Source organism: Anopheles moucheti, chromosome 3 (genome assembly GCF_943734755.1).
Source record: "Anopheles moucheti chromosome 3, idAnoMoucSN_F20_07, whole genome shotgun sequence".
Classification (NCBI taxonomy): Eukaryota; Metazoa; Arthropoda; class Insecta; order Diptera; family Culicidae; genus Anopheles; species Anopheles moucheti.
The window spans coordinates 42,543,870-42,799,261 of NC_069141.1; the positions used below are offsets into that span (position 1 = coordinate 42,543,870).

At 41.5% G+C, this 255,392-nt stretch overlaps 3 protein-coding genes across 4 annotated transcripts; 1 reads left to right on the forward strand and 2 right to left on the reverse strand.

The window, feature by feature from the left end:
• Nucleotides 1-23,259: 23,259 nt before the first annotated feature.
• On the reverse strand, nucleotides 23,260-25,051 carry LOC128303604 (opsin-3). 2 transcript variants are annotated; one of them, XM_053040604.1, is made up of 4 exons: nucleotides 24,954-25,034; nucleotides 24,558-24,889; nucleotides 23,794-24,474; nucleotides 23,260-23,724 (listed from the first exon to the last, which is right to left on the reverse strand). In XM_053040604.1, the coding sequence occupies exons 2-4, from the start codon at nucleotides 24,800-24,802 to the stop codon at nucleotides 23,490-23,492; spliced, it is 1,161 nt and encodes a 386-aa protein (XP_052896564.1). In that variant the 5' UTR covers nucleotides 24,803-24,889; nucleotides 24,954-25,034; the 3' UTR covers nucleotides 23,260-23,489. The 2 variants fall into 2 exon arrangements, with proteins under 2 accessions (XP_052896564.1, XP_052896562.1); XM_053040602.1 differs by having other exon boundaries at nucleotides 24,558-25,051.
• A 4,549-nt stretch (nucleotides 25,052-29,600) lies between these two features.
• On the reverse strand, nucleotides 29,601-230,812 carry LOC128305486 (tyrosine-protein phosphatase Lar). Its single transcript, XM_053042957.1, has 22 exons — nucleotides 230,717-230,812; nucleotides 209,644-209,689; nucleotides 194,610-194,655; nucleotides 148,830-149,160; nucleotides 96,027-96,065; nucleotides 95,464-95,595; nucleotides 95,013-95,171; nucleotides 83,293-83,475; nucleotides 76,352-76,738; nucleotides 76,082-76,215; nucleotides 75,642-75,792; nucleotides 71,787-71,810; nucleotides 69,768-69,868; nucleotides 68,216-68,405; nucleotides 65,302-65,452; nucleotides 62,723-62,859; nucleotides 57,784-58,080; nucleotides 37,951-38,090; nucleotides 34,652-37,857; nucleotides 34,418-34,550; nucleotides 33,882-34,298; nucleotides 29,601-33,748 (listed from the first exon to the last, which is right to left on the reverse strand). Exons 4-22 carry the CDS (start codon nucleotides 148,927-148,929, stop codon nucleotides 33,680-33,682), a joined length of 6,150 nt encoding a protein of 2,049 aa, XP_052898917.1. The 5' UTR covers nucleotides 148,930-149,160; nucleotides 194,610-194,655; nucleotides 209,644-209,689; nucleotides 230,717-230,812; the 3' UTR covers nucleotides 29,601-33,679.
• A 3,526-nt stretch (nucleotides 230,813-234,338) lies between these two features.
• LOC128302705 (sex determination protein fruitless-like) lies at nucleotides 234,339-234,814 on the forward strand. Its single transcript, XM_053039568.1, is given in 2 exon segments — nucleotides 234,339-234,579; nucleotides 234,582-234,814. Coding segments are annotated over 2 exon segments (474 nt in total).
• Nucleotides 234,815-255,392: the final 20,578 nt, after the last annotated feature.

The following is a 255,392-nucleotide window of genomic DNA, read 5'->3' on the forward strand; positions in this document are numbered from 1 at the left end:
AGCGAACGTTTGTATCGTACGCACCGTGTTTGCGGACCTAGTTCTTAACGGCAAAGAAATGGTCAATCATGGCCGTGGCCATTATTACGGTACCGGTTTAGAAACGATTTCTCCTCCAGCTTGGCATCTGCAAGGACCGGAAGCCGAATGGGAAGGCATTGGATGTGTGGTGGACATTAAAATGGCCATTGATTGCGAGAATCCACTTGGCCAGCGGAAAATGATGACGACAAAGATGGCGCATGCCGACGATGGCCACGGCAAGGATGGTGATGATGATGATGATCCCACCCGGTTTTACGATCATGTCGTTGAAATCAATGAAGTTTGTCTATAAAATCTCGTCCAGCCCGGGCCCGTGTGACCAGGCGCTATGATTATTCTTGCAAGATTTGCCACCGACCGCTACCGGTCGATTTGCGTGTAGCGGAAATTGGTCGGTTTTGATTGGCCAAACGGTGGCTTGGCGTTGGGACCACTATTTCCGCCCGCTGCGGGTAAGTTTGATTTCATTAGGTAGGAAATTTAATTTGCGAAACAACTCCTATTTGAATGCGACGAACGGCCGGAAGACGCAGCCGTGAAGACGATGAAATATGAAATTCGTGATTGAACAACAAATCGAACAAAACGGAAACCGCAATGCTACGGACATTTATTGTTGGCCGGTGGTACCGTCGAGTGTTCTGCGCAATCGATGCAGCTTTTTGAATAGATTTAATTAAAAATTCTCACAAATGAAATTGGGACGGCCCAGCAGGTGAAGGTAGTCGCGTGAGGTACGTTTATGATTTTGTGGCAGGGAAGTGGCGCATTGCTAGAGTGTGTTTCTAGTTCGCTAGATGTACATTCTGTTTGAATTTGTTAATGGTATTCTGAGTTCGATGAGGCGCAGTAGTTAACCGGTTTTGTTCAAATAGAAAAGTTGTTCTGACTGCCTGCCTGGGGCGGGGTGTTTGACTTTGTGGTTTGAATGAAGGACGAAGGTTCCTTGAATGTCTTAAAATCGGGTGAGGTTATAATAAAACTTTGATATATGAATTATATTATCTATCTCGTTATTATCTATTCTATAGTACAAGCTCCAGAAAAACATTACAAATAAGTCAGTTCAATTTTTTGCAACGACAATGAAAAGCGCTTAAAATGATGGATTAGTCTAGCGTTGATCGAGGTTATCGCACAACGAGCGATTATAAAGGATTAGTAAATGCGACGTTGGCCTATACTTAAAGATTAGGAGTTTTAAAAAAATAGCTTCGAAAAGTTTCTAACGGAGCTTATGGAAGACCCCCATTATAATTTTCACTAAGCAATTCTTCTATAAGTAAGACTTTACTGAGTGACTAATGTAAATAAAATTGTTTTTGCAGTGGGAGATCTTCATCATCTTCTTCTAAACATCTTCTTTTTGGCCAGGTCACAGTTGAGCACGTCGCGTTGTAATGATCAGGTCTCCAATCCGTTTCCAAGATGGCTGGCTGGAATGGCTGGTAGGGAATATAATGTTAGAACAAGTAAAGCTTCACAATACGACATAGACATTATTACTTAAATTCAAAAATAAGATAAAACCTTATAATAGTAATCTGATGGCATCTGTTATGTGTTGTCTAATTGGCGCTCCTGCTATCGGAATTCATCATAAGAACTATAAATGAACACATTGAACTCATTGGCCCAAAGGCTTGTTTCGATATGAGTAGAGAGTCGGTAAGCTCATCTCATTCCACGACTACACCGGAACTCACGCTGACCATGTAGTGAAAAGCCAGATGGAAATTAAAAAATATGAATATGTCTTCCTTATTTGCAGTACTACCCAATCCCGTTCCAAACCAATGAATTTCGGTACAAGAGAGGGTACCAAAATTAATTTCCATACAAGTTCACTCTAGCAAACGTTATATTGTAGCCTTTTCATATCGTGCAACAAGTTTTAGAATATGTAGAATAAACGATCTTTTTCATTTTTATTTCAATGTTCAATCAATGTGCTCAAAAGCGAAATGGTTAAGTTTGATAAAGGCTCTTACAGTTGAACCATCAAATGAAATGAAATTATTCGCGACAGAACTATCAAATATCAGTTCAATTCCATTTTCAGAAGCAATTTCTTCTAACACGAATTCCCTGTTGTGTACCTGCCGCGTAAACAGAAATATTGCTACCCATTCTACCCGTTTTTAAGTTGAGTTGTGCTTATTGCGAAAACCACTCTCATCTTTGCTGCGAGCACAGCAGGGCTAATGCTATTGTTCCGTAAAGCTTTAGGCTCATTTTAACACGGCAATAAAATGGCAACATTAAGCGAAGTGTCTCGGAAATACGCTTTACTCAAAAGGCGCAATGCAGCCGTGTCGGTCGTAAAGTGACACCGGACGAATCCACTAATAGCTTGGTGTTCTGGCTGTTGAAAAATGCGGACTATTAATCTCGATTCATCGAACTACGGGATGAGTTGGGTGATTCTGCAAATTCGATGAATGAGGTACGATGAGGAGCCTTGTGGTTGTGTATCTGCGGGGGTTTATATCTTTTTCCGCGAATGTTATTGTGACACATGTAGGCTTAAGCTAATTATGCAACTTAAAAGGATAACTCACAGTCGATTATGGACGGCATGGTGTTACTCGTTGTGGTGTGTAGTAGCTGGTGCTTTTTTGCTGCTTACGTAAAACAGTGTGAATATTTGCATGAATCCTAAAAGTTAAACAAAAAAGGGGAAAATAATGGTAATTAACAAAATAATGATAATCAGCAACAACAGCTTGAATGCACTGTTGCTTGCTTTCTCACCAAATTGGAAACCATTCGTGATTGACGTGAATTGATGAACGATTAAAAACAATCAAAATTAATTGAACCCTTCAATAGGTATTCAATGTATGAAATATTCACATGCCGATTACAACAAAACAATGCATGACAGTCACATTGCTTTTAACCCACATAAAGTATTTCACCAACAGCCACTAAAGCATTGCTACTATCAGGTCAAAATTGTCACATTATAAAATGTAAAATAATATAACGAACACTGTTATAAAACAGCGCTGAAATTGAAAGAAAATGCAAGTACCCCCACGGGGAACGGGGTGCTTACGGGCGCTCAGTAAATAGCTAATGAATGAATAAATAATGAGTTTTAATCAATCTAAATAAATAGATCCCAATCTAACAATCGAGCAGTGCGCTACTTTCTTTCGCGATACGCCTAAAGAAACTTGAGCTTAAAATGTGGCTACAATCTGCTGGTAGAGCTGCTACATCAGCCGTTCATTAGCGTTTGTTCATTTGCAGATTCACAACACACGGCACTCAGGCAGTGCAGACGGAAGGAGGATCAAGGTGTCCAAGTGGCCTGGGGCGGTACAAGCGGCGGAACATGGCTGGTGTTGAGCAAGGCTTTGAATCGACACTAATTAATACGCACTCAACGTTTCAATTGCCTGCCGGAGGCTGTGTATGAGGAATGTTAACATACAACCGGGCCGGGCTAGTCAATCGTTAGAAGCTTTCCCTTTGTGCTACGCGGGCGTATTGATGGTTTGCCTTTTTGAAGATGAATCGGTTCGGTTGATACGGAGCTGCCGGTAAGGCATGTTGACAAGAAATTAGCACGACGAAAAAATTAGTTGAAATAAGAAGAAAAATATCAGTAAGTACGCTACGAAATTAGGAAGGCATTTATAAAAAGCAATTCGTGACTGATTTAATTAAGCTTGGGGTTAATTGTATAGAAAGAGATAGATCTCATTACAATATTTTAAAATTGACAAGTGCAAATCGATTGCTAGAATCCTTTGAATGATTATCCGAAGATACACTAATCCTCTTAAGAAGTACGGGTCTCCAATTATTTTTCAGCGCCTGTTTAATCTTGTAAGAACGCCATGAGTATTTAATGTTCCATCTTTTTAGAGATTTTTGAATCTTGAAAGTTATATGAAAAATACATCCCCAGCCTTAATATCTAATATAGCCTAAGCCTTAATCTGTAATATACATTTAATTTTTTTACTGCCGCCACGTAATATGATCGCTTGCTCGTTCTTTCCGAAGCACATAACGCGTGCAGTAGCGATCACATTTTCCGGGTGTGATGGATAAGGTACGTTGGGCATTTTGGAAGTAATTCCCCCTTACTAGAACGTTGGAGACGTTGTTACCAATCTTACCTCGGGTAGGGGGCCTTGCAATGCTCTTGAAATGTAACTAGACGAATAGTTATGATAGATAAACTCTAGTTCCGACACTCGATTGATAACCGTCCGATCGAATGATCGACACGATCTCTCTCTGGCGCAATTATTCTATTGCATCCGGTCGTGGTTCGCTTCTCGCTATCCCCATTTAATTATTGTTATGTCTTACTGACTGATCGCTACATTTGCCTAAACTGTGTCACCTATAATGCACCGACCGATCGAGGTGCGATCGATTACTTTGTAGGCTGCAAATATGTCTTTTTGTCAAATGTGTCTAGCTGTTTCCTGTTTACGTTTTTTTTCCAAATGTGTCTTGTTGATTCATGTTTATGCTTACCGTTTTCTGTCCAGAATGGTCCCATACTTCGGGCTAATGAATTATATGCGATTTTACAGCTAGCTGTTTAGCAGATATGCTACAATTCATTTAAAAAATCGAAACCTTCATACCAGAGATGCAGTCACATTCATTTGGTTTACAGATTATTTCACTTCATTCGCCAGAATCAGATTCAGACCATATGATATGATCCCAGATATGCTGGCGCAGCAGACAGAATTAGCTGCGTAGTCGTGGGAAATATCGTTAATATCAGCCAGTGGAGGATCAATCCCTTTGGAGGCCCAGGGCGGAAATATAGTTGGGGCATCTAATTTTAAAAACGACGCAGGAGGGAAGGGGGACATTGAGGGGACTTGAACTGAGACAAGGCGAAAAGCGCAGTAAGAAAGGGCCTACTCCGCCTACCGTTTGATCCGCCGTTGGGCCGCCCCTAATCATCTTCTTCAAATGGTCCGCCAGGGCCATCACCATCTTCGAATACAATATCGGAACCGGCTATATCACCACAAATACTATTTAACACTGTATCTGAACTCTTCTAAATGGAGCTACAATCATACGTGCTCTAACTTCGAGAAGCTGCACGTGGTGGAATTTACAACAACAGCATCCAAGGAGCACTTTTCGGGATATTCGCCAAGCAACACTCAGTTATACTTCTTCGATCTTAACTTAACTTTACAAAACACTCAAGCACCAGTAGTTGGTGGTGGACTTAATCAATATTGTCTTTCCTGCAGCAGGTATTTATCACACACAATCTCCTAACACGGATGTTCAGTCATACGTATGAACGCATGTCTGTTCGCGATGAACTGCGCCTTTGCCTCCTTTCACGTAAACCAGGTATTGACCAGTTCTGGAACAACTCACCGACTGCAGGTGAGATGGGTCATGTGTGTTTGTGACGATATCACCGGTAGCACGGAATATACACGGGAGATTGTGCTGCAACATCGTGCTACAGGATCCTTAAGGTCAGTGTATGAGACCAACCAGATGATGCGTCCACTACAGTACCCGATCCTGTTTCCACGGGGTGAAGCCGGTTGGACTCATGGAAGACAGGAAGACAGCCGAGACCATCGAGCTCGGGGACAAACACAGATAGTGGTGCGTCATCAATGAGAATGATCCCCAGATGGAGCCAAATGCAGAGAAAAATTCATCCAATCAAATTACTCCACGTAAATATGCCGCGTATATATTGCATATCCTGGCGGGAGATCGCTCATTCTCTGATGCATTGTGAGGGGTAGTCACCTGTCATACGTTTTGCAATACAGAATGAGCGAGTTACTAAGTTGTGACTTTCGATTTTTTTGTTTATTTATTATTTAGTGGAATGTTTAACATTGGGTATCCCATGAAACAAACAACGCAAATTTTATATAATAATAATAATTTGTGTTATGCACAGTCGGTTAGATTTGCATAGCTTTTAGCATTTGAAAACTAAAATGTTAGGTCAAGTTTTTGTGTTGAAAGACTACCTCCATGATCATTCGCATACGTCGATGTTTTAGGCGATGAACAAAAATTAACGGTTGATTTCTGTGGTGAGCTTCTACTTACTGAACTATTTCAATAATTGATTATGTTTTAAGCATTTTTTGATCCATTAGGTGCAGAGCCACGAGAGTTGACAAAATACTGACAAATTTTTCCTATGACCAAATCAACTTGTCAACTGTGAAAACCACTATAACATAGCCGCGCAAATAATTGTTTTCAGATTTACGATACCAGGAGAGCATGTTTTTCAAGTGGTGACATCTTCTTTCTCCCTCTTCCCCCTTCTCCCTTCATCGCTCACTTCTCGGCGCTTCCCGATGATAGTTGCAAATCCCAAGTGCAAGTGAGATGGACGAAATGGGAAGTATCCCTTATCTCTCTCGCTTAAACTTTCCATTGACTGGTACGAAATTCCATACAAAACCAGCTGTTTTCAGATTTCCCATACCAGGAGAGTATGTTTTTCAAGAGGTGACACCTGATACCAGCCGAGCACGATGGCGGCAAAATGACGGTAGATGGCGCGCAACTTCGTATGCAATTCCATACGAAATTCCATACAAAACCAGCTGTTTTCAGATTTCCGATACCAGGAGAGCATGTTTTTCAAGAAGTGACACCTGGTACCAGCCGAGCAAGATGGTGGAAGATGGCGCGCATCTTCTTATGCAATTCCATGCCAATTCCATGCCTTTTAGCCGTCGATTAGCCGTCGATTAGCCGTCGATTAGCCGTCTATAAGCCATCGATTAGCCGTCATCTCCCCCCCTCGTGTCACCACCCCATCGTGTCACCTCACCCTCGTCTAACAACCCCCTCGTGACACCTCCCCCACGTGTCACCAATTACCTCCCACGGGACACCACCCACCTCCCACGGGTCACCACCCACCTCTCACGAGTCTCCACTAACCTCCCACGAGCCACCACCTCCCAATCGTCCTCCATTTTGTTCGCTATCTTGTCCGCCATCTTGTCCGCCATCCTGTCCGCCATATTGTCCGCCATCTTGGCCGCCATCTTGTCCGCCATCTTGTGTCCGCCATCTTGTCCGCCATCTTGTCCGCCATCTTGTGTCCGCCATCTTGGCCGCCATCTTGGCCGCTATCTTGCCTGCCAGCTTAGCCGCCATCTTGTCCGCCATCTTGTGTCCGCCATCTTGGCCGCCATCTTGTCCGCCATCTTGTCCACCATCTTGTCCGCTATCTTGTCCGCCATCTTGTCCGCCATCTTGTGTCCGCCATCTTGGCCGCCATCTTGTCCGCCATATTGTGTCCGCCATCTTGTCCGCCATATTGTGTCCGCCATCTTGTCCGTCATCTTGTCCGCCATCTTGTCCGCCATCTTGGCCGCCATCTTGTCCGCCATCTTGTGTCCGCCATCTTGTCCGCCATTTTGTGTCCGCCATCTTGTCCGCCATCTTGGCCGCCATCTTGGCCGCCATCTTGTGTCCGCCATCTTGTCCACCATCTTGTCCGCCATCTTGTCCGCCATCTTGTCCGCCATCTTGTCCGCCATCTTGTCCGCCGTCTTGGCCGCCATCTTGTCCGCCATCTTGTCCGCCATCTTGGCCGCCATCTTGTGTCCGCCATCTTGTCCACCATCTTGTGTCCGCCATCTTGTGTCCGCCATCCTGGCCGCCATCTTGTCCGCCATCTTGTCCGCCATCTTGTGTCCGCCCTCTTGGCCGCCATCTTGTCCGCCATCATGTGTCCGCCATCTTGGCCGCCATCTTGTGTCCGCCATCTTGTCCGCCATCTTGGCCGCCATCTTGGCTGCCATCTTGTGTCCGCCATCTTGTCCACCATCTTGTCCGCCATCTTGTCCGCCGTCTTGTCCGCCATCTTGTCCGCCATCCTGGCCGCCATCCTGGCCGCCATCTTGTCCGCCATCTTGTCCGCCATCTTGGCCGCCATCTTGTGTCCGCCATCTTGTCCGCCATCTTGGCCCCCATCTTGGCCGCCATCTTGTCCGCCATCTTGGCCGCCATCTTGTCCGCCATCTTGTGTCCGCCATCTTGTCCGCCGTCTTGTCCGCCATCTTGTCCGCCATCTTGGCCGCTATCTTGTCCGCCATCTTGTCCGCCATCTTGGCCGCCATCTTGTGTCCGCCATCTTGTCCGCCATCTTGGCCCCCATCTTGGCCGCCATCGTGGCCGCCATCTTGTCCGCCATCTTGGCCGCCATCTTGTCCGCCATCTTGTCTGCCATATTGGCCGCCATCTTGTCCGCCATCTTGTCCGCCATTTTGTCCCCCATTTTGTTCGCCATCTTGTGTCCGCCATCTTGTGTCCGCCATCCTGGCCGCCATCTTGTCCGCCATCTTGTCCGCCATCTTGTGTCCGCCCTCTTGGCCGCCATCTTGTCCGCCATCTTGTCCGCCATCATGTGTCCGCCATCTTGGCCGCCATCTTGTGTCCGCCATTTTGTCCGCCATCTTGGCCGCCATCTTGGCCGCCATCTTGTGTCCGCCATCTTGTCCACCATCTTGTCCGCCATCTTGTCCGCCATCTTCTCCGCCATCTTGTGTCCGCCCTCTTGGCCGCCATCTTGTCCGCCATCTTGTCCGCCATCATGTGTCCGCCATCTTGGCCGCCATCTTGTGTCCGCCATCTTGTCCGCCATCTTGGCCGCCATCTTGGCCGCCATCTTGTGTCCGCCATCTTGTCCACCATCTTGTCCGCCATCTTGTCCGCCGTCTTGTCCGCCATCTTGTCCGCCGTCTTGGCCGCCATCTTGTCCGCCATCTTGGCCGCTATCTTGTCCGCCATCTTGTGTCCGCCATCTTGTCCACCATCTTGTCCGCCATCTTGTCCGCCATCTTGTCCACCATCTTGTCCGCCATCTTGTCCGCCGTCTTGGCCGCTATCTTGTCCGCCATCTTGTCCGCCATCTTGGCCGCCATCTTGTGTCCGCCATCTTGTCCGCCATCTTGGCCCCCATCTTGGCCGCCATCTTGGCCGCCATCTTGTCCGCCATCTTGGCCGCCATCTTGTCCGCCATCTTGTCCGCTATCTTGTCCGCCATCTTGTCCGCCATCTTGTGTCCGCCATCTTGGCCGCCATCTTGTCCGCCATCTTGTGTCCGCCATCTTGTCCGCCATCTTGGCCGCCATCTTGGCCGCCATCTTGGCCGCCATCTTGTGTCCGCCATCTTGTCCACCATCTTGTGTCCGCCATCTTGTGTCCGCCATCCTGGCCGCCATCTTGTCCGCCATCTTGTCCGCCATCTTGTGTCCGCCCTCTTGGCCGCCATCTTGTCCGCCATCATGTGTCCGCCATCTTGGCCGCCATCTTGTGTCCGCCATCTTGTCCGCCATCTTGGCCGCCATCTTGGCCGCCATCTTGTGTCCGCCATCTTGTCCACCATCTTGTCCGCCATCTTGTCCGCCGTCTTGTCCGCCATCTTGTCCGCCGTCTTGGCCGCCATCTTGTCCGCCATCTTGGCCGCTATCTTGTCCGCCATCTTGTGTCCGCCATCTTGTCCACCATCTTGTCCGCCATCTTGTCCGCCATCTTGTCCACCATCTTGTCCGCCATCTTGTCCGCCGTCTTGGCCGCTATCTTGTCCGCCATCTTGTCCGCCATCTTGGCCGCCATCTTGTGTCCGCCATCTTGTCCGCCATCTTGGCCCCCATCTTGGCCGCCATCTTGGCCGCCATCTTGTCCGCCATCTTGTGTCCGCCATCTTGTCCGTCATCTTGTCCGCCATCGTGTCCGCCATCTTGGCCGCCATCTTGTCCGCCATCTTGTGTCCGCCATCTTGTCCGCCATCTTGTGTCCGCCATCTTGTCCGCCATCTTGGCCGCCATCTTGGCCGCCATCTTGTGTCCGCCATCTTGTCCGCCATCTTGTCCGCCATTTTGTCTGCCATTTTGTCCGCCATCTTTTCCGCCATCTTGGCCGCCATATTGGCCGCCATCTTGTCCGCCATCTTGTCCGCCATCTTGTTCGCCATCTTGTGTCCGCCATCTTGTTCGCCATCTTGTGTCCGCCATCTTGTCCGCCATCTTGTCCGCCGTCTTGGCCGCCATCTTGTCCGCCATCTTGTCTGCCATATTGGCCGCCATCTTGTCCGCCATCTTGTCCGCCATCTTGTCCGCCATCTTGTGTCCGCCATCTTGTCCGCCATCTTGGCCGCCATCTTGGCCGCCATCTTGTGTCCGCCATCTTGTCCACCATCTTGTCCGCCATCTTGTCCGCCATCTTCTCCGCCATCTTGTCCGGCATCTTGTCCGCCGTCTTGGCCGCCATCTTGTCCGCCATCTTGGCCGCTATCTTGTCCGCCATCTTGTGTCCGCCATCTTGTCCGCCATCTTGTCCGCCATCTTGTCCGCCATCTTGTGCGCCATCTTGTCCGCCGTCTTGGCCGCCATCTTGTCCGCCATCTTGGCCGCTATCTTGTCCGCCATCTTGTGTCCGCCATCTTGTCCGCCATCTTGTGTCCGCCATCTTGTCCGTCATCTTGTCCGCCATCGTGTCCGCCATCTTGGCCGCCATCTTGTCCGCCATCTTGTGTCCGCCATCTTGTCCGCCATCTTGTGTCCGCCATCTTGTCCGCCATCTTGGCCGCCATCTTGGCCGCCATCTTGTGTCCGCCATCTTGTCCGCCATCTTGTCCGCCATTTTGTCTGCCATTTTGTCCGCCATCTTTTCCGCCATCTTGGCCGCCATATTGGCCGCCATCTTGTCCGCCATCTTGTCCGCCATCTTGTTCGCCATCTTGTGTCCGCCATCTTGTTCGCCATCTTGTGTCCGCCATCCTGGCCGCCATCTTGTCCGCCATCTTGTCCGCCATCTTGTGTCCGCCCTCTTGGCCGCCATCTTGTCCGCCATCTTGTCCGCCATCATGTGTCCGCCATCTTGGCCGCCATCTTGTGTCCGCCATCTTGTCCGCCATCTTGGCCGCCATCTTGGCCGCCATCTTGTGTCCGCCATCTTGTCCACCATCTTGTCCGCCATCTTGTCCGCCATCTTCTCCGCCATCTTGTCCGGCATCTTGTCCGCCGTCTTGGCCGCCATCTTGTCCGCCATCTTGGCCGCTATCTTGTCCGCCATCTTGTGTCCGCCATCTTGTCCGCCATCTTGTCCGCCATCTTGTCCGCCATCTTGTGCGCCATCTTGTCCGCCGTCTTGGCCGCCATCTTGTCCGCCATCTTGGCCGCTATCTTGTCCGCCATCTTGTGTCCGCCATCTTGTCCGCCATCTTGGCCGCCATCTTGTCCGCTATCTTGTCCGCCACCTTGTCCGCCATCTTGTCTGCCAGCTTGGCCGCCATCTTGTCCGCCATCTTGTGTCCGCCATCTTGGCCGCCATCTTGTCCGCCATCTTGTCCACCATCTTGTCCGCTATCTTGTGTCCGCCATCTTGGCCGCCATCTTGTCCGCCATCTTGTGTCCGCCATCTTGTCCGCCATCTTGTGTCCGCCATCTTGGCCGCCATCTTGTCAGCCATCTTGGCCGCTATCTTGTCCGCCATCTTGTCCGCCATCTTGTGTCCGCCATCTTGCCCGTCATCTTGTCCGCCATCTTGTCGCCATCTTGTCCGCCATCTTAACCGCCATCTTGTGTCCGCCATCTTCTCCGCCACCTTGTCCGCCATCTTGTCTGCCATCTTGTCCGCCATCCTGGCCGCCATCTTGTCCGCCATCTTGGCCGCTATCTTGTCCGCCATCTTGTCCGCCATCTTGTTCGCCATCTTGTGTCCGCCATCTTGGCCGCCATCTTGTCCGCCATCTTAACCGCCATCTTGTGTCCGCCATCTTCTCCGCCATCTTGTCCGCCATCTTGTCCGCCATCTTGTCCGCCATCTTGTGTCCGCCATCTTGGCCGCCATCTTGTCCGCCATCTTGTGTCCGCCATCTTGTCCGCCATCTTGGCCGCCATCTTGTCCGCCATCTTGTCCGCCATCTTGGTCGCCATCTTGTCCGCCATCTTGTACGCCATATTGTGTCCGCCATCTTGTTCGCCATCTTGTGTCCGCCATCTTGTCCGCCATCTTGGCCGCCATCTTGGCCGCCATCTTGGCCGCCATCTTGTCCGCCATCTTGTGTCCGCCATCTTGTCCGCCATCTTGGCCGCCATCTTGGCCGCCATCTTGGCCGCCATCTTGTCCGTCATCTTGGCCGCTATCTTGTCCGCCATCTTGGCCGCCATCTTGTCCGCCATCTTGTCCGCCATCTTGTGTCCGCCATCTTGTGTCCGCCATCTTGTCCGCCATCTTGGCCGCCATCTTGGCCGCCATCTTGTCCGCCATCTTGTCCGCCATCTTGGCCGCCATCTTGTCCGCCATTTTGTCCGCCATCTTGGCCGCTATCTTGTCCGCCATCTTGTCCGCCATCTTATGTCCGCCATCTTGTCCACCATCTTGGCTGCCATCTTGTCCGCCATATTGGCCGCCATCTTGTCCGCCATCTTGTCCGCCATCTTGGCCGCCATCGTGGCCGCCATCTTGGCTGCCATCTTGTCCGCCATCTTGGCCGCCATCTTTGCCACCGTCTTGTCCGCCATCTTGGTCGCCAAGGGTGGGGGGGAGGGGGAAGGAAGATGTCACCTCTTGAAGTACATACTCTCCTGGTATCGGAAATCTGAAAACAGCTGGTTTATTTGAAAAGTTACTATATAAACATTGCATACCTTACGGCGCATTGCATTTCAAGTTGGTTGCAAAGTTAGTGTATTAACATTGCATACCTTACGGCGCATTGCATTGCAAGTTGATTGCATACCTTCCGGCGTAGTACCAGGAGCTACCTCTTCCGTGGATGCTCTCCTGGTATTATACATTCAAAAACTGGTAGTTTTCGAAGAAATTTTTCACGACCAACGGGAAAGTTAGTGTTTAAATATTGCATACCTTTCGGCGGTTTTCGACCAAAATTGCTGTACAAAGTGCTACATCTTCCGTGGATGCTTTCCTGGTATCGGAAATCGGAAAACAGCTGGTTTTGTATGGAATTTCGTACCAGCCGACGGAAAGTTTTAGCGAGATGAAGGATGCTTTCCGTTTTATTGATCTTACTTATTAGGGATCGTTCTCACGTGTTTGATAGTATGCAATGGCAACTGTGATGGGCAAATTTGTCCCAAGCTGATGTCCCCTCTGGAAAAACATGCTCTCCTGGTATCGGACATCTGAAAACAATAGTGTGCGCGGCAACGGTATGGTGGTTTTCACAGTTGCCCAGTTTAATTGGTCATTGGAAAAATTTGTCAACTCTCGTGGCCCTGCACATATTAATGTGAATTTCTATCGTTCGCTTGATTTTTGCGTATTAAGTTTGATGCTCCAATTTTAGGTCGGTTGTCCGTGCGTCATGAAATCCAAGAATTTCTGGGCTGATCTCGTCGGTCATTGTGACACTTGCGGTCATTTCGTCACATTTACACTTGCACATTTACATCAGTATGAAACACACTATGTGCTCCTCAGGCACAATTTGATAGTCAGTAGCAAATTATAGGGATACAACAACACAAAGCACTCACTAATTTTTCTCAAACAAACTGAGTTTTCAATGCAAAAAACGAAACCGCTTTCAGCACGCACGACAATGTTTTAGCAATACTACTATGATAGGTTCTTCACTGAACACATCGTTTTTATATCAATGCATACTTGATTTCTTCAAGTATCTTTTTTCATGTTCTTTTTTTAATTTAGATCAACGATTTCGCGGTGATGATCTTCAACCGTATGGATTTAGAATTGGAAATTTTAGAACAATTTCAGTCTAACAACGATGCAAATGTTACCGAGATTACAATAATGTAGTTTGAACAGTATTCTACACGGGGATATGATGAAATTTTTGGACAGTTTGGGATGGGTGGACATAAGCTGAACCTACAATCCAGCTTCGAATAAGTAATAATCAAGAAAGACAGAAATGGTATTCCAAGAACCATGAAGTATCAAATATCAAACGGAAAAGAGAGTTCTAATGATTGCAATATGATTTTATTCATAATCTATGATAATGCTAGCTATTTCGTAGTACACTGACAGATTGTGTCAATTATAACATCATTACCGGCTTGCAAACTTGCAGAAATTGTGACAATCGAAATACTAAACACAATACTCCACCGCAATACTGTTTCGAAACACGTAGGCTCGACATTTTCACGGTTCAATCGGTGAGAGAAAACAATACCACACCACGAGTATCGCAATGGCAATAGCTTGCGAATATTACGTAAGTGAAAACAAGCATGGTTTCTATTCTAGCATCTAACGGTAGGATCATTTACGAACTGATGAAAAAATCCCGGTCAAGAAATAGAATACATGAATAGGTTGAAGTAAAAGGGCATATAAGGGTTCACGGGGCGGCCAGATGGTGTATTGGTAGCGCAGTCGGTCTGTACAGGACAGGACCATGGAAAAATTTCATCTGGACCATCAAACCTCCGTACGCAGCACTGACTATCCTAAGGGTATATAAAGTAAGAAAAAAACTAGAAATGGTAGGCTTAAACATCTTGAAGATGTCGTGCCGATAAAGGAGAAGGAGTTTGAATACACTGCATACTTCTCTTGCGTAGCCGTGTAACCGGGCCGATATAGCTAATCAAATAGAAACCAATGTTTTACATAACCAAGGATATATAAAATCCAAAGATATTTTCGATCAATTTTCTACCGTTTTAATTAGATTTTGTGCTATAAATTAACTCTGCTGCTAAATTTCCAAAAATCGCACAATCGGCACAAGTTGTTTGGGGGCCCCAACACGGCGAGGCCCTAGGCGACCGCCTACTCCGCCTACCGTTTGATCCGCCGCTGCTCCTGGTACTAAACATTAAAAAACTGGTGATTTTGAAGCAGTTTTTCGGTGGTTTTCGAGCAAAGTTGCTGTACTAGGTGCTACCTCTTCCGTGGCATGCTCTCCTGGTACTAAACATTCGAAAAGTGGTAGTTTTTGAAGCAGTTTTTCGGTGGTTTTCGAGCAAAGTTGCTGTACTAGGTGCTACCTCTTCCGTGGTATGCTCTCCTGGTACTAAACATTCGAAAAGTGGTAGTTTTTGAAGCAGTTTTTCGGTGGTTTTCGAGAAAAGTTGCTGTACTAGGTGCTACCTCTTCCGTGGTATGCTCTCCTGGTACTAAACATTCGAAAAGTGATAGTTTTTGAAGCAGTTTTTCGGTGGTTTTCGAGCAAAGTTGCTGTACTAGGTGCTACCTCTTTCGTGGTATGCTCTCCTGGTACTAAACATTCGAAAACTGGTAGTTTTTGAAGCAGTTTTTCGGTGGTTTTCGAGCAAATTTGTTGTGCTAGGTGCTACCTCTTCCGTGGTATGCTCTCCTGGTACTAAACATTCAAAAAGTGGTAGTTTTTGAAGCAATTTTTTGGAGGGTTTCGAGCAAAGTTGCTGTACTAAGTGCTACCTCTTCCGTGGTATGCACTCCTGGTACTACACATTCAAAAAGTGGTAGTTTTTGAAGCAGTTTTTCGGTGGTTTTCGAGCAAAATTGCTGTACTAGGTGCTATCTCTTCCGTGGTATGCTCTCCTGGTACTAAACACTCGGAAACTGGTAGTTTTTGAAGCAGTTTTTCGGTGGTTTTCGAGCAAAGTTGCTGTACTAGGTGCTACCTCTTCCGTGGTATGCTCTCCTGGTACTATACATTCGAAAAGTGGTAGTTTTTGAAGCAGTTTTTCGGTGGTTTTCGAGCAAAATTGCTGTACTAGGTGCTACCTCTTCCGTGGTATGCTCTCCTGGTACTAAACATTCGAAAACTGGTAGTTTTTGAAGCAGTTTTTCGGTGGTTTTCGAGCAAAATTGCTGTACTAGGTGCTACCTCTTCCGTGGTATGCTCTCCTGGTACTAAACATTCGAAAAGTGGTAGTTTTTGAAGCAGTTTTTCGGTGGTTTTCGAGCAAAGTTGCTGTACTAGGTGCTACCTCTTCCGTGGTATGCACTCCTGGTACTAAACATTCGAAAACTGGTAGTTTTTGAAGCAGTTTTTCGGTGGTTTTCGAGCAAAATTGCTGTACTAGGTGCTACCTCTTCCGTGGTATGCTCTCCTGGTACTAAACATTCGAAAACTGGTAGTTTTTGAAGCAGTTTTTCGGTGGTTTTCGAGCAAAATTGCTGTACTAGGTGCTACCTCTTCCGTGGTATGCTCTCCTGGTACTAAACATTCGAAAACTGGTAGTTTTTGAAGCAGTTTTTCGGTGGTTTTCGAGCAAAATTGCTGTACTAGGTGCTACCTCTTCCGTGGTATGCTCTCCTGGTACTAAACATTCAAAAACTGGTAGTTTTTGAAGCAGTTTTTCGGTGGTTTTCGAGCAAAATTGCTGTACTAGGTGCTACCTCTTCCGTGGTATGCTCTCCTGGTACTAAACATTCGAAAACTGGTAGTTTTTGAAGCAGTTTTTCGGTGGTTTTCGAGCAAAGTTGCTGTACTAGGTGCTACCTCTTCCGTGGTATGCACTCCTGGTACTAAACATTCGAAAAGTGGTAGTTTTTGAAGCAGTTTTTCGGTGGTTTTCGAGCAAAATTGCTGTACTAGGTGCTACCTCTTCCGTGGTATGCTCTCCTGGTACTAAACATTCGAAAAGTGGTAGTTTTTGAAGCAGTTTTTCGGTGGTTTTCGAGAAAAATTGCTGTACTAGGTGCTACCTCTTCCGTGGTATGCTCTTCTGGCACTAAACATTCAAAAAGTGGTAGTTTTTGAAACAGTTTTTCGGTGGTTTTCGAGCAAAATTGCTGTACTAGGTGCTACCTCTTCCGTGGTATGCTCTCCTGGTACTAAACATTCGAAAACTGGTAGTTTTTGGAGCAGTTTTTCGTTGGTTTTCGAGCAAAATTGCTGTGCTAGGTGCAACCTCTTCCGTGGTATGCTCTCCTGGTACTAAACATTCGAAAAGTGGTAGTTTTGAAGCAGTTTTTCGGTGGTTTTCGAGCAAAATTGCTGTACTAGGTGCTACCTCTTCCGTGGTATGCTCTCCTGGTACTAAACATTCAAAAACTGGTAGTTTTTGAAGCAGTTTTTCGGTGGTTTTCGAGCAAAGTTGCTGTACTAGGTGCTACCTCTTCCGTGGTATGCTCTCCTGGTACTAAACATTCGAAAAGTGGTAGTTTTTGAAGCAGTTTTTCGGTGGTTTTCGAGCAAAATTGCTGTACTAGGTGCTACCTCTTCCGTGGTATGCTCTCCTGGAACTAAACATTCGAAAAGTGGTAGTTTTTGAAGCAGTTTTTCGGTGGTTTTCGAGCAAAATTGCTGTACTAGGTGCTACCTCTTCCGTGGTATGCTCTCCTGGTACTAAACATTCGAAAAGTGGTAGTTTTTGAAGCAGTTTTTCGGTGGTTTTCGAGCAAAGTTGCTGTATTAGGTGCTACCTCTTCCGTGGCATGCTCTCCTGGTACTAAACATTCGAAAAGTGGTAGTTTTTGAAGCAGTTTTTCGGTGGTTTTCGAGCAAAATTGCTGTACTAGGTGCTACCTCTTCCGTGGCATGCTCTCCTGGTACTAAACATTCGAAAAGTGGTAGTTTTTGAAGCAGTTTTTCGGTGGTTTTCGAGCAAAGTTGCTGTACTAGGTGCTACCTCTTCCGTGGTATGCACTCCTGGTACTAAACATTCAAAAACTGGTAGTTTTTGAAGCAGTTTTTCGGTGGTTTTTGAGCAAAATTGCTGTACTAGGTGCAACCTCTTCCGTGGTATGCTCTCCTGATACTACACATTCAAAAACTGGTAGTTTTTGAAGCAGTTTTTCGGTGGTTTTCGAGCAAAGTTGCTGTACTAGGTGCTACCTCTTCCGTGGTATGCTCTCCTGGTACTAAACATTCGAAAAGTGGTAGTTTTTGAAGCAGTTTTTCGGTGGTTTTCGAGCAAAATTGCTGTACTAGGTGCTACCTCTTCCGTGGTATGCTCTCCTGATACTACACATTCAAAAACTAGTAGTTTTTGAAGCAGTTTTTCGGTGGTTTTCGAGCAAAGTTGCTGTACTAGGTGCTACCTCTTCCGTGGTATGCTCTCCTGGTACTAAACATTCGAAAAGTGGTAGTTTTTGAAGCAGTTTTTCGGTGGTTTTCGAGCAAAGTTGCTGTACTAGGTGCTACCTCTTCCGTGGTATGCTCTCCTGGTACTAAACATTCGAAAAGTGGTAGTTTTTGAAGCAGTTTTTGGTGGTTTTCGAGCAAAATTGCTGTACTAGGTGCTACCTCTTCCGTGGTATGCTCTCCTGGTACTAAACATTCAAAAACTGGTAGTTTTTGAAGCAGTTTTTCGGTGGTTTTCGAGCAAAGTTGCTGTACTAGGTGCAACCTCTTCCGTGGTATGCTCTCCTGATACTAAACATTCGAAAAGTGGTAGTTTTTGAAGCAGTTTTTCGGTGGTTTTCGAGCAAAATTGCTGTACTAGGTGCTACCTCTTCTACCTCTACTAAACATTCGAAAGCTAGGTAGTTTTTGAAGCAGTTTTTCGGTGGTTTTCGAGCAAAGTTGCTGTACTAGGTGCTACCTCTTCCGTGGTATGCTCTCCTGATACTACACATTCAAAAACTGGTAGTTTTTGAAGCAGTTTTTCGGTGGTTTTCGAGCAAAGTTGCTGTACTAGGTGCTACCTCTTCCGTGGTATGCTCTCCTGGTACTAAACATTCGAAAAGTGGTAGTTTTTGAAGCAGTTTTTGGTGGTTTTCGAGCAAAATTGCTGTACTAGGTGCTACCTCTTCCGTGGTATGCTCTCCTGGTACTAAACATTCAAAAACTGGTAGTTTTTGAAGCAGTTTTTCGGTGGTTTTCGAGCAAAGTTACTGTACTAGGTGCAACCTCTTCCGTGGTATGCTCTCCTGATACTAAACATTCGAAAAGTGGTAGTTTTTGAAGCAGTTTTTGGTGGTTTTCGAGCAAAATTGCTGTACTAGGTGCTACCTCTTCCGTGGTATGCTCTCCTGGTACTAAACATTCAAAAACTGGTAGTTTTTGAAGCAGTTTTTCGGTGGTTTTCGAGCAAAGTTGCTGTACTAGGTGCTACCTCTTCTACCTCTACTAAACATTCGAAAGCTAGGTAGTTTTTGAAGCAGTTTTTCGGTGGTTTTCGAGCAAAGTTGCTGTACTAGGTGCTACCTCTTCCGTGGTATGCACTCCTGGTACTAAACATTCAAAAAGTGGTAGTTTTTGAAGCAGTTTTTCGGTGGTTTTCGAGCAAAGTTGCTGTACTAGGTGCTACCTCTTCCGTGGTATGCTCTCCTGGTACTAAACATTCGAAAAGTGGTAGTTTTTGAAGCAGTTTTTCGGTGGTTTTCGAGCAAAATTGCTGTACTAGGTGCAACCTCTTCCGTGGTATGCTCTCCTGGTACTAAACATTCGAAAAGTGGTAGTTTTGAAGCAGTTTTTCGGTGGTTTTCGAGCAAAATTGCTGTACTAGGTGCTACCTCTTCCGTGGTATGCTCTCCTGGTACTAAACATTCAAAAACTGGTAGTTTTTGAAGCAGTTTTTCGGTGGTTTTCGAGCAAAGTTGCTGTACTAGGTGCTACCTCTTCCGTGGCATGCTCTCCTGGTACTAAACATTCGAAAAGTGGTAGTTTTTGAAGCAGTTTTTCGGTGGTTTTCGAGCAAAATTGCTGTACTAGGTGCTATCTCTTCCGTGGCATGCTCTCCTGGTACTAAACATTCGAAAAGTGGTAGTTTTTGAAGCAGTTTTTCGGTGGTTTTCGAGCAAAATTGCTGTACTAGGTGCTACCTCTTCCGTGGTATGCTCTCCTGGTACTAAACATTCGAAAAGTGGTAGTTTTTGAAGCAGTTTTTCGGTGGTTTCGAGCAAAGTTGCTGTACTAGGTGCTACCTCTTCCGTGGTATGCTCTCCTGGTACTAAACATTCGAAAAGTGGTAGTTTTGAAGCAGTTTTTCGGTGGTTTCGAGCAAAGTTGCTGTACTAGGTGCTACCTCTTCCGTGGTATGCTCTCCTGATAGTATTCATTCGAAAACGTTGAGTTTTTGAAGCAGTTTTTGGTGGTTTTCGAGCAAAGTTGCTGTACTAGGTGCTACCTCTTCCGTGGTATGCTCTCCTGGTACTAAACATTCGAAAAGTGGTAGTTTTTGAAGCAGTTTTTCGGTGGTTTTCGAGCAAAATTGCTGTACTAGGTGCAACCTCTTCCGTGGTATGCTCTCCTGGAACTAAACATTCGAAAAGTGGTAGTTTTTGAAGCAGTTTTTCGGTGGTTTTCGAGCAAAATTGCTGTACTAGGTGCTACCTCTTCCGTGGTATGCTCTCCTGGTACTAAACATTCGAAAAGTGGTAGTTTTTGAAGCAGTTTTTCGGTGGTTTTCGAGCAAAGTTGCTGTATTAGGTGCTACCTCTTCCGTGGCATGCTCTCCTGGTACTAAACATTCGAAAAGTGGTAGTTTTTGAAGCAGTTTTTCGGTGGTTTTCGAGCAAAATTGCTGTACTAGGTGCTACCTCTTCCGTGGCATGCTCTCCTGGTACTAAACATTCGAAAAGTGGTAGTTTTTGAAGCAGTTTTTCGGTGGTTTTCGAGCAAAGTTGCTGTACTAGGTGCTACCTCTTCCGTGGTATGCACTCCTGGTACTAAACATTCAAAAACTGGTAGTTTTTGAAGCAGTTTTTCGGTGGTTTTTGAGCAAAATTGCTGTACTAGGTGCACCCTTTTCCGTGGTATGCTCTCCTGATACTACACATTCAAAAACTGGTAGTTTTTGAAGCAGTTTTTCGGTGGTTTTCGAGCAAAGTTGCTGTACTAGGTGCTACCTCTTCCGTGGTATGCTCTCCTGGTACTAAACATTCGAAAAGTGGTAGTTTTTGAAGCAGTTTTTCGGTGGTTTTCGAGCAAAATTGCTGTACTAGGTGCTACCTCTTCCGTGGTATGCTCTCCTGATACTACACATTCAAAAACTAGTAGTTTTTGAAGCAGTTTTTCGGTGGTTTTCGAGCAAAGTTGCTGTACTAGGTGCTACCTCTTCCGTGGTATGCTCTCCTGGTACTAAACATTCGAAAAGTGGTAGTTTTTGAAGCAGTTTTTCGGTGGTTTTCGAGCAAAGTTGCTGTACTAGGTGCTACCTCTTCCGTGGTATGCTCTCCTGGTACTAAACATTCGAAAAGTGGTAGTTTTTGAAGCAGTTTTTCGGTGGTTTTCGAGCAAAATTGCTGTACTAGGTGCTACCTCTTCCGTGGCATGCTCTCCTGGTACTAAACATTCGAAAAGTGGTAGTTTTTGAAGCAGTTTTTCGGTGGTTTTCGAGCAAAGTTGCTGTACTAGGTGCTACCTCTTCCGTGGTATGCACTCCTGGTACTAAACATTCAAAAACTGGTAGTTTTTGAAGCAGTTTTTCGGTGGTTTTCGAGCAAAATTTCTGTACTAGGTGCTACCTCTTCCGTGGCATGCTCTCCTGGTACTAAACATTCGAAAAGTGGTAGTTTTTGAAGCAGTTTTTCGGTGGTTTTCGAGCAAAATTGCTGTACTAGGTGCTGCCTCTTCCGTGGTATGCTCGCCTGGTACTAAACATTCGAAAAGTGGTAGTTTTTGAAGCAGTTTTTCGGTGGTTTTCGAGCAAAGTTGCTTTACTAGGTGCTTCTTGTTCCGTGGATGCTTTTCTTGTATCGGGAATCTGAAAACAGATGGTTTTGTATGGAATTTCGTACCAGCCGATGGAAAGTTTGAGCGAAATGGAGGATGCTCTCCGTTTCATCTAGCCTTAAACTAGTTAATACTCTCACGGGTTTGATAATATGCAATGCAATAGTGATGGGCAAATTTATTCCACGCTGCAGGTTATTTCACCTGCAGTGCAAATTTATTCCACCTCTTGAAAAACATGCTCTCCTTGTATCGAAAATCTGAAAACAATTGTGTGCGCGGCAACGGTATAGTGGTTTTCACAGTTGACCAGCTGATTTGGTCATTGGACAAATTTGTCAACATTTGGTCAACTCTCGTGGCCCTGCACATATTAATGTGATTTTCGATCGTTCGCTTGATTTTCGCGTATGAAGTTTGATGCTCCAATTTTAGGTCGGTTGTCCGTGCGTCAAGAAACCCAAGAATTTCTGGGCCGATCTCGTCGGTCATTGTGAAGACACTTGCGATCATTTCGTCACATTTAACTTGCACATTTACATCAGTATGAAACACACTATGTGCTCCTCAGGCACAATTTGAAAGTCAGTAGCCAATTATAGGGATACAACACCACAAAGCACTCACTATTTTTTCTCAAACAAACTGAGTTTTCAATGCAAAAAAACGAAACCGCTTTCAGCACGCACGACAATGTTTTAGCAAGACTATTATGATAGGTTCTTTACTGAACACATCGTTTTTATATCAATGTATCGATTTCTTCAAGTATCTTTTTTCGTGTTCTTTTTTTAATTTAGATCAACGATTGCGCAGTGATGATCTTCAACCGTATGGATTTAGAATTGGAAATTTTAAAACAATTTCAGTCTAACAACGATGCAAATGTTACCGAGATTACAATAATGTGGTTTGAACAGTATTCTACACGGGGATATGATGAAGTTTTTGGACAGTTTGGGATGGGTGGACATAAGCTGAACCTACAATCCAGCTTCGAATAAGTAATAATCAAGAAAGACAGAAATGGTATTCCAAGAACCATGAAGTATCAAATATCAAACGGAAAAGAGAGTTCTAATGATTGCAATATGATTTTATTCATAATCTATGACAATGCTAGCTATGTCGTAGTACACTGACAGAATGTGTCGGTTATAACATCATTATCGGCTTGCAAACTTGCAGAAATTGTGACAATCGAAATACTAAACACAATACCCCACCACAATACCTAGTAGAAGTGAAAACAAGCATGGTTTCTATTCTAGCATCTAACGGTAGGATCATTTACGAACTGATGAAAAAATCCCGTTCAAGAAATAGTATACATGAATAGGTTGAAGTAAAAGGGCATATAAGGGTTCACGGGGCGGCCAGATCGTGTATTGGTAGCGCAGTCGGTCTGTATAGGACAGGACCATGGAAAAATTTCATCTGGACCATCAAACCTCCGTACGCAGCACTGACTATCCTACAGGTAAATAAATTTAAAAAAAAACTAGAAATGGTAGGCTCAAACATCCTAAAGATGTTGTGCCGATAAAGAAGAAGGAGTTTGAATACACTGCATACTTCTCTTGCGTAGCCGTGTAACCGACGTAGACGGTAAAAAAGACGTAGCAATTCACGAACGGTAACGACATTCACTTCTAAATTCAATGCAGTTTATTTTTTTTCGTCACCTCTCACCCGTCATTCAGTGTATTGCACGAACTCGAAGAGAGTGACATTTTTCAGTTTGCCTTGCTTGAGACGTGCTCTGGTAGTTGTGGTAATTGGGAACTTACATTTCTATCATATAGCATCATGCAGAAGCCTTTCGAACGAGCGGTCGATCATCAAATAGTCCGTTTTTGGTCGTATTTCCGCCTTGCGAAACGGTTCAGTTGGCTGCGTTCTCTCCACCGTTACCTGAGGCTTGTTCAACGACGACAGTAGCTTTGCTTTCGGTCGTGCTGACATTGTCATCCGCCTCCTTGATGCCAATCCAGGGCAGACGGCGCTCCAGTTCCTGCCGGTACTTGGGATGGCTGATCGCATACACCCACGGGTCGAGACAAGATACGATCTTACAGCAAACCGCTGGTACCATCGTGACGAGCGGTGTCAGCATCGTCCTGTAAGCATTGCATTCACAGCATGTTCAATGCACACTCTTTGCGTATGTGAGAGTCACAAGTTCTTACCTGTCTCCAAACGCACCGATCATCGTAACAATGGCGTACGGTGTCCAGGCACACACAAACAAGAAGAAGATGGTAAAGGCGGCCTTGGCAATGCGCATCTCAACAGCCTGTGCCTTCTCGTTACGGTTTGCCGTGAGCGACTCGACGTTCATCTTGCGGGCCTGGTTCTTCAGCATCAGTTCGTGCTGACGTACGTGTCCAAAGAGGCGGGCGTAGAAGTAGCAAATGAACAACATCGGTATCGCGTACGCCCAGGTAAAGATGCAGCCAACGAAGACGCGCGTGTCCTGATCGTCGGTGAGATAGTCAAACGAGCAGGTGGTCAGATAGCCCTCCGGGATGTACCGACCCCAGATCTCGAACAGTGGCAATAGCGTGAAGGGCATCGTCCACAGCCAGGTGAGACAGATCAATAGGGCTGCCTGTACACGACTGAGTCGTCCGTCGAGTGGGTTGGAAATCGTACGATAGCGATCGAATGCGATCACGGCATTCGAAATGGCACCGCCGATTCCGGACATACTACCGAGGGCGGCATAGATCGAGCAGCCTAATCCATACCCGATCAATCGCTCCGAGAACGAGTTCACCAGGAACATGGGCATTTCGCACATCATCAGCAGATCGAAGATGGCCAGATTGATGATGAACATGTTCGATCCATTGCGAAGGGTTTTGGAGCTGTACGGTTTATTGGGAAAGAGCTATTTTAAGATCTTTGGGAAAGAGTTATTCAATACTTTGCAATCCACTACTTCACTTACGTGCCGAAGATCCACAACACGATACCATTACCAATGATTGAAGTGTTCATCAGTACGAAGTAGATCATGGCCAGCATCAGATGCATGTAGTAGGGTGGTGCCGGAAAACCTTTCCAGTGATCGTGCACTAGGTACTGCTCCTCGGGTGGCAGGTTCCATCCCAATAGCTTCGGCATTTCGCCAGCTGTCCGAGCCATTGGCAACAGCATGGCGCCCTCCGATATGGTTTCGTTTACCAGAAACATGGCGTACGAATGAACTGCAGATCACGGTGTATCGGGGCGCAGAAATTGGACACTTGCTGAGCCGCAATATGGAAAATTAACCCACGGCTGATGATAGAATGAGATTTTAGGTAGTAAACGATCTAGCAGCACACAATGACGACTGTGGTACTTTTTGCACAACTGCCACGCTGACAATACAGGCTACGACCCTAGCACAGACAGGTTCACGTTCTGGGCGGGGAACAATTTGGACCGGTTCCGGACAGAAACGCTTCACAAATGTTCAGCTTCTTCCGGTGTGCGAATTGTTTTTATACCAAACGGGGCAAATGAGGCGAACTAGAATAGCTGATTGGTTCAATTGGATTACGAATGCGGGTGCATTCAGGTAACCACTGAATCAAAGGATTGCATGATTTGGAAGTGCATCAAAGGCATGTGGCTACCTTCTAATTTGATTATCAGCTGGTTAGCCCATTTATTGATAGAATGGTTTCCTGCTTCGTTTCGGTAACGCCATACAAAGGTATTGGATTCACACATAGGTTTAGTTCACTTACTCATATGATATTTCTCAACATGCTTACGCTTACGGCTTTATTGGCAGCATTAAGATTTCATCAAGGTCACTAGATCAGTTAAGGTTTTTAGAAATCCTTCGCTTATATTAGTATTTTAACAAAAATGCATCAGTTTTCTTAAATGCCTAAAAAATATAACTCAATCTCATTGAATTATTGTTTGTTATCTTAAAATTTGCACACCCCTAACCTAATCTTAAAATATACGAAAAAGACAAAATAAAAGATGAATTAAATTTTCTACATTAACTCACAAAGTTCTCACAGTTTCTTTAAAATCGTGTTAAATAACTTATTTCAACGTTAGTTAATAGTGTAATTTAAAAATGCCCCCCAGAGGGTTCTGCCCTTTAAAATTTTTAAATTATTTTATGACATAACAAAAAAATGGATAAAATAGTAACATATCAGTTTCTGATCCAAATTAGATAAAATATTCTAGTGGAAATTAGAATTTAAATTTCTTAAACCGTAAAATATTTTCCGCAACTCGTTTAAAAAGGGTATAAAAGTTTTATTGGCGGTTTTTTTTTTCAAATAAACGACGTTTAAGTTATTATTATATTAAATAGAAAACTAAAACTAAATAATTTTATTCCTTTTTTTACCTAATTAACTATTTCCAAGCCTTAAAACGGAAAATCTATGATTTCGAACTCGACATTTTTTTTTCGAACTCGACATTGTTGGGGCCTCTAATTTTAAAAACGATGAAGGTAGGGAGGGGGGGGGGACATTGAGGCCCTTAAAATGAGACAAAGCGAAAAGCGCAGTAAAAAGAGGCCTACTCTGCCTACCGTTTGATACGCAGCTGGCTGTAATAAATGGAGACGCCCAGTATTTTTTAACTTTAACTAAAGAAAACAACAAAACCCGATATCTTCGCTAAAAACATTTTATACAAAAGCTTTCAGAGGTTATCCAAAGGCTTTATCGGATAGTTTTTATATGTCAAGTTAAATATGAGGTGTGCCGGCGCCTGAACATTGTCTGTTTGTCTGTGTACCATAGGATGTGATATCCTCCGGTAGTATTTGATGGTTTCAATGGTGGATCTGTCTGTTATTACTTGAAATAGTAATAAAAGACGATAGACAGCTCAGGGAGTATTCTTTACAATGGACTTAACCATGCGAATTTAACCTAGCCCAATTTGATCGCAATAACGTTGCAGCTGAAATAACAAAATATATTCTTTTTATGGCAAGTTGTACAGTTGGATTACTATCGTTTTGTGATTTAAATTCCTTGAACAATTTACAGCGGTCGACCATTGTCCATCCATCCTTACGCGAACACATATTGTCCTTCGCCTCTATATTGCAATTAAGAAGCTGTCTAACTAATTGTCGTCATACCTTGTTCATTCAAAGATTATTATTATATTGAATTAATTATCCAATAACAGATATGTGAATTTTTAAATCTTAACTCCACAATTAACTTTAGCATATAGTGAAGAGGGAACCTTTTTAAAAGGACTACAGAAAAGTGAAATACTTTAAAGTAAAAAAGTAAAAGTGTAAAAAAGTGTTAAAAAGTGAAAGCAGGATAGTAAAAAAAACGCAAAGACCAGGAATCATAAACACGAAAACGATTACGGAAAGCAGAAACAAATGAACAACAATCAAACAGATTGGTATAACAGTTAAACACACGTATGCACGTCACGACTGCCGAACTCCGTACGGTAAGGTTTAAGGTTTACGGTAAGGTGTTTAGGTAAGGTTGTGGTAGAATAGTATCAGAGCATACGGGATGGAACGCATAGGTTTGGTTTAAAAAGATGGTTGGGGACGTCGATGTTATGCAGCAGGAGCTACCATTCTGAACATTTCATGCGATTAACAATTTGCTTAAAATAAGAATTGTTGCGACGAAAGCGTTCGACACCCCTGTCGGTAAAGTAACGGCGCGCTTCGGCAGGACCCGACGATAAACGGCGCGCAATTGGCACGCGAGTAGGCAGCTAAGAAGCGTGTAGGGTCAGTACAAAAGTAGCAGTGAAGAATATTCAACGTAGAAAGTGACCAGTGAACAGGAAAACACAGAAAGGAGACGAAAGTAAGTGGACGGTTCTAGGATTAGAATAAATGGTTTATTTGTTAATGTAGTTTCAGAACCGTCCGCAAATCCGTCCGTCTACAAGCTTATGAGAGTAGAAACGGGCCAAATAAAAAGTGACGGTTATCGAAAAAACCTCCGCAACAAGTATACTGCTGTATATGTAGGAATATCAAGCAAAATATCAAGTAGCCTGTAGAAAATGTTATATAAAAAGGGCGACCGATCATTATGAAATATATTGCTGTGCGAACTATTAAGAAGAAAGGTTAAGTTCTTTCCAGGCTATAGTTTTTTTGCAACGATCAATGCGAAACATATAAATTACCGGTTTATCTGAAGTTCTTATTGGGTTTTTGAACATGGTACAAAGCTCTAGTACCTTATGACTTTGAGTACAATGCTTAACAGTAAAATCAAGAAGCGCCTTGTATATAGGATACTAAGGGCTAAATAGACTCATACGATAAAGAAGACTATCAAGATACGATATACAGAATATATCCTTTTCGATACGTCCGTCCGTTAATCCCGTATGGCCATGAACATTTCGCAAGCGCTTTAAATGAACTATTAACTGAATTGTATGCAATAATTTTGGTAATTATGAAAATTTTATGAATCCCAGATCGATGGTTACATAATTAAAGGACTTCTCTCGAATCGCTACAGTTAATAAAAAAGAAGATTATTCTAGCCATCAAATTTCTTGGCGCCCTGTTTTTAACAAAGATGCGCTGAAGAATTTTTGATATCATATACATGACCAGGACAGGATTATTCAAGTCTTCAAGTCTAACAGCAATATCGATGGTGTAGTGAAAGAACATCTTAAGAAACCTTTTAGGAAATATAAAAGTAAAGCGAATTTCTGCGAACTCCACCCGATTCTCGGTACGACTCATCACTGGTTTTAAAGGTACGTGAACAAAGAAGAGACAATGGCATTTATGTAGTTCCAGATTTACCATCCAAATCGGCAGGAGTGACAGATGCTGCCGTTACAGGATATCACACGAGAACAATAATCGAACCGCACGAAGGAGTTGGTAACGGATCTTAAGGTTCTTAGAAAAACATAAATAAGGAAACGTGTCTTTTTCGACATTTTACATAATAATCATGGCTGAATTAAAGGAAAATCGGATCGAAAACGAACCTTTAGATACCTGTATTTCATTTCCTCGGAAATGTACGAAACCCTGAAAATTAAATAAGAGGATTACATAGAATATAAGTATTGAATTACCAATGAACCGTTGCGTGTCATCGTCATTCGTGTCATCGTGCTGCCTCTAATATAACGGTAAGCTTTTGGTCCTTTTTCATAATTTTATTACATAACCTATATAATTTCGGACATTATCTATCTTTTTTTAGTTTATTTCATATAGCTTTTCTTTTCTTCCTTTGCTTCTACTTCTGCATTGTTTCTGTTTCTGCTTAACTGTTCTTTGCCCGCTTTGTCCGCCATCTTTCTAACATGCTATATGCGATTTGCACGGTACATTGCATTAGTGTTTTGTCGTCCATCTTATACATATTGTTTTGCTTCCACTTGCCTTAACATTCCTTCCGACTGCCATTAATACATAACTCCCACAGTCATATCCTTGCAAAGCCCTATCCCTGCGAGTTATCAATAGTTAATCTAAACATAACCGGCCCTTTCTCTGCTTCAATGTGCCTGCCCTGTTTTCCCTGTTCTGCGTGGAAAGGAAGCGCAGATACTGTGTCAACAAGGGGCGCGTAAGCCTATTCATCTGCCTGTCACACCAGAAGGTTTTAATATCTTGTTTGTATGTTCAACACTTGACCACTTTTGCTTACAATGAATTCCGTAGCTCGGAATGCTTGAGTACAATCGTAACACAAACTACACAACGTAGAAATAAAACACGCGTTTAAACGTTTTGCTTACAGCGAAAACTATGATACACGCCAATAGTACAGAACTAATCGTTGACAAATGCCTTGCGTGGTGGTGAGTGTTGTTGATAAAAGTATCATCTCGGTGCGGTGGTTTTTGTATGACGTGGAGTATGATCGTCAAAAGAAAGAAATGAAGTTGCAAAACGAAACGAAACTGGTGTTTGGTTCTGTTGGAGTATGGGGTTGCTTATGAAAAACTGTACATTATTACATTTGCACCAAACTGCTGCTATTGCTGCTCGTGCATCCGAAACTGATGTGTTGGTGGCGATGGTTGATATCAACGTAACATACATAACAATTAGTCGAAATTGTGTGTTTTGCCTGTTTTGTCTATCTGTTGCTTAAAGTTTTGTTCCATCAGCAGTTTTCTTCCTATCCCTTTGTACAAAATTCTACATTCTCTCTATTGTTTGAAGGATGGTTGGTAGTGTGTATGTGTGTTTGCTATTGTTAATGTTGCAGTCTAGTGCACATGGTTTGCTGGTATCCGCTATTTTGAAATAAACTTACTTGCGAGATAAATTTGCTTTCTCTCAAGGCATTGGAAAACGGTTGTTTATAACTAAAACACTAGCTCGAGCACTTTTCCAAGTCTGTTCCAAGCCAGCTGAAGCCCTGCCGCTTAGCCTTAGCACGACAATTGTAAATGGAATGCACATATGTACGTAAAACATATACTGTCGAGTGTGTATGTGTGTGGAATCAAATCTTGTTACTAAATAATATCCGCTTCGTTGAATGGCTCTTTCTTTATGGTTGTTTGGTTTTGGCGCCATTTTGTTTTAAAGGCGGTGCAGATATTACACGCATGTTTAAGTAGCAATAATATGGGGTAAGGGTGTAACAATTTACTGATGATTTTGTTTTGGTAAAACATATATTCGAGAACCGTTCTACGTCGTTGAACTATTTTGGTTTTTGTTGAAAACAATAAAATTTATAAAAGACATCCTAACATATATGCTGCTGATTAATTTTGTGTGTGTGTGTGTGTGTTTGTTGTGTAAGGACTTTATAACAACAAATAGTAATTTTGACGTACTATTTATAATATCTTAGTTGCTCAGAAATGGGCAGTGAGGAATTACGGCTTGAGAAGAATAAAATGCGCTTATTTCATTAAACTTACAACTTAGTTCAAATGCCTAATCTGGACGATGTGTGTTGATGGACATAAAAGGAACAGTACCTTGTTCGTTAATCTAGATCGTTGTGATCGATTGTTGGCAAGATAAAGAAGTAAAATAAAAGGGCACCAATCGCCTTCGCAGTGGCAAAAGACTGCATTAGTTAGATCTTGAGAGACTGGAAGGAAACGTAGCCCCAAGTTCAGACCAAGGTTCTCTACGACTCATGTGAAATGGAAATACGAACGTGTATGACGAGGCGCAAGATGTGCTGTATGAGGAGGCAATCAATGTGTCGTTTCAGTCGCTAATCATTCCGATATGATATGGTACAATACAAACTAATGCTCGTATAATAGCTACTAAATATATGTTCTTGTATGCATGTAAAATAAACGCCCAATATTGTAAGGTGCAGTAGTTCTAATGGACCATACCATGCGTGCACGTATTTATCCCTTCTCTTTTTCGCGTTGCGCTGGTGATGCTTGTTAAATGTATGTGGATATAAATTCTACGCAAAATTGTGCCATATTATACGCAACAACACCGCTAAAGTACGCACATATCACATCAAAATACTACCTTAAATTAACACAACATAACCCGTGCGTTGAAGAACGCAACACAAAAGGAAACTACGAACGACGCACTATGTCCAGTACATATCGAGTATCGTGTGCAGAGAGAGATAGAGAACCGGAACGTATTTTTCAAAGCGACCCCGTGTATGCGATCGTACAAAAATCAAATCACCAAACTATTCGACCTTAAGTAGAAGTAGAAGAGTGCAATTGTATACGCGCGGCTGTACCGTATAAACGTTCGGCAAATCCATTATGCGAAGCAGTCGGAAGCTGCTGCAGTACGCCGTACATAACTACGATGGCTAGCTTGTTTAGGTAAAGTAACATTCCTATAGGTATCTGTTTAAATAGGACCTCAACAAGGGTAGCGCTTGTGGTTCTACCTGCTGATTCTATGTCACATTTTACGATCTCGCTGAGTTTACGTTTACAGCTTTTGTTGATAATTTTACTTTTTTTGCGCGATGCATTCCTCTAACGCTACATCTAGCAGATAGTGGAATATTTGCAAGGTATCTTTCGCAAACCCATCATTCAACCGTCATCTCGTACACGTTCGCTGATAATGTGAATTTCTTCGTACAGTTCTCATCCATTCATGCTGCTTCCATTCGACGAATCGATCTTACACGCGGGTTTTGTTTTGCACAATCGAAAGCCATCTTGCACCTTCTGTTTCCGTCGCTACTATATTTGCTAGGGTCGTTTCGCGCTATCTTTAAACACTTAATTTTGTTGTTTCATTCTACGGTGTGTTATCTAATGAGTATGCGTGTATGCTTAAAAGTCAAATCAATTAGCCAAGTCTCTTTGAATTAACGTTCATTATATATCAACACTCTGCCCATCCAGAGATGAGCCGTTTTGGTGACAGTATATGAATAAAGTCCTTGTTCGGGTTGTATTCGATTATGTTTTTTTTTCTCCGTTTCGCTCACTTTTATCGTGTTCTGTTTAATTTCATTCTTCAGCCGCAGCCTGTTTCATTCGCCAAGTTCAGCAATGAGTAACAACTGACTGTCTGTTTCCGGGGACAACCAAATCACCCTTGGCATTCTTCCGTCGTGTGTAATATATATGTCTTTGTGTGTGTTTGTATTGATTTTAGAATGTAATGTTATAGAATAGTTTCGAGTAGCTGTACTCCGCGCGTTTCCCGCCACCTGAACTGGTGTGTTCGTGACTCGCCTCGCCTATGATACCTTCCATGTCCTCTAGTGATACGCTAATAATATCAGTCTGACCGTTTGATGTTTTATTTTGATCGCTAGCAAAGTAGCAGCTTACACTAATAGCATCCTTTTCTAAGCCGAGTCTCAGTATAGCCTATTTGCATTAGAAAATTCTTGCCAATATCCCGAACGTTCCGGCTCGGTTGGGCGGCCTTGTGGTAGCGGTGCCACTCTCCGGTATGAGAGAACCGGTACCAAATTCCATTTGGTCCGCTTACCCCATATGCGGGATTGACTAGCCGGCTTCGTAGTAAAATTAAGTAAGCAAGAAAGGCATGACCTAGAAGGTCGTTACGCCAAGAAGAAGCAGTTACCAAACATCATGCGCCACTCTGTTAGGTCTGTGGTTGTGATTGACAAAGAAACTAGCCTCGATTTATAAACAAGATTTCAATAACATGGCTGTAGTGCAATACTCTGTACACCGCAACAGTACATAATAAGTCGATGACATTTTTAGTACATCGTAATACGTCGAGCATGGTAGATATGAAGGGAAATGTGACGTTCTGTGTAATTGTTCGCAGCAGTTTGCACTGGGGAACAAAGGAACATGAAAGCTGCATGTGAAACCCTTACGGATTTGATGACAATTGGTTTACTGGTCGTCTTCTAACACTTACTTCACACCTTCTCAGCAGTACACTAAATGGCAGTAATGATTGTGATGTTAGTGTGTGAGTGTTTAGTACTTTTACCGAAAAGGGTGCTTCGGTTCGCTAGTTAAAAGTTTAGCTTTATATAGGTTAATTTTAGTGTGAAATTTTGGTTGTTGTTGAAAAATGTTCTATTTTTAATTGCACACTTGCGAAAGTGATATTTCGTCCGGTTGCTAATCGCGTCTCGATTAATCGACACAATATTGATGTGAGTCCGTTTCGAACAATTTCTTAGATAATAGTGTTTTGGTTTTTGTTTTGGAAAATTTGCCTAGGTAGCTTTCAAACTGCTTATCTCAGGAACGCGATGCATCCTTGTCTGTGCACTATGGATTTTCCTAGAGTAGTTGAGTATAATCAAATTTTGAAAATCTTTCTAAACCTTATTGAATTACAATTTCTCCGAAAGGATATACACATTCTATGCGTTTATGCAGGGTCATTATCGATTGAAAAATGGCGATTTGTGGCGGGGGCTAAATAAAATCAGCAAAACGGCTAGATAAAAGGTTGTTGATGCTTGTACTGCCGCCCTATTGTTCGTAAACCGTCGTTGGTTGATTGCTAGTTACGCGTCAATGTATGATAAAATATGGCGATGGAACAATAAAACACCAACCTCGCCTCGTTATCGGGGCCTGGCGTGTGATCGGCGCCAAAAGGTGCTGACAGTGTCAGACGCAGTGATAAGGAGATGGCTTTTTAGGTCTTTAGGTCGCATAATGATCAAAGGAACCTAGGTACTCCAGCGCAGCACGATAGCAAAACTGATATTGATCCTGTGGGAGAAGACGGATGTGAAAGTAACAGTTGTCATTGCCTTATTTAACAGCGCACACAACGCAAATGGTTTCAGGAATGGGCTAACGATGGGACATTAGATAACTTCAAATGATTTTCCAGTTAACTTACCTCAGTCTGAACCATGGCCGGCCGCTGGGAGCGAAGTATTCGCACCGTTTGGAATACGTCCAGCACACCTTCGTACTGCATCCGCTCGAGTACGATGCTGAGTGTGATAAAGACGCCGGTACGGCCAACGCCCGCACTGCAATGCACCGTAATTGGTCCGTCCTGGCCGAACTGTTCCTTTGTTTTGTGCACCTGGCCGATGAAGTCGATAAAGCCTTCACCCGACTTTGGCACACCCTGTTCCGGCCAGTCGATGAACTGGAACTGACGTACCGTACGCGAGGAACCGTCCCGAGCATCCGTGACCTTGAATTCTCTCAGTTTGTACTGCGGCATGTTGTATTCGGCGATCGGATCCACCACGTAGCACTGGTAGCGCACCGAACGCTCGTGAGGCCAGTATTGGAAGCATTTTTCCTGAAGCAAAAACAATGACGAGATCTTCGATTATCGTATGACCATTTCAGATTTAGAACTTGCAATTTATGAAGGTTTGCATAAGTAGGGAAAAAAGTATATCTATTTTTCTAACTTACTCGTCCCATTTCTTTCAATTTTGTTAGCATGACCACAATCGTTGAGTTGTGTTCCCAAAGCATTCGCCAAAAGTCTTCTGCCGTCTCTTGAAGAGGTCCTTGGGCGGCGATGTAAGCGTTTCGATATCGGTAGCTGTGCAGGGCGAAATAAATTGCAGACAGAAACGCATTAATGTGACTATCCGCCCATGATGAACATTTGTTTCATCAAACTTTCGGCAATCTTGAACTTACCCATCGACCAAACTGGCATTAATGTAATCGCTTCCTTCCACTCCACGGATCGGTGTCAAACAGACGCGCGAAGATTCGTACGGTAGAATGTGAACTAGACGGTTTTTGTGCTTGTTGCACGGAAGATTAGCCGTGACAAACCGTGTCGAATCTGCTTTAACGTTGGACAATTTCTTGAATTCCATCTCCATTCCGGTAATGTTTTCGCCTAATTCCGTTTGCATCAGCTTTTGGATGTGATTGTGTAAGCTACGCGCCGGTACCTCCGTATTACCGCAGATGACCGCTTCCAGCAATGCATCGTGAATGAAAATGTACTGATCCTCGGTCTGCACCATGTAGTTGCGTTGCGCCCTTAGACACGTCACGTGCCCATAGATGTCGATCGTTTTCTCGTACTTCATGCGCTCTAGCATGGAATCGATCACGATGTAGCAACCGGTGCGGCCCACACCAGCGGAACAGTGCACTATTATCGGTCCCGATTCCGAAGGTGTGAGCGACTTAGTGCGGCGCAAGAACTGTAAGAATGGTGCCGGATGGTCGGGCACGCCGTGATCCGGCCAGGCCGTAAACTGCAGTTGCTTGATCTCGCGCCGTTCGTTGCTACCGTTGCGGTAGATCTGGAACGTTCGGATGGAGTACGTTGCCAGTTCCTGAGTTTCCGTGATTGTCACCGTCATGGCACCGTACACCTCGGTGCCCCTGGCCGGCCAGTACATGTCGCACTTGATGCGCGATCGTTCTTCCAGCCGCGTCATCATGACGATCGTCGAAGATTTGAGCTCCCAGCACATGCGCCAGAAGTCACCGAACGTTTCCTGCAGGGGCCCTTGCGTGGCAACGTACGCGTTATGCTTTCGATACCCATCACAGTAGTTCGCATTGATGTAATCCGATCCCGGCACACCCTCGATCGGCGGCAAGATCACTCGCGAATGATCGTACGAAGTGACGTTTGCGTAACGGTTTTTCGGTTTGTTAACTTCCATGTTCGAGTGATCCCAGGTAAACTGTTGACCAGGTTCAATACTTTCATATTCCTGCGAGAATTTCAGATTATCGTTAGCTTTCAGTCGCTCGACATGATTGGTTAGCTCGGAGATAGGTATCGGTGGGTGGCTTATCATGCCAGGAGTTTGGAAGTTGATACGGCGCATGTCCACAGGGTCGGTTGGCGCGGGTCCAGCACCCAAATCGGCCGCCATTAAAGGTCGTGTAACGGCCGCTTGATCCGGTGCCTTGCAGGGTTGTCGACGACGGCGCACGAAGTACACCACGAGGAAACATACGGAAAGCACCAACGCGGCAATTATCGGTCCAACGACCCAGAGCATGCCGGGTTCCTCATTTTTGCCGCGTATTAAAATTTCTGGATCTTGAGGAACGTTCGGATTGGGCCGATGTGGCGGTTCCCCGGTCGGTGCTTCTTTCATGTCCAGCGCCAGGAATTCCGAAAAGGGACTCGACGTGTATAAATGCTTCTGCGGTGTATCAACTACGGCACGCACGAAAATGCGATAACGCTTTCCCCGTTCGAGCTTCTTGTTTGTGAAGTTATGATTCGTTTCACCCGAGCCCAGATGGAACGTGTATGGAATGTTCCGTTGCAAAAACATGGCCGCGATGTAAGGCGCGTTAAGCCGATCGAGCTTCGGGCGCGATGGAAGCAACTCTTCAGTGAGAAACTGATCTGGTATTTTGTGCAGATTGGCCTTATCCTCCGGCACCACGATCAGGTAATAGTGAGATATAGGTCCATATTCTTCCGAAGCTTGTGGCAATATCACCTGTATTTCTTCACCATTGACCACGCCGTAAAAATCTGGCTGTACCATCGGTTGCGGAGCTGCCATTTGAGTCGTTACAGTTATCTTTGCTGGCGGTTTGTAGGTATAGTCGGTAGGAATGGCACTGACGTTCACAAAGTATGTCGTGAAGGGTGATAATTCGCTAATAGTGTGGGACTTTACGTGACTTTTAAGCACTATTTCTTTCCTCGGTAAAATTTGCTTCTGAGAAATGCCTTGCGAATCGACGAATTCTTTCACAGCATCGAACGAAATCTTGTAATTGATGGGATTCAGCCGGATCGGTGGAGCCCAGCTTAGCGTCATCGAATGAGTGCTAACATCGTGCGCACGTAGATTTAACGGAACATCTTCCGGTTTCACCTTCACAGTCGCTTTCTCACTCAATTTTCCGAGCCCATTTTTGTACATCGCCGCTATAGCTACCGCGTACTGGGCAAACTTTTCCAGATTGATCAGATCGGCTGATTCGGTAACACCGACCACCTTCGTTTGCCATTCGTCTAAATCTTCCACGGCGGTCATGGTGTAGAAAATTTTGTATCCAACCAATTTTCCCCTCGATGGAACGGGTTCCCACCAAACTTCTACCGTCTGTTCGGATGTAGCGACCGCTTGTACCGAGAGCGGAGCACGGCCCATGTCACGTTCAGTGGCAATGACGAGCTTTTCGCTGAACGGTCCGGCGCCTTGCTTGGTGTACGCTCGTACTCGTACTATGTATTCGGTGCTTTCGTCCAGATTCGTGAACACTGCCTTGCGGACGGTGGTGTTCCGTTCGGTGCCAAGACCGTGGTCAATTTTCTTGTGAAACTGAACATCATACCGTGTGATTTGTCCATTTCGATGTTCTCTGGTCGGAGGTTCCCAGGTAATACACACCACGTCCGGTGTCTGGAAGCGGACGGCTATGTTTGTTGGTGGACCAGTCGGAGAGCCTTCCGGGGTTTGCAGATGTTTTACCGCTTCCTGGCCGATGCCAATGTGATTCATTCCAGCAACACGGAACTCGTATTCCACTCCTCGCTCCAGATCGTTGATTCGTTTCACATTCAGTTGCGTTCCCTGCAGAATCTCCTCGTTGAGAGCCTGCTCACGAACGCCCCAGCGAACGCGATAGCCTCGCAGTTCTCCATAGGTCTGTCGCGGACGTTCCCACTCAAGCTCGATCGAAACAGTCGGATCGCGCTCAAGAATCTTCAGAGTAACAGTCGGTCTGATTGGGACACCACCCGGTGTTTTAACCGATATTGGGGCACTGCGATCACCGTCACCCTTGCGTGTAAGAGCGGCTACTTGAACCGAGTATTTGGTGTCCGGTTGTAGCCCCGTCACGTTATACTCCAAACCATCTACGACGTCAAACTTCATAGGTTCGTTCAAAAGTCCCTTACCCTGATAACACGGAGATAAACGGTGGTATTGTAATGTTTCACATAAAAGTGATTAATAATATTACTTAACATAAAATTTTGGGCACGTGCTTACCTCATCTTTCATCTCCTGTACATGTATGTGATAGCCACGGATGATGCCGTTTCGGTTTTTCTCTTTCGGAGGTTTCCACGTCACGTAGATAGTGGTCGAATTGACCGGACTGGCCTTGACGTCTTGGGGATCTCCAGGCACTGTATGTTTTGGAACCGAGATGTTCATAGTTCGTCATCACCAAGAGCGATGAAGAATGGAAAGATGGTGGAAGTAATATTTTAGTAAAAGGAATACAGAAGCTTTTCTTAAAGCAAATACCATAAAACTCAAGTCTTAAATTAAGACATATACATTTGAGCAATAATTTTAAAATTAAGAAAGCAACAGGATGGAATAAATTGGGTAAAACAAATTCGTGTTTAATTACTAGGAAGATCCAAGACGTTTACCCCTGTAAACGATAACCCAGCCAAATGTTGTATAGGTGACGGTTGTAATTTGTAGTAACACATTGTTTGAAATAATAAAGCCATTAAAAGTACCAGAGAGCCGTACCCAAACCGTACGGTGAAAGACGGCGAGATAAGGTTTCGATTTCCTCAAAATATTACTATAGATAAGCAGATTCTCTTTCCATTGTTCCATTCCTTGGGAAAAAGGATCGTTGGTGGTATCCCTTCAATTAAAGTGCTTTCCAGCTAAAAGGTAAATATTCAAAAGGGTTTCGGGTTTAATATCACAGCAAAGGACAAAAGCTCTTAGTCGAACTTACAACCTATGCCCTATTACTTGAATTGTGTCGCTTGTAAATAATTCTGCTTTTCATTAGTAGCAGAATTCGGCTAAAGAAATATTCGTGTAATTTCTTCGTTCGATACTCAAGCAGTAAGTTCCGACCTGTTTTGCTCATAGCCGACCGATAAACATTTAAAATTCCACATAAACGCAACAGAATCATACTGATGTGGTAGAACTGAATCAGCGAAACGCTTTTTTTTGTGTTGTGAACTAAGCAAGCTTGCCAATCTTGACACGGGTTTGTGAAAATCGGGTACAATGATGACCGGGATGATAGTTTTGCATTTACCACAGTGGGCAGAAACTTCCGCAAGAGCCGTATAACGGACTGCAACTACGTTGAAACATGTCGTTTTTTTTACGAATGATGATGGTGTTGGAAAAGCACTGTATCTGGTTGGATGCAACTCGGAGGTTTTTCAAAATAAAAAGTGAAAAGAAGTCCACAAAGTTTGTATCTCTTTGGCAAACAAAAATGACTGAGCAGCGTCCCAGCTTTGGGTTAAATCTTAATTCAATCCCGCAGAGACTGGAGCCGGGACCAGTTGAGCTGAATGGAAGCGAAATCGCACTGGACTGGGTAAGCTTTCACCTTCGGTAAGTGAGCGAATGATGAAAGTTTGAATGGAAAAGCAACGTCAAACTGCTGGCAATCGACCATCGGTGAGGTGAAGGTTAGTTTGCAACTAGTTACGGGTGGAAAGCGAAAAGAATGCACTGTGCGATCGTCAGAAGATGTCCTGGGAATGGGGAGTTTTGTACAGAAAGCATGTTGATCGAGTCGGTACACAATGAGTACAGGAAATTGTGGCGGTTGAACCAACCGTTAGGGTACCGGGGCAGAGCGACGGCCAACCCCAATTGACCATACCCCGCACTGGCGCGCGGAAGAACAGTGGAAATGGGAAAAGAGAAAATTGACTCGACTGAAGCATCGTAACGAGTTTAGAATGAACTGAATAATGATGTTGCTTTGGGGACCGACCATCTTTCAAGCGCTCCGGGAACGCTTCACCGAACAGGACCAGTACAGTGTGACAGCAGCTCGTGGGAAGAAAGTATATACACACACAGTACAGCACAGTGTCAGCCAGCCAGGTTTCCGATAAAAGGCAAAAGGACAGTTTTCCTGACAATGGCAAAGAAAAAGCACTATTGTATCCTGTCGTTACTGAATGGGAGATGACACAGCATCCGAGCAACCAACATGCACGCGCGCGCCAGTGCAACTAGTGGGCATTAGTGCAAGTGCGGCAAAGTTGCGAAAGCGAGTTTTGATGTGAGTTTAAATGTGGATTTAATGTAACTTTTTCCAACACGTCCACGATTCTTAATGTGTCAAATCAAATGGGATGGAATGGATCGTCGAAACGAAGGAGAAACCCATAGACACATAGCGCCGGAAGTGCTGAAAAACTTATCATTTGCACTTATTATAATTGACACGATGTTCATCATGTGGATTGTTTCCTAATTAGCGCAGTGCTTGATAAAAAAACGGCATGAAATTATTATGTTTCTTTGTTACTTATTTGGCTGTTGCAATAATCTTTATTCTTTTTATTTGCCTACAACATCATGCGAAATATTTACTTAAATTTTGGTTCTTTTTCCCTGAATGAAATGCGAATCTATTATCGATTGATGAACATACTTTTTCTTACCATAGTTTTATTAATACACTTATCCAGCAAAAGGTATCGCTTTTAAGCTATATCGATCGATGTAAAATGATCATGATATACAATACTGACACAGAAAAAAAAACGAAACCATTACAGATTAAATACTAGCACCAATGCCCCTTCTTGGTGTGGACAAAATGGACACTAAAGGATAATACGGACAGAATATAAATAGTTAGCTTTATCGCGTACGTCGGATACAAATTAGGTATTATTGAGCTATCGAGTAGGGGCAAGCACGATTCCTTCGGAATCTTCAATAAAACCTGTGGCCACTAAAATCTACATCGTCTTTATTTTCATCCCGTACCGTACCGTACCACCTCCGTGGTCAAGCGAATGTTAAGACGTGGAAAGTTAGACAATTTTAGCAAAGGAAACAAAAAATCTTGCATGGGCTGTCCTTCTTGCGATAAGACGATAATGGTAGCTCATGAGCCAGCAGTCAATGCTGCTGCTGGTGGTTGTGGCAATGTTTTGTTAGTGCAAATGGTTTCTCCATTGCATCGGTAAGGGCAGCACTATTCTTCGGCTTTAACTACGACACGAAACTACGAAATCGAAAGAAGATTCCGATAAGATTCCATTCGCAGTTATGTAAGGCGAATACCTATTCTTTCTGCTCGTTCGAGCAAACATCGATCGAACGGCACATTTAACTTCAAACTAAGCTGTTCCACCACATCCACATCAGCTAAAGCCAAACCCCGTAGGTGGATGAGGGTGTGTGTTCGCCAGGAGACGGACCGAAGAAGAGCGAGACATTTTCTGTCGTTGACGTTGCAGATTTTTTTCCCTTCCCAACGGCTGTAGACTACAAAAACCCATTTAGCGAATAGCTCTCGCAGAATTCCCACGGCAAATATGGAATTACTGCGGTTTTCGGTTATTGGATGGACGAATCCGCTCGACTAGTCGAGCTTGCCCTCAGCGGGGTCCGTGCAGCTTCAGCTTACGGCGAGAGCGGCAAGCAGCAGCATATTAAAACGAATGGGTAACAAGGAAGAGCGAAAAAAACGACAGCGCTATCGTGACTAAATGTGACTCACGTTGCATTTAATGCGCTTCGTTTCTCACGACGGCTTAGCTCGTGTTTCGATTTCGAAATGCAAGTCGTTTCAATCGATGGCAAAGGTTTCTTGCTCTCACCAATGCTGGTGGTTGATCCATTTCAACAGCTTAGCGTCGATGAAATGGGACGAAATTGTTTTTTTTTTTGCCCAGATGGAAAGGGGACAGTGCGGAAAATGCAACGAGGTTGCAAAAACCCATCGGAATTCGGCAAACCCGGATGTTGGCAAATGTAACTTTATCACTATCGCATATCAGTGCACTGTAGCGAGTGTTGCATTCCATACACGCACTAGCTTCTTTTTACCTACAGTTTTTTTTTAAAAGTACGGTACATTTACAGTGGTAAAACACACCACTGACATTGATCGATTGTGCTTATCTGACTCGTGTTTAACAGATCATTAGGAGCTTAAAACACATGTTCCATTTTCACCTTTAACACGAACATATCATTAAGCAAAAGTTGTAAAGGACCTGGGCTGGTGCAACAACGAGGATTCGCGACACTTTTGCATCATTTCACCATGGTTCCACATTTTCCCGTATGGTTGGTCCCGATCCCTTCATATCACGATGGCTTCAAGGCACCGCGTGGTATGCACTCGCCGCGCGGTGGAAGCGACAAACGGTAGATAGCAATCTAGCAGAATGGTTTTATGCTGCAACATCTTCCGGAAGCTGCAGCGCACAGGCAGCAACCAACCCAGGCGCTGTTTGGGGCAGAACCGGGCGAAAAAAGAAACACCGGAATCTTTTTACACCCCCGGGAGAATGAGACACTCGGTTGGCTAGTATCTGTGTTCTTTGGTAGCAGCTAGTGAATATGTTGTTAACGTGCACGATAATATGTGAAACGATCGGTTAGTTCAAAGTTTTGCACCAGCCACTGGATGCTAAGAGCGGATGGACTTGACAAAATACGCCTGTGCTAGAAGAAAAAACCACCGCTCGTAGCGGAAGAACACGATCGGCAGCTGAAAGCACATTCTGGGTGGAAGTTTGCGCTGCCGTAGCAAAATTTCGGGTGATTTTTGTCTCCTGGGCAGAATTTAAACTTTAATTCTGTTTTTCGCCTTCGCTTATACGGGTTTTATTTTTGTTTCTTTGTGAACGCCACAGGACTTTTCTGTCCCTTCTCGTAGACAGTATTCTGTTTTGGAGCTGAATCGAGAATATTTTGAGTCTCACGGGAAAAATCGTAACACGTGCCGTTACATTGCGAAGCTAGTTAAAGTGATCAATATTTTATGTTTTAGTAAAATAGTTACAAGAAGGAATGTTTCGTTCGTTATTTAAGATTTCGTTACACTGTATCGCACATATTTTGCAAAAATAATTGAATGTTCAATACTGAACGCTTAATGTTCCTTATTTGTCGGCAAAATATTGAGGCTTTTAGTTAAAGTTTAAGATTTCCAATATTAGCGTTAAGAAAAATGTCAAAAATATCCCTGAAAAGATATAATGAAAGAGAAATAGAGAGCGAGAGTGAGAGAGAAAGAGAAAGGAAGATCCAAAAATTCCCACGGCTGCTTGTTTAGTTTAAAAAGGATCGAATTTCGGGGAGATTGAAAATTTTAACAAAAATAACAAATCCTCAGGCAAGCTTGGGTTTTAGGGGGAAAAAAGGATTATTTTAAAATTAAGATCACAAAAACGTCAAAAATGTGTTCGCTCTTTGTAACGCAATTAATGGTATATTCTAAGCTACACGAAGCGCAAAATGCAAAGGATGGGAAAACGACTACAACTATTTATCACCAGGTAATTCGATATGATACGCTGGTCCTCGTAACCGAAACATAGTACGTCGATGAAAAGGAAAAATATCAATTCCGAATATTTGCCAGACAGCAACGTGTTTCGAAACGAAGTGATTGATGTTTCAGATTTAGTGTCAATTACTTGTGTGCTAAAAATAATAACACATAATCCATCTTCAAACGAAAGATACATCTGTGAAGTAAAAGCTTGTTAGTGAAGGGAAAAATTGTTATTATTCAATGTAACACAATACGGTTGTTCTTGGTGGGGAAAAAAACTCAAACGGTACGAAACGGTCGGTGCCGGGTGCGAGAAAGAATTTGCAACAAAACAGAAACCCACAGTTCTGAAAGCAAAGAAAAATTGGAAGTATTGCTGAAGTTGTTTATTTTTTTTTCGTTTGTAACTTGAAACATAACTTTTAAATGTCAACGTCTTTCGTCTGGCAAAAACAGAAATTCAACATCCTACGCATCATTATTGTCACTGAGCGAAAATGTTAATGTTTTACTTCTGTTTAGTATTTTTTTATTTTTTGACGAATTTATGTTCTTTGAAAAGATTTGCTGTCGCTAATGAAACACTGGTTTAGGACGCAGTACATTGGTTACTAGCGCAAACATTAGAAAAATGGACTGATTTAAGTGATTTTTTCACACGAGTTCTCTGTTACCTAATAGAGAACCCAGCAATGTTTCGTTTTGTTCAAACTGCATACGTTACACCTTAGCGAAAAAGGTTTACATGGTGAGGCACTTTGTATCCACTCGATATGGTTGATCTGGCAACTATAATATCCTTGTCTATTTGGACAAAGACGAAAGGGTCAAACAGAAGCCCTGAGACACTCATCAGATATCATCATAAAGTGCAACAGAATCTACAGAATTCACTGCAAGATCAAAGACAAAGTGATCTCTACAGGAAATACGCTAGAAGATGCAACTGAAGGTTTTGGTGGGAAATCGCATTTCGAAGGGTTAGGAATAATGTTTTTACACAGACGCAAACGGCAGAACAGTTTAGGGCCTACCACAAATGGAGAATTTAATTCAATTGTATTCAGGACAACAAGGTGAGGCAGATGATCACCTGGGCCACCATAACATTAAACCAAAAGCTAACATTTTTGTTAATGTTAGCGTTAACAAAAACCATTCAGATCATTCGTCAGCTGGCTATTATTAATATGTTCATATATTAAAGGCATAAATGCATTTTTCTAAACTGAATCAAGCGCACTTAAATTGCATACATTTTTGGCATACTTTTTTATTATCGAATCATCATTCTGAATTTGGATATGATTTAATGCATACATTATTTGGGAATAATGAATATGTTTCTCACATATTGCATAATATAATGAATCGATAAAAGTGCACAAACCGCATTACATGCATCAACGCCAACGTTTGGTATCAGATTCCATTTTGCAATAAATCTCCTAAATCATCGATTTGTAGGAGGGAGCTAGTGATCCGAGTTTTAATCTGTAAACGAAAGGTTAAGACACGTTGAACCACAGTCGTACACTTCTTCTCCTCTGGCACTTGTCCCCAACGTGAACAGTGCACAAACGAGCAGTGCACCACATACGCACACATCGAGCGCCTGACATTTGCAGGAGGATGTAATCAATGGCACAATACATGCTTACTGCAGCACCGGAGCGCGCTTAATGAAGCAACTGTTTGCTGTTAAAATTGAAAGGATGTAAGACGAGCCTAAACTTTACTCAACGTACGTATCTTACCGGATCGAATTTAGCTGCCAAGTGTAACGGAATAATCAACACTTCCTAGAGCTTCCGGCTTGCCGAGCCGTGTGTCTGTGGGATAAGGGTCAGGATTATGGCTTTGCTGGTGGAGAATTCCGTTTCGCCACCGGACCATCGAACATGTTCTTTCAAGTCCCCGATCACGCAAGGGTTGTGTTAAAAGATTAAAATAGCTAGAATGTGAACAATTCAAATTAAATGAAACCATCCGCCTCAAAGGACTATCCACATGAATGTGGCCGGCAACGGCTTGCGACGGGATGGTCGGGCTGTTGAGCTGGGACCGAATGGATCGAATTTAAACAGCGTTCAAATGGCGTTCGACAGAGTTTTGGGCCCGATTTGCCCGGTCGTTCCAATAGCCTCACAAACGCTTCCCACATGGGAGTGCAAGAAACAAGAGTCGACACTGCATATTCTAGGTTTGGCCATGGCAGTTATCGGAGGGCTCGGGAAGTCAGTAACTGATACCAGGCAGTCGCAGTCGATTGTCGTGAGGAAATTATGTATTTCTTGCCGCACGAATCGCTTTGCTCGCTTCCTTCCTGCACCGACATATAGTGCACGAGTGCATAAGATCGATCCGTACCACTTCTTTTCAGGCAGGCCCATGGAACTGCCTGCAGTTCGGTCGGCACGGTGGTATGCATCGGCATTATAATATCACCGCAATAAAATCCAACCCAAGATCACGTTCCGGTTGGGCTTTCCGGAGCGGTTGGGATTCATAATCGGCAGCCGGAAATAGGCTGCTGGGGAATTGATCAGCACCGACCGGTGTCTCAGAAGATATTATGCAACCGTCAGCCGGTATGCACGTACGTGCACGCACGAAACGTCCCTGGCATGGTTAGTTGTAAGTAATTATATGATTTTATTATCAGTTTAACACATTGCACCGTACGCTCAGGCACTCTCGGGAAGGAATCGCTTCCCGGCAGCCTCATCCAGCAACAAACCCCATAATGAAATTATGGTGCAACATTCTGCATAACAAAAACAGCAGTAACAAAAGAGAATGATACAGCACGATATCACCTGCCGGAGCCTTTTAAACTAACAAACCTACTCTCGGTGAAGGGACTGCGGCTAATGAAGCTATTTAGATGCCTGTTATTGTTTTTCACCGGACTGTAACGTCGAGAGTGAGCGGCAGAGAGTGAAAATGGAATCTTTCTGCCCTTGTTGCCGTTGTTCATCATTACGAAGTGATTTTAAAGCAACCATCTCATGAGCTGCCTGGTTGTCCACGCATGCACCATGAAAGATTCCCCAAGGGAATGAAGTAATGTACTCTGGAATGCTCGTTGGTTTGGTTGAGTTGCGGCTCGGTTGGAGATAATTAAAAAAAGAGCAAACTTATGTATGATTTATTGTTGCTTGTGCCATTTGCATATTGCAAGTGTTTAAGTAATTGATTAGAGATGCAAATGCCAAATCGATATACTCACACACACACTCACACACTGATTTAATCTATTTGGAATGCAATTTCATGGGTAGGATAATTAAATTCACTGTACGCAAGATGAGCACAACACATTGCGAAACGGCTTTAATGAGTTTGCACCATTAGAGCTTTAAGCGCAATTACATCAGAATTTTACGTTGATTGCACACGAGAATGCACGAAAGTTGGACACATTCTTTCCGAAGTTGGATGCTCATTTCTTGCGAAGGTTCAGGTGCAAAACTTTGCCAGCGGAACAATAGTCGATCAGATTACATGTTCCACGTTGGTCTCGTAGGCAAAACTACTTTGTTGCGACCTGAGCGACAGGGATGTTTTCATAGAAATCAACCTGCGGTGTGTGCGGGGTTCGTAAGATGAGCCTAGGGGACGCAATCTTTGTGTGTTGTACAAGGCGTGACCTGATTTTCAGAGTAAACAATCATCCACTCGTGCCGAGACCGGACGTACCGAGTGAGCCGAACGAGTAGCGGAAAGCATTGCGCCATCCCTAATGGCAAACGGAAAACTGCACAACTCGACCGTCGTCTCCGATTCTGTGCGAGTGTGAACGTTACGGTGTGTGGAGTAGATGAAATGGGGTTGATTATGCGGAGCGCGAAGGAAGCGGATTAAGTTTAACGCTTTTCTCCGCAATCGCGCTTCATTGCGGATAATCTTTTGTGCTCGTGGGTCGACTTCTTGGACCATGGTTCTGGGTATGGGTGCCTTCCAACTATTCTTAGACAAGGCCTCATTATTGAAATGTTTTTGCTGCAACGTACTGCTGCAAGAATGCAAAACGTGAAACTTGTGAGGTAGCACTGCTACTTTGGTATGCGGTCTTTGTCTAAATCTGCAGCAGATGTACATGGGAAATCTGGTACCGTTTGTGCGTGTGGCATCGTGCGTTGACGGTACAGTTTTTGGTATTTTGAGAGTATTTTTGGTGGTACAACAAAGAGGCAAACTGTAAGCATGTGTGTCTTGGTCCGAGTAAAAGTTTGCAGTAGATATGCATGTGATCTCCACAGAATAATGAAAATGAGGAGAAAGTCAATATTTAAGATTGATGAAGTGTAGTTTTTGGTAATAAATTTTATCACACCACTTAGTCCAGTAAGGGATTTATTAATGGAAAATTAGTATTTCATTAGCGATAGCCAAAACGATTGATTTACTGTGTTTAACATGAGGCGCTAGCTGCAGTTTAAACTGAGTTCAGTTTTACAAACGATAAACAGGCGAAAAGAACAATTTTCAGAAAGCAAAAATGTACAAAACAGATTCTTTCTTAAATACATTATGTATCAATTTCATCTGCAAAACAAAAGAATAAATAATGACCGAGGCACCTGTGTAATGTGTGAAAAAAGCAAAAAACGTAAAAGGTGTACTGCATGCGGTTTGTTTCTGTTTGTGGGGGTTTTGTACTTTTTTTTTCCTTTTCAACGAACATCGGTACGAACCAAACGCTTAAAAGAGGCCAAAAGTGAAAATCACATAAATTTAGGCGTCACCAACCAGATGGTACTCACTCTTAACTGCTGCTTTTGATACGATTTGGCCCGCCGTTTAAATTGATATCGTGATTTATGGTTGGTGCACGTAAATATACCCGCACCATCGCAGTCGCGCCGCCCGGTGCAGTTGCAGTGCCGTGTGGTGCATTTTGCCCGTGTACACGCACGTGTCCATCCACGTCCACGGGACCGAGCCCAACCCGGTTTTTTGGGGAATAATGCATAATTTTTTTTACAGTTGTTGCAGGGTATTTGCAATGTGCAACAAAAAAAAAAACAATTTTTTTATGTATCGTACGTATGCGTGTGCATAAGCAGGGACATTGGATATTGTTTTCATTATTTTAAATTTTATTATTTGTTTTTTTTTTATAGTTTATTTCGTCGAGTGTGGTATCGCCCGCAAATATGGTTGAGCATTATTCGATGTATTTGTAACGTACAAAAACCAAGAAACCGATCGTAATTTAATCGATGACAAAAGCCAACCACAACAGTAGTGGTAGCACCAGTGAAGCAGATTTCAATTGAGTTACGTGATTTTTATTCAAATATCCAACCCCCATGGCCCAGCCGAGGCCGGATGCGTTTATCAGTAGATTTACCAAATTTTGCATAATCGATTCGATGATGGCAGCAGGCAAATGTGCGATATCCATAGTGGACACACGTTAACCCAGAACGTTAACCACACCGAGGTATGCGATCAAGATGCAAACATTAAAGTGCAAAAATGGAATGTTGGTAAATTCGTAACATCGTGGTTCGTGGATGGACAACATTTTCGTGTTGTTACAAGTTTTTTTTTTGTATCATTTTCATCAACACGATGAAACACATTTCAGAGGACATAAACATGTCCGAAAGATATTTGCCGTGATTGGTCCGGTGACCAGTTTGGACGACACGATCGATCGATCGATCGGGTTGGTTTTTCCGGTTTTTCCACCACGATTTGTCCGGTACGGAGCGCAATGCAACGGGCGTCGATAGATGGATGGGGTTGCCATCATCCGTACGGAAGGCAACGGATGAAAAATGTAATTATCGGCCAAGTATTTGTTTTGTTATCGGTGCAGCAGTGAGCGGACGGGTGTTTGTTAGTTTTCAATCAGGTGTATCAACGATGTAAGCGAATATTCGTTTGTTCATACGTTCGTTCGTTGGTAACAGCAGATCCGGTTTATCGGCGTTCAATGAAATGAAAATGAAATGTAAAGAAAGCACAGACAGGTGGTATACCTGGAGGTTAATGCTGTTTTAAGCTCGCTTAAGTGAAGGAATACGGTGGGCGGGTAATGCGTAGCATTTCATATCGAGAAACACGAAAATATTGTGTATTTGTCTGTGTGTGGAGTTTGAGTTACATTTAGCAATATGGCAGCCCATTATGCAAGTGCCATTTTAGCAACATAGCAATGCGGGTAGAATATGGAATAATATTATTTCTGTAAACAGGTATAATTTAATACGTAATGCTTTTCGAGCCTATCAAACCCAACGGAATGGGAAGTGTCTGCAACTATAATTTGTAGATAGTACATTGATGACAAATAACTGCACACGTAAAGCAACTTTTATTTATTCTGTTGAAATATCTATGCAAAATTGTGCTTTTGAGTATTTCGAAATAATGTATAATGATTTTTATCCAAATAGAAGCACTACACACCCATTTGTTGAATTTCATAAACTCTTTGGTGAAAGTAGATATTAATTATATCACACAAAAACAAAGTTTAAGTTGGGGAAAATTAATAAAAAATAAATTACAAAAAAAGAAGTTGCAAAAAATTTTACAAAACCTACACCTCGTAAAGTCATTTCAATTGTTATGCACACCTGATTTGATCAAAACATATTTGTAATGAATGCACCCACGTGCCTATCAATTTATTGTCCATTGCAACAATACATGGTTAACAATTACATCAAAATTGAATAATATCTGCACTCAATGTACTTGGTATACTGGCGAGAGGCCTTAGTGCGCACACCTCGAACACCACAGAACATTATAATTTCTTGTGGTTGAAACTGATCGGGGTTTGAATGTGTCCTTAGTGACCAATATCTCAAAACACCGCTTCATTGTAGTAGAACGACAAAAAGTAGTAATACTGTAGTGTAGTAGACAAACATGTATAGATAAACTTAAAATGTATGTTTTTTGTTATAAAAAGAGTAACAAAGTGTAAAAAAAAATAATTTGTTAAAACTGCTTATCATTTCGTAATTAATTTGCGTACCCTTTAAAAGTTAAATTACTACCAAATAACTGATTGCCATTCCTGAGTAGTGCTCATTTCGGAAGGCATCGTAGGCATCGGTATTTGTAAAAACTTTTTGCTTAATTGTGTGTGTACATAATATTGTATAGGAATAAAAAAAAAGTTAAAATGTTTTTTCTCCATTTTCTATTCATCCTATGCAATATGGTATGAATGGTACGACAAAAAATGGTCACATCCAACGAAAGGTAAATAACCGACCGTTGTAAGTTGGATAGAAACCTGATAGTCATTGTTTTTTGGGTTTACTTTTTTCTTCACAAATCGGAGACAATTCTTGTAAGTCTCTCAATATGTCGGATAAACGAAAGCAACGCTCAATAGCAATTTTTTACTTCCGATTCTACATTCCATTCATTATCGACAAAGTTTTCCGTTAACTCATGCTTATACTCACTATGCTTATGCACAGTATGCCCGGAAGGTGCTAGATAAAAGGAGAATATTCAGTACACGGGAGTTGTAACGTTTTAATTTAACCGGTGATTGACTATTGTGGGAAAGGCAATAGATTTTAATTACAGTTTGTACCCTTCTATCCTTGTTTCCTTGCTCTCAACATAAGATTTTTTTTTATTGTAACAGTTCTGACAATGGAGATACAAAAATTCATATTGCTTTCGACAATTAGACGTGTTTAGTTAGTCGATGTTGACTATATAATATTTTTATGTATTGCATGTCCCTGATAAACGTGTGTTATGTACATAAAAGTAGCTTATGCTAACTCGTTTTAAAAATCACACAATACATCAAACATTAAAATCGATGAAGATTAAAACCTAAGTGAAGAATATAGATAACTACGAAGTGATAGTTGATGACCTTGATGATGGCTAATGGCTAAGTCAAAATGTACATTATGCTAAAGTAAATCTTATTAAAAATAGGTTAAACTACTCAAAATACGTCGTTTGATTAATTTATTTGCGTATAATTCAAGCATACTTTTCTGAATTTTTATTTTCCAGAACAAATGACTTGATATATACGAATACAGACATCCACAATAATATTGTCGAATAACAAATATTCCGCAAAGTTATTTCCTAAAAAGGGCTTTAAAGGGCGGCTTTCGCAAGAAGCGTAAGACTGCTTACTGCAACTGCGTAATGTTTCTGCTAGAATTACGACGTAAGCAGACGAAAATCTATTCGAATTTGATGGGGCATCGACGGAAATTACGATACATCCATATCAATCCGTTAAAGGATAACAGTAATCGCACACACGGGAACTTGGTTGACCGGCTGTTGGCCGATAGCTTTCAAGTGTATAAAGTGCGCAACTACTGCTGACCAATTTATTATCGTCCTTACGTAGTATCCCGCACCCAGCGTTTGGTCAGATGCTGGCGGGAAGGGTCACAAACTCTCAACTTCATTAACTAAATGGGTATGATTCCATCTTCCGTAATCCACTTAATTTATACGGACAGCGAATCCAGGATCAGGTACAGACACCTCGGCCAGTATCTTCCGGTAATTTTGAGCGACCGGGTCCACTAAAGGCTGACCGACATGTACGCAATCGTACTCCAATATCAACATCATTGCCGCCTCGATAGCCATGCCCGGATTGTGGAGCTGTAGATTTTGGGGATTTTAGAATAAACGGTTACAGCCAGGTGTATGGGACGATAAATATCTTCGTCTTTGGCCTACGCACGCAACGGCTTTCGGTTTGAGGATAGGTAGGCAATAAAGTGTCCGGTACCCGGGATGCGAGATTAAGGCGCCAGAAGAGCTTCGGTTTCCTGACCGATGTGTGCTCGTCGAGATAATATCTTTCACCGAAGAGCTACATCGGATTGGCGGCAAAATGAACGACGTGAGTGCGTTGAGTGTGTATTAATCACTTTTGATTAATTACATTTTATGGCTTTCGGGTTTCGTGTTTTTGTGTCTCCGGCCGGTAGATGTGTACGAGGCGATAGTTTCCAGGGCGTCGGTTTTGTTGTGGACACTTTCAAGCTGAATGAGCTTCTTGCGTCGCTAAGGTTGCAGCACCGTCTTCATAACATACCCGGAACGCCTTGTAATGGACACTGACAGATATCTTGATCCGTAGAAGAGACACTTTTATCACATGAATTAAATCGAACCGTCCCAAGAGCTCAATAAATCGTTAATAAATCGTTGACAATAATCTAGAATAAAGTAATGGTTTTGGCACAGACTTTTGCAACCCACATTCGCATGGTTGTTATAGCAATTTCATGCCAATTTCAATTGAAACATGATGATTAAAAGTAAGTTCTCATACAACTTCCAATAGTAAACTTCTGGACATAAAATTAATACTTTAGCATCCCTTAATGCGCGAGCGTTGGAAAAAAAATCAATCAGCTAAAATTATTTTCTGGATGGTTGTGTTTTACCTGTGACTTTGTTAACGAAAAACATCGAAAAACAATAATGGACAAACACTCGAAAAAATGCGTCATGGGTAAAGCAAAGATGTGCTGAGAAACGGCATAAAGGATTGCAAATAAACAAAACTGTTAACAAAACTGCTGCTCATGAAGTAAAAAAATATGATGAACATTACTATAAAACGAAAAAACCTTGTGCATGAAAAATACAATTGCACTGCAAAATTCAAACAGCTATAAATGAATATTACGAATACAAAACTAGAACAGATAAATCTCTAAGAGGTGTACATTCATGTAGACAGCACATTATGGTGATAAGTCTATCATCCGAAAACTAGAAAATGCATGGCACATGAAATGGGAAGAAAATGTTATTTTTTTTCCAAACCAGACAACCATTATGAGTGTTGTGTTCGAATTTTTTCGGCAATCCAAAATTATCGACTGTAGACATATGATAATCAACTAAAATGAAGTAGCGTTGGTAGGTAAAGGACTATACGGGTTTGTAAAATAAAAATGCTTAACTGAATCTAACTATCCTCATTACGCATTTTTGTTTCAGACAATTTCCCCATTTTTTTTCGAACATTCCATCAGAGAAAGAGCCAACTCGCCAATTGGTTATGCTCTTGTTTTTGCGAAAAGATTATTGTTTTCAACAATAATTACACAACTTTTACAGTGTTACTTTCAGGAATTATATCATACATAATAATTATAAAACGCAAAAGGGTTGAAAGAGTGGTGGCGGTATATATATGCAATTTAACTTAAAAAACAGTGTTGTACAATTTTTTAATAAAATACAGTGTGCTTGTATGGGTGAGTGAATGGTGAGCGTGAATGTGCCAGTGTGTTTATTGCTATTTTCGTGACAAAAAAAAGTAGAATGGTGCAGAAAATACAACGACAAAAATTGAGTGAAAAGTGCGGTCATACAAAAATTGGTGCGCTTTCACGTGTGCATAGTGAATACCAGATATTTTGAGTGCAGTTCAGTGCAATTAGTGATCTTAATATAGGTGGCAACAAACGTTTTATTTTTTTCTTTTTTGTTGGTTTAGTTATCGCTTAATAGAAGAACAAAAATCAAAATTCACTAACAAATACAAGTTGCTTCAGGTAAAACATTTCGTAGCAAAAAGAGCAGAAAAACATAGCTTAAAACTAATACAGAACTAAAAAAACAACCACACTCCGCTTTACACTGCATGGAAAAATCAATCAATTAAAAAGTGTAACACAAAAACTTGGTGCGGTAAAAATTCCAGTGCAAAACGCAACCCAAAACTATCCGTCAAAAACTTGGCATGCAGTTGTTGGGTGGGAGGAATAAAACGTGATTGTAGTTTGGTTAAATTATTGTTGCGGTGTGCTGCTTAGAATACATCGAGATTCGAGTTTTGTTGCTGGCGGTTGGCTTTTAGGCGGCCGGGCGGCATCTAATCGGCGGTGGACACGCGGTGAATACGCAGATAACGAAGAATATACGCAACAATACACAACATTTACTCCGACACTATTGATCGTGATTGACATGGTATCGGAAAAAACGTAAATGAAACAGAACGAGTGCGCTGAAGAAAATTATGGTGCGTTTTACGGACATTTATCTAACGCATAAAGAGCATACAATTTGTTAGTTAGGTGGCTTGCAGATGTTAAACGTTAGAATGAGCAAGTAAATCTAAAATACGGTGCGAACAAGAGTGCTTTGTTATAGAATGAAACATGAAATTGGTTGGTGCAGAATAAAATGTGTGCACAATTACCGAAAGAGCCGAGATATTTGAAAAAGAAAAACACAAACAGTAAAAATAACACATATGTACACAAACGCACACACACATACAGCAAGTAGGTGCAGGTTTTTGTTTTGTTTTTGCAAATAACGATTATAAATTTTACTTCTGCACATAGCCTTTATGCAAACGAACCAGTAGCCGTGATGAAGGAAGGAGAAAAATTACCGTTTCTTTGATGTTTGTGTAAAGCAAAAAGTTCGGCGTATGACATGAGCGCAACATTCGCATTCAATACAAAGGTTATCGGGTAAAAAATAGATAATGTTGTCAATTAGTGTTATGGTTTGGGTTCTTGTTCGCTTACTGTAATAATAGTTGAATTTGGCAGCATAGATAAATGTAAAATGGCAACGATGTTTTGTTTGCACGACAACCATATCAAACGACGTATTCAATACTGGGACGCCATATTCCTCTTCCGCGGGTTGGTTTTGTGGTTTGTTTTGTGCTTAATACTAAGATAAAAATGCAAATAGTTTTTGAATACATGTAACAATTTGTGCAGCTGTAAGCATACTCATACGTACAGTCGTGGTGAAATTTAATTAATTTAACTATTGGATCAGCAATGTTGAATGGTACGATTCGATTTAATCACATTGGTTGATGCGGGATTGACCATTTCAGTTTAGATCTAACTGTATTGTAAACTCCAAAAAAACTAAAACATAATCCAGCTATAGCCAAACGGAATTAATTATAAAGAAATTGACAATAATAAAAACGCTTAGCAATATTAAACCTGTAACAGATCTGCTTTTGCTAACACAACTAATTGAAATTTAGTTACAATAAAGCTTTAGAATGAATTATTTTTAATCTTATTTTAAGGTTTAACTTGAACGATAAAATGCAAATATAAGACAAATATGGCGTTTAATCTTTCTGAAACTTTATCTTTCTTAAAACTCATCCTTTTCTTATCAATATTATTTTCAGCTAGCATTTGTACTAAAGGTAAAAGAGAGACATGATGATCGATTGACAGCAAATGTATCATAAATAGTGAAGCGAAAAAAAAAACCTTTAAGGCCGATCATTTAACCGAACCATACGCCTGGGAATGAAGTTTATGACAGGTTTAGGAGGCACTTTAGCCCCCGCAAGAAAAAAAAGGAATGAATTTACCGTTTACATTTGGTATGCGAAAGGTAAATGTTTATTAATGTGATTAATTTTTATTAATTTCACTGTTTGAACTTTCGGCGAGCTGGTGCAGCGGTTCTGCCTTTTATTTTCGGATGATATTTTCTGCTTTAACCATCCATTTTGGGAAAAACCCTAACGGCACCACCGGCGAACCGGCGCCGTATGCAAAAGGATCCCACTCTCGGTAACGCGAAACCCAACGTCACCGGTGCGAAAACGGGCGCGCACCGAAAATGAAACGGTTGAACGGAGACGGGTTTTTAATGTATTCATTGAAACGGTTACAGAAACAAATTAATTTTCTCGCCAGGGACCTATTTGAAGTCAAAACGGCGTTCAACAGGCATCAGCAGGTTTTTGGGGAAAGATTGTTCAGGCAAAGAATTGTCCACGCATATACCGGTGTGCACAGGCGGAGGCGCAAACAGTGGGTTTGACGGTTTCGCGCGTTATAACGTTCTCTTCCGCACGGAAACGTCGATGCGAGGAAAAGGACACGAAAAAAAGGAGAAAAATACAGACAGAGATTGACTTTGTCGTTGGGGCGCGTTTATTTGCACATGATTATTTCTTCTCTCTTTCGTAGGCCGTATGTTTACAGCCGAGTTTTGCAACTTTTTCAAACGACCAAAATTAGGCATCTGGATACCGCGCGCGACCAGGTGTCATGAACAAGTTTTTGAAGGACGCGGAATGAAAAAAAAAGCACGACAAATATTTCACTTCAACCTGGGCAGTGAATCAAAAAGTCGGTTCTCGTCAAACGAAGCGTGCAGGTAAGAGTGTCATGGAATTACTCCAGCATTTTTAACGGCTCCCACAGGAGTCATTAAACTTTAAAACAAATTTTGAAACAGAAACTCGTCTGTTAATTCAGCATCCACCAGTCAGACCGACCAGTCCGCTTGGAGGCATCAGATCTCCGACAGCGGCCAACCAACATTACCATCGTCCAGCGGATGAGATGAGTGGTAGCAGCAAACGGGAGGGAAATTGAAAAGTTAAGCCATACGAAAATTAGGTTTCTTAAATTAACCTACTGTGCTAGGACATTACTAGGACAGGGAAGGCACCCAAATGTGCGAGAGGGACAGAGTTCTTTAGCGAGATTTGTGGTGGTTGCCCCAAAAAAGCGACCGGTAAACCTTTTCTGACCGATTAAAAGGGATTTCTGCTGCATTCAACCCCGCATCAAACCTTGCCGTGGGGTTTTCGTTACAGGAATCATAATTTTCATCTACCTACCAACTACCCCACTTTCTATGTTTGAATCTTCGGACTTATGGGGAGTTCTTGTCTCAGTCCGTAGTACGCTAGTATGAAAATGTGTTTGCTTGCAATTTGCAATAATGTGTCTTCGTACCTGTATGAATATACTTATTTCAGCGCGTTTTGTATTCAAAAACTATGTTTTGCAAATTTACAGAGAATTAAAATTAAAATATTTCTTCGAAAAATAGAGCCAACACATTTTTAATTCTCTGTACATTCGGTTAAAACTGTGGAAGCAAAAACATGATTACATAATCACATGAGCCAGCTTAATGATAGCTTTAAACAATATTCGTTATATTCTACACGATTGCATTTATAAAACGTTGTATTACATACAAGCACGCATCATATTTTTGCTTCCATCCAAAATCGACATGCCTTAATTAAAAAAAAAATCAATTGTTCGCTTATCATTGCACCACAGAATACTGTGTCAAAGTCCGAGCTGCTGTAAAAACATGTTTTTTATACTATATTAAATCGTGTATAATAACACCGTTAAATAATCATTGAGAATTTAGTCCTGACATGGCAGCTTACAAAAAGTTCATTTAATTTTACAAAATGCAAAAATTTAGTAAAAATCCTCGCTGCGTTTATAAAAAACATTATGCGTTATGTGTCAAACAAATGTTATCAAAAAGAGTTAATATTTTACCTTCAAAATACAAAAATGAGTTTGTATTGAACTAAAAGAAAAAGTTAACTGTTGTTAATTTGATGTTTTTTTTGTGTTTTTATGTTTGTTTAAATATTGTTATGTGTCTCTCTGTTTGTTAGTTTAATAAAAATGTAAATTTGCGATGTTGTGTTATGAGCTGTGTATATCATAATTTTTGAACCGTGGTTGGATGTTTTAACTTAAATCAGGTGTCTGAGATGAACAAAAGAATCTAGCATATGGTGCAATACATACCGTCTTCATGAGTGCGTACTGTGTACGGGTACGATCGGGGCCCGTCACCAACGGAGGTACCGGCGAGGACCCAAATCTTGTACTCTGTCCAACGCTTTAGCTCGTCCAGGACGATGCTAGTCGAGTTGAGGGTGGTTACCGTGGCCTCGCTATCCGATCGTCCCGTTTCGACGAAGAACACCTTATAATAAACTATGGCCCCATTCGATCGTTCGACCGGTGGTGGCAGCCAGGACACGTTGATAGTGGTTGGACTTGTCGCTTCGACAGTTACATTACGGGGCGGTGCACCGGGTACTACGAGTTGGTCAATGGTCAGGCATTATTGGTGGTGCAGTATAACGCAAATCATAGCGATAATTGGGGAACCGATAACATAATACAAAAGAAACAGAATAGAAAAAAAACATGAATCAACTTATGAACAATTATACTTTACTTAACATAATGATACTAATTATTGTCCAGGAAGACACATGGATGTTCATCAACCGATATTTAACAATTTTGTGAACTTTATGGATTCTGTTTTCATTACTTTTATGAACATTTCATGAATTCTTCCATGGTAGAAAATAAAACAATTTAAATAATACAACAAAATTATACAACACATAACAACTTACAAAACAAACAGTACTTTACACAAATAATCAACAAGTCGATCAAAACAATTTAAAACAAAAAGTTGTAAAACAAACATAGTCATTACGAAGGGTGCATCGATTTGGTGGATTATCTTTTCGTATCAATCATATATGGTTGTCCCTTTTGCTGAGCAGTACAGAGTGCTTAAAGCCGCTAGTGCACTAGTTTGATTGGGTATGCGTGTCATATTCGGACAGTAAGTGGTAGAAAATGTGCAGTTAAAAGTAAAGAGGAAATTTTGTATCATACACATTTAAATGGTGCTCTTGAAACATAAAAGAATTCGAAACAAAGTGCTCATTTGGTGCAGAACAATTATATAGAATAAAAACGACAAGGAAGACTCAAACAAAACAATTATGCAGAACGAAACTAATCGAGATGAAACATTCTGTGAAAACTCATACAAAATGTTTTAGTGTCGAATGTACTGTTTCTTCGTGGTGCAAAGCAAGCGTATGAAAACTGATGTAATACGGTAAGCGGTTTAAATACGGGACACTAACTGTGTGTGTATTTACTATATGCGTACTACTTTATAAACATTGGAACTTCTACAGTATGCTTTCTACGTGCATAAACGGAATCAAATAAAACATCATAATAATACTTGCAAGAAAACTAAATAGTTATCTCTAAAGATGAACCTTACACTTTGTGTAATGCCCAACATTTAATATGTAAATGGATGGTGCAAATGAGATAAAAAAAACCAAACCACCACGTTTCCCATGGACCGTAACAGAGAGGATCAGACTATAAATGCAATTTTTATGAATGATGGAAAAATGAATAATAGAATGAATTGTAAGGCAACGAAATTGAAACAGAAAGAGCAAACAATAAACAAACAGAAACTAATTATAACCATTCACTGAACGATGAAATATTAATCGCATCAATGCTATATGTAAAAGTGGAAAGACAAAACCATACGCTGAGAAAGGGTTCGAAATGGATGTGGAATGCGAAGAGAATTTAAAAAAAAAACAGGAAAAAGCAAAGGAAAAATATATCAACATTAAAAACAATATCACTTGAAAACAAAAAAAAAGCAAAAGGCAATAAACAACACCCATCATAAGGCAAATGTGTCCTCAGCAAATGCGCAAACCAAACTACAACGAAAAGATAAATTTTATGCCAAGCGTATCCACATCGAAGTATTCCATGCGGTGGTACATGAAATGTCGCTTTTTTCAATGCCATTTGTTGTCCATAAGAACAAAAAAAAAAGGGAAATACTCTAACGAATGTGTGATTTTAGCAAAAAAGCGCATTGAATTGCTTGCATATGTTTAACATTGTGACGCTCCCGGCGTAATGAGCGCCAAACGGCCATGTTTTCGATTCATTCTTTTAAAGCCCACTCATGCGTGGACTTTGATGTGCGATATATGCTTAAAAGTAAAATGACTGGCTAAACCAAAAGTAAAATAAGCTGGGCGATGAATAAACCAAACCTATTCGCGGCAATTTAACATACTCTTTAAATAAATTATCATAAACTTGAGAGATAAATAAGAAGCAAAATTTAAATGATCTACTTTATACAGTAAAAAACATATACCGACAACATCAACCAATAGTATGATTTTCATGAGCTATTGTAAAGCAAGATAACTAAATAGCGAAAGAGATCTCATAAGAAAATTGCGTTTCACGCGTTATGATTAATAACAGAGAAATTTTGCAGTAGCTTAAACACCTGCACTTTAAGACATTACAAACAAAAATAAATAAATATCAAAGATACGTAAAAAGCAGAACCAACAGTAAGGAAAAACCTCATTTTAAATAAAACATGAATCAATTTCAATAAAAAATAACAAACGCAGCTGATAAAAAATGGTCAAATGATTCATAAAATTTGATTGCCTGTATTTAATTAAATCCATCGCCGGAGGGATGGGATGCTGAATCAAATTAAGACAAAAACTGTGCTGAACACGAAGGGAGCAACGAATACGGATATTTTAACTCGTTCTTTACAAAGGCCAAGCGAAGTACGCAAAAGAGTGCATAAAGAATGGCAGAGAATCCAAACAAAAAAAAACCAACGAACCTTACTACTCGTGGCTTGAGGCAAAGAGTTATGCAAAACGGGAGAAAAATGGAACTGAATGGTGCTACTGTCAAGGTATATGTGTATGTGTATATATATATATATATTTATATGTACGTATTAAAAACACGAACACTATCGATGTGCAGTAAGGCAGAGCGCTCAACGAAGAGTTATTGTGTGGGTGGTAAATATGTGATAATAAAATCCAGAATTCAAGAAGACGAAATGAATGAAGTGGAAAATAAAAGATGGTCGAAAGAAGTAGGATGAAACAAAAAAAAAAAACAAACGGTTTAGACAAAAAATAAATGCATGAGAAATACGAGCAAGGGGACGCGACCGCAAGCAACGGACGCAACTGAGCAAGAAAGTTAAACAGAGCAAACATTTTCCATGGAATGAGAAAACTGTTAATCCTTTTTTTGTTGCACGGCGGTTAATTAACGATTGCCTTTCGACCCTTTTTGCTTCCGGTCGACCGTTTTCGCTTAATGCCAACACATAACTAACGACTGGCCTTCGCCAAACTGTCGTTCCGTCGGCTATCGCGGGATTCAATTTTACTTCCGGCCGTTTCCGTTTCGCAAGGACGCACCTGTCGGGCGATCCTTACCTGAATATGGTCTTTGCTGGTCGGGGCGCGGGTCGGTTTCACTGCTGCTGGATGTACTTGATTTCTTTCGACATTGTGTTACGGACCTAGCGGATGCGTGTGGGTGTTTGGCTGTATTATTATTATTCTCCAGTGGTGGAATTTTTCAGTTCGCAAAATATTATTCAAAGTGGATTAAAAAAAAACCATGGGAATTTTCTTCCAACAAAATGATCAGCTAAGGAGGAAAAGGACTATTCCATTCATAGCATGATTACGATCGTGGTAATGCAAAATAGGTGGACATAACCTGGCACTGAATCGAAAGCATATTTATGTCGAACTTCACGCCACGCTTCGTTCGCTTCTCCGTACAGCGATCGTTCTTTACTTCACCGGGCCGGTAAAACCGGGTACGCAAAAAGGGTTCGGTGGTAGTTTATGAAAATATCTTTCCCTTTTTTAATTAAATTTCCAAAAGTACGCTAGTACACGTAGAGCGTCGAATTGCGTAAATAAAGACGGCAAAAAAGAAGCGCAAGGGATAAGGCTATGCCATCTATTCTTTGTTTCAAAGAAGCACATTAAAAACAACAAAAAAACAAATGAAATCAATACAAAGCTTCTAAGCAAACCAGGGGCATCGTGTACTGAACCCCAAAAATCAAGAACATGGAAAGCTCAGTACGAATTATTTGCCCAAGATATTTGTGCCGCACAAATAAAAAAAGAAGAAAAAAACAACATCACGAGAATCGAAGTACAGTCTAACACGCACAGACACGCAAAGTCCCTGAGATGAGTCCACAAAGAGAGATTTCTGCATCGTTAGGGCAGAAAATTAAAATAAAATAAAATCAAGCATCCGAAAGAAAAGCTTGCATCAACAGGCATCAGGGCAAAGCAAAATGGGCCTGCTGGACCATTGCGAGGAATCAAGGAAGGTTTTTTTTGCTTCTCGGAGTACATAGTATCCCTTACTGGCGAGAGATACAGGATAGCACCCGGAAGGGCAGCGGTTCTTCCTTTGTCAGAAACATTGTTCATGTATCTTTCGGTAACCTTTCAACGCTCTCTTCCTCATCCCGCCTCACTTCCCAATGGATTGAAATGGAACCCTTCTCGGTAATCCGTACAATCGGTATGGGCGAAACCTGAAAATCTACCACCCCTGGCTATAAGTATATTGATTCTCGCATGTTCTATTGCCGGGCACATTAAACAGTAGATCAAGAAAGCTGATTCCAGCACGCTAACCACCTTCCTTCTACCCCATAGTGGAGCACTTCCAGCTTTCTTTCACTTTAATCTTGCACACGCACTTTCCACGCCGATCCAGGACTGTCGTTTAGTCTACAGCACATAAAAATACACATAAAAAACTTTTTGATCGGAATACCGGGACGGATTGGATCAAATAGGGGGAAGGGGTGCATAGCGAAGAATGCTCCTTCTTAAACGCAGTAAAGTAGACTTCCATTTGAAACCCCAATTAGGCGCTGAGATCAAATTAGATCTCAGCTCGGTCGCCGTTAGATGTACAGGATTTTCGATCGAGAGGGAACATCGATCCCGGGTTTTGATAGAGCAAGATACAGGAGGTAAGGTAAGAAAAAAGGGGTTTTACTTACCGTACTGTTTAGTTCGTACTGGAATCGGAGGCGTGGTGGCACCTTCACCACGTTGGGATCGTGCCGACAACCAGAAGTAGTAGAGTGTGTCCGGGTACAAGCTGCTCAGCGTGTAGGTCTCCGTGTTTGGAATTCGTCTGTACCCAACGCCAGGCAGTACAGTTGCGGTGTAGCGGCGGATGAACGCAAGGGGAAGAATTTTAATTTGTGATTAATATTAATAAATTTTGTTTCACCTGCCGGCTTTTGCGTATCGGAGGAATTATTTGGCGGATAACGCGCTCGGGTAAAACGCGGACAAAGGGATGGTATAAAAATCGAGGACCCAGGACGCCCCAAGTACCCCGCGAGGTCTGGTGCTGATGGAAAATGGATGGCGAGTCGTGAGTGGGATGAAAATCATTTTCATAAAACACAGCCCTTTTCTGCGACCTGGTGCTGTGTTCCCCGGTGGAACGGGACTTTACGCACTCGAGAATGTCGCACCCAGTCCAGTTACCGGAACCCATAAAATAAAACAAAAAAAAAACAGCATGTACTAAAGGAAAATGACCATGCTAACTCTATCATGCAGCTCATGTTTTTAAGGGGGCTGGATTGCGATCCCAGCTCGATGATGTGAAGGTATTTGCTGGGTACGGGTTGCGGACGGATGAAGTAGGACACCATGAAAGATTGGATGTTGGGAATTTATCAAAGGTTTTGCCGGTTACACGAACCAGGTATGCTCGCACGAAACAGCTTACGGTTGAGAACGAGAAACTTTTCGGCCACGATTGGTTTTATGAACTCTTCAATTTGGTGGTGGTGTTCGCCACAACATGCCTACAGACCCTGCCGCACCAATCGCGCAATGTTGCTACTTGGAAAGGCTAAATTTGTGGGTGACGCGCCGGAATTTTGATGAAAACCACGAACACGGTAGTAAATTTCGTATGTTATGACATTTTCAACAGAAACTTTTTCTGCGCTAAACAGTTCGCTCCAGCCAGGTTTTAGCGGAACGCTCGAGCAACATGGCTAGTTACATTATCATAAACATCATAATTTGGCGATAATGGATGGACTCGGTAATTGTTTCGGCGCGCCGGAAACAGAACGTGTTCATTACAATTAATAAATAATATATCCTGGCAAGCGTGACAATATTTCGTTCGCCCTTCGAGCGTAGTACGCAATGTTGTACTGTGTTAACTATTACGAATCGATAAAGGTTTTGTTTATTCAGATGTGTAGAACACAATTGTGTTAGAATTTACATTCTGCCGCACATTAAATTTATGCGACTATTGTTGTTATAATAAAACATAGCAAGGAAAACAATATCGTTCATACATGAGAACGACAAACATGTGAACCAAAATGCACGTACGAAAACAAATACAGCAAAAAAGGTAAGTAAAACCATCAAATAAGTTAGCTGCTTAATAACAAATGCGGCAAAACTGTTTCTCCCATTGCAATTCCAGTGATATGAGCAGAAAGGGCTGACGAACTACAAGAAAAACAAAAACAAATGCTTTAACAAAACATGAACTACTGCAAGAGCACACAAAATCGTCAAAAAACAATTGCAAAAGCGCTGTATGTTCCTTTCATCAGCAAAAATGAAAACAATTGCAGCTTTAAAAACAAAAATCAATACCATGCAGGCAAAAGCTGCGCTACGCCCGGTGGGGGTTAAATGAAAGTAGCCAAAAGGTTCACTAATTTTTACCGCTTCAAAGTACCCGCGGCCGAGTACGCGGTGTCAATATTATTCAATAATTTAAATTTCAAATTACCCCACGACTAATGTCCCCCCCGGCAACGATGGTGTGATGAGCGTTGACCGCGTGTAGACTGAGTATAGAATGCTAGTCTCAAAGCCTGGGAAAAAGGAGATCAGCGGTTGAAGTATGCGCTGCCTGCTTTGGGAAAATATGAGTTAGACGAGAGAGAGCGAGGCACGAAACGGAAAGGACATGTCGTGTTGACATTAGTTTGGCATCCCATAGAGAACTGACGGATGATGGACTATTCTTCCTGGCCGTGATACATGCAAGTCGTTGCACGCTCGCAGTGAGTTTGATACCGATGGGAACGTCACTAGGCCCATATTCGGTGCAGGAAATATTCCGGCAGTAGTGTATGATGTGGGTCCATACAGCCGTGCATTGTTGTTGTTAGCATTTTTTGATAACTAAAGCTTTATGAAAGCACAACTGAATCGCTGGAGCGGGGTAGGTCCCAGGGGCGCGGGCGGGCACAAACAATAACAACAAACAAAACAAGTGCCTCCACTAAACAGTTATCAAGTGCGCTATTGTTATGAATGCCATTCGTTCCGATTTGTGACCAGAGAGTGAGCCGGAGGATGGACTGCAACCACCAGAACTCCATGATGCGGCGAGATAATGAAGGAAATAGAGTTTACGCTGGAAGCAGGACATCCCATGCCGGCCGAACCATGGCCATCCCAGTTCAGTAAATCGCGAAACAGTATTCACTGGGATAGGATTTCGCATACGCGTTGGAGGGAGTGCTTTCTGATGGGGGCATGGGGATGGGCGTTTGCGTTTGCGGGTACATATACATACTGATGATGCTGCTCGTTTGCATAAGTGTCATTCCAGTACAGCTCGTAGTGTACGATGTTCTCGCCCGAGTGAGTCGGCCGAGACCATTGCAGGGTGACAGCTGTTTCGCCGACATCGGTAGCCCGAAAGTTGCTTGGTTGCGAGGGAACGCCTGAAAATAGCAGCAATGAGAGAGCGACAGAGATGGTAAGAGAATGTTGTTAAACGTTGCTAAAAAACAAGTTCTTTTGCAATTTCATTGTGTCCCCGGCCGTCGAGGGGAATGCATGGAAAAACTCGCAAATGCAAACACGCCAACCAACAAATGGAGTAAGTGCTGTGGGTGTCATCCTAGTGTCATTGAGTGTGGCGCCACCCTCGGTACTACGCGCTAGTGGTACGATTGTGTGCCGATGTTAGCGTATACCGGCGGGAAGGGTATACTCGGACACGAGCAGCGCGCTCGTCTCCGAATGGATGTTGGGTGTGAATGAAGAGTGAAAACATTTGGATGTAATTTGCATATGCATAAACATGTTGTATGAATGTTTGATAGGAAACAATTTAATTACATTGAGATTATCGCTGGTTTCGATGACAAACCAAAATCCTTTTTATCCTAGCTTCTTTTTGGGGGTGCGAGTCTTGCCTATGTTAATGTACGCATTCAAAATGCATCAAGTCAGAGTGCACTTTAGATCAAGTGCGTATTAGTAATGAAAGTGCTATTTGACCCTTTGTTGAACTCTGGTCATAAACAATTCCCGTGTAAACAAATCATGTATAAATGTAGTTTATGCTAAAGCAGACAAATATGTTGCCCACGGACAAATGAAAACAGAAAATTACAGGCAGCCCCCGAGATACGATGTTATAGCGGAACATGTTGTATGAATGTTTGATAGGAAACAATTTAATTACATTGAGATTATCGCTGGTTTCGATGACAAACCAAAATCCTTTTTATCCTAGCTTCTTTTTGGGGGTGCGAGTCTTGCCTATGTTAATGTACGCATTCAAAATGCATCAAGTCAGAGTGCACTTTAGATCAAGTGCGTATTAGTAATGAAAGTGCTATTTGACCCTTTGTTGAACTCTGGTCATAAACAATTCCCGTGTAAACAAATCATGTATAAATGTAGTTTATGCTAAAGCAGACAAATATGTTGCCCACGGACAAATGAAAACAGAAAATTACAGGCAGCCCCCGAGATACGATGTTATAGCGTTATATACGATGTTAAACCGAGAAAAATCCGCGTATCTCGAATTTTTCGCGTAAGTCGAATTCGGGTGCAATTTCGTTTATACTTCAGAGTCACAGAGTCGACTTCCTTCTCTGCACTTAATTTATTCACCGAATCAGGCGATTTTTAGAAAGATTACATTTAAATAAGTTAGAAAGAAATGTTTTATAAGACAAAAAAAGGTTATTTCAACCAAATTTTAACCTTTTTGCTCAGATATTGTGCTATAAACTAGCTCATCTGTCAAATTTCCGCGTATAAGAGGAACTGCGTATGCCGGGGACTGCCTGTATTTAAATATTGTTCAAATATGTTGGAGTTAAAACGAAGAACAGTAGTTAAGTACAAAGTTGAAAACATTTGAATCTATCTAAAAGTCTAAGTCGCGAGTTTTCCCAAAATTCTACTCTGTACTAAACACACGAGAGCACAACTTTCGAATTCAGCTGAATGTATTTTCTGAAATAAATTAAAAGGTGCCAAGACTTCAAGATGCATATTCATATTTTCTCATTCCAAACGATGGACTATTAAATAGGAGCCCATCTGATAAGGCCATTATTCTTGGCCTTTTGTCTCATTAGTTGGCAATGTGCAATGAACGGCGCAGCATGAAATGGACAGTTGCGATGTCAAAGTGACAGTGCTGCTGATTCTGCATTTCAGCCGGACTGGTCCTTTAAGTTTATTAGTCAATCTCAGACAGTGCTCTTTATGCCGCGATGATAGCATACTTTCGTCACACTTTCCCTAACCTAGATACCTAGAGATCTTCGCCAGCAGGGAACAAAACGGAAAGAGATAGTGTTGGATTGATTTGAGGGAAAAGTTAAATTGAAATAACTTTTGTACCGCCCCGGGACGAAAACAATGGCAAACGTTCATTCCACTACATGGATCGGGGGCTTTGTGTGATTGTCATTATGCTTTCCGAACCGGAGGACACTTGCAGATATTCTCGACGCGTTCCAACGCAAGGAAAACTCGTCGAGGCGCAAAAAGTTGCCTTCTCGTGTCAAAGGGCGCTGCAAAATGAGGATTCTTGAATATTGTTGCAGCGCTATGTCTAATTTGACCGAATCTGTAAAGAAACTTGATGGCTTTTCTTGCCGTCACAATGACAGTTATGCTTGAAACGGCGTATTGTTTCACGAAAACATGCGATGGGCGCTGAGAAGATGAATGGCTTCGTGTTACTGGTGACATCTGGCGGGATTGAAAACGGGAATGCACAAGTCCGGGTTGAGACGACGCCAAAGCGGCGTATAATTTCAAGAAAATAGTTAAACTTCGCTGGACGGAAATCAAATTAGCTTCTCAAGCGGTTTTATTCGCTGAACGACATGACGGATTCGTTGTTACCGACAGAGTAGTTGAAAGAAAGAGACCGGATTTGGTACAATCTGTTAAATTGAGCGTAAAGTTGATTCTATCTAACCGTTTTGTCACTCACTGCGTCAAAGTTCTTCGGCTCTTTCAGATGTCTGTGTCTTGTTACTACGTGATGCTTTCGACGGATTCTTCGACTTGGTAGTTCATTTGACATTTATTTATCTTATACTACCACTTTAGCCCAGTAAAAATAACATGTGATAAAATATGATGTACGACATGTTTTGCGTATGAATATTCGTTCTTGATAACATGCTGTGTGGGACATACAACGATTCATTAATAAACAGACTTACCTTGCTGAGCTTTGACCTGTACCGGATTGGACAAGGGACCGGCACCCATAGAGGTAAATGCTTGCACCCGTATGGTGTAGATAGCATGCGGAGTCAATTCCGAAATGGTCGTCATGTCGTTGGTTTCCATCTGTGAATCCCAAGATGCTTCGGGTTGATTTGGATTTGTAGTATAATACACTTTGTATCCCTATTAAAATAAAAGCAGTATGCAGAATATTCGGTTACTTATTATTATTAAACATGCTATATGAAATCAATTTAAATTTAAAAAAACAGAAATATCACCTTAGCTATACGTTGTGAAGAATTTGTAACATAATTTAATTTTCACGCTTTATATTTACATAACAATAGACTTGAGCTAGAGTAAACATAATTAATTTCGTCATACTCGTAGGCTAGCTTGTTAAAGTCCCTAACCTTAATGATCATATTAATCAACAAATCCATAAAACGTTCATTACAACCAAGTCACCAGACATTACCACAACGGTGGCGGTGGCCATTATCGGACACACGCATCACAAAACGCATCTGAGCCTAGGTGGTCTTATGGTTGACCTGCGATGTTCTCCGATGGTCATGTAAAATTACACCAAATTGCATTAATAATTCACTGTTAATTACGCTGAAACATCTCATAAATTATTTGCCACGTAAATGTGAGCTTCTGTGCTGTGCCTCTCGACCGATACAATTATTGATAGTTCGTTATCTATTGTTGGGCAGATGATGGACATACAGACATACTGGACGGATCTTTCATGATGGAAGAAAATGCTTACAAAATATCTTTTTGACGGCTGTTTTACCGTTGTTGAACGAAGAACATAATTATTTTATTAAATCCAATTTAATTTCCCAGTCCAAATTGATGAAAAAAAAAACAAAATAATATATATTTTACATCGCACAGACTGATTGGATTGAAATGTCCAAACGCTATAATATTTCCAATATACTTTAATACTTCTTGCACTGGAATAAAAAACGGTGAAATTGGAATAATTGTTCAGGGATGAAAAAAAAAACAATCTGCATAGCTAATCTGTTTATTAGTAAATGGAAACAAAAAACTGACTCATTAAGTGAATGATGAACACGTCTGATATATCAATTAGCCGATTGTTCATTACGGATGCGTGCGTGTTTAGAATGAAGGCTAATCGAGTGTATAAATGATAGCCCTTTTATTGATCGATTAGTAACGCGAATGCGAGTGTGTGTTGTATATCTATCCATATTTTTCGCAATGGCCTATTTATGGCTAGCAAAAGATGCCTTTACATTGATAAAATGTGGCGAAATAAATATGTCAAAGCCTCACTCCTCTTCACTGTTCTTTTACCAAACACGCAGAAAATGCTATAAATACATATAGAAACCATTTTAACCTTCCCGAGGCTTTACCGCTGGTACCCACCAAAAAAAAAGTTGTTATTAAATTTGTCTTGCACGATTGGAAGTAATGGATTTCTTTGTCGGCCGTGCAGCCGATCCTCGACAACTTTCAGTACTTTTACGTCTACCCTACGCTGCTGATACTCACGGTTACTTGTCCATTAGGAGTCTCAGGTGGTTCCCACGTAATAAGCATTGTCGACGAGCTTAACGGCTTCACTTCGATGTTTCTTGGAGCACTTTCCATTTCTGTAAGTAGTTATCGTCGGACGAAGAAAAGAAGATAAGCCACCATTTCCACCATTTTTAACTCGCTTAGCTTGGAAAGTCCAACCTGCCACTAGAACTACGTAGAACAGTAATAATAATAGTAATACGAACTAACTATATAAATGTAATGAAGCATGCTTTAGTTTGATTAAATGTACAATAATGTACAAAGCAAATGGAACAGATAAAGTTACACTGAAGTACAGGGAATAAGTAAAGTAATGAATAATAAAAGAATGAGGTAAGCAGGAAAACCCATTTGAAAACATTTTTATTTTGTTATGTTTACTCATATTAATGTACAAGAATTTGAACGTAAAACTAAAAAACAAAATTGCAAATAAAAAATATATGTACAATAGTAGACAGTTTATTGAAACATGCATTGGGCAATTTGTTGACAAGCGATTAAAGTGAATAAGAACATATTTTTATTATAGCGGACCGTGCATACATCAGTGAAGGCAACATGTTTATGGCACTCAATAAATCGAATATGCAACTTGCATCGAAATGCACGCGTATAAAGATTTGTGCCGTATGGAGTGAAATAAAACATTCATGGAAGGGAAGACTTTGAAAGAAGACTGCGGAAAGTGTGATCGAGGAGCTAAAAGGCTATGCCGGTAGTCCAGGAAACTTCGAAGGAAACTAACATAAAAGTTGCTATCCATTGTTAAATTGAATATTTGCTGCAGAAAATATCTGCCCTGCGGCTCCTATGAACCAGTTGAACCGGACTCGGACAGGTGGATAATGCAAAGTTTGCGAGAAGCTGGCGGTAGGTAACCATGCAGCAAGAAACAAAAGCACACAACAAAAAACTGTCCATTTTTCTGCCCACGGCGCTGTAGAGTGCTAGAGATGTTGTGCCGGTGAAATAAGACATCTAGCAAAAGTACATTTTCCCACTGGTGCATTATGAAAATGCTGTAGAACGTAAAACGAGGCGCCAGTATGCAATCGGTGAAAGGCGTTTGTGAGAAAATGGAACATATTCTACAAACAGTCGACAATACGATACGGCAGAACACTAAAGTATTGACGATGAAATCAATAGAACAGCAACATTCTGCGCACGGCACGGGCGGGAAATCCCGCACACCGGAGTGCGGTATGACGATAAGCCAAGGCAACGTAGGCAACAAGGTTGTACCGATGTGCAGGCGGTGGATGTATCACTGGAAAAGTTCAGTGCATAGCTGGAAGCTTATCTTTTGGACAGTTGCAGAGTGAAAACTTTTCCATCTGGCAAAGATCCTGGTGTGCCGAAGGGAAACACGCGGGTGGTACACAGTGACGAGAGCGTTCGAGATACTCTGGACTATCGAAAGCAATCGCTATTGGGTATAGCGTGAAGTAGATTGCGACTTGACTGAAATTACCCTGAATGACACACTTTTATATTCTTACTTCGCGCACCAGTGTAAGAAACAGTATCTATTGTAAATACGTAAGCAGAAAGGTGGAGTAAACGCTTAAGGCGGTGTGAAACTGGGAAAGAAAATGCTGATCTGAAAACTGGCGAAAATTTAAAACTGATTGAAACACACCATACAAACAAGTGAAAAAGTGTAAACATCTTACTGCTCAAAAACTGATCGCAAACTCTACGGGAACAAAACTTTGCCAGTCGCAAACACTACAGAACAAAACAGAACAAAACAAAACAAAACAAAAAAACCGTGCTTCAGTTTGACAAATAGGTGAAAAAAGTCGAATTTTGTGAAATTGAGGAGGAACTTGTTTCAAAGCACAATCTACCGTGTAGAATGGACGGTCACAAAAGACAAAATGAAACAAAACATAACACCGACGTGAATGGTGAATCAGATAGCTATGTGAAAAAAAAAAACCGAAAACTACGGGTAACCGTCGCTATAAAGTTGTTACTTACTGGAACCTCCATATACGGAATCGCCTATCATTGTTGGTTAGACACAAATCGCAATGATGAGCACGTAACGAGGGCAAAAATTGGGAATGAAAACAGTGAATATGTAATGAGATAAAATTTAGAGTTTTGCATCATATATTGTGCGGTTAGAAAACAAAAAAAAAAACATTGCAAACAATTGGTGCAATAGAAAACCGAACAAGTACAAAATGTGTACGTGAAGTGGAGTTTGTCTACAGTTCTAGCATAAAAATTGTGCATGTTTTTTGCGTTGCTCTTGCAAAACCAACGCATTCCAAAAATTCTAATGTCGTTGAACATAAAAAGCACAATTGTTATAAATACTAATGTACTAATGTACTAAAACAAAAACCACAAGAATGTGTTTATGTGTTTGCTGCACACTGCAGCTTCTACCTGATATTGAAAAAGTAAAAATTCAAAACAAAAAATTAGTAACGCAAAACTGGTGCATGTTTTCTCTAGGGGGAAGAAAGTTGGTTTGTTGGGAAATATCTTGTTTTGAGGTTATCACATCACATTCACCGCTCAACGACTGAAAACCAGGAAAGCTTATAATCTACCGTTGCCACAACACTCTCCTTGTGTCGAAATGTTCTTCTACGAAAGTGTGTTGGTTTCCCAAGCATTGTTAAATGCAGTAGAAACAATATACTAATTTTTCAATCTTTAGCGAACGAAAAAAAAAACAGCCCAACCGTTTAAAATTACTTTTCAGCTTTCCGTGCTTAATGGCCTATGGTTGAGTAGGTGAATGTATGCTCGTTGTAAGGAGAATGTTTCGTGGGAGGTTTGCGAGAGAAGTGTTTCAAATCCAATACAAAAACCAAAATGCACTTGGCACGAGCAAAATTGTTTCACTTACATTCCGGTACGGTCGCACGGGTGTTTTTGTGTGTTGGATGAAGCAGGCACGTTTCAGTTGTGCGAAGACGAACGAGATTTAAGATAAATTTTGTTCAAGTTCAAAATCCAAACCAAAATCATTATTGTGACCGCGTTGCGCGTAATCGAAGGGTTTGAAATGGATCACGCAGATAGAAGTATTGCATTTGTTTTTGATTATCAATAGTAAACGAGTTTTTGACGCGCACATCATGAGTTTGGGGAGATGGCATGAAAAATAGTTGATAAAAACGAAGTCTAAGTATACAGAATAAAGATATCGAGTTCGTAGTGTGAATAGTGTAAAAGTGTGTTACTCTTTGTTCTACTTTCGAGGTATTCTTAAATTTCGATGTCGTTAAATTTATATAAAGATCTTATAAATGTGTAAAAGAGTCTGGAACCTATTTGAAATTCATATTAATTTACTGTCTATATGCCAACCATACCTCCCTCGGGTATTTCGGTTCAAAACCTGTGGTTCGCATTGTATTATTCTTCGCAGGGAATTCGTACGATCTTCATTGGTTGACGAAAATCTCTGAGCAACAAAACAAATTACGTTCCATCAATTCAGCTAAGGCTGACCCTTAAACGTCAACCGACGAGAAAAAGAGTGAATTCATTTATTTTCCAGCACGGACATGTGTTTGGTTGTGCGAAGCCATGCTGCTTAGCATCCTGTAGCGTTTGACCAAGTCTTACGCTTCGCAAAATAAACATTCCCGAGAGGCAGCCGTGTATAAGTTGTTTCGTGCCATCCACGCACCACCCATGATTTATGGAGTTGGAAATGCGAAGACGTTACGAAACGCAGCGGGACCGGGACCAATCTTACGGTAAAGAACGATTGTGATTCCGCGCCTTGTGACTTCAGTGATCGTTTAGTCGGACGGTGACGGAGGATGAGAGCACGAGCGTCACAAAAAAAGGGCACAGCGGTCCGTTTTCTTTGCTAGCCAAAAGAAAACCTTGCCAGTAAAAAAAAGAGAAGCAAATCGTGAAATTGCGGTATAAACGAAATACTCATCGAACCTGCAGCAGCAGCAGCTAGCTCTGCGTGTTATTTCGATCCAAAATGAAAGATAAACTTCATGAATTATATGGTCTTCGGTGAAGCTTTTTCCACACCATGAATTTGTAGCTAACCGCTTCCTGCTTACACACGCACACGAGCGAAAACACGCAAACACGTGGTAAATATTATGATATTCTTCGAATAATAGTAATAACATTATGTTCGAACGGACCCGAACTGAACGGGCCACACCGTAGCCTGGAAGGACGAGGAAAGAAAAAAAAGAACCGAAAACCGGTCAAATTCGCTGTTTATTCACGGTTAAACCTCCATTCTTTTCGCCGTTCCCTTTCGCACTGCTCGCCGTAGCTCTGGCAGCGAGATCTTGCGGAATAGTCGCCCTGTACGTGCGGCGTACGCGTATCTTCGTTCAATTCTTCCGAAGCTAGGCTCAGTACCGTGTGCGACCGTCAGGATACATTCACACAAATCAAAACATTCCCTATTTGGATCAATCAGTCATCATGTGGTGTGTGCGGTTTGCGGCTTGGGGATCAAGGGAAGTGAAAAAGGCCCCAAATATTTGTTTGTACGATTGATTGCGGTTTTCCGGAGAAAACATGCTTTTCATAATAACCGGGAAAGTTAAGACCTTTTGGTTTGAGGCCAGCCAAGAAGAGAAGCTAGCCAATGCTGTCGTTCCGACGCGGACCACGGATGTTACGCATGTTATTTTATACGTTTCAATGATTGTTTGATTTCGGCAGCTGTCTTTCAGGTATCGTAAGTGAAAAAAATGAGTACGGCAAACATTATTAAGTGCCAATACGTGAACAATGATAGAAAATAGTATCCGCATGTTTTATTTATATGAACAATCAATGTTCTATAAACTCTAAATTTACGCTACTGTATCTATTTATCAGCTGTGATAAATATCTGTGAACGTGTTTGCAGTGCACAGACCACAGCTTAAACAATATATAGTTTTCCAGCCACTGGTAATCAATAAAGTTTAATCGACGTGCAAATTCCCACACGTTTCGCAAACTATACCGAACTGGACCAGGACCATGTACTGGAAGCATGAAGAGGAAAAAGTCTAGCTGATGCTGATTGAAAATGATTCACGACTTGCCACTCGTTGCTATTACATTCACTTTTAATGAAGATAAATTGCAAAAATAATGAATAATTGGCTGCAAAGTGATTGATATTTAATGAAAATAGAGTCCCTCGAACGAGCCTGATAGGCTCTAGCTTTTTCCTACCGGTATCGAACACTAGCAAAGGATGTCTTCTCGGTGCGTTCACGCGTAACAAGCAAGAAGAAAATAATAAACCTAGAGGTATTGTGGTATAAGGCTGTCGACGACTGGCCGAAAAAGGTGGAACAGTTTCGGAGTCGGGAAAGGTATTATATGTTCGATGTGCCTCGCAACGCATAATCCTAGATTACGCATTACTAGACGTAAAAGAGAAAGAAAATACCCTTTGTGTTGTTGCTAGAACCAATCAAATGACATAGGGAAACTAACACCATATTATGGGGTGTTTTACGCACATCATAATCATCGTTGAACGCCGTATTTTTAGTATTTTAATATCTACTGTGAGCTTACAGAACGATGTTAGTGATGATGTGCATAGTTGTTTTTCATATTATATGATGTTCGATGGCAACTTGTTATACAACAAACAAACCGACAATTTGTTATATTTTAAATTTAGATTCAATATACCATTAAAGGTTTAAGTACATAGAAATCTATTTGAAAATATACTACTTTTAACGGACAGCCGCGCTATGTAGCTTGCATGTTTGTAGATTGATTAATTGTGTTTCGTGGTTAAGCTTGTATGATGAAATTGTTATTTAATCTATAATAGTTATTGTAGTGCGCTGTTGTTGTATTTTAGCATTTGTATACCTGTCTCTCCGGTAGTTGTTGTGGCCGGTAGTGACGGTGGTCCTCGGCCGATATTATTCACTGCAATAACATAGAACTCATACTCGGTGTACGGGCTCAGCGTTCGTACTACATAGAACATCGTAATAATGCCACTAATCTCACTGAACGCCTGCAAATTTTACCGCAGTGCAATCGTTGATCCGTTGTCCGCAGATACCGTGTCCGCGACGTAGTATGTCACACAATACAGACCATCAAGAGCACATGCGTCAAGAGCACAATATCATGAAAGTAAAGCAAAAACATTCAAAACCATTAATAAAAATGTCAATTATTCTTAGGTACTCCTGTCGTCTCATGACGCCGAGTTCCCGGTGAGTAGTTGGATCTGGGAAAAATGAACCACTCCCGCTATTGGATAGCGAAAGTAGGTATATTTATTACAGCATGATACTTGCCTGATTTGCGTTCTTTGGCTTATACTGTATAACGTAGTACTGCAGATCTTCTGGGCCCTTGTAAGACCACTCGAGCCGTACCTGGGTAGCCGTTACTTCCGATATTGTTACATCCGTAGGAGCAGCTGGTAATGCTACAATTAAAAAGAAAGACGGTTAAGTTAAAAAAAACACTTTTATTTGGTTCAGCAATCCATCAAGCTCAAAATTGCTGAACCAGGGGCTTGAAAGGTCGTTTCCCTTTCTGACATGGGTTTACTTGTCACTTACATTGAACTTTGACCAGTGAGGTAGCTTCGATGACACCGAGGTTCGATCGAGCGATGCAGGTGTAATTAGTACTGACTCGTATGTCAGTCAGCTCCAGCACGTTCCGACCAACGGGGACATCATTTTCTGGCGTTAAATCCTGATCAACGCCCTTGCGCCACTTGACGGTCGGCATCGGCGAACCGACCGCTACGCAGGTGAGCGTCAGATTGGCCCCTAGCATGACTTCGTACACGGGCTCTGGTGGGCGCGAGAATGTTGGCGGAACACGCCGTACTTTCACGTACAGTGGCGTCGGCTTTGTGTGTTCGGTTCCGACCGAATTTTCAGCAACACACTCGTACTTGCCCATGTCACTTTCTTCGCTGTTGTCAATTTGTAGACTCCCTGTGAATGGCATGAGAGAAATAACAAAGAGAAAACCGAACGAATCAGCAATCAGTTGATCGACTAAACGTTTCATTGTGGTACTAGGACGCGAATATCGGGGATGCATTAATAAATTTTCTTCACGATAATGGTGCACATGAATGTACCGTCAAATTTATGTTGCGTCTGGCGGAAAACTTGCATGAACAAACGTAGTCAGAAGTAAGACGTACCAATTCGGAACGATTGGTCTGTGGGATTTATTTCTGTCGCCAAAGCAATGTCAATAAGACGCGAGGAAATGTTTACATCGTAATCTGTAGTTGTACAGCGACCGAATATATTTTGTAGGAACGTACGCTTGTGAAGGATATGACTAGTGTAGTGACTAATGTATCTTGATTTGATGACGAGAGCAGTGTATCATGTGATGAAAAAAACACGATAATTAGAAAATCAAATATAGTTCATGTCACACAAATGACCCAATACCCACATTACCATGTTCGGTTTTAATAGCTTTCATTTCATACCGATCATGTGTTATCACAAAATACTTTCCGCATTACCATTAACTTTTACGCATGCTGTAAATAAAAGTTTTTGCGAAAATCGTAGCCGAAACTCTATCCATTAGAGATTTCCCTTCCATGTGCCTTGGTTTCGGTAGTGTTTATATGTCGCCTTCGATCGTAACTTTGTAGATTAACTTACCAAAAAGACTCATGGTTTTCAAATTTAATGCGTCGGTTTATTTTACGAATCAAACAGATCCAAGGGAGTATGGGTTTACTGTGGGTTTTAGTAAACGTTTTGTAGAAAGCATTTTATGAAGGTTAAAAGTAGATCATAATAAAAAATCAAAACCAGCGATGGAGTGACACATTAATGGGCAATATGTGTCCAACTGTTACGATTCTGATTATTCGTTCCCTATTCATTGTGGATCGGATTAGCTCCGGTGGCTGTAGTTAAAAATACTAACCGAGCACACTAAACACTCGTCCCTATTTGGAATCGGAAGCCGTTTCACTGTCGAAGTGAAATATTTTCTAGTCTTAGTTCAATCTCCAGGGTCGCAGAACGATCATTAATTTAGAGTGTCATCCTTTCCACACGGGGGAGGTGATGGTCAAGGCGAAAAAGACATACATAACCTACAGCACATATTCCACAAACACAACCGTCACTTTTTAAATGCGGATTCGTTACATAAACCTGAAGACCCATTCAGTTCATTTACTTTTTGTGACCTTACGGTCCGCCGTACATGCTTGCACTTGGTACTTACTACCGAGACCACCATCCGAAACCAGCCGCAGTTACAAATAAGCTGCACATAGGAGTGTCTGCTGGTGGGAGCCATTTTTATCATAAAAATGCATAATTTATGTGTGCTGAAAATTTATCCGTTATTTATGCATGGGATTTTCTCGATGTGCTAAATGGGCTTGAGACATACGCGAAACGGGAGAACCAACCGAAAAGTTTCACTAGCCACACAACCGTCACTACCGTTTGCGTCCAGGAACACAGGAAGGAAGATATACTTGCACAGTAAATGTTTGTTCGTTGCGTCCTACGTCTGCACTCGCGTTACGTGCTAGTATGAGGGTTTTTTTAAATTTATTTTTGTCAAATGTTGAATGCGTTTCGCTTTCCATTACACGCAGAGATGGCAAGAGAAAATGTGCACGTGAAAATATATTTTTTTCTCACGAACTGAATCGTGCTATTGAAAGTAATTGTTTGGCTTGTTTCATATATCTATGGTTAAAATGAGAATCGTGACCAATGTCAAGGGTATGCTTCATAAAAGATAGTGCATGGAATAGTGCAGGAAAACTGCACCATCCTCAAGTAATCGTTCAGAGAAATTGAAAAACAAAAAATCAAACTCAACAATGCTGGCAGTATCGTGTTATTTCTAGTTCCAAATGTAGGTAGTTTCTGCATATACTTGTTGGCAGTAATAGACAAGTTTAGTGCTCTGAGTAGGGGCACAAGGTTCAAAGCAATGGGATACAGTATTGTTAGATGCAGCTTCTGACCCAAATTCCCGCCCTCTTAACCAAATGCCAGTTTTCCTTTTTGCTTGATTTATGCTCTGCGAGGTGTCGCCTTGCTTCTGTTGGCAAATCGGATGCTTACCGCTACTGCGGTTCACACGGACACCGAAATGGAAAGCTTTGTCAAAACCGTAAAAAGATTCCGGGCTCATGAGCTACGGTCGTACGGCTGCAACATCTCGAGGCTGGTACGGTCCTTCATTGGATTCTCTGATTTCACTAAGGCGATTGCCAACGATACCATTGACCACACGACGCTACTTGCTATGTGATTCGATGTGGTTGACCGCGGGCGCAGGCAATGGGAATGGGAATGCGGAACAGAGAATGGCTAGGGATGAATATAAAAAAATAAAACCTCCCAGTATCAGTCTACTCCGCCCGTGGGGTGGTGGATGTTAAGGGTGGGAAAAAACGATTTAAGAAAAGTGGATAGGCAGTTCGTTTAATTGGGCACTAATGTTAGAAGAGCGTGAGGAAGCGGGGAAGCGCGTTCGGGCGTTGTTCAACTGGCCGGAGCGATAAAGTTGATCGGGAGGAGTGAAAAAATCATACATATTCCCGTACCTCCCATTCTTCCCATCCCTATTTGTTCGCGTTGTGGCTTGGGATTGGGCGCTTTTAGTCCAGCAGTGCCGATGCGGGAAAAGGTGGAAATCAAATTTATATGAAATTGCTTCCCATCCATCTATCCTGCCAGCCTGACCTGTTCCCCATGACGAGGGGGGAGGGAAGGAATGTACGATCCGCACACCGCGTTTTCCGGCCTTTGGAAAAAAATAACGAACCAATCTGTGGTCCAAGATGAAGTCCACCCGGAATCCGCTCGAGTGGACCATTTTGTGGTGCAGGGGAAATGAATTGATGGCTGATGGGAGTGCCGCTGCCGGGAGGATTTTAGAACGAAAGTTACCAAAGGGAAAAGCAATTTAACGATGATGATATGTGAACTTTTATGGAAATTGGTTCGTTCCGGTTGCCGGCAGGGTTTTAGAGTGCTTTCCCGAATCGGGACGGGCGAAGCTAAATTGGAGAAGTGAAAGTAGGGAAAAAAACAGAGGGAAAACATAAAAACCTACACCTCGTAGGATGAAATGTACAGTGTACGGTAGCCGAGATTCTTCGTCACTGCCACCATTTTGAGCCAGATTCCTTTGCCACACCGAATGCATCCGAATGTGTGTCGGAGGGGTCAAAGACCACGCTTACTGCGAGAAGGATGAAATTTGGCACGGGGCACGAAAATGGTGGAATGTGGCCGCTTGTTATCTTGCCGTGAAATTGCTGTCTATGATTTGTTGCTGTCAGATACTGCTATGCCCTTCCAGGGGTGTTGTATGTTTCGAAACCAGAAACACTACCACTGTCTGTTTAGCAAAAAAAAAAAAAAATAATAAAACAAAACCTTCAGAGGGTCTCTCATAGAGCTTTTAACTCATAGTGGTAGGTTCGTTGGATTTGCTATGAAGGAACATTTTCCGATTACAACAAGTACTAAGAAATGGCATGCGCATGTTAATTGAAATGTAATTTCGATTTAAGTGTTAAGGTCCCTTTATTCAAATATCGCATAGGGTCGTCTATGGCATGTTCCAAAAATTTAATAAAATGTTTCAATAAATGCTGTGAACATTTTTTTAAGACTTGAAGTTCTTGTAAATTAGTAATGCAAACAAGTAATGTTTTTTAACTCAAACATTGATTTTTACTGGTATATAATAAAATATTTAATATAAATATAAATATATTAAATAATAAATATTATATATAATAAATATATATCTAGACCGTTCCCCTGTAGCAAAGACTGACTATCCGGCTACTTGGTAAAAATACATCGATACGGCCTGACCGATCTAACGAAATTAGAAAGAAAAATGTGTGAACATTGTATTTGGTCATTTGTACGGTGATAAGTGTACTGACCATGACAGGCTTAACCCTCTGGAGGATGCAGTGTCAATAAAGAGTAAGATGCTTGACAATTAAAGCTTCCAGCTTCAACAAAATGTAACAAAAATGATCGATTTCTAATATGCCTACTGCATATCACTTCTTAATTATAAAATTATGAAAGAGTTATGTAATTACAAAATTACATTTTTTTAGAAACAATATTAGATTGATTTTAGTTCTGTTATTCGAAGTAATATTAATTCACCTTAAAACAACAAAATGTAATAAAATGCTAAACACGTTCACACATTTTAGCTACAGAACATTCATTAAAAATAACATTTAACGTTACTCAATTCTAAATTTATTGTTTCATGGAATCGAGGATAAAATAGCAAAGAGCGTGCTACAGCAACCGCTCTAGTGTTCCTACACTCCGGTACGATTGCGTCATTGTACATCAAATGGAAGTTTAATCGAGTAGCAACAACTTTGTACATTATAAAGCTGAAAACGATCAATTTGGTTGTACCGTGTGGTGACTGCCGATGTTGTGACCGAGTTGCCCACTTTTCCAAACCATAGGGACCAATTTATTGACATAAATTTGGCAACATTTATAAACAATACAGCAAATGCCTACAAATAACCAACAAAACTAAAAGCCCCGAACACCCAACATCCGCACAACCGTAAGCAGAACCATTGTACCGCATTTGTTTTATTTCTGTCTCCGCGTGCCCTGAGTCCCGCCTAAATCTGGACCGTGCCGAGTGAATCATAAATAATTTCAATATAAAAAGTGGTAAAAAATATGGCTCCCTACGGAATACATCCCCGTATCGTTTGTTCGCGTCAATCGAACCGTACCAATCGGTTTCCCCCGTTAAAGAGGGTGTGGAATCGATGAGAAATTCAGACACACAAAAAAACCCCGAAAACGATCCAAACGAAGGATTGAGAGGCCGCAATCCCTTCCAATCAGTATTTCGCGATAGGGGTAATGTGAGCGGGTGAATTGGGGCTAGGTGAAGGAGAGGCTGGGTTCGTATTACTCATTAATTAGCATGGGAACTTTTCGCCCATGATTAATGCATCATGATACCGAAATGTTCGGACCGTATATTGGTTAGTGGAAAATTCATAAGGTTGCTGTAAACAGCCAAACGTGAACATGTGTGGACGTGCAAGATGCTGTCGGCAACGTAATGTATGGACGCGTGGGCTCTTCAAATATAAAACGGCTTTTCACATAAAGGTAGTTGTGGTTCATCAGACCCCAAAGGATCTTGTTCACATCAATGCCCACTTCCAACGTACGGGAATAATCGTTGCGCCATACAGAAATTATCGATAGTACTTTAAAAACGAAAAAACCATTCGAAGCTACATCGTGAAAGTAATTATATTGTAAGGCATTGTATCTGTATCGATTAAACGTAGACTGTAGAACTATTTTTTTACGAAGTAATCATAGTATCTCCGACCAGTTATCACTTTGTAAACAAGAGCTGCATAAATTATTCCATTAACATCGAGTACTCAAACGATACACTATAGGTTTGAACACTTGGAACAGCCTTCTTTTGATTAATATCGCATCGATAAATACTTGTAACTTTTTGGTTGAAAAAGCAACACTCCAACTGTGTAGTACACTTACATAATGTTTCGTTTCCAAACGGTTCGTGTTTCGTTTGGGGTTTGGAAACAACCAAAAACGATGGTCGAAAAGATAGCATTTCCTGACCAACTGCCATACATACAACTTTCTTGTGTGGCAGTAGCATTACCAGACAAGACACCGAACATTTCAGAGCGTAAATTTGTGTTTCAACTGCTAACCACAGCTTGGACAGTGAACTTTGCACATGTTTGCACCGTGGTGTGTGTATAGAGACTATGTGCTTGCAAACGGCAGATGCGTAGGGTGAGGTTGGACAAGCATAAAGATGTACAGTTTGCGTTGGCACAAACAGCTTTGTAAGTAACATTAATTATTTACCAGTTCACCCTGCAGCCATACTCTGGTCGGATTCGATATTAAGTGATGCATCGGTTCTGGTTTGCCAGTACGATTCGTTGCCCGGTTGTTCGGACTCGGTTGAGTGTGATACTCAAGAACTTTGTGAGAGGCTGCGTATATGCGACCGTTGCATAAAATGATGCAGAACGGTACCGATTGTTGTAGTTGCGCGAGGACAATCTTTGGTTCAATCGCTGAGTAAACCGCTCGAGGAACCGCAACGAATCCATAATAAATGTAATGAACAAGCATCTCATTTACGTTTGCATGGCCAAAGTATCTAATCGTGTACGGTACGGTACGCAAACGTAAAATAAGCAGCTGCCGAGTAACTTTGTACGTACGATTCGTACGCCTCCAACGACTCCTTCCCAACTGTTGCACGTGTTTGTGTGTGCGTGTATGCGTGACGAGGAAACGGGAAACGCATAATTGGTTTCTCCGAACCCAAATGAACCATTACATTAGACGGTATTACTTGCGTCAGAGTATTTGTCTTCTTTCTACGGTTATCGATGCTGAAAGTACAAATACTGCAACAAGGGAACTAAGAGGCACGAGATAATGGAACGATTGCTTACCTTCACTGTTGATGCTGTAGCGTGGATTAGTCATATCGACTCGCTTCATGTCTTTTATCCAGTAGATCTTCGGCGGTGGTGAACCAGTTGCCTTGCACTGCATCACGGCCGTATGACCCGTTTCAATTACACGAATTGTGGGAATTTGTTTGATGACGGGGAATCCAGCCGGTGTTTTGTCTCCTAAAAAGCACACAGAAAGAATGGAGAAGAAACCTGCTCAGTACATGTGTGTCGGTACAGTATACGCAGTGGCATTAGGGAGGATACACGTGGAAGAATATCGAACGAGGAATATTTATCGACAATTATAATGCATCATTGATAAGTGAGCATTTATGCGCTACGCTAGACCATTTCGGTTCTGCAACTGATGGTGGAAAACACGCAGCTCATTATGGTTGGATAGCAAGTAGCCTAATGCAAACAAATATTAAGTTATAAAGTAAGAAGACACTAGTTGCGGCATAGTAATCATGAAAATTTAATTATCTGAACAATTATACACAACTGTAACAAATTGGATCGACGACTTGTAAATATTGTGTCTGATTTTTAAGAGACATTTTCCACTTAAAACAAAAGAATTATCAAAGATAAAATCAAGAAAATGTTCCAATGATAAAAGAGAAAGTGCTATACGGATGTAATTATTGAGCATATTTCACTGTCATCACACTCGTTAGACGAGAGGTCAAATATTGCAAACCAACTGACATGGGACGTAGCGTTGCTGTAGTTTAAGGTTGTTGCTGAATTAGATGAGAATTTTGCTTTCGCAGGACACTCGGTTTTCTCCGATGTTCTCAGGATAAGTGCGAACCAGCCTTAGGTATCATAATGTCACATTTCATTCGGCCTGCTAAATGACATGGTCGACAGAGTGTAGAAATAACTGGACAGATACAGTTCTAAATGTGGTAGACTATTTGGTACGCAACATCCATTTCCGTGTTCGGCTCGACAACAGGCGGACTTGCGTCAAACACTCGGTGTGACATATTTCGCCATCTCCAGGTTGTACAGAGAGAGAGAGAGGGAGGAAAAAGACACATCATCGGCCACACTGTACGGGTGCTGTTGCGCTAAAAGACACGGGTCCGATGTTTTTAACGCTTCATTGGAGTAAACCGTCCCTGAGCTTGAAAATAAATCATTTCGATGCCACGTCAAAAAGATTCTTCAGCCCTAGCTACCGTAGCTGTTCTGGTGATGCTGTCACGAAAAAAGGAGGCCGTTCGTTCGGTGGACATTTCATTTAATCTATCTGTCCGAAAAAATGAAGAACGACGCGTAAATGGATAAAGCGGGAGATGTACAGCTAGATGATGCTTATTACATTTCTGTGCGCTACGCAGTTTTGATTGTGGTGTAAAGGTGTGGAAGTAATTTGTTTTTTAGATCTGAAGGAGACGGCACCGTCCTCTAAATGATGTGGACTCGCCGCAAAAGATAAGATACTGTTGATACTGATAAGCAATTTAGCTGTCAACTGTTACTTGACATAAATGAACTTAGATGTATTCCAACTGTACTTTGTTGATTTGTTTATGAAATTAGGAAAAGTTAGGAAGAAATATCAAGTTTAGGAGAAAAAGTACTCTATATATGCTATATTTGATTGGTAGTGTTTTCATTTGAAAGCAAGCATGTGCAAGAGTACATGTGCTTATAAAACTATGTATTTACAATGCTTACTTTGGAGCGTAGTAAAAAATAGCGAGTGTGGAGTACCCACCGGCGTTTTGCTATAAGCTGTCAGAAACAAAAGTTTAAACTTTTTTGAAAGCAGACTTTTAAGTCTTTTAAATCTTTTAAAACTTTTTGATGGACATTCATAGCTGAAAAAACGAAATTCTAACGACGAAAAAACGCTGTTTTGAACAAATTCATTGACTGAGCCCTGAAGGCTACCTGTGGACTTTGTTATTTCTATTCAGTTAACACATTTATTGCAGTAACTATTATTCATGTTTCTAATTTTGAAACAACGAAAATAGCTAAATAGCTAATTCCATAGTAATCTGCTAATTAACCCCATCAATCCCATTCAGCTCAGTCGTAGAAACAGCATAGTTGCGATTCGACCATCCAAATAATCGGTTTCACGCGTTTCATACACATTAGCAGACACCAGATAAACAGAGCAAATTGAATACTCTGGCATCACCAAACACACTATTGTGGTCTTGACAGTAATGCACATTCTTACTTGACTATTTTGACTGCGTTTTTGCTCACAGCTCCATTGTTGGCTGGATGTAGTAGCATAATGTTTATTTTACGGTGAGCATGAAAGGGCCAGAAGAAAAGAACGAATTAAATTACGATGTTTTGCTGGAAAAAGCTACGATCCGAAAAGATTGCACTGCGCCATGAAGACTTCTCCCATTTTCATACTGGTAACTCTCACCAAACGTCATGCACCGAACACAGTAGCAAACCCATTTCTGGCGGCACTTAACGTTGCCCAGACGTCAGACCCAAACGGCCTGATGTGAAACAGGCAAAAAGTGAAAAATGTTCACATTGCTTCTGGGTCTCCGCACCGCTGCCCAGTAGAGCAGTAATATTTTCGTTCTACATTACAACGCGTCTTGCCAAGTTTTCCACTACCTTGAACCAAGGGCAGCAACCGTGCTGGCTGGACGACAGTGTGTGCAAGATTTGCACCGAAAAATCTCCCTCTGTGGATGACAGCTGTTGACAATATTTTTGGACATTTTAAACTACAGCACAACCCCCGTTCCTGCGGATTGCAGAAAATGTTTTAAAGCGTTACGGTTCGGCGGGTTCAAACAGAAAGATGCAGTTTTGGTATGATAATGAAGCCACGACAAAGTTCTCGGCAACAATTGCACACGGTTGCTGGTTTTATCTAGATAAAAACACATGATAGTGGTATACACACCAGTGCATGATATATATAACATGATGTCATATGATGTACATGATGTTGAAAGCTAGCTATTATTTTGACATTGCCCAATGGGATCGTATGAAATAGTAGTAATATTTGAAAAAAAAACATAATTATGCACATTGATATGTGCAAAAATTACTCAGCTTTAGCTTATATATTATATCTTTCGTGTAAAGCAATCGAATGTTTTTAGGCAACAAAAGCGACCGACATCAGTTAGGCGTTCGTAAAACTTGCTCAACATTTTGTTTAGCATTACTCTGGTAAGTTCTAACGAGCACAACACAAACAAAAACAGTACTATCGACTTCATCCGTTTAATTTTCAGAATGCATAATGAAACTTTTTCCACAACCGAAGAGCTACGTTTCGGAATGATAATCGTCGGACCCGAAACCATCCAGCCCATGACATAGTGTCCTAGGGCAACAAATAACCAAAATCCTAACAAAAATCATAACAAAGAACTCGAACGGAACTCTATCCGCTTACGCTCGAGCTGCTGTGTTACGATGGGAGAGGTTTTCGGTGCAGGATGGTAAAAAAACGGGATAAATAAAAACCCCAAGCAAGGGGATAGGGAAACAATACATTTTTGTTTGAGTTTCCACTTAGCAGTCCCTCAGCGGGCTGTTTATGAAGTTAATTTCTGAATAATGTTTTTATAATAGACCTACTTTCTCTCGGTGCCCAAAAATGTTCCACGAACGGCAGACGACGCGTTGTGTGAATTTGTGTATTTTTTGTACCTTTTGTTATGCTTACAGCAAATCACGGCGGAATTTGTGTGTGAGAGCCGTTTAAAATGATTATATCACAGCGAATGGTGCTGATTTTATTTAACATTTCTTACAATTATTTAAAAGGCCTTAGGCTGATGAAGTAAAAAGATACACATTCTACGTTTTGAGTCACCAATATTAACGGCACAAGAATATGCTTTGGTCTCAATCTTCAATAAAATTAGCAGATGAAAATATATTTAAATTATTAATCCTATTTTATAGACGAGCAAACTCATGTAACCCGACGATTGTATTTATTATTGTTGAAAAACATAACACGAAAAGAGCAAAAAAAGAAAATAAATTACAGTAGACCTAAGGTTTTAAACAACCGTGTACAGTTTCACCAGTACAAACAGGAATGATGAAATAAGGTGGAAATTATAAATTGAGCAGCCTGGTTGAAGCGTCTTGGAATTCATCAATCCTTGAGCTGGTTTAATTAATAGCTCCGCTTTAAAAGATACACGCCTAGATAAATCTGAGTCTAACCACTACAGTTTATTTATCATGTGATTTATAGCTCAAATAATCCATAACAAAATGGCTCAGGAAACCGAACAGCGATAAGATTAGAGCAATGTCTCTACGAACTGGTTTATTAAGTAACTTTCTTAGCGCCTATTGAATACATTGCACCAAGTTTCGGCGTTTATCTAATTACTCACATTATTTTCCATTTTCGTTAAAGTGTGTTGGCTAATAATTATGCTCTTTAACACCTGAATATAAGTGACAGATACTTGTAGTGGGTCAAAATATGCAAATGAAATTCGTTTGCATTTTTAAGTTGAAGAGACCTAATTTTAAAGTAGCGGTAATGAGATATTTCTAATTTGCGCCATTAGAATTTAGTATTGTTATGAAAAGCTGTACGAAAGCTGACTTTTTCGAGAATTTAAACTCTGGCGTCATACACATTATGGATGTTTCGTGACGTTTAGTGTGAGGACAAGGATTTTCGTTTCAGGCTTAGTGAGACAGTGGGGCAAATGATGCTGTAAACATATTCGGGCATGCAAAGTGTAAAATCTTGTTTGGCAGCCCTTGTTAATGAAGCAGTTTGTGAGGAAATTCCATTAATCTAATTGTCAGCCCGTATGTTTGGAGATAATGCTCTTGACAGTTAAGAGTTTTACAGTTTACTCTGGATTTCAAAATTCACCAACAACGGAGAGCACAGTGTTGGCTATTCGAAAGATTTATTACAAATATGATAATTATCAGAATTGTAGAAGCACAAATAAATCTGATAAAGTATAATTCAATGTTTGATTTCATTTCATTGTTTAAATTCATGACTTTGTATTATTTTGTAATTTAAATAATGAATATTATTTAAAAAATAAATTTAATAGTAATTAATATATAATAGGCCCTGTTTAATAGAATTCAGGACAATTTGTAGGAAAATGTTATACTTGAAATAATCTATTTCATAAGAATTTTATCGTGTATCGTGAAACATTAAAACTATCTAAAATAATTTCAATAAAAAATATCCATATAAAACAGACACATAGCAACTAAGATTATGATGTAATTCATAATAATTATTCATCGCAGCGGTTCACATAAAAGCATAGCAACGACAAAACGTGAAGAAACTTCACAATGGTACATGGACATACGCATTTGTTCGTTCTGGAGTAACACTGTAACCTAGCAAAATGTATTAAACTTTGCAAACTTACAGTAGCATTTCACATATAATTGAAACAGAATAGTACATGAACAACGTTAACGTCGGGCATAATTGAAATTAATTGTAATGGCAGCATTCATTTGCTGGGAAATTTTCCCTTTTCCTAACATGTTCTCACTTTCACCACGCAAACACACATCTAATAGTGCAATAAACAAAGGTACCGATATTTTGCACCCTACCTCTGGCCGCGCAACCATGAGGGCGAATGGACCTTTCCTCGTTCGCACGTCGGAAGGTCCAGCAGTTGTTCTATTTACTTTACAAGTTTTACTTTGTCTTCATTGAGCTAGTTTATTTACGTGGGTTGCACCACCACCACCATTGCTTTAACATTGAAAAGCTGCAAAAGCTCTGAACAGCAAGACAGCACCGTTGCTGTATCTAGATTCAACAGTCTTACAAACGGACGCATGAGATGGAGAATTAAAAGAAACAGCAAAACCTCGCGGTTTCATGAGTCAATAACATATCTCTTCATCTACGATGACCATCCACATACCAACGGTCGCTGTTGGTAGTAGCTTCGTAGCCACCACCACTCTCTTCGTCAGGTAATGTATACCGATCGTTTCCAGAAATATCGTTGGCAAATGGGAAAGCAACCCACAGTGTGGGTACCAAGCTAGTTTTCGCCTGAAATTCTCAAACACTATCGCAACAAACGATCGCTTTGTCGTATATTCCTTCCCCATTTATCGCAGCGACAAGCATAATGGTCGGACTTATCAGGACGTTGATGCGCCGGGTAGGGCAATAGCTTTTCTTTTGGAAGCACCTAGCCAGAAACTTTACGGTATCTCACACAAGCCGTGCATTAAACGATGTAACGGTCTCTTGGTACAGTTCTAAAATGAAACAGTGAAACTTGGTTTCGAACGCACAAACTCATACGTTAAACTTTAGCTTCCCGAATTGGATCATCTTGCGGTTGTTTACGACATTCAAATATTGAAAATTCCGGGGTGAAAAGCGATCGTAATTTATCACACACAAACCATTCTGTAAAAGAAGACAACTACACAAGAAAATATTCTAAAATAAAATTGAAACTTTCATCTGTCAGTTTAGACATGTCAGTCAATTTAGATAAATACAAAATGTAAAAACATATTAAAAAAAAACAAAAATATTTTTTTTTCGATATTTAAATAATGCCTAATAAAAATAATGTATAATAAAAAATAAACGCTGAGCGGATACCCTACAGATACAACTATAAATCGATGGTTTTAACACGAAAATAAATCAAATCAAATTGGATTTAGAATATAGTGGAATTTATAGCAGCAGAATTAAAAATACACCAGAAGAGATCAAAATACCTAAGCTTTCTTTTTTGAAGACCGTGCCCGTTAAATGAGCGCCCAACATAACAAACACCGATTGTAATGGATGATGAAATTGAAGTTTCGCGAACTATTCGTAAGAGCTTTGCAGTATATTTCATTATTTGCTGCGCGAACAACTTTCCAACACACAAGTGGTTAAAAAACACAACACAACCCTTTATCGCTTTTATGCACAAAACAAAGCCATATTATGTTGTTTACCATGGGTTCCCACAAGAGGGTAGACGATTCATGAGACTGAAATGCAGTCACATCTGAATTCCGGGTGAGAGAGAAATAAATGAGCGCTGTCTTTTTGTCCTGTGTATGCAATTCGGTGTATTCGACGGCAAGAAAAATGGGTCGTATAAAGTGTTATTCTTTTGTTCTGCTCCTACACCTTCCACCGGACCGTACAGTTTCCTTAAGAAGTACTCCGTCCAGCGCCAACTGGGCGGAACCGTGCAACTTCCGCCTTGCGACAACCGAACTTTTCTTTCATGATAGAACAATGCAAATTTCTTCGTTTAAGCAACAATGAACATTGTAACTACAGGTCCATTTGCAGCAAGCCTTGCATCGTTTTAGAACGCCTCTGAATAAACACGTGAACTAGCGGTGTACGGCTGTTGGTACCAGCGACCGGGCGCCTCCATTACTGCTACTTGTTCTTATGCTACTTGCTGTATGGTCAGCTGGTGAATTTCGAGTGATGTTCATTTGGTGCCGGACTCAATATCGCCCCGTTCTTCAAGAACTAAGCACTGAGCTAAAAACGGAACAGTTATTTGGCCGCCGTTTGATGCATATTCAAATGTTCTCTCCTGCTTGGTACTGTCGTTCAAAGGCGTCAACTGCAGGATTGTAATTTTCATTTGAAAAAAAAACGAAAACTTTTACAATGCGCGGTTTTGCATTGCCAGCAATACTATGTTTGCAGCGTTTTTTTTTTTGCATTGCCTTTTTTTTTTTGAAAAAACTTGTGTACCAACCCGAAATGGGACAATGGCTCTCGGCAACAGCAGAACCGAAGCGCCGTGAATAGTGCTTAAGGAGCTATCTTCAAGCCGTTTCTTTGCACCGGTGCTGCTTCAAAATCTTACGTATTTTCACTAGAGACTGCGCTGCTGGAAGTGTTTCTGCGACTAATATTCAAAAACCTTACGAACCAGAATTATAGTGAAACACTTGCGCGGTGGTGCACATAAATATAAATGCAAATTTATACAACATTAGCATAAAAAGAAGTTTCACTGTGAAGTGAATATTTCGAAACCGGAATAAGGAAGACTTGGATCCGACTTGGATTAGTGTCCCGCTTTTCGTTGTTCGCACTGCATCTTTCATTCGCACGATTGTCCAGTTGTGCAACTCTGTGCGAATTGTTTCGTTTTGTGCCCTGGCCGTGAGATTTCACTGTGGTCGGCGATGGTGGATGTGGTATAAGAAGGGAAATCATGCCAACCGTTGATTTATTTGTAGATCGAACGTCTTTTCTGCAAATGTTCAATTTATGCATGTACAAACACTTTTCCGATTATCTTGGATACTTCGCTGTGAGGTACATTGAATCTGATGGCATGTTCTACAAACAAAACAAACAAATTAGCCGGTTTGGTAAAACGGCAAGGTGTTTTTAAATGTTTTCGGAGCAGAAGGGTAAAACAAATTATTGACATATTCAAACGAAGCTTGATCTCTAGCTAGTTGCTTCCAACGGAAACTATCCAATGCATAGGAACATTTACAAAGAATTAAATATTGAAAATGCTTTTCGATGACTGCACAAATTAGAGTTCTCTCTTGTGGAAAGTTCAGCACCGTTCTTGTCTTTAACGTTTGTTTACCGCACCTGTTCGTCACGGTGTCTCGCAACTGAATTTGGATGTGAATAAAAAGCAAATTCAACCATCCAACAATTTTTGCTTTGCACCCGACAGCACACAATAAACGAGGATGCCACACAATGCTATGGCAAATTAAAAATTAAAATAGAAATGGATGCAGTGCAAAACAATTTACAATTCGGGACCGGAGCTAAACGAATGCCGCACGAACCGGGGAATGATGTTGACGTCTGTTTCGAGGATCGTTTTGTGCTGCACTGCAAAACTGCAAAAAAAACGCGCTCATCGTGAAGCACAAAGGTATCGTAGAGGGCTGGAAAGGTTTTGGGCTGTGAGGGAGTCGTGAAAGTAGGCTGAATAAAAAAGTCCGTTTTTTTTACACAACCATCATTGAAAGACCAAAAGCGCATGGCATTAGCGAGTTGCTTTTAGATACTGTTTCGAATCACTGATGCAAGCAGATCTATTAGTGCGTTATGAATAAATAATTGGCAAAGAAACCGGGCATGAAGATTCACTAATAGCCAGCCAAGGATAATGGTTTATAGCTATAGGTTCGTGGGCTACAAAGCGTTCATTTTGGAAAAAGGATCGGAATCATTTTTTTTTTAAAGTAATGTTGTTCTGAAAGGAGACAACAATTATACAAAATTTGGCACTTTTGATAACCGTTGTTAATTTCTTAACTATATAAAAGCCATTTGACCGTTCGCCTTACTGTCGATCCTTTCAAATTCAGACATTTAGAATGTTGAATCATGGTTGGTTTTACAATTACAAAAAAATAATCAATATAATTTTTCATAATAATGTGCTCTCTGTTGAGTGCTTTTGTTATTCATAATTTGAAATGTTAAGAAAATTGCAAACAAAATAATAATAAAAATAATAAATGTCTCAACAAACTAAGTGTATAACAAATCTGCATATAATCATCCATAATGAGGTAATTCCGCACGAGAGTCTATTAAAAAAGTTTAACCCGAGCTGTCAGTTGCCAAGACCAGATAAGTTGTATAAAAATCCACATTGTACTGGGTGAGTGGTGTGTTCAATTTTGCATTTTATTAAACACACAATACTTCTGGGCAAAAGAGAGAGGGCCCGTTATAAAAAACGTAAAATTATTGCCTCACTTTCCGTTACTTTGTTCTTTGTTCTCCCTCCAGCGTCTCGTAACTTTTTGAAAGAAAATGAGAAATGCTCACTAACATATTTTAGATAGTCCTCGACGAAGTGCAGTGCCAGTAACTCTACAAGTAAAGAACCGAACGAAACTGAAAAAAAAATCAGCCAGATAAGGAGGGAAAAATATTAAACGATTGAAAGGAAATGTGAGCTGCCGGGGAAAAGTTTGTCGCGTTTTTTTTGTTGTTGTTGTTTGTAATATCCCTACTGATGGTTTATTGTTTTTGTTCCCAAAGCTCACTATTACGCTTCCTCCTGCGCTATGCTTTATTTGGTTGTTGCTATTTCACTTGACCTAACGAAATGCCCAGCATGAGCTTGTCATCTTGAATAAATGGATAATGCTGGTTGAACGTTATTGGTGGTACGGTTCGCTTAAATTACGCGAAGAAAGTTGTGCCCCGCGAACAAACAATGCGCACTTTTACGGGCACAAGTTTTCGAACCTCGGGGCATAATTTATGCGTCATATTGTTGAAATACCACCAAGGTCGAAGAAATAGTTTCATACAAATGTTCGCAACAGTCTCAACAAAAGGAACAAACACGCAGTATTTTAAAATAACATGCAAAGACAAAGTTATGCAGAGTATTTCTTAATGTTAAAGTGCGTACATCGTAGCCAGCGTCTCATATATTTTTAAGTTTTTTTTTGTTATCGGAACAACAATCTCAAGATGCCTGCCATTTCTGGCTTTCTGTGTTCTGATTTAATTTTCCCGTAGCTGGAGTCCTGAGTACAGGCAGGCGTATGGATTGGTCCTGATGCGATTTTGGTCCGGTCTGTTCGTGTGAAGACCGTTATGCCACCAGGCCGCCAGATTTTTAAACTTTACTCAGACTTTGTTCCTTGAAACGGTTATTGCTGTTATCTGGTGTTGCATTTTTAATTTTTAATATGTTTTGCATTTAGAAACATACCTAAACAAACTTTCAGGAATATGATCGTAAATCGTTAAATAAAGACTTTAAAGACCGGTAACACCAACAAAACCGCTGTAATTTACATTCATTTAATTTAAACCCGCTAACATTAAAATACACCTTAACACTTTTTGTTTGAAAAAGTAATGCTTGCGGTTGAGTTGTTGCGTTCCACGACCCATATCATATTTAATGGAGCGCATTGTTTGTTACCTGCCCTCAAGGTAATCAAGTTCAAGCTTCGTCGGGTGTGTGAGCTAAACATGAAACAAACAATCATCAGAGGAATTGTAAATGACGTAAGGTTTTTCATGTTTTCAAAATCTAAATAAACAGTTTGATTTGTGAACAATAGCAAACATTACAATGAATGCGATACATGTTCTGAAAACTGTAGGAATTAATTAATTACCATAATTACGATTTACCATTTACACTTATTTTGGTACATGCATCCCAAAAAAATACACTGAAACCTACCTAAATAGCAATAAAGCGAATAAAGCGTAATTGTAATTAAACAATTAAAGTGCAAATCCAATGAGTTGATCATTTGAACGAATAAAGTTGGATTGTTTTTGTGCATCTTGCAAAAATGCATCTATTTCTATCATCTTTGGCAGCTCAAGGGGAAAACGCTATTCAGGTTTATTAGCATAATATGAGGAAATACTCTTAATTAATCATGCAAATCACTTCCCACGTCGACAGCATAATCAACGTTGGCAAATTTTATGCATAATTTCAACAGCGCGAACTGCGCGCAAACGTTCCAGAATCGTTTATCTTGAAAATTGTATCCAAATTGGCCCCTGAATCTGGTAGGAGGATGGTGTGAAAAGTTTAACCACAAGTTGCCCTGATTCTATGCGTTCTTTGCCGTGAACGATCCGATGCGACTCCCTTCTAAGAACAGTGGACCCGTAAAGTTTTGTAAGTCCTGTAAACTCTTGGTGTGCGCATTTCCACGGGTGGGAGGACATAATTTGTGCACATTATACATAACTTGTCACTTACCTTCATAAACGGTCAGCGTCGCCTCGGCCGAAACTGCATCACCGACGCCATTTTCTGCCACACATTCGTACGGTGCATCGTCACGTCCAGCACGCACCGGTTCGATACGTAACATTGAAACTCCATTAGCGTCGTACACCGTGTATCGTGACTGGGTCACTGTAAGTATAGGTTGCAAGCGTGTGGAAAGGTGGATAAAATATTGCATCTCATGCAATTCGCATCACTGATTTTTACGGATATAATCTGAACAGATGTGACGGTATGCATTATTCTTGACACATGATGATTTATGAACAATGAAAGCCATGTTTCAATCTATATCTTGCTGTTGTTTGTTAGTTTAACACAGGCAATGTGAAGGGAAATAGTAATATTAACTAGGCTGATTTATAGAATACCTCAGAATAATCAACGTGCTGAGGCGAAAAGAAGTAGTGCATGTACTTACTCATAATCTTTTTGCTATTTTTGCGCCATATAACTGTTGGTTGAGGATCTCCACGAGCTGCACAGAAAAATGTCGCCACCCCGCCTACTCGCACTCCCTGGTTCACTGGTTTCTTGATGATCTCCGGGGGATCTGTAGGGTAAATAAATAAGAAGCAATAGGAAAGATTAAAACAATTGTTTAGCTGTGAGTTTGAGTACATTAGATTCAGACAAACCAATATAAATGATGAAAAAACTCACGTTTAAAATAGACATAAAAAATAAAGCATGATCACCATAAAAACAAAACTAAACTCACAATTAATTTCGTGGAATAATCAAAATTGCTGCAATAAAATTCATATCATTTCAAACAAAATTTAAATAAAAATTCTCAAGTTTCAATTTAAAAAAAACTGATACTGTTTGAACTGATTAAGGAATGTAGAACAAAATAGAAAATTGTTCTTCATTTAAAACATACAATAAAATTGAAAACAAATACAGTGTTTCAGTTTGTAATACGATTTCGATTGAGATTAACTGATGTATCACACTTTGGCACATCTGCCAGTAACTTACGTGTCAGATAAATGAATGGAAAATCCGAAAAATTTCCATCTGCAATAGTCGGACGAACGGTAACAGAATTGAGTTTCACATTACGGATAAACGGTGACGGTGAGATAGATTGCACAAGTAACTCGAAGATAAATTCACAATCGTGGTTACGCATTGTTCCTTTCGCACTACAAACCGATACCGTTTACGCCACTTTCCGCCTTATTGGAGAAATTGAATCTTTGCCTATCATTAGCGCATTAGATGGAAATTTTGCTCGCCAAATAAATGCCAACTCCCGTTACAGGTGTAATAGATCGTTTTGCCATGCACTAAGATTTATGACGCGATATATATTATTTACGTTTCGGCAAATGGAAGAACTTATGTTTTTCTTATGCTAAACAAAAGCATTCTTGTATCGTGAAGGGTAGGAAAGGGAACTGGGGAGAAAGTGGGAAGGGTGGATTGAGCGAAGCGGAATTCAAACATTCGAATCAGAATAGAAATTGATGACACATGTCGTGACAGTATCCTGTCTTACGCCATGCTGTGAACATTCCTTTAAATAGATTCGGCGAAATATTGGCAAACATTGAGCTAAGGCTTTCATATTTATTTATCCTTTCGTTGGCAGCGATTGAAAAGCCTAGGTAGGCAGGCACGCATGCTTGCCAAAATTTGTTCTAAATTGCTGCCGCCCGACACCCCTAAAACACAGCACAATGCTTTATTTCCCATTCCGGTGGTTTACAGTCGTATTCTATAGCTGCCAGCAGCTTTTTACTGACACCCGTGTGAACTCTTCGCCCTGCGAACCAACGCAAGATTGATGACTTTTATACGAGATTTGTGTACTAATCGATTTCGTAGCTTTCTTTCACGGAAACAACGAAAAATCCAGCGTTCGACGCTGCAGGCTGGCACATTCTTCATGCTGCTCAACCGAAGCGAAAGTGATTTTAATCGTTTTCGGTTTATGTTTGTTTCTCAACACTTCTCCGCAAAAGCTGCACACTTGAGTGGAACGTGTTTTGTTCGCTTCGGTCGAGACAATAAATTTTCCGAGCACATAAATTTGCATACGGAGGCAGGATTAAAGGCAGATTAACACCAATTTCATCTTTTGAGACAATGGATTTATTTTTAATATTAAACTTTGTCTGTGCCTGAGGTGTACCGCTGGTAGACTTTGCGTAGGATACATAAGGTTTGAGCGACTTTCGGTAACCGATATCGAGGGAAACAATACACAAAAAGAAACAAAAGTACACTTTACGGCATAATTAGCATACTCCATGGTTGAATGAATCAGAAGTTTTTGCTGATTTCAATGTAGGTAGGATTCAATTGGGATATATGTAACGTCTGAAATAAATCAACCTTAATAGTTCAGCAAAATAATATTACCCTTTTTTAATAACTATTCGATTATCTGAACTATTATAAATATGAATTATTACATTATCACTGCAACGTATTTCGTGCTAAAAATGAATAAATCGTTTGATAATAGCTGCATATAGCAAAGCAACTGACTGACAATTTAATATTGAATTTTGTTTTGAATAAACAAATATTCATATATACATATTAATATCAATTTAATTGGTAAATTCATCATATATGCATGTAAACGAAAAAATAACAAAGCTAATCCGTTCGTATAAATTGCATATCTCAAGCATAAAGTTCCTTAATGCCACCAATTACCGTCTACTTGACTTCCAGGAAGGATATTAAACCATGTATTAGAGTTTAATATATAATATAGATAATATCCTTTTTCTCAAACCTTGGGGGCTTGAGGTATGATGTAGAACTAAGTATCATCATCATCAATGCAAAAGTATTAAATAGCCTGTATTTAGCACTAATTACCTTCCGGTTGAAGATCGAAGCAGAAATCCAATTTGGAAAAATCAAAAAAGATTTTATGAGCATCATGTCTCAACAGAATGTGTTTATGACCGTTTGTTTGCTCTTTTCGAAGGGTGAATTTGGTATTTTTACATGATTCCACACGAATCGTGTTCTACAAGCATAAGCCTAGTTTCGCCTAATGATGAACAAAGAACCAGCAGAAGAGATTAGAAAATTTAACAAACGTACACACGCAAGTGTATGTAAATAACGAGACTAACCCACATACTCACAGAGGCTGGTATCAGTGAGACTAAATTCCCGAAGAAGATGCTGCATTGATACGGTGCTGGAACATGGATATTTTTACTTTGTTGCTCCCGTAGAAAACATGACCCGATATTGACGGAGCCTGGCCACAATTACGAGCGACGAAAGCAAGCAGATTTTGTCAGCCGTTGAGTAAGAAAAAAGGACAGAAAATCAACCTGAATAAAACTAAGTGGACAGGGTAATGCAGGGGGTGGGTTTGGGTATTCACGGCTGTTTGGTAAAATGAAAAGATAATGTCGACCTAATTACGTTTTCATCTTGTTGTTTCATTTGGTACAAAGAAAAACTCTGAGGAAAGCTCACCCGGATGAATATAATTCGAATTTCGGGGCATGCCAGATCCGAAGGTGGAAGATAGGAACAAACACCGAAACAAAAGGGAAAAAAGGCTCACCTTCCCCAGCATACTCGCGCGCGCGTTCCGGAGAGCAGACCACGAGCAATGATTGAGACAAAGGAAAGAAACCCGGATTTATATGTTCCAGTGCTATACAGATTTGTGCCCATTGCTCTTTCAACAGCTTTTCGGGACCGCTGATAAGAAGATCATCTCGCTTTTCTTTGCAATCAAATGAATGTTCAGTATAATTGCCACCACCATCTTTCCATTTGCATTCCTGTATACAATGATGGCGGGCTTTCTCTGAATTCTCTTTCGTCCTCTTTTCGTCTCCGCTTGATTTTGCCAGGCAAGCTGAGCATCTTGGCGAATAAAAATATGCGGGCTTGGCAGGTCCGTAGGCGACGACGTTGACGCCGTTGTAGAGCGTTCCATGAGCCATTTTTATTCAAATTAGATTTTCAAAGACTCCTCCTTGCGGAACATCGTTACGGTGGAAAGAAAGGGGGGGGATTGTGCGGGTGTTTGTAGAAGAATGGTCGCACCACACACAGTACTGGAGCGGAACCATCCGTACCGAGAGATGTACCGATAGCAATAACTAGCCCGAAGGTCAAAGGTAAACAGCGCGCACCCAGCGGAACGAGTTCGTCGCTAAAGCTGCTAGTACCGTGTACCGAGACAAGGTAGGATCAAACAGAATTGCTGATCAACCGCAATTAGTTCGGGCAAGTTTTGATTAGGACCCTCTGGTTTTGCATTTTCTTTTCTAACCGGAGCGGCGCTGTGTAACTACTCCGCGCGTAGCATCGCCGGAGTAGTTGTTGTGGTTACCCAATGAACAATCGAAAATTTAGAAAGGCTAACTCCGGCGACAACAGGCGAAATTGTCGACCATTAAATGAGGATTATTTCCAAACAAACCGCAATTACCCGTGCAACAAATGCGGCGGTAAGCGCGCCAAATTCATCGGTTCGTTCGGTGCGCTGAGCGAATTGACTTCCGGCAGAAGGTTTGCGCCCATCCCACTGACAACACGCGGGAAACGCACAGGTGGCACACGATAAACTGCGTGAAGGACGCCCGGAATGGGATACGGAATTAATTTGAAACAAATTGCTGCGAAAAGGATACGTGACAGCCAGGGTAAGCAATCATGCCGTGGGATCAAAACCTATCACGTTTTTGATGAGGTTCCGTGGAGGTTTCCGAAAAAGAGAAATGAGAGATTAGCCGTATGTTGGATGGGATGAAATAAACCTGAATCTATCCAATCTTATATTAGCAAATGCGTCCAATTAAATGGACGGCACATCGGACGTTTGATTTTCAAGCATGTTAAGCAAACTTTATTGGATTAAAAAGTGGGGTTAGGTGGACGAGTAGAAGAGGTTCGTAGAGGAAGGAGAGTATTTACACATTACGCAGCACACATACACACAAACTAAATTTTGTAAAGAGAAAATGTAAAACACGTAACAAATACAGGCTGGCGGTCGTCAAAGCGGTCACGTATATGATTTAAAATTGGGTAGACTGCCTAATACCATTAACAGATAAATGATATAGTGTAGCCGAAAACCGTAACAGTTGTCGTTTGTAGCTCATTGGTGTATTTCATCACGAACCACCGATCTGAATAATGTCGGTGATGATATGCTTATTTCATTAACACGCATCCTCATAATGCTCTCGGTACTTTGAATTTAAATATGTCGTTAGTTTTACTGTTTTCCCCTTATCACCAACTAGGCGTAGTGTTTGCAACCCTGTCTCCTTCCTTGGGATGGGTTAAACAACGGCTAGTAAAGTTCGTAAATCTTTCGACACCACAGCACAGCTGCACACATTTCGTATGCGAGCCATTTTGGGAAAGGGTTCCAAACGGGTAGCAATCCTTTTTCTGTACCATAAAAGCGTTTCGGGACCCGCTGGGTATTGGCAGGTTCGCTAGAAACGCTTTAATGAACGATGGTCGAAAGTGGTTCGAAAGCACTAAGCTGCACGGATTGTACCGGTAACGAAACCACAATTTATAACTACTTCTAATTTCGAGCTTTATCAGGCCGAAGTGTTAAGGCCGTTTATAATTAGAATTGTTTAGTTTGAGAAAACTGCTGTGCAAGGGTGAACGAAAGATTTTCCACTCAAGTTCCGCCTACAATCGCGATGTTGGTAGAGACCTCTTCCCAATTCGTTACCGCTGGGCTAGCCATCCAATCACCTGGGGTGTGTTTTTACTTTGCGCAGCACCTGACTTTCCGAAAAATGCTTTTTCAGCTCGTGTGCGGAAGTGTTGTCGCATTCGCTAAAGTTGAAGCGCAGAGTACGCGGCAAACAATCTAAGATGACGTAATCAAAGCGTCACGCGATCGAGGCATAAAATTAAGTAGCCATGCAATGACGCCCGTCGTGTGTGTGAGAAACGCGAAGAAAACAAGGGTAATCGTAGAGAACCTTGTGTAAGTTAGCCTTCCAACGATGACGGTCAGTTGATGTGGCTGCTTGTTAAGAAATTTGTGCAAACGGGGCACAGGGAAAAGCTGCCGAGAAACACTACCCAGGCATTCCATTTATTTCTATGTTGAATCTGATAATAAAACTTGCCAGTATCGTCCATTGCTATTGTGGTGCCGGCAGTCAACAAGGGATCGTCTTGAGTAAATGGGTCAAAATTATGGTCTGTCTTACGTGGTAATTTTCGCTTCCCAAACACGATCCAGTCGCATGAGTCGCGATGTAAAAGAAAGAAATCCCATCGTATCGTAGCGAAATCAAATAAAACGCCAGAGCCAATAAACGTCAAATATGATACTTTTTTTGCATTTTCGTTAACAAAAGAATAAATGACGTGTATTAAAATTGTTACCAATACAAACAAAACCAATTTTCAAATTGTTATCAAAGTAATATTTAAAACTACCAATTACCTATAAGATCAATGCAGGTCAGTTTGATATAATACTCGGCCAACAGAATAATGTGAATTATTCAGAGGTAGTGTGAATTTAACAACTCGTACAACGTCATTATGTCTAAAATTCAATGACCCGTACTAGGTGTGTACTTGCTTTATCCACACACAATAAAAAGCGGATTCAAGTGAAATCGCTTGCCTTATTTATCAATAACAGGCACAATCTGTCGCCTTTATTGGAATATGGTTTCTACTCAAATGTGAAATATAAGAACGACCAAAACAAGTTATTGCGCTTTCCCACACATCTCAAACATCATTCAAACCGGCGTAGGCTTACGGTTTGCTGCCGATTGGAAAAGTGCTTGACGGTCACATGCGAGATATATTTTTCCATCCTCATCGCAATAATGATGTGTGGAAAGCGTTCACCGAGCGCATGGTGATGTACCTCAACTGACGAAGTTCCAGACCTCGAGAGCAAAAGGCCATACGATATGCTCACTGTGGCAAGACAAACTAGACGACTATCTTCCAAAACCCTACACAGGCGCGACATAACAATCAGCCAACGAAGCATTATCACAACCCCAAGATGAGAAATGACACGGCGTTTTCCCTGGAGGTGTGATCCAAGATGTTAACGCCAACATAGATGGATAGCGGCGCGCGCGCGCACGCCTTGTGACAAATGGAGACGACTAACGCGGGACGAGAGGATTTTTCGAGATATTGCTGCAAGGGAAAAAATATCTATAGCACCCGTCACGAACCCAAGAACGACTTGCCAACACTTTTTGAGCATCTCCGGTAGTGCTTGCTTCGGTGGACAGAAGAAATGAATTCTTTTTCAATTTTTATTTCCTTTCCTACAAGTGAAGGCATCGCTTGTCATTTCGTGTCCGTTATCGGAGGCTCGGAGGTGTGCAATCGAGCACATCTTGATCGTATTTTATGCTCGCTTCAATTAGCCGATCTGCCACAAAACGGTTCCTATGATTCAAAATATTAATAATCAATCTAATAAATTATACCACAGCTTCGTAACGTTCTGTACATAGTGTCTTATCTCCGAAATCCATAAATCGATTACATTTTTCGACAAAGCATTACTGTTTACAGATTTGCAAGCTTGGCATAATATTATCGATATCGAGATATCGGATAGATAGTTCTTCAGAAATGTTCACCATACCTTTATACCGTGAACTATTCGCCCCAAAAATTGATCAAAACTGTTCACCCCAGGTTGTACTTGAAAAATATCAAGCTACCAGCAAGAGAAATGCTAAACGGTGAAACAATTTTCAACAATACTTCAAAATTTGCCACGTATGCAAATATTCTATGAAACCAGCGCACGGACGGTATCGTTGTAGCACGTGTCTGGGACGAGATCTTCCGGTACATGCAGCCTCCGGGAGCGAGTAGTTTCCGATAAACGGCTCCGGGCATGGCAGCACTGCTGGGTGAACCTCGTATCTTACCTCGAGGAGCATCCAAACTCCGGTGTGGGATTCAAGAATTTGCCCTCCATTCCTTGCGACACACAGTCTAACCGGGATTTAGATCTCTTCTGCCATAGTGTCGTTTCCGTGGTGGCGCGTTCGTCAAGGGTTCGTGTATGGGTGCACGTTCTGGGAAAAGTAAATATCGAAAAGCGGCAACAAACAACACGACACCACTAGATGCAGCACCAGCTAGCGAATGAATTTTATCCGCAGCCTTCTCGCCGACAAGTTACGATCGTCGCGCAGTTTCCCAGTGACGCCCGTTCGCACGTGTACCTAGCGGTGCAGTCTTTATGGGAAAGCAAACCATCCTCCTGGCCGGTGGTTTTAGGGTTTCGCCGATTTCTCGATAGCTGCTGCAGCAGCAACAGCAGCTGGCGTATTTTGATGCGATGAAGAAGGAATAAATTTAAAAGCTAAACAATTTCCATAATGAAAAACCATTCCAATGTCCGCTCGTTGCGCAATGATGCAATGAACGTTTTGACACAAACTGGGCTACAATCACCGATGATGATGATGATGATGATGATGATGACGACGATGAAGACCGAGAAAAATAAAAAAAAAAGTGGTTGATCTAATGCCGTGCGCGCACCGTTCATTCGGTAATTGTTTGCTGAAGCGTTTCACACTCCAAAGTTGCTGTAATATTGGTGCAGCGTTCCACTGTGATCACGGGCTTTCGATCGGTATATGAGATTTGGTTCCTCAAACAAACACTTCTAGCATGTGCATAACCTCGAGGTGAAGCATTTTGCGGAACGGTATCCACACTCCCCAGCAACACACTCAGTCAAACGGAGATGGAAAGACAAGGGTTTTTTTCCCAACAAGAAAGACGGCAAATCAAACAGGAAATGTTATATGATATGTTTATGTGCATATATACATGAGTGATGCACAAGTGCCAGGAATAGCTGTTCCTTGTCTTGCTGGAATCGGCGAGAACCTGTTGGAAAATGTCGAGTGAATTCACCGGGTTTGGTGCGGTATAAAAACGTTTGACTGATGGAATTATGGTTGTGTGTGCACGTTTCGAATATGCAATGACGGAATATGGAACGAATGCAGTGAGGAAAATAGTTTGCTCGCATATGAGATGCTTGGGTGATAATGCTGCAGCAGCTGAACCTTCTTGTCAAGAACATTGCACAATGGAACTTAGCGTTGTACGAATGCGGAAACGAAATCGATGTAAACATTGTTACATATGGTATTGAAATGTATAAACGTACGCATCACTGATACTCTTTTTGTCGAAACAAGGATTACAGCTAGAGCACATTTGAGCACGTTAAACATTTTACAGCGTGCTAGCAATGGTGGGTGCGAGAAATTCATAAAGGTTTGCTCCTGAAATTAACAATAATCCCTCTTTATTATCAACCAAACGTCAACAGGTCAACAGGAAAGTAAAGAAATCATAATTCCTCTATTTGCTTTCGACCCGTTATTGAATTCATTATAACAGAACGTAAGTAAGAAATATTCCGATCCTATTCGGATTTACCACCAACAGCACATTGTACCATTCAACGGATCTGTTCGAGATGAAATTTTGCTCCGGTGTGCCGGCAGACCTACTTGGCTCGTTTGCAACTCTATCCAGCTGTTTTTTCCCCGTACGGTGGTGTATGTTTGCGGATCAGCAATAGCAAAATGACACAACATACCACTGCAATGCGACGGACGAGCATCTCACATCTCAGCCAATCGTACGAGAGTATGCAAACTCATTGCACTGTTTCCTCTACCAGCGGCATGGAAAATATCTTTTCGACTTAGAGATATTCGTTAACAGTGGGGAGAAGAAAAAAAAAACACACGCTGTTTAACAGATGTGTACGAAGGAGCTAATGCTATGCTTCATTGCACAGCAAAAAGTTCTGAGATGAGGAGTGGAAAAGCATCATTACACGACCATTTGAGAGCGCTTTTAACGCTGTGTGTGTCGAGTGATAGTCACAGGCAGCATGGATCTTCAAAGGAACTGAAAGTTATGTTGAAATACTCTATAGTAACGGATGCTAAGGCTAACGTCAGAGACTCTACAGTCGAAACACGCGTTGGTCTTCTCCTGCCCGGTTCACACCTCTCAATTGAGTATTCCTTTTCTTACTTGGCGACTAATTAGAGGTGTATGGAGTGTTGTGGAAGGTACTAGGTGGAAGGTGGAACTCTCATTATTATTAACCGAATGTGCTGGATATAGCTTCACCAAAGGTTTGCCCTTCCGGTGGGCATTATTGTGGGAAAGGCTATTGCGATGACATTCGCATGACTCTTCACACTTTTGTTTCACCAAGAATCATCGCAAACCGGCAGTGTTCCCTTCGGGGGCAAACTGTTGGCCTCACCGTAGAGATGTAATTTTCCTTCACGAAAAGGACACTCTCTTCATTCATTGCAACTTCAAACGAAGCGGATTTTCTAGGCAAACAGCAGCAATAATCCAGCTGCCGGTGCTAGTCGCTTCGTGACAGTCAACAACAGTATCTCACGTGTCCTCTTGCCTCAAAAAGTCAACTCACTCTTTTGACATTTGTGGAAATGTTTCCGGTTTGCTGCAAACATACGCATCATCTGATACTGGCTCATAGTTGGTGCGCGCCCGTCTGCCTTTTGTTTCATGTGCTGTGGTTCTGTTAAAGCTTTCAGTGAGTTGCTACATTGCTCTTAATGAGGAATGTGTAATGGAGCATTGTAACGGGAAGAAGTCTTATAAATAAAAATCCGAAACCTGCGAGCTTCAACAATGAATAGCGAAATATTCAAAATATATGTGGGTGTACTGGGCTATTGAGCACAGCTAAGGCCGTGTATTGTGACAAAAACAACAATACAGGGTTTCCGACAAAAAAGTTATCACAAAGCTTTAATATTTCGCAAAATTACCAGCACGTTCTTCGTTCTTGAACACAGATGACAACAATGCACCAACAATGGTGCTTTTTGTTTTTAAGAGAATCCTGACCCGAATGGGCTTTTATCAGCTGTAGGTCTTTTCTTCTTAATCGGCACAACAACCTCAAGAGGTCTAAAGGCTGCTATTTCTGGCATTCGTTGACTTTAGTTCCCAGATAATCAGTCCTGCGTACGATGCATTGGTCCAGATGGGATTTAGACCGGTCTTGTCGTGTAAAGACCGGTGCCGCTACCAATACACCACCAGGTGGCCCCGATAGTTGTAGGTTTATGTTAGTGTATTTAAAGGATACGGAATGCTCGAATCACTTTTGTCGTATAACTTTTTTACAATGTATTGATGCATCCGAGGAGAGTTGGCAAAATATTGCTTATTCCAGCTGATATTGGTTTTTACAATCGATGATTATCGATTAATTGTGTTTAAGCATAAAGATATATATGCTTCTGAACTGGATAATATATGATAGGCCTGACCTAGCTAACAAAGTTACAAAACCCAAGCATCCAATAAACGTTACAAACCAACAATGCCAAAGTAATCTATCAAAAACCGTTGAAGTTAAAATGATATCAATTGAATAAAAATCCTCTCTACATCTTTTTTACCAGGTTCATCATTAAATCGATGGATGCAGATTCTTAATGCCTGCCAAAACCCGAAAAACGATCTCGGGGTTCGGTAACCGACACGAGTAAAATTTTAATGAAACAATTCCAATCATTGCACGATGAAAAGTTTATTGTTATCGTTTGTTCAATGATGACGATAATTAAGCGCAGGGAATGAAGAAGGCGCAAAAATAATCCTAATAATAATAAAACGAACCTTGCGCGTCCAGTATAGATGACAGCGGCGGATCTAGCGGAAACGTTATTGCCGTGCCTCTCAAGCACTCCGAATGACATGTTAAACCGCGCTTGCTAACTAAATAGCCAAATGGCAAACGACAGAAACCAAACGCTGAGTACCGGGGTCTTGGCCTTCCGCAAAATGTCCGGAAATTAGAACCATTCCAGCAAAAGGTTGGCCGTGGCAGTTTCGACACGATCGCTCAACTTTACGAATAGGGGTCTCGACAACCCTGGAACAACCAGGAAGAGAACGCAATCATAATAATGTTCCACAGCGTGTTCTCCGCCGTTCATCGAACGTTCTTTCTGCCAGTGTTCAAACTCTACGGCGGTCACTGGCCAGATGCCATTGCTTTTCGCATTCGATAGCGGGCAACACGAGAAGGAACTGTTGATAAAATGTTTATGTGCTTCTGATAGGTCATTAAAAGTGATTGCATTTCAGTGGCAATTTCCCAATGAAACAATGGATCCCCCCCCTGCAGGTTTCCAGTTGCGTGGAAAGAAGACAAACATTCAACGTACAGCATCGGAAAAGAAAAGAAACTCATACTGTTTTATTTGTTATTGGATGGTACAGCTTGGCTATGAGTTTGAAGCCATTAGATGGGACAGAGAGCCATTTTTTCAGTTTCACTTCATCGCTAAATCTTCGTTAATGTTACCGATTTTACATAAATTTCAATCAACAAAAACGTATTTGCAGCTGCATTAAACGAATCGTGTATTTGCAAATAACTATTGTCCAACACTGTTCGACGAAGTATAACACACCCTATTTTTGGATTTTCCTCATTTCTGCAGTACTTAAAAAAATGTTGGATCATATTGCACTTTTTCGTGATTTATCGTGATGCATTAAAAAACATGTGAGAAAAGCTAACGAAAACAAGCAACAAAATGCTAAAATTTTGCTGAATGACCAACAACCAAATTAAGCATACTTTTATTAGCTTTGTGAGTGGTCATCCAATGCACCATGCGTGGCGTTTGTTATAATCTCTTTCTGTTCGTATTTCATACTCTCATTAAGATCAGGCTTCACACACTACAAAGCTAGCAGCAATGACGTAGAACGAAGATCAATAAATAAATGGCCTTCCGGGCATCTAAGTACAGTACTGACGAGATGTTTCCTCTCCTTTCTCACATCCCTTCCAACCTAAGAAATGAATACCAGCGAGTTTCTCAGCAGATGCTTCATGCCGTTACCTCAATGGTTGACTCATGAATTTGTGATCTGGAGAAGCAGTACGGCGACTTCAGAATCCTGATACCAGCTTCGCCCAGGGACTCTATATAATGCATCCGTTCGTCGTAAATTGCATGTGACGGTCAAGCGTGCAAGAGGATAAACGTTCTCGAACTTTGCACTCCGAGTGCAGAAATGGGATATATTGGACGAGACCTTGATGCGTTCGACGGGTTTTGTGGGGTTAGTTTGGTACGTACAAACATTTTTTAGCGACTTCTCGGCCACCCGAGCGCAGCAACCAAAAGCAGATAGCAACCAGGTGTACTCAATGTTGGGTGAGATTACGAACAGCCGCACTCGCAGTGACGGTTTGCACTAGCCACAAACCGGCTAGCTCCTTCCTTGACTAGTCTTCAGGTTCACTCCCGGGTGCGCCAGTTTGTGTCTATTGGCCGGAAATAGCAAACTTATCCGCCAACATACGTTCCTCTTTGCAGCTGGCATCCCCATGCCTGGGAACAGCCAGCTTCTGATCCCCTCTGGGTAGCAGGGGAGTTACGACCAACCATGCTGGGAGCTACCGTCGGGATTCGTTCCGTCCGAGGACCGGATGCTTTTAATGTGTTCACTTTTTCCGTGTCATCCGATAGCTGGACGGTAGATGGATTCAGCTAGAGCATTAGATATCAAGCACAAGACACACAGCTAGCTACGGTTGGGAAACTTTTGCTGCAAGGAACTCGCAGGAAGCGTTCATCCTTCTCCTGCAACAGCTGATGCTGGTGCAGAATAAAACACACCGGACATCGTTCGAGAGCGTCAGATAGTCAAGCGCTCTGATTTCTCAAGTGCAGCAGCAAATGGCGCCAGTTTCTATCGAGTCTGGTCAGTGATGGATTTTACCGGAATCGCTAGCGATGACGCTGGTGCTGCAAGCAATCGAATGTCTGCGAAGGCATCGTGCAGTCGCATGTCCTCTGGAAACCCGAGGGATGGACCATTCCTGTAGCCCAAGTCTTTGGAGATTTTCTTCACATGCTAAAACGCTCTCTTCCTCCCAGTAGATTTCATCGGTTTAAAAGTATGGGGGATGTGTTTTACCTCCCTGTGAACTAACCTGCATGGACATTTCTTTTTCAAAGCATTTCGTTTCTTTGCATTTTCCAATGTTTCATTCCATTTTCGCATCGGCGACGTACGAGAGCGCTGAAGTTGGGAAATTGACAGCGAATGGTAGACGCTGCAGGCGTCCGTGAAGATCGCCTTGGACCAATGCATTCCATGCACGGACAGCTAAAGAGTAAGAGTGGCCACCCTAACAGTGGCGCTTCATTTCAGTTCTGTTTGCCTTTTTTTACATCGAATGCTAGTAGCTAACACATTTTGCAGCACTCTGAGCGGAAGCGTTCGTCGAATCGTTGCTGATGAACCGAAACATCCATTAACAAAATTTATGTTTTATTCTATTTTATGGTCTACATCTTTTGTGTAAGTGCATACCAAAAGATAAATCTCATCTCTGGTACCACTGTGTACGGCACTATGGATTCTGCATAGCTACACTAATGCCACTTGCGAGGTCAGTAAAGTTACTCTCGGCTTTGATGACTGCTGCTGAAGGATACTAGAGGTAACAAAATGAACTTCGAGTTTCTCCATTCGTACCGTAACAGTTGTGTGCAACTACAGGAATCTTGCACTTTGCCGTTACAAGTTTGTTTGAGGAAAATATAGCACTGAAAATGCAATGTTGCCGATCATATATTTGAGTAACAAAAATCATAACATCCAACCAACAAATGAACATAAAGCTCATCGCTAATTAAATACGGTTAATTATTTGTAGGCAAAATATGCAAAAGTACAGAAGAAGTGCGTGGGTAAGAAATTCAAAATGAGTTATTTTTTATTTTGCTTCTTTATTACTCAAAGGAACAATAACAAGCAGGCTATGAAACATAATTAGACGCGTGACAGTTTGAGCGTCATAGACACTCATCAGTGTGTATAACAGTGGCTGACAACAGCTCAAACCCCAAATCGCTCACACTTCCAATCAGTTTGTGCTTTAGCAAGCTTGGAGCCAAGAACCCATTTGATAAATCTTGAACCGAATTCATTTCCTAGGTTATGTTACAACTCGGGGCGTAACTAACATCACTCCTCTGGAAAGGTATTGTACACTTTCTCTAATCACCGTGTTGCGTGTTTCGTAAAGTGGATCTGACCCACTAGTGCGCCCGAGTGTAGCAGTAAGTGCCTCCGCAGCTAGTCACGGATAATGTTTGACTTTTTAATTGCCCTGCACGCAAAGTGCTGTTGACCAACGGTCACCTTTTACTGGAGAACGGCGACGAGAAGGTCGACTCAAAATCGATCGGCAGAGGGACAACGCGATGTTTGGTCTCTAATGGCCTGACGAGTTGTTGGAGTGACATAGCACGGCTCAGTTGAAATGTGAGACGTTACGGGTAAGTGGGTTTCCGATTGTAATGAAACTGCTCACTTGTTATAACCAGAGAAATCGCTCTGCAACCGAGCAATAAACCGAAAATTCCCATAAAGCAGCTGTTGGTGTACTGACCTCGGTCCTGGGAGAACCTACCAGGAATTCGATGTATTCGTGGCAATTGAATCCAATAGATTAAACAGATTGATTAATGAACAAATGGCGAATAAACAGTAAAACACATTATAGAAAAAAACAACAAAACTTCATTATACTACTATTTTATCGTTACGCAGAGCGATAATAAATGTTAATAGAGTGTTGAACATAAAGTGCCGAGTTGCACCAGTTTAGCGTTAGAAAAGCGAGTAAATATTTCAAAAATTAGTTTCACCAATCATTCATTCGCAAGTCCACGCAAAAGGGTAGCGAGTTATTTACACACCATCCAATTAGCAGTAACGTTCATTGCGTTGGATTATCGATTTAATTTCGCTGGAAATGAATTAATGCAAACAAATTATCCAATTGAAATGTAGATTTACTTTCCGGTCGATCGGTTTTCGTACATCATGGCTGGGGCGAACCGAACGGTCGAACCGAGCGTTGCGTGGAGTATTTTCCCAGCGCTAGGGATGATGCATCAAAAGTAGAACGCCGATTGGGCAAACAAATGAAAATGCAAAAAAAAAAGGAAACTTCTATCGATTCGAACAGCGTTAATTGTTTTACTTTCGTGTTTTACGACCCAAATCGTCACTTCGATCTAACAACCGAACCCATTCACTGGCCAAAGTGGTGGTTTTTGTGATGAAATCAACTTTGGCAGTTCGATGTAACCTTGTGCACTATGGTCATGCGATTTCAATAAAACTGAACGTTGAAAGTCGCGATTAGTGAAAAAAACCACACAAAAAATACATTCATACAGAAGTAGAACAGAATCTTACGACTGAGGCTTTTTTTCATTTTTCCTAATCAAAGAGGCAAAAATACAGAATCTTTCCACTGTAATTGAGCCCGTACTATCTGCGTTCAGTTCCGTTGCGAATGTCGTTGATTTTGGCGAAGGGATATATTTTTTATCTGTTTAAAAACGGTCCAACAGGCAACCAGCAACATTTTTAGCCAAACACAAAATAAAAGGAAACTTGATTGCGGCCAACGGATATCGACAGGATAATGATATTCAAACAGATGAACCGATTTCAATCTCACCACAAATTTGCCAGCTTACTTACTTACTCCACAGGGAATACCGAGCTGTTGTAGATAGAAGGAAAATCGATTGAAAAACCTTCGTCAAGTGGTTTTTCTCGCTGGTTCTCTCGCTGTCAATTCGCACGATGATAGAAATCGAATTCATTCAATGGTGGTTGACTTTCCAACGAACGAACGGAACGAAGAAAAAAAAAACCATAATCCTCTCCTCATGTAAATTCCGAAATCTTCTGTGATAAGAAACAGCGTACTATTGCTCCGGTCGAGTGTCAAGTCGTGGTGTACTATTGGGGTTTTTTTTTTACTACCATCTCAGTGGGAACGCAAAATGTTAAAATATTTGAATGTAATCAGAACCTCTAGCATTTAGCAGAATGTTTAGATATAATAAAATGGTTAAGTGAACAATAAAAAAATAATCTGATAAATCCGCAATGTGTAAATTGAAACAAGAATACACCAATTACAAGATAATGAAAATATTCAAGAAACCTTTACAAACAATGCCATTTTCAATGGTTGCATTTAAAATATTCGAAAAGCTAAACAAATTTGATATGATTATACAAAACGAACATTTTATTTATACAAATAAAATCAACGATAATGATTCACCAAACTGCCTTCATAACAAAAACACGATCTAAATAGACAGATAGCAGGATGGTAAAGGCCCATAACAAACGAGTGCCCCCGAGGCACCTTTGGTGCGAGTCCCGTATGCATCGCTATCAACCAGCCATTCTTTAGTTGATGGTCGGCACCCTGCATCCTGTTCGTGAGCAAAAAATACATTCCCATGAAAATAATTTGAGCGTTATGTTTCTATTCCCGCTAAGTGCGATGTGCCCGGACCAAGCGCTTCCAATGGAGACGGCAAGTGGAAATCCCGGTACAACCGTGTTAACGTAAAAGACAACCTCATCACCATCAGCTTCAACGAGGCCGATTATTGCAACAATTTCGATTCCGTGGCCTTGTTTGGTGGTGGTTGATTTGAATATGAATGGATTCGCATCTCTTCCCCGGGGGTAATCATCTTTCTTGCTACATTTAGCCATTTTCAACTCGCCTGGGACGTACGGCAGTTGGATTACGCCGTGGGAATCCTCCATAATCATTATCCATTGTTTACCGATGTGTATTGGAAGTACCGAAGGTGTCATTTCCAGAACCGATCGGTCGATTGGGTTAGGAAAACAAACTGCTGTGCTCGGCTGCTTTCTCCATCGTACCCTAAGGGGTTGTTAAAAGTAGAGACCTACGAGGGTATCGGGATGCTTGAGAACACCGTTGACAGGCGACCGAAAGCCGATCGCCGACCCGAACGGCAGAAGCCCTGAAATTACGCTCACGCCCATCAAAAGCATAAAGGACGAGGGAAAAATCTGACGCGGTGCCTTTTTTTCCCTACAAATACGCCTAATTGCGAACCCAAGCTAACGAGCAGAAGAGTTATGTCAACAAATGAAATGGAAGATCGGCTGCTTATAAGATCTATTTCTGACGTTTGTTAAAAAATAAAACATATTTCGGTTGGTAATATTGAACAGCAATATCAATTCAAGTGGTTATTATCGTGTATGATTTTCTTTAGTTAAAGTGCAAAGAATCACATCACAGCATTTTTGTTAACAAATTTGTTCCATTCTCTTCTATAGTCTCGTGCATGTCCTTGTCTTCGTGTCAAGTGTCTTTTATTAGAATTATAGAATCTCTTGAACATGGGAAGGCTAACACAAACGGCAAAGTGTTAATTTTTCATAAGTTTTTTTATATTTAAATTGTTTACATTTTCGCTTAACATTAATTGTCTCATTAAAGAAAAATTATCAAGGATAAGGCACTGCTGAATACCAACATAAGTCGATACAGCCGTTCTAATGAAGCAAAGTTTTTCTCTTAGACTCTACAATGTCCCACCCTGTCGTTTTGGCTTTTCTTTTATACCTCATATTTTATTTATACTCACACAAAACATCATTCCAGCGTAGGATGGATACAGCCAGATGAAAATAACAGAACTTGCTTGTAAGTACAAATCTGTTTTTTGTGGTAAATTTAAGTCACTAGAACTTACGTTAGCCTGACTGTTCCGTTGCAACTTCTTTTGGAGCAGTTGCTTTCTATTCCAAATACGTAACAAAACCTCATTGATTATAAACAACTAAACGTTTAAAATGTTACTAGGCCAATGCTATTTTGGGTTAGTCTATGCCCAGCTACGGTGGCCTGTCACCGGAAACTGTGTGGGTAATAAATAATAAAAAGACCATAATGAAGATTGGCAACCATCCGTCAGGGATCGTAAATATCTTATACCTTTCTATCCCGACGGGACATGCTAGTCACTGCGGTTGCAAATTCGTTTCCCGGAGGTTAGAATCGTCAGTCGATTCATCTTGTACCATGTGCCATGATCTCAACGTTCGGTGGGTAGCAATGTTGCTTTAACAAAAATAAAAGATATTCTTATCTGTGCATCACCGGATAGCAGCTGTTTGATGAAATTGTATCGATAGAAGTGCCGGAAGCTTAAAACTTGTATAACCATTTCAGTTTAAATTCAGTTTGCAACAATATTTAATCTATAAATTCTAGAAAGCACTTTAACTGACGCAATGTATGGCTGTACAGAAAATGTTGAGTAAATACTGATTTTTTTTTATCAATTTGTTATATAACTTTTGAAGAAAAAAATCATAATTTTGTTTTTATAAATTCCATACACGGTGACGGTGGTGCATTGGTAGTGGTGTCAACTTACACACGGCAGGAACGGCCCAATATCCCACCCGAACCAAATATTCGTAAATATTCGTAGGACTGACTATCTAGCTACCGTATAAATAAATTCCAAGAGATTAAGAAATCCACAAATGGCAGGCATAACCCTCTTGAAGTGGTTGTGCCGATATAGAAAAAGAAATTCCACACAAGAGCTTAAGCAAAAGCCCTCGATATTTCTGCAAATTTGAGAAATTTTACTAGAAAAATCTTAGTCCTATATTGCCGGGATTTACTTAATCTATTACGAATGAAATATGTGTAATGTTTTTTTTATGGTTATCAAGATATTTCCTTACTTGTTCCCTTTTGTACAAGTCAGCAAATAGTAATCAGATCGCAATATATCGCCAGACACCTTGGAAAGGTAAATCTAACGCTGTCCCATAGGAACACAGGATTTTCTTCGATAAACGTTTTCTGACCTTCCGCCCTGTCCTGTCTTGAGCGTTGAGCCGCTCCCTCTTACTCTCCTTCTGTTACATTTCATAGTGGACAACCGGTGCCTACATCCGCTCCCTCCGTTGCTCAATGATGATATGCTGCTTTCTGGTGAAAAGTGTAATGGATTCCTTTCCGTTCGACCTCGTTTTATCAATCTCTTAAAGTTTTTACTCTTCGTCAACGTTTGACCCTTCCACACCGGGGGGTTTAGCTATTTTCCTTCATTTGCGCTAGTATCATCGCGTCGCATCCTTTTTCCAAACTGGGCCTTGGCGTTTGTATACTTCTTCGGGAGCCTGTTCTCTTATCTTTATTCACTCAAGAAATGCCAACGCCATGTCCCGAGCGCCTCGTGAACCGCAACTGGCGCTGGCCTACCCGTTTACCCCTGCCCGACCGTGCAGTATCCGTGTGTATCCCAAATTGTGCCAAGCTTCGTGATTCCTTCCGGAAGAATCGTTTGTGTGCACAGGATTTCGCTCATTGAAACCTTTCATTGTGTCTCTTTCTCTTTTGCTCGCATCACTATTGCACGTTCCGTCTTTTCCGTTTGGTGCTGGTTTATGCTAGGAAGTGTTTCTTTTTCTCTGCTACCGTTAGTCACACCGTCAACCGTTTGACCAGAAATGCAAACTAAAAGCATTGCGCAGCACGGAGGAACAGCGAAGCAGCGTCCTGCAGCACACGAGCGACAGCCAAACTGGGAACATTATGTATTATGCCACCACCTGCAGCACTACCGACGTCGTGACAGCAGTGGGTTGGGTGCGCTTTTCTTTTCTCGCCGCTTTCTAGGCATAACTCTTGCCCATTGCTCATGCTGCTCATGCTGAAAAATGGCTTCTTCCGCTCTGAAAGATAAATCTTCTCCAAAGGGAAAACGGGCAACGGAAAAGAATTACGAACAAGCAAAAAAAAAAAATCGAGCTTGACTTGACTTTTTCAAGCGGCTCAAAGCTGTGCACTATACTCCATCGAGATTCGCTAGTCGGAGTTAAAGCGTCCGTCCATTTGTACAGGATGCAACTGAAAGCAGGACTCTTCGACCGGGGACAACTTCATACTTTCGCGCACGGATCGGATAGATCCTGTTTCAAAGCTTCTTTTCGGCTGGGTTTTGTTATGCTTGTGTTATTTTTTTTTCGTTGTTGCTCTTTCTGTTCATTTTTTAACTTTACCACCTTCCACCCGCACACACTAAGGTGTTCAACGCAACGCAAGCCTTCCAAAAAATGTTGCCACTCATGGAAGCCAAAGTGAAAACTACCTTCTAAGGACTTCTTTTTATTAAAAGCTAACTGAAATGAAAAGTTAAAAAGGCATAGGCACAACCTACAGGAGAAACAAAAACAAAGTAAAGCTAAGATAGGCAATCAAAATTAACAAAACAGGGCTTCGGTGACTTCGTCAGCGCTACCATAGCAGCTACCTACCGGTAACTTGTCCGAGAAGATGTGGCCTTTTGACGTCTATTATTTAGCATCAACCTTTCTCGCACCGCCTACCGCCTATCTGCCGAATGAGGGCTGAACTCGAAAAATGTGCATAAAGAGCATGGTAGAAAACCTAACGTAGAGCCATATTAAGCCGGTGGGAGTAGTTGAAAAGAATGTTAATCACCCCTCGCTCTTGTCTCTTTGTTGTGCGGGCGACAGTACCGTCCAATGGATCTTGTTGTTAGCTGACGGCGGTGCTGGTTGCTCATAATTAACCAAGGGACATGTCAACGCTCTTCTACGTTCATATTCGTGCCATTAACAACGTACTCGTAAACGGCACGGTGGCTGCATGAATTTGGTCTTTTGAAAAGAGGAACGGTGTAAAAAACCTTTATCGAAACTCTTATCAAAATAGTAATCCGGTTGTGTGCACTATCTAGATGGAGATGATACTTTCCTTTTGGGGATATTAACGTTCGGTGTAACGTTGTTGAAAGATTCATTATAATAATAAATATGTTCTCAACGTCTATGAATGTCGTGTTGTTTACATATAACTTTTTCAAAATATAGAAACAGTATAGCACTTGCGCTACTAAAAACAAAATCGATTACATTTTGCTTCCCTTTTTTGTATGCCACTAAATACTGCAGTAAAATTGTTAACGCGTTAACAATATGACAGAAGCATCAAATAAAACATAAATGTTTCACACCTGGCCAAGTGTGCTTTACGGCGAACCAAAAAAAACAAAAAACAAAACAACCCCGAACCAACTTGTTTTTTCATATCCTATTTTCACCAGCAACTCATTGTTTGTCCAGTGACGGTAGCCATATTTTTTGCATTAAATCGTCCTTTACGTTTATTTCTTTTATTCCGTGGTTCCTAGAGCCACGTACCCACGTCTATTCAATCCCAATTTTACGACTATTTTTGCACTGATCCTGGATGGTTCTATTTCGGTTGGGTGAGTGACTATAAAAACCAAAGACATGGCAATGAAAGAACTTCGAACCGCATCCGAAAGAAAACGCAAAAGCTCAAGCTTATGAGCTGGGGCAGGGAAACAACGGCCCAAAAAATATCGCCCCACCATGAAACCGACCGCACACAGATGGTCAACAAATATGGAAGCCTATAAACGTAAAACGCACATGATCTGAAAAGTAGAAGAAAAGAAAGTACATCACCGAAATTTGGTCGACCTTCGGCAGGGGCTTTGCGAACGTGTGCGTGGGCAAGCGGCTAAGCGGAACAGTCGTAAAAATGACCATTTTCCACAACAGACTGGCCGTGCGAAGGACCGCATTGGGGACCGTCGTGTGTTCAGGCATAACGTACAGACGACGGCACTGAATCTACTAGCCGGAACTGCTATCAGTTCAACATCATCGACAACGCATAGTTGTCGTCACCATCTCGTACCGTAATTTCCAGCGACATTAACTCACCTCGGCATATCTCGCACGAGGGCGGCTGCTAAATGTGTTTCGGAGTAAGGGATGAAGTCACGGATACAGATAATATTTATAAATCACAGCCAATCAAGGTTTCCATTTGTAATAACTTTTTTATCGTTTGGAAGTGTAGTGGCATACACGCTAAAGGCATCTCGTACTAATTCGATTGAGTGTTTGGCTCAATCTATGTATAATAAATTTATACGCATGTTTCTAGCAGAAAAGTAGCATTAAAAAGGTTTTTGTTATTCTTTTAGATTATATCAAAAACGTAATTAAAGATACCTTTTCGCAAAATCTTATTAGAGGTAATACAGTGCACAACAACATGTTTTGCTGGCCCTGTTTCACATCACGAGAGCAACAATATTCATAAATGGTGTGTAAAATGGGTAAGAAAACTTTCATTTTTAGCACTCTTTTCGGTGCGGTTGCAAACAATGGTTAACGGTGGGCAAAAAGGGATTGTGTGATGAATTCTTTTCTGGATTAGCACTCTACTAACTCCTTAAGCCCATGGGTTTTAGTGCCCCAAAATGCCAGAACTCAATAGCCTAATAATGGTGAGGTGTTGGGCCTTTGCCTTGCGAAAGGGTGGCGAATTCGTAAGGGAGGCAGGATAGGTAAACTGAAGCATAACGTAAGCAACGAAAGGCGATACGAAATGCCAAAGGACAGGAAAACTTTTCGATAATGTAGTTAAGAATTCGATGGACGGATAAACTTTTTCACCAGCGCCACCTTTCCAATAACAGAGCCCCAGTACTGCTGTTGTGAGGTGGGCAAAGGGTATACAGCCGATAGCAATACTTTGGTCCGAACAAACCTCAAGCAAGTGCAATGGGTTTGCCGGCTTTTGTTATCTTTTGTTTTGCCATCGCATATTGATTGAATCCGATAGATTTGGCAGATTTTGATAATGACCAAAGTGTTGAAGATAGAATCTTTTTTTATTGTTGTCAGAATGGATCTAGAAATGACGTGACAGAAATAAGCAACAAAAAGGAAATAATGTTTTCAATAAATTTGTTATTGAGTAATGGGGATATGAAAAAAATATAAAAAAATCGTATCTTAAGATTAATAAATATGTAAATAAGAAATGACTTACAGTAAGAACCAAAACAACAATCCGTTAAAAATGGAAAACATTAACTCCAACGCTATGGAACCATTGGTCTAGCATTGGCCAAACAATACGCTAGATTATATTAAAGCAAAAACCTTCGACAAACCAGCCTTAAAAGTGAATTTGAGATGTTACTTCGCCAAATCTGTTCGGCGTACTTTCATCTGTTTCTGGGAGATACTCTAGCGGATGGCTGGACGACATTTATTGAATAAAACCATCGAAACCCATCGACATTGCTGCCTTGATACTAGCCGGCACCGTTTCGCGTGCTTTCGAGTGTACCTCACTGTGTTTGCGGAAGACCCCAATGGAAGGCCGCCTCGACGCTCATGAATGAATATTTTAAATATTAAAAGCATCCCCGAGCGTTGGAACCGGTAGCAGACCGTACACACTTACTTTGCCAAAGTTACACACCATTGGTAGCGTTCGATAGTAGAAGCGCAAACGTGCTGGCGAACTTTTAGAAGCCTGCGTCAAACGCCCTACCGAAAATGGGTGGAACGAAATCAAAAATGAAATTTAATTTTCGGTCGCCCTTTTTGCGAAACGAACGCACGGCACCAGTCGCACAGACGTAACGACAGATTTCCGACACGAAGAAAGCTGCCCAAATACTACATCCCACAACCCGCGCGCGTGTGCACCGCTTCATCTTTCATTGCACACAAGAGTCCGCTTCTCTCACGGTGTCCTACCTGCACACACATTTACAGAAACCATGATACGGTGGTGAAAATACTTTAGTTCTTCTTCTTAATTTTCTCGACCATTATAAATTCTGGTTGTGGTTGTGGAAAACACGAACACTCACCTAAAGACGCTGCGAGTCATGTGTACAAGCACGGCGCGAGCACTAAAACTATGACGAAACGTAAAATGCATGCCACCGAGGCAGACAAAGCGTCGCAAAGCGTACTTGCGGCCCAGGCAAAGGTTTCCGGCATTTTGGTTTCCAGATTTTTTGTTTTGTTTTGCACTGTTCGCTATTATTTCTGCCCTCGGTTAACCAATTTTCCAGCAGATCTTCGGCGAGCGACTCGAAGTGTTAAAGGTGCGGTTAGTCTCTGGTCGCGCGGCCAAGCGAACTTCGTACGGGGAAAGTGCTACTGAAATCCGCAAAATCACAAATCCCCACTAACGGACGACGGAACGTGGCAGACGACCGGGTTCCGTGGTTGCGTTTTATGAAATTTAGAGATGCTTAAGATATTGTCTCCTCTCCCGCTTTCTCGCGCGAGCGTGATGGTTGTCGGGGTTGTGGTTTTCAGCTTGTCTTATGTGCTCTGTTCTTTTCATTTCTTCTGTTCAATCCTGCCGTGGTAATTACACATCCTCATCCCGGTCGCCTTTCGCCGCGTGGTCTAATGTTAAAGTAATTAAAATTTAAATTTGCACCGTACAAAGAGCAGAAGTAGCAGAGCAGCAGCACCAGCAGCAGCAAAAACTCGAAAATCTTCAGCGTTCCACACAGTGGAACAGCCAACCGCATAGTAGATTCACTTTACTAACTACCGGGCGTCTCCATTGCACCGAGAACCAACGCAGAAGGCTCGCTCGCCCATAGCTCATTGCGTACCGGAGCAGGAGCAGTAAAATATATCAACTATAACGCTTAAAAACGGCACGGATATGCTGAGGAATGGCCCATAGAGCTTTTACTTGCCTTTTGCACCGGAGTCACCCGGAGTGAGCCGAACGGATGAAGCTTTCAAAGGGGAATGTTAATTCCTTTCCGCTTTTTGTCGAGAGGATGTTTTTATTTTTTGTCTTCTCGGCACCCTGCCCACCGCCAAACTCTCCAATAAAAGCAACATCGCAACTGGCAACTGATAGCGTTGGCGGTATAGAGCGAAAGTTCGTTTTTATATCCATACCATTTGTCGCTGCACTTGGCGCACATCCTTTCCTTTGCACTGCTCTTAAGCCACCGTGGGCGAGAAAGATGCTTCGGACACTAATGGAAATATTTTAAACATTACAACTTTTAATTGTGTACCGATCCGACGACACTGAGAGGCAAAGTGGAACTATTTTATTATTACGGATCATTTACTGCTTCAACTCCAGCTGCTCCTCGGAGCGTGCTCGAGTTTGATTTCATTATCTTCCAACTCATTAATTTTACAAGATTTTTCGATGTGATTTTATGCTTTAGCGACTTATCCTAAAACTGATACTGAGCGGATATATTGCTATAAATAGTTCGGGTTGCAAATTAAAAAGGAAAGATGCTTCAACGATGCAACATCCAACGAAGCAATTTTAAAACTATATATGACTCAGTAACAAAACGAATTCTTAACACTCGATTGACAATCTAAAGGTTTTTTAACGAATCGTGTCAAAGGTTACAATAAGCTGTGCCGAACTGCGAAGATGGAAAATCGGGACGCAGCAACAAGCACCTCCAAGAGCTTTACACGTTCCGATACGTTCAAAACATGGAAAGAAAATTGAAAAGTAATTAGAAAACTTACACGACCTACGTGCCCGTTCATTAGGTGCTTCTCTGCTTGTATATCTCTTCATCCTTCATTCGGAACGAGACGTGTGCACAGCCAGATGGGTCTATCGCTCACTACTGCCACCGGTACCGGTGAGGCATCACAGAAACAAGAGAAAAATACCCCGCGCTCGAACCGACACGAGTTCAGCAGTTTTATTGGTATGAAACGAAATCAATTACAAAAGTTTTTGCCGTTGCCGTTCTACACGAGAAGCCAACCAACCGATGCCAGCGTCGTTGCCGTTTGTCATCATGAAATGCATCGCCGGTTCTGTTGCAATCGCTAATGCATCTATGTATATATTTTTTTTTCTATGTATGTCATTCGCAAGCTGCTACTGTATTTGTGCCAATAGAACAGGGAACATCAGTAGAAGTAGTTATATTATCCTTGCCTTTGCAAAACTTCCACCAAGCATCAACTAATGACACGGAACATTGTGGAGATATTCCATTATTTAGGGGGAACTAGAATAAATCCTTTGTTAATGTTGTAACTTTTGGAAGAAATCGACATTTCATAACATTTTCTATATGATTGCTTGCTTTTTGGTAAACCATGTATGTAGGTATTCAAAACGCAATAACCTACTATTACAAATTCTAATGCGTGTCTAGTTCATTTCTATTTAAGCACAATAAAGTCAGTTACTAGCAGATAAATCAACTTTAATTCCTCAAGAACCCCAAGTAACAAGACGTTGGTGTTGTCCATCTGTTGCCTTCTGGTACAGTTTCAGCAAACCGAATACCAAAGGAATTCGGAAAGCATGTTCACTCAATGCTAAATGAGAAAAGAATTGTTCTCAGCCAAACGAACCGCCAACATCGATAAGAATCGTTCGTCGATACCAATGTTCCATTTCCAGCTGTTGAGCATTAGTGAAAGCGATAATTAAACTGGTAATTTTCCATGTTCCCTGCTTGAACCGATGATTTTTTTCTCGCGTAAGACAAAGTATTAAGTTGTAAGAGTTCGATAGAGTTTTCTAAAAATGAGATATGTTTCTGATGATTAGACTGAAGTGCAGTGTTATTATGCTGGAAATCGCGCATGATAAAACTAAATTTATCTTAAAGAAAATAAAAATTAATTTGGAATGAAGGGATTAACTTTTATATTATATGGATAACCATGGTAAGTTATATGGATAACCAATCTCTTGTATTTCATGTATGGTCAAGCGCTGTTAATTAAGGACTGTCTTTCACCCTACGTAATCAAAATAAGTCTAATAATTTGTAGGTCATTACTCAAAGAAGAAGCCTTACAAAATAGAGCAATACGCTAGATAACAATAACAAATATTATAAAAGTGGGGAGATTTGTCAATATTGTTACATGATTAATTGCTAAAACCATTAGATTATTTATCCTCATGTTGAAGATTACTAAATATTTTAAAATATCATATTCACCACCTTTCTCAATGACGTTGTTCACCCAAACATACAACGGCTAAATCCTCACGGGAATACGAACGGGAAAGATTCAAAAGCTGAGCCAATGCCACTTGACAAATGCCCCATGCCAGACCTTTTGAACTTTCAGATACAGGAACATATGTGTAATAGACCCTTTATCCAAAGCTAACAATGTGCGTTTTCCTGAGTGAGCTTTCATTTGATTTCAATTTCACCGGTTCTTGCTGGGGCTCGTGCACCATCGGACATTAAGCATGAACGAAGCTAAGCTCTCATGCCTTCTTTTCTGGCCTCGCTTCCCGTAGCTAGCCACGTTTGTCGTTGAATTATAATGATTGGACGGGCTGCACAAACAGAGTGTTTTATTTAAATAACCATCCAAACCAATGCCAGACACCTAAACACCTAAAAACAATTCGCAAATCCTTTCCTAACCATCACGACTATGCGCTTCAGGGAATTATGCAAAACCCGGGGTCATGTACCTTGAGAGAGAATTACCATTACGGAATGCTATGAAAGAATGGTCGTAATGTGTGAGTCCACGGTTGCTTCTGGAGACTAAAGTTCCGAGCGTAATGAAAAAAAGGGCCCGCTATAATAGGAACAAGCCGATGGGAATAATATTGCAAATGTATCATTATTTTTTGGCACTTTCGAGGTGCTACCGAACCGAAGATGCATGTGTGAATAACGGTCTCTTCTGTGCTTTATCCTACATCAAACGCGACTCACTCTTTCGTACATGATCGTCCATTCTGTTTGCGAACCGGTTGCGTCTAGGATATTCCACCTACGTTCGTCCGTCTGGTCTGGATACAGCTATTGCGGTGGAGAGTTCATGGATAGTGCATGAAATTCAAAATTATGCATAGTACACGAGTGCATCATGCGCTATCGTACGAGCTACGGTCTACATCGCCGACAGTCACTCAGTCCAGCATGATAGCACGGAACGGATAGAAAGTGTGCAGAATCGTATCGTTTCTTCTGCGTTGTACAAACGCACACGCAATCGTTCGCAGGCGTTGCATCACGAACGCAGGATCATTAGATGGTAGTTGGAGGTTTTTTCGAATGGGCAATTCGAACACGGGGTAGGTGGACAGGGACATTAGCGACGCTGTAGTTTTTCCAGTAGCAATCTGCCCAAATCGTATCTGCATTCCAACTGAGCACTATTGCCACCTGTCCCGTCACAGTTGGCTTTTATTCGTTATTCCATTTAGAATTTTCCCTGAGGTAACATAGTCGGTTCGTGGAATGACGTTCAGACAAAGCGAGCTATTGCTTTCGAAAACTGTAGAACATCGGGATTACAATGCAATATAGCAGAGGGTTTTGTTACGTTGAATTCATATTCCTAATGTTTTATTGTACTAAAAATATTGATGATAGATGTTAATTAAGGTTATGTATTGGTTATATAAAATGTTAGTTATAAAAAAAATTACTTCAACTTTTCTGTATATTTGAGTGTATATTTCACACTTACAGCAATGCAAAACTGGCGAAATCTTCCATTGCGTTCCTATAGTGAGACTCAAATATAAGGTAAGTGCATTTTACTGTGTTTTGTGTCACATTTTATTATGTTTAATCGTAAACGAACATACGAGTTCATCTTCGACAGCATTATTGTAGCGTAGCGTACATAATATTTCGTATCAAAGTTATAATAAGAACTACTACGCTTATAACAAATTGAAAATTGTTTTGCTTTACGAATACATCATCTTTTTACAATTTTCTACTGTTTTCAATTCGAATGCTTTCACCGGCATCGTTTTTACATTTATTTTTTTTATATTGAATCAAGAAATGAAAATCAAAATATTCTCTCTTGATAATCAGATATTGGTATGGTGCTGTATAAGAAAAAGCAACCAACTATTAATATCGTTATTAACGTATTATATAGATACGATGATATGTCTTTAAAGAAATAGAATGTAACAAAACATAATAATTCTACCTGTCGTCCGTTCTTCAAGAAAACGATTAAATTAACAAAATAATCACCTCAAATCTTTATTTATGCATTGAAACATGATATGAGTTGCTTAATTGATTATTAGATACAGTTTCTATTCGTCGAATTGTTGAATATGAACAATAACTATGCGATAAAATTGAGCTTCGACATAGACTAGATTCTTAGAATTTGGCGCATTGGTGTTCTTTCGGTTCTGTGCATTTGAGTAAGCAATCGGGGAAAAGCAACGTATCCAGAAAGGTAAAACCGAACCGTATAGTGTACGGGTAAAGCACTCTACTCGATTAATAAACAGACACGTGTATTCTTACACCGAGAACGAGGGGCAAAGTTCTGTCAAAATACATACACACCGTGCAACACGGGAGTAACCATTTCCAGAATGAAGCTTGCAAGAAGAAGCCCGGCCAGTAATCGATTCTCACCGGTAGGTAATTTGAATTATACTGCCACTAAACTTCCATTCAGCCCTGCAGGCAGCCTACCGTGAAAAGAGGCCAGCTTGTTGCCTACCCAGCAAGCATGAGACTGCTGTTTTGATGCGTCGCAAGCTCATCATCTCATTGTTATAGCCGATTGTTTTGGTCGTACCGCTGTACATATTTGCCTCGCAGCTCACATGGTAACACATACCACACCACTCACGCTGGGACCCATTCGCCAGCCAGCACAAAACCACTATTGCATTTGAATGCGTTCATCGAAGCGATAAAGCGAAATATGCGCCAACGCCGTTTTGCTGCCGCCCTGGCGCTCTGCTCTCAGTTGCTCAGCAAATTGAATTATAAATTATTCTAATTAATTGAAGCGCAATCAATTAGATTCATAATTTAATTACCTCCCGAATGTGCTGTACTGAGGCGAAACACACAAACGGCAAAAGAGCATACGATGCGCAAGCGCACGGGCCCGGCACTAGAAACGTTTTACGTTTCTGTCGGGTCAAACACTGCACACAGCTTCAGGCGCAACTGTAGGATGATGAACTGGGCACGGTTAGTTGAGTGTCTAAGCGTTACGACCAAGCAGCGACACGGAGTTAGCGTTACCCGAGGTAACGTGCCTTGCCGAATTTACGTTGCCCTCTGGCTTCATTAGCATCGACACGTGTCCTGCATATACAAAACCAGAACCATAAACTGACGGTGGCACCCATCCCCCATCTCCACTGACCCAAACTACCAAGAATGTGAGGAAACGGGCTTGCGAAATGGGCTCGTTACCAAAGATTGGCCATTAAAAGAAAGATTTGTTCTTTGCCGAACGAAAGGCGACAGTGGCGCCTCACTTCTCCGCACCGCACGCCCTACGTCACTCGTTTGTTTTTGATGCAGAAATTACATTTATGTACAGCCATACAACAAACCATTAGCGGTGTAACGAGGGTCGATAAAATTTGGAACTTGCGATCTTTGCCGTATGTGCGTGATTCCGGGTGCGAGATATAAGACCGCTTCCTCATCACTGTTTTGGTATAAGGTTATTTTTGAAAATTGTCATCTATTTATGCCAACATGCGCATGCTGTTCCACCACCGTTAATAAGCAAGAATGGTTATGGAGCAAAACATATTGGCGCAGCTTTCGCTACACACACAACGGGAAAGTAAACTTGATCTTTCTTATTTGGGTGTACTGGAATGAATGATCAAATTATATCTTCATTTAAGATAGCAAGATAATGGCTTATTTAAAGTCATTGCTGTACAATAATCTAATGTATTTAGTGCTGTGGGGCGAGCTAACTCAAGATCTTCAATATCCATTTCACTATCCCAGATCTTAAAACAGGTTACATATTGTCGTGTGCATAACACAAACACAGTTGTTTTGGAACGAACATAATGAAAATAAATTGTTATGATATTTTCCATTAATTTAGCTGGTAAATTTTTGGCTCTCTTATGGTTGTTTATGATCATTTATTAAACTTTAGTTTATGAACAAATTGGTTACGTAAGTTTTTTTTTTTTATTTATTCATGGACGGCCAGGCCATATTGCTGTTACGTAAGTTTTAAAACCGAAAAAATGATTAGAATATGTTCAAAAATAATTAAACCATATTCATTACTTTGCTGCCATTTCGACCAAATTGGCGAACGAGAAAGGAACAGAGTTTGTGAAAATAAAACTTATTACACATTAATCCACATTGTTTAGTCTAAAATTATATGGGGTATTGTAGTTTCAATTTCAAATAGCTTTATATGCCACATATATAAAACTAAAATAGAATTGTTGCACACAGTTAAGATAATATCCACTTCAGTTCCGCACAATTTATTTAACACATTCAATTAGGTGCAAGAAAAACGACAATGTTTATCAATTTTACGATATCGTCAATCAATTTGTTCAATACACTAAAGTTCTGAAATTGTAAATTAAAAAAAAAATGTTCTAAAATTACACCGTATTCCCTTTTGACAATTATTTGACTTACTTCAGTTTTGTTTGATGACTGAAAAAAAATCCCTAATCAAATTATTCCTTCAGCATATTGCTTCCTTAGTATGATATGAACTTAGCATGATATCAAATATGTCAACGGTATGACGCACAATGTTACATGGGAACACGCTTCCAGGATCATCACCGTTCGATGTATAAAAGCGGAACACTTACTGTCAAATTAAGCATAGCTTGATGGTGCTTAACCACGCATTGAAGGTTCGTTTTTCACGAGCCAGCTAGCAGCTGACGCAAAATATTGCATGTAAGTGACGTTGTTCGCGAAAATTTTTGCTACCACAGGCGACCCCGTTTCCTCTGTAAAGTCAACTTTCAACGATGTACTATCACACGTACCCGACGCCAACCCAGCCGCCGGCTACGGTTACGTCCAGTGCAATACAACACAGCAAACTTCCGGCAGCACAAGATCAGATCGCAGCACTGAACAATGATAATGAATCCTGTGGTCAGTTTTCGCTTAGCTGGTGGTCTTTCGTCGATATGCTGCTAGCAGCTGGTGCAGCATGACAATCGGTTTTTCAACACAGCCTCAACCAATTTCATCATCAGTCTTTCACATTCTCTCTGCCTCGCTCACTTTCTCTCTTTCTATTTCGCTGTATGTAATGCATCGAGGTTTGGACCATACAGTTGACCAGATACGACCACGACCAAAAGCATGGGAATGGGAGCATGGGTAATGGGGATCTGGAGGTGAAAAAGAGTCACTTCCTCGACCATGGTATCTTGGCAGAGGGAACGGCGGTGACAGGGGCTATAGTGTACCTCTTTCGAAATGCATTAAATTTACGTTATGCACATGTTCCAGCGAGGGGGACATTATTAAAATTTATGCATATATCGTGGTTTGCAAGCACGAAGCGTGAAGTAGTAGTTGGAAGCGGTGGGAAAATGCAATGTCCGTTCCCAATGCACTGTACTATTAGCGGAAGATGGGAATTGTATATGCGCTCCCCGCAGTTCAGGCAAAACCATTACGTATAAACGCGTACTTTGCCCCTGTGGAGCACTTCTTATGCGAGAATCGAAACCATGAAGAGGATTCTTCTGCTAGTATCCCAGCATATACTTTAACGTTTCCCAGTCGCTAATGTGAGAATGGAATGGCATATAAATTCAACCACATTTGCAGCCCATGGTGTCGACGATTCAATTTTTTGGCAAGAGAAGAGAGAGAGAGAGAGAGAAACAAAGAGAGAGAAAGAACAAAAGGAAAACAAAGAATAGAGAATATACCAGATGGTTGACCTAAAAATAATGTCATAAATACAGCGTCCATCGGTCCTATGGTAACGAAAAGACCCGTGACGGCATTGAAGGTGGTATACATATTCCAACGGTCGCCTAACTACTTGTCTGCATCATGACCACATAAATTATAATTATAAAATACTACCATCAAATTGATTTGATTCCAACAATTCGGCAAACGCGCAAATTCGACGATCTGCTGTACCACTGAGACCTTCACGGGTTAAAACGCAAATCTACGTACGGCACAGCACGATAAACTCTGACAAATAATAACAGAGCCTACACCAATTTTGATCGATCGGTTTTTGGAGCACGAGGCACATCCATGGCACGGTGGTTCGAAACGAATCACGCAAAATTAAAGCACATTATACTGTCAAGTGGGCACCATAATCGAGAAACAACTAGAGCACGAAAAGTTTTGGGCCGTTTCGTCGAGTTGGTAATGAGGGCAGCACACGACAATGAAGACGACGCGAGCCGTAACACACGGAAACTGTATCAAATTCAATTAAAACAACACACCACTTCTAATAAAGCAAAAAAAGCACCACCACACTCCAAGCAAGCCAATGAGTCGTAGGAGCAATGCTGCCAATAACACAAGCGTGTTCGATCATTGGTCTACTCAGTCATGTATTTATATTAACATTTTAATATCAATTATCGATGAAGTGATTTCACTAATTATTGGCGTTCGGGTTCCGGTGGTAGTACCGTGTGAATTTCCCGCTGCTCTTAAAAGACAGCGTACGGGGTGAAATGCATCAAAATTGTATACCACATATGCTACAACGCATTAAAATCATGCGTATGCATCATCTGCGTAGTAGGTCGTTTTTGCGCAAAACCGTTGCAGCTGGTTGTATCGTCGAATGCCGTCGACGAAGAGAACCGAAACGGGGACTTATCACGCTCAATTATTGTGGCTACACGAAAATGCATCCGTCGCGATCGGGGACAGCTGATGGTATGCAACGCTAGTGCAACGAGGTGTGGTTTGCAATAAATTATTTATGATATGTCGCATTCGCGCATCCCTCGAAGGTAGCCACCGGAGTTGCTGTGGATCGGATGGTTCGAATCGACTGACAGCACCATGGGAAATGGATTTTGCGAATGTGTACGATAAGGAGAAAAATTGCGACACGTTGGCTGCTTGCTCTGTTCATTGCGTGGCCTGTGGGGGTGTGCAAGAGCACGAGAGGATGCCGCAAGGTCTGTGTAATTTAATGCGGACAACCCATCAGGCGGTCGTGGCTCTAATGGTCACGTCTGGATATCATGCGTCGGAAGCATATTGGTGATCTATATTGAAACAGTGTCACCCGGAGGCTTTCAGATACTCGGGTGAGACTTTCTCTCGGTGAAAATGTAGTTTGAACAAATACACGTGAGGACATAATTGACTGTAATTCATTTCGAAACACATGTTTTTATGCAATGAATGCTTAATAATTGTAATAGATCAACTATATTTTTAAGAGTTATTAGGTTGTTTAGTTTGTAATTGTGTTTTTTTTTGCACAGAACGAATTCCAGGTTGGCATCTATATTAGTCATTAGTTCTTCGGCAACTCAGCAACCACCGTTAATTAGCTTTTTTGGCAAAATGTACAGTTGTTCGGTTTTAGTTCGAAGGTATCGTCATGTTTTCTTGTTATAATGTCAATTTGTTTGGGATGATGTCATCCAAACGTTCCAATTTTTATTTCAATTTTGCCCTAATCCTCTACGAAATCCTCACATGATCGAGCCTAGATATCGAGCGAGTTCGGGTAAATCGAAAATGTTTGAGTTTAATTTTGGTCCACCGTTTCAACACAGGAAGTCGCGTTCATGCGCGCATTCGCCCGCAGTCTGGACAAATAAATAAATTTCTAATTTAATGAATTTTCCAACGCACTGAATCTAACGCTCGACGCAATGTGGCTTATTTTGAGCTTTTTCTGCTGCTGCAACAATAGCACGGAAAGAGTTGTCACCGCTTTTTGTCCAGGCAGTCGGCCGTACGGGAATCCATTGCTGGTGAAGTCGTGAGCGAAAAGCTAACCTATTTCTGGCCAGCTTAGCGTGCCCAGTGTTGTTTTGGCGAGTTTCCGCAGACATCTTCTAATTGCTATCGATTCAGTTTGTTGCAAATACAACAAAATCGACATCGCTGCAGGCGTGGAAAAATCTCCCGCCTAGGAGGACGGTGGAAAGTGCGAGGTAAAAAAAAGGATATCCATAATAGGATATTGCTCACGCCGCTGAAGCAACATAAAAGAATTGCGTTTGCATCGCTCGTTAAGCTCGGCACAAGAGATAAATCTCGACCACTTTCGAAAACAGAGCTATACTAAACGAACGTTCAACCAACCGTACCGGATGCAGCCGAAGGCAAAAACAACCTGCCCAAAGTATGCTAGCTTACCGCACGGTATGCCTGTACGGTACGGTGTGCTCTGTGAAACAGGAGCGGCAAAGGACGAAAGGAAAAATTTCACGCCGAATCACGCAAGAACCGCGAAAGAATCATTCCGGCGAGCGAAACTGTCCAAATACGAGCAAACACCAACTACAATCACAATCAACTCGAGTACCGGCATGCTGGCTTCTATCGTCAGCTATTGTCATGTGCATTTTCCTACACCATCGTCTCGAGGTGTGAGGCTGGGAAGCTTTTTTTTTTGCGGTATGATTTACGTCCGCGTGATGATTCTGGAATGAAAAATATTTTGGAAGCAACATGACATGCAAGTACGAGAATGAAAAAACAAAAAAAAAATTGCGAGAGTGAATGGGAAACACCACCCATCTCTATTCCACAGGGTGCGACTTCCTGCTAGCACTGAGGCAAAAGATGGACCGCGCTCAAAATTCATACTATTCCCATGCAAGATTGAATACTTGAGCACACACTCAGGAATTATTGATATTAGTTTTGACAGTAGTGGGATTATGTTCAATCCCACTGCATTGAAAAACGGTTTCGGATGAAATTTTACCGCGCAGTCCAAATTGCGTTGTCATATGAGGATAACACAACCGTATGAGTGATACGATTGCAACCGATCCATCGCTGCTAACCAACTTATATTTCAGCACAAAATTATGCACAGCTTTTTAACGAAAAAAAGGCGTACAATTGAAAATGGAATTAGATTGTAACGTAGCGTGAAAATAGAACAAGTAGGAATTAATTAATTGAATCTACTGGGTTCTCTCAGCAAACATGGTGAATCATCATCATTTTCTATTTTAAGTTAAAAAGAAAGTTAGCTCAGCATAAATACAGGAATTTTTATCATAGCATCATATCGCCTTCTCTCCAAAGAAACCTTCCGGGAAAAAAACATAATATATGGTAGATGAATGTTGAATGAACACACCTGCACAGACTGTGAAAGGGACATAGGCTCGGGGAAAACTTTAACGTTTCTTTCCCTTTGTTAAATTTGTTAACCGAAAGTTTTAACACTCGCCACTGCACGTTTGTCGACATTCCCAACGGACACACATCGCCTCGTGCGTTCACCAAGCCATAACACGGCGGTTTTAAACCGTGTGGTAAAATGCCTAAATTGAATCAAACTTTCATTGATTGAATACGAGCTGCGATGCATAAGATCGCTAACGGACGTTTGACTCAACACACGCTCAACGCTGGCGCGGATCGAGGGGAAGCGAGCGTACCAATAAAAGCGCCGCGAAGGGTGAGTATAAAGCAACCCTATATCCCTCCTCCCTCTATTCGTGCTAAATCCTTCCAATTTCCACAAACTGGTTCGGGCTTTCAATCTTCGCAACAGCGCACCAGAGCTTACCGAAGCCAATGCAGCGAAGCTTGATATTTTAGAAAACCGATGAGATGACGATACGCGGCAGTTTTGATCCAATCATCCCATGGCTTCCAGGCTTCCCCGGCACCGACAGGGCCCAGCGAACAAAAAACTGAAAAAGCCATCTCACACGACACGCTACGATCCAGTCCATGATACGATATCCAATTTGCTGTGTTCTAATTTTAAGAGCATTTTGCCCGCGCACGGAAAAAGTTTCATCGCTGTGCTCTGCCGGGAATAAATGGCACGAAAAGGTGAGGCACCACTCTCTTGTTTGTCAATTTAAGCACCTTTTTCGAGCGATTTTGGGCATGGCGGAGAGTGCGAAAGGGAAGCCTCGCCAAATGCCAACGCAATCGCCGCTTTACAACGGTGGACTACAATGGCTAAAATATTTTCACACAAATTGTAGAAGCGCATGTAGCAATATGGTCCAACCAGCTCGTTGCTATATATACTCTTCGTTCCACATGCGAGCGCCAGGCCACTGTATGGGATGAGTTTCAAACAATCTCAATATCAGAACGCTTCACAAAACCAAGAAAACGGCCCATCATTCGTTTCGGTGGAGGAAAAAATATTGATTGTGACAGTAATTCTATTCGATTTTTCATCCAATGCTGCGCGTCATATGGTACAGCCAGTATGCTGCCGCATCGTCCGACGCTCCTTCGGGATGGAATCGGTGTGGTAAAAAATGAGATCCTGGTCTATCGCACCGCCGAACCTCCCCCCCCTAATACGAACACCGTTGTATTCGATAAATTTCACCAAACGTCAAACAAAGGCATTGGATCTTCCATCCCCATGCGAGAGCAGCGGAAGAACAGCTAGAAAAGGAAAGTCCAAAAGATATATTCACTTTCGCCTCCTGGTGTCAGTATGTTGTGGGATAAGTTGCCGAAGACTTTGCCGGAATCAGCACCGGAGAGCCCCGACGAAGGCATACAATATTTGAAATTAACACCTTCCGGTGTCATGAAAAATTGTTCCAATAAATCAACCTAGATTTGCGCTGGTAGGTAGGCAGGAATGAGAAGCAAATGGCTTTCTGATACGCATCGTTCTATTTTTGATTTACTAAATTATATCACGATTTAACAACTTGAACTACGGTTTCAAGTATTTTAACAAACTTTTGTAACAAATGCGCATTTTACAATTTTAAGCAAATGGTTAAAGATTAAGTTGCAAAATACCGGAATATGCTTTTTCAACTGCCAAAAAGCAATTATCAAACTGTGGGGGATATTGGAGAAACGGACAACACAATAGACATTTTTCATAATCGAAACAAGACACAAAAAGAGCGTTCTATCGAAATTACTGTTATTTATGTAGCTCTTTCTGTAGCGTAACGGTCTTTTTAGCAAAGCAATTGGAAGCACAAAAATGTCACCCTGTTGTCGTAAAAAGTTCTCAAACGATACCGCTTCATTTAAATTTATTGCCTAATCCATTCGTTACCGTTGCTTTGTAAGGTATACAATAATCTGATTCGTTCTGTTCTTCACGTATTTTTTTCCATCACATAGGCGATGAGCCTGTTGGAAAAATCGAAATAGGGTTTCCCTACAGCGGTTCAAGTGGTTCATCGTCTGGGTGTACGTGATGGGAACAAAAGAAATTACACTCAGCGTTTGTACCGTTCCACTACTGTTCGTAGCCGGGAAGTGTGTGAAGTAGTCCGAATAATTTTGACAATTTATCCGTGGGTTAACGAACGTTTCATATTAATCAAACGGAAATGGGTAGCCTACCTGTTACCCGGCTCTAGTCAAGCCACTAATACACAGCTTATCGTCTATCAATGACAGCAGCATACTAATAATGTTCGCTTTTGTTCGGCATGATGGATCCACAAAAATGGCAATATCCTTTTTGCAGCCACTTGCCGGGATACCGGTGAACGGATATGGGTATGGGAGCGAATTTCAGTGTTATCCCATTCGAACGAAAGGGAGCATAAGAGCAGAAAGCTGCCAGAGCACATTTCAGCACATCACGTTCCACAAGGAGATTATGATCGTCATGTGTAAAGCGTCCTGCTGCTCCACCCCAGTCCCTTTTTCGGGTTGGTCTAGTACTAATGCTATACGGTATTGCAGTTTCCTACCGGTACACCGGTTCCTGCTGCCTTTGCAGGAAACATCCATCGTGTCGTGTGCCAATGAAATTTGAAGCATTTCTTAGTGAAGTGGCTCGCATTATATCCTATTCCTGCACCCTTCTCCTTCGCCCTTCCCCAAAGGCCCTTCCCCGTCCGTCGATCACAATTTACACGATGCTCATACTCGAGAAAACCAGAACTACTACGACGAATCACTACTTCTTCATCATCCACTCGATGATTGACAGATATCGAACCCGGAACTGGCACGAGACGCGAACGTGCGTGCGGAAGTTACTGTCGTAGCGCGTCTCTCGAGGTGTTAAAAGAACGAAGAAAAGTCTTCACGGGATATTGATCCTGCTGCTGGGGCAAAATACTTACATCATTAGTTTGCTGCCGGATGAAGTCAACTATGGTGAATATTTGTGTGAATATTATTACCAGCAATGAAGCGTATTGAGAGCGACACCACTCGCGAGACGTTGCTGGACAGGGAACACTTGTTGGAAGGAAGGAGCTTGGATGCTTTTTTCCGTTCCAACGGATCGATGGAAATAAATTGCTTTCAGCACAAACACTGAAAAGCTCTGTCAAAATGCACCAACTTTAAATGTTTATAAAAGATGCATAACCTTCCGAGATAAATACTTCTTATTACACTTCATAAAGCGCAATGACAGAGTTAGGAAATCATTTTTTTAATCAGCACTTCCGCTTTGTCGAACCGACGATAGCGCGGGCAGTTGGCATCAGTGGCAGAGTGTATAGCCACAAGATCCGAAAAACGATTCAATTAGTACCCCTTCGAAACCGTGGCCGTGCTTTCAATGTGCAGAAAATCGTCAAGCAGAGGCCCCCCAAAAATTTAACCCCTTTTTAAGCAGAAAAAGCCATAAAGACCCGCTTGGGAATTTGAGATAAGAAATTAGAGCGATCATTCGCAACACTGCTGAAACCCGTGTCTGTGCTGCCGGGCGGGCGTTAAGGCTTCCTGTTCCAATGCCGTCTCTGCTCAATTTGTCAAGCATGACACACAAACACAAATAGCACTGCGCAAACCCTTTCCCAACCGGCAGGCAGGCAGGCAGACCGATTTCCGGTATCCCTGAGCAGGAGGAGGAAAATGCTCTCGACTGTTCAGCCAAAGAAAGTCATTTCTTATCCTTTTCGGTTTAATGTATCATGACTAATGATCCGAATTCGCAGGAAAACACGAATCCTTCGTTCGTTGATGGCGACCAGCTTACCGGATTTGGCTATGTGTACGGTCCAAAACTGCCGGTAGAGCACTGCCGTAGATCTCCGTTGTCTTCTTGCTTCGCTTCGATCTTTTAGAACGAATTAATAATTCAGTGCCTGAGGGATTCGGGAAAAACTATTTTACAGATTTCTGTGCTGTGCACATCTATACACCCCATGCACGTTTGTCTGCATGCTGAAATTGTCACTCGGAATGTTAAAATAGCATAAGAAATTCCTTGACTGTGTATGCGGACAACCGTGGAATTTTACCTTAGTTTAGCACGATCTACTTCCATTCTAAGATTGAATAAGCGGCATTTTAAGCAAACCTTACGCGTTCAGACTGTAAAAAATGCATATCTCGCAGTCCACAGAAAGAATGCTATTTCCTCAGCTTCCATTAAACGGAAACGAAAGCTTTTAACGCCCACATCAACTCGTGAATGCTACACGCTTAGGAATTTTTGCGATGGGCCCACAGCGTTTGCGACAAAATAAATCAAAGTTTGTTTTGATATAAATAATTTTTATACCAAACAGCTTGTTCTACGGCAGGCTGAATGCATTCAAAAACAAAACTGCTATCCACGTCGTACTCGTGTCTCTAAGATGCGTTGACATTTTCGACATTTTCGAACGAGCAAGATCAAAGCAAACCCCACTCAAACGCGGCTTCCGCAACCTTTCGGGAAAGTTTTGCTAGATGTTGCAAACGCCCATACACTTGTGCTTCGAGGAATGTACTGCAAACTATCGAGCAGCGCAAGGTGAGGCAAGTGCTTCCTATCAAACAACGAGCTACAATAAAGGGCACCACTTGGAAAATGGACGTCTGGCAGAGTTTGAAAAGTTTCACAAACGATTACACTTTCCGCAACGCTGCGAGCTAGAGAGTCATTTCGTGACGAAACATCTGTCAAACACGAAATGTTGCGTAGTCCTTCGATTCAGTTCATTAAATAGAAGACGCCTTTGTCGTGTTGCGCTGCAAATACAGCAAAAGTTTCTGACAAACTTCTACGAACCATTATTGTGCACGTCAAGAAGGGGAATCTAGCGAAGGCAAAAGGCAGTGGAAGCGGGTGGCACGAAGCGTAATTACATCCGGTGTAATGCTATAGCCAGGACGGGGATATACATCGTCTTACAGCAATAAAAGCGTGTTATTCGTATTATTGATGTTACCGTCCTACCCGCGCCAAACTGTCGCCAAACCAATTAATAGTCGCTTGGTTGGTGGCCATATCAAATGTTGCTTTCGGTCGCTACCAGATCATTTCATCCACCGATGGACAGGCGTTGAGAAACAATTCATATTCGACTAATGATTATAATTTTACACCATTTGGCCACCACACCGTTAATGGCGATACGATACAGTCGCAATCATTATGATAGAACAGATATTTATGGAATATACTTCCATAATAATGTTCTATAATGTTTGGACTACCAAAACAAATGTATGCATACACCTTAGTCGCATACCAAAGAGTAGGCCGTGAACGTTTAGAGAAGCTTGAAAAAATACATCACGGTGGCGTCAAAGACTGTGACAAAGTTTCTTTCAAGAATGTGGCGGAAAATTGAAATTAACCTACAACATTTAGAAATAAAAAAGCACACAATACGACAGCAATGCTTCCCGATTAGAATGACTGTGCACATTACGCCGAACGTGCCGGTACAGGTGCTCTTGGAAAAAGGTTCAACAGGCAAACCATTCCATCCAGTCTCATACAAAGCCTGCCTACACGGTGCAAACCGTAGCGCCTGCTTTCTGATAAGGTCGGATATGGTAATGTGAGTTTCAGCAACTGTAATAGAAGTAGTGGCAAGTCACTATATACTTTACGACACGGGTCCGGTGTCACTATACTCCCGAACGGGGATTATAAATAGTAGGCCATCAATCAGTGCGCTGAGTATCGCTTCCCGCTCATTTATGTATTCCTTACGGTGGCCGCACATTGCTGAATTCGACGGCTGAAGCGCTTTGCTGAACTTGAAACTATGTCGCTCCCGCTACAAAACTTTCCTCCGTAATCCTTTGGCAGCGGCAACACATTTCTTTAATCAACAGCTATGACCAAAACCGTCGCATTCGCTGGCTGACGATTGTATGGCGACGGTGGTCACGGCACCACGACAGCTAATTGTGATTGGAGTAACTAATGATATGCCATAACAGTAGTTATTATGCCATTTTTCATGTACCATCCAGACCATTAGCGCTACTTTTCGGGTTTATGCAAAGTTTTGAATTGCAAACAACCTTTTCATTGTCAGCTAGCACAACAATTTACAGTATCAGATTGTACGGCATAATATGTAATTTCTCCCATTAGCGATACAACATTCACAACGCAACATTTCAGATATTGTATAAGATCCGCTGTTCAAGTAAGCGATGTTCACTACTACAACTTACAGATACTTAGGTTTCATGAGCGTAATTAATTGACTGATATGCTAACGGAAGAACTTCCACCATGGGAATGTTACTGTTTGTGTGTTTCGTTACAACAATACTGAAGATAATCCGCACGGACAAGATGTCGCACTTGACATGTTTTTATGGAAGATAAAAGCGTGAAGCGCATCAGCTCCTTCTGAATTACTGAACGTAACTTTCTCTATTGTGGCATTGAAGGAATGCCACATCCCATTAGACATGGTGTGAATGGTATGGTCGCCATAAACATATAACTGATGCTTGATTAATTAGCCAAATTGATTGATTGATAAATATTTACAAGTGCACGAAGTTGCCGTACGGTTGTTGCAGCTACTTTCTTGATTTATTTTTGGGAAATGAAACAAATTAATTGCATTTGAAATGATCATCGTAATCGACTATGAAAATGAAGGTTTATTGAAACAGTTTATTTTTTGTTTTACAATACCGTTTGTTTGTTTTAGGGCGTACCATTGCGAATGCGAATTAGGAGCTGTACAGTAATAGTTAAGCAATTAATCAAGAGTCAAACCTTGATCCTAACATCCCCATACTGCATGCACGTTGAATCAAACAATGTTGCACGTTATTCGTGCACATCGCGGACATGGGATAAAAATTCATATTATTTATATTATTATCATGTCTCTTCAAGCTGTTCATAAGATATTCCTTCCAAGTCAAATATGCCACCCCAAAGCTGCTCCGTCTCGTCTCGGGCGGATTTGCTCAAGCCTGGCTCGTTTGTCATGCCGAAAGGATAAATGTTTGAAGAGGGACAACCCTTACCACGGGTAGGTGGTTAAGAACTAGCGGATAAAAGCTACCGCACATTGACCAGATTTATTAGCAACGATCAGTTGCCGACAAAAAGAAGAAAAAAAACCAGACAAAATGATGCTTGTCTCGGGGTGTGCAGTAAAGGCAAACGTTGAGTATGTATTATAAAACGAACGATGATGATGCTGAAGAAGAACGGCTCAGCTTTGAAGATTTTGAAGAAGAGAGCACATTTGATCAAACCATGTACTGTGAGCTTGCGTCCCACACAAAGCTAGACAACGGTAAGCCTTCAGCCCCCCACCCAACGTTTGCAGCACTCTGTAGGGTGATGCTCTTTTTTTAATCTTGAGCAGGTTTCCCTTTGCACAAGTTGTACCGGGTAACATTTCTGACAATGTATCCTGTTGGATCAACGTGCTGTACACGGCTTCTACCTTACCCTAACCCTCTGGCATAAGCTTCACCAGCATCTGAGTCTGCAGCACCAGCGCCATGACTGTCAGAGGCAGTTCTGAATTCTGGTCACGAGTTTGCGTCGGATGAAGGGAATACTTGTTTTCCGTTTCACAATTTTGCACCCAGCTCTCTCACAAGGCCTCCAACCAGCCAACCAACCAACCAAACACAATCAGCAAACGGGAGGAACGATAAATTCAAATTATTAAAATCATCCAGGGAGGAGCAAAACCACCACAGATTTCCAAGGACGCTTAGAGGAAAAATGATCTTACATTCAGCAAAATTACCAACAAATTTACAGGCCTATTCAAACTTTTCGCAGTGCCGCTAAAATATTCCTGATTGAAGGTTTAAACGTAGAGGTACAAAAAAAAATCATCCACAGAGTAAAGTTCCGCGATGAAAATGTCAATGCCTCGCAGCTGCCAGAAAAGGGTCACAGCTACAATTTAATTGCATTTAAAAATATGCGATTGACAGTCAGGCATGAATTACCAATCGAAAGATTGAAGCATGGTCATTGTGAATCCAGCGGTGGTGTGTTGGATTTTCCTGCAAAATCAAGTCTCAATTCAACGGAACACAATGAACCATTTTGTTCGTGTTGTGAATGAAATAGACGTAAAAACATTAGCAAAAAAATACTGTTTTAATCAGAAAATCAACGATACGTATGATACGTAGCTTACCAATTTTTGTGGAGCGAATTACGTGTAGGTGTGTTTAGAAATAATTTCTAAATGGATCGAATTATGGCAATAACGTGAGCTTGCTTGCAGAAAAGTTTACGATACGTTCATTGCTACCACTTACTTGTGCCTGGACTAACACCAAATTTATCGAAGCTCCATCGCAGCACCTATACGTGGCGGTTTGCAATTACGCTTACCATGTTGCGAACGTTGTACTCAAACACCAACGGTAGCTGCATACGTTTCCGAAACAACGAAAACAACTGAAATCCTTCCCCGCGTGTGTAGGATGTTTCGTTTTGCGGTAAACGATGCGGCCACCTATGCAACAGCCAATAAGGTGACTTACCCGTCTGGTCTCGCGTGTTGCAACTGAATGCAATTCGATCTGAACCCAAACAAAAGATTTGCAACCCGTGTTGGCGGCAGAAGCATTGCACACGCTGGGATCATTTACCAATTTTCTCACGTACTTTCCATTTATCCACCCAATGGAGCTCTAGCCCTTCATGGGGCAATATTTGGCGTTTTCGCTGGAGAAACCGGAAAACCCGCAAACCTGAAGCGAATTACTACCCTCATGAGAAGAAACAGAACTATGGCATCAATAGCTGGTTCAACCTCGGCACAAAAGGGGAAGCAGCATTGCAAAAGTCAATGATGTGCCTACCGATCAAGCTTTACAATGGGTTCTGAAAAGCCATACCCATACGTTGTGGTATAAAGGAAAAGCTGCAAGTAAATTTAACATTACCTTCAAACGCACACCGTCCCTTTGAACAACATTGTGAAGACAAAGGCAACGGAACGACCGCTGTGAATCAGTATTACTGGAACAACAACAGCTTCATGCAACTGATTCGGTGTCTTCAATATAGTTGTATTGAAGAAAAAAATCATTTATATCATTTAAACCCAGGTGCTGTGCAGAGCATTGTTTTTGCACACCTCCTCTTAGATGCAATCACAGAAATAAAATCGAAAAAATATTTCATATGTGAAGCAGGTTTCACGAACATAAAAGTGTCTCCAATAGTTTCATCGTCTTTTCTGTTTCCCAACTTTGTTCGAAGGCTTTCCGTTCCCTAAACTTGAGTCCCATATTCAAACCCATTAGCGGTATCGTTACACGCATTGTAAAGTAACAAGCGGGATATTTTATTTCGTCAAGAGCCACTAACTACAATTGTTTTATCGTTTCAATGCCCAACGAAACTTTTCACTTACCGCCAATCACGCTGATGGTGGTGTTTTTGTTTGTGATGCCGCTGATGATGGTGATGATGTTGTCGAAAGCAACACAACAGGCCTCATTTTATGGAAACAAATTTGTTTGTAACGGAAAACCCTTCAAAACCGGCACGAGCGGCACTTCTTTCAGCGCTGTGCTGTTCGTCCACTGTGCGCACTGCTGCTTCGCACTGTGAGCAAGCAGAATTCGTGTGGAGAAAAACACTTCTGCCGTTGGTTGTACCTAGTTTCGCAATGAAGTGGTATATTTTATAAGAGACGTGATGTCGATGGCGCTATCATGCTTCGTTAATATATTAGTTTATGAGTTTAAAAAAGAAATAAAACGAAAGAAGTTGTTTCCAAGTGTCTGTGATGGGGGAAAACTGCTGAAAATGCTTTATTTTATCTTGATGATGTTACATTTTCATGCAACTGAGCATTCAAGTTTAGTAGCTCTTCTTGTACAGATTGTTTATTATTTGTTGCAACAGACAATCATAAAATGCACTACTACTTTACACAATTGGTGGCCCGTTTATAATGGGGTGTCAAAGTTTTTTGACACAACCTGCTCATCTGGAGGATCGGAGCTTAAAACAAATGACGGGAGAGGGCGCCACCAGCAAGGCAATAAAAAGGGCTGCATTGCGAGGATCGCGCCCTATTCATGTTGCAATCGAGAAAAGAAGAGTAATAAATTTTGAACTTCTCTCAGTATAACGAGGTTGTTAAAAATATACTTTTAAAATCCGAATTTGCAACATGGGGTATTAAATAATAATAATTAAATCGAGCTGTTCGACTACGTGTCATAAATAAGGCTTGTAAGACAGATCATGCTAGATCAGTATACATGCCCTAGAAGGTTTTACAGCAAGCAAAACCAGTTCTGCGATTAAATCGTAGAATAATACAGGTTTTAAAACATGGTTTATTAACATTAAAAATTGAAACATTGCAGATTCAAACACAATATTGATATTTTTACAAGCTACTGAGAGTATTCACTCTACCAACTAAAACACACAAATACTGCAATAGCATTAAATAAGTACACCTGAATGAAGTGGAATTTATATTTGCGTTCAGCAATGTGGTGAATGAAAACATTGTCTTTATGCATATGCAAACATATTTAGAAACACACAAACAAATAATGCACCAGTCCATATAGAAGAAGCCACTGTGCACGCCCAATGTGTGTACAGTTTATCAACGAATGTGGAACGAAAACCTTGCCATAGCTCAGTCCTGCTGCTGGCACGAAGACGCAGATCCGACGGCAGAATTGAAGTGGAATTACAAGCAAACACACCACAATGATGGCAGCTTTTTTATTCCACTCACTCCCCATACGCACCGTATTGCAAAAGAATGTCATATGTGGCGCACCTGATAAGTAGAGAGCGATGTACGGGAAGATACTAATTTATTCACAAAGATCACTCGTTTATCACTGAGTAACCATCGCTGCCACACGACCGGAATAAACGCTCTCGGTCAATCTGCCCTTTTGGCCACTAGGTCTGCACGCTGTCAGCAAAGGCAGTGGTTGAAATAAAAGAAAACGTGAAGAAGCTATCTCAATGTAGCCGGAGTAGGACTGTGGGTTTTTCTGCTTGATGTCACTTCTTTCCACAGATCGACATGCACCGTGTGTGCAGCGAAAGCGTTATCATTTCCTCCTCCGAAGTGGCACTAGCACAGCGGTAATCGTCGCATGGCGCGGTCGACCTGGCGGCAGCGACATGATGGTTTGCATAGCGAAGCGCGAACTACACCGCAGTATAAACAATCGTGCGGGCAGGACAAAGCAGGACAAGGGTCGAGCGAAAACAAATTCACTTCGCTGCAATGGCTGTCATCCTTTAGCGACTACGCGTTACCACACTAAATTATGTAACAGATTGCGACTTTGTATGTACCCGTATACCCGGTTGACTCTCGAGAGCCCGGTGTTCGCCTTGGCCTTTCGTGAAGCTGGAAAGGTACCGCACACGGTGATGAATCCAATGATGATAAAGGTAAAAGTCAACCCGGCATCGACAAACATCAACTAGCCGGAACAAACCAAAACGGTGGCAAGCAAATCCAAACCAAACCAACGGTCGTGGAAATGCGAGAATTGTACAGACTGACAAGTGCGGCAACCGACACGAGGTTTGCATCTCGGTACGAAACGTGCCGGGTACGAGCCAAGTCAGCCGTAGTAGCTCATCAGTAGATGGTTACTATTTCGGGAAGAAGGGCAAATCGCGCAAAATTTTGCCCACCATAAATAAACGAGTGGCATTCGGAGAAACACTACAGAATCCAACCACAGTCAGAGAAATGTTTCCAGACCTCGGCACAAACACACCTCCTTTTTCATGACTTGTAACATCACACTGTGTACCAGGATGCTGGTAAAAAAGGGCATACAGGAAAAGGGAATGCTGCACCTCACTGTTTCATTTTGTTTTGCTTTGCTGTTTCGATTTAAGACAAATCCGAAAGTGCACAGTCAGGTTCGTCAGCTTGATCTGAAGCATTTCGAGGACAAAAACAGCATGACGAAAAAATCTCAATCCTGAAAAGTACATCCCAACACAAAACGGAGCAAAAATCATGCTCGCCCGATATAGGAAGGCAGACTTCCTAATGAAGACGCTCGTCATGCTTGTCTTCGGTGAAAGTTGGCAAGCAATTTTGAAGGCTTTTCGTGGCGTTAAAAAACACAATACCGTGCCGCATGCGACATGTCACAGCTGGAATCGGGTATACCGACAATTCGCGTTCATACAGCTTTCAAACGTATTTTTTCATTAAGCCTCCCAAAAAAAGACGAACCACGTGGCAGAGGGAACCGAACGGTGGGACCAAAAATAAATTTGTCAAAAATGAATCATCACAAATGCGCACCCAGTTTTTCTTATCAAGGTGGAATAATTTATTTTATCTCGATTGTCATCCTGCCATCGACAAACACCTGATGAGAAACAGAATAGTTTCACGGGAAATATCCCATTTCTCTAAAAAAAAAGATATATCAGTCGGCAAGTTTGAAAAAAAGCGACCATGTTCGCAGCACTTTCTTGAAGCGTTAGGTTATTCAAACCAATACAGTTGGTATTGAAATATCGGCCATCCCAAAGAGCAGCTCATAGGTTCAATGTTTAAATGCGTTTTTCTTAAAACAGCATTTTGCAAATCTGTAGCCTGAACAAGCCTGTGAGCCGATTGACTCGAAATTTTGTATCGAGATTTATTTGTAGTTGACGAAAGGTTTATTTTGAAAATTATTGGAAAAATCACTCCTTGAACGTTAAACGTGTGAACGGTAGATGTCCTTGGCGATAATGCGATATTCATGAAAATAAACATTCCAAGCTTCTCATTATGTGTTTACCCTAAATAGAAAAGTGTTGTTTGTAGCACTTAAAGGAGCCAATTCTCAATTTCCCAAAAAACGGTTCTAGTTCTAGACAATTTTCCTAAACATTAAAAAACCATCCTTCCAAGTGCCCTCGTGATAGGATACTTTACGACTTCGGGAACTAGTTTTAAAGAGTTTTATTTCAATGGTTCCCTGATTCATATTTCACCCGGCGACATTTTATTGCTTAGTTTACCTTCAAAAGCGAGCAAAGCTATAAACTAAGCAACTGGCGAGCCCATTCTTCATTTCGCTTGCGCCCGCAATCCCGAGTTCCCGCCATAAGCACTGGGTCACTACTGCAGCGTGGAATAAATTCCACCTACATTACGTACCAGACCGCCACAGCTCCCATGGTTTTTGCGCGGCTCCTGCCATTCATCATCGTTCCCGTCCTCGACGTCGTCGTCGTCGTCTTTAGGTAATTGCCGGGCACAATCTCGATCGAATTCCCGGGGGTCAACGGGAAACGGTCCGTTATGCTAACATATGCATGATGATTATGATGGGTTGGTGTAGTTGGTTGTTTGGAAATTTTCCACTTCCTTCCTACCAAGGTGGGGGGGTGGGGATGGGGTAACACATGCGAGAATGAAACTGCTTTGCAATTCGTCTTTTGGGCTCGGTTGGGACAAACAAAAAATGTGCTCAACCCATTCCGAACCCCTTTTTTGTATTACGGTCAGCAGTCCGGGGGTACTTCATCATCATGCAAAGTAAGCGCTTGTTGTGTCGTCATTGCGGGGATGCCGACCTGTGGTCCCTTAATTCACCACAAATATACTCCACCCGACGAAGCCAATGGTCACAACACAAGAGGAATCCTCAAACGTCCGACGTTGGAAAAGCCGTGAAAGTACATTCCTTGGGGCAAGTAGAATGTTCGGCTATGGGCATCTTAAGGCAGAAAATGCATGTGCCCGTACAATTAGGCGGTCCGATCTAGCAACTTCAATGCTATATGGTTTGGTCCTTTCTGCGTAACATAATTCCCAAAGCTTCAATCTATGAAAGCTTTTGCCTACTCTCGCTTCAATTCGACCTAAGCCATATCAAGCCATAGCGTGAGCGTGAACACAGCCATTTTAACAAACAACATTGGCTGTCTGAAAACAACAACCGTTATTGCATCGACCCATGGGCTGATTTAGTAAGTAACGGCCAGCGTCTGGACAGGCACAGTGTTTCGCCAAAATACCGCGGAAATAAATTTCCAGCAAATCGCAACTTTACAAACGTTTGCAAAAAAAAAGGTCTAGTTTGAAAAAAAAATACTGGAGCATAATCTGCTGCATACGAGCATTATTTTCATTTTGTACATTGGAAACGTTTACAGATGAATAACAACATCACAAAACGGCAACCAACAAAGTGGTGTTGCTAAAAATGTCGAATATACATCGAAGGAGCATACACCTTAAACATGTTATTTTATTCCACCTCATTGCAAAACCAATGTAGTTAAAAAGAGCCAAAAGAAAACAAATTCTGGGACGAAAACCAACAAAAGTTTCACGTCATCGTTACAGACCCTCGACTACTAACTACCACAATACACTAACACTTGGCCAGTATGTTAATTTGAAATCGTAAACAATGCTTTTTTATTAATTTCTTCCGAGAGCTTGGTAATTGTTTTGAATTATAGCCTGGAAGGTCTTTATTTACAAGGCATGGCCGCACCGGTGTTCAAGACGGACGCTTTTCACGTTAGCATACTGCTTACGAGCAGTTTAAGAGTGCAGTATGCTGGGTATTGTGCCAGACACTAAATATGGCACCGTGCCCTGAGCAGGACTACCGACTACCGAGGTTCAACTTCAGCGCGTTTGGGTTTGCTTACAAATAACGGCAATGATAGAGCGGCTCATCGTTTCCCTGTTGAAAAGTCTTCCGCCTGCAGATGTCTATCTCTGTATGCCCGCATTTTGCGCTGCTTCCTTCAAGCCTCTGTTTTACATTGCCTTTGGAGCGGACCAATGCGGAAAGTTGAATAGGATATTGATTACTTCGTGCCCATCTTGATTAGGGTTGGCTGAACGGGCTTTCGTCCTACCATCCAGAACAAGCCCGTTTGTGAGTGCCCGCGCGTTGGTGGAACTTCTGACTCAATGAACTAATCAATATTTTACTCCTTTCAAGGATGCCCACCCGAGTGACATTTGCCCGCTGGCAATCGAATGCAGCAGCATGGTAACCGGAACGTAACAGGGCGGAACAAATACAACCGATCGCAATCAACCCATCCCCCGGAAGGGGCCCTCGGGGCCAGCACGAGTCAGCGGATCGGGACATGAAAATGAGACCAATAATTTCTATTCAACAAAGCCAACGCTTCGTACCTAAAGACGTACCTAAGGATGTGATGTGATAAAGAGCGAGAAACTGTGGGCGAGATTGTCGGGAAGGGGGGTAGGGACATGACGATGCCGTTTGCGGCCCATTCATTCCGTCCGCTGCTAATTGTAATTGCTAATGCTATGTAAATCAATTTTCAACATTCACACATGCCCAGATATTCGACTGCGCTTTTTGTGCGATGTGTTGCGGAAGAGAAAATCTCTCTTACACACACGCACACACATGCGCGAGGATGGATATAGCAGCGTTCTACACTCTATTCTTCACAGTCGTGCCGTGGGAAGCTATCAATGATTTAACCGTTTGCATAAATATTTGAACAGCTACTGTCAATAGGAATTCATAAATAATATCCATCACGAACATCCATTTCCTCCGTCCCCGCCAACAGGTTCTTGCTGCCGAACGAAATCCATCCTGCAGCCAACGCTGGAGAACAGAAAATGGATGCAAAGTGACAACCAATCATCAGCAGGTCCGGAGGCTGCCACCGGTAGGTTTTCGAAATAATGCCTCCTCCCGTTACTGTCGTTCTGTGGCATCGGACGGAATCGGATGCATTGTTTGTAAGCGTTAAAAGTATTTTCAAATAGATGAAATTTTCATCGATGCTGTGATGCAACGAAATAGATTTGAACTGACACGAATGCATCGTTGCAGCGCGGGCAGTTGCCGAACCTGTGATCAATGCTGCTGTCGCTAGCCCTTTTTTGTTTTGTCGTACATTCTCTACTTCTGTTTATGCTCCATTTCGGTGTTCGATACCGGTTCAGCACCGGATATAAGTGACGTTATGGCGATACACATATAAATATGAATCGTTCGAAACACATGCATCAAATGCACATATGAACAAATTCTGTCGATAGCCGCGCATGCAGCTGTTACCACGTTTTTGGTTTTTAATTTATCTTTTTTTGCACGGTTCGAAAACAAGCAGAAAACTGCTGCCGCAGTATAATAAAATACACACACAAGAGGTGGACCAAAAGAAATAAAAAACAAACAAACAAACTCCCCAACTATCATGCATTTCGGTTTGATTCTGCCATTTACCCGGATAAATAATTTAATACATGTTTTCTTTTCATCCACCACCATAACAAGGTCCCTTTTAGGGAATTTTCTTTCTTTTTTGCTTCATGCAACTTGCACACACCAGTGGAAAGCGACGATTGCGATGTGCGCAACGTTGAAGCGACATCTGGTAAAATATGAGTCCCAATGATATATATCCAATTAAACTGGAAGTTGGCATTCGAAAGGGGAAAGCCTTCTCGCATGATGTGTTCGAAACGGGGACGGTGAAAGTTCACAGTTCGAAATTATTTATGAATAAAGTGAGTAAAATGTTTTAACCTTTCTTTTCTTATTTTGATCGAATTTTAAAACAGTGCTGATCCATAAAAATCCATCTTCCGCTGAATCATCGTGAACCAATTAACTTCTTAGCGTACAGCACCGTTTATGCTTATGTGCAAGATTGCATAGATGAACATACGGAAGGAAGGAAGTTTTAATATTCGAGAAGTCATCAATCTTTGCGTCGATCCGCTCTACAGGTTCATCTACTAAACCAGAAACAAAAAATAATTCGAAGTCTATTTAACTTTTCACTTTCACACAACTTTCCCCTATCGAGCGATTGCGATTGTTTCGACGAGGTTATTGAACAGCAGAGAAAAGAAATGCAAATACTTACGTGATGCAACCACAATTTGCGGCACCTCAGCCAGGAGGAAAAGTGTGGCGACTATGGCCAACAGTAAGGCTGCGGTCGGATTGACCACCCACAGCCCCATTTCCGGTTGTGGAATATCCGAATACTTTTCTCTCTTTCTTGGATATATTATTTTTTTTGTTTCGCAAGGACGGTTGGTCAGCAAGTATAGGAATTTACAACGCAGGCTAATATTGTGAAGCTAATATGTTTTCTTTTTTCAAGTTTCTAATTACTTCTTATTATTAGGTTTCTAGTAAAATTGTGTTTCAGAAGATTGTTATTTTGCTTGCTTTGCTTCAGTAATATCAGCCTAAATTTTTGTGCGAATATAGGAAAAAGAGAGAAGGAGAAAGAGAGAAGCATAATGATTTAAGACGATCGTTCGAACGAAACGTAGTGACGATGGAGAGGTTCATGAAAGTATACAAGAAAATAAACAATATTTAAGCTTACTGCTCATATGTTACCTGTGAACAGCGCATCAAGACCTTCGCAATGTGTTTAAGACCTTATCGAGCGTTCAACGTGCTATTCCTGTTTTTCGGATATCAGTCTCAGGAACCTTAAGAAGTGTGAGATCATTCCTATACATTGCCCATACGTCTACAAATACTGTATAATGGAGCCCCCCGATTGGAGTAACGATTGAGATGTTTTGGTTTTTTAGCTATACAATTGCCACATTCTATATTAACCCTAAGGGAATGGTGGTTGTTTGTAGGACGAAGGATTTGAATACGTCAAGGAGAATAAGGATCTATGATGAACGGTTTCGACTTATCAGCTAATCATACAAATTGAGCACAAACTTGCTAACAACAATTATTGCGTAACGGTTTGACAATGATTCAATAACAACACTATTTTCTTTATGGCGTTGCCCACTCACACACTTCGAAAACGACACGTAACCGTACGTGCCCTTTGCGCAACGAACAAAATTACATTACAGCACCATTGATCACTGATTGAGAGCACTCAACTGATTTGTCGGTAGTATTCGCAACCTTTTTTTTATTTATTTCTCACTCCAGCACTGACCACAAACTGCAAACACGCCACGATACTTTTGATGATCACTTAAGCCCACACAATTCACTTCTCTGCGATTGCCCTTGTATGACCGATTAACCACACTAAGCTTCACCTCACGACAACACGCGTTGTAAATCAATCGAGTTCTAATACAAGCAAGGCAACTGATTTTTGTGATTGCATTAATGCTTGCAATCACGTTGCCAGATGGTTTTTCATGATATGTTCACTTTTTAAACCAACGACCCATTTGCATCATGGCACAGCATCAACACAGCAGATATTCGGCGCAAAAAAAAAGACAAGATACACGAGACGCGACACTAATTCACCTTGCGCTATGGGTTCGATGCACAGCTGCCTGCTTCCTTGACACTAAACACCGACCGAATAAAGCTCCATGGCGCGAGACACAGCGCATTTTTGATACACTCATTTTTCGCCTTTCATTTTCCACAAAGGGCCTCTTTTACATACAGGGCACCACCGAAAACAATAACCATCCTTTAGCTCCATTTGCAACTACCACATTTTGCTCTTTTACACCTTTGCAGCCGCAGCCTGCTTCGTGGAACAATTTGCCATGGCTTATGCTTCATTTTCCTTCGAACAGTACCGGTAGCGGCCACCATAAGCATTGAATTGCACAGCGCACTGCCGCCATTACGCGGTCATTCATTCACCGCGCGGTGTTGTCTCATTTATTATTCATCTTTTCATTTATTTGCATCCTTGCCACGTAACACGGCCCATGTCTTCTGTTCGGTTAGCGGCTGTCACGTGTGTTAATGCGTCACTGGGGATGAAAGGATGCGAAAGCCGTACGTACTCTCAGCTGCATGATGTGTAGGTTTTCTGTTATTATTTTTTTGTTTTGTCACTCCGTGGCCCGTTGTTCACATGTCGGTGCAAAGTGCAATGTTAAGATGCATACTCCCACACGCAATTCAGCGAAAGTAACGTAGCAGCGCGGATTCATGTGGGTCTGCTCTTTTAAAAATTGTCAGCGAAAAAAAGGCTCGAACCCATCCCGCTCGTCATGATGGCATCACTTTCAGCGTATCGCGCACAGCAGTCGTTAAGCTGCATACGTTGATATACAACGGAGTTCAGTCCGCTGTTACTCCATACGTACCACTCGCGTACCGCGTCTTTCCGAATTGTACGACAAAGCATGAAAAAAGCATATTTTTTATCGTGTAAACTCTCACTAATTACACTCGAATTTCACATACGATACACCGTATCTTCTCCGTAGTGTCGGGGCGTTGTCAGCGTTAACATACTTCAATAGCTGCAGTAGCCGCGAAACGAACGCAGTTTGCGACACGGTGTCATTTAGAGCATGATGTTTCTGGCATCGTTTACAATGCTCGTTACTTTATCGAACCGGACCGCTCGAGACGCTGTTCAGGATCGTGGTTGGCAATCACAATGTCGACCGGGATCGCCACCCGTAGGACACAGCTCGCTCCAACGCACGCTGAAGATCATTTTTGTGCCAGCAGCAGCGGCAACATCGATTGACGGTCATCTTCGTAACGGTACACTTTTGTTACACGGCAGATTTTTATTTCATACTGTTGGGATCACTAGCACTTCGCTTCATATTGCTTTGTTCACTAGGAAGTAATGGAAACGGACATCATGGTGCTATGATGTTGCAAGCAGGAAAAACAGCCGCGTTTTTCAAGCATGCGACATGACATATTTAGTTGATGTAGTGTCTTTGAAAGTATTAGTTTGTACATCGTATTGCGCACCCGTTCTTAGCTTTATCACATCTGTAATATACCGAATGCCAACCATGTCCTGTTATGAGTGTTATGATCCGCAACTTATTTGCTAGTAGCTGAGCTCATTAGCAGTGAACTTACAATTTGTTATGGTTTTTTTGTCGAAGCTTCATTTCCAATAACATCCCGAAGTCATTTAAACAACCTGTGCCTCCATCTGACTGATTCTGCTTTGATGGAAAACATTTCGATTATGCGGGTATGATTTACCATGCGAAATCATAAATGGAACCATAAATATCTGTAAATGCACCGGAAACTGTTTTCAATCGATGTTATACCCCCGCCCAAAGGAAATCGGCAAGTATCTCGTTTCCGGAAGAGACAAACGACCAGCGGGTAAAAATCCGCTCTAATAGGTTTCGTTGAAATTCTTGCATTACACCCAGGCTTTATTGCCTTCTTCGCCATTTGGTGGCGCCATCAAACCGCTCTCTTGAGGTTGTGTTTAGTTCGTAAATCCTGCCCTAAAAGACACCTACACCCAGGGAGTACACACGGGACAAGCATCGTATAGCGCCGAGGCGCATGCATTCAACTAAACCGAGCGGCCATGAACCATTTACCGTATAACTAGTGCAACTAGCCGTGTATACACGCTAGAGCTGACCGTTTCGGAGGACCCGAACCTTACACCGATTGGGTGCCGCTGTGGAATGCTGGTTCACGGTTGTTATATTTTTTGCTGTGCTAGTCCAACCAACCCGAATCCCCTTTGTGTAACCAGCACATACAACATAAAGTGCAGTTCACGATTTTCTACCGACCATAACAGTACAATAATCACGGATTGCCAAAAAAAACGGTTGAACCAAAATTGATAGTTTGGGCTGAATTTTTCTTTAGGGATAACACTCACCAAAATCCTTAAAAATCCTCACCAAAATCTTTCTAGCAAACCTCTAAAGTCTGTAACTATTGAAGCGCATTTTCAGCGTCCCTCATGGTCGCATCAAGCCTTCACAGCCTTGTTATCTGCTCTACTAGTGATTCAATATCGAGCACAGCCGCAAGCGCGCGATTCCTTGCGAATGTCGTCTATTCAGGACATGAAATCTCACCGTTACATCCACCGCACCACCACCGTCGGCATAGATGCTTTCCGGAAATGAACTGTAACTATGCAACCGTGAACCAAATTTATCTTTCATGAATGAGAAGAGATATTTGCTTTATGAGCGTGATTACTCACGGATGAGTGGACAAATAATGAATAGTCTAACGGCGGGTGATTGGTCACCCGAAGGAGATGAAGAAACCGCCCCGGTCGGGTGCCATGCCATGCATGCGGTACAAGTAATCTATTTTATTGTTCTTAAATTGATTTATGTACCATGCAGCGAACTCTGCAACCTGACCTGTTTTGGCAGGATGCAAGTAATATGCACACCAGCAACAGCACCGATCCCACATTCTCCAGACGTTTAGTGTCGTATCCATAGAGCGGCGAAGTTAAGCTTTAATATCTTTGAAGCAAGTGTGTGTGTGTTGTGGTCAGTGCTATCAGCGGCGGTCACAATACATCAATGTCTGCATCCGTACACAAAATGTATTCGCGCGCAGCAACGCTTGAGATCGATTGGCTGAACCGGCCTTATCGAATATTAAAACACTCGCAAATCCTTAAATCTGCACCTCTGCACCCGTCATTGAATTGAACTGCCAGGGGGCGAGGGGGGGAGGCACCGAGGACCCTCTGTCTAAGCAAACAAAAGCCAGAAAGCGTAGGACTTACAAGCGTCCACCGGGGCACCTTGATGCTGCTATAGCAAACTTTCTCCGTTTCATTTTGTCGGCCGTCGATCTCAGCCGTTGCTGGTGCGATCTTCGGCGAGAAACCGCACAAACCTCCCCCCACGGCAGGCAGGCAGCCCGATAGGCGGCACGTCGAGTGCAAACGAAGCGAGAAGGGAAATTATGTCATGCACAAATAACGATAAATTTCAATAAAGATAATCCGGATTATCGGTAAAGCAAAATGTTTTCGTAAACAGCTTCTTCCGCAATTGCTCACGGATACATACGTACAGAACAGATACACAACATCGTGCCGTGTCGGAGGATGGTTCTTTTTCGTGCTTGTTGCTACTAAATGCGACGGCCTACGGCCAAAAGCAAAGACACCGCGCTATTGCACACGATACATTCTCGTGCAATGCCAATATCATACACGCTACGGTTATACGCTACAGCAGAGATTTTCTTGAAGCACATCACAGCATCAGTTTCAGAGGCCGTACGGAGGAGGCACGATTAGCTTTGACGGGCATACGCTGTATAGCCCGCCACTCGTCACGGTAGGCAATCAGATTCACATGTCAATGCGTATCCTTTCCTCATTCATGACGTTAGCTCATGGCCGTATTTGGCCAGCAGTAACCGATTTGCAGGTATTGATGAATTTTCTCCCACCTCCCCGAGCGACGCATGGCGAAACGTGAAAGAAGGTAATCTTGTTTTTTTATCTTTTTCCTGCTTTGTTCTGTCGGATTTTTACTCCGATACGATAAGTGTATATCATGTATGTTAGGGGGGTTGTTTTTTTTTTCCTCTGATCGATTTCCTGAACACCCTCGTTTTGCTAATCGGCAACTCTCGGCAAGTAAATGGACGACTCGGTAGAATGTATTCGATGGTTTCTGGTTTTGCAATCGGATTATGGTTGCGGATTATGCTTTTTCCTATCAGATTCGCACCTGACTGGTTTGTGTTCACCACGGAAAGCACTCAACTTGATGCAAATGGCATCATCCGCCCATGTGAGGGGATGAAATTATGTTTACATTGGATTGCAAAGATGCTATCCGAAACAATTCCAAATACCAGGAAAGAACTACTTCTGATTCTACGTTTTGTACACACACACACTCGAACATACTGTCATAAAATATTCAAGTTTGTATGTGTTTATATTCAAGCACACCATGTATGACACCAATGTGGAATATATTTTCAGAAATAAAATAACATTTGATATCCACTTTGGCTGTTACTGTTCGTGCCGATAAAATAACGTTCGGGTTGAGGAATTATTCTGTGCAGTTGCAGCTACTGTAAACGCGGTGTTAACTAATCAACTGTCAAATTATGAGACTATCTTCGACAAATTATACGCCCCACAAACATTCCCCCACATTAGGCGCCTTATTCGCCCCGGAACGCGCTGCTATCGATGGTAAATCATTTTAACATAATTGCCACGTTATTTCGCACATTTCGGTGCTTAATTTTTCCCACAACACACCACATTTTCCTTCTCAATGGGTCGCATACGGCGAATGACATACCGCATAATTCCCAAAACACTACCTCCCCCTGGAGCAACCCGCCATGCGCTTCACCGTTCGCCTGTGATGTGTGCGATCCGCTGCTGTGCAGAGTTTTCTTCCGCTAGCCGACGTCTCGAAGGAAAATCTGAAGGTTCCGTTTAACTGCCTGGCGTGTCATACACAGCTACACACCCTACCAAAGGGACACAAATGTGAATGCTTGTGTTTGGATTTGGTGTTCCGAACGTTGGGGGACCCGTTGCTTTTGAGTTTCAATTTAACCTCTAAAGCTTCCCTCGCTTAGCCGCGGCTCCGAAACGGTGGAAGTTTTGTGCTTTAAGAACATCCCTTCCGCCGTTTTCAGAGTCGCGGCATCGACACTGCGCTTCCTGCGGCTCTCTATGCGCTGCTGTGTGTTGTATGGCGAGTTCTGCACATTCTCTCGTTTTGAATCGGCAAACCGTGTGCTGTTTCTTTTTTTTCTTTTTGGTTTGTTAAGGTACGTGAAACCACCGTAGTGTACTCTGCAGTGGCGCCTCTTAAACGCGCGAGCGTTGCTAAGGAAAAAAGCGATAAATAATACAGTTACTGACGTTTATCTTTCTACTTCCCCGTTGGGGAATTGGCACCGACGTGCGGGGAGCTGGTTTGTGTTTGAGCATTTTTACTTCATTCCAATGACACCGGCACCGGCGAGCTTTGGTGTTGCTGGTACACGGAAACGGCCGGAAGGATGCGTTCAAGATGCCGGTCTCCTCGGCCCAAAAAAAGGGACATCTCCGATCTCCGAGTACTGAATAAAAATACGCATCCTCAATCCCTTGAATGCTGACGTTTGCCACTCACGCTGATGTCTACAGTGTTCGTGCAGCCTACATTCCGTCAATAAGCACCGGTGCCACACACACACAATGCCAGGCATTCTTAGCTTAGATATCCTTCCAGCGCAGCGAGCAAATAGCAAGGACAATAACAAACGAAGCCACTAGAGCTGGGAGCCTCGTAATGACGCGAACGGAAGATGGAAGAGGCTCTCGAGGACAAATCAAAAGCCAACGCCTGTTCTTGGAAGTAAGCATGGTGCAGGTACTCCGTACCTAGTAACTTTTCACCGCCCAGGCATAACGGCCCAGTGTGTATTTCGGTGCGAGGCCCACATTAGGCTGGATGAAACCGGTGTGGCGTTCAAAGGACAACAAGCACGAAGGACTATCCAACCCCTAAACCAAGCCAGGATCGGAACGGAACGGAGACTTGCTTTCGGTGAAAATTTTACGCAAAAAGGTCATTCTCCTGCCACACTGTCTATCTTGTTTTGTTTGACACATTCCACACGGTGATGATTCCGGGCAGGCGCAATGGCAAGCAAAGCCGTGGCGCAGCCAAGAGTCTGTGAGCGGCGGGATGCGGTGTGGTGTTAGGAATGATGACGTTTGGGTTTGGGGTCCCGAGCATCGAGCCACCAGAGACCGACAGACCAGCGAGCTAACCAGATAGGATTGGACGATGGGTATGATTGCTTTCCCCGGGCAACAAAAAAAAAACGGATGCCGCAAAAGGTAATTGGTGAGATACGTTCTCGGCATATTTGTTTTGTTTTCTTATTTACCCAAAGCTTATACCCCGGCCCCAGAACGGACGAGCGAACGAACGGTTCTCGTTCCTGATTCTTGCTGTAGCTGCTCCCCAAATACTGGCCACTTTTGAGCTGGTGGACTCTAGCATCGAGCGAGAAATATTTCGTCGCCTCGAGACTTTTCCCAGGCGCTTGAGGGGACGCCGCTGTCACTTTCGCCCCTACTGTGGTGCAGATTTTATGCAAATTATTTTTCAGCTTGTGTTTATTTCAAGCTTTTGCACAAATAACAATGGACTTCAATGTTCGGTCATTAAAAGGGTGCCCAAATGCTTTGAAATAAAATTGCTTGGGGTTTTCACACCTTTCACAAAACAGTTTTAACCGCCGCCAGCAAAGGTTTAAATTTCCATCTTATGAGAATTCACTTTACGCCGGGCAAGAATTGAAAAATCCATCAACCCAGCGGCTGCTGGCTTTATTGATACCACACCATGGAGGCGTTGATGTTTTCGCCGTCACGCGCTAACAAGCCCATTTTTCCGACAGCGGAAAAAAAGCCAAGTAACGCAAGTCTCCGGAAGGTACATAAAATGCACGCGATAATATCATTCCTCAGAACTCCCAAAGGACGCTGTCATGCTAGGCTTGGGCGAAGGAAAATCGTTCCTATTTAATGAAAGAAGCAGAAAGGAGAGCAACAACAAAAAACCTATGATTGTGGAGATTGTTGAAGGATGATGATGATTTTTTTTTGTTGTTGCCTCTCACATCCAACGGTAGCAACGGTATCTCCGGTGGTACCAAACAAATGAAACTGATGACAACTGAAGTGCCCGGCACAGTTTAAGTGAGACAGTCATGTGTTGCCGTGACGCGGCGCCTAACCAATTCATGCCAAGACGTCGTGCATCCGGCGGATTGAGAGAAGAGCGTCTCACGTAGGCTCAAGGGCCACTCCACTTGTAACCGTCAGCATTCGGATCGTAGCGGATGGAAAGCGTAACGAAGCTTCTGTTGCTTTTTAATTTTCTTCAAACATTGCATAATCAAAGGTGACAGGAAATCGTTTTCTCTGTCCTCCTGCTGCTCTGCCCAATATTTCACACTGTCTCGACCCATCCCGCCCAAGATTACGGTTTCAGTGCTCTTCAGCGTAGATCACCGGCAGCAGGTAAGGTGCCGCTTTTTCCACCCGCCCCATACTCTGTACATCCCTCTGCTTGTTCCTTGGCAGTAACTAAGCATGGGTACAGTGTCATTGCCAACTGTGTTTGTAGAATCGACACAGAAAAGAAGAAACAAAAAAAACACACACACACACACACCTCGCTATGGCGTCAACAGAGGAGGTGATTCTCCTACACCGTACCGACAGGCAACAAGCAGCACCCCGGAACCCATCGGCATCAAGAACAGCATTCAACCCGGGTGGGCAGGTGAACGCAGAAGAAAAACATACGCCACTTCTGGGAAAACACCGAGAATGGGAGTTAAATTTATGCCACTCGACTCTGCTCCACCCACCGTGAGGGATCGGGCAAAATTTTAAAGCACTCGCATTCTCGCGCGCGCGCTCACTCGAACGAAGTTCATGCGGAAAGCATAATGCTTGCGTTTAATGCTCGAGGAAATATTTTCCCAGAACATTTCACCTCATCCGAAACGCTTACCTAATTTTGCGTTCTGGACGGCGGGGGTACATCGTGGAGAGACTGTGGTTGGGAGGACAAGAGGTGCGTTTGTTGGCTTTAAATAAAGAAAATCAATTTGCGATTTGTTCTCCTACAGCAATATTGATGCTATCTGATTCCTTACTCGATGCTTGTAATATATACACATCTGTCGTACCAATCAGGGAGGAAACTTTGGCCAGATTCAAACGGTGGCCAACATTGAAATCTGTGGTGTGCTCCAGAACTGTGCGCTTCTGAGTTCGGTTTAAACAAAAAGTGTTTCGACGCTTTGATTGGCACTTCATAAAACATTGAACAGAACAAGTAGTAGAGCATTTGTTTGTTTATCTCTCCGGGAACTTCATAAGATTTGATAAGCTACAATTAACATTTTTTTGTTTAAAAGTTTACACCGAACGCCAGCTTTACAATTCTGGAAGTTGAAAACGAAATTGAGCATAAAGTACTCAAAATGTACCATTCGTTAGCAAGTATGCAAATGCCATTACTTTGCAGCATTGCTCGCACAATTTTGCTACACACCTTCCATCTGGCCTATCCACATGAAAGACGTCTCAATAACTTCCCCGAAGGAAATGGATGATTCAATATTAAACATAGCTCTATAAACTGGAACACCGGAACAGTACCTCATCGTCCCGAGCTCGGTAACGTGTACAGGGCGGTGCTGTTGGTGCTGACTTCGCCGGAAGATGTGAATGATGTTTTTTTCCCCGGAATGACGATTTTTGATTGGGTTGGGTCTGATGTGCCATTTGTGGATGATGGACAGGTATAAATTACGAGCCAAGTCAGGGATTCTTACTGCCATTCTACCGCATCTACCAATAAAGGGGCCCACCCCGCTGCCTATTCCAAAAAGCGGGTGAACCACTCGGGGGTGAACGAATTTCGTAAATAAAATTTCAAACACATCACAATCAAAAGCGTCCGGTGCTTGGGACGAATACTTCAACCCCCCTCACCCACTGCAAAATCACCAAATCACTCAAAAGATGCTGTGCATTTTATTTACAGACGTAAATGCGGAAAAGGTTCACGCATTTAGTTGAGCGACGTAAAACGTTAGTACTATTCAATAAACTTGGGCCACCATTCACAATGCGAGAGCCGGAAGGCAGTAAAACACGACGCCCCAAACTCTCTCGTACGGCTAGATCACATTAACTGCAACATCGCATTTAGCATCCATTTAGAACTGCTGCTAGCGGCTGCACTGCGCAGAGTATTTCCCTGTGAAAAGCAACGCACTTCCCTATTTTCCGGACACATTACTTCCACTTTGTTCTACTGCATGGGTGGCTACTACGGCTACTGCCAATCTTATCATACGTAACCGCCCACATCATCATCATCATCATCATCATCATCGACGTCGTCGTCGTCGGGAAACATCATAAACATCGATCACGATTAGTGTTCGAACAATTTCAGGTACCGGTGGTATCGACAGGTAAATGGGAATTCCGGTGGCTCTATGCGTGTTGAATTACTGAGATTGTGCGTTTTCCAATGTCGAAGAAATACCATCATGGTGCAGAAAGACCAACACACTAACCAGTCGGAGATACCTATGCATGCTCGAAGTTTTGGTCATGGTCAAATGATTCCACAAGTGCTGGTACCCCAGGAATGCCAATCCAACCTAGGAGTGGGTTAGTCTGGTGAACGTTCCGTTACCTTGGTAGCGTGGTTGACGCATTTCGTCGCCAACAACCAACGCTACGCTAAGCTGGAACTTCGAAGAAAAAAGTCCCCAGTGCTACACATACGCAAGAAACGATTGTTGAAGTGAGCGTTGAATAGCAACACAAAAAAAAATTGGCACTCGGTCGGTCTCGTACTGGTTGAAACGAAAACGTTTTTCTTTTTTGGACACACCAACCAAAAACCGAGTTTTCTTCACAATGCAAATCCCTTTCACTAGCCACACGTTTAGCTTGGAGTCGGGTCGGTTGCTCTGGAGACCAGAAAGTTCTCTTCAATTATTTGACCGAACCCCATTGTCCGGAAGGTAAGTGGGCCCCCGCTAGGGTTAAGCCCATCAACAATATACGCATTGCATAGATATACGTTGAAAGACAAATACATGCTTGGAACACACATTTTCACCATCCCTTGTCAGGCCGTTATCACTAATGCCCCAAACGCGCTGGTCTACATACGGACTTACAGAACAAGTAGCTAATCCACTACGCTAGAGAAAGCGAAGTGGGAAGTACCGTTCTTTTACACTATTTTTTTTTTTTTTTGTCAAAAGCATTGCTTTCAGTCACCATCTTTTTGCACAAGCCTTTCGTAGCGATGACAAGCACACACACACACACTAACACATAAATATTGTTATTTCCTTATTGGCGAAATTAATCCTCCACTATTTCGGTTTTTGCCTGATGACTTCAGTCTGTCAGCAACTGTTCCGATGGGGCCTTTTTTTTTTGGTTCGTCGCTTAGAAGCGTTGTTCTAAGCAGGACGATTCTTCCACCCCTGGAGCAGCAACACGTTGACTTCACTAGAGATCATCGCAACACTCGCAAACGTCCGCCGGGATGACAATCGCATGCACCATTCGCAATGCTGCTGCTGCCCGCTGGGACAACGATGTGTCGCTATGTGTACTTTTCCCGGCATTTCTTTTGATTCCCCGTTTCGCGCACTAAACCAACCACACCAACAATGGCACGGTACAGCAGGCCCCACAGCACATGCTATTCCACAGCACAGCGGGTAACGGTGATGCAATTTAGTGCGAAAGCAGATTTTTCTTCATTTCCTATTTTCCCAACGGAGTTGGCGCTTGGTTGGCATTCGGTCATTCCTAAATTTTCCCTCAGGTAGTTTCCGGACACACATACGCACAACTTGCACGCTTTCTTGCTCTCTTGTTGGCCGAGGGAATAATACTCTTTCCATTTTTCATCTCCGTTCTTCTACACACACACACACACACACAACGGGGGGAAAACCCAACAGAAAACTGCTTCTGCAAAGGGTCGGAACAGACTGCAATACAAATCGTAGGCACAGCCCGCCCACTGTTCACACAGATTGCCCGAATTCTATTCCCCACAACCCGACGACATCGACAAATGGTGCCGCGGCGAAGTAAAAACAAATCTTCACGATGCACTCCCACGGATCACAGCACCAAAAAAAAAACAAAAAAAAACGCGTCAAAAACAACGCACTCAATGCGGCACCAATTGGATCGGAAACTAAATTCACGCACTAAACCACCAATCCAAGTTTCAGTGAACCAAGATCAATTCACTTTCGCGCGAATAGTGCGGTTTGACGTTGGGTTTTTTGTTATTCCGTTCTTTAGACGAAACCAGCCAGCGTTGGAAAGGGACAGCACGATGTGCAATGCAAAAAGAAGGTCTACATCGGCAAAAAAATATACATAAACACACACACGAACACACAAGCGAACATATATACAAACACACACACATACACACCAACCATAAAGCCAATACACTTTCTGCACGCAACGTGTTCCGTGTGTATGGTCAGTCCGGTTTGTGTGTGGGTCGAGTTCGATCCTTTCCGCGGAACCGGAACGCGTAGCGGTTTCGCACACACAAGCCTTGATGGTGCTAACGGTATGCCTCACGCGCGATCACTGAGAGTCATCGGCCTTCTCCTGTTTGCAGGATGCGTCCGAGAAGCCGAGAAGGATGTCATACAGGTGATACGGGTTCGTCGTGCCGCTTCGTAGCGTTCGCGTTCCCCGTGTTTGGGTGGCAGCTTCTCGAGGAGGAACCCACGGTGAATGAATTTCGGCACTCACCGGCACCCCGCTCGGCCGTGGGTAAGCTCCTTTGGCATACTTTCGAAGCGAAACACTTTGCAGGCAGCGTTCCATACGCCTGAGGCCTTGAATTGTTTTGGATGCACATCTCGCATCGATCGAACCCTAATGATGCATCATGGAGACGCCTGGTGCTGCACACGCTCACACAGCCCAACAGCCATTATGCAAAGCAACTTTTGCAGCTTAGCGGGTCCGGCGTTGCATATTGTGCGTTAAATTGAATGAATTGCCGGCAGATAAGCTATGCATTTTTAATCATTCGGAGAATTATCATCTTCTTTTGATGTAGCCGTCACAGAGGGCAACTGAGCTGTCGGATGAATTTTTAAAGCGTTTCTAAATTGAAACCAAACAAAATCAATTCCGTTTTTTCCGTCCGACAACTTTTACTTTACCCTCACACCCCCGCACACCCTGTGTGCAGGCAAAATGTTTGAAAAATTTCACTGATTTTTGGTGCGCAAAACTTTCAAACAAACTTTGCGCGGGGGGTCCGCGTACGGCGCGCACACGAACTGCCCTTGGCCTTTATTCTGTTGACCGATTCCGCTCTTCCGTTCACTGGCACTGGCAGGATGGAATATTTCATCTTAATCAACACGATACAGCATCCTCATTACGTTCCGCAATGCAACGAATGATGTTCTCCTTGCGCTGCCGCCCTCCACGGAGCGCTCATCAGGCCCAACTGAACGACTAAAATGCCATATAATAGCGAGTATTCGAAGCATGGGGTGATGCTATGCTGTACCGTCTGATCCCTTCAATAGCGCCTCGAATACTCCATCGACCCAGTGCTAATTGAAAACTTTCACATTGAATTATTTAAAATATATTCTCGGACCGGACAGCGAGAAGACGCGACAGCGGGCTGGTAGCGGCATGCTGCGAGATCTGAACGTTACCGCATCCATGTTGTTCCACGCAGGCCTTTCATTCGCTCTTTCGATGTAGCTGCTGTTTTGCTTTCCAGACCTGAAGGCCTGAGGAATCCCTGGTAGAAACTCAGTTCGGTGGTCAACCACTCACCCAAAGACCGTGGGTCCAGCTTCAAAGTTCTGCTGAGTGACGATGAATTCATTCGTCTGTGCAACGAGGCATGCGCGTACGAATCGTACTCTCGTTCTCGTATTATCACGAACGACTGGACGCGAATGGCGCGTTCGGCTGGCAATCCTGATTCTGCTAAGCACACTGCCTTTTTCTACGAGAACATCGTCCGTACGCTACCGCGCGCTCAAACATTTCTGTGACAACCGTGAGAATATGCCTCCGCTTCAATCGTCGATTGCTACGAGCTGTCAGTCTTATCGCCACAATCACGATGACAGGAGCCATGTGCGTAACTGGAAGGCTACCTCGCGTTTGTACGTAATACGGCACGGTTGTTTCCTTCGGTAGTGCCCGGTGCGTCCCGGGTGTTGGAGTACGAAAATTTCGTTTACGAGAAAGTTTCTTTTGCACGAGACGTTGTTGATCACCCACTCACATGGCAAAGTTATCGAACCACAGTTTATATGATATTTCATCTTGTCGTTGTGCTCCGCAAAATATACACAGTGTTCAGTTTGAAATTCAAAAACATCCAAACAATGTCTAGGGCAAAACAGTGGCAACAAAAATAATTAAGTTTGGCTATGAATTTTAAATGTAATCTTCGTCTACCATTGAATGTTCTAATTGATCAACAAACAATATTGCAACCGTTGTACGGTAGAAAGAATGTTGCAAGTAGAAGTCCGTAAAACGCCAAATGAAACAAAGTTTCTTTACTCATGCTGCTTACCAACGCAACGGACCGCCCTCGATGAGCATTCCTTGCAAACTAGAAAAAAAAACAAACAGTGGCAGCAACAACATCAGCAACAGCAAAATAGCAGTACACTAAATTCACCATTCTCGTCCGCTCAATTTTACTCGCTACTGTGTCGATCATTTTGCACGGTTGAGTATTTCTTGCCACATTGTTTCAGTGCTTTGTGAAAAATATCTACGAAACTTTTCTTCAACCACCCATTGTTTGCAAAAGGATACAAAAACACAGTGGGACAGTATCAATACTGCCGAATTTGAGCAAGAAAAACGACAGTACAAAATTGGGACTGAAAGGAAAGGAAAAATAAAAAAATCGCACCCACAAACAATGTCAAACTTTTGCGACGGAATGGTGAACACAGCTTAAAGTGATTGTTTTACTCAAAACTTAAACTGCATTGCATCTGCGTATCGTTTTTTGGAATTACACAACAGTACAGAAAAAAATGTCATACTTTGAAATGTGCGTACATAACAAAAGTGAATTATGTGAAACGAGGAAGAGTATTTTGGAGAATATTTCAATCACAGCATAATCACGATAACAATGCGTAGCGATGTGCTGCTCTGTTTCTACAACCATGTGTGTTATTAAGTTCTCATTAACTTGGTAATAGCAAAAGTGCCGTTAACCTTTTCCACTCGTGTGTTTCTAATTATCTAATCCAATTCGAATGGAAGTGCCCGGATAGTACACGTTTCCACTCACCCTTTGACGTTCGAATCAGCGAAGTGGAATTTCCGGCGACACCACCTGCCTAAAACGTGCCATTTTCTCGGTACACTTCATACAATACGTCGTTGACGTCGAAAGTATCGAATGTCAACCTGCAGCAGCAGCAGCAGCATTTGCATGGCAGTAGGGCATCCGAGAAAAGACAATTGATACGTGATTGAAAGGCTAAGTGATAAGAGTTTGATTTTTAATTGAAATTCCAACACTCGTCAATCGAACGACAACTGCCATTTGATGAGCAAAGTGAAAAGCAACACGATCCAGTGAAAGAACTGCCGTATAGGCTCGGTGCAACAGTGACGACATCGGAATATAGGAAGCGATGCAGGGAAGCCCACAGGGAGCGCTACGGGGGGGGGGGAAGGGTGCATACAGCTTTTTGTGCACCAGTCAAACAGCTTCAAATCGATGTTCTATAGCACCGCCTGCGAATATAATTGTGTGTCAGTGCCGGTTTGTTGACGAATGGGAGAGAAGCGCAAACCATTAACAAAGCGCCCAAGAACGAAAGAGAGCCATATTATCCAGATTGCATCGAGCAAGGACTAAAAACAAAAAAAAAACAACCTTCACACAATAGGATAGATGTTCTTTCGGCCCCGACAGCGCATGGTGCTATCGAGGCAGGTGGCTGACGTTTGAGGTGTTGCTGCTGTTGTTTGTCTGGATGGGTTTTTGACGCGTTGGGAAATCGGTTGAACACCAGCAGAAACAAACGTGGCACATAATCGGTGTACTGTCTCAATATCGGGCAGTGAGCATTGTAAATCGATGATACGACGAAGAAGTTTTTTTTTTTTGCGTGACCGTAACGCTACATCATCACACAACATTCTTCATGCTTACGAGCACATAAAGCGCAAGTCGTATGACAATGTCTTCGCATCTGACCATACGAAAATCTTTAAACTATCAGATGAATTATAAGCACACGAAACGGAAAATTGCAGGTAAGTTGTTATCAGATCATTCATTGATTTATATAAAATGAGACCAGTTGAGTAGTACCACCAGTAGTAATTGTGTCCAAACAATGGCGGTGTTCTTAAAATATACAAAAATGGTATCGAAGCAAGTTCCTAGGGCAGTAAGAAATATGACTCTCTCGTACGATTTCCAATTTTATTACACGATTCGATTCTAATGGACCAAGGTGCTATACATCACTTTGCGATTGTTATTTCACCCATCCATACAAAATAAACCGCAAATTATGCAGCATTTGGAATACGTAGCTCTTCGCACCATTTTCGTTCGATAACAATTTATTTATTGCTTTATATTTATTTTTATTCCTCTTCACCCATTCCACCATATCAGACACTGATATTAACAGGAACGAAAATCTTTCGATGTATATAAGGAAATTTGCTTGTTAATTGAAACTTTTCCCCCGTATGTGCCTTCACACTTTGCTACACTTTTTCGTGCCGTGTCGCTTGACTTATGTCTTGAGCTAAAATTAGAGTCAAAAGACTCGATAGTGTTCTGTACCATATACGGCTCTTTGATACCCACCACCACCACCACCGTGTCCTTGCTTTATTGCCCTCTACCCTGCTTGGGTGGAAGCTCATAAAACGCACCTTAGCTCGAACGGTCACCACAGGTACTTCAGGCTCAGTTTCATTTCCCGGAACCTGCAACTACGGCTCACCCAGCATACACATTCATCATTTCTCTCCGTTATTATGCCCTGTTTCGCTTAGTACATGTCCTCGTTTGCCTCATTTATCTCAAAACATACTGCCTTGCTGGTCCAGTGACTTCTGCTTTTTCCACCCCGCGTACCCCCCCGCCATCCATACACGGCTGTGCAGTACTGGGCGCCTCCTTTGCACACAGGTAGTCGACTGTGGTGCACCTTAAACGTACGAAGCGGTGGCTATTTTTTATCTAACCAACATCAATACACACGCTCGGACGTACAGAAAAACTGCCAACCTTTTATTTTGTCTGATCCTTGCATCTTCCCGCACTGTAGACATGGGACACATGGTTCCTCCTTTCGTCCAACTCTGCGTTGGCTTTCCATGTATTTGCCCGTAGAACGGACCTTTCCCTCTGCCAACTCGGTGCATATGTGAATGTTTATGCCTCGTTTGTTGTGTCGGTGTTTGTTCTCTTTTATTGCTCAGCCCACCTATTGTCTAGCTTCAGTTTACTGTATGGCAACACTCCCTACCGCAGCACCGTTCCCTTCCGTGCATCATATTTATTCCCTGGATTTCCCTTGCGTATTATCAACAGCATTCTATGGCCCACCTTTGAATTATATCGAGCTTTTATATCCCCATCAAGACGCCTCAAGCAATTCAAAAAGCACCATGCCACGGCTGCTCGGATGCCGGTTTCGGCAATATTCCATTGTTTTGCATGAATCGAAATGCTTGCCGAGACACTGGGAAGTGGTACCGGCTACCGGCCTGCCAACCTAGCATACGGCTGTAGGCACCAAAAGGGACCATCATCGTGCTATTGTATGCTTCTTTCCCAACCGATGCACTACACGAGCTGTGAATGATTGGATGGATCTTCCTGCGGCAGGCAAAAAATCTAATTAATTTGACCGTTGCATCTCAATAAAGGTGCCTTCGTCCAAAACGCTAACATCGCATAGTCGGTTTTACACAATAGGTCGAATGCATTTCCTTTCATCACTGCATTATTCAGATAGAGCATGTAGTTGTTATACACAGTACTGGTAGTGGTACAGAATTTTATTATTCTAGTAATACTTAAACGTGCACATTGCATTCAAATTAAACTTCTGTACACAGTGCGTTTTTGAATTATTTACCCAGAATTATTAATAAACACGAATGCGGCTTTGTGTTGAAATTATTCTTTGCTTTAATTTTAACTGTCCCTTTATTTCATTATTCCATTGTGACGGCTTTCGCCGTATTATAATTTTAACTATCCACGTTACTTTAACATTAACCATATTAATAGTGAATTTTTGAACTAATGAACTAATGAACTAGTGAACTAATAAATTTTTGGAGAAGAGCTTGTCATATGCTACTGCTGTGAAGAGTCAATCGAATTTTTCAATCTTCAAATATTATCCAAAGATTAATTAACCCTGAACCCTGAAATTAACCCCAGCAGCTTTTTTTCAACATTCTTTATTTACTTCAAAATTCCATGCGTATTCTGAAGCTATGAAAATTCGAGATTTATTTAGAGCCGTTAATCTTCAAAATAGATGTTCAAAGTCATTCCTTCAGAATCATGAACTCATGACTCAGAGTTCCCTTGCATTTAACAATCCTTTTGTTCGCATATAAACTTGATCCATGGCATCATTGTAACTCATACTCAAGCCATGGCCCTGGATAATATGAATAAAATAGCTAAAACTACAACAAGTAGTAGCTTTTAGTAGTTTGTAACATACTATGCGATAACTATTTTTGCATTCAAATGTATAAGGATTTTTTTTTCTTTCGGAAAAAAATCTCAAAACACATTTTGCGATACAGTGTCTTCAAAACAGTAAATAACGTCGGAAGAGCATGTTGAATTCTCAGGATAGATAGAAAAAAAAAATTTACCATGTAAATGATACCCTTGTTATTGTGCAATGCAATGAAAATATGTGACCTTAATGTTACGGTTGACGATGAACCGTCAAAAACTCTGCTCAGCGGTTATTACTCACAAAGCAAAAATGAAAACTAACGACAAAAACTGCAACATGCAACTTCCACAACGCCAAACTACTTCAACACAACATAAATAAAGCACGAACCACATTAGCAAATGTATCTCCATTACTCACACCACAGCTTAAGAGATTTTCGAAGCTCTTTTTCTTGTGTGCTCCTTGTCCGATGTTTAGCCTTTTACATCGAAACATCAGCACCAAACAGCCAACACTATGCTCGAGGTTGTAAAGTTTGCACCGTTGCTATCCATCCATTTACGCCAAGCAAAAGATAAATCTCCTGGAACTTGCCTCATGTAAAGCTACAATTTGCCCACGGTACAGATAAACATTTCATTTTGCAACGTAAAATAAGTTTCAAATTGTTTAATTATTTCAGCAGCAATTTTACATTTGCTTCATAATACTTCATTAGTGTTTGCTAACAATACTAATCACACAGTTGAGGTCAACTAATATCTTGATTTATCAGATTAGATCGGTCTGCCATACGCAAGACCAACTTTTCAACTATAAATAATTAATGTCATCAATAAACGGATGTCAAAAAGAACCAACAATTGATGAAAATTAAAATTAAAATAAAACACAGTACATATTAGTACACTAAACATATTAAACACAGGTTCGAGTTATAATAATTATGCATTATTACGTATCGCATTTATGTCACGTAAACACATGTCGCGACACATAAAACACTTGATTTAAACCATGTAAGTTTAAAAAGTTTTTGTAGGTGATATGATCAAAATATGATATATAAACGATATCGTTTCATTTGTACATAGTTTACGTATATGAACGAAAATTTCTAAACAGTTCTAAAATAGGGCTTTGTTCAACGGTGTGCATCAATTTATATAGCTTGGAAATTTCGCACTAGGATTCAATGGCCAAAATAAACCAAATCACCTGGCCTCGCCCAAATGTTCAAACATTTTGAACTAATTTGGTAACCATTCGTATGCCCCACCATGTGTTGCGGCATGGAATCATTAACTCGTATGGTATCCAATTTTCAAAATGAGTACACACTCTTCAGTTCATTTCATATGCTTCACAGCTGCGCTACTCTGTGACTTATTATTGAGCGAGTAGGCATCGACGAACACATGATCCAAATTGCTAAGTACCCGCTTCCTACTGTTGACTTCCGATGTTCTGAAACATTGAAATCTAACTTCCTATCATTTCACTTCAACCGCACATCCAAATTCATTTTCTGAACACACCTGCGTACGGACCGAATTATTCCGTTTCGTTCTGCACACGAACCGTCTACAGTGTGTGCCGCGGGGTAACGATGCAATCATAGAACCGAAGAGTACGCTAAAAGTGAAACAGTTTTCACTGCACTCGAAGCGACGGAAGCGCGATATCAGCACCCATTAGGTGTCGGCTAAATCGACTTCCGTGACTGGAATGTGATTATTTTGGGGAATCATAAACCATACACACGGGGCACGATGGTTTCTCACACCTGCCACCATACGAACCTTATATGCGTGAATAGCGATTTGTCCAGCGAAACCTACATTTAGCGCTGGCTCGAATTCACATACTTCCACTGTCACTACAGCAATGCAATGAAACAAACGTAGGTTCGCCTGATTTAAGATGATTGTATGACTAACAGCTTCTGGCTAAAAAGGGCGCATTCGGAAACTGCGAGATGGAAGTGCTTCCAGCGTGCACACCCTATAACGTCTGCATTACCTTGCTGACACAATCACTTCTCCCAGTACATAAAGCACCAGGCTGAAAAAGCTCATCTAACAACGTTACGCATACGGTTGCGACGTGCGTTTTTCAGAGCAGGGAGTATTAATGGTCATGGCACCTGCATGAGACTGTGGGAAAATGCTTTGCAGATGTTTCTTCCGACTGTTGTACGTGAGCGATACACTATTGTCAACAGAGGTTTGGTAATCTTTTCTTCAAATACTCATATCATTCCTTGTTCAACGATACACATGATAAGAAATGAACGATTAAAAGCTGTACATGTTCGAATCATCACGCATGACAGTCTGTATAACGATTGTGATAAAAGACGCAACGTTATTGGTAACAAAATTTACGTCAAATGACGATTAACTTCAACTCAAAAAAAGTATTTTGAAACAAATACGGTCATCGCACACTGGTTCGGTTTATTTTATTTGGGTTTCGCGATAGTTTGTATATATTAATTGATTTTTCTGTCCATTATAGCCTAAAGAAAAAGATGACTTTTCTTATGAAATTTTAAGAAATTCTCCATAATGTTGCAGCCTGTTTGAAAAGCTTGAATATTTAAGCCATTTGCACACAGAATGAGGCCGTTTGTATTTTAAATGATTCGTAGAAGATAAATCTATTACTATTCCAGTACTTTCGATTTCTCTATTTTTTGTTTATTTAAAAATGACCGTATAACTTTTATTTTTATTAAATTAATATTTCTTTGAAACAATCGTTCAATCAAATACATCTATTACCGTTATTTCCCAAATATCACCCATAACATCTAAGTAAATGTTGTATTTTAAAAAAGAACGGGAAATAATAATACATATTTAGGGTAATATAGAAACATCGGCACTGAAGATAATCGTTACTCCAATATAGGGCATTTGAAAAAATATTCTAAAACATTTAAACATTTTTCACACTGTCACATTTTTTGGCAAACTTACTATTTTCTGCTGTTCACTCGATAAGGTAAAAACGGCTTGAAGATCATCATACGCAAAAGTCTTAGTTTGATGTTTGTAATTACCTGAAAAGACAAAGAAAAGAACAGTAGCATTTGATCAGATTATTTAAGATTTCAGGCGTTTAAGTTTAACTCAACAAATATCCAATAATATTCACTATTTTTAGAAACGGTCAGTATTTATTGTACAATGGGCCAAATGTATTTATGTTTATAATTGCTTCTGTACAAAAAAGATGAACAAGATCTTAACAACATCATGTGTGCTATCTCTATAGAATGTATTTATGAACAATAGTATTAAAAGAGACCCTATTCGATTAAAATTAATTCTGCACAAATCAACCAAAAAATCTCTGCCCGTATTGTCCATTACCAACCTAACTCAAACTATGTTACATTGTGCTTGTATAAGTTCATTCCACGTTAATGTTTGAAGCACTACACATTTTTCACTATGACCATCCACTATCATACTGCTAATTTCCAGCACCATAACTATGCTGGTGCCATAACTTATTTGAACTACCAGGCGTCTCCATTGCACAAATTAAACTCGCTGGAAGTTCTCGAGTGGATGAGGCGAGTGGATACCTCCATTTGCGCATTTGCAAAACCGACCGAGCCACACAATCCTCCACTTCATGAAAACTTCAAAGGATACGACGGCATCAGTCCCTAGTATGTATTAAGCTTTTTTACCACCCTCTCGGTGGATGGACCGACCATCGTCAAGTTTGCTACGCTGTCGTTAAAAATATGATATGAAGGTAGAACTGTAGCACATCTTGCAAAGCGCAAGATATCCATTTTCTGCACACGGCACCACACATACCATTTTTATTACCACCCAATCTCTTCGCACACCAAAATGATGAAAGTACATTTTTTACATAATTCTGTAAACCAGCACCAGCACCGTGTTCATCTCGGCGCCTAACACTATCTGCTTCCACAATCAAAATATGCCATCCGTTCTGGTGATCATTCTGGCCATCTGAGACACAGTCACATTCACGCATTAAGTTTCAAAAGCGGGCGAAAGACTAAAAACCAACATCCTCACATACTGCTACATTTGCTTTGAGCGACATTTTATCTCCTTATTTGTCTCCAATTTCAGCACTTTTGCTTGCCAGACTGTAAAATTGTGATGAAGATTTACCACTTCGTTCGTAATACGCGGCACGTTTGGTGCCTTAATTTTAATTAAATAATAACTTTGCTATTCAGAATCAATGTTCTGTTTCAAAAGAAAAACAAGTTCCTTGTGCATCTGACAGAAGAAAAAAACAAATGTACTAAGTTTTTGAAGCGTAGTACAAAATAAATAAAGGGCACTAGCGTAATAAGCTGAAAGAACTTGAAAATATTAAGTTGTGGCTAGTTTTACAAGTTATATAAAAACGGAAAAACGTATGTAAAAAGGTAGGATTTAGTTCTCCTGGCATTATACTCCCCGAATTCGATGGTAAATGGTCCGGTTGAGCAGAACTTGTAATTACTTGTAAAGTAATTTGAGAAGTACGAAAAAAGAGTTGATTTAAAGATTGCTTAAAATTTTTTGACAAACATTTCGAGGTTGAACAGAAATGTGAAGAGTAAAAAAACGCGGTTCATCAATACTCTAATAAAATGAAAAAAAAAATTAAACTTTTAAATTATTCGTTAAATAAAATAGGTATAACAAATTTTTCATAAATGGACCACATTTTAAAAAAATAGAAGATACTTAGTTTTACACAGTTTTACATTAAATTTAGGCAATTTGCTCAAAAGAACATAAAAAACCTGCAGCTTACATTTCAACGTGCTTGATTCAACTGTATATATCCCAAACACCATTTCAAGCGTTTTGCGTCTAGACAATATATTCCGTTTTTAAAAATTGTACCACCACCAATCAGCTACACGTTTTCTGCTCGAATAAACAGTTTATACAGACCCAGGCGATGCCAGAGAATGTATTGAGTTGAGGCCTTACATTCCGATCACTTATTTGTCGGCAGTTCTCAGCGAGCGGACACCACACATCAGCTGGTGTGCATAAAGCACACTCCCCATGCCCACAGGCACGCACGCAAAGCTGCCTTCTGTATAATATTCCCCAAACAAACAACTTCCCATAAATCGTTCAATCCGAGCCGCCATCGGTTCTCGAAAACTCTGGCCAAACCAATCCCGAGCGCACCAAACCATCGACACTAATCTTCAGGCGCGTTCAGGCAACGCATTGGTTGCTCATCGTTGCCACCCATACACGTTCGCTAGCACACGGCGTCACATCGTCGTCGGCTAAGGCACATATATTGGTAGCAAAGTTTTCATTATTGCAAACGATAAATTTTGCTCCACGCTGCTTCTATTGCCACCCGCTACCGCCCTGGTGGGTTATGCGTTTTTTTTGTGTTTGGTTCTTTTCACAATTTCTTCACGCTTTCCATTTTAAAATCAAGCCTGCCGCAAAGAAAACAGTTAAACGGCTGGTGTGACGTTATGGAGTTGGTGGAAATAAGCTGAAAGTAAGAGGCGCTAGAAAAAAAACATTCACACTTCGTACACACCGGAGCCATTGCTCCGTTGGGCAGCACCCACGTACAGCAGCACACACATATAGAACTTGGACAGTATTACGCCTTCTGTTGGTAGTAAGTACGACAAGATCCTCGAACTGTGGTGCCGATGGTGGAAGTTTAGCATCTCTTTCCACCCTCCATTCAAGCTGCCAGAGGTTCCAAAGTTGATTCTTCCTTCATTATGGCTAAAACTTGCTCACCTTTCGCAAGCATGCTGGCCTTTTTTTCTGCCTCAAAAAGCCACGCCAAGGCACCCGGAGTATGATGCACTGATTTAAATCCACCAGGTTTTTTTTGCGCTCCCAGCGCATTCCTCGTTCAACACACTGCTCGTGCACCTTAGTGCAATAGTTCCTGCACAAACCTGCACATAACTAGCACACACGTACATACCACGACAACAATCGAGTTTGGTAACGCGAAAGAAACCGGCAACCGACAACAAATGGCCCCGGTGCAGTTCCTGGGCCCAGCTCTTCTTAATGGCCGAGATTCAATAAGTTATTCCATCGACCGGCGTGTCTAAGTGAACGAAACAAAAACATTCACCACGGGTACACACAAACAAACACACACACAAACACACACTAACTTCGCACAAAGCTACAAAATTGTTACGCGGGAAATGCCCCGGAAAATGGGTAGAGTAAAGTTTGTAAAAACCGGAAGAGCAAACACAACAACACATCGTCCCAACTGCACATAAATACACACATGGAAGCGCCACCACTGTTTAGAGCCGTAGCCGTAGGGAAATGGAGGTGCTAGATGCGGGATGCAGCCGAGCGACCCACCGCTTTACGGGTGGAAAACTTTCTCTTCGCCTTCTCCAAATTACGTCTGTTAAAGCTACAGTCCCCGAAATGAACGCCTCTATCGGTGGCCTCGCTTGGCTCCGGGGCGCATTCACCATACCATGAGTAAGCGTATTTACATATGCGTTACATATGTTAAGCTTTTTCTACTTGCATTCCGTCCGGTCGACTTCCTACCATTTACCACGGCAACACGCTTCCAATAATCGTCCTTGTGCACGTACCAGCAAATGAGCTACACATATACAGAGAGAAAGAGAGAGCGTAGTCGGCACACGTCGAAGGATTTCCGAATTGAGCCGTTCGTTCGTTTGGCCCCGATACCCGTCGTCAAAGACCATACCCGGTCGTGTGTATGACCAACGGTAATAAAATAGTTTTGCTGGTTATGGTTAAACTTTCTCCAGCGTACACTAAACAGCATTCCGCATACTGGCAACCTTCGAATACGTTTGGGGTAAGGCTTCATATTAAATGAACAAGCCCAATTCATCTAATTACGTATGGAAACAAAATATACAACTTTAGTGACAAATCCGCAATACATCATTCATTTAGATTCGAGATATTGAGTACGTTTCAAATTATATTTCCATGTATGTGCTAGTGGAATGGAATTTATTAATTTATTTATTTATTAGCAACATGTTGTTTAGGGCTTTAAGTCATTGCCTGTGTATCAAAAATCTTTTATGCTAACAAGCAGATTTATATGATTTAGAAAGAATTATACACTATTTAAATATTTAAAAAAATTTAAATTATTAATTAATTAATTAATATTTACATTATTATTTTAAGGAATTTAAATTAAAAAAACCCGCCCGAAACATAGGCTTTTGCAGAGTTGTGATCATACCATTGAGTTTAATAAAAACGAACGCTTGTAACATTTTCGTGGATAATTATTTTATTTTATTTATCAACAAGCGGATTTAAAGCTTCGAACACGGTCCATCCAGCATGTACTTAGCTTACTTTCCATGACCCCAAAGTGTGGCCCAGAAGTAAGCCTCTCTCTTGGATGTTAATCTTTCAAGCCAATTTCCTGGCAACCTGTGCGTTTGATGCTATTTTTCAACCATTCATAAACTCATCAAACGGACTGCTCGCTGCGTACGATTTATCACCTGCTGTTCTACGCCCATCAACGGGAACATCATGTAAAATGCTTTATGATGCCGTGTCCCCATAAAAATCATCAATCAAACGGAAGCCTCCGACGTCATCGTTATAATCATCATCATCATCATCATCATCATCACCATCATCATCACCATCATCATTCTATTCTTCAGGAACCCACATTCGGCAAGCAAAACCATCCCAACCATTCAACCGTCTATACCCAAAACCACACGTTGCAGCCCATTCAAAATAAACTCAACCGAAGCAAAAGGTCATTAATAGCGCAGTTTACAATGTCCTGTTTACTACACACTGGTTGTGTTGGCAACTTTTTCATTTTTAACACTCTTTCTGCTAGATTCGCTAGCGGCATAAAATCCTCTACAATACTCGTTTGTCCCCGTTGTCCCCCGGTTGGTGATTCAAACATATTCACACAAACAAACGTTTATTCGCACAAATGCAGCTGTTGCTTTCGAGCAAGTTAGGACGAAACCAAACAACGAAAAAAAAAGCATGCCAATTCGACGTGTCTTACCACCATCTTTAAAGAAAATTCACAGCGACTAAAATGTGTCTTACCGAAAACTGTTGGCCGAAACAAAAAAACCTAATGGAAGCTGAAACAAAACACTACCGTCTGTACCCCGACCGGGTTTGCGATTTTTTTTTGTTTGCATCATTTCAACCGGTCCATCGGCAACACCAAAAACGTCCTGGCGCCATTATTAATAAAGTCGTAAAAATATGTAAACCCAGCAGTTTTACGAACCTACGGTACTTTACTCCCGTTAAAACTTGCTTATCCAAGATCATTATCTCGTCAGACGCTTCTGGTGGCAAGGTGTGCTGCCGGCACATATTGTACATTCATTTTTGGATTATCTTAGATGATTGCGATATTTTCTTCCGTTGCATCATGCTTACTTGCAGTTCAAAATGGACTAACGGTTATCTGCACATTTTGTAGGTACCACAAATTTAATGTTTTTAATTAAAATTTTATTTTAGAGAACTATTTTGTGTTACACATAGCACACCATCTCTCTTATATCACTGATGCACGTCACTGTACTACCTACAGTCTTTTTGTTATCATTTATCATTACACTGATACCTCCCAACGACAAAAAATCCGTCCCATTTTGCTCTTCATTCGCTCATTGACCCATTAACTTTTCTTCGCCAGTCAAACGGTTCGGTTGCGTGAGAGTGTCCAGTTTTTGTTACCTTTGTATCTTTTCTTATACTATCACATACTGGTTTATGTTGCGCCCTTTCTTTTGCACATAATTTTCAGATGTTGTACATCGATAGCATTGTTATCCCTTCGTGCCACGACGAATGGCATGGGTGACATAAACATAATGGCGTGCACATAATCGTCTTTTATGGCGTGGAGCAGCACGCGTAAAAGTTGATTTCTAAACAACTTGAGAATTTATCCATCTGATGGTGTTTTGTGTGTGTTTCTATCCAAAGCATCAAAACAATCATTAGCTACAGATGCTCGACAGTAATTTTCTATTCGTCTTATTGTCAAAATCAAGATCTAGAAACAAAAACAAAAAGGAACGTACGATCCGTTTAACTCGAAATAAAATCGTGATTAACATTTTCTGATTACCTACGGCTTATTAAGCCCATTACTAATTTCATATAAATATGCCATTAAAACTATTCCCATATTATTATTAAAAAAATTCATATCGTTTATTCATATATTTTGACGTTCTATCGAAAGTTATTATTGAATTTAGACTAAAAAGTAATCAAATACTTTTATTATACAGGTTTGTTTTAGTTTATCAATTTAACCTAATAATTCTCGCATTCCGCGCCCAAATTATACCATTTAAGTGTAATTCTACTAATACCGATGACCACAATTAACTTATTCCGGCAAAGTAAACAAAAAAACAAGCAGTATTAGCAACAACAACAAAAAAAAAGTGTATACTCATACTCCGTACTACGCAGCACTTAAATTAAGTAACCACACAAAACACATACACAGTGCAAACAAAACCGAACGGGATTATTCGCCCTCTTTTGTTTGGGACTTTGCGGATGTTTTATGGCATTTTTTTTTCTTCTGGTGCCCGCAAATCGCGTCGTTAAAAATGCTTAAAGAATGCTCTCTCTTCATGTTTCGCTCGCCGGTACCTTTGCGAGGGAGGCGAAATGCTCTGTTTTATGCTTTTCGTTCATCAGCCAGCCAGCCACCAGGACGACGAAGAAAACATCCGCATCTGACATGACTGTGTTTAAAAATTAACTTCGCTATTTCGCGGTAGGGTAACTTCCATAAAACTTTACTGTAACCCATGATTAATGGATGTTTTCGGGTATGTCGTACGGTTGGTTTGTGCACTTTTTTAACAGCTTTGCTCTGTGCCGGTGCCTACATTCGCTGCACACTCGCCGTTCGCTTTCAGATGTTGCTGGCAATGCTTTGCTCATTTATTTGTGCTCTTCGGTTTGTGTAACAACTTCATTTACAACAGTTTCAACCACTGCTTTTGTTTACATTCGCAATTTCGCCGATCGGTGTCCAAACATTCCGCTGATCGTGTTTTACGGTTTCACAATAGAAAATGGCTAACAGGTTTTTCAATTGAGGAGGATCTTACAAATATATATCCTTCCGCAATAGTACGCCGTCTGTGCGGAAAACCTGACGCTTCACGGTTGAAGTATATCAATATTTGCCTTTTGGCCAACATTATACAGTATTCACCATTGCTGTCACCGTTTTTTACCACGTTCTAAAAAACCTTCCCTTCAAACTACGCTCTGCTAGTTACATTTTATCTGATTACAAAGCCACTCAATGGACCAGGTACGACGAACAGGCGACACATTGAAGAGGCAGTAAAATATCTTCCTTTTTGCTGAAGAGCTCAGTTAAATCTCACTCAAAAGTGGACGCGTTTTTTTTTTGCAGCGCTGCACGATTGTGCCTTTTTTACGCGGTTTTGTCAGACATCGTTTCGTTTCACAAAACCGCTCGGTGTACGGGTCCCGGGCGGGAACTTCGGACGCAATCATGTGACGGAAGCACAGCTGCTACATTCCAAACATTCCGTTAATTAAGACGAAACATTAAAAACGTTTTAATTTCTACCTAATTGCACAATCAAGAAGTAGATATAATGATAATTATTACACCGCTTGCCTACCTTCGGCTGTTCGGGTGTTCAGAATGCCGGGGCGCCGGTCGGTTGGTGGGTATGAAAATACAACTGGAATTTTATAGCCCACAGGAAACGAGCGTCAAGTCCTTGAGCTTACTCGTCGTAGTCTCGCAATCTTGCGTCTCTAGCGCAGTCGTTGGATGACGGTACATAAGGACACAGAGGGATAGGAATCTCACGCTTTTGCATCGCCAAGAAAAGGAGTTCAAGAATTTAAGTGCAAAATAAAGTGGAAGTAATGTCCCACAACCACTCACACACGCACGAGAACGGGCTCACTAGGCACGAGCTTTAGATGGATAGATTCGACGTTAAAAAGCCGCCCAACGTTTCCTTTCAACTCAGCAGACCGGCAATCTTTCGACCAGTTCCTACACATGCATATCTACATTGGGGCTGTGTATACGATTCTACTAACCCCTTCGCCACGGGAACACTTTTTGATGAGAAAATTTGCCCGTGCTGTCGCCAAAGCTCAATGCATTCCCCTACAGTCCCCCGTCCAAGTTACGTCTGCCTCAAACTATTTGCCCTTCGCTCGTTATTTCACGATGACGAAGAAGCTCAGAGATCGTTTGCTGGAAACGTGATCCCGCCATAAGTGCGATGCAAAACTTGGCCAGATAAATTACGCCGGAATGACGGTGTTAAGTCTGTTGAGAATAGGCTTACCGTGTATATCGAGTTCCACAGATTAAGATAAATGGGTTTTAACTGAATTCTTGTACCAAAGTGTGAACGAGGTGGTGTCAATGCTGATGAAAAATCGTACAACCATCAGAAGGCAAAGGAATTTTAAAAGCTCCTAGCATCACCTTCATCAATGAAGCATCATTACTAAGAGTTACTGGCTAAGAATTCCAACGCTCCTTGTTCGAAAAATTCCGCAACGCTATTATGATGCGTTACAGTTTAAATAATTTTAATATTGGTATAACAATAATATGAGTACTGATATTTCTTCATAATTCTCACCACTGACGATTGTGATTTGCGATTCATCTGTATTCATTAAATTTCTAAGTATTTTTAATTTTCTTCTCTTTACAGAGGAAGTTCCTGCCACTACTTCCTAGCACGACTTATCAAAGGTACTTATAATTACTTCTTTAGTATCACTAGACCATATAAACTATGTGTTCGTTTTGTTGACTCAATCGCAATATTCAAAAGCAAAGCAATTTCAATCCATTCCCATATTACACATTTTAATCAGCGCCTTTTGCTACGAAGCCATCTACGCTTATGTCTCTTGAAACCAGCATGAAAAATCGATGTACATTCCACCGTCGAGTTAAGATCAAAAGATGGATGACACATTTAATCAATGTGCGCTTGAACGATTTCCAATCTTCTCTGCGTAACACGTGCTGCATCGTCACTATGCACACACATTTTATGATTAGTACATTGCACAGTTTTCTCACTGCATATTTTGTTAAGAAAACACAACGCTCACAAGCACACAGTAAGGTTCCTGTTACAGCTCGTTCAGCATACTTGTGCTCCATTGCGTTGATTGTGCTATGAGTTTTGCAGTTGAACACACATTTGTTTTAAAAAGATGAGTTTCAGAAGTAGGTCATATCGAGAGCAGTAACAATGAAAAGCCTACAACACTGATTATTTACTTACTATTAGATTCACTGTCTCTTGCAAAATCAATAGTCCTTCAAAGGGCTCTAAAGCGGCACATATTTGTGTCAAAACAAACGGCATAAAGGCAAAAGCTGTTGCAATTACTTATCCAAACTTGACTCAGCTGGTGCGTTGGTTTGTTTGCCATGCTTAGACGAAGCGCATAGTTCGACATCATTTAGTTTGCTAGTAGTGTGTTTTTAGGTGCGTACTGATGTTGGGGATATGAGGGGAGCAGTTCCTTGAGTTATGTTCATTTACCCAAACCATACATGAAGAGGACACGCCAAACCACGTGACAAACAGTTAGACTAAACACACACACACAAATACATGTACTTTCTATCTCGCTCTCTAGCGTGCTTCTCCTTTCACACTGAGTACATCAAGTGGCTTGTCGAATTGCGAAAACCGAACCCTCACAAGTTTCTGCGTTTCTAGAGAATTTAATCAAACTACCTGTATCAAAACCGCTCCGTTTCCGCTCGTGCGTGTTACTACACCTTCACAGGTGATCCCAACCGTTTCGAACCGCTAAGTGCATGACACGTACGTCAGACTGTACTTGCGATTGCCAGGCACCATTTCCAAGTTGGCCCTCCGCTGCTGAACAACTTTGAGGACAAATCTATCACTCTGCCAGGATCGTACGGTGGTCCCACACACAACTGTGGGTACGCCTTCAATAATGTCAGAAACGAATGTAATAATAATACCGTGAGCCGTCATGCTCAACTGCTTGTACGGAAAGTGTTTGCCGACTAAAAACAAAAAAAAAACAGGAACGGAACCATGCGCCACGTGAGACGAAACAATCAACGTGAATCGTGCGGAGCAATACCTTCTGATATCCTATCATTTTAATCAGTCTAATGGAAAATATACGTCGATGTGTACAAACATCCTGTAAGATGATGAGCACATCCCTGTAACGCCTTAGTTTGAGAAGCATGACAAGTGCCTTGAAACTAGATCGTACTCTCTAACAACTTTTCACGATGAACGGTTCTAGCGGGATGGAAGACTAGAGCTCATACGTTCATGCAGATATTATTTGCTATATGATGCTAAATATTTTTACTCCACATATAAAAACATATTCCATAGGCAAGTTTTTTCGCTTTTCACAAACTTTTCACACACTAACCCGTTCATGTTCATGAATTATACATTATCATTATTTTCTTAGACAACATATCGTAGTTTGTTCCACCATTTATCCACCTGGCTGTTTGGTTAGTAAACAATAGCAGATGCTACTCGATTATTAAAATCATGTCACGATATTGCATGGTTACACTCTACACACTTCAATAGAATTACTTCACGTTATTTATTATCATTTCACTGGATTGTGCTGGGCGCTTGCACCCATCCATTAGGTTGATGTCCATTAGGGCTATGAAAACACCAAAATTAAGCAAAAAAAGCTCAATAGAAAAAGCTCCAATAATCGGAATGCATTTGGGTTCGAAAGAAATTATATTAAATTTTTATATCTCTTCACAACGGCCCAGTGGTAATTCAAAATATATAAAAAGAATAAACAAATATCAACTTTAATCTGGATTAATTAAAAATATGTAAAAAAATTCAAACAAAAATGTCAAATAATGTACAAAAAGCGTGACATTTATTCGAAATAAACGTCAAATCATACAACTTAATAAAAACAACCAACTTCATCCTTCACAGCAATCATTCGAGAACAGCAAGCAATGCAATGGAAGTTCAAACGCCGTATTCAATCCATACCCTGTTGCCGTTCCTTACAACCGAAAGGATTAAAATTCATTTCCGCATGTAGTGCAAATGGTTATAAAACAAAATGCTATGCATTCACTCATAAATTACACATTTCCCTACCTGGTTTAAGGCGTCTTCTAGTAATAGAATTTTTTCACCTTTTCGGTTAGTTAGTGTTTTTGTATGCGCATGTGTGTACGTGTGTGTGTGTGCGTGTGTTTGCAATCTGCTCGTTTCTTATCCAATGCAAAATATGTCCCCATGGAACTTATTATAATCGTTCGTTCGTTAGTGTACGCGTCGCATTGCAAAACCCGTCGCAACGAGTGCAATTTATTCCACTATACCAAAGCGTGTCCTCACAGTTTTTGTACAATTCCTTTAGACTTCTCTTCTTACATCCGCAACATTACTTTCCCCCATGGTTGCGCGTAATGGAACGTATGCATACACCAGGCAGCACCGGGTTTTATAGTTGCCCGCGGTCCCAAGGAACCGGGGAGGCAAAAATCATCGTTGCATGAATAACTGCCGGTTCGCTTCGTACTACTATGGTATTTTACATTGCATTTCTGCACTTGCTGCATGCCCGGTCAAACTCGAATCGCTTCCAAGACGATTCAAATGATGCTAACGAAGCATAGAAAGTGATTGCTATTATACAGGGGGAGATGGAAAAAAAGAAAGTTGTCTGTACATGCTACAGTAATTAAGCGACCAGTCCGATAGTCATGAACGAAATATCGTACTTTTGCTTAACTAACGATGGAGAAAATGTGTTGCCATTATTCCTCCGGTAAAATACACGTTCTTGGTACGAGGTGCACGTTCATCTGTGCAGTTTAATCCTTCATTCTTTTGCAACTAAAGCATCACTTATTTATAACACACATTGCGTCGTTTGCGATCGAAATAATATACAGCATTTAAAAAACACCGCTTGACTCGGTCATGTACTACGGACGGTTACGCACAACAGGTGCTTTCTGGGACTGAAAAGTGATGATTTTTCGGAATGGCTACAACATTAAAATCCAGCAGATGAGCCTGTAACTGCATAAATTTCCAAAAGTAGCGAACTGCTTTTACAAAAGATATTTTGCTACACGGAAATAGTGTTTATATTTTTTATATTAACTTTTATTAATGTTAGTAATTCAATATTATGCTTAAAATTAAGTATCTCTACTGTAAAGTTTTACTGAAATGCTCTATAGATTACATAAAAAAAAGTATTTTATTGTGAGTCGTACAATAACTTTGCCGAAAGCCACTTCATTTCGAGGACGCTTTTGATTCAGCATCCTTCAAGTGTCAAAATCAAAACCGCCTCAACAAACCATTCCATTCTGCAGCAAGAACACGACAAATGGGTACCCATCGAGTGAAACCATTCGTCTTTGTAAAATCTGCAAAGCCTCGAAAATCCTCCTACACCGTGAACCGCCGCCAGAGAGTACACACGAAACCTAGTCCCAGTAGAAGGCGGGCTGAATTTACATATTTTATTTGTTGTTTGCGTATCTGTTTTAATCCAATTTCGTGAAATGTTTGCATGATAGATCCGCACAAAATTGTTACATTATGCTCTGGGGTACATCAACAAAACGACGAACGGTACCCCGCAAACGTACAGCTCTCGCCTACACTGTGGCGGAAAAAAATTCTTTATGATACGACATACACTTTTCGCCGCCCCACATCCTACGGCTGGCTCCATCCAGTGCCCCAACCAAAGGATATCATTTACGGAAGGGGCGTGGTACGGTTGGCGAAGTGGCGGAAAAAAAGATTTCCCACATTCAAATCACATATGCTCATCCATCCTGCGGATTTGATCGTTTGTTTAGCTTTTTCTTGACACCGTTAGTGCACACTTCTTGTTCTGCACATGCGATCGTTTTACCGTACACTACGACTGAAACCTACAAAATAATTCCATTTTCAAAAAATGTTACACACTACAGCAACACAGTTTGCACGTTGCAGATTTTTATCCTGCACCTGCTTTGCTTGCAGCACTGCACGTGGAATAAGTTTTGTTTAGAGATGTGCAGCATTGTGATCAGATTGTGTCGCTTTTCAAGCACACAGCTCAACAATGTGCAATAACACAGCAAAGCCCAATTCTTTCAAATGTTACAACCCACGGACAAGTCCACTAATGCACGAAGGATTGAACCGTTTTTTTTTTTGTCGTCGCATGGTTCAGTACGAAATGCGGCGAAAGCATCATAATTCAATGCGACATACGACACTCGAAAATTCGCTCCTTCATGCTTCCTCATTTTCATGGTTCTTATGCAAAACATGTTTATCTATTCCATCGTTGCTCCATTACAACACGCTTTGCCAGTGCTCCTCCCGTAACAACCCCTGGCACGGATCCATGCACGCTGTTTTCGTTTGGCTTATTCGATTGCTTTCTTTCCTTACCGATGAAAGAAAATACATTGCAAACATCGCTGGGATCAACAAGATTTTTTTTTTGCTCTTGTTGTCATGAGCCGAGGCACAAAAACGAACCCGACAGTTTTTGAAACATATTTTTATGTTCCTGTAGAATGTGTAAGTTCGCATCTCAGTACGATTTTACGACATTCATCCCTCATCCCTTAACCCTATGGTGGTTTGTGTTTTATTTATTTCTTTTTGGCCACAAAGTAGAAACAGTCCCCCTTCCTGTTATTTTTTTGGTTCCAACATGCAACATACCACCAACCCTTGGTAAAAATAAATCAAACAGATGCACACTTACATAACCAAACATCGTCATTCACTTTGACCGGTTTCGCGAGAAAAGACGACACCGAAGGTATAAGCAGATACCCACAATGATACAATATGCCGTGATCAAACGATCCCGCGATTGATCGACGATCGTTGGTTTCCGGCTGTACAGAAAAGAAACACATATTATGGTACAATCCGTGCACTCCTTTCGATTGCGGAAAAAAGCGGAAATTATACAAATATTTGTTGCGTGTTTCATGCCCAACAAAAACGTCCATTCGATGTTCTGCCATCCTTCCACACGCATGCATGCACACACACACGCGCGTACACGTACATACAATCAAATCAGAAACTGTGTCGACTGACGAGCTCTTTGTCGTTATTGTGCTGAAAACAAGATGCTTGAAATATCAATAATAACAGCACATAAAAAAGGGATACTTTTCCATGCTGGCGCGTTCCCATTTCGTCCCTTCTTTTTACCATTGGGTAGAGAACAGGCCCTTCCCTGACCGGAAGCGTTTTTGTGTTGGAATCTGTTTTTCCGATTGATTTCGATTGGAAATTCATTGGCCTCGTTCCGTCCCGTGTGTGGCTTCCTCCGATTGAATGTGTTTGTCGCTGAAATCCCCAATCGAAAGCCGGGCTTCGAACAGTGTGCGAATTATGACATAGAATGGAAACATAAATTTTCATATCACCACATCTGCGCTCGAATTTCAGATCGTGCATGACACCTAGGTGCTCAAAGAATGCATCAAAGTGTTTTTGTTTGTTTTTTTTTTTGTTTTAGTTCATTCACAAGAGACACAATGAGTTTTTTATATTTCACAATGCTACAACAATGTACATTGTCTCGAATGCAGAGTATATGAGTGTTTTAAGATCGGTTTAATGATTCGGCTCCTAATAATCAGGCTTGGTTGTGTGTTACAAAAAATATGTTGTGGTACAAAAAACCACCAACAAAGAAAGAAGCTTTGACCTGCGCTTAAAAGACCTTCCAAGAATTGGAACCCGAACTCGTCGATATACAGCCACAGTATCTAGCATCTGAGGAGGCACCAGGAGTACATACTACATAAACATATAAACTCACCTCATAAATACATTTTTCTTATTTAAACAGAATGTGCACGAATTCATGATATTTCCATGATTTTAATGCAAAAAAAATGCTTTGAGATACGATCCACGTAACGGCTCGAATTAAACTCGTATCTAGAGATAGTACTGTACATTGCATATAAGTATGCAAGAACTACATTGTTACAATACAATTCATCAAATGAAACGAGCATACAGTAACAAATGAGAAGCTTAAAACGTTATTTAAAATAACATTTAAAACCACAACACAAAAAACCACAAAATCGAAACATTATTGGTTTATCTTTGCAAACATTTGCGATAAAAAAGAAGCAAAATGAATCAAACACTATTTTCCCTTTCCACGCCGTACTTCAGTGAGCGTCTATAAACAAATTAGGTACTACTATCATTCGATTTAATTATCCGTTTAATACGCACATTATAATGTTCTCCTGCGTGGTTTGTTTTTATTTAACAAAAAAAACCCGACACAGACACACACTCATACATACACGAAATGCAGAGCAAATGCATCATTCATTCATTCGGAGCTTTCAGCTCATTCGATAGATCAATATCAACAAAAACCGGAACATCAGCGAATGAGTAAATCAGTAAATTGGATAATTACTGTCATATTTGACCCGAAGGAATACTTTCCATGGTTTTTATTTGGGCCATTAAGCTTTCCACAGCATGGCATTATTTTGAATTAAATATTGCTATTATCAATGCCGTAAATAAGCAACAAAAAATCACTCATTGCAGAAAAAATCAATCCGAAACGATCCTAAATACGTTCGAAAAAAAGATCGTGTAGTCAGTATTAAGCAGTGTTGCTATTTGATACATATTTAAGAAAGCGTAACATTTTCATTTAAAAACTCTGCTGTGAATGCTGTGAAAAAAAAAAGAGTTTGCGGTACTCACTGCCTTTTAATAAATGTTCGAAACAATTTTTTTCAGAAAAAACGATTTGAAATTTAGTATGACGATGTATCAACCGTTTCGGTTACAACTTCATTATTTGTAGCTATATTGATTTGAACTCTTATATATTTTTTTTCTTAGATATTCCTGAAACCCAAAGCATTCATGATTGTATATCTCCCCTCGAATTAAAATGAAACAAAATGGGTTTAAATCGCGGTTATGTAAGAATTAGGGAAAAAAAGGAAATCCACAGTGATGTTTAAGCAATGAAGAGCTTACAGAACATAATAAGAGGTGCTTCATACAAAAAATCTTCTAAATGCTTCATAAGAATATGTACCACGTTTCAATACTTACCGTACATGAATACTCCCTTGTTAATATTGCATTGATGCCTACATTAATTATAAAACTGCTGTAGCGCTACATAAAATTCTTTTCTTTATATTCCAGTTTTTACGCCCCATCATTCTGCATACAATGCAACCTATCAATAATCCTACGGTCACCTGAAGCTGTTTTTTCCACCCAGGTTGATAAGCTATTTTTCCCCATCCACTAGCTGCAGTCTCATAACTCTGAAAGATGACCGAAAGCCCCAACAGATTAGAATACGTTGGGCTTCGAAAAGCCAAACCACATCGCACAAACAATAGATTTAAAGTGCTACAAACTTCATACCTTGCCGCCCCACCGCATAATGACAGTGTAGAATGTTCTCTTTCGCTCATTCGCATGCTTTAATCCTTTTTTATAGATACTTTTTGGAACAGTTTTACGACCGCAGTTAATCATCTTGTGTGCCACCCGTGTGCAGGGGTTCCATCCCAGCACACGGGGTTCTATTATTTCTGCATAGTCTTCCAGTGTGAGTCGTCCCCTGCGCGGCAAAACACGGCCACAACCACCCTGCTGACAAACGAACCACAGCAACAGCAGCACCGGAGTGTTGGCCTCGCTTCACCACGTGAATCGGTGTGTTTCTATGCCATCTAGCGCGATATTGCTGGGCACAATAATGGCAGGTAAGACTGCAATTGGCGAAGGTGAAATACACCCGGGCGGATAAGCGCCGTGGCCCTCCCGTTCCCCGTGGTGGGGGCATTTGGAGCCGCAAAATTTTATAGTCCAAAAATTTTACGATGCCATATCATAATTAATGCAGCAATTTTCAGTGGAAAAACCTCGGATCACGTTTGCTTATGTTTGTGTCGCGTCTCGCGCGAATTCGGGCAGCACAAATGTATCCCTCGGTACCGGGGTTTTCATATACAGGGTAGAGCAGAAAAATATGGTAAAAATCCTGACCGAAATCTGGCGCGATCGGTACTCGGTGGGCGAGGAGAGCGAGCTCCGTCGCAGCAAATGGTAAAGTTTTACTATGGAACGGCCAAGCCGTTCAAGCCGCTGTTCCGAAGCACCGAACCAGACGGGCGCACCGGCACCGGTTCCCGTGTGCAATGGTCCGTTGTCCAACTTTTGCCATTTACCCAGTTCGATGTTTGGCTGCTGGCTTTTCACCAGTCCATCACCTTCGCGGCCATTATTTTTACTTATTTTCGTTGCTTTTTATCCGAGCGCTTCCGAAAGTGCGGCTGGGGCGTCCCGCCACGGTTTCGGATCCTGCTGCCATCTGCCATTTTCGATACCAACAATCGGCGAGGGATCTATTCTGTTTTTGGTGCTACAACCGTAACACACCGTGGGATCCGTTGGATGGGCGGCATTCATAAAATATAAATAACCGTAAAAACCCGCCGCGCTGCCCGTGTTGGAGGAGTAGAGTGTCAGAATCACCCACTGACATGTTAAGCGCGGCTAGTAGCGCAATGCCAGCGCGGTGATCCACCGGTCACTGGTACGAACGGTAACGTGTCCCTGCAGCAGCACGAGCTGCACCATTGCGGTGCCGTTACCAATTCAATTCAATTATCCATTTGAAACGCATCGCGGGAAATTGATTTTCACAACTTGACTTTATGAGCTATTCATCCTTCGCTCTTTTTCTGTGCTCACATGTGTCGTACCCGTAAACGAATAGTTACAGGAACGTACGTGGGCCTTTACTTTTCTTTTGAAAATTCAATCGATTAAAAGTGCGGCAATTGGATTAAAAATTATTTAAACGTACCAACATGGACTGGTTTTAATGGGCGATTCATGGTACTCGTTTCACTAACGCGTAGCGCAATTGCTTTTCTTATCCAAACACGGGGTAATATTGGATTTTTCTCACTCCCTGGTTCACTCCCCACCGAGAGGTACAATTTAGTGATCTTCTTTTCATTGAGCTGTAATTGATATTAACAGATGATACAGCCATTAAAGTAACACCGCACAGCCACTCTATAATTCATCTCCACAACCTTTATCCACCCATATCCACGATGCTGCCGAAACGATTTTATGGAGAAAAAATATCCTACGGGGAGCAATTTGAACATCTCACATCACATCCATCCCACCGTAAACGACATCTCGTACCGGGGGGCGTGTGGTGATTGCTTCCGACAAATGAAAAAAAAAAACAATCATACACACACACACACAGGCACTCGCGCGTAACTCCCACACGCTATGATAAATGAGCACAAATTAATCTAATCCTCATTGCACATAAAACAAATAATAAATGTACCATCACAGTCCCACGAGATCGGGAAAACAGTGTTTCTGCGTGTGTTTAGCACACACTGTACGCATAGCAGACCATTACGATGCATCACGAGGTTAGGATTTGGTTTACCGTGCGATGAGAAATGATGAGAAAAAGGTATCATCGAAAGATCGTATCATATCGAGCAGATACCGGCGGTGCCGTGACTGGCTGTACAAGTTGAGTTGAGATTTCCAGTCTATGTGATACCCATCACGGGGGACCACGGTAGAATGAAACAAACGCCCTGTCTGAATCGTGTACCTTGGGTCGCATTATGATCACAGCGAGAGCAGTATCAGCGAGATTCGGGTGAAAATTACGCTCTATACAACATCCCTTCCGCTCCAGCTTCGTTACAGGGCAAACGCTTTCCCCCATTCGGAAATCTAGTACACATTACGCCACATCCAGTGAAACCTTAGCATTGGGGAGCTAGCAGGTGATTAGAATACAAATGGTGCCCATTATTATTAAGCCAAAAATATCCATCCCATTCGATGGCCTAGCAAACCCAACACGGCCCTCTCCAAAAGTCTGTTCTCCCGATCGAACCTGCATGCACCTTACCGAATCGCACACGTACACGCAACAACAAACGACTGCGGAAATGGGTTCAATGTATTTTTGGGCAAATAAAGCTACATGCACGTCGGTTGCAAAAACCAATGGGCAAATTTGGACAACATTGCTCACACCGGTTAAGCGAAGCGCACTCGACCTCAAGGCCGTACAGCCACCTCTTCGGTCCGGTACCGCAATAAGGCATAACCAACAAATTAATAAATTTTGAATATATTGCAGCAACCATTAGGTTAGGCCTTTTACATACGCACACACACGTAGAGTTGATCCTCTTGTACCGCCTTCATGAGCTAATAGATGTGTCAAATGCGAGCAAGGAATCATCCGAACGTGTAGCGCCAGTGCGCTATGTTGCATCGACGATGATGAACATTTTCACGACCAATCAATACGCGTGGAAGCATTCGCGCGCTGCGTACACCACAATTTGTGGCAGGCTCATTGTTTTTTTTGGTTTTGTTTTTCTTTTTTGATGCAACATTAACTCGTGCTGCTGCTGTTTTAATGCATTACGGATTATTGATGTAGTTATGCAGATGATTTGGTCGAATGTTTTGTTAGTCATTTCCGCATACTATGTAGGCTGCAGCTTTTTGTCCGACATGTTGCATCATAGTGCAAAGCATAATTATTTCGTTAGAGTTATTTAAAACTGTCATGTGTGGAAATAAAAACTACCATTCGATTCACAGTTGGTCTTGTAGAAATTATGAATATTTGTGTCTCCCCTGTAGTGCAGTACAAATTCAAAAGGATTAATTTTAATTACAAAAAAAGATTTTTTTCCCAGCGACCATCCTTTTGTAATCTGAGGAATGGAAATTGTCACTGGGAGCCAGATCTACGAAATACGATGGGTGGCGAAGCAATCCGTAGCCTAATTCATGAATTTTTGCTATTGTTTTCACTGATTTGTGGCACGGTGCGTTGCCTTGATGAAACAAAACTTTTTTTTCTTCAAATGTGGCGGTTTTTTGGCGATTACGTCCTTCAAACGCTCCAATAACTTGATATAGTAGTCGCAATTAATGGTCTTTACTTTCTCAAGATAGTCGATGAAGATTATTCCTTGCGAATACCAAAAAATTGACGCCATAACCTTACCAATTGAGTGTTGCGTTTTCCCCCGCTTTGGAGCAGGTTCATCGCGTCCTGTCCACTCGGATGACTGTCTACTGGACTTTTGAGTGAAGTAGAGAAGCCAACACTCATCCATGGTAACATACTGACCCAAAAACTCGGATTTATTTCGCTTAAACAGCTCCAAACACTGCACCGAATCATCAACTCGTTGTTGTTTTTGTTCAAATGTGAGCTCGCGCGGCAGCCATTTTGCACAGAGCTTTCTCATACCCAAATACTCGTGAACGATATGTCCAACACGTTCCTTAGACATCTTTAGGGTGTCAGCTTTCTCGATCAGCTTCACATTACGGTTGTTTTTATTATTTTTGTGATGTTTTTTAATGTCTTCGTCAGTAACCACCTCTTTTGGGCGTCCACTGTGTTCACCATCTTCAGTGCTCATTTCACCACATTTAAATTTAGCATACCAATATTTGATGGTTGATTTTGGTAGAGCAGTGTCCAAAGACTCTTCATCAAACCAATTTTTGGCTTCAACTGTGTTTTTCCCCTTCAAAAACTAATATTTTATCATCACGCGAAATTCCTTCTTTTCCATGATTACGCAAAAGACAAAAGTTGCGTCACACAAAATGCTCTAGCTCATTAGGTTATGGCCCGAGTGCTGTCAAATTTGGACAGAATTCGTTTGAAGGTTAGTACAAACGAAATATGATATGGATATAAAACTTTAAGCGCGATAAATGTGTTAGGCCAAAAAATTATCAGCCCACCTGTTACGATGAGAGAATCCTACAAGTATTTAGTCCAGCAAGTCGGTTGAATTGTGTCGACACTAGGTTTGGACCAAATTGACGTATGGGCTGTGGTACTGTCCTGCTATAACGTTACGGAAACTGGAACAACCGAAATCTCAAAGTTCCATCTCGGTAAAATTTACAAGGAACATTGTTTTTTTAAGGACGATGGAATTCCAAAGCATCTCAAGGGGGTTTCCGTGCTTTGATACTGGCCCCAACCCTCAAGGACGCTGCTCATATTTTTTTTTGTTTCATTAGAACGGCCTGGCCGTATCAACTTATTTTAACCACGTAGCCGGATTGGTCCGGATGGGATTTTGGTCCGGGCCGTTCGTGTGAAGACCGGCTCCGCTACCATCATGCCACCGGGCCGCCCCACGCTGCTCAAATCATATCATCATATCTTACACATAATGTAAAATGATGAACGACTGCTGCAGCACGAATGGTCCAAAAATACTTACACAAAATTCTCTATCAATGAACTCTTATTGATAATATTAGGGTCTAATATTTTAAACGTTTTCATATCATTGGGGTTATATAAGGGTTCTCTAACGTTAAAATTGATAAAAACGTCAAAAGTCAGTTGAAATCTCTATCGCTAGTTCGACAAGCCATGACGTGCCACAGTGTCTTGAATTGTTTTGTTTTGATTGAAATAAATGAGAAAATCAATGTTTAAAATTCTAATCTTAACAAAGATAATTCCAAGTGATGCAGTTGAATGAATCCGCACGTTTGAGGTACAATAAACACGTTCGAAGATGTTACTGACTTAACCATTTCGCTCAGCAAACGTTGTTCTGCTCCATCGTTGCTGATCGTATCTCAAATAATGCTCCATAAAGATCGAGCATTGCTGCTGGAACTATTCCACTTTTAAACATAAAACTCACCCATTCCCATGTGGCGGCACTTCCCTAACAGCCACAACACCGACGCTCAGTGCTCGATAGCAATAAAAAAAGCCACAGATGTTCCGGAGCACTTGACTAATCTATGATTAATCCATGCACTAATCCGAAAGCTTCACGGATCGAAGACATAAATTTGTCAGACGTGCGGACGATGCGGATACGGAGAAAACAGGGGCGAAACTCGGCTTCCAACCCTCTTCCGATTTTCCTCCCACGTGCGAGGAAACGGAAATGTGTTCCGAGAAAAAGAAGATAAATTTGTTTCGCCACAAACACTTCCTTTATTCGATATGCGCTCCGTTAGATACTGACTTACCACGGGAAAGTACATGGGGGGAAAACGGAAAAAGCACAGTCACAGCAGTCTGTTATATTCCTATCAAAACTGCACCAAACAGCGAACATGTTTCATTGGAAAGCTACGGGCGAAAAACACAACACACAAAAAGAAAAACCAACATGCAGAAACCGTCACCACTAGCAGCAGCTGCTGGCTTTAAACCGAACGATGACGTCCGGGAGTGAGACAAAAAAAACAACAAGATATAGTCGAAAATTGGAGCACATGCTAAGAAAAAGTGCAGACTCAATAGATTCAACCGGTAGACTAACGGTTAGTTTCACTCATCGAATGTCTCCTCGCACCAGATCTACCATTCTTCAGGCGCCCGACCCGTTGATCGGTGGTTCGAAACCATTTCCGGAACGGCTCAATAATCCGCAATCGGAAGAAAATTGCCACAAAGTAGCGGTTCGCCAGCGCACACCAACACCTTTACCGCGTACGGTGCGCACACAACCACTACGAGCGCCCGCATAAAGTGTGACCGGGAAACCCCTACCAGTGAAACGACGGACGATGGTTTGCAATAAATTTTCGAAGATTTTCCTCGCTCCATAAACCCAAAACCAGAACAGGATGACAGCCAACTGGCCACTCGCTAGCACCATTTCACTACCATCGCCCGGTAAGCGCTACCGCGACCGCAGGCAGGTGGGAAATAGGGAAATTATAACATTCGGCTTGGATGTATTTTTTTTTCTTCTCCCTTTCCAAACCCTAGCTACATAGCGGCCCTGCGCTCCACTACGTTGGCCATTGTATTGGAGCGTTGGACCACGATACCATAAAAAAATTCTTTCAAAGCACCAGCAATTGGGGATGAAATACGGTGAGCCGAAAGCAAGACGGTTTTAAATAAGATTAATCCTTATCTCTCGGCTTCACACATCGACCACCTTGATGGTCAACGTATGGAACGGGCTTCAGCGCACTTTTTTTGCGATGGGTTCGGTAGTATCACTCCCTCAATCCACAATATCCTCGAAATCCTCATTATCCATCTTGCCTTTAGCGCAACAAATTCTAACCGCAACGGATCCCGGAAGCTTTGATTTGAAAAGGATAAAAAATGACCAACCGAAAACATTTATCTTCCTCCAGTGCGCCAACGGAAACCATGAACCCGTGGGTCGGGGCTGGGTATGTTGTTTTTTTACGCACTATTGTCATGTTTCTTTATATCACACATGACACGAGACTGCAATGACCTATTGTTACCGTGATATACCGTGTCTTGTGTTGTGCGGTAAATTAACGGATTCGCTGGAATTCTATTTCTTAAGGTTGGTTCACAATTGAGTATAAAAAATTATTTCTCCCTTTAATAATAATATAATTAATAAAGGGATTATAATAATATATATTTATACAAATATAATTTTTTTAGCTTACCTGACATTGTCTCGCCTTACGCCCTATTTTCATAGATACAGATCATCTAAAAAGAAAAGTTACACAAATTAGTCTAATTGTTAAGCTTATGTTATTTTACGTGCAGAATTCTATCAACTCGATGAATGTAAATCGTCACCATCCTCAACAGTAACTAACGATTTTTTATCCGAATCGCAACTAAATGCGCTGCCAAATATGACGATACAATTCCAGTACAATATCTGAATAATCAATTTTAAGATATCATCACAATTCACCTATCTTCTGCAATTACAAATATTAATTATTTAAAAAAAAGTATTGGCCTTATCAGTATCACGTTTGCTATCACGAGCATTATTATTTTCTGTGCGTAAACTGCAACACGTATTCTTCCAATCATTTTATATTATTTTAATTTGTTGAAAATGGAATCTCATTTGTTGAAAGTGTAAGGTTGCAATTTTAGAAAAGAAAATATATGACTTTCTCAAAAATGGATTCTAACGATTGATCATAAACAAAGACACTTACAAGAGAAAACGAAAAAAGTAGAAAGTAAGGAGCATACAATGAACCAAAGCAAAATCATTTATTAATTTCAATTAAAATATAAAATACAGGCAGTTCCCGAGATACGCGGTTCCTCTTATACGCGAATTGGGAGATACGCGGTTTTTGGAAGTTTGACAACTGATCTAGTTTATAGCACAAAAATTTAAGCAAAATGGTGAAAAATTGGTCGAAAATACCATTTTTTTGTCACATAAAACATTTTTTTTTAACTTATTTTAATGTATTCTTTCTAAAAATCGCCTCAACCGTTGCATAAATTAAATGCAGAGAAGGAAGTCGACTCTGTGACTTTGAGGTATAAACGAAATTGCACCAGGATTCGACTTACCCGAATTTTTCCCGGGTTATAGTGGTCCGCTATAATAGCGTATCTCGGGGCTGCCTGTACAAACAATTTTACCACGTTGTTTAGAAGAACACTGTTGAAGAAATAACAGATTTTTGTTCGAAGTACTTACAATTTGAATAGCTTTACAATACTGTGGTAAACCGTTAAATGGTAGAAGTTCCTTTGCAACAATATATTTGCAACTAGAAAACAACTGTGGTACAATTTTCCTTGGAAAAACCCACAGCTTAAATCGGAAAATTGCAGCACAAGTGTGTCCATGCTAACGGTAGTATAATCAAGCTTTTTCGAGGGAAAGAGGGATGCTTTCGTCATATAGAATGTGTCCCCTTGTGCTAAAATTCCACTCGCTACGAAAGCTCGCAAAGCTACTGTAATTTCCAGACAAAAATTATAGCTAAGCGAGCGATGATGCTATAACGGCTAAAACTGCATGTGTCTTAACTAATAACCGCCGCTAGATGACGCTCGAATCGAATGAAAGAAAATGAGTAAGGTGCCTATAGTGAGAAAATTTTCTCACGTGCTCACTGCATACAAAAAATCATCAATTTCGGGCAGAGCTTTCAACATGTATAAAGCTGATTAAAATTAGCTGAAATGATAGCTGATTAGCTGAAATGATTAAAATGTTAAGCGTGATACGATTAAGCATTCTTTGGCCATTCTAAAGTCATTCAATTGATATGTCAAGCTGTTTTTTTATATGTAATTAATTTATATGTGGCACAGCAGTTTTAGCATCAGCTAAACACCGGAAATAGAATAGACCAGAGGATGTCGGTTTTAGACGGCTTTAAAGAAACATGAAACTTCGTGTCGTTTTCTATTAAGGCAGTCCGCTAAATGAACTATCATAACAAACATCACAGCGCAAAATCCACGTATCTTGAATTAACACATACGTGAGATCCTGGAGCAACATAGTTTATACTTCCTTCTTTGCTCGTAATTTATTCAGTATTTAGAGCGACTTTTCAACAAGAAATATTAACAAAACCCAACACAAATTTACTGCATCAAATTAGAATAAGAGGTCTTTTCAAGTATTCGTAGCTTTTATGCCATAATGCTGTGCTATAAATTAAGCTGTCAATTTTTGAAAAAAAAAACATGTGTCTACAGGACTGCATGCTTGTGATTGTATCCCAACTTCAAAACAAAGAGTTGCACCGTTTTGTATGCTTTTCTGTCGCTGCTCATTACTACTATCGATTGACCCTGTTAATAGATTTTTCTGAACGTGAAGTTGAGTTACACATCCTTCAATCACTATACGTTATGGAATTGAAATTATTTCAATTGTAATACCGAAAATAATAATCATTTGTTGCAGCGTCGAGCAACCCCAACCTAGTACAGTTTCAAGCCAAACATTTCCAACCCAGAGTTACCGCTTCTAGCTCTCCGACAGAGAACAATATCAAATTACTCACGTAAACCGTGTTCCATGGACTGAATGTCATCGTCTATCTGATGCACGTGGCACAATTAAGGTCATGGGGTAAATAAATGCCATCAATGAAGCGGTATGCTCGCAACGCGCACCGAAAACTCATTACCACCTGCCGAAATTATAGCTTCAGATTATCCGTAAATTACATATTCCCGAGCACACACTACATACGTACGCACAAACATACATACCTGGAGGCTACTTTTCTGATGAGGCTCTCAGGGCGCTTGAACTTCTGTACACACCCCATTAATTATAACTATTGATTAATTCGTCCCTTATCTCTTTGCAGGGATGATAGCCCACCGCACCAGCGTACAAGAACTTCAACGTGCCTAAATTCAACAAACTTCCATCCATCCGACCACACCAGAACAAACCTGATCATGCGGATGGAAGGGCAGTGCGAGAGAAAGAGTCATAATCACCATCATCATCACCATCACCATCATGATTACTACCACCCTGTACTCCGTAGTATCCCACCGAACCGCGTCTCGTATAACACACACTCCCCTGCCGAAGGTCGTGTTTACGAACCCATTGGAAAGAAATACAAACCGTACATTCCTCGGATCACACAAACTGGGAGCAAATCATGCTGAAAGGATTCATATTTCTGCACCCACACCCGCTCATTTCGATTTCCTTGCTTCGCACGTTTGCCCAAACAAGCGTTTGCTCCCCGTAGCGTCGCCGGTTCGCCAAGCTGGCAAACAACACAGGCGCACTCGTGGTTGAAATTGCACAACATCCGCCCCCATTGCTTCAGCTCCCAACACCAGCTGTCGATGAATGATGATAAATTTGTAATTAATTGATGAAAAATGGCATCAACCGTCCGTATTGCGAGCGCACGCTGCGGAAACCCACTACAGCACGGAGCGCTGCAAAAGCTCCACGCGGGACAACGGACAGCGCAATAAAAAAGATACTACAGAATCCAATTCTCCCCTTGTAGATCCACTGCCAACAGCGGAGTTTTGTTTGTGTTATAACTTCCTCCACGTCGTCAGAACGTCGTTCAACACCGGAAGAAAGATGATACTAATTTACCCGTCATAAGCAGACATCGTGGAACCGAAACGGAAGGTCGCTCGTCTAGTAAACTAGCTAAAAAAAGCTGGCCAAAACGGGCAGAGCACAAACAGAATGAAATGGAACCAATAACAGCGCAACAGCAGGAGCAACAATGGTTCACCGTGAAGGTTGCGCAGCACACCATGGGTAGGAAAACTTGACAGGGCCAACTCCCGCGCATCAACATTGTTGGCGCCACCCAACTCCGCCAAAACCACCGTAGTACGAAAAAGGACGCGACGAATCGTGTGAAGGATTTCACATCAGGAATTCCATTCTGAGGGCATGCCTTCGCTGGAATGCCTTCATCACTCTTCTTTCTTTCATTCATCGTTTACAGTTGGCTCGTTTGCCGGCTTTGGACACATGCTTACATATAAAACGAAGCGGGACACAAAAAATACACATGTTCCATATTCGAAAAATTGTAACTCGCAAAATATGTCCACCCAGGTCCCGTCACTTCGAGAGAGCGCCGGAGAAAGAACGACACCCTTTCATTGAGAAGACCGCTTACAAAAAACTCTACTTCTACTTTTGCATTTTTACGCAAAGAGGCGAATTCGGGAACACCCAAGTCAACCCCCGTTTTCTCCCCGTTTCCTCCTTTTCCTACCGTTGTTATTCTTGATTCTTGAATAGGCAACATTTGTGTTCTTGTTTGTTTGTTTTATTTTTTTTTTACTCAGGCATTTTGTTCTATCCCTGGTACCATTTATGCTACACTGTGCATGGTGGTCATGGACCTCTTGCGATGAGTATGCTCTCGCTTTTGACACTGAACAGATAAAGGTATATTGCACAATAGGGAAAACGGCACACACCTACATATATCGAGTATCTTCCATTCGAGAAACACTCAAGGCTACGCATCCCCTGCATAGAAGCAGCACCAACCAAGGCAGATGCAGGGAAGCATCAACAAATAAACGAATGAGAGTTCCGTTCAGTATCAGCCCACCCGGGGACCCACAACACCCTTCGGGAATCGTCCTCGAATTTTAAATCGGCTCACAACACAGTTTGATCGCGAGAACCTCCGCGCTCCAAGGACTCCCACCAACCGGGACGAATAAACAAATGCAAAAAATATCAAGAAACGTCCGAGGTTGCTTTGAAAACTTTCTGCATTTGTTAAGCGAAGAATCTTCAAAAACGCGCCTTCTCCTCTGGTGCTCAGTCGTTTTGCAACGATAACGCGTCTATTATGTTTCCTGAATACGCCTTAATACATCCAAGAACAAGTCATACGACGGCATAAAATGGGGCCAGTGGAAGATGATGAATAGATGACTTAATGTATGAATGCAAAACATTTCCCATTGCTACTGTTCTGCATGCTACTCTCATCATAGTAATTGTTCGTTTGGAATAGGGAAAGCGTATTACCTCTAGCCGCATTTCAGTCAATACGAATGCTCACAGAACAAAATCTACTGATAATGGGTGTGATGGGTGAAGCATGTTTTTTTTTTTTGTTTCGTTAGAACGGCCTGGCCGTATCGACAGGTGAAGCATGTTCAGACAGGCACAATTCGAACAGAACTAACACGGAAGGTTAGTAATATAAAGAAATTAATATTCGATCATTACGACGCTGTTTATCGCACGTAATATTGTAATTGAAAATTAAATTTTTAATGTTAATTTAAATGAAAAGTTCAAAAAGGTTCCTTACAATAATTTTTGTTTTGATTAAATATTCAAGTTTACTACACATGTATAACATAAATGAGTAATTTTAAATCATACACAAATTGCAAAAAAACTGATAAAACTTTGCTACTAATAAATTTTATAAGATATAGGGTAATATTAATATAAAAATTCGAACACCAGGATAATTTTTATAATAAACAGAAACACAAAGTTAAGCACGGATATGGTGCTCTTTTACTATTCTGGTAAGAAAATGTTTCTAAATTAATGAGATTTGTTACAGTCGTTGTTGATTGTTACAACGATTAAGTTACCATTAGGAAAAAGTAATGCGACCTAGTCATTTGTTGTGAATAAAAAAGCAAATAAGAACACTTTCATCTAAGGTACATGAAAACAAGATTCCAACATTTATTAACATACTTTCCTGATGACATCATGAGATTCATTTTCAAGACCAGATCTCATGACAAATTACTTAATCAGTATATCAACTTAAAAATACTTTAAAGCATTTTTGTGAAACATACTACTTGTTCATTTAATCTGACCTCTAAAGGGGTATTTAAAATTTCGTCTGCTATACAAATTATTTATTATTTATTATTTATTTATTTCTTATTGCTTGCCTCAAGGGCTGTACAATGACGTCTTTGATTACAAACAAAAATAACGACAAGAAAATAGGATTGCGGAGACAAGACACATTAGGAAGAAGTAGACAGAACACGGGAACGGAAAGTAGCGAACGATACACTGTGGTCAAACAAATCACCCACGGAATTGAATTCAGATAGCGCACGAACCCAAGGATCACTTTGGGAGAATCGCGTGCGTCGCAAAGGGATGAAGAGGGGTGGACGTAAGCGCAAGCGGTAGGATGGGATATAAAGGGGAATAGCCGCTAGAAGGTTAGGGGAGTCGATGTTGGATAAAAGGATGTTGGCAATAAATAGCACGCGCGCATGACCATGGCGCTCTTTTAGCCCGGCCAGACCTAACAATTGACACCGCACAGGATAAGGAGGGGAAGCAGCACTGGGGTTGTTTAAGAACCGCCGAATGGCGATTCGAGTAAACTTCCGCTGTACCCTCTCCAATCTATCCATTGCGGTGACACCGACAGGAGACCAAACAACGCAGGCATAATCTAAGATGGGTCGAACCCAGCAGCAGTACAACGCCCTCAAGCACAACGGATCACGGACCTCAGAAGCCACGCGGGTGATGAGGCCCAATATTTTATTGGCCCTCTCGAGGACAGAATTGATGTGTGGCTCAAAAGACAATTTGTCGTCGAGCCATACACCAAGGTCCTTGACCAAATAAACCAAAATCGATCTCATATCACAGTAAAATGAGTATGATCCAATCCAAAGGACTTTTCTTACTTTCAAAGCGGCAAGAACCCGCAAGAAAATCACTTAAAGCAACAATTCTTAGACATCACTGGTTTACTTTTACGTAACTTGAGCATCTCAAAAAATTGGAACATTGAAAAAAACACGCTTCTGGTTGGTGTTTTAACAATATTTTGCCAATATTAACAATATTTCTTCATAATAGAGACACATCATTTCGACATACTAATATCTTACTCGACGAAACCACATAATGTGGTAACTTATGCAATACAGCTTGTTGTGAGATAAGATTTATTTATGATTTCATTTTAAAAGAAAGTAAGCATTATTTTTAGTGTGACGTTTGGTGTGACAGATTTATGCTTCCTGCTAGCTAAACGTAGTGCCAATGCAATTGTACACATTAATTCATTCATATTTTAGATAAGTACAATATCAAACCAATTCATTCAAACAGGACAATGAAATGTACTGTTTAACGGCACAAGACACAACTAGAAGCAATGTGAGCTTATCTGGTTCGTCGGAACTAGTACGATATCTTCACAATGCAGCTTCACAGCAAGCCAGCAATCGGAGTGAAAGTAATTGGGAAATTAAAAAATGGCTACCATCAATTTATCCGGCTTCCGGAAATTCGGTCGTTGCGCTTGGGAAGATGAATCTGGGCGCGCGCTTTCCTGCATCATACCACCCACCCCGTATCCCGTAGGATAGTGTCGGCTATATATATATTCACAGCCAGGAAAAAAATACATATTCCCAGAATCAGGTTAAATTAATCGTTCCGGTTTAAAGCAATTTCGTCAGCACTCGGCTTGGTTGCTTCCTGTTTTTGGGACTTTTATTGCTATTGTTGTCGGCCGCCTTCGGTCTGATTTTCGTACACTGGGTTGCAACCAAATTTCGACCCTCTACTGCACATCGCTTCGTCGCAAGTGCATAGCGCGAGCAGATGAGATGCTACCATTGCCTCCGTTTTGCTGTGAGGTTGTTCTGCAACGCTGTTGCTTCGTACAGACAGGTACCACAAGGTTTCCCTCTTTCTACCCACTCGGATAGGGAAGGAGGGGAGTGCGAGAATGTTGAAGAAATAAATTTTCTAATTTGCTGAATGTACATTTAGAACATTTTTCTCCCACTCAAACGGTAGCCAAATTAAACCAAAGAATGTTTCTTGCTCGAAATTCTTCATGAAAGGAACGTGCGGGGAAAACTTCGGACAACCCGCAAGCAACCAAAAACACCCTAGCCCGACGAACAATCAGCAACAAAGTCCCATTCAAAAAGCATATAAATAGTGCACGTACGGAACACATTATATGCAACATGAGGCGAACGTTCGCCGGTGCGACCAACAAGTCATTGTTTCAGTACGAATCTTCTTGCCTTCCTTTCTTGACCATGCGAAATAGGATAGCGCCAGCATTCACTTCGGTCCGAAGCTGATCTTTTACCAAACGCCAACAATGACGATGAACGATTGCAAAGCAATACAAAGAACGGTACAGTTCTTCCGGCTAGAATGGACCACGTTCGAGAACCGGCGAGGTACACGCTGGAGACACAACCGGTGCAAGCTTATACGGTGCAAGTACAGCTGAAAAAAAAGGGGACGCAATGCAACTGTGCTCCTGCACCTTATTGCGCACACAAACCAATGCATAATATACACAATGAACAGGATCACTCTTAATCCTCGTTTAGAATGAACGCCGTACAGAACGAAGCGCTTTCCGCATCCGCTCGAATAGTTTTTCACAGCTTCAAGATCGACCATTTTTGGTGCTTTCGGCCTCACATTCACATTCCGACCCATTGCCTCGACCCACTGCCATCCATCCAGCGATAGGAGAGCGAAAATAAACGGACGAACGAATTTATTTGTTTTCCATTTCCAGACTGCATCCAAACATCGCTGGGCTCCTCCCTATCGCATTGTCCTGTCATCGTTGGTTTATTTCCATCAGCGTTATTCCCCAAGCATCCGAAGTCCTATGACGACTATCCCATTTACCGTCCACCATTTTGTGGTACCATCTTGAGTTGGTCTCCAACGATAGATAATTTGATATTCTTCCAGCAAGCATTTGCCTGTGAGCAACGTAAAAGATCCTGCCAACCCGAAATCAGTGTGTCTCATAACACTCACACACACACATACTTGCACATGCTTCTATTTCTTTGCTTCGCACACAACTTTCCAAATTTCCGTTTGCCGGTTTATGCTGACGACCATATCGTGCACCGGGGAGTTGCTGCTGAGGGCAAACCGTTTCAGTCGGAAAAACTTGTCAGCGAGGACTCCGAGGACTCGGGAATGCTGGCGTGCCTTTCTTGCAATTGTATCCATCTGCCGTCTGCCAACACACAATGTTCCTTCTTCACAACAAACTAACGATCCTAGTCGTCTCCACTGTCACCTCTATCAATTGTTGGCTCGTCAGAGGATGAAACCCCCCCCCACCAGAATCGGGTAACGTTTGCATAGTTTGTAAAGTGCATTAAAAACTGCACGCTCACATCGACAATCATCCGAGTTTGACCTAATCCAGCCCTTCCTCCCCAAACCGAACCCCCATTGGGACATTGGGTGGGCTTCTTGAACGATGAAAGGATCGCACTGCATAATGCATACACACACACACACACAACAAGGCACACCCGCAATCATCGTCTAAATATGGGTGCGGTAGACGAGCCGTGAGATGATTGTATTTCGGTTTCGATTTTCCACAAACGAGACGGAAACCCAGCGCCACGTTTACCACTGTTTGGCATAATTTCGTTTACGCACGCAGTTTATGCACGAGAAACGAAACAGTTGCTATCAATCAGGGAGGAATGCATAATAATTACGTCATAATGATAAGCATCGTGACAAATGGAGCGCGTTCGGTATCGATTAGATGATTCAATCAGGTCCTGTTCGCTGTACCCTGGTCCTTTCCTGTATTGCTTGTGGAATTAATTATTATATCGATGGGGAGGATTGCGTTATCCTTACTTCGCAATCAATCGAAAATAACTGAGATTATATGCACTAACTATGTGATTCCCGTTAAAGTATTAGCATGCCCCAATCATATGCCATTTTATTCGATGAGACAGAACGCTCTAGTACAAGGAAGACCGCTATCTGTCTGAATATGGAATTTTTATATGGATTCCCAAGGAACGTATAAAATGGCCAACTTTTACTAAACTCATCAAAGCCTTGCTGTGACATAAGTTCGTCACATCCAAACAAACCACCGCTAACCTACCAAAAACCTATTTTACTCACGATCTATTCCGGCTATAAACTGCAAAAGTTAAAGGATGAAAACTTGTTTAACTTACGAAAATTTTTATTCTAAATCGTGACTTTATGACATCGCAACATGCAACTCGACGCATACCCGGACGCTTATCTGACCCTGGTGCCTCTCCCTTCTCTACGCTGTCGACTATTCGACCTTCTTCACCATCCTTTTTACTAGCATAAACGTGTAACACATTCCAAACACGAACACTTGTGCCCTATCATCAAACGCTTTCAGAAGTGTCTTCCACGTACCGCATAAAGCTATCATACGTCCAGCGTATGTTAGCTGCCATTCCACGGGCTAGTAAAGGTCGCGATGCACCGTCGGCTGCTCAAATATGTGACCTGCTTTTTTGGTGAAATTACACTTTAAACTATATAGCCCCGCATCGCATCACGTTGTCCTCTAGAGGAACCACTTCAACGACATCGGTTTCCTTCTACGTGTACAACGTTAGGCCACCGGTGTTCATTTATTGCGGCACACTCTGGTGCGGTACGTGCAGAACGTCTATGGGGGGGGGGGGGGGGAATGACAACTAAAAACTAAACTATCACGACTCTTTCTCGACTTTCGGTTCCGTGCCGCGACATTCTTTAATCTAACGGGGATATTCATTTAAAATTGGTGAGCAAACCAAGCGACGCTTAGGGAAACTATCAAGAAACGGAACTAGGGTAGAGGAAGTGACAAGTTCACACCGGCACCGAACAAACTCATTGCACCGTTCGGGCCACGACACAGTGCGAAGCATTTTAATGCGAAATCAAGACTTTAATTACTTACCCGCACCCGTCACCCCGTAACCCTGTCCACCGGCGACTGCGTTCTGTAACCGCTGACCCGTGAGCTTTTTCCTACCAAGGGAACGTACAACATGCTTCCCCTATCTCCAATCTTGCTTTTGCTATCCTCACTGTTGAGGTCAATTTCTTGCACTCCTGTCAAGCTTAACTCTTGCGGCCTGTGACCATTTTAACTTACCAAAAGCTTTCCCCAAGCCGCAACTTCCCAACTTCCGGTTTGCCAACCTCGACAGCGGTGGGAAAACCCGAACCCACCATGTCAGGCACCGGGCGACACTATCGCGACGATTCGATCTATACCACCACCACCGGGTGCGGACGTTACGGGCAAGTTCGCTAACTTGATCGTGCGACACATTCACACGCACACACACACACACAACATAGAACAGTGTCGTCCTAACTAAGTCCGATGGTGTACGGGATAAATTTGTGCAACTTTACATTGTTTTAATAAACTTTTGCTCACACAGCCGCGCGACCACGCAGCAGATAGACCACCATTGTGAGACGGCACTCGGGCACCATGCAGGGTGTTGTTTCGACGACAGAGACACCCAGAAGTGTCCGTCGGTTCAACTCCGTGTCAGCAGGACTCACCTCGCACAGCTGGATGTCGTTAGCGTGCCCTGGAAAAGGAAGTTCGTCTCTCGATTTCGCACCCCATGAGCGTGTTTACCGTGAGCAGCTGAAACGCCGAAAACTTGCGCAACTTCACCTGCTAAAAGAAGAACCTCCCGGGTGGGGCGCAGAGCAAATGCGGGCCATGTACGGTACGAAACAAGGGCTAATGTATGCACAGTTAACTTTTACTCCCACTGTTTAACGTGCAGCGCGGCACGTACACTACCACCCGAAGCACTTTTCCATCGGCATAATTGGTCGTAGTAGTTCCACCATCACTACCAACGCGAACCGGGGGGAACTTCTGAGTGCCAGCAGGAAAAATACGAACAAAAAACTCGTGAAACAAATCCTGAGGTGCTGAGCAAACGCGCATCCTACCCTAGACGATGCAGGAAGTACTTAAATGTAGGAAACCGCCACTCCCGGGGCTAGCCACTTGTCTTTGCCCGGTCGGCCGATAGGCAACCAGGCAGGCAAGCAGTCGGCCAATATGGTTGCAATCTGTAACGAGTATTTGATTCGATTTATGGGCACAAGGTGCTACACTTCCACCTTTTGCACCGTGTGCCTGGTAGGGCGCGGCCGGATTTGGATTTCGGATGGAGGACTACTGTACTGTAATTGCCGCTTTTGTTGCACTCATAAGGATACCACTAACTCTTGCAATAGGGGTGGAAATGTTAATTCCAATGACAAATAATTGCTTTCTCTGGGCCCCACTCACCTTTCCATTCGACTGAGGCAAACTTCAATATTTTATAGCAAAGGAAATTTGAAAATTGCCACATATTACCAACTTAATTTTACTGCGTAATAAGAATTGTTAAAAAACTACAAGTTTGCTGACTACCGTATTTTAGCGTGTATAACGACCCCCTAGATGAATTATTCAAGATTTTTGGAAAAAAATATTTTATTTCTTGACATTTATTTTTTGAAAATGACAGTTCCAAATACTTTTTCATATCCTCACTGGTCCTCACTGGTGTTTTCAAACACATTTTCATTGTCATCACTATCTTCATTAATTGCATGATCCTCAGATTGTTCATCAAGATTGTTACTGATTTCGCATTTTTGAAAGGATTTGACGACAATTGCTTTGCTGACTATGCAGTAATGACCAATTGTCAGATCGCTGGAATGGTAAATTTTTCTTATTCTTCTTGAAGGAGTCAGATTCGAATCAGCCCCTTTTATCCACTTACTCCATTCTTCTCCTATCATACCCTTAAACGATTGTGGTTACAGCTGACTGGTTAGACCTCCAGGAATGACTTCCAGAAACGTTTTGCTTGAGCAACAAATTGTTTAACTTCGGCTGGTAGATGACCTCTAAATGCATCCAGTACTAGCATTGCTGATTTTTCATAAGAGCTCCAGGTCTCTTGTTCCAAACATTTTTAAACCACAGATTCATCCTTGTCTTATCCATCCATCCTTTTATTTCAACAAAACGACCTGTTCGTTATACCTTCTTAAAGGGCACAACGATTTTTTTTAAGTATCCAGACGTCACTACCGTCTGACGTTTGGAACCGTGGAATGACATCAGTCAGTGAGAAAAGTCATTGAAAAAAGAAGCAAGCGTAGGTTTCTGGATAACACGGGGAGAACAATACACACAGACAAGTTGAAAATTACTCAAATAAACTGTACTCGGATTAAAAACACTAAACTGAGCTAAACACGACCGTTAATCCATAAAGCTAGAAAGGAAAAGTTACTACCCTTGTATAACGACCCCCTTAATTGGACTTTGGTCATTTTTGATCGAAAAGGGGGTCGTTATATACGCTAAAATACGGTAATTTGGTGATTTGGTAACTGAAAAAAGACTTCTTTTGCCGGACACGGTTATTACGTGTTTGGCAAAAATATGATCTTTATTCTTGAGGTGTCGTTAGAGAAAGAGGTCGCAGGCAAATCCTGCGATAGGTTTTATTCTTTTTTCTTCCTCTTGTAAGCCACTTCTGACAGGTCGTTGGGGACGTTTTACCCACTGTTGTAGTGTTCCCAACAAGAATATAGCACCTCCGCTTATGATGTGCAATGTGTAGCATTTTCCATTGCTTAATCGAACATGCGAAATAACATTGTCGCTTCTGTGATCGCGTACAAATTTAACTCATAACGAAGTGCGTCACACTCATGCAGGACGAAATATACATACTATTAAAATTCCTGTCAGCATTAACTAGAGATTCAACAGTCAGACAGCAATATGGTTTGTTTGGGTGAATACATTTCCACTACCACCAAACAGACGGTTGTATATTTTTTTCTGCGGTTGTAGCATATTAAATATTAACGATATATACATCTCAATCAAACATGCCACCGTGCAACTTGGGCAAAAGTAAATGTGATTGCAATTGCTGCTCCACTGGAATTGAGAGCAAAAGCGGATCGGAAAAATAAACGCATAAAAAAATGTAGGTCGACCGAACGTCGATCTTACACACTCTATTTGAATGCAGCTGCCATCGACAAACGGCGCAGCACCAGCATTGAAGAAGGGCTTCGCCATCCTCAATCGAGCGCTAGGCGTGTGTCACGTACTCGACGTCAGCTAGCAACATGACGGTTCGATAGAACCCACCATGTTCGCCGACTGACGAATGCACAATTGGCAGATTTATGCAAAGCTAAGTCATCTGCGGTGCTACCGGGACAATACATCCAATCATCTGGAGCGTTTACACTCGCCGAGGCGTGCATGTGTGGGTGTGTGTGTGTGTGCACAGCGTCATACCACAAAACCCACCAATATGCATACAGAAATGCCCGTCGTGTTGCGTGATTGCTGGTGGCGGAATTCAGCACCATCGACCCGAAAACAGTCGTACGCACGCTGATGGCGTACTACTATAAATCATTATTCCGATTTAATTAACAATCAATATTCAAACATTAGCCGACGGCAAAGCCGGTACGAGCACAACCCACTGTGACATAGGCTACGGTTTTCGTTGTTCGCTTCTCGAGCCTTCTTTTGCAAGCGGATTAGTTTCCTTCACACCTCAATCGCATGTCCACCAGAGCACCCATCCGGCATGGTTATCGTTCCGAAGCGCACAGTGCGCGCACGGCCGATCCCGTGTTTGAACAGGGTGACATCACGACCGCGGTGGTCAACACGCATCCTACGGTAGTCTGTCCTCTGCCTGGATTATACTGACCGCGCATTCGCCACCCATACCCGGGGCTCTGTACCGATATCGTACCGTCGGTTTGTGCCTGCCGCTCGCTGGTTCACTGATAGGTTCCGGCAGGATGTGTACACAGCAACGACACCTATGTCTCCGGTCGAATAGAGTTGTTTAATGCTGGAGAATAATATATTTATAACGCCACAGGCTCATTATGGTCGGCTCGTGCAACAAGAATGTTCACGCAGGCAGGACCGGCCGGAGGGCCCCCAATTGGTGGATTATTGAAGGGGATTTAGGATTATCATTAACTCCATACCGAGCCGGCCATACAGTGAATGAGAAACCGAACCTAGACGCGCTTTTGCTCCGCGCGTTTGTGTACTAATAAGTGTTCATTGTCCGAATGGTTGGCGGACTGGTTTGCCGTTCATTAGAATAATTGAACCGCCGTTAAATTTTGAGGAAGAAATTAATTAATCATCAGCAGCATTTCCAGCCCACAACGACTACCCTAAACCACAGACCCACAGCACACACAGTGCGATGAGGTTTCCAACAATTCAGCGGACAATCAAGCATGAATGGCTTTGGTGGCTTAAGAACAATAATTTAACCAAGTCACGGGCATACATTACACACTTTTGACGCTACTAACTAGTGGGTGATACATACCTCCGTACGATTGTTTCGATTGTTTGTAGACAAGCTATTAAACACCCTGAAAATGTTAGACAAAAAGAGAATAATAAAAATTAATTATTTTTGTTTTTTAATTTCATTATCAATTTTTATTTATTTAATTCATTTTTGTTTATTTATTTTAACAAATCTGAACGTTTTAAAAGTCAAGTATTCTGGCCAGATTCATTCAAAACATGGTTGGTTTTACTTTGCGCCTATCAAGCCCCTTTAAGTTAAGTGATTAAAATTGAACTCAAGCTTTAAATGCTTCATTTGTTAATTCAATTTAATATAATTATACATGTTTTCGACACAAAAACTGATGTTTTAAACCTGAATAGCAAATTAGATTTAATAAATTATAAGATTTAAACGTACACACACACACAAGATACACAAAAAATGAAGCAAATTAAGACAAACACTGACTTTTTCGCGGCCTGGTAGTGTATTGATAGCGGTATCGATCTTCACACGACAAGACCGAGGTAATAGTGATGAAAACGGAAACAAGACCCATGCGGAACAAACCCCCGTAGCAAGCACTGACTGTCCGTCTACGTAGAAAAAATAAGTCGATACGGCCTGGCCGTTCTAACAAAAATAAAACTGACGTACACTGTCATCTATTGGTGATTTGAAACCAAATGTAGGCGAAAGATACAAAATTTAGCGTCAACAAATGTAATAAAACACACACCCAATGGAAACACTATAAAGGAATAAATAACTCTTTATAAGATGGTTGGAGATTGAAAACATAAACTCATCTGGATGTTAATGTCCTTAACGATCCAATTTATGCAAATATTTTGAAAGACGACTAATTATAAACAAGCCTAATAACTTATAATAAAAGACCTAATAGTGCGCCGGCAGAGAGTAGTTGGTAGAGGCGCTGAACACACACGACAGGACCGAGGTAAAATCCTATCCGAACCGTTTCCCCGTAGCAAGGACTGACTATTCGGCTATGCGGTAAAATAAGTCTTAGAAACCAGAAATGGCAGGCATGAACTAGCAATTCGTTACGCCAAGAAGAATAAAACGAATAAACACAGCTAGGTGCCAAAACTTTATAATATACAGCAAACTAAATTATATAAAAAGTGCGACAGTATCATCTCCGCTGATGCGTTGTTTTGTACGTGTCGCATCGAGACCGGTATCGTATTTGATGTGACTGGGTTGATTATTATAAGTTTTTAAAGATTCGTAGTTTCATCATCATATTATCGACTAAGACAATAGTCCCGACTATAAAAACCAATCCCATATTATATATAGAGGATACACTATAAAAACTTTTAGTCTTTGCATACAAAGCAATCTTCCCCATTAAATAAACACTTCTTTCGCTATGTGCACTGCAAATATAAGTTTCATATTCGTTTCCTGAAATTCGTATTTGTCTCACCCAAATATCGCGCGGAAAACTCTGCTCTCAAATGAACTTTGCTTCTGGTTTTCAATGTCACATTACAAGCACAGAAAATGTCCCGGGGGTGGGAAAGTACTAACCTCATTGGGTTTACCTCAATTACAGAACCGTCAATGAACCGTGCACTTCGTCCTTTTATAGTTTCCGTACGCTATGCTACCACCGCTCTACCTTCCCATGACTATCGAGAAGGAATCCTGGGAATCGACTTCAATTCCCCTGGTAAGCACACACTCGTTGGCAGTGCTCAAAATCACCACCATCCCTGAGTTCATACAAATGACCTAGTTCAATTCTAACTTCGCTACCCAGTGGCTTCGCTTCATACTACGATTGCTTTCATACATTGAAGAGAACAAAAAAAAAAGGTATTTCCCTCGAATGTATGCTCCTGATTACTACAGTTCATACAGTTCATTCGCAATTTCATCGCAACTGAATGGTATATGTATTCAATATGCTTGCAGGCCACACACAAAACTAACTACTCATCGTAGAGCGCGCCAGCCAAAGACTGTTCTAAACCACTGCGCTTCATACGTCGACAAACACATGCTCGAACTTTTGCTCTGATGAACTTTTATATTACACAGAATTAGTTTCAATCATGAATTAACATTTCCCTAGATGATCATCCTATGCTACAGTCGACACCATTACTATCGATCTTTTCCATTAGATCTGAGGAGAGTCTTATACTTCATCATAAAAAATATGTTTGTCACTTCTTCGTATAATTTTATACAACATTAATGGTACTACAATTATATTCATGTTTCTATTATTCACATTTCAATTATTGCTATTCATGCAATATGTGACATTACACGATTTTTCCACTCAACGCAATAAAAAATTTAATCCATTCGAAACAAAAAGAGGATAGGCAAAAAACTACACACCGAACAAATTATAACCTACATGTTAATTGAAGAAGAAAAAAAAAACTGATGTCTAACCAACTAACAAATTATTCAAGCCGAGAATGAATGTGCACTGCACGTTGGCAATATTTTCAACAAAGCGACAACTAAACACGCATCCTCTCCCCCGGCCTCCCACTGGCCTCCACTTTCCCCCGAAAAAAAAAAGCGGTGCAAGGACATGCATCGTCATGCAAACGTGCCCGCGTGAAATGTCATCGAAATGAGACGAAACTTTTGAGCGGCAAATAATAATTTATCACATGTTAACACACACGACTATTCACGAGCGCACTTGAGCATACTACCACATCCACTCGCGACGAACGGCCCCGGGTCCGGGTGCGGTGGAAAGCGGTAATGCATCTGGGGAATCTACGTACGAAACGAAATTGGGACACGGCAAGTGAACTGACTCGTGATACGAAAATATAAAACGCTCCTTCGCGCCAACGACAATCGTGCCAACTAAAGCAATAGAAATGAATGCGCGTCAGGAGACTGTGTGGCACTTTACCGAGCGACACACGCCTGGCCTGTCCTACGGCAAAACGACACTATCTAACAAACAGTATCAGATGGCCCATTGCAGCAATGGCGGTAGACGCTTGCATATCCGTGGACGGCTTGTGGCTGGCGAAGGACTAGAGCTGCGTCCCAGTGGTCAACAGCGGAACCTTGGAGCGTTAGCGTCAACAGCTCGGCCGGGAATTGGACAAGGTTGCTACAAAACGCGACCATTTGCGACGCTCGACCACACTCGCTCTCTCGCAGCCAGGATCGAAAACAGCTCGCACTGGAACCCATTTAATCCGATAATTACATTAAAATTTTAATTAAAACTTAATTCAATCTCGGCACCGCTCACTCACTTGCTACAGAACATTTCGCTCGTTGGCGTCGTGCGAACCTTCGCAGGAACCATCCTAATGTACTACACACCAATAGCCCTAACTCCCGCGAAAGGGACGTGGCTGGGGAGAAGGCTAACAGTAAGCAGCCCAGCGCCTGTATGCAGCTACAATCAAACACACATATGAGCTTACTCTCCAAGATAAACATGCTCATAAGACTCGCATGAGACAATATTGCAAGAAAATAGATCAACAGTATCTGGAAGCCACGGGAAGGTGTTGGCCGAAGATTGAGTTAATTATAATATTCTTAACTCTCTAATTGAAACTAACTTATAGTCTATTGAGTAATAGTCTTGAAGTTGCATTGTATTTTGGATTAATTTATAACAGTTAGCCGTACTTGATTACGATTTGATAAAATAAATCCGACAGCAACGGAGATAAACTGTACCTCATATACGCTGATTCTCAGACACGAAGAAGACTGAAGAAGTAAAACTTACGAGCAAAGAAGTTACCCGGCTACATGATTTCGGGAATCATCCCAGCCTTTTATAACTGCCTATTATTCCAAGAGCTGCCAAAACGTTCCTGTTAAGAAACCGGCAAATTCAATGCACTTTGGACTAAATTGTTTAATATAACCTTTAACACAGTGATTGTATTGGGGATAACCCTATTTGGGGCGGCGCGGTGGCATGGTATGGTAGTGGCGCCGGTCTTCATACGATCGAACCGGACCAAAATCCCATCAGGATTAATCCCCCGCACGCAGGACTGACTATCTAGGTAAATAACTGTCTAGGTAAATAAAGTCACAGAAAGCCTGAATTGGCAACCTCTTGAGGTTGTTGTGGCAATAAAGAAGAAGAATTTGAAATCAGACTAAAAATAAAATTGTTGAAGTCAATCCAATGAAAAACAGTTTAACAAAACTTGTTGTCATCTTGTATAAATGAGACGAAAAAGACCCAGAAGGTCCAAAACCTCATAAAAAATTTCCAACAACAACAAAATCTTGTTTAAATACAAACGTACACAGTGTACAATATCTACGCAGTTTCGATTTTTATTGTAATAACTCACTTAATAATACCCCTCAATAAAGATAAATAAATGAAAGCATTGAGATCTTCTTTCGACATAATCAATTAACATTTTTAATGTTTTGACTATGCTCAATTGTACATAATGATTGTTACTTACAAATTGCGTTCATGTACGAGTGAAGAAATTAACACTTTCGCAGGACAAGTATACAAACGAACAAATAGAAACTAATGTATCTTCCCAGGAACATAACCTCCAAAATGAAACAACGAAATCCATTTGTACGGTACAACCATTCCGACATTGGCAGAATCAGAACAGGTATGTTTTTCAAGTGACAAATTAAGCAACCTGTCGTACAACTGTAAGCATACGCATATCGACTGAAATCGCTTCATTTGTCCAATCGAATAAATACAGGTAATAATCGGATTCGAAACCTATCGAATATCGCATTGTATCTGTGTTTTTGTTTTGCTCTATATACCGTAGTTGCCAAACTTGGAATGGACACAAAAACAAAGTTATGGTAATTTTCATTTCAATAATCAAAAGTTGACCCACATTCGAGCGGTACACACCGACCTCATAACTCTGTTTCACTCTCGTCACGAACAAACAGCAGGGCACATTCTTCACGTTATCCTATCGGGGCACTTTAAGCTATGGCTACCCGACACAGATGCATATGCAAAAAGGGCACGCAATTAGCTGTGGTGAACCACGCTTATGTGCACTGGCACTACTTAAATGGTACCATGAGTAAATACTGCTACAACCGCTTTTACCATGGCTGATTACACATTCGATCGAATAGTCGATCGATTTGCGGTCAGTCAGACAACATAATGTTGTTTCTGTGGCTAATGGTCGAGCAGGGTAGGGTCGTTACCATGGTTATAGAACTACGCATACTGATAATTGCACGTTACTGCATATTGCAAATGAGATGCATGTTATTTTGAAACACTTTTCTAAAATAAATGAAACGGTAAACTTTATACAAAATACACACAAGTTCCTACTGAAATTTATCCTTGAATATCCTTGTGAGGTTCATTCACAGTTTGTTCAGTTGTTCATGAGGCTATGAAAAATAACAAATTATTGTTTTAGTTTCTAGTGGACTTTATAAATATTTAGAAGAATCGGTATTTCTATCAACATTTAATGAAACATTTGTGGATCAATGCAACAAATGCACATTCTTCACTGCTTTCTATACCGGCTTCGGCAGCAATTCGCGCAAAAAACCTCTTTACAGGTTTAACACATGCAAAAAAGGACTCTAATTACCGATAAAAACACAACACACCGCATACCACGCTAGAAAAGATCGGAAAGGCGCCAAACCGAAATTGGCATTCCATTCTGTCATCATGGTTTAGCAATTACCACTCATAAATTACGAAGTATTTCCTGCTCATAGCCGGCGCTGCCACCAACCAACCCAACCCCATCCACCCCTCGCTAGATGATAACGTGTGGCTAGACGATTTATCTGCGCCACCCATGATTGGACTGCGTACAAATGTCAGTGTCACGGGAATTGTGAACGCAGTGTGATAGTGAAAAGCTGAAGGAAAAAGAAAAGCGGATGCAAAGGATACCGCGAACCACGGCGAGACAAACTGGGCACGAGACGGAAGCAACTAAATGGTGAAAACACCGACACAGAGAGATGATTAATGGGGAAAATATGTTATGCCTTTCCTTCGTCGACCCACGCAAACCACTTCCTGTCCCGCAACACACAGTGCGGCAACCCGCAGCTACGCGCAAACGGCCATTCGGACTGGTTTATCTTTCCCTGATTCCATACCGCAAGACAATCGAGCAGGATAATGAATGAGATGTTTAGCATGAAAATTTCCGCTAATTTCTTGGGATGCTGGAATGAAAGAAAGAATTCTAGCATAATGAGATGCATTTCCAGTTAACCTGCACACGTTTCAAAGAGCAACACGTTTCTGTCGTTGCTTTTTTGTGCCGCTAGTTTTTTAGTCATTATCTGTTATGATTATTATCTCGCCTTGTGTAAACAAATTGCTGAATGATGATATTGTGGTGTAATAATTTCTATTCTCGACAAATGAGGGTGCATTGTTGTTGCAACACTAGATATTTCGCACAAACATACTATTATTTCCTAGTTTTGTTATAATCTATGCTATGTATGCTATATGTTTTAATTATTCGTTTTATCATCAGGAATGCGGTTGCCTTTACATTTATTGTTACATATTTACAAAAAATGTGCATTCATACAAAAAGTTTGCTATACATTAACAAATTCTTCTTCTTTATTTGCAGGAACAACAACCTGATATTTCTGGTTCTCTTTGAATTTATTCACTAGTGGCAGTCGGTCCTGCGTACGAGATATAGATCCGCATGGGATTTTTCCTGGTCGCTTCTCTCATATCACGACCGGCGCCGCAACCAATACATCACTAGGCCGCACCAAAGCAACTTTTGTATTATTTTAAAATTCAAACTATAGCGTTTTGTAAAGGAACGAAAACTTAGATTTTTTTTAAATCCTTCAAAACAAAACAATATTAATTCAAATTTTTGGAGCAACTATTGACTCAAATGCTCGAAAAAGGGTCATTTAAAAATATAAGTGATTTTAGAAGAAAACTACCTTAAATATTGGACTGGATATATAAATACACATATCTTTTTATATTTTTTCTTAACAATCTTAAGCAAGTTAAATTTAATTTAATTCTCAAGCAAGCTAACAGGACCAACAACTAAATGTTGAAAAAGTCCTAATGGGCATTGAGTGCGATTAACAATAAATCATTTATTTTGAGTTCCATTCGCACGGTCAAAACACCAAATTCATAGCAATACTTTGAATACAATACCACACCACAGAAGACTGTAATAACTCTTCGATATATCCTGATCCATTATCACGAAGTTTTGCAGTATCCACCGTAATGTAATGTACCTCTCAACAAGTGAACAAGAAATTGGCATTGAAAGAATAGTTTGTGCAAAATAAATATTTTTTATTTAAATTCCATTATGACGGCAATGCCGTATTTTCAACACCGCTTGTGTTGAGTGAAAATAACAATTTTTTGTCACAAGGCATTTCCTCCTTGCGATTTACCTTATCCCGGGCATGCTCGGTTGTGTTGGTAGTTGGTGTATTTCGATGTTGTTTGTCGTTTGTCTATCGTTGTTGTATGTGATACGTCTGTTGTCCTATTGTTTTGTGTGATGGTGTGATGGATAGAAATAAATATTGTTACAGTATTTTTGCTATAAGAAATAAAACTTCCATGAAATACGCATTACGACATTACTTTGAAAATGGGAAATATACAACAAAATATTTCATCCAAATTTGACTCGCAAACATGTCGATTAATAATGTCTTGAAACTCACGCTAAAATCATGGTTTCCTTTTTCCCCGACCCTAACGCTTGTACAATTCAAGTACCTTTGATTAATATTCAAGATTAAAAATGGAAATAGTTGCACGAAAATAAAACTAGTCACAGTAAACCACTACACACCGATAAGCATTTATGCCTATAAAAGTAATGGCATGGGAAGTTTTATTTGCACTCCAAGTGAAATAGTTGGTGCGAACGAAACATTAACCATGACCGCAAATGACTTGATCGTTTAACATTGTTAAGCAAAGGCGGGTGAAACGGGTGAAACAAACGCCTTAACCCAATCGAATCCGTCAAAACGGTTAAACGGTTCGCTCTTCTTATAAACGCCCAAATTCCAACGCAATTGCCTGTGTGCTTTCCTGTCCAATATCATGCGAAGGATACCAATCACATTCTCGTTAGCATCCAGGCATCCAGGCACACACAGGTTCCAAGAAACAAGTTAGCAATTCTGCTAAACCGTGTCCTGCACTGTAACAGCTTCGAACTGAAACACGAACACACGTACGGAATTAAATACGATTTTCCCTGGCTAACACTTGGCATGATTTTGCACACACGCCCTTTTTTCTCACGACGGCTGTGTACACGTTCTGCATGCGTTCTTTCGGCCAGCATGCTGCTTCGCTTCGGTACACACACACACACAAACAGTGATCCAACGCAAGTGGCATACGATCGGTTTTTAACGCAATATATGCTATTGGCCGAGAGAGTTTTCTCTAACCGAGACTAGTGCCCACTTCCCTTTCCATTCGATTCGTTCTTCAAGCACGTCTTCACTCTAAACGTCCATCAGAATAAGGATATCTGTATTGACCTTTCCCTCGTAAAACAATTCGTCCGCATTCGACGAACGTGTTCAAATTCAGGCGTGTTCGGACGCAAAACATTGCACCATGTGTTAAACTACCATCGTCAAACCTCCTATTGACTTGCCCAAGAACTACCACCACTTCTACATATTTCATTTCGGTTTTCCCAACAGCGACCGCGACCTAACAGAATTGCCCAAAAACCAGCTGCGCCAAAACTGTGCAGTGTAATATCACGAAAAAACTACCAAACCTTATTATCATCGAATCTTTCTCTACAACACGGTTTGGTAGTGTTCGACTCGAACTCTGTCAACCTTACACGGAAAAACGAATTTTCTACATCCACCCTTTTTCGTTTTACTACGTACCACAACTGCCCTTCACATCGCATGGTTTAATCGGGAAATCTGGTAGTAGCCCTTCGCTACCCCTACTACTATGTGCTTCCGTTATGATTCATAATGTTTGCCGGAGTACATCCCAGTGAGTGTACACACCGCACTGTCCGAAGCTATCACCCACACACGAGCGCACAAGACAGCCAACATTGTCAGACGGTTGGAGTGTGCGGTGCGATTAGCTTCTTTCCGGCAGACACGATGGTTGTAAGACGATGTGTAATCGAGTAAAATTGGCTAGCTTTCGCCTGCCTAGCCCCCCAAAAGCTTATCAACATGGGAATTGCTCCTCGTCACACATCTCCCGCGATCCTCCAAAGCGCAGCAGCCTCACTCAACCGAGGCAAATTCGACACGGAAAACAACGACAAAACTACCTTCGTTTACTCGTTTTTCCTTTTCCTAGAGCGTGATGCTTTACAGAAATTCCAGGCACCGTCGGCCAATCCACCCACTTCCGTTGGTTATGGCGTGAGATATGTAGAGCATATATTTATTAGACTCTACCGTAAGAAATATAATTTATGGTTTATATGTGATTACATTTCCTCCAATCCCAACGCCCCATCACGTGTGTGGATTGCATTGCGAAGTGTTAGTAAACGCAAGGATTTTTCCAGGACACGACGACACCGGCAAGACACCCAGAAATGCATCCACCGATTGAAAATGGATTGCATAAGCATTCTTCTTCGTCCAGCATTGTTAGCCGGGGACGGATGGCATTATAAAGATATCCAGAGTTCGCTGCTTCTTCGATTTCAATGATCACGATAAAATGATCAACGTTTTTCATCCACAGGACATAATCACGATAGTTACTCAAACAACAAGCGCACGTTTCCCCCCCCCCCCCCCCCCCTATTTCCCCTATTTCCCATAAACCCTGCTTATCGTATCAGAAACACCAGCAATCTACATCATAACCATGGTCTGTCTTCAGCCCACGTCAAACGCTTACGACATCTGTTTGTTATCCCGTAGGCAATCGTTGTTCATGAATTTATCACGCCTTTCTAATCATTTTCATTCTCAATCATCCCACTTCAAGTGCTTTTCAAAAGCACTTCCGCAACCCATTCGCTTTCCATCCCGTCGGGGATGTGTCAAAACAACCACAGAAAAACATTCCAAAACAAGGACACCCAACAACAACTTATCAACCTTTCCCCCCCAACAAACAATCGGTACCGGTTCCGATGAAACATTGCGGAACACATTCATTGTTGTTACCACGAAGGCTTAGTTTTAGGGTTCTGGTACGGTGTGGTAGGCACACACCAGTAAAGCAATCGACCAGTAAAAGCCCTTAGACCTTGTATTAGCTGGGAGTTGGTCAGTTTAGGTTTTGTTCATTGGTTATTACAGTTGGAACCCTCGCGCAGACCAACACACAAAGGGCCCGAACGTGCAGCATTACATGGTGGTGTTCGAGGTGGACATTCTGAAAGTGATAATCACGCTCGTAGGGCAACACACCTCATATAGACTAAAAGGTGAACAGGGCACCCTTATAATATGGATGAAGCGGGTTTTTATCGAAAGACACCAAAACAATCTCCAAAAACCATCGTCAACACTAACACATGCAGCCAACAGTAATGGGGGGGGGGGGGAGGGGGGAAAGGACAACTCTACATCCCTTTGCGGCGCCCCATCGTTTAGGGTCATTCTTGCCTATTTTTGTCACCTTTTTTCCAGGTGAACAAACTAACTCGGTCGAAACTTTTCATGCTCCTATCAGTGGTTTGCTAGTGCCACACAGTAGCTTCTAAAAAGCAAATAGTTTCTTCCGGATGCCGAGCGGATCGAAATAACTTTTGGTTACGCCGCCCATGTCCGGCAGCAGGGTAGCAATGCTCAAAGTTGTAGAAACTCTCAAACAGAACGATATAGAAACACGCTAGTAGAGCAAGGCAGACATTGTGGCCGTGTATGGACGCAACGAACTATCTTTTAGAAAAAGGTCTGCTCGATTCTAGCCACAATCGTATGTTTTTTTTTCTTTTAAGCCACTACACATTGGAAAGAAGCTCCCAGCGCGCAGATGAAGAAAACCAACCCAAAAATTATGCAATACAACATCACAGAGCCGTCTCGCAAGAAAATTGGCGCACACGATGACACAGACAAAACGGAAACGGTATGAAAAATGGACCAACAACAATAATGTAAACCATCAAGCAAGACACAAAATATTTACCCTCTGGGGCTGGTAGAGACTACAGTTTCACATTTTTCTACCGACTTCTCAGCGGTGATCCACCTTTCATGCACCCTCAAATCCTCGGGCACATCACATCTTAAATCTCTTCCTTCGTCGGATCTTACCGAAACGAACAAACGACCCAACGCCGAACCATGCAACCGACCAAAAATCAACGTCCTGAGAAAGCCATCATCGTCCGGGGGAAGTAGCGTCCCCGGAGATAGAAGTCCACTCACTTTTCGTTGCCCTTGAGCGAGTTCATGTTTCCTCGAAATCCCACTAACGAAAATATAGGCAACCATCCGGCACAGACGAAATGGTATGGAACGAAAAGGAATCTCTATGGTCCAGCCATTTCTGTCATACCGAATGACAGTTGGGCTGTCAGTCAGTCACCGTGCACGGATGGTAGTCCCCGTAGCCAGCGTAAAGAAAGTGAACCGAATACACAGATTTTGAAATGTCCACCAGGACTTTATCCTTCCCGACACACCGCAGCGAGGAAAAACGAGACGCTCTAAATTCAGTTCCACCGTAACCGATGACGCTGTGCAGAACGGTCCAAGCAAACCATGCTGTACGCGCCAGTGTCACAGAAAATATATTTGAAAATTCTCAAATATATCTCTCCTTTTCAACCATCATGGAACTGTGTGTAACACTGTGCACCATTCAAGATTTTTGGAAAGCGTCTCAAGCAACCAGCTTCAACCAAGCCCGTGCTAACCGTCAGAGTAAAATATTTCTTATCTGCATTTGAATAGAACCTGCTGTCTGTTACCAAGTGCCTTCGACACTGCCATTTACATAGCATGAACAGATCAGTGACAACACACCAGAGCAAAAGGAAAAGTTAAAAACTAAGAAAAGTCCTCCAGCCACTGAAAGCTACTTGTTCCGAACATCCCGAACGCAAACAACGTCTCATTTTCGTCGCTTTACCACTACTCGCTACTGGTTGCGATGGTGGTAATAAAATGATTCAATAATGCAAATCTAATATATTTACTCGTTAATACATGCTGCTCATGCCTACGCACGATGAAGCTAGCCGAACTAATGCTCTGCTGCGATAGTCTGCTCAAAAGTTCAGCACAACGCAAACATATTCCTCACTCGGCGTTAGCATTTCTTAGAACCATCACGGACCTTTCCTTACAGTCTATAATATAGATATATTACGCCTGAAGGACACGAGAGGCACTGCGTTAGACATGAAACACCAAAACTAACTTCGGGGCATCGAAGCATCAGTCTGTAATACACTCCCACCTCGTTAGAACGCATTGTTGATAGCGCACTACATTAACTTCAGGGAGTTTACACGTCAACCATAGTTTGCTGTTATTCGTACATCAGCAAAAGGATTTCATGGTAGATTGTAGCGCAATTTATTCACCATACTGCTAAGAAACCGCTGTATTACCTACCATTCACTGCCAGGCGCGTACAAACATTGGTCAACACACCACACTAAATATTTCCACCTACTGGCAAGAAAGCACACCAAGAGGACGCGTGAGTTTGAGTGCAATTTTCTGCGGATTAGCTTTTGATAAATTTGTACCGTCAGTAGCGAACGCGAAGGATGTGAAAACACCATTAGTGGAGTAGAAGGGGATGGGTCCGATATCCGACGTGTCTTCTCTACCGTTTGATAGAAATGCCAAGATTCTCCCATATCGTCGCATGTGCACTAAAGCTGCTTTTCGAAAGCCATTGTTTGATTGCACATAATTCAAGCATAATAACGTAATAAACATCATCAGTGAGCACATTCAAATTTGCCTTTGTCTAAGTGTTCAAAAACCCGCAAAAAATTCTAATCAGCATTCCGATAAGGTCCTCTGCTCTCAACATTATATTATATGTACATTTCAACTATTTAAACAAAACTTATCTTACCTACGAGTCAATTTTGTATAGCAAAGAATTACTAAATGTATACTATTTCTGAAAAATATGAATTTGCAGTAAAATATACGTTAACTATTTAGCAGTAAACAGCATATTGGACTTAAAGTCAAGATTGTTAATCTAGGAGGAAAAGGATATCAGCTTCCTCTCGCGATATGCAAATGCTATAAGTCTGTTTTTTATTATAAAATGCAATGTAATTCGAACCACATAAAGAAAATTAAAAACGAAATAACAAAAAAGGAGAAGAATTATCATGTTTAATTTTCATATAACCTCAGCTCAGCTCATCCTGTTTTTACCTCAGCTTATGGTAATGTACATTACTTTAATAGACATTTCAATGAAATATTTTATATTAGTATATATCACCACAAACACTTTGAAAACCCAATAACTGTTTAATTTTATATTAGACTTGTTTGTTAGAAAAATGATATCTCATTTTAATTTTGAGACTTTGGTAAACTTTGCTTAATTAATTGAGCATGACTTAATTGACTAAGGCAGTATATTACAATATTTATCTATATGCTATTTTTAAAAACATACGATCAATAAATTCAGAGCTAGCTGTCAACTCTAACATCGCTTCAAAGAAATAATGACGAAATATTTTAGTTTGTTTGCTCGAAGCATGTTTTACGAAAAAAATAATGAAAAAGGCTGGTTTATACCGGCATTCAATATTGTGGGATCAACGTACAGTGCCCCTCCAGCGTCAAGAACAAATGACGTTCGTTTAAACAAAAGCGTACAAATAAATAATACGTCAGAAGGACTACACGTCTTGCGCAAACAAGGCCGGTACGCATCGGAATAGGTTCCCCGGGCGGGTAAACTGTCTTTACAATTGTTCACGTCACGTCGTGCTCCAGTGCGAGACTATGTTTCATATGTGCTCTCATTCGTTTTTTTTATGCTCTTCCCCAAACGAGCTGGAATTATTACATTACATATGTTGTCTGCCCATTCGCGTGGCCACAGGGCGCTCGGCGAATTCAACCGTTAAAATGTGATCTGCCCACGAGCTTCCACTTCTTCTGTGGATGAGATGCTGATGATGATGTCGCGACAAGATCAACGGTTTCCACTACATTCTCTCGAACTTCCCGTGCGGGTAAGACAGATGGCAATGTCTTGCAAACGATCTATGCACGAAAAATTCAATATGCCCCGAAAGCCATGGATTGTGATTATTTACTTAAACACATACACCCTCTCGTACGGCCACACGGTCATCTATGCGCGTACTCTCCAATCTTCACGACAGCTTCACCACAGCCGATCCAATTCTCGCAACGTGGATGCGTTCGGCTCCGTCCCTGACTTCATTTCATAACTGTACTCCAACCAGTTGGTGGGAAGCGGGATTCGGTAAGAAGAACGATTTTAGCAGCGCCAAACAGTTTAGACCCTTTAACACTTGCACCCTCACATCCCATCGACCCTGGCTTTACTCACCCACACCCAAAAAGGGACAAACTGGAAAATCCCCTTAAGGCACGGGTAAAAAGCATCACCCAGGGAACCTGGGCTGGAAATGCCATCCGTCTTACGGCACCGAAACCCGCAAACGGTTATGGTTTTCCATCCGTCGATTTTCTACGGCATTCACTCTGGATCCGAGCGTACGAGTAGATAGATGGGAGGGAAAAATAAGAAAAACGGCGCTATAAAACCGTATTTCACACCATAAAGAGGCGAGCGATAAAAATGTATGATTGAAAACGAAAAGAAAAGATCCCCAAAGCTAAACCATGGTGGCAACCCATTTGACACACCCGACTGTAGAACAACGCTGCACACAATACCAATAAGTTTTGTTGCACTAACACTTATCATTTATTTTTCCTTCACGCACTATTACTCCATTTCCACAGTGAATTTTTGTCAAATATGTATACACATTCGATATTCACTAGAAGTCATTAATAGAACTACTCTAATATCATTGGTTTAGGTGCAGAATAACAGTTATAAAATTTTGAAAGTAAAAATATATATCGCTAAACAAAATACTTTTACCTACGCTTGAATGAAAACCTGACCCGCTCTTCCTGGAAGGTGCGATTAGTTCAAAATCTACCCTAAAAGGATACCAGCATTGTTTATTCTTTCCAACATTTCCCTCAAACTCTTGCGAAATCAGTACATTCGATATTGTCGATAAGGTTTATGCTTACCTTTAGAACACAATGCTTTTAAAACATTCTACCTAGATCGGTAAGCATCACCGTGCCACGAGGGAGGTGTATAAATGCTCTCAAAATGATCTGTTGCTACGTAAATTCGTAGCAACGGTTGGTTGAAACACAAACATAAAAACCCCCTTTTCACTGGGGTTTACTCAGAAACTACAGCATTACTCGTAGTCTTATTAGCCCTTTACCCTGCTCTTCATTGTATAACGTATGCCAGACAAGCAAACCGTTCCTTAAAGAGAAGAAAGAATTTATAAATGCTTTCGCAGCGCATTTTGTATGTATTATCAACCATTATGCTCGACAATCGAACACATACTTATTTAAACAGCGCTACGGCCTGTCTTGTCCTGCTGTGGTCCTCTAAACTGCTCACAGTCGAGTGCAGTCGTCAGCAGCTCCAATATCTTGGAATTTCCATCGGTCGCATCAACACCATCATTCCGTATTTTTTGGATCCATCACGTCTCTTCTGTCAATATAGACGACTTGAAAGAACTTTGCAGGCTTGGTCGTCCGGTGCCAAACTAATGACATGACTAACCCACGGGAGTTTAGCCTGGCGGGTCTAATTCTCTGTACAATAGTGAGTTCATCGTACAGTTCGTAGAGCTGGTCATTATAGCGACTCTTCTATTGTTCTCCCAAGCAACTCTTTCTTCTTCTTTAGTGGCACAACATCCTCTAGAAGTCCAGGCCAACCATTTTTGGGTTTCGTTAACCTTCATTTATCCTCAGCTGGATGGTCAGTCCTGCGTACGTTGGGTTGGTCCAGTCGTTCACACCAAAGGCATAAAATCCTTATGACGCGACAAAGATGGTTACGTCGGTTCCGGATAATTTTCACGTCTTAAAGGCATATGTGAGTAACGGAACTATGCATGTTCCGGTAGTTGTTTTAAGTCCTCAGACTGTAGAAAGACCGGTGAGCAAAGCAGCACACTAGCGCCTATCTCAACATTTATCTTGGTTTCGGTGCTGACCTTAACCTCCAGATAGTTGAATTGTCGTATTACTTCATAGGTAGTATCATACTACCAAAACTTTGGATTTTGTTCAGTTATTGTCCATTCCGAGGTTTTATGTCGTCTGCTCAATCCTCTGATATTCCTCTGATCCGTTACGCAGGAAGAGAAATTGTAGCATATCTGCTAAACATCTAGATGTATTACAATATTGTTTAAAGCAAAACCTATATTTATATAATAATTAATAATAGAAGAAGAAAAAGAAGAAGAAAAGAATAATTTTATTCTTTAGATGTTTATAGATGTTCTCTAATTAATTAAATTATTCTCCTAAATGGGTAAGGAGGAGCACACATGCTATACAGTCTCTATTTCAAACATTTATTTTTCAAACAGAACAATTAAGACCATATTGCAATTTCAATAATCATTGTAGCAATTGATCGCACCGCGACCGATCAGTACGTACGACACAAGCGCCACATTTTAAGCAAGCACCGCAACAACAGGTGACACTTTTTATGCGAGTGTCGCAGAAAATAATAATTGAGAAATCATAACTATTTTTTTTTGGTTAGAATTGTAACATGAATCCATTATTCGATCGAAATCAAGAACAAACAGGAAATGTAATTATAAACATCTTCGACTATAACAAGCAGGAGAACAAACTTATTGTAACAACGACAATTAACCGGAAGAAGAATAACAGAAGAAGCAGTTAAAAGCTTAATATAAATAAAACTACGCATTCACGTCTGAGCGGTAACACGGAATAGAAATAGTTTGGACCATCAGGCTGGATCTTATACAACTCAATCCTAACGCCTTTTCGTTTCAAGACCTTCGATTGTCCCCCTATCAAAGGTAAGGGCTCAATGTGTCCAATGGCTCTATTATCAGTTTATCCAGGGTCCAGGTTTCTAACGATCACCCGAATAATCCACGCAACATAGAGATTTTGTATTGGTGTTGTTAAAATCTCGCACCCGGAAAGTATCCTATTGGCAAAGTGATACTATTTTTCATCAAATATAACTCTAGCATCATGTTGCTACCCCCCCATTTATGGGTTTTGGGTGACATGGGATCGCAGTTTGTGTTTTCCTTTCCGGTTTTGGGGAACCGGAGGGGAAGGGCCTTCCCAGTTTGTGTTTTGCGGCGTAGGATGAACATGCAATAATCAGCGACAAAATTGCGAAAATATGGCACAAATCTTTACAAAGTGTTAGTAAATTTGTGTAAAACACCAAAGAGAATCAACTCCTTTCTTATTACAATTCATTTTTGCAGTTTTACATCATTTTTGTGTCAATTTCCGAAGTAAAACGTAACGCCGCCTTCACCGGGTACTCCGTCAACACAACACTGAAGTCAACAATCACCGTGTAAATAGTGCTTTTTGTGCCTTTAAACAAAATGATAATTAAATGTGAGTTGAAAGAGTTATTAATAAACAGTGAATACATCATATATTCATTATTGGTATGATTGTAATAACCGCCTAGGTCTGTCGCCGTATCAAGAAAAATACGTAGCCCAAGGTATACACACGAAGTTCCCGAAGTTCTAACCTTCGAATCGCGGATGACCCTCTCTAGCGCTGAAGGGGAATATGTTATATTAAGCTATGGAGGTAAAACATGACCTCTTCATACTCAACAGCATAATTGATCCATTGCTCTAGTACATTACAAACCTCTACCAGAAAATAAAACAACCGGCGGACACAGCTTTCCAATTTAATCCGCCCGAACGAACGAATACCAAGTTGCGTGAAAATATTCACCGGAAATGAACTGCTCACTTCAAAATGTACATCTTGTCCACTTTCTTCGGAACGGAATTTCTTTCCGCGACACGTTACAAAGCAATTCAAGTGGAACCGCGTTGCAAAACCGTAATTCAAAATTCCATCCACGCGGTACCACTCCGTACCAGAGCGTACCGTGTCGAAAGGAACGATGATCGAATTGTAAGTACTAATTTGTTGAATTAGAATTCACATCCATTTAATTGAAATTTTCATTCTTTTCCTACGGGCTTCGCCATCTTTGCTGACTTGTTCGATAGTCGATGGCATGGTGCAAACATTATTAAATAAAATTAGTATTGCACCGGTAATCCAACCACCAGTGCCGTGTGTCTGCTGTTCGTGCCGCTGCTGTCAGTAATCGTGTCGGACAATCGCTCGGAACAAGAAAAACGCCTTCACTTGACGTGAGAAGATTCCAACCAAAGAGAAAAAAATATATTCAATCGGAACGTGTAGTAACACAAGCCGCGAAGCACAAAAAAAAGACCGACGTCGGGTGAGTTTTCCGTTGCTTTGCTCCTGTTTTGCCACCCCACAAACTCTCAGACACGTGACAAAGTTCATACGGCCGCACTTCCTTCCGATGGCGAATTTCCCACAATGAGTGGATTGTGTGCTTTTCCGACCCTGCTGCTGTACACACTTTAGCAACTCCACTGTCTCTCATGTTGTGACCATTCTACCGATAAGCAGGGGTTTTCAGATCGAGCATCTTGATACTGGGTGGTTCGTTCCGCCCGCTGTTTTCTGTTCGAACACCAAGTTCACCGCACAGGAAAAAGGGATAACGCAATGAAGCTTTCGTTCGATTCGAAAATCCCGATCCTCGCAACGGTTCTCACAGTGGCAACACACACCATAAAAAAAGGCACACAACCGCTTTCCCCTATTCGAGTTTAGGGTACCAAAAATCAACCATAAAAATGCGGTTTTTATATTCAGATCAGTTTTACCCTGTCCCTTTTCCACGCGCTGGTTCGACCCAACCACCTCCACCACCAGCTTACCACTGACCAGCGAAATGCTCACAATTATTCGTACCCTGCAGGAAGACGCGCACCAACTCTTCGGCCCCTATGTCTCTCTCTTATTTTCGCTCTCTTGGCAAAACGCAACGACGAAAGCAGCGTAAAGAAATCAACCATTCAAACGAGGATTTTTCGCGACCCAACGCCGTAACCAACTCCGGTGGTTAGCTTGCGAAATTGGAACCCCCGAACCCCCGAAAAGACTGTCGTAATAACGAGCTCACGGAAAACTCGCTGCGTCGTACCCCGACCGATCCAGCCATTTTGCAAAGAATGCCGAAAAAGGATAAGAAGATGGGAAAAATTATGTACTCTTCGCAGTCAGAAGGCTCGAAAGGAAGGAAAATAATGAGCAAACGAAAGAACCGACGAGGAAATGCTGCCACTCGCACCCATGTTTGATGTGCGAGCGAACAGAACGGATGGAACAGCTTTGCATAAACGTAAAGTTAGCTTTTTACAGCCACAGGAAGCAACAAAAAAAATGCCAACACTACGTAGCTTAGAAATGGAAGGCAAAATACTCAGTTAATGGAGGATATTGGATTCGCTTGCCACCGTTCAATGGATGGAGCATGCTTAACGCGGCAAAACCTTCCGTTATTTCGATGTTCAAAGGAATGCAGTCAACGAAGGAAAACTGTCAAGAATATGACAATCCAGCACTGCGAGTTTCGCTAATGACTGTCCGATTTTTCAATTCGATGCAAAATATTTAGCCTCAGCCATTGCTGTTAATGTCGGGCAGTCTGATTTGGCTCCGAAAATAATTACAATCACCTTGGAATATGAAGCAAACATATTCCGATACATGGAACCAGAATGCTAACAGCGAATAAAACACAGTAGTTAATAATTCATATAATGAACAAATAATTTCTCATTTATTACCCGTAGAGATCTTTATCTTGATGAAGTACATGATGCAGTGCGTGTCATATCATGGTTTAATACCAGTTGATTCGGAATTTAACTTCCACGATCAACTTTTAGAACGAATAAATATTGTATCAGTGATATAGTTACGCGAATGATAAGCTATTTTAACGAACTACGGTTGATTTCCGTATGCTGATTGATTGAACTTAGAATGGGTTTAAAACAGTTCTTATGATGATTCTGCATGTTCCATTGTTGATATTTAATTGTGTTCTTTTTTACAATGGAATGAATTTAATTGTGTTGTAAAGCCTTAATACACCCAGATCCAGGTCTGTTAATCTTATGGCAATGTTGTTTTGTATTTTGGCAATCATTATCGTTTATGACGGATTACATAAAACAAAGATTTAAGTGCATCTATAAGTTATTATATACCCCTGGATATAAATGATAAAAGAGTCAGTTTTCACAATACTTTTAAGTACAGTATCTTTCGGTACGATTGTCGCTGTGATTGGTCGATTTGCATTCATGTTTATACGTCTCAGTATATAGGGGCTATCAATATGTTTGATGTTTGTAGAGCTATGTTTTACGTACAGGCCAATGTTGCTTCATGTGTGTTATATTCCCGTACATCATGTGTGCCGAGTGTTAGCTTAGTAACGTATGGATCTGTGGATGTGAATATTTTTCCGTAAGGTTCCGCATGCCAGAGCTAACCATGGTCATGCAAGATCAGCGGGAACATATATATTTTTTTTAATTTGTCCTGTATACCTCATATCGCAAATTTAAATACATTTACAATAAGAAATGTTTGCAGCATTTACCAAAAAGAAACTATATGGATTTACAAACTTTAAATTTGTACCAGTCAAACTGATATCTAAAACATAAGATTTAATTGCATAAAAAGATGAACATTCTCTTTACACCCTACAAAAAACTCGTGCCACAACCGGTACACGGATCATAAACAATAATTGCATCAAGGCCGTTCATTGAACGCCAAGAAATGTCAAACAGAACATAGGGTTTTTTTATCGGGAAGATTTGTATCACAATTTCCATTGCATCTTTGTATATGCAGTCGATATGTTTTAGTAGGGAAGTTGTATTTAGCTTACCGTTTGATGATTTTGTTCAACCAATATTAATGTCTCTCTCATTCATACTTGTGATTACACGCGCTCGTACCAGTTTTAATCGTTCCTCGAGATACAGCTGTATCGAGTCAGCATAACCATTTCCATGTTTTTATGCTGCTGTTGAGCGTGTATTATTGGACCGTCTTGGACACACGCGTACCACTACCTCTGACACTTCAACCACAAAGTAACACTAACGAGACGGTAAAAAGAAAATCGGTGCATAAGCAGCATACCACTACACACACGCAGCAGGACCCATTGGCTCAGACGCCTGTACGCATAAATTCGCCCACGCACAATTATAAACATTCACAACATTCAATCGCCCAACGTTATTATGCACTATGCTCCAGCAAGCATCATCACTGTCGAACCGTACCCCAAAACGATAACATCGATTTTCTCATTTCGCAAACCGGATACACCGTACGGCATCATCCGGCGTCGGAAAGATTTCGTGCGGGAGGATGAGAAAAATCAATACTCTTACTCCGTACACAAATTTGTGTACACTTCTCATCACCAACGCGAATGACGGCCACACAACATTATACACTTTTCCTCACAACATGATGCTTCCGATAGGGATATTTCGCTTCACGCTTGCTTTGCGAACTGCTCCTCTATTGCAATAGCTTCTCCTGTTGGTAATGTACTGTAAACACTATGATTTTTACACCAAATGCGATCGCAAGCACTATTTTTAAAGAAATCTGCAGCAGCAATTTACAATAAACATTTTTTTCACTACAACAACAAAGTAGTGATGGTCGGGAATGGAACGGAGCACTGATACCGGTCAGTCCGGATTGGGTTCGATCCGTTCTTGCCCAAGCAGCAGAAGGTTCGACCCGAAATATACAATTTCTGAACAATTTTTTATTGTTTTCAATACTGATTTTATTGTATGCGTCAGCTTTAAAGTTCAATTTTCGCTTCATTTGATATTTTTTCTAGATTGCTTCCAGACGATTTCAAGCACAGATTCAAAGGTGCTAGCATTATTATTTTTCTTCGCGCTGACATAAGGCATGCCCATCACTACACTGCTTCAAACGTCTGGTTGCTTGAATAATATTCACTGCAATTTTATTTTCTTGCGCAAGCATGCGCGTTGTTTGAAAAGGCAGTTTCAGCAGGCAAGCAAAGGAATTTGAGCGCGTTTCTAAAAACTCAAATACCAATGCGTTCATAGCGCTATTATGCGAAACCGAATACAATTAAACAGTGGAAATTGTTTATTGCTGATTTATCAAGTCGATAATATCATTTAACCATTTCCTTGACCAAGTGTTTCTTGTATCAAGTTTATGATTGTTGACTTTATTTTCATTTGGCTAATATATAAAAATAATTATAATTTACAATCAAATCAATACAGACAATGTCGCATTCTCTGTGATTTACAGTTTCGCTGCTTTCATAGATAATGCTCTATGTAAACTACATACTATTAAATCATCATCGCCCCGGGGCCTTATCGTTGGCACTGGCGGTTTAGAACTGTGCTTATCAACATTCACCTAGCACCCGCTGCTGCGCTACCAACCATACAAATCAATGTCAATCTAGGCTACGCAAAAACTAATCACACCGTGTAGCAGCAAAGTACCACTGAAACGTGTCATGCTTTCGACACTCCTTTCAGACTGGCACCCCGGCATGGTGTGCATAAAAAAGTCATGATGCTCGCGGCGGTCGAGTGCCATCGACCGTTGCTCACCGCCACGGCACTATTCGCAGCGGTGAATCTCATGAGGAATCCAGCAGCGTCATGGGACTATATTTGATGATCAAGCGTTCCTCATTGGTTTTATTTCTCTTGGAGGGCCATTTTTTGCTCCCGCTTCTGCAGCCAGTGACTGCAATCCTTTAGCCTCTTCGGTTCCGATTTCTCAACCTATCCTGGTGCGGCCAACACCATGCGGATAGCCCGTTCGACCACAATTCAACCGACGTTGGTTAGGTTTTTGCTTCGTGGTGGTCTGCAAAAGATGGCGTCAGACAACGGAACAGATCCCACCACATTGTCGGTGTCCTCGCCGAGAGCACAAATGATAATGAGAAAGTTGAGAACTTAATCAGCAATGAAGGAAGCATCGCCAACCAAGACGACGGTAGCTGTCGATGAAGGACCGTTGGGTTCCAGTCACCGCTCCGAAACTGAATGTCGACCATCACCAACAGGCCAGGCCAGTGACGAAGATGAAGCACCATTTGCTAACAAGTGGCTGGCATAACCAGTGTCCATTTCCTGTCGAGTTGCTCAAACTGAACATTCCATGGCGAGAGTGTCACGCTTCTTTAACCTTACGCCAGCAAACGGTATGCCGATGACAAGGTTTTCGTCTTGGAAGTGTGATTTTATGTTACGAAGCGTCCTAGACAGTGAGTAGCTTAAATTTTACATCGATTAAGAAATTAAGATTTTTTATTTTACATTAAGAAACTTTTCAAACAGGTTTTTTAAAGTTCCGTTTATTTGATTAACTTGAGTGACTATTGATTTATGTAAAAAACAAAATTCCAATATATTCTTTGAAATTCTAATCTAATTTCACTCAATTCTGACTGTAATATTCCATGACTTTTGCTGTTTGTAATTTATGTAGGTCATACAACTTCATGCCATGATTATGGTGAATTATTTGTACAATTTTCGACTGCTTCTTGAGCGCTACTAATTGAACGAACACAAATGCAATGTAATCGAGTGCCATCGAACAAAACCATCTGTATGGAACGTCAGAGGACAGCGGTAACGAACACAACAGCCAATACTCATTTATCAAAACCCCAAAACGGTGCATCATTTATCTTACCCGTTTCCAATACTATCTGCCAAACGTGCTCTTTGAAAGAAGCGTTTCTTGGATGTACGAACGATTGTTCTACTTTCAGCCCTTTCTTTTTGCAGCCGGGACATGACACCGTTCCAATTCTTATTGAAAGTCGCAACTAAGAGCAAGGGCACTGAACAGAAAACCTGTGTAATCGAGCGATAGGAGAGAAAACAGCAACAATAACTACCACAAAATCATGTACCAGCATCACACCGACAACAGCTTAGGGCTTTTAGTGGGGTTCACTTTTTATTTTGTTCTGGCGTATGCCGCTTTCCATTCGCTTTCTAGTACTTAGGGAACCATTGTGACCGGCGTTTTGACTTGATTGCTATCATCGTACCAGAGCTAATGATTTGAAAAAGGAATACTGTGCACTGTGTCGATATTTATCTGTTGTTAAGACGAAAAACCATCAAGTTGACTTCGTGTCACTTCTACTAATCATTTGATCGGATGAGCACACAAAAAATTGAATATTAGTCCCGAGCCAATCATCCGCGGGCCTGCCATCAGAGGTTAAACAGACCCAAGTGTTAAGCAAGTCAAAGAATTGTGTTTGTAAAGCCTCCCTTACTGCTTGCCCGTATTCCGTTACGTTCATTACATCAATTTTAGTTTACTCCAGCAGAAGAAGTAGCAAAACGGTTTTGTTTTCTCATACTGAAGGGTCCTGCGTGTTGGTTAGAACTAGATGGTTAGGTGACGAAACATCGAGATGACAAGGTGACGGGACTAAAGGTGTCCAGGTCCATATGCGCTGGAACTATCAGCAGTTTCATTTGTCTACCGCGCACACCACACTGCTGCAAGATGAGAAACTGTGCGACGTCACCCTAGTCTGTGACAAAGGAAACGTTGAAGCACTCCAAGTCATTCTGTCCGCTTGCAGTTCGTACTTCGAACAGGTATTTGTCGAAAAGAAACATCCACATCCGATCATCTCAATGAGGGATGTGGAGGTGAACGAAATGTGCACCCTCTTTCATTTTATGTACAGGGAGAGGTCAACGTTAGTCAGCGCAATTTGCATAACTTTATCCAAACGGTACTAGGACTGACCAGAAGTCCCGAGGACTATCAGCGCCTGGAGCGGATCTGTTTCTCGCGATATGAGCGCGACGCCAAGACACTACCAAACGTGTTCAACAACAATACCTGCATGATCACCAGTAAAAACAACCCCTTTCGTCTTGGGCTGCAACTTAACGAACACGTCAAGATTGAGTGACTCCACGAGCGACAGCACCAGAAGCAACACCAGCAGCGGCATCAGCCACATCAGCAATTTGGTACCGTGGTACAGCACCAGCAATCCTCTCGGAGTGGGAACATTGATCTAATGAAGTTCGCTCTGGTGTACGATCGCGATTATTTGCCCGCGGAGGATCGCAAAATAAATGCGGTACAGAATAAGAAGAAACGTCAAATGTCCTACACCAATGACAACTATTCGCTGTCGACGGTCACAGGCATTCTCTCAGTACCGGTGCATCCGCTGAATAGCGCTGAGATAATAAATCTGAATACGGGCGATATTAACAACATCCTACAGACCGGTGACATGGCGTCGCTCGACGTGATCGGTGATAGTGATGCACATCTGTCAAATTCGGATCCTTCAGAGAAAATCAATAGGCCAGGAGGAAGTGAAAGCGGCAATCTGTACGAACCTCACTTGTCACGGCATGCCAGTAGCATCCTATCATCCAATATTGTCTAGTCGCTCGCTAGTAGCAACCTTCTGCAAAATCGGATACACGTGAGGCAAGAATTTTACCAATAAATGGTACCATTTCAATTCGCATACGCCCGTAGACTCTCTTTGCCCATACTGTCCGGCGTTCTACAATTGCATCGATGCCTTCTGATCGTACCTCCGAATCAAGCATACCGATCCGCTCTGAAACAGTAGTTAAGCGTCAAATCCCCTAAGTGCAAGCTTCCAATGTAAGGTGAGCTGTTTGTGTGTGAGCTGCAGGACGTAAAGCGTGTATATCATGCAATGCCCTTTTCTCCCGCCCGTAAACATGTATGCCCTTCAGTTGTACCGGTAAACGCACACAACACTCCAACATACACCAAAACAAAAATAAAAATTAAACGAAAAACTTTACAATGGAAACTCAACTGATAGTTGTTTCTGTTTTATTGTTTTCTTTATGCGTCACTGAAAATAAAAGCGAGACAAGACTAGGTTAAGTATACCAATAGTAATGCTACTATCAATAGTGATAAAAGTGTAATAATACACCTCCACACCAACTCAACGCAATAAAGTTTTTATAATCCTACAAAATATAGCCTGATTTTGTATCATAAATGGCCTAATTATGTGCTTTTTGTATCTAAGTTGCAAAACAACGATATGCCACCTCTATAAGTAAACTAAACCCGAATTATAATAATCATACCACTATTATAGGTAAAAAGAATAATTGCGAACAATATCATTAAATTCACTTTTTAAATTGTAGGATGTAGTTGTATTGCAACAGAGAAAAGTATTTTCAAACATATTTCATTGAAACATCGATATTTGCTGCATCAATAACAATTCCAACATAGTTTAAACTGTTTATATGCTATCAAATTGCATCATTATTGATACTTTTACCCTATAAGGGCATAATATAGAAACCGCTGCGGGATTTTCCGTGGTTCCAATTACCTACACACCAAAAACTGTTATACTATCAATAGTACCTAACTATTAAAAATAAAATATATCGACTCTCTAATACGTCTGGTTTCTCGAAAGGTAATTGTATCAATTCTAATGCCCATAAAAAATAACATGTTTTTATACGTCAACTCAATGTGAATTAAGAAGTTTCGTAATGTTGCGTACCTTTAATATGTATCACATAATGGTGTAATAAATATTGTTTCATTTCGTGAACATAAAGTTTGCAAAGATTTCAATTGCGTGTTTATAAAAAAAAAATTTAAGTAATTTTTCTGTTTTCGATCAAGTACATTAGGGACTAGTCGATACCATAGGGAATTGCTTTGATTTAGCATTTAGTCAGTACTGTAAAAACTTCTATTGTCCAGTACTATTGTTTCATTGATTCCATGCAGTAAGCCACAAACCGCAGGTCCTCGAAATAAATTGAGATATTAGGTTATTCTCTTACGGTTATCATGTATCCAGTTGCCTTTTAGTGTTCACACAATTCTTTTCCATGTGTTCCATGTTCCATGTCCTGAAAGTCGACGCGTTAAGATGCACACATCTGATTTTTCGATCGAATGCCGTAAAATGTCTATCCATTATTACGGCCTTTCGGGTGTACACATCAACGTCATCATCTCATCTCAATTTTTGCCTCAAATATCACTTTTGTCCATGTGGGCGATCCCAAAGGACTTTACAATTACTACATTCATCACACTAAAAAAAAATGACGCATTTGGCGCAATGGACGGGAAAAATGCAAATGAAATTGTGGCATACATGCAATACATCCTGGATAAAGTGCTGAAAAATCCACTGTACGTAAGGCTGACAATCCAGCTATGAATAAACAAAGAGTGAAAGAGTGATATGATTGGCTTATTAGATCTTTTGAAGTTCTTGTGTAGGTACAATCAAGCGCTATCAAGCGAAAACATATAAAATTGAGCATCCTCAAGTGCTTTTTCTCGATCAAGCTCTCCGATCATCGCTCCAACGCTACTTCGATCGCATGAATAGGATCGCGTTATTGATGAATGCGGTGTAAAATACCCCACCAACGACAATAATCAATGCAATAAACAATTATACCAAAACCAAAAACACACCACAACAATGCAGCATTACAATCACCGGAATAAGTCAAATTACAAGTAGGAGATATCTTGTGAATTGGACTTTCTGTCGCCCGATAGATCAATACGTCTAGAAGACGTCACACTATTAAATATATGAAATAACACATAAAAGATGCGTTTGGGAGGTTTATTTGGTAGCGTTGATGACCTCACACGACAGGATCAATACAAAATCCAATTCCGACCGTTCCTCCAGTTCCGTAACGTCCAGCACTGTGGTATACAGACAGGCCATTGTAAAGAAGAAATTAAAAATGAATGCCACAATGAATGTCCCCAAGCAACTAGAAGAGCCATTTTTAAACTAAAAAAAACATAAAAATCAATACGACAGCATTAACAAACTTCCATCCCATTTTCTAACCACCAATCATGCGAAGAACAACGATCATGGTGTTGGAATGCTCCACTTATGGATTTGATATATACTTTTTTTTAAAGTATGCACAATAATCATTGTGTATTAGAATGGGAAAGAAAACGTTAGCCGCGCAAGAAACGAAACGAACACTTTTTGCTCGTGCATTCTTGCAAACTGGAATAATAGTTTTTCTTCCATCAATGCAAAAACGGTGCTGCACTAAAACGAACAAAAAAACTAAAATCGGTTATTCGTCAAAAGGAGGAAAAATCCTTTTCCGTAGGAGAAGAGAACGGACTGCTAAGCGTACTTTTTTCTAGTTGCTATAGGCGACGAAACCTGATCGGCTGCTGTGGAGGGTATTATTCACTGGAAATACCATTTATACCTTCCACTGTTCTCAATGGTAGACGTGTCCTTTCGGCCCTCCACACTTTGCCGCACTGGTTAAGGTGTGCCCTATCTTCTATGGCTGCTGATAGTGGAGATTTTTTTCTTCTCTTATTTTCCTAGTGCCTCCTTTTGTTCACATGTATTGTTATCTCTGTCTTAGTTTTTTCTTCCCGTTCCAAGCCCATACCTAAGGCTCTCTTTACAGTGTGCCACACATCACCTCGACATCGTATGCGTCGATTGAAAGGAAGGAAAACTTAAAACAAAATTGATATCACTTTCAAAAGAAGTTGCACGGCCGCACAGATGGACTGGAAACGTACAACTCTAAAATGGGAAATAAAGAAAAAGTAGAGTAAAATCGATAGCATGCGCATTTTTCTTTAATGGAAATTCAAAATCAATAGTAAGAAAATGGATGGCAGACGAGCACAAGGACATAACATCGCTGCGGCGAAGTCGTATGTGGAAGGCGTTCGATAAGATAAGAAAAATAGAACTCGCGGCAAGGATCTGCTCACGCCCGGCAACCAATTCAAACCGCCCGGGAAAATTTCGGAACGTTTCTGAATTTGTTTGCTCTTTGGAGCGGACAAAACGAGCAGAAAGCTTTTCAGCATACGAACCTTGTGCTTGCTATGCTGCACAGCACAGCAAAAGAAAAACATCCGCACTTCTCACCCAAATGGGAAGTTTCAATGGATTTCCGAAAGCCACCGCGATTGTTCTGAATATGATGTCCCATTATGGGTCGCATTATTTATGTTTCGACGTTCGTTTTTTTCCCTCCTTCTACCCAGAGCGTACGCAAATTCTACCGACCGGGTCCGGCCACCATGCCTTGCGCAAAGATTGTGCAGGATGATTTTCGATGGGCTCCTTCAGTACCGCTTTCGTCTCACCGAGAGGGAAAAGTTTTGCATTTTTCTTCGTCTTCTTCTTCTTCCTCTGTCAACTGCCCTTTCGTTCATTGTGTAGCGCTGGTTTCGTATGGCAGGATCTGTTCAGCAAATAATGAATTTTCCAACTCCGTAGTTCATGGTCCTATTGTGTGACTTCTGCTCAAGTCTCTAGTGGGGATATTTCTACACCGTTTTAAGAAGAGTTGTTTACAGCACAATGGAGAAGTCAAAAAGATTTATTGCGTAACCGAGCATTCCCTTCGGCTTTGGAAAACGTAAAGCGATTATGTAAAACTTTCATCAAACAACAAGTCCGGACCATACTACTGCCAATATTGGCGGCACGGTTTATATAAAACCGCACAACACTCTAGGCCCCTTTTTGAAGGGCTTATGCTCAATACCTCGTTATAAACAGCTGAGTTCACTTTATTCGCGAAACTGAGCGCAATTTGCCGGCGAAAAAGTGCACCGCACAACACAAAGTTGTTGAGAACTCTCATTTCTCGGTCAAGCTTTCAATAGATATTTTCAAATGCAGTCGATACCTTATATTTTTCAAAGTAAATATGAAGCATTAATCAATTGTTCTAAAACAATTCAACAAAATGTATGGCTTCGTTCAGAACGGATTAAGGGACAATCTTAATGTGATGAAGCCAAAAGGAATATTTTTGGTAAATCGCATAACTTCCGTTAAAAAAACTTGCGTTAAATTACAATAAAATCGAACAACTGTTTGTAACAAATTTACAAACTTCAAGCAATACGTTGGTGATCAAAAACTATTTGTTACTAACTATCCGTATATTTCACATATGTTTTGATACAAATGGTATCCTGACATTGTTACATTTTCTATTTTCGTTCGGTATGGGAGAATGTCTCTACTGCCTCATCTTCAAACCTTTTCCGTAAGCTAGAATGTTAGTTATGGAAACAAACGTTATTATACTACGTTGCTATCTTTATCATGTTCGTTGTGAATTTCCAACACCATCCAACAACATTTAATAAAAACACTTAGTTAATTGTATTTGGTAAAACAGATATGTTAATCGTAATCGTTAATTAATATCCTGGAAGCTTATACTAATCATTCTTTTTCATAAATTTGTTTGGTTGGACATGAAAATTTCGGACAAATGTCACCTAATAATAGTTCATCATCTGAGGCGGAATATGGCTACAACCAACGTTTGAATTCAAACCGGAACACGACGGGATTAAATCGGCTATCACCTACTCCTTTATGATGGATACAAATTTGACACATGTGCTCTGACCTAACAATATGTAACTAGCGAAATGTGAATTTGTTTTGTCTTGTTCATGACTTTTTTCCTAAATGAAGACTGATTTAGATAAATAGCTTTTCTTTTCTAACTGCCTAATACATTTACTACTCAAGCCAGCCTGAGTTGCTTGATCGTTGCTAATAATTTGAAGCGATTTTAGAACCTACTTCAATCTATACAGCTACGATAATGCATATCATACTTCGTTAACCATGTTTGTTTTCATGCTGTCCGTATCTTTCATCAATAAAATTGGTATCATTGGCATGTACCAAGTTAACTAAACTAGGGTTGGATAGGTTCTGGATAAAGATATAAATTTCCAGAAGACCCTTCGTATAGAAATCTTCAACACCACAGATCCCAAACGAAGAATTCATTCGCTAATCTTCCATTTAAAAAGCTTAAGAAGCTCGTTTGAGAGTTTACATTACATGGCGAATCGATTTAATATAATAAGAAAAAGAATTCGAACGTAAATTATTTATCAGTACTATTGCTCTCTTATTTACCTAACAACCTTTCTTTTGCGTAGTTTTCTTCTGTGATTTCTCATTATTCATTCACCTTTTTGACTAACTTTTTTTCATAAAACACAGATTTAAAGGATCTAAAAAACTCTCGAAAGTATAATTAAATTTGTTGGTAAAGTAGATTTAGTGAATAATTTTCAGTTGAACGCAGCTGGGAGCATATAGAACTTATATAACTCTAGTACTTACATACGCCTGTGAGACATGGGCTTTGTCCAAAACTGACGAAACCCTCTTAGCCGCGTTTGAGAGGAAGATGCTCAGAAGGTTTTTTGGCTCCGTATGTGTGGAAGGACAATGGAACTGCTACAATGATGAGCGCTATGAGTTGTACGGCGAACCTACCGTCATACAGCGAATTAGACCAGCCTGGGCCCCGGTATGCTGGTCATGTCATGAGAATGACACCAGACGACCCTGTCCATAAAACTGTTTTAGGTCGTCCTCTTGGACAGTGGATTCTTGGTAGGTCCAAATTTAGTTAGAGGGATGCCGTTGATGGGTCCAACAGACAGATCGGGATTATGGATTGGCTAACGACGGCGCTCGACCGTAGATGGTTTAGAGGATTCCTGTAGCAGGCCAATGTCAATAAAAAATTGCATTTGGTTAAGAAAAAAACGGTTAAATTGAATTGATAAGCATCGTAAAATTCAGCGCAATGAAAATCAAACATTAAAGCTGGTATTCTGAGTTCAAACACGGCCATACAGGCACCGATCCCGATGTTGCACGTTCTAGTTGGCAAAAGTTATTCATAATACCGTAAATGAGCTCCGAGCACTAAATGATGTTGAATAATTAACTGATGTATGGTTAATGATTGATGTTAGATTGTATGAAGCTCTTTACGATAGTGGATAACTTGGATGCATCATTCTGAGTCTGTTTAGAGCTTTTCTAGTTCAATGTAAGTTTTAGGAGTCGACGATGCTTGCTATGTGACAATGGATTCAAACTGGATCCACTACAACACACAGGATTCCAAAATCACCATCTGAGTGGACATCAGAAGTCATCAATGAGTGGTTATCAAAAGATACCAAGAAACTTGACCTTTAAACAAACGACAAGTAGATAGGTAACATGGAATTTGTATAAAAACCCCATAAAATAAGTTAATTTTTCATACATAGACTATGAAGCGGGAATCTAAGTACAATCTTATTGTATGTTACGTAACAACAAGTTAAACCCCCCTCCCCCCTATGTAACAAATCGTAACGCTGGTACTGACCAACTCCCCCCCCCTATCATCGTTACGTAATAATTGAATGAGCCCTTAGGTAAATATTACAATATAAATTGGGTTGATTAGGTTATAATAAATAAAGCAATATATATTATAGTTCAATCTATCATACATGGCAATTAAACTGTGACCCATTTATGCTATTAAATCAATATTTTCCAATTTATTACTAGAGTATAGGATACATAGAGTATCGGCATCACCACAAACTATAATTCCTGGGGCGCGTAGCCATGCCAATACCTACCACAGACAAATAGATGGAACAGCAATGAACTGTGGAAGGAACACACTACGCCCATGTATAGTTAGTATCACATACTTTGATGTTATTTTCAACCTAAAACATCGGCAAACCTAGTGTTTGCTGGCGGACCAGATTTCGCTTTCCTCACCCGGCGAATTGGGATGTCAATGAACCGGAAAGCAAAGTTCTGCTTCGGTTCGCAACTAAAAATAAAACTCTACTCATTCGCTCATTCCATCGATTATGACACAGATCTACCGAGACCCACTGAGCCCACCGAGACCGGTATTATTTTAAATCATCTCCAACGTTTCTGCTGCTGTCTTCACCTCCGCTGGGCTTTGTGCCATCCGCTCCACCGAAAGTAGCGGGAAGCCTTGATGTATTATGATCGGAAGTGATGTTGGGCACGTTGGTCGGTTGTCTTCACAAACGGTCCCAAGCGCAACACTAAAGTACCCGTAATGCGCAACCTTTTGTCCTACCGGGCGATACTTGTTCTGTTGTGGAGGTTTATTTTTATGGTGAGGATGAACGACATCGCACGGATCGGTCGCATTCTTACCACATGCAAACACAGGTTTGGTACACGTGGATTAGCTCTACGATAGTTACGTGCTCTGTTTTTTTTTCCACGAGCATACACTCACACACGTACAGTGTGTGTCTTCAGAGTGTTCTTCAGAAAGAAGCACCGCTTTATCCGCAGTGAACATGTGCGATGAGTATCAGAAATCAATGATCATCAAATATTTACTTACAGCACTGAGCACCGGTTTCCGGTTTCGTTCCCAGTTAGAAACAGGCGGCACACGGTGCTGTGGTTTTAAAGCGCGTCTTCCGGAAGGTGTACGGGACACATGGCTTTCACGAGCTGTGGCATTCACTTTTCCGTTTTTGGCAAGCGGCATACGAAGAAGCCGGATTTACGGACGATGTCGTCAGAAAATAACGACAGTATTTGAGGCATACCGGGACCGGAAGAACGGTGAACGGTCAGCGGTGAAAAACAAAAGCGAAACAAAAACTTTGTCAACCTGTTCTTCGAAGGTATCGGCTGTGGATGGAGGCGCATGGTAGTTGTGGTTTTTGCTAGCGACTCCCTGTTTAAACATCCTACGCTCCCCGATCAAGCTGGCACCATTGATGCGGGTTGGTCAAAGCGGACGAAGCGATTCGTTGCCTACCATCGCCATTCTCTACCCTGGCCCTTTCGCGTGCCCGTGAAAGGACACGAATGAATGATTTGTGTCAAACTCACGGAACGATTTCGGGAACATTTGTCCAGCACGTTTCCTCAATACGCTCGTGCTGCAACAGCAACAAGAAAAGAAGGCAAAGCGAGCGAGACAAAACATCATTTTGACACCAGTTTGGAAGGGTACCCCAATCCGACGAACTACGACCGGTAGGTTTACGCTGGCGATGGGAGGCAGAGGGATCGCCACTCGAAGCGGTTTTGGGACGAAGAGTTCATTTATTATTTTCCATCTAACTTACTTTGGTGTTTGTTCTTCTGATTACGGTCTGTTTCGGAATTCAATTTTTCACCAGCTCTGCGGAGTTCGATGCTGGTAATAGCATCATAAACTTCACCCCAAAGTCACACAGTTATGTGATTTCAATGCAATGTTTGAGAAAAGTATTGGGAAAATGTTTTGATCGGTATTGCCGAAGAAAAACTGCGAAACCTCTCAAGAATTCATTGCTCATACAATCGAGAAAAGGGATGGATGGATGGATGGATAGATGGATGGATGTAGTTTATCGATACCGAACGAAGAGACAGTTGACCTACATTATTTAACAGGTGGAGGAACCCAGCCATGCGGCTGACGAGAATTCGTTGGACAAAGGGAAAAGTAAGCACCCTTGCCAACGGGGCTAAAACTCTTCGAACTATTTCAGTCAACTATTTTCAACCAGAGCCTTGGCATCACAATCGGGATGGTTTTATGACGAGGGTCTTTTTCTCTAACCATCAAGTGACACTGGTACAGCAGGAACGAAACAGAGAGACAGTGGAAAAGATGATGTGCTCGAGCAGGAGAAAATGATGTAGAGAAATGTAGAGAAAGAGAGACAAAGAGAGAAATAGAGAGAGCGAGAGGAAGATCAGATGCAACCAGGCAAGCTTGTGCCATTTCAATGAAGATATTGCCATGCGGAGGGTTGTGAGAAAAAAAAAACAAGCAGTCAGACCGGTGGAAATCATAAGCGCAACGTAAGGCAAACCGTACGGAGACGCTTCACTCACTCACACGCTCGCCCTGGGACGCTTGGCGCTTGGCAACTTTGGTTGGAAATTAATTATAAAACTTTCAAATTATAATAAAGTTTCCAGTTAACTTCAAGGTGAAGCATCCCGGTAGAAGCGTTAAGGTGAACCCGGCAACACGAGGCAAAGGCAAGTCTACCTAGGCATTCGTGCGATTGATAGAAGCGAAAAAAGGATGCATTATTTTTCTTTATTTCAGTCGCAAATACTTTGAGGAAATGTTTTGAAAGTTTCTCACTAAGCTGTAGCGCCAACGTCTTCGTTGAGAAGAAAAGGATCAGAAACCTGACATCGTTTATCGGAGCTATTGACAAATGAAAGTTGCGAAGAAAGTTTCAGGGACTCACGTACACACTATTATAATGGCGGTTATAACAAATGTGACTTGTTCAATCATTTTTAGTCCTAAAAATTGTACAAGTAATCAAGTTAAGCAAAACGAAAACTGTGTGATTTATTGTGTTTCAATTAATGTGCAAACCAATTAAATCTCGTAAACTACTTTCATAATTCACATAATTTTCAACACCTCAAATAATAACTATCGCTAGTAAGCTTACATAATCAATTTTCATTATTACATTTAGCACACGAAAAAAGAAACATTCAAATGAGGTGTGTAGCACAAATAGTTTCAAGTACCTACTGTTATCATCCCAGAAGGCAGAAGAACGAACGACCGGAATTAATTTCCATTGACTAACTTTCGTTTATCTGCCACCGGTACCACCGACAACCGACCCGGCAGCAACAACAAAAAAGTGAGGCCTATGAATAATTCCTACCAAAAATCACCGCAACAAACAAGCGCCCCGAGGATATCCGGTAGATCCGAAACGAACATCCTTTAACCAAAATAGAAACAGAAGAAGAAAACTCTCGTGGCAAGCAAAATGGATGAATGCCGCTTTTTGTGTCCATTTTTCATCCGGTCAAGCGTGGCACCGGTACCAATGGGAAGTGTAGTGAAATACAGTGGGATAAACGGAGAGAAAAGTCAACATTTTTCACATAATTAACTCCATCGTTATGGGAACCGGAGATCCAGTGCTCATTCAGCGGGATATGTATACCGAATGCGAGGGCAACGGTGCCGAATAAAACCAAAGATAAAATGCTCCGGCATTTTCGCACAGGCTGCAAGGAAGGACTCGGGTTGATTGTGGCTAAGGTGCTGGACAGGGAGAGCGAGAGAGAGAGAGAGAAGGCACGCAAAAAAGCTCCCCGAGAAACTCGATTACGGGCGAAACATGCAGCAAAAAAGCACCCTAGTGAGTATTTCGTAAGTAGTAGAAGTATCCTCAAAACAGTTGAAGCCTCATTACTGTACATTTATCATTGCACCCGGCCCCCGTCTTGTAGGCGTGTGGGACGGGGTCGCCTCTTTTCACCCCCCCCCCTCCCCCCTTCCGTCGACGCTGCCGAATGGCCTAGGAGTCCCAAACCATAATATGGGTGTACAACATTTAAGAAATAATCAGCTTAAAGAGGATTCCTCTTGAATCTTCCCTGACCGAACCGACTGAACGTGTACGCAAGATGGAGCACATGGCGAGAAGACCGCTCAAGAGGTAAAAACGCCCGGAAATAAAGCAGCCAACGAGTTGCCGGCAGACCCATTAAGATAAATCTGTGAGTACCTAAGCCATAAAAACAAAACGCTGGACCACTAGTGACAGCGTCCGCTCGACTGTCGTTGCGTTCATTTTTGGGATCCGCAATTTTTCCTTACAGATTGTGTGTGCGTGTGTGTGTTTTTCGGGACAAAAAGTATGCCCCAGCCTCGTCAGCATTTCCAGCAGGTGGTGAAACGCAACGCTGTAGCATTGTAACTGTCGTTTCGTGGAATCAACATCCACGCCAGTAATGAAGCGCAAACGCGAAGGACAGCAAACGGGACAATCGTCCCTGCGGTGCGGAAAGGAATTATCAAACATCCAAAACACGTCAAACGGTAAGAATAAAGTGGAGGAAATTCATACACCTAGAGGCTAGTCATGGTTTCAGGACCTTAGAAGCTTCTTTTTCATTTGTTCGTCCTATCATCATAATGAAGAGTGCTACACGCAGTTAGCAGGAACTGGCGTGTTTCAAGAATTGAAAAACACGACAGCCACATCATCCTGTCGAGAATTGCTTGTGTACCGGAAGGATGTGTGTTATTTGTAATCTTCCGAATCCTTGAAGAAGCCATGTGTATAAAAATGAAACCCCAATCTTGTACCATAATATGTATTATATGTAACATGACGAAAATAAATACATTTTCATGCTAAATTATCAGTGGCATTTCTATCGTAAATAACTTAAGATACACGAACAATCTTTCTTCCCCCCACAAATCATTTAATACAACGTATCACGTATATTATTAGTATTATAATTTTTATTGCTGTTACTATTATTATTTTTATAGATATTATTATTATTATTATTATTATTATTATTATTATTATTATTATAATAATTGGTAAATGTTTTAAATCATGGACGTAGCAATACGGCCTGGCCGTTCCAGAGTAAATAAAAAAAAAATCATGGACGAGTAAACTCAGGATGTCCTTTCTCTGTTTGGGAAAAGGAAATGTCTCCGAACTAATGTGAACTGTACGTTAGGTTAAGACTTTAATAGTTTTATGCAGTATTGTGGATTCCTTATGAAATAAAAAAAATGTTTTGAAAGCTATTTAATATATTGTTGTATTACTTAGTACATTTTGCAATATCGTTACACTTTAGTTTTCTCTGTGTCTCTACCAAAGAGATGAATTCCAGTATAATTTTCTTTATAACTTTCATCATATTGCGTGTTTTTTGTAAACTTAACCTGCAAAACAATTTCAAATTCGTCAGAAAAAAGCTATTTTGTGTATAAAACATATACGTACTAACCAGATATACGGCCTAGCCGTTCTTCCTTTAAATAAAAAAAATATACGTACTAACATAATAGGAAATATTGCATTATTTATTTCATCCCACTTTTGTCTTATTATCAAAAATGCTGTATATTTTTTTTGTTTTATGGTACATTGATCTCCAAAATATAATTATTAAATTCGATTAAGTTTTAATGATTGGGTTAGTATTTCTTAATTCTTATTACAACAATAATTCTAATTCTAATTTCAACAGACCGTTATTGGAACCCCTTGAAGCGTTATTTCGCAATACATATCAAAATTTCACGCAACACATGTTCACATGCATAACATATTTTAATAACATTATACGTAGACGGCCGCACAGAACGTAAACAATTTTATAGTGATGACAATAATGTGATGACGTAAACAATGATTTAAATATTTTTCGATTTTTTTATATGTCAGTTTACCTTAAGTTCGATTAGATATAAGTTAATAAATAAATTGTAATCCCTTGCAGAACACAATAAATTACATATGAAATGAAAATAAAACTATGATAAGCGAAAATTTGTACATATTTGTGCTAGTACAATAAAACTGGAATATATTTATGTAAGTAAATAACGCTACTATAACGTACTTCAACACCATCTGCGCACCCAATGCATGACCGATAATACTACACTATTTGAAAATGGCCCGCTTCACATCTGGCAAGCTTCAGTGAATCGATTAAATCGAGTAATAATGGGTTTGACGCCAATCTCGAAAACACACCGAATGTTACAGTACCTTGAGGGCCACTCGTTTATCTTACTGACATTTCAGCACACACTGGCTACATGGAGCAGCTTACGGATGAAGCATCTGGTAAAGCCTCGTGCTGAATTGAGTCGGCTACACTTTTGATAGATGTTTCAACTAAAATGGAGCGTTGAAAGTGGAGGATTGATTATCAATAAACTGGCGATAGCATACACGGCCCGCTGAAAGCGTCACCTAACAGCCTTCATACGAAACTCCGTTCCATTGTAATCCGAGCGCGTTTGCAAGAGACGTGCAACTTCCGGTTGCATCGAACGGCCGGGACACGTTCCCCATCGGTGGGGAAAATTCGTCCGATGGTCAAACAGATACGATAGACAGAGGCACACGTACAAACCAAACCCCGTTTCGATTCGAGACCAGATACCGCGTTAGTTTACAGTATGTACATCGTACTGGATGCTATTGGTGTTCTATCTTCCACTCCAAACATGGGAGTCTGTTGGCATTCGTTCAATTCTACTGAATCATACATAGACATTAGTTATCGGAAAATGGCAATAAATTTCCCAAAAATTCAATCTATTATCCGAAACCGACAGTGCAAGCTGACCATTTTCTCTTGCACTCTCGCTCCCTTTCTCTCTGTCTCTCTCACCCTCTTTTGCTATCACGTGGTTTCTCCTACATTTCGCAAAATACAAAAACCGCATGTGGAATGAAGCGTCAGGAAGGATCAACCGATGACCAACTATTGCTTGCGAAGTCTCCCAGGATGCTGGATACTTGAGCAACGAAACAAATAGCCAAGCCCCTAAGCTGCCCTCCTATATTGCTTTCCGGGCGAAATTGGACGACTATTTCATTGCCATCGCAGAGGCGGCACAGGTGAAAGTACCAGTGCAATATTGAAGCGGTAGCAGCATAACCCACTCCAAATAGCTTCGAACCAAGTGATGGTAGACCAAACGGTCAGCATGCTACCATTGGCACACGAATGAACAGAACCTCAAAAACGGTTGCAACATTTGTGCTTTAACAAACATGGTTCATCGTACCCTTGTTGACAAGATATTAGCAACAGTCAAAGTTCATCAGTAGTGGAGAACTGTAGGATTATGAAAGTGTTCAAATTGATCTTGGCATCATAAACCAGTTCCTATGGTTTTGTACCTCAACGTTCAATCAGAACATGCTCTCACGGAAGCTTGTAAATCTTATCTCATCTGAACTGGCACCAACCCGCTTACCAAGCACAAAGTACCTGGTGATGTGTTAAATAAATGTACTTAGCAATTATAATCTCAAAGGTTTTACCTCAAGGTTTTATTTTACATTTTTCGTAAATTGAATATTATTTTATATTATTTATTTAATGACTGAATAATAGCATTGTTTCATGTTGAGTATGTGTATATACTAGAACAAAAAAGTAAGATCTAAATGCATATTATATTTTCAACGATTCTAACAAATTTCTTTCCCAAAAATTTATTTCTTTATTGATTTATTTTAAATATTCTAGATCGGATTTTTTTAAAAGCGTGCATATATTAATCTAACCATATGTCGAATATATAATGTAATTGTATTGTATATAACATCAAGTAACACTACTGTTATTGCATTCGTGTTTATTCGAACAGCCACAAACTGGACAATGAGTGTACTCCCCAAAGTCCATACGTTTCCACTCACGAGCACTCGGTTTGGAAATAGTGTCGTGCTTCAACCGTTACCCAACGAATGAGAACATCGAACGATTGCAATACACTCCAATACGTTTGGCGGATGTTGCATTTTTCTCTTTATTTTTATTCCAGGAAACGTTGCTGAAAGGACCAAAACGACTGTGCAAATGGTGAAGATTACTTTCAGCGTCCGATCCGACCTAACGCAAAGGCCAGCTCTTGCGCTGCTGCAGTTGCAAACGAGACAAGGAAACGACACACACTCACATACATACGTACTGCAGCTTCTTCAGGGAGTCTAGAATGTGATGGTACCCGAACGAGCTGGAGACTTTTATTAATGCAGGATTTTATCGAACGTTCACTTTGCAATTGCACCTTTCACCAACGATTTTGGGAAGCAATCTGCAGCGCATCACGTCGAACTGTACGATACAAAACACTGCACTACCGCGTGATGTTGCATTATTATTATGTGAAGTGTAAAAGTACTCTTATTTTAAACAGCATAATACAAAGTACGCTTTTAATCTGGCCCATTACGAGCGTTTGAAGGATTCTGATAGACTACTTACAATGAAAATAATGCTTCCCAATGGTAGTATAGAGCAGCATTATCCCTGCTCCCTTCCTAACATTTAAGCTTTTCGGAAACATCGAAGCTGGAGCTGTGAACATACTTTTCCAATCTGCACCTTAGTGTTCACGTAAGACGTAATCGCTCGGATCCGCCGGAGGTTAAAATAGGGGTAAATAACCTTTCAACAAACCCAAAAACTCCTACGGCAAACCATTAGCAATGCTGCGTGCTTATCCGTGTTGCGTTCGTTCTAACCGGTAGTTGGTTACTTATGCGCATTCTAGAATACCACATTAGAAGCATGGAAAATCCTTCTTCTCCTAGCGTCATGCAACAGTATTGAAATTTTGCAAAATCGTACATTTTAAGCAATAGTAAATAAACTAATCGAAACGAAATTTCGAAACAACTGTTCATGATGTTATGAATTTTGCCTTGATTGATGCTTGCCTTGATGCCGAAGCAAATTTCGAATTGATGGCAATTATTTGAACCGATCATCTATACAGCTATGTTGAGTAATGGCTATTAAGCAATCTGCATACATGTTGTGAGACTTTCCTCCAACGTTCCCGTTTTGGCTCAATGATGATGCTCTTATTGGAAACATTGTTTGATGGTTTGAAAGTGATTCCATGATCGGCCCATTACTGTATTTCGTCAGTTTTTCAAAGTACCTACCCACAGCATGCTGAACTGATCGAAAGAGGAGGAAATCTTTCTTGGCTAAGATAGTGGCAACAATATGTAATTTACAGTTTTTTCAAGATGAACTAGGGTATTGTGTTGGGGGAAGATTACTTTCGATTTGCTATTTGTTGTAGGCTCTATTCTGCAACAATTTAGCATAGACAACGACAATCACATTCACTAACTATTGATATCGAAATTGACCAACTATTGCTTGAGTTTTGGTACATGTTGATAGCTTCCAAATTCTCTAAATGTTACAACAATTTGCAGTTCAGAGATGCTTTTTTTGTACACACTTGGTTGTTTGCTTTACCAAAAAATTGAATTTGTAAAAGTCTCCACTTGTGGCGGCTCGGTGGCATAATAATAGCGGAGCCGGTTTTCACACGAACGGCCCGGACCAAAATCCCATCCGGACCAATCCCCCGTAGCAAGGACTGACTATCCGGCTACGTGATAAAATAAGTCGGATACGGCCAGGCCGGTCTAACGAAAAAAAAAACAAAAGTCTCCACTTTTGCTTGTGCGCAATTATAATTTGATAACTAACAACTTCTTCTTTTCATTCTTGGCGTAACGTTCTATTCGGGTATGTCTGCCATTTCTAGCTTACTAGTCTACTTTTGCCATTGTTTAATAATTTCAACCTATAAGTTACTGAAACGAGTTATTTGGATATGTTTATAGTTTTCAGGAATATCATCACATTTCCTATTATCAACCACTAAAGCCGATTATGAATAGTATAAGTATGGCAATAAAAGCACTATTCACAGTTTCTAAGGATTGCTAATCTTTTTGTACTACAAGTTTACGCAAAACCAGTAACCAGAATCAGCATGGTTGGAAATACCGATGAACACCTGAAAGGACTTACTTTACAGACAATGTTTAAAACATAATTCATAATAACCGTTCCAATTGCACATAATGAGCAAATATTCATGAATCCTCCCTGCTTATATCTAATGGTATGAAAAATCATTTATTCGGAATGCGTATAAGCCGGCAGGCAATAATTGTTTTCAGAGCACCAGCGAAATAGTCCACATAATACCGTCATGCGCGCATAGCTGCCGCGAGGAATATAATAGAAGTCACTTTAATAAATTTAAACAACATCACAGCATCCTGCTATGCCGGAATCGCGAAGCTCAGCAATAACGAGCCCATTGCCGGGTACGAGTTGAATTGAATCAAATGGGTTCCACCGAAATGGGTTCAGTTATCGTCAACTGTCAACAGGAGCCGCGGCCGTCCACTGTGATACGATACGTTCGCCCACCACCAGCGAATCCCTCGGGATAGAGATTCACTCAGTTGGTGAGGGTCGATTTTCGGCTTGGACTTGTGATGCGTTTTGTGGCTCAACCCAGCCGACCAACCGACGACGACGGTGTTCGGTGGGATTTTAACCGGATTTTCAGTTCGTTATCAATCCTACCGTGTTATTGCACCGAATAACCGCTATTGTCACACACATACATATCCACGGGCGCATACTTTGACGGTCGTTTTGGTTGGCGTTGCCAAATAGTTGAACAAAACAATCCCAATCCCTTCCGGTTCCGGTTACAGGCGAGCAGTTCGGCTAGTTGGGGGACAGTATGGCGGCCGAGCCACGAGCTCGGTCTTAGTTGGCATCACACAAACACAACATAATCTCAACACACCCGGAACAGCAATCCTGTTTGTGGCTTTATTCCGACGGTACTACGTCCCCACTTTCGGCCACCGGCCATTAGCGGGACAACGTGATAGGTCATAGCAAGGGTCTCGGATTACCCGGTGCTGATGACTGTGGGACCGGTCGGCGGAATCGGGATTGTCGGACTCGAAATGGACTATGCACAAAATGTGCCCCGGCCCGTTGTTTGAAAAAAGCTTAAAATCCCAAAAAACTTAACCGGATGCCAAAGCGGAGAGTTGAATGTTTCTCAGCTGCTAGCGAACAGTTTTCGGTCGGCTACGTGGTGAATGGTGGGTTGGGGCACGCTAGTACTTTCGCATTGCATTCTGTATCCAAAATTTCGAGGGCATTCCGGTTTTATTCTTTATCCTTTGTCGAGTTGGCAATGCACGCGCTTGCTGGAGCAACAAATATTCCTACCAATTGCAGCGAATAAATAAAACAATAACCAGTTGTTTATTCCGCAGCAAATTGTAGCCCAGTTATCCGCCGAATAAATCGACGAAACGGATGAGCTTCACTTGCAGTTTTCATCCTACTTTCTTCCCCCAAACTACTGCTCCAGCTCTCACTGGTTCTGAACAAATTGCACGTGAACATTATTCTGGTTTTAGCTGGTTTTAAATGAACACACACACACTAGGAAAGGCAAAAAAATTACTTTTGATTTGTAATGGCCTAACAAAGTCTGACCTTGTTTTTGAGGAAGTTTTAGAGAAGTATGCGACCAAGAACATAGTATTTATTGAGTACTTACGTTATTTATTTAATCAATACCATTTTGTAATAAATAAAGAAGTCTTAAAGATGAATGCCGCGAGACAACAACGGCATCTTAAATATGGCATCTGTCTTATACGCATGATTAATATATTTCCTCATGAAAGAACAGTCAATTGTTGTTATTTGTTGGAAGTGTATGATTAAAGTTATTTTAAGTTTCAGAACATTTATAGTTATTACTTTGCCTAAGTAATCTTTCCCTTTTTTCGAGCCGGTTTAATGAATAGTTTTGTGTATGTTTTTGTAGCTTTGATCCATAGGGTGGTTTTACTTAAACAATTAAAAAAATTATCACAAAATTGTTTCATTTTATATCATAAATTTACCTCTTATTAACTGAAAAACAGAATATTTGCAGAATTAACACAGCAATTTTTAACCTTACACGCGCTAAAACGTATTAGTAAGCTAAAAATTCTTATTGTTTTTAAAACATCATCAGAGCGAAATAACCCGATTTAAGCCAAACAGTAAGAAAATAGCCGAATTCTTCGAAGCATTCACTAACATTAATTTTCCATAATCTCATAGGTTTCTTCACACAGCCAGTAGTTAATAAACTTTTAATATTGTTGATATGCAGATTTGTATAGAAAGCCCCCCCCCTCCGCCCCCTTTTCATCTCCAGCACAACATGTTTTGTTAACATAAACTTCAACAACACCCAGCAGTTCGTCATCCAAAGTAAACGTCTTCAATGAAAGCAGCGTTCGGTAGTCTTCCGTTGTACGCTGTAGTGGAAAAACGTTCGCCATCGTCAGCGACAAAATAGGGGAAAAGACGTGCCTACGGGCGCCATATACCTACAATACGTACGAGCGTGCGAGTTAACGTATATGAATCATAAATAATGCAATACATTGCTGAAATAAACTAAACATTATTCATGTTTAAAAGCACCTCGTGAAAAGAAAGGCTGAACGTACTTCGGTTAGCCTAGTGCCTTTTGCCACTTCGCAAACCGTATCCCTCAAGGGTTCGGTGTGAGCTGCAGGAAAACTCTTTCCAACTTTACCATTCCTAAGAACTCGTGTTGTGTGCCTGAAGGTGTGGTTGAGCTTTTCGATTTTGAAAGCACATGAACACAATGCCATCGTGGTGCGGCGGTAACGTAAAAATTCACACACCATGAATAACATTCACACTGTTCGGATTGCTAAACAGAATTATGATTGTGTCGAGGGACTCGCTCCGAAATAAATATTGTCAAAAGATTTCAAACGAAAATGCATTGGGAAATTATCAGAAATGGAAATACTATTATTTGATGTGATCTAATCGTAGGTGAAAATGAATTTTGTTTTAGATGATCAAGTGAAACTGGTACACTGAAATGAAATTATCATCACTCATTCAATCATCACGTGGGTTTTTGGTAATATTGAATCAAACACACTCATTGAATCATAAGCGAAGTTAAGTCCGTAGAGGATAGAATTTATAATAACGTCTCTTGTCCTGTAACATAACAACATACCATCTCTAATACCATAACCATCTCTCTAGTAACAAAAGAGAGAAAAAAATCTGTTGGCAATCAATATTAGTATACAAATAAGTGTTAGTAAAAACATCCTAGTTCGATCCAAAATGGCCGTACAAGTATACTGTATGAATCGCTGCGGTAAGCAGCACTAACCGATGCGTGCGACGT

Excerpts from the sequence above, each read along its gene's own strand:
- LOC128305486 (XM_053042957.1), bottom strand. The coding sequence starts at position 148,929 with ATGGGGCTGTGGGTGGTCAATCCGACCGCAGCCTTACTGTTGGCCATA. Across the intron at positions 95,172-95,463 it reads AAATAGCAAAAAGATTATGA|TGACCCAGTCACGATACACG; the intron begins GTAAGTACATGC and ends CTATACTTACAG. Across the intron at positions 76,739-83,292 it reads CTACAGCATCAACAGTGAAG|GGAGTCTACAAATTGACAAC; the intron begins GTAAGCAATCGT and ends TGCCATTCACAG.
- LOC128303604 (XM_053040602.1), bottom strand. The coding sequence starts at position 24,802 with ATGTTTCTGGTAAACGAAACCATATCGGAGGGCGCCATGCTGTTGCCA. Across the intron at positions 24,475-24,557 it reads GTGTTGTGGATCTTCGGCAC|CTCCAAAACCCTTCGCAATG; the intron begins GTAAGTGAAGTA and ends TAAACCGTACAG. Across the intron at positions 23,725-23,793 it reads ATCGGTGCGTTTGGAGACAG|GACGATGCTGACACCGCTCG; the intron begins GTAAGAACTTGT and ends CAATGCTTACAG.